The following is a 274040-nucleotide window of genomic DNA, read 5'->3' as shown; positions in this document are numbered from 1 at the left end:
GGCTCCCGCCCCGTGCCCGCAGCCCCGTGCCCGCAGCCCGGCCGGCGGCTCCCGCCAGCCCCCCGGAAGGGGCCGGTGCCGGGCCGCCCCCCCGGGCCCGCCCGCGGGACGGGGAAGCCGCAGCCGCTTCCGGGCACGGCCCGCCGGCCTGCCCCGCGCTCGGACCGGGCCGGGCCGGCACCGACAGGTGGGCGCCCGCCGACATCCCGGGTGGGCCGGCCGAACCGCCCCCCCGCCCCGGCCGGAGTCGCGGGGCCGCACCTTCTTCATGATGCCGGTCTTCCTCTTGCTGAAGGTGGTGTAGCGCCGCAGCTTGTTGTCGATGAACTCCATCTTGATCTTCACCCGGCCCCGCGTCTTCTTGCCGGGCTTGGCGCCGCTCACGGCCCCGCCGCCCCCGCCGCCGCTGTAGGCGGCCGCCGCCGCCGCTCCCGCCGCGGGCCCCGCCGCCGCCGCCGCCGCCTCGGCCAGGCCACGCTTCACGCCGCGCCGCTCGCCGCCCAGCTCCTCCTCCTCGGCCGACTCCGAGTCGCCCTCGCTGCCGCTGTACAGCGTCTCCCGCTTCAGGCAGCCCCCGGGCGCCCCCGCCGCCGCCCCGCCGCCGTTCGCCCCACGCGGCACCGGCGACCGGCCCAGCCCCGAGCCGCGGGCTAGCGCGGCGGCGGCGCCGTTCCCGGCCCCGGCCTGGCTCGGCAACATCGCGGCGGCGAGCGCGGGTCGGGTCGGGCCGGGTCAGGCCGGCCCCGCCATGTCCCCGCCGCGCTCCGCGCTCACGGCCCCGCTCCGCCGCCGCCCCCGCCGCGCCGCGCCGCCCCCATATAAAGCGATACAATGTTGCCTTTTATGGCCAGGGCGCTCCTTATATGGGGCGAGACGGCGCCCCGTCGGGAGGCGCCGCGCCATTGGCTGGCGGCCGCCGAGCGCCCGCGCCCATTGGCCGCCGCTTGGCGTTTGATTTGCATACGGTCGGGCCGCGCTCGCGTCACGCCCGGGTCGGAACACGCAGGGCGGCTCTTAAAGGGCCCGCGGCCGGCCCGGGAGCGCGGCGGGCGCTCGGCACCGGCAGCGAGCGGGGGCGGCGAGCGGCGCTGGGACAGCCTCGCTGCCTGCCCTGCCTCGGGCCCGCTGCCACCGCCACCCCGGGCACGCGGGGCCTCGTAGGGGACACACCACGTGGCGCAAGGATGGCCCGCCTCGCCATGCCCGGGAGGGGCTCCGCGCCGACCGCCAGCCGTGCCGGCAGCTGCTGCTCCGGGCAGCTCCGCAGCCCGCCTGTTGTCACAGCCTCCGGGGACGGCGGGCCGTCTGGGGGGGCTGCAGAGGCACCCAGAGGGTGTGGGCGCTCAGGGGTGTGCAGGGCACGGGAGTGAAGGAGGTATGTCCAAAGCACACCGTGCTGAAGCACAGGCTGACCACGAACTATTAGAAAATAAGATCTCCCATTTAACGGGATGGGCCGCATCCCATACCTTCAAACCCACGGGGGCTGAGGCTGGGGTTCTGTCCCACGGCCGTGCAGGGTGGCACAGAGCACCTGGACAGGTGGGAAGGGGCTGCTCAGACCCGGCTCTGCACAGCAGATGGCTCCCAACACTTGGCACGGGTCACATCCTCCGTGCAGGCGTGACCCGGCACCGCCACAGCGGAGGGACAGCCCACACGGGACCGTGCAAAGCAAAGGTGCAAGAGGGACAGGACAGCACCGCCCCGGAGCTCAAAGCTGTGAGGACAGAGAATCCTTAGCTGGGAAAAGGCGGTCTCCCAGACCCTGTCCTGCAGACAGGAACTGCATCCCAGGGCAAGACCTCACCTCTGGCAGCAGCAGTCCCGCCACAGACCCATTTGGTCTCCTGGGCACCCCACAGAGGGTTCTGTAGCTCGCACAAGCCCTCTCCATATCTGCCTCATCACTCAGAGGACACACAGGCTCAGCAGCAACCCTCACAGCTGTCCCCACAGCCCAGCGCCAACCTCCTCCAGAGCAAGGGAGTAACTGCAAACCCCACCACCCCCCGGCTGCCCCCACCGCCTCCCCCTCCTCCCGCCAGCCATGCTCCTCCAGTGAGCACACATGCCATTTATAGCTCCCAGCACGGCTGCTGGAGCTCACATGCCTCCCATCACATGCCCTGGCCACCCTCCCTTCAAGCTGAGCACAGACCACACCTGGCACAGGTGAGACCCAAGCCCTGGCCGTGCCCCGCCAGGCTGAGGAAGGGTCAGCAGGACCCTCTGCGCGGCTGGAGGCACCAGAGAGGCTGGGAACAATGAACGCGTGGACCTGACAGCCACAGCCAGGGCAGTCTCCCTGCTCAGCACAAGCATGCACTCGCTGCAGGTAGCAGGATTTGGTTTTATCTTGCTCGCGGGACAGCTACACGCTCCTTTTCTCCTCTGGGCCTTCCAATCGCAAGGCCTTTTGCTCCCCAAGCCTCATCCTGTGGATGCTTTCCAAGATGCTTGTCCTGCTCGTGCTCTGAGCAGGCCCAGAGCTTCAGCCTGCCCCAGCTTCCCGGGATGCCAATCTCTCACCAAGGCAGCCAGCCCCACCCTGGAGAGCCAAGCCCTGTCCCCAAACCACCATCACCCACGGGCCACAAGGTACCAGCAGGTCCCCACTTAACCAAACCAGCAGCCACTGACAACTGAGAGCAGCTTAAAGCAAGTTTTCAGCCTTCAGGGATTTTCTCATTTATAACTCTTGCATCATTAAATTCCCATTTCAAGCCCTGTTCTAACACAGCTTTAGGGCACAGCTCTCAACGCTGCTTTCCCCCAAAGTTACCTCCAGACAAGCTGCCTGACAGCTCCACAGGAGCACAGACCCTGCTGCCAGCATGACCCCAGACCTCTACATCCCCTTTTCAATCCTCCTGCGGGCAATTGCAACCAGTGACTATTCATCCTTTTCCAGCTCTTCATCCACACCGGAGCTTGCTTAAAACAAACCCAAAAGCACAGGCCTGAGCTTAAATGCAGCTCAGGAGTGTGGGGAAGCCCCAGCTGAGGCTGCTTAGGACAATTTTAAGGCCCGTTTCTTTGCACACAAGTGTCTGACACAGCTGCAGAAGAGCCCCGGGACAGCAGAGGAAACCAGAGCAAAAGCAAAAAGCCCTTCCTCAAGCTGCACAGCAGATCTATGCACTCACAGACCAGGGGTGCTCAGAGGATGCAGCAGTGCAGGAGGAGTTTGGATAGCTTAAGGGCAAGAGAAAACATCAGGGACTGCTGGAAATACCTGGTTTGGAGGTCTTTATGCTTCAGGGAGTTGTTCATTGGGACTAACACACAGCTGCTTGCTGTTCTCTTACACTGTTCAGCCAATGTTCAATTTTGGCCACAGCTGGTGGCTCTCTAGGTGGACCTGTGCTCTGAGGGAGCCATGGGGTTCCTTCTGGCCCTGGATACCACACATGGCCTTCTCTAAGGTGTTCCTCACTCCGGGCAATTGGATCCCACCTGTCTCGGGTTCAATGAAAGATGTGTTCTATTCCCACCTGTTGAAACTGGTTCAAGAGGTGTTTTTCTTTATCTCGTAACTCCAGGGAGGAGGGGAAAGGTGTCTTCTGTTAACGGGCAGCTGTTAAACCAGCTGGGGCCGTGTTCTTTATCCCTTCCAGGCCCCATCCTCCCTCCAGGGGATCTCTGCTGTCCATGGGCCATGGAGGCTCACTGCAGGGCTGAGACAATTCCATCATCCCAGTGGGAGATGCTTCACCCAGAGAGCCACCAGCTGTGGCCAAAATCGAACGTTTACTGAACAGTGTAACATTTCTGATCCATCCCTGATTAAAGCAGAGCCAACTACACTGGGTAGCTCAGGGCTTCTCTGTTCCAGGACTGGGTATCTCTGATGACCATGATGCCACAGCTTCTCTGGGACTCAGACTTTATTACCCTCGAGGGGAAGCATTTCCCCTAACACCCAGTATCAATGTCCCTTTGTGGGGACTGGGGCTTCCTGTACACCACGTGCACACCTTTCCTCTCCTGAGAAGAGACTGCCAGGGCCCTGCTGCTGTTCTGGGCCATTAGCACAGAGGAGAGGGCTGCAGACCACATGTGACAGCAGCATGTTCCCCCGTGTCCCCATCCAGGCCTGGCCCTGGTAGCATCCTGCAAGGAGCAGCAGCTGAAATCTCCTGCACAAAACCACAACCCCAGTGTGGGCCACAGAGGTGGGTGCACAAACCCAAGCGGTACCTGAAGTGGGGGCAGCCAACCAACATGTCCATGAGTGGGTGTTTGCTTGGAGTCTGAGGGGGACATTTCCTCTTGAGACAAGTCCCTCTTGGAGAGCAGCCCACGACTGCCCAGAGAGGCAGTGAGTGCTGAGGCAAAGTGCTCCCTCAGGGCTGGGAACAGCAGCTCAGATTCACCTGAGAAGGGGGCAAAGGGGTTAAACACAGCCTGAGGAACGAGCCCCAAACCCTACCCAGGATCCACGAGGAGGAAAACCGCTATCTGACAGCAGTATTTTACAAAGACAAAAAAAACCCAAAAAAAAAAAAAAAAAAAAAAAAAAGCGCCTTCTTTATTGAGAGCAGCACATAAAAACCCAACAAAACCCAACCCTTCTTGGCTGCAGTACCCTCCACTCAAGCAAACAAACTAACCCACTCTAGGCTGCATTCCAGTAACAGAAATACTATGGTAGGGAGGAGTCAGCGCTCTGGAAGAGGGAGACGGGGGGCTCTGCCCAGAGTCGTAAGTACAAAAAAAGGCACAGGGTAACTGGGAAAGGTAGTGAGCTCCTTCATATGCCAGGCACTTTGTGCTCCTGTTGGCTGGCCTGTCCCCGCGGGGAGGGGAAGGCAGGCATGCCTAGCACAGACGGACGGAGAGCGCCGGGCCAGGCCGGCAGAGATGGACGTGGCGAGCAGGGACGCCCAAGCTCCATCCACACCAGCAGCCTGAGGGCACCGGGCTGAGCAGGCAGGGGGCAGGAGGCAGCAAGGGCTGTCTTTGGGGACCCACTGGGGACGGGGCTGGGGCTGGGGGACACTGGCTTGTGCTTTGAGTCCAGCAGCTGCTGATGCTGAGCTGCTCGCTGGCGCATCGGGGTCGGGCTCAGCAAGGGGCTGTGGGAGTGCCGGGGGCTCCCCGGGCACAGACAGACCCCTGTCCACCCCGCCACATCCTTCACCAGCAAGGGCTGGGGTGCTCAGGCTTTGCTGTCGGCCGGGCTGTCCCCAAGGGTGGTGGCAAGCTCGCTGAAGGAGGGCCGGTCCTTGGGGCTGGGGGCCCAGCAGCGCTGCATCAGCTTGGCCAGGCGGGACGGGCACCCCTCGGGCTGCGGCAGCTTCGTCTTCCCTGACTGCAGACCTGCCACGAGAGAAAAGTCCCAGGGGCCGTTGGGAGGGGTGGGATCCTCTCAGCAGCTCTCCGTGCAGGCCGGGACAGCCTCCCCAGCACTGTCACACAGCCTGTCTGGCCCCCCCTTAGCACAGGAAAACCAAATTCCAGCGACAGCAACAAGGTGCTCCACGTACCTGCCAGGACCTCATCATCTGCCAGTGGGGTGTAGGGCATCTCCCCATGCGTGAAGACCTCCCACATGAGCACCCCAAAGGACCACACATCCGACTTGGTGGAGAACTCATCCTCCAGCACGGCCTCGGGTGGCATCCAGCGCAGCGGGATCCAGGCCTGGCGGAAGTGGTAGTACTCGCTGCGGGCAGGACGGGCAGGCAGTGAGACCGGGGCCGCTCCCTCCCCTCCCATTCCCCTGGCGGGCTCCCTGACCTGTTGTACACGTCCTTGCTGAGGCTCAGCGAGGAGACCTTGACCTGGCGCTGGGCGCTGACCAGGCAGTTCCTGGCTGCCAGATCCCGGTGCACAAACCTGCCGTTGGAGAGGTGCTCCATGCCCAGGGCCACCTGTGTGCACAGAGACACCTGACCCCAGAGAGCCGTCAGCACTGGCCGCCCGCCCCAGGGCCCCCAGCCCCACAGCACTGCCAAAGCTGCACGGTCACCTTGTGTTTGGTAGTCAGTGGCTGGGGCTTCAGAGACTCATCTTTGCTCTTGGAGATCCTCAGGAACTGCTTCAGGTCGCCCTGGGAGACAGACAGCACTTCAGAGTCAGCACCTCTACGTGCTGACAAGTCTCACTGGCCCCTGCAGTGCCAGAATGTGGCAGGCCCACAGACCCTTATCTCCTGATCAATGGCTCCTGCCTGCCCTCCCGGTCCCTGCCTTGTAGGGCAAGCCCTTATCTTGTTTCTGGCCCTCAACTAGCTAAGATCAGGGCAAGCAGGCCTGAAATCTCCAGGTTTTTCATGCCCCAAATCTATTTCTCTCCAACAAACTCCAGACTCCTCACAGCCCTTAGCATTCACAGCCATTCTGGAGCATGGGGCCCCGCAGCTTAGCTTATATAGCCGAGTCCAGGACACAAACCAGAGACCAGGAGGATGCAGAGGACAAAGTCACTTCCAGGTCTTGCAGGAGCCTCCCATTCCCCTTGCGACTCCTCCAGAGGCTGGGAACAGCAGTAAGCTCAGCCTGGCTCCTCACACCTTGACTGCCCCGTGCTGCCAGCCCGCTGTCACACTTGCAGGCGCCACAGGCCCTGCTGTCCCCTCCGTGCTGGCAGGCCCTTACCAGGTCCACGTACTCCAGCACCATGTAGTGAGGCTCTGCCTCGCGGCACAGCCCCAGCAGCCGCACCACGTTGGCGTGGTTCAGCTTCCCAAACATCTCTGCCTCCCGACGGAAGTCCAGCTGCAGCTGCTCGTCCCTGGTCTGCAGGCTCTTCACCAGCACCAGAGCTTCACCCTCACCATCCTCTGCGCCCTTGGCCTTGGCCAGGAACACTTCGCCGAACTCCCCCCTGCCTGGAAGCGCGGACAAGCACAGGGACGGGCGGCGGGCGTTAGGACGGTGTGCCGGACATTCCGGGGGCCGCAGGGCCCCCTGCACCCCGCACAGCCCGTTCTCTGGCTGGCATGTGCTGGGGTTTCAGGCACAGGACTGACTCCTGCTGGAGTGGGGACGGGGCCAGGGTGGCCCAGCATACCCAGGGTTGTGATTGTCTGCAGGTTGGACCGCGGGAAGTGCATCTTGTCGGCGGCGCTGTGGCGCTTGCTGGCCCCAGAGCTGCTGCCCAGGTTGGTCAAGGCCACTTCTTCCTGAATCTCTGCTGTCATCTGCCCGTTCTGCAGCAGGGCACCGCCTGCCAGGGAAGCACAAATAGCTGCAGCATCCTGCCAGGCCACACAGTGAAAGTTATTCTGGGGCTCAGCCCCTGCTGGGGCTCTGACACTCCAAGCACTCCAGCCTGATGTCCAGCCCCGGGCAGCAGAGTGGCCCGGCCTCAGTTTTTGCCCCATCTCTGGCAGCCCGGCAGCCACCCATGAAATCAGATGCTGAGCAATGGCTTTGGTCCCAGAGCCAGCCAGCCCCATCTGGCCTTGTCCATCCCACGCCTCTCAGTCACCCCCAGGCAGTGGCTGCATCCAAACCACCGTGACAAACTCTGCAGGACGGCAGCAGGGGATGGGATGGGTGAGGCAGAGATGGAGCAGACGGACACTGCTCACTCTAACCACAACCTCTTGATACCCAAGAGACTCTCGTGTCTATCTGGCATCAGCTGCTGCAGTCTGACGTCCCTGCTCCTTACTCACTTCCCAGCAAGCCATGGGAACGTCCTTGGAAATGCTGAACCTGTGAGACCAGCCCGGCGTGGATTTTAACTGCCTGGGTTAAAGCAGTGCTTCAACCTGTCCTTGCAATCAACCCCAGCAAGGCTTCTGCACAGGAACTTCACTAGGAATCTCCCTAGCACAAGCACAACCCAGAGAACAGGACAAAACGTGACTGCCTTGAGAAAGTAGAAACCCCTGCATTTTACAGGCAGCTTGGAGGGAAATGACTGCATAGATGGCAAACCTTGCTTTTGACAGCATTTACTGCTTGGATCAGAGCTGGTTACTAGGCAGTAGTACTTTCCAGAAGATGAAGGCAAGAGCTGGAGTTTAAAACAGGGAACAACCCTGAGCTAGGGTCACTCACACACCTGCAGCACCACTCTGTACACTACTCCACTGCAGCTGCTCCTGGAATAAGCACTAGGCAAACAGCCACGCAACAGGAAATTACAAAATTAAGACAACCCAGCACGAGGTAACTCCAACAGGAGTCCCACTGCCTGGAGTTTCCATCACCAGCACATCCTGAGCAGGCCTGGCCACCGTGACAGGGACCAAGGCTTTGCCACAGGCAGGACTGGGGCTGTGAACACTGAGACACGTTGACTTTAGAGCCATGGCTACTGACAGCTGCCTGCTCTCACATGGTGGATTAAGATTTGCAGAGATAAAAGCAAAAAACCACCACTTATCCCATAAATCAAAGCTGGATGCTCCCTACACCCTGCCTGTTTTTACACTCGTTATCAGCAGGGCTGTTTGACCCTGTGCTGGCTGCACTCATGACTAATCGTGTCTCAAGACCACAAGCCTGAAGCCAAGAGGATAACACAAGACGACCACTGCAACCGTGCCAAAAAACTGCTGAAGGCTGCAGAGTGAGCGTGCTGCCACTGAGAGACAGCAGCAGCAGGCAGAGACACTTCTGAGAACAGACGCTGCCATGTTTCACAGAGCCTGGACAAGGTAACAAACGGACAGGAGGCTTCATTCACGTATCCAGCAGTCCAGAGGGGTGTAAGGAAGCTGCCTGCTTTGCCCACCTGCCTGCAACACCTGAGCATCTGCTGGAGAAACAAACACAGCCAAGCTGCCCCAGAGACACTAGCACAGAAATCAGTCCTCACAGCCATGAGCCTCCCCAAATGCTTTGTCTGTATTCAGTGAAAAAAAAGCAGCAGAGTCAGATAGGGATACCGAGAGCAAACTCTTGGTACAGAGGATGTGGCACACCAAGATAAACATCTGAGACCACCTCAGAAATTCCTTCCCAGGAAGGGGATGCTGGCCAGAGCCTCCAGGCACAGGTGAGCCGCCTGTGACTTTTGCACAGGAAGATCTCACAGTGGTGACAGATGCAGAGCACCGAGATGCTCCTGCATCCCTGCTCCTAGGAGGTTCCCCACAGCCAGACTTCTCCTCTGGAGGTCTGGCTCTGTTCAAAGTGCCAATGCAAGGAGAAAACCAAGAGGGAGTTTTGTTTTGCCAGGCCCTCACAGCAACTTGCACGTGATCAGGACACGGCTGTGTGCTGGAGAACTGGGAGGGGGAACATCTGCATTTACGAGGAATATGAATGGAGAGATCCAGGATGCAGGAGTGATACACAACTCAGCAGACAGAGGTGGCCACAATGTGAGGCTGGGATTCAGCTTACACACTTACTTGCCCATTTCTCACCTGGCAGCAGGTCCCTGCCACCAGCCAAAAAGCAGAGTGAGAGGCCATGGGTTAGGGGTCGTCCCAATCCCTGGGAGCCCCCTGCAGCACGGGGACAGGGGCCAGCAGGGAAGCCCCCAGCCTCAGGCGTACCGGCCTCACCGTTCAGACACTCCATTTCAGGCTCCTCGCCCTCTGGGTGCTTCTTCAGCCTCTTGGCTTTTCTCCTCTTCTTACAGTAGAACATCAGCCCCAGCACAATGATGATGTAGGCAACAGCCGCCCCCACTGAGAGCCCAATGGTCTGGATCATCTTGTAGGGTGTGTGGCCGCCAGGTCCCTCATCCTCTTCTGCTGCTGGCTTGTCTGTGGGGCAGAGAGCATCCAGCACATGGGGGCACGGAGGGATTTCCCAAACCCTGCTCAGGAAGGTGCTGGAGGGATGTGAAGAGCCCCCAGCCCCTACCGCGGCCACCTCCTCACCCAGCCCACAGCACGACGGGCACGCCCCTCAGCATTCCAGTGGGGATGCTCTAGGCACCACCAGAGCCAGAAGCAGGGCCTGCAGGGATTCCAGGAGGTCACGTCCCAGAGCACGGGCCACCTTCCTTACCTACAACATACAGGAAGGCCTCCCGGTGCTTGATGTTGCAGCTGTTGCCAGCAATGCAGGTGTACTTTCCAGAGTCCTCGTCGGTGACGTCGTAAATCACCAGGGAGCCGTTGGGCATGATCTGGATCCTGCCAACCACACACACACAGGGCTCTTGGCCAATGCCAGAGGGCAGAGGCAGGCTTGGGGCACCTGCAGGCCCCCCTCCCCAGGATGCCTCAGCCCCACGTCCCCAGCGCCATCAGCTTCCATGTCCCCAGGATGTCTCAGCCCCACGTCCCCAGTGCCACCAGCTTCCATGTCCCCAGGATGTCTCAGCCCCACATCCCCAGTGCCACCAGCTTTGATCTCAGGCCGTGCAGCAGGTAGGAACAGGTGACTGCAGCTCAGTCACAGCTTGGGAGCTGTGGCAGAAAGGGAAACCCCGGGGCCAGGAGAGTCCAGGTCCTGGCATGTGGAGTCAATTACATGTCCATCAAGCTGGAAACCCAGGACTGCACCACCGGCACCCTCATCCTGGCAGGGGCGAGGGGTACTTGGGAATGTCCTGCTGCACTACGTGTCAGTTAGGAATGGAGGCTGCGGACCTGGGCAGGAGCTTGCCGGGATCCAAAATCTTGTCCTTCCCTTTCCACTGGATGTGTGGCACGGGGTCCCCCTCTGCCTGGCACTGGAACATGGCTGTGTGGCCCGGGTACACCGTTGTGGGCTCTGGCTCCAGCTTGAAGGTGACGTAAACTGAAGGCAGAGAGGTGACATGAAGGCTGTCAGCTCCTGGGAATGGTGCTAAGCTCCCACAAGGGAGCACAGCCAGCGCAGTGGCACGTGCCCTCTCGGGCTGTATGCAGAGCACTGACAAACCAGACGCACGAGTGCCATGGGACACAGCTCGGGGTCAGGCCAGACACTGCTGTCTGTGCCCCCCAGGCAAACCCAGCAGAGCAGGAAAGGGCCCTGCCTGCCCCCGAGCCCTCACCTGCTACCACGAGCTGCACGGTGGCCCGGATCTCGCCCTGGGGCCTGTTGGAGGCGATGCAGGTGTAGTTCCCAGAGTCGTTCCTGCTCACCTTGTGGAAGGACAGGATGCCAGCATTGTGGCTGACGTGGGATGGCAGGCTGCTCCCATCTGCAGGACACCAGAGGAGGATACAGCAGTCACGCCGGGAGCACTGGGCCACGCTGCTGCTTCACCCAGGCCGGAGCTGGCACAGCATCAAGCTGCCGTGGCCTCGGGCCAGAAGCAGACACACCCCAACCAAACCCCCCTGACCTGTCTTAGTCCACTGGATGGTGGGCTTTTCCCGGCCCGTGGCCGAGCAGGACACGGTCACCTCCTTATCAAACTCCATGCACTGCAGGGGCTGAGGCGGCGGGGTGAACTTCAGCTTCTCTGCAACACACAGAGGAGGCGTTCGGGCTCCCTCCCCGCCGAGGACAGCCCGGGGCTGGAGGTGCCCCAGCCGCAGCCCAGGGAGGGCCTGAGGGGCTGCCGGCGTACCCAGCACGTGCACGCGGGCGTATCCCTCGATGCTGCCGGCCGGGGTGCTGCTCACACACTTGTACACGGTGCCGTCGTACACCTCCACGTTGTTGATGCGCAGCGTCCCGTTCTCCCAGATCTCGAACCGCGAGTCCTGCCCGGGGCGGGGCGCAAACGTCACCAGCCCGGCGGCGTCACAGCCCTCGCCCGGGGCACCGCTGACACCCCGCAGGCCTCAGATAAACACAGCCCTGCTGAGGCCCACACGCAGAGCTGAGACAAGCTGCGGGGACCCTTCTCTTGCCCCTGCCCCAAAAGCACAGGGCCGGCTGCCAGAGACCGCCAGCTGTGCACCCACACGACAGCAGGATGGAGCTAGCGCCAGAACAAAGTGGGGCTGGCAGGGAAGCCGGGCCCGGGAACAAGGTGAGACACAGCAGCAGCAGCAGCAGAGCGGGTGCCCAGCAGACGTGCCCACGAGAGGCAGGGCCTTGCCTCGCGGCCTCACCTCAGAGATGGAGACGCCGTTGCGGTACCAGGTGACGGTGGGTTTCAGGGAGGCCTTGCTGAGGCAGTGCAGGTATCCTGGCTTGCTCTCCTCCAGCTGGCTGTCCTTGGGCATCTCCACCCATTTGGGAACGGCTGGGCACGAAGGCAAGGGGGTTACACAGAGCCACTCCCTGCCCCTCTGGCCAGCAGCAGTGCAGAACGCACGGGCAGCGTGCAACCAGCCAGGGGGCCCCGCAGCTCAGCCAGGAGAGGTGCCCCTCTGTGTCAGCGAGGTGATGAGCCATGCTGCCCACCCAGCTCACCCCAACCCCCTATCCAGCCCCTCTTCTGCTCCCAGCCTTTTCAGAAAGTTTCCCTACTAGCCACAGTGATGCTCAGCTCCTGTTTCTTCTCTCCAGCCTTGTTGGCAGCATGGCACGTGTAGATCCCCGCATCCATCTCGGTGATACTGGTGAAAATGAGCTGCTCTGCCTCTTGGTACACCCTGCCAGCGGCGGGAACTCGTTCCTGGTTCCTCTCCCACCAGACCTGGGGTGTGGGTACGCCCTGTGGGGCAGGGCAGGACACGCGATGCCCCTGGTTGGCTGTCAACACCTTCGGGGAGAAGGGTGCCATGTCTTCAATCTCTGAGGGGAACACGAGACAACAGGGCTCAAAGAGGGCAAGGACATGCAGCCAACCCACCAGCACCACCATCCACATGGGAGGCACCACTTAAAGGAGAGAGCACACAAGCCGTGTTTGCTCCCCTCTTGCAGACAGCACGGATGAACCACTGCAGGCACTGACCCGCTGCTGTATTGTCACACGGCTCCAGAGTGGCACTGGAGCTCTGGGACCCCCTGCCCACCCTGCCACCGGCCCCAGGACCTCACCTGCCAGCCGCAGAGTTGCCTTCAGCACCAGGGTTTTGCCCCTCTGCCCACGGCCAACGCACTTATAGACACCGGTGCTGCGAGCCCTCACCTGGGTGATCAGCAGGGAGCCGTTGGCAAACACGGTGGTCCTGGGCACAGGAAGGGCTCAGTGGGCACCTCTGCAGGACACGGGCACAGCTACAGCCCCGAGATGTCCCGCATGAGCCCGTGGAACCAACGGGGAGCCAAGGCAAAGCTTCCCAGCACACATGGACAAGGTTGGGACACGTTCCTCACGGAGGAAATGAGCTCCGAGAAGTCTTTTTCTTGGTCAAGAGCTGGCTGCCACCAAAGAATGCATCACACCAAGCATGAGCCAGCTCTGAGAGCACACGGAGCCAGGAGGAAGGGGCAGGGGACACAAGGTGGCGCCCGGGGGCTGCCAGGCACCCCGGTGGCACTGCTGGCCTTCCAGGGTCTGGGACAGTCACATCCCAGCTCCAGGATCACTGCCCCTGCTTTGCGGACCACCCCATGCTTGGGCTGTCTGGGGCTCAGAAACACTCCTGGCTCCGGGGAGGAATGTGGAAGGGCAGGAGATCCACGGGCTCAGGGATTGCTGTGGGGGCTGGGAGGCATTCCCAAGTCTGGGGATCACCACACGCTGGCAGCTGGTACTGGGACCCACCCCTGACTGTGAATTGCCCTAAGTGGGTGTCTGGAGCTTGAGCTTCCCTGGCTCCACAGAATCACCACATCTGGGGCTGAGAGACACCCCCAACCGTGGGGCCACCACGCCTGGGCATCGAGAACTGCCAGCCCCACAGGCCTGTGTGAGGACAAACTGCTCCCTGAGTCCTGTTCAGGTACATGCCGTGCCCAAGGACCAAGTCCCTGCTAAACCCAGGCCAGTCAAGGTGGGAAACCAACCCCCGTGGCCACTCCGATGTTGCCCACAAGCACAGACAGGGTTTGACCTCTCTCTTTGTTCTGGAACACAGTGCCCCTCTCCTCCCAGCCCGGCCCACATCACTGGGGCCCCTGTTACTTGGATCTGTTGGAGATGGGGTTGTCCTCAAAGAGCCATTCCTGCGTGGGAGGGGGCACGGCTGCAAACTGGCAGTCAAACATGGCCTCCTCGTTCTTGCTCACGATGAGGTCCTGGGGGACGACCACCGCCTGAGGAAAGCTCTCGTCTGCAACGGCAGAGACCACAGCAGGCTGAGATGGACAGAGGGGCCCCTGGGGTCCCCACACCAGTGCCCTGGCAAAGCTCAAGGAACAGCTGGCTGCACCCTGCAAGCCTGAAGGAGGCAAATGTGCCAGCACGGCTGGAGTTACGGACTCAGAGCCCAGGGCTGCACGTGGGAGCTGCTCTGGGGAAAAGCCCTTCTGCTCCCAGCTAGGCCCTGAGCACCCTGGCTCCTAGCTAACGGCTCAAAGCCGGCACTGGACGGTTCCAAACACCCCTCTAATGTCAGCAATTCCCGTCCTCCTTGGGGCTTGCCTCCAAAGGCCAACAGGGCATCATCTACCCACAAGGCACGGTATCGGCGAAACCAGGAGCACCTACAGCCTCCAGGGTGCTCCATCACAGGGAGGAGACAAGGTAAATGTGCTCCAGAAGGACGCAGGGGCAAATTCACCCCCCCAGACACAGGGGCTGGGCTCCAGCCCGGCCAGGATCCGCCGGCTCCGTCCCCAGGCTGACGGGGAGGCTGCGGGCAGGCCAGCGCACAGCCGGGGCGCCACTCACCGACGACGCTGAGCGTGAAGTTGTTGCGGCTGCAGACGGAGCCCACGGCGCTGCGGGCGCAGCAGGAGTACAGCCCGCTGTCGTCGGGGCCGGCGCTCTGCAGCGTCAGCGTCCGCTCCTTGCTGCTCACCGAGTAGGTGCCGCGGCCCTCGGGGAGGGGCTCCCCGTCCCGGAACCACTGCCACGCGGGGCTGCAACACAGGGGCCGGCAGGTGAGCGGGGCAGGCGCGGCCAGGCTGCCCCGGGAGCGGGTGTGCGGAGGAGACAGCCCAGAGATGGCCCCTGCCCTGGCTGTCCGCCCCACACAGACACCAAGCCATGAGACATGCAGCCAAGTGGACGGGACACGACCGGGAAGCGACGGAGAGCGACTGCGGCACACCGAGAAGCTCAGCAACTGGACTGTGACGGCCCATCCTTACTGTGCTCCTCGCTAGGTGGCTCTGGGGAAGCCGTTTTGCCTTCTCCCACGGCGCTCAGCCACAGGCTCAATCCTGCCCTTCGCCTCCCCTGACTCTACTGAATTCTTGCGGGAGAGAGGAGGGGAGGTGGGGGAGGAGGAGAAAGAAAAAGGTGGCGGGGGAGAGGGAGGGGGACGGAGAGAGAGAGAGAGACCACACAGCCAAGGTGCAGGGGCCCTTGGCAGGGTCCGCTCCTCGGGAGGCAACCCTTACCGTGGGTGGCCATCGATGTGACACCGCAGCACCACGGTGGAGGAGGGCTGGATCTCAGCTACGCTGGCCGGCTGCTTCAGAACCACACTGCCTGTCTCAATCCCTGTGGGATCAAACAACACCAACACAGCTGCCTCTCCAAACCTACAGAGCCCGGGCGGTGGTTATCGGTGACTCACGGGTAACCAGAGGAGGCAGCAAGGCCACAAGCACGCTTAGAGAGACACATGCCCTCGAGCCAGCGTGGAGTAAAGAGACAGCCACGCTGCAGAGATCCCACTCTGCCCTGTGCGGCTGTTCTCTGAGGGTTAAGGCGAGTCCTGAAAGGACCTGCAGTGCCCAGGACACACTTGCTGCAGCAATGTCCCAGTTTCATATGCCCAAAGGGGAAAGGCAGCAGGAGAAAGCATCTCAGACAGCCTCAGGGACACCAGAAGACACAGGAGGCCTACAGGGCAGGATGGACGTGGCAGCTGGAGAGGAATCCTACCGGAGCAGCCCAAGCTGCCCGACACAACCATCAGCAGACAGCCCGTAAAAACTCTTTCCAGCCTCGGCCCCCCCAGGAGAGCGCTCTTCCCCGTGCACGGTGGGCAGCAGCGGGCTGCGGTGCGCGCCCGGCCGCCCTCAGCCCACACTCACACTTGATGTTGAAGGAGGCGTTGGCCGTGCGCGCCTCCTCCCCGGTGAGCACGTTCCTGGCCAGGCACTGGAACACGCCGGCGTCCCGGTGCCGGTCCACGGCTGCGAACTGCAGGTTGCTGCCCTCCTTGAAGCGCTGCTCCGTGTCCTGGACGGGCTGCCCGTCCTGCAGCCACTGGAACTCCACGTCCCCGGGCTCCTTCACCTCGCAGCGGAGGATGGCGCCGCGGCCGTGCAGGGCGTCCTGCGAGTACGGCTCCTTGGTGAAAAGGATGCTGGCCCGGGCCCCCAGAGCTGCAGGGCAGGAGAGGGGGGCACGTTTAGAGCAGGGGAAGGAGCAGAGTGGGTCAGGTAAGCGTGTGTCGTTCTCAAGGGTCTCCAGGCAGAGCCACGTTAGGAGAAACGTAGCTCAAAGCACATCTGCCAAACCTAATTCAGAGTTTTAACAGATTTGAGCTCGGGTGCTAGCACAGCTGCTCTAAGCCTGCCTGCAGCAATCACTGGAACAGGAGTCCCTGAGCCTGGCACAGCCAAGGAGAGCCCTCTGCACCCTGGGGACAGGGGCATTAAGAGGGAGCTCCAGGACCCACTGCTGGGTGTCACACTTGCAGCCCGAACAGAGAGGTGTCCTGCAGTGTACGAGCCAGGAAGGCAGTCACCAAAACCCTAGAGAGCAAGCAGCCTCCTTGGCACTTCCAGTGTTTCTTTGAGTGCTTCTTGTCCTGTCCTTTGGGATGTGTCCCAGGTTCCGGCCTTGCATCAAGACTGTCCCTGATCAGAAACATGCACAGACTGTTTCTAGGTTTTCCTCAAAGTCCCTCTCCTCAGGACTACGTCTCTGACTCACCTCCACATCCCCCAGCAATCACCCAGAGAAACACTGGTGTGGAACAAGGATCATCTGTGTGAATCAACCCAGCAGCTGCTGGAACACAGCACAGGAGGATGCAACAGGGACACCACAAACCTGTGCTGGTGACTCAGCCCACTGGCAAGCAGAAGCAGAAACAACAAACTGCAATAGCTGTCCTTGGGGTCTGGAGGCACCTCTCCACAGAGGTGGAAACCCCACAGAGCCCTCCTTGACACACTGACACCCGCCCAAGAGCTGGGGGTGCTGGGGGCAGAGCAGGCAGTGCTTCCCTGGGCAGTGCCTGGCCTGGCTGCTCAGGGATGCTCACACATTCCCCAATCCAGCTGCAGCCTGCCCACGGCCAGCTGTGCAGGCTCTCTGCTCCGGTTACCAGCTGGAAAAGCAAGGGGAAGCAAACAAAAGGCAATTCAGCACACGACGGTGGCTCTCGGACTCTGTCACCAGCACCATGCTCTGCAGGGAAGGGGGCCAAGCCAGGCACATTTCGAGTATCTCGGAATGAAGATGAACAAGAGCGTGGTGAAAACAGTGCGCTCCCAGCACTGCAAGAGAAACAGTTTCAGAAAGTGGCTGCCTGGAGAAGTTACATGAGCAGTATGCAAGTCCACCTGAAAGGCAGCTCCTCTTTGGACACTCAGCCACATCCTCCTGCCTGGTGTTTGTATGAAAACCTGGTGAAGGGAAACAATTTGACAACACATCTCAGTCAGACAGAGCTGGGGATAAGGAACCCTTTCCCAAAAGAGACGTTTTGAAGACCACCAAATTCCAGAAAGCCGCAAGAACCCTTCCCATGCTGGAAAGCCTCTGGAGCCTGCGACACAGTGCAGGGCCCAAGGCAGTGCTGCTCATGGGCACCCTGGTGTCAGCCACACGCCTCCTGCAGGGCTGGTCTGAGCTCACAGCAGCAGCAAGGCGCACACACAGCCGCTCCCACAGGGTTTCACACCCGTCCCAAACGCATCAGCCAGGGGCTGCATTTTGCAGTGACCCTTCTGTCACAATTCCCAGCTGAACTTCCTCTGACCCCAGAGCTGCGAACTCCGAATTTGGCTGTTGCAGCAGAACAGCCACCTCCACGCATTTCCCTGGAACCTGTTGACGGTCCCGTTTTTCCTGGGTCTCATTCTGAGCCAGGTCCCATCAACACACTGCGCTCCAAGGGTCGGCGTGCCCAGCGAAGTCTCCACGGCCAGCTGCCACACACCTTCCCCGAAGGCAGGAACATCAGCCTGTGACAGCTGTCTCGCGAACACGGGAGGAACACACGCCTCAAGGTGATACAACGCGCAGGAACACGCGTCACGTCCGATCTGCCTCATCCAGAGCACTCGGCAAGGCAGCAACCACCCAGCCTCACCCGAACAGAGCCACGTGCTCAACAGCCTAAAAGCTCCAGAACATCAGGAGCTGAGCTCACGCCAGAAGAGGCCGGTGGGCCAGGCAGGCAGGAGGAAAGGGGAACAGAGCAGTCAAACCCACTCAGGTTTGAACCTACAGGACTGTCATTGTCCCCAGACACGCCCCAGGCACAACCATTTCAGCTCAAGCAAGACCCCTGTGATGAACACCTCATGGGCACAGGTGACAAGGCAAACCGGGATAAATAAATGCTAAAGTGCAGCAAGAGCCACGAACTGTGTTTTGTTTCGACGGCAGCATCCAAGGTGCCACCAGTGAACTGGCTGCACATGCCAGAAACCATTGTCCCAACCCTGCATCCCATCGGGGCTGCAAGCAAAGAGCAGGAGCAGCTAGATGTGGCCCAGACAGTTTTGGGGTGGGAGGCATCAGAAGCCCAGAGCTGGACACAGCTTTTCACAGGACTTCCCCGGCGTTCAGGGATGGGAAGTGCCGCACAAGCCAGGAAAAGGCTGCAGCCTGCAGGGTCCGTGCACCCTCCTCCACCCCCTGGGCTTTTGGGACAGCCTCAAGGAAGCCGTCCAAGGAGAGAGAGGGCATCTGTGTGGGATGCCATTATCCAGAGCCTGGGTAAAACCTGTACAAAGCCGGCAACCTCCACCTGTGCTGAATAAAGAAGAAAACGACTCTGTTTGCTCCACTCGGCAGCTGGAGGAGCCCCCGGCTCTCCTGTGTGCCAGAGCCACGGCCACGTGTGGCTCAGCCACTGCAGGCTGCCCCAGAGGGGAGAGCAAAGGCAGCCCCAGCTCAGACTGGACACCGTCCCAACAGCTTCTGCTGTGGTTTCATGAGCTCATCTGGGCTGGGACACACGGCTGGGAGCTGCTGAACACAGCGAAACGATTCCCTGAGTGAGAGCCACCTCAAAAACTATCCAGCAATGCCACATCAGCCTCAGCAAGGCCCAGCCAGAGCAGAGTTCTCCCCCAGAAGCACAGCTGGGCCAGCCACGGTCCTGCAGAGCCAACATGCAGCAGTCCCAAACGTGTGTGCTGGCAAACACCAGCCTCTGCAAAGGCATGTGACACCAGCCACCCCTGGCTGGAGAGAAAGAAACCCTCCTCACGTGTTTCTGGCCGAAAACTGTCCCAACTGTGGCTACAGAAAGCTTTTCAGGAAAGCTTCAGGCAGGTTAGATGAACAGGTTTGGAATGCAGCACGCCCGAAAACACCCAGAGGTGTGCTACCCAAAGGATCCCGAATTGAAAGGCAGAGCCCTCCTGCTGAGGTAACAGATAGGGGTTAAGTGGATTGTGTAGGGAGGTTGAACTGGTACCTACAGGGTATCATTCCCACACCACAAAGGAAATCATCCGCAGGGAGGGGACATGGACTGGTAGGATGCACAGGGATGGAGAGAAGAGCAGGATCAGATCCCACCTTGGCTCTGAGTGCATCCTTCTGGCAAAGATCTGAGTGCAGGAACACAGCATCCTCCAGGCAGTGGAACCCCCTGACCCAAACTAATTCCATTTTTTTGAGGAGGCAAATAGCAGCTTCCCAGGAAAACCAGGGACACCAACATATCTGCATTAGCAGGCCTAGATTCTAACAAGTGTATCTCCACTCACCTTTTCGTCTTGGGACGTCCCCAGGACTCAGCCATTGCTGGACTCCAGCCTGAGCACATGCAGAGCATTTCAGGTGACAAATGAAATCAACAAAGCCATCCCCAGGACAGACTTCTGAGCAGCCCTAAGAAGTCAGTCACTGCTGTCTGAAGCTCTGCAGAGTTAAGTTTTCAGTCCTATGGGGTCACCAAGGAAGCAAAGGACTCTCCACAGCTCTGGCAAAGGAGATGCAGCCCCATGGCAGCCAAGCCCCTGGAAAGCTGCTGGGGGCCCTGCTGGAGCAGAACAGCCCCCAGCATGGGGCTGCAGACCTTCCTGGGGTGCTGGGCTTCTGCTGAAAGCCAGAGATGGTGTGGGGTGGCAGGACTCACCCTTGGGGGATCAGCCTTCTCCAGGGCTGTATTTAGGGCTGCAGCCAACAAGAGGGAGTGTGGTCCTGGCACAGCCTGGACCCCCTGGGCAGTGAAGGCACCCCACCTTCTGCACCCCACAAGAGGCCTGAGAGCACCAGGGATGCTGCCTGGTGAGTCCTGCCATGGCACCAAGCCCAAACCTTCATGGTCACCTTGCAGGCTGCAGGGAACACGGGGCAACGCTACAAGCCAGGCCTCGACCCCAGCTGGGTTTTCCACTCCCTGCTTTAGTGTGCCACCTCCACAGGCTCACCTGGGGACACTCCAGGAGCCCAGTACCACCTGGGGACTGCAGAGCAGCTGTGCAAGCTGGGGACACCAGGCAGCACATCTCCTGCCCTGCCCGACAGCCCAGGCTGCCTGCATCTTGAAACAATCCCAAACCCGTGGGCTCCTCGCCTAACGACATCGCTTGGGAATGCAGCCTCAGCCACAAAGCCTTCAGCTGCTGCACAGCCCCAGATTCCTGCAGAGTGCACAGCCACCCCTCTCACCTACAGCCCTGCTGGGGAGGCAACAGGCAAGGCAGCTGGGAGGACAGTGCAATGCTCCACATCCCCAGCCCCGCGGGAGATCCATCGACCCCAGAGCGCCCACAGCCAGGCGCTCCTGACTTAAAGAGCTCTGGACAAAGGACAGAAGGGGAAAAAGGAAAGAATCCGTCCCACTTTGAACCCAAGAGTTCACCAGTCTCTGAGACACCACAGGATATGAGTAATCCCAAAGCTCCGTGCAACCAAACAAGGAACTAAAAGCATGGGAATGGGATTCGGGAGAGGGCTTTGTGCAAGTATAAGGTTTCCTGGTTTGGAAAGCAAGCTCAGCACTGTGGTGCTTCTGCAGCTTGCAGCCCAGCCCCACTCTCCAGCCAGGCCCCAGGAGCATTATTGTGCAGACCCGCTTCCAGGAGCACTTCAGCAGAATTCACCCTGGGTCAGCTCAGCCAGATGTGCAAGCCAATTCCTTTAATGCTCTGCACCTGGAACAGCGGTTTGGAGGATCTACAATTCATCTCCAGTCCCCAGGACAGCAAAGCCCAGGGCACCCAAACTGCATCCATCCTTCCTCCCCAAGAGGGAACCATCCTCCTCCTCTTCTTCCCTGCCAGGAGGCCTCAGACCTACCCCAGCCATGGAGGGGGACAGCCTGGCTTAGAGCAAACAAAACCCGAGACCCAGAAGTACCAGGATGTGACGGAAGCAGCCAGCTGCAAAAACTGGCCCAGCCAGCTGTTCTGGCAGAGGACACGAGCGGCCAGCATCTGTTTGGCCTCTCACAGCAGAGCAAGGAGCTCACAAGGAGCTATCCCAGCTCTTCCTGGGCCGCACAACAAGCCTGCAAGCCTCAGACCTGAGGTGGGAGCTGAACGCGGTTACAGCACCAGCTCAGCACCGAGGGAGACACAGAGCCGCGGAACACGCCGCTGAACGTTTGCTCCCTGCCCACCTTCATTCACAGCTGGCAAAGACGCCCTGGGAAGGCACTGCTGCAGCACGCAGGCGGGAAGCCTGCCCCCCCCGGCTCCCCAAACCTGCAGGGCCCTTTGCAGCACCCCAGGAGCACAGCAGCTCACTGGGGAAAGGCCCTGCACGGCCACACAATGCACCTTCCTGCAGAATGGAGTCCAGGGGTACAGCGGGGAGAGAGAGCAAGCTGAGCTGGCCAGAGGTGCCCCAGTCCCCACCACTGACGTGAGGTGAAGAGCAGGAGTAGCCTCACTCTATCCCCAGGCTGCAGCACTTGGGATTCAGACAAAGGCCAGGGTTAAGAGACCCTTCCACCACTTTCTCACTCGGCTCCCCACTCTGGATGGGTCAGCTAACGAACAAACCTCAGCAAAGCAAGGTGGCAGTGACAGCTTTTAGCCCCCTTGGAATCCACTCCCCATACACGACCACCCCACCACATCCACACTGTGGCCTTTGCGCTTCTGCCACTGCTCAGACCACTGAAGAAACAAAGCCTCTGCAATGTGCCCAGCAGCAGTACAGGCTATTGCTCTTTGATGAGAAGCCACTAAGGAAAAGGAGGACTTGGATGAGCTAATGCACCCACTCCTATCTCAGAGCTGCACTCGCTCCCAGCTCTGTAAACCTGTAACAAGGCAGGGCAGGGCTGCCACTGCATCCCTCAGCAGCATCCCTGGCCAGCCCCAAGCAAAACCAACAAACCAGAACCACAGCCTGGAGGGTGATTTGGCTCCCTGCAAGCCCAGGGGCAGAGCTGAGGGCCACAAGGAAGGCAATCCCCAAAGGAAAGAGCAGAAGAGACTGAGCAGCTCAGTCCCACGGTCCCATGTCCCAAACACAGGACTGATTTATCACCTGTTCTCTGAGGAAGACTCTGGGCCACAGCAGAAGCCTGGTGTCAAAGGCAACCACAGGCACATTTCCAGAAAAGCCCATGCCCTGTGCCCCATCCCAAGGCCACAAACAGCACAGCAGGGATGGTGTTAGGGCTTGGGGTCCTGGCCTCCCACAGGTTTCAGTACCACACTCCCAGAAAGCATTATCAAACAGGCCTCGTCTTCAGGAGCAACTTCAACATCACTGTCTGTAAGCAGCAATTCCTTCAGCTGCCAAGTCCTCGGGAATGGCTCCAGCACTCAGGCTTTGCTTTTAGTCACTCTTGGATCAAAGAGCAGCAAACTCTGCGCTCAAGCCCTGGCGTGCTTCCAAAGGCTGGGCAATGAAATCACTGAGCTAGAGCATCCTGAGCTTGCTGGTCCAGAGGACTTGGGGAGCCCTGGGTCAGAACACGGCTCCACCGCCTGCAGGCAGGTTTAACTCCTCACGTGCTGGGTGTGCACCGCTCAGCCCACGCAGGCTGGGCAGCACTTCCTGCAAGGGAGCAACTCAAGACACTGAAGTGCTGCTAATGCTCAGGGCTGCATCTCTTCCCCTGACAGCCTGTTCTTCCTGCTGCACAGCTCGCACAGCCCCTCTGCCCACAGGACACCTAGGACCCAACGGGCTTGACATTTCTCCCCTGTTCCCCATCCACAATTGCCATCCCAGGCTGTTAGCAGCCCTTTGCTAGCCTGCAGCGCCCGGGCTCCTTCCAACCCAGCTTCCCTGCAAACAGCCCCATCTCCAGAGCTGCAAGGCAGCCCTCTCCAGACCAGGAGAGGCACCAAGAGCAGCAGGCAGTAAAACCACTCACCTGGCCTCCTGTCCTGCCCCCTCTGCCACCACTGGGTCAGCCAAGCACTTTGTACTTGATCCCATCCTCTGCTCCCCAGGCACTGCAGGACGCAGAGAGCCACAGAGCCGGCATCTGCTCTCTGTCCCTGCGAGGCTCTCCGGGAGCACAGGGCCCCACACAGACCTCCCATTCACGTCTCCAGCAAGCCATGTGTTTCCTGGCACAGCTCATTACGAACACGCTCCTATAAAAGCGGATTTTTGGCATGCCAGAACAGGGAACAACACACGGGTCAGCTTCTCCTCCTCTCCTGGTCACAAAGGCAGAGCCAGCAGGCTCACTCGCTCCAGCTGAAGCCATAGGAGCAAGCAAGGAGAATCGTGAGTGCCCAGTAACTCGAGCAAACCCCCCCCGGCTCCTGGGCTGGCCCCTGCAGCCACATAAAGCAGCTGCAAGGCTGCTCCGCACACAGCCCCTTCCACTGCTCTGCTGGGGCAGCAGCCAAGCCAAACACACGCAGATATTTGCATCTCCAAATTATTTCCAGCCAGCCTGCTCCTCCATGCCAGAGGTTCCACTGGAGAAAGCCTCTCAGATGGGTAGAGTTGCAATAAACCAGCGGTCCAGATGGAAATGGTTTGATGCAGGCAAGGAGCTCTGAAGGCAGCGAGCAGCCCAACATCTGGAAAGTCTTTGGGCACTCATCGTTTAAGGTTTTTAAGGCGACGTGTTTCCAGTCCGAGTAAAATCAAAAACTCTGCACCCAGGAAAGCAATCATGGGCACAAAGCAGCATTTGCAAGAAATGCTCTGCTAGAGTGGCTTTGGCTTCATGAGGCAGGAGAAACTGCACCACTACCCAGGAGCTCCAGGTCATACTAGGGTGGATCGAGATGACTGGGAACTTGGGAAAACATCGTTTATTTGCCCCTACGACTGTATCGTGCACCTGGATCCACCAGCTCTGCTGTGAGAGCTGGGTCTGCTCAGAGCACCACTGCTCACACAGCCCCAGCCCAAGGCAGGCAGGCACTGCTCACACTCCTCCTGCACAAGAAAAGGCCGCCAGAATGGGCAGAAAGGCTCGGCACAAGGACACCGAGCCCAGGACACCAGCAGCAGACTCTTGCCAGCTGCCAGCACGTGTCAGGATGGCCAGGCTATGCCGGCACTGACCTCACTCACCTGCCCAGTTCCCATTAGTTTGGGGCTTCCCTGCCTCTGTTCCTCCTGCTGCCCTTCCCACTACCCCAGCCCCTCTGAACCCCAGCCCTCTCAGCCACACGTCCCACGGGCTTGCTTCTTCCGAGGCCATCCCACGCTCAGTTTCCTCACGGTGCCCCAGGAGCCCCCTGCCCTCACCTTCACACCAGCGGGGAGCAGAGACCCTGCCTTCCCGTGTGCCCAAAGCCAAAGCAAAGCAGCAGAAGGTGATGACACCCTCTGAAGGCAGGGCAGGAGGGTGGGGAGTGAGCCGAGAACCAGCTGCCGCCCTGGCAACGAACAGGAACAGCAAACAGGGGGGCTACTCTGCACCACAGAGCGAGGGGAGTGTTTCGGGAGGTTCCCACTCATTCCCAAGCCGAGCTGCTGTCGACCAGCGCCCCACTGCAGGCTGGCCTGATCTGCTGGGGCAGACACCATGCTGGACGGTTTGCCCCCAAGGCTGTGGGATTTGCTGCTGGTCTTTGCGGAGAGTGTCTGGGCAGAGCTGCGAGCTGAGCTTTGCCCCACGGCCTCTCCCAACATCTCAGCACCTCGCTCAAAGAGAAAAAAGCCGGAGCAAGAGAGGGAACTCCCCATGGCAGCCAAGGCTCCTCGGCTCCCTGAAACTGCTGGGGCTGCCGAACCAGAACAACTGGCCTTGGAGCTGCAGGAGTTGCCCGTCTGCCCTGGGAGCACGTTGACACTGCTCTGCGCCATGCTCTGCTGCACCCAGGCTCCCAGCACCTGCTGCAGGAGGGGACATCTCCAGAGGACACCGCACCAGGGAAAGAATGCCATTCCTCTGGGTCACTGTGTGCTCCTAGGCCCCTAAGAGAAGCCCAGACGCCTTCCGAGCAGCCAGCCCAAGCCATGAGTGCAGTGCTGCAGTCACGGAGCTGGGAGAGGAGCAGAGCTAGCAGGCAGGTCACAGCTTCTCCTGCCCAGACACCCAGGGCACAGCTGTGTGCTGCCAGCACCACCCGGCCCCTGTGGAGAAGGGAGCTTTGGCCGAGTGAGTGCCCCCAGAGCTGCCTGCTGGGCACCACAGGCACTGGTGGCCACGGGACTCCCAGGCCAGCACCTTCACAGCAGATAAACACAGACAGAGGAACAAGTGAGACAGGAGGCCCCGAGCCCAGCTCAGGAGATGGAATCCTGCTGCCCCAGTTAAACCATCTCCGCTGGGGCATCAGCCAAAGGCTCCTGAGCAGACACTGCCAGCTGCACTGCCAAGCCCCAGTGAGAAACACAAATGTTTCAAGGGCGACTCAGCACCACTGACAGACTTGCTGCACCCACTGGTCCTGCCAACCAACTCTCCCAGGCTTGCTCGGAGCCCTCGAGCAACTCCCTGCTTTTCTCATCAACACCTGCTGCTTGCCGCTGCCAGGAGACACGGACACCCGAAGGCCGAGCTCTCTGGGCAGCACAGCAGAGGCAGCGCACTTTGCTCCCAGCTGAAAGGAGCACGACAGAAAGATGCCAGCTGGAACCAGGAGGAGCCACACGCGTCCTGCGCAGCGGCCTTGAAGGAGGACGCGTCCCCCACAGTTTAAGCATGGGCCGCGTGAGAGTGAGAACGTCTTGACCAAGCAGAACTCCTGCGGGCAGAGCAGAGCCCAGGCAGGGTGGGACAGGCAGGCAGGTCCTGCCAGCTGGGAAGAGCTGTGACAGAGCTGGCTCGTCACTCCCCGCCCCGGGGCTGGAGGCAAGGCCCATGGCACCGAGGCCACACTGCTGCGCTCACGGGGTCAGCGTGGCCCAGAGCTCATCCCAGGGCAGCACCTCCAGGAATCACCCCAGCTCCTGCCAACCCAGCCTCACATCCCTGCTCCCAGGCCCAGGGCCAAAGGCTGATGCTGCTCCTGCCATCCCAAGCCCAGCCAAGAGGGATTCCCCCATAACAGAGCTCCGTGTGTGTGTGTGTGTGTGTGTGGATGGAGCTCCTGGCCAGGGCTCTGCCTTTTCCCTGCTGAAACACCGTTCCAGATGACGGGAAAACAGAAGAAGCTCCATAAAACTGTCTGGCACTTCCCTTCAGCAAACAGGAGCCCCAGCCAGGGCTCCAGAGAATGGGAGCTCAGGCTGTAAAGACAAAAGGGCGTGGGGGTGGGGGTGGGAAGAGGCCAGGGCAAGGGAAGCAGAGCAGAGAGGAGCAGCATGCATGCACACCAGGCCTGCAGGCAGAGCCAGCTGCTTCAGCTACGCCCCACGGGACGCAGAGCCGGTGCCAGAGCCAGCTCCTCCCCGGGCACCGAGGACACCCGGGCTGCACTGGGCACGGGGCGCTCCTGCCAGCAAGCCCCCCTTGCCCTCCCAGGACTGTTTGCTGGAGAAGGAAGATTGTTTCCCACTGGAAGTGCTTGGGTGAGCTGCTTCTCCGTGTGCTGCCAGCAAAGCCGCCGGGAGGCAGAAAACATCCCCAGCACCAGCCAAACGTGCGCTTGGTCTGGACATCCTGCAGACCCTGCCTGCTCAGGGGGCCAAGCGAGAGGGCTACAACCCTCCCCAGCAGACCCCGAGGCACGGCCCACCAGCAAACTCCACTAACACGGCCAGAGCTGCAGAGCAGCTGTAGGAGCAACGAGGGGACAGACCCTGCAGTCAAAAATTCACATCTACACTACTGCAAATACCCTCTCCGTTCTGCCGACAGCTGCGTGTTTACACCATCCGCGTGGACTTCAAGCCCACCCAAAAGCAGCTCGCTGGTCCCAAGGAGGACTCTGCGAGCTGGGGACAAAGGGACAGCTGCACTCCTGAGCCTTGCGTGCAGGGAAACAGACAGGGAGCTTATTTATATCCCGAGCTCTGCTCTAGGATAAATATTTTAAATCTCTCTCCAGGTCACGTCAGTATATTTACAGCTAAGTTTCCCCCAGTTATATGCCTGTAGAGACTCAGATGTATTTGCCATGAAGACCCAGCTGGCCAAACTCTCCAGACGGCTTACAGCTCTTGGGAGAAATGGTTCATCCAGTGCCACGGTCTTGAAAACGACACCCATGCTCTGGCAACCGCAGCAGGGACTCAGCCGTGCACTCCTTCCTGCTGCTGCCTCCGTACAGCCCACCCACCAGCACGCAGCCAGCCCCTCTGCCTTCCCGGGGCCAAGGAGAAGTCGCGGAGGCCGGGAAACGCCACCACACAACACTGGATGTGGGGCAACCCTGCTGCTGGGCTCCCCGCAGAGCACGGCCGCGTCGTGGGTCTCGCTCCAGGCGAAGCCGCAGCATCGTCCCGCTCCGTCACTTGGTTTACCAAAGGTTTAACCTGCTCGCTCCCCTCCTGCAGGAAGGAAAGAGGCAACCTCTCCCAGGAGAGGCAATCACTTTTCCCAGCAGCCACCGCAGAGCCGGCGAAGTAAAAATGGCTGTGAAAATGCACTGAGGAGACATCTGAAAGAAGCCTCACTCCACTACCTGCACTGGGGCGTCTCCCATTTGTATGGGCTCTGCCGGGTTGGGTTTTGACCTGTGGCAGCCTCTGAGGCTTGAGGAGGATGGACCGGCTGCCCAGGGCTGCCTGCTGGGTTCCCAGGATTTCTGTGCCCCTCAGGAGCGTTTGGGGAACACTGGTTCACAGACACTGCCCGCTGTGCACTGCACCTCCGCTTCCCACCTGTGTGCCACCGGCCCCATCCACAACTCCCCACAGCTGTCTCCAGCTCTGTCCTACAGCCCTGCAGGTTCCTCCAAGATCCTCCTCTTTCCATTGCTAGAAAGCTGAGCATCAGCCCCATCTCACAACCATCATCTACACTCGTGCAGGGAAGCCCTGTTGTCCAGGACTCACCTCCTGGGAAAAGCATCACCAGGGAGGCTGGAGCTGCAGCATCACCTCTGAAAGCAAGGAGGACACAGAAAAGAACAGCTCCTTGTTTATTTTCATTAAAGCCACTTATGAATCTATATTAAAAGCCACAAAAAATAGGAAAGCAGATGGAGAGGCTAATATTTCTTCTGCTCATGCAATATTAATTAAGAAGTAGCTCCTCTATGAGACATTGCTCCATTATCTCGGCTAAAAATGGAAAAAAGTCACTGAGTGGGAAGAACAGGCAGCAGGGCACTTTCTGGAATATTTCACAAATCGATAACTAGGAAAAGTGTTTGCTACAGATCAATCTGATGCAAAGGCCCGGTGTCAAACTGAAGGAAAGCTCTGCTGTAACAGGCTCACTGAGACAGAAAGTCGTACTAACCAGATCTCCTTGAAAAGTAAGTGCTTTTCCCCATTGGAGCAGAAAAACTGATTCCCAATCCATCTGGAGAACCAGTAGCTCAGACTGGACAAAGCCACCAGCACAGAGCACCTGGACACCCTGAGCAAGCAAATGCCAAGGAAGCACACAAACAGGGGCGACAGCCACTCAACAAGCAGGTCCTGGAGAGCAAGAAGCTGTGCTGAGGTGCCTGGCTGCTCAGTGTGGCCACTCAGCAAGGCAGGTACAGTGGATTGCTCCATCAATCCCATGGATGGGGATTTTCCTTTGTCTGCAGGATTTCCAGCCCGTGAGAGGCAAGCCAAAATGCCAGCAAGGCCACAGGAACAAAACGTGATGGTGAAGGATGCCCAGGATGGCAGTCTTTGTCATTGCCTTGCCAAAACGTTAACCATTCAGATTAAGGCTTTCTGCTTCAGGCCACGTAGCTTTGAGACTTTTCTTCAGCTGAGCAGGAGAATCCTTATCCAGAAAGGCCCGTGACTTCCAAGGACCACCTGAACATCTCAGCAGCCCTGCCCCAGCTCTGCTCTGATTTCTCATCACCTGCTGTGAACTGGAGGCCTGGCTCCAGGAGACAAAGGCAGTCTCAGGGTGGCAGGAGGAAGGCAGCCACACCTGGGAAAGCAGCAGTGCCCAGAGGCAGGCACTGCAGAGAAACCAAGCAACAGCAGAGCCTGAGAAGGGGGCGTGTGGCATGCCACGGCAGGTCTGGATACAGAGGAGGAATCAGGAAGAGGTGGAGATAGGAGGCACAACTGGAAAAGGAACAGCTGCGCTTGAGCCAGAAAAAGGCAGCAAGACACAGCACAGGGGCAGGAGGATCGGTGCTGGCGAGGGCCCAGCAATCACACACGCAGCATGCAGGGAGAGCCATCAGGACTTAACCCAAGAGAGGAAAAACAAAAACCAAACCTGCTGCCTTTGTCGCTCAGCTTTTGCTTGGAATCGGGTGGACAAAGAACTGACTGAACCCAGATGGAGGAAAGAACGATCACAGAACAAGATCTCACTGCTACAGAAGAAGCTTTTTGCCCAGGGACTGGGCACACCCATGGCACCTGCCAGGTGCTGTGTGCCAGGCTCAGGGTGCTCACAGAAGGACATATGGACGGAGAGGAACACCAAGCACCTATCCAAGAACATCAAGTAACTCACGAGAAGCTTTGGGCTTTTTTTGTCCAAGACAATTTTCAGCTGCCGAAAGAGACTTTTGCTGCTGGTCCCTCTGCAAAGGCAACTGCGTTAGCTGACCTCAGCAGCACAAACCCACCGATGCTCCCATGAGTGGTTAAGGAGGAGCGGCTGCACTGCCCTTTGTGGCACCCTCCGAGACTGGCTTTATTCCCTCTGGTCTTGTCTTTGCTGGGAAAGACAAACTCCATGGGTTTTTCTCCCAGGAAGGCTCCCCAGCCATGCAGGCACTGCCAGCAGCAGGAGCAGCCCCGTGGCACAGGAGTGAGGGGCTGCCCCAGCACAGCCAGGACACACACCAAGGCACGCTGCACTGCAGAGCAATAAAGGCACTTGCAAGCCACAGCTTGTCCTGCCCTTAACCATTTGGACAGCCACGGCATGGTTTGAATCAAAGGCTTCCTTTGTGCTCCCGGAGAAGCCAATGAGCAACTGCCAGGAGGAGGAGAGCGTTTACAGGCAGGTCTTAAGCAACACGGTGCCTGTGTGGTGCCAGCATCACTCACGGGAGGGACAGCCCCCCCAGAGCTGCCCAGAGGCACACCAGCCTCCCCTCCCCTGCCAGAATGGGGCCTGGCCTCCACAAGCCGTGGCTCTGGGGACAGACCTGTCTGGCTTTCCTCTGGAGGAGGACAGAGCCAACCTGCCGGTCTGCCCAAACCCACAGCAGTAGGGTGCAGCCTTGGCTGCTCCTCAGGGTGGCCTGAGCTGCATCAAAGTGTCAAATCCTGCTACTGGGACAAACCTCATTTCACAGCGTCACCACTGGAAAAGTTACAAAGCTTTCTGTCCTGGAGCTACAAACATCTTGGGCATTAGCACCAAGGTCGGAGTGCAGCACTCACACTCACTGCTGTCTTGCAGGACAGAAATCACCTGGGAACCGAGCGCAGGTCAAACCAGGGGCTGAAATACCAAGAGACTTTAACCCTCACTCACTTAAACCCCAGCCCTTTTCTGCACCGGGTCCCAGCACAGACAGCAACCCTACGTCACTGCTTTCCCCCAGCATGCAACATCTTGTTTTCCAAAGAGGGAAGGTTCATGGCCCGAAATCCGGTGTCACACCACCTTCCAGACAGGAATCTGCTCGTATCAGTTTTCCTCATTCATCATCCTGCACAATGCAACCATCAATCCCAACACACCCCACAGAGGTGCAGACCACCTGCCGGTGGTGGATCCAATCCATGCAGGCTCAGGGGGCCCCTGAGCACACTCCAGTTCACAGATGCCAAAATCCCTGCCTGCTCCATCCCAGTCAGAGCCTAGTCTGACAAGGAGAAGACAGGCCGCTGGTCTCCCACTGGCAAGCATCATCTCAGAGGAGGACTCACCAGCTAAAACCAGCCATGCCCCCTCCCCTGACACACAGCCTGTGCACACTCCCTGTGCAGGGAGACAGGAGGTGAGGAGTGCTCCTCACTGTTCCGTCCTCAATTCTGCCGTTGGACCCAGACACTCTTCATTCTGCCCTCAGAGGCACACCTCAGCATTCATCCGACCACTACCGGCAGAAATGTTCTAATTAAAACATGGGCCTCGCCCGCGTGGCACTCACAATTTTTAAGGATTAGAATGCATTTTCAAGAGAGGCCCTTGCAGAACAATTTCAGAAGGTCAGAATCAGAGCGTAGAGGATGGATTTTTGAAAGCTGATCAAATAAAAGGAGCAGCCCCAGGCAGTAACAGTCTGCAAAGAGTATCAAAAGAGCACCCACCCATCAGCTTTCCCAAACTGCTAAGACAAGCAAGCCTGGGAAAGGTCAGAGCTGGGCAGGCACACCAAAACTCCTCATCCCAGGCACACAGACCAGGCTTTGGGAAACTTGCAAACCACCCTGGAGTCCCCCCTTTGCCTCTGTCTTTGCTGATCAGACAGCCTGTATTCGTTATCTCCCAAAGCAGAGGTAAGCAGTCCATTCTGTGACCAGACAGACACTGCTTCCCTGAGAAAGACAAGGCTTAAGTTAAGACTAGAAGTACTGTACAGGTCAGCCTTTTAAGCTCAGGAAAAACATTTCTGTATGAAGTTTAAAAAAGAGCTGGCAGGAGTGAGAAACTGAGCCGAGGCAGCAGTCAATGAAAAGCACATGCACTGCAGACCTGGCTGCCAACACAAATTGATGCTTTGAAACAAAGACCACTTGTGTTTTGGCTTGAAGATCTTCCACAGCTACTCAGCAAGAGCTGCACAGATTCAAAGGAGACACAGGTAAACACAGAACAGTGCTCACTGCCAAGTATTTCCCTGCAACAAAGGAATGACCAGAAATGGAGTCCTTGCCTTGACTGGGTGGCGTGGGCTCATCCTCACTGGGCTGCAGTGTGCCAGAGAAGGCACAGGAAACGCTGGACAAACCTATTCATCCTCTAGTCAAGCAGCACCCGGATCCAGAGCCTGGAAAGCCAAAACGTTAAATATGCCTCCAACGTCAAGAGCCCACAGGAGCTTCACTATCAGCAGCCTTCACCCGTTTCCAGAAGAGACCCCAAACAATTGCTCTTCCAGTTCTTCACCCCGAGACTGCAGACACCTGTGTGCCTCCTGCAAAGCAAGATTCTGCTCTAGCTCTCAAACCAACCTACATCCATATAAAGAAATGCCTTGCAAGGCTCTTTTCCTTCCTGCTGCCTGCACAGTGATATATTCAGAAGGCACAGGAAAAGTGAAACAGGAGATGGTCTTCTCCACAAAGACGATCCTTCCTTCAGTCTGGTCCGTTTTTAGGCACAGCAGCTGTCCACTCTAAACCCCACAGCAAAAGGAACAGTTCCCACTGCAATGCAAAGGTGGATTTGCTGGTCCTGCGTGATTTCAGAGGTGATCTGACACTGCTCCTCCCCAGAACACCCAAGAGCAGTGCAGGAAAGCAGCCACTGTGATGGGCAAGGAAAAGGAGAGAGCTGACAGCCCATCAACACAGCACAGCAGATCCTGGCAGGCTCTGGCAGGATGAAGGAGGTGGAAGTGCAGGACTCTGAACAGGCCACATCCTCCAGAATCAAAAATCTGCGTGCTTGCCTCCATATGCTGTGGTTCAGTGGTGTTGGCATTAGGAACCAAGCAAAAAGGCTTCTAGCAGACCCCAGGGCCCCTCACCTTACTAGCAACTCCCTCTGAGCAACCTCCCTAAAAACCAGGGCTCAACATTTCTGCGCTGCCGAAAGCTCACACAGACATCAGGAACAAGACTCCGCTGAGCCTCCAAACCATGGCAAAGCCCAGGGAATGGCCACTGCTCTCTAAGCAGCCACATGAAAACCCTGAAAACCCGCAGCATCCCCACCCCTTCCTCATCAGGTGTCCCTCAGAGAACAAATCCTTCCGTGTCCAGCAGTGTGATTGCTTCTTTCAGGCAAGGCAGCACACGAGGTATGCCACAGGCACAGCACAGCCCTTTAACCCTCTGTGCAACACAACACCTGCTCTTCCAACAGACTAAAAGCATTTATGAGTCGCTCTGGGATGCCACCTCCCAACATCTTCCCGGCAAGGAGCAAGACACGGAATCGAATTATCATTTCTCCATCTCTCTTCCTCCTCTTCTCACAGACACAGTTGATTTCTTATAAAGGTAGAAGACACTGCAGCTGCCCTTCTCCCACCCCAGACTTCATCAGCCTCCTCCAGCAGGTACTGCCATGCCAAAGGTGGGGCTGCCTCCTTCCCTTACACAGCAAAATCCGCTGTGCTGGTTCACAGCCTTTGCGAACCCCACCAAACCCAAAGCTAACACCCTGTGCAACTTAAACCTCCTCAAGAAGAACGTTCTTGAGCGTCTGCCAAGCATCTCGCTAGTCCTGCTGCCCTCCAGGCCTCCAAAGAGCTGCCTGTCCCAGCCCACGAGACCAACACTTCGTGTCAGGAGAAGGAGAACTGCTCCTTGGGGTCTGGACAAACAATTGCATGTCCTCCAGCCTCAGGGGAATTTGCCTGCAAACACCACAGAGGCAACTGCCTCCACAAAGAGCACGTCTGTACCCAGGTCTGTCCACTTCTAAATAAGCATTTGTTCCAAGTTCCCAAATATCGAGAGCACTGGAAACACCCACTGCTAATGTGAAATATTTTGCATTCCAGGCCTGAGAGGTATGCTTGAAAGTGTTCAGAGAGGAAAGAGTGTTTATTCACTGGGAAGAGGTGTACTAGGTCCTGCTATTTGCTTTAGTCCACGTGTGCTTGTTGGAATACAGCTTTGATCTTTGCAACTTAAATAGCAGATGAATTGAAATGAAGGCAAGAAAAATATTAGTGTAAAGATCCTCTAGTAAATACCTGTAAGCAGGCCTCACAGCCCCCAGATCTTTTTGAAGTGCCTTATCACTCCCAGCCAAACTGGCCCTTACGTTCTTGTCCATTGCCTCAAGGTGAGGCTCTGCTCTTCCCACCCCTTTCCCACCTTCTTCCCTCCATTCCCTTTGGGCTCCATGGCCTTTAGAGAAGTGCAGCCTGCCTTCCCAGGGCACGGTGCCTATCTGCTTGGATGCAGCGTGAACAGCCTGTGGCCATCTACAATTGCTACATCGGAGCAATCAGCAGTTGTGCGCTGCCACCCCTTCACCTCCCTGGAACAAGAGGGGTTCAGCAGCCTGGGAGGAAACACACGCTCCCCTCAGGAAGAACATTCATCACCCAGTACCAACTAAACACAGGTGCCTGCTGCAGTTTTAACATCTGCCTTTAGAAGATGGTCTCATTCCAGGACAATTAAGAGCTCAGAACACATCTTTAAGGGATCTTGAAACACGACAGCCCCCTGACAAGCGCCAGCTCCCAGTGGTTCTGGACCCACTGTGCAGACAAAGTGCCTGTGGGGTTGCCATGCCTTTGAAGCTCCAGCCACTTTGAGGTTCCAGCCTGCCCAGAGCACTGTCTGAACACAGCCAAGTCCCAAGGGGGATCACATCATTCCTGTTTTCAGAAATTTTCTTCTTTGAGACCAGGCTTGCTAAGAAGCAGGAGAAAAGCACTGCCATAGAGAAACACACAGCTCAACGCAGGACATAGAGGCATTTCCAGAGCAAAACAGACCTTTTGGGGTTTGTTGGTTTTTTTTTTTTTGGCTTTAAAGGAAAGTTGACTCAGCAAATATTTCCTCTGCTAGCATTTCAACCACATGTTCCAGCAGAAGTCAGCACACATCTGGCATGCCGCAGTGCCACTGCCAGAAAGATCACCGCTTTGCTGAACAATGGAAGTGGAGGAAGAGGGACCAGCAGCCCAGGCACCGAGCACTGCTGGAACACATCCGTGGCAAAGGACCCGCACGAGCCACAGACACTCCACACCTCCCAGGTCTTCCCAAAGCGCTCCTTCCAAACAGCATCCACAGGCAAAGAGGGACAAAGCCCTGCAGCCCACAAAACTCACCACCAGCCCGTCAAACCTAGACATCAAACTGCGCGTTTTGGCCACCCTGATGGCGCCTGAGATTTTTTACAGTGCCTGCGAGCTGGGCAAGTGCGTGTTGCCCCAGCGCTGTGGGATGTGGTCCTGCCCAGCAAGAGAAACCTGGGGGAGAGTACGTGACTGGAGCGGCACGGAAACTCCAGCAGCGGCAGAGTGGCAGGAGAGGCAGCACACAGCCCCCAGGGGCAGACTGCAACATCCCAGCTGCCAGTGGCGCCTCGCAGGCACCAAGGTGAATGCTGTGGCAGCTCCAAGGGGCCCTGTGACTTCACCCCAGAGCCCCAGCTAAGCAGCCAGAAACAGCCTTCCCAGAAGGCTGCCAAGGCACGGCAATCGCGGTGCTAATCAGCTCAGTAAGTGCTGCTTTTCGCGCTTATCAGCTGTAAATTGGACAATACTTGCCGCCTGGCAGCAGGGCTCAGCCCCGGCTCCAGATATGGACGGGCAGCAGCGCTGTAGACATCCTTCCCTCAGAGGCAGCCTTCCACCCAGGTGCTAAGCTAAAATCAAGAGCTAAGACTGCTCTCGATTTTACAGCAGAAACTGCAGAGCAAACTCTGCAACTGTGAACGGTGAGACAGAAGAGACTGCAAACAGCTACTGGCAGGGTTCCTGAGTGAAGAAACCAGGTGATGTGGCACGGGACAGCCGTGGGATCCTTCAAAGCCAGGCTGGAAGGCAGCTCACAGCCCCTGCGGCTCCCCTGCACGGCCAAGACCTTGGGCTCCTCAGAGAGGGAAAACGGTGCTAGGAGGTCAGTGGGGAGAACCACCACGGAGCACAGCGAGACCGGGAGAGATCAGGCCTCGCGGCTGGACACCGGGAGAAGGAGCAGCAGCCGGGAAAATGAAGGGGCCGCAGAGCTCGGAACGGGCAGGGAGGGTGGCACGGGAGGCGGGGCAGAGGGCTCATCCAGATGCGCTCGGCAAGGGACAAAAACCCCTCCGCGAGGTCAATCCCCACGGGTGGGAGCTCACCGTCCGCCCACTGTTTTTGCTCCGGGTTCTGAGCTGACCAGAATTCACAGGAAAAGCCACCCGCTGCTCGGCGCAGCCTTCCCGGTGTCAGCGCTGCCGCCGGGGCCGGCGGGGCGCGGGTCGGAGCCGAGCCCCGCTCGGGGGGTGGCCGGGAGCCCTCCCCGGGGAGCGCAGCCCCGGGCCGCCGGCTCGCCGTGCCCCAGACACCGAATGTCCGCCGTCCTCGCATCCCCGCGGATTTCAGCGCGGCGCTGCCGTCGGGAGCGGGCGGGCGGGCGGGCGGGCAGGGCGAGCCGGCGCACGCCGGGGAAGGAGAGCCGGGGAAGGAGAGCCGGGGAAGGAGAGCCGGGGAAGGAGAGCCGGGGAAGGAGAGCCGGGGAAGGAGAGCCGGGCCAGGCGGCCCCGGCGGCTCCCGCAGCACAGCGGGGCTGCACGGCGGGGCGGGGGCGCGGCCGGGGGGGAACAGATGGGGCCTCACGCAGCCCCCGCTCCGCGCCCGGCGGGACCAGCGGGCCCCATCGCCGCCGGGCTCACGGGAAGCCGGGGGCACTGGGACGGCCGGAGGCTCGGCCCCGGACACGGCCGCACCACCTTCGCCCCCGGGGCCGGCCGTGGAGCCCCGGCCGCCGGCCCCGGCGCGGACGCGAAGGGAGGCGCGAAGCCCCGCCGCCCCCGCCGGGACCCGCATTCCCCGGGCGGCGGAGGCAGCGCGGGCTGCCCCGGCCCGCACTCACCCAGCACCAGCAGCGCCCGCACCGCCGCCATCCTCCGCGCCGCCGCCATCCCCCGCGCCGGTCAGCGCGCCCGCCGGACCCCAGCCATGCCGCCGCCGCCCCGCCCGCCGCCGCCGCCGGGAGGGGTTCCGGAGGAGGGGCGGCCACCGGAAACCGGGCGGGGTCGGGAGGAGCGGGGTCCCCCGGGCAGCGCCCGGCTCGGCCCCCCTGCCCGCGCCGCCGCGCTGCGGGCTCAGGGGTCGCCGGCGCCAACCCCCGCAGAGCCCCGCCGGGCTCCTGCCCCCGCCTCACGGTGCCCCGAGCACCGAGGGGGCGGCGGAGACCCCTCCCGCCCCCGGGCTGTTTGTTAAACTGAGGGCAGAGGCTGCCGGTCCGGACCGCTCTGAGAGACCCTGTGAAGGCAGCGGGGCAGCGAGGAGCCGGGAGCCTCGCACCCAGCTACGGGCTGCACACACCGTCCCGATGCGCGGCACGCTGCCCGCTCCTCTGCGGGACCCAAACCGTGGCACAGCAGCAGGAGCCGGTCTGGCCATCGGCATGGCCCAGACTGGAACCTCTCTGTCCGCCCCGACGCCTCTGGTGGAACCGGCTGCAGCCCTGCACCACCGGCTCTGGCAGTTGGCACTCTGAACACCAGCTTTCCAGCCGGTTTGTTGAGCCTCCAAAATACCGGTTTTGGTACAGTGTGGAGGACTCGCCATCAGACGTAGCCCTGAGCGCTGCGGGATCCATCACAGAGGATGCCGGAGCCTTTACTCAGCAAAACCTGCGGGACGGGATTGGAGCGTGCTTGCTGCCCTGTGTGGCAGTGCCAGTGCTGCAGCAGAAGCCCCCACCCTTACAAAGTCCTGGGAGACCACGGAACTGCTCCCACAGGGTATGCAGCTGTGGAACTTTGCCAGCAACCACAGAGCAGTCCCCTCTCATAGGAAAGCCACCACCTCCTGCCACCAAAAGCTGTTCTGGTTTTGGTTGGGGACCAAGAAGCCTCAGAGGAAGTGGTAGGCTATTCAACACCCTCTAGAAAGGAAGTTTTACTTCCACCTGCAAGCTCAGGGCAAGCAAAGCAGCTGACACATAGTAAGAGAAAAGGTCTCTGTCCCACACACACTAGCACACTTCGCTCTCCCACTGACACTGAGCCACCCGACTCCAGCTTCAGGGAATTACTTCTCTCTCTCGAGGAGGGAAAGTGAGCTAAGCACTGCTGATCCAGGTATCATGACTTCCTCGAGGAGCACTTGCCACGTCAGCCCTCAGTGCTGCAGGCTGTCATTGCATCTCCAGGGTCCATATGGCCTTCAGTGTCCCAGGAACAAGACCTGTATCTCAAGGTAGCCAGGAAACCACTGCCTGCCCTTGCTGTGCTTACCCAGACTCTGCCTCGAGCTCCCTTGCAGAGAAGGGTGTACCAGGCTCAGCCCCACTCTCCCCACAGCCACGGGCTGGGCGTGCAGGCTCCCCACAGCCAGAGGCCAAGCCAGCCCGGAGGGGACAGGGAGCAGCAACTGACTGGAGAAAGGAGTGGCAGAAGCCACCTGGGCTGCTGGGCAGTGAGACTACAGAGCTGGCCAGGCCTTCCAGCTGTTCCTACCCCTCAGCTGCAGTGCAGGGACAACACCAAGCCTGTTGAGCACATCCCTGCAGGAGTGCACCAGTTCCTGCGGCCAACCAGCAGGACGTGCAGTCACATTTGAATTCCCACCCCCAAGGATCAGGTGCCCACGTGGAGTACAGCCACAGTATCCAACTTCTGCACCAGGGAAAAATGAGGCAGACCCCGTCCAACAGACAAACCACCTTACCTGCAGGGGAGTGTGCCCACAGCTCTTGCAGCAGCAACAGAAGCAGCATGTGCAATAATGCAGAGGCTGTGCTTGGCTGAACAGGAAGTTGTAACCTGGGCTAATTAGAGCCTTTCTAATCAGCCACAGCTTCGCAGCCTGGAGCATCTCCAGGAAGGAGACAGCAAGGCTCCTCCCGAGCCAACCCAGCTGCCCTCCATCCCCACCATCAGTGCATCTGGAGCTGCAGTGGTTTGAGCTGGGTTTATTCACTGTTGGCACTGCCAGCTTCCCCCAGGAAAGCATGAGGGTATTCACGGATGTGAAACTCACTAGTCGATGCACAACACAACACACAGTAGTGCTGCTGCTGCTGCTCTCGGGACCCGCCCCTCTCAGCTCACAGCAGGTCTGCAAAACAGCACCCACAACAGATGGACAAAGGCTGCCAGCGCCCTAGTCCTGGCTGAGGAATGGTGAGTGACAGCCAGGGAGGCACCCAACAGTCCAAAGAGAACCACCCCAGCAGGAAACACTCAGGATTCACACCTGAATTCAAGCCCTTTTCCCCTCTGACCCCAACTGTCTCTGTAGCAGCATTTCAGTGGCTCTGTTCAGGACAGGCAGCCATTCTCACAGGACGCAGGCCAGAGGCCACATCCCGTACACAGTCATTTGCCTTTTAGACACCATCACCTAGTGATGCTGTCCACCAGCAGACCCACTGGCCTCCCTGGCACAGCTCTGCAAGCCCGGTGCAGGTCAGGCTGGGACACTGCACAGGCCCACACCGCGTGCTTCCCATCGAGAGCTGGCTCGTCCTCGGTGCCAGCTCCAGCCTCAGCTGTGGGGGCAGGTGAAGTGCAGACCAGGCAGGATTTCCCCTGGCAGGACCCTTGCAGGGCAGGCTGGAAACCCGCCCCAGAGTGTGCTGGTGTCTCATTGTGTGGGTGAACGGCGGGTTGGGACGTGCTGGGTCTCCAGCGGGTGAGGGGGGCCTCACTCGGCGCGGCAGATGAACCAGATCTCGTTGCGGCGCTGAGGGACGCTGGGGTTCTCGTAGGAAGCCACGATGTAGGTCTCCCTCAGCACCGTGTCTGTGGAGCCCAAGAGCTCCCAGAAGAGACTGATCTCCCGCAGAATCGTCTCCTCAGTGGTCATCCCATAGAAAACCCTGCAGCAAAGGGAGCAGCATAAGCAACAAAGCCAGCACCATCCCACGGCCAGAGCTCCCACCCCGCTGCCTAACGAACCACAGCAGCCACGCAGGGAGTCTGTACATCGCTGCTGAGCTGAGAAAACACCTCTGGTGCTGGGGTCACCTGGTAATAACCCGGAGCGGTGCCCTCTCGGTGATGTGGATTTCGGGGTCCGCGGGAACAGGGGGGTTTTGCTGGAACTCTCCTGGGAGATAATAGGCAGTTAGGACCTCACGCTCCAGCTCCGTCCCCTCCTTGGTCAGGTGGATTTCGTTGAGCACTGGGACTGTCATGCCCAGGTGGCAACCTGGAAAGAGGCAGGCAGGCAGTGAGACAGGTGTGTTAGCAGCAGCAGCAGCAGCAGCAGCAGCAGCAGCCCTCCTCCCCCACCGCAGAGGGACAGTGGCAGAGCCCTCCCCTCTGTGCAGCCTGCCAGCCCCTCCCTGCACACACACCTACAGAGTTCTCCTTGCAGATGTAGCGCATGAGCTTCATGAAGCTCATGGAGATGCTCTGCTCATACATGGGCTCCCCCATGGTGACACAGGCCCACTTCCCAGCTGGGTACCGCCGCTCCTCGTAGGCCGCTGCCTCGCACTGAAACAGGCCACAGACACGCCGGGTCAGTCAGGACACTCTGGCAGGCTGCAGCAGCCAGGGAAAACCAACACCGAGGGGCAAGGAGCGGGGAGACACGGGCTGCCAAAAGGACAGGCCCTGCTGGGCAGCGGCGGGCAGAGAGGGGCAAAGAAGGTGAGGGCAGCTGGCAGCACACGCACCTCAGACACGGATACTCATGAGCACGGGGCAAAGGGCAGCAGGGGGAAAGGCACAGACAAGGGACAGGGTGCAAGGGGGGCTGGAGGCTCCTGGCACAAGGAATGCAGCACATCCTCAGCAAGGGGCACAGGACTTTCAATGCCTCTCCTGTCTCTGTCCGGCCTACTCACAAGGATGCTCCTGATTCCAGGCACCCAAAGGCCTCCAGTAAGGCTGATGTTGTTCTCAGGTGCAGTGCCCTTTCCCGGGAACACGGCGTGCACAGAGGATAACAGAAACATCCCTGCCCAGCAGAAGGGAAAATCTGGCAGAAGAGCTCTAGCACCCAGAAGAGTTGTGAAGACTGGAATAAAACTCCTCAGATCCTTCTCCCATACCAAGAAGTGCCAGGAGGAAGAAGAGACATGAACCCAGCTGTGGAATTCTGTGGCATGGGTCAAAATCTCTATTTCCAGCACAGACTGTCCAGTATTCTGGACAAAGCTGACACAGAAGGGGGCAAGGGAAGTTGCAACTGGGTATGTTCACAGGTCAGCTCATGGCATGTCTGTGACCACAGGTAAACAGGGGCTGGGAAGTTGTAACCAGCACCTATCTTCCTGCTCTCAGCGTGCTTTTCATCCAGACCAAAGTGGTCATGAGACAACCTTGTCACACAGAGCTCAAGGCATCTTCCCAAACTTCTTGCTTCCACAGCTGTGCTGGCAGTGACAGAGACAGGAAACTGTGACAAGACTCAACACTGGGTGCAGCCTCCCTGTGCTTCCACCTGAATCGGGTGTCTACCCTGAAAGCCAAAGGCAGAAGGAAAGCAGGCCTGCTTGTGTGCACCAGTGGGGTGCCAGTAAGAAGAGTGCCCCAAAACACTGTGAGCATTCACCCACCAAGCAAAGCAGAGCAGAGCAAGAGCATTTTCCAAGCAAGGGAATCGCCAATCCCTCTGCTCCCTCCTCAACTCTCATCTGCCATAAACGAATCAATCCAGCCCAGTCACAGCATCTGGGGGTGCCACAGCCTGATCCTCATACTAAGCACCACCACTCTGGATGACACTTGTCCAAAAGGAATATGGAAGATGCTTCGTGCAGCAGCAACAGGTCCCTGCAATGTGAGCTGGGGAACTGAGCCCTGACTGAGCTGGGGGCTGAGTGCTGACAGAGCACAGTGCTGTAGGTGGCATAATAATTCACCTGCCTCCAAGAGGATGAGGGCTTGTAGCACTGATAGCTCAAGAAAAGCAACCGAATACTACTGATCTGCCTGAGCCTGGCAAAAGTGTCCCCAAGAGCCCCAGCTCCCAAGTCCCCTCAGTGCTGATGTCAGGCAGTGGCTCTTCTCACGCAGCCTCACACTCCGAGAATCCTCCTCAGGCACAGATGGGATGCCAACAACAACAAACGCTCTGCAGTTCCCACAAAGTCTTGGGGCCCCATTCCTGCCTGGGACTGACACAGGCAGAGAGAAGGCCAGATTAAGTCCCTGGGACCCAGAACAAGGAAAGAGGGAGTGCGGTGAAGCCCCAGTTCAGAGCTGCACAAGCCACATGCTCAGACATGTTTTACAGGGAGTGCTGGACCTCAGCCCAGAAGAAATTGGTTAAGCACTTCTCATACAGAGGACAATTGACAGATGTCTTCTTGGTAGAAAGCCCAACTAGGCCTGCAGAGACACAAGAACCAGTCTGACAAGCAGTTATTTCTCAAAGCACAGAAACACCCTTAATGTGCGAGAGATGAAAGTAAGAGTGCAGCGTAGCCAGCACAACGAGAAGATCTTCAGGCAAAAGATACCACGTTTAGATTGGCAGCTGAGACAAATAACAACACGGGCTCCCATCGGCCAGCCAGGCTTACAGGCCCTGTGTTCCCCACAGACACATCTTTATCTTGTGCCAGCTGAATTCTCCAGCTCAACATGCCAACATCACGAGCACAAACACAAAGCCAGCAGGACTTGGAGCTGTGCAGCAAGGTGCTCGGAGAAGGGCAGGGAGCAGGCTCGGAACCGAAAGTTCACTTCCTTAGACGTGCCCACCCCAGCAAAAGGACAGGCTGGTAAAGGAGGCAGCTGGAAGTCAGAAGACCAGAGAAAGCAGCACGACTTGTCCCATTTTACAGTAAAGGCCGGGAAGCTGGGCACTGCCGGTACTCTGCACGGGAGGAGGCGCAGGAGCGGCAGAACACTGCACCGATCCCGAGGGGCCATCCCGGCCGCGGTGCTGCAGGAACCCCGGCGAGGCTGGTGCGCTCACGCCGACACGAGGCGCCTTCCCTGCCAGGGCCAGGCTCTTCCCACGGCCCGGGCTGGCGGCAGCACCCGGGGCAGCCGCACCGCGGCCGGGCAGCCGGCTGTGCCGAGAGCATCGGGCCTCACCTTCCCGTGCTGCGAGAGGGAGACGTAGGGCACGGGCTGGCGAGCCTGCCTGTGCCGGGCCATCTGGGCGATCGGGCCTGCCATGTCTGCAAGGCAAAGCACACGAGAGACGAGGCTCGCCCCGGCCGCAGCGCACGCAGGGGCCCGGTCCGTGCCCGAACGGCCCCGCCGCTCACCTCGGGGCAGGCTCACTCGGTGCGTGCTGGCCACGGCCTCCCAGTGGGCGAACAGCCGCGCCTCCCCCTCCTGGTCGTCCTCGCCGTCGCTGCCGTCCCCGTCGGCGGGCTCCTCGCCCAGCCGCTCCAGGTCCTCCAGCGTGATCCGCGCCATCGCCTCCGCCGGGCACGGGCCGGGCCCGCCCCGGGGCGGCACCGCGGCCGAGCGCGCCCCCTGCCGCTCGGCGGACCGTGCCGCCGCTGTGCCCCCGCCAGGCGGCGCCCTCCCCGCCCCGTCCCGCCCCAGTCCCCGTCAGGCCGAGCCGCGGTCGCTTCTAGGGTCGGTTTTATTTAATAAAATAAAGTACAGCGATCATCCGGCGGGGGACCGGCGTCCCGGGGGCACGGGGCGCTCCCGCCGCTGCCCCGGCCCGGGGACGGCCCCCCCTCCCCGGGCTGGCGATTCTACCTGGCGAGCGTGTGTGACCGGTACCGAGCATGCGGCCACCGGAGCCGCGGGCCCCGGTGAGCGGCGGAGGAGCATGCGGGCGGGCTGCGGTGCCCGAACTAGCTAGGGAGCCCCGGGGGAGGCCGGGCTGGGCAGGCAGACGGTGGCACGAGAACCGGTGATGGGGAGAAGAGAGGAGGCGGTGTGGGGAGGTGCCGGGCGCTGCCCCGTGCAGCGCGAAGCCAGCGTGCCCAGCAGCGCAGCAGCCAGCTCAGTTGGAGGAGAGCAGGGAGCTGTGGGAGGACAGGTCCATGCTGCTGGCGCTCAGGCCTCTGCTCTCCGCACGGAGGCCTTGGGTGCCCTGGAAAAAAAAATACGGTGCCCGTGAGGAGTACCTGCAATCCACCCCCATGGCCCAGAGGTGCCACCCCAACTCCCGCAGCCCTTGCCTGGCAAGCCAGGGCAGCCCCGGCGCTGCTGCCACACACAGCAGCTGCTGCCTTTGCTCCCAATCTTTGGCTGAGCTTTGCGGGAGGGAGGTGGGTACTCGGAAGCAAGACCTTCATATTTGGAGCTGTGGCCTCAGACGAGGGGCTACAAGCTCAGGGGTTTCTCAGCACTGCACCTGGGGCCCACTACTGTGCCCCTTGCCCCCTGCACGGCCAGCCACACAGCCCCCAGCCTCACACAGTCCTGTGCCAGCCCCACCACTCACGCTGCACTTACCTCAAAGGAAGCATCGCTAGACTTGTGTAGGTAATTTAAGGAGGCAGCTCGTTTCATGCTGTAAGAAAGGAGAGCAGATGTGATGGTGCTGTGGGTGGTCAGACCCAGACACAAGGTGGCAGGGCCCTCCCCTGCCCTGTATGCAGCCCGACCCTCACACGTACCTGGTGTTCCTGGGCTCCAGGGGACCGTTGCCCTGCAGTTTCTTGACCAACATCTCACTGCTCCTCCGTATCACATCCCGGATTTTTCCCAGGGAGCTGCTGCGCTGCAGAGTGCCACTGCCATCCTGGACACAGAGACACAAGCCAGGGTGATGGCTGAGTGGCACTGATCAGGCTCTGGCATGCTGCTGCTGAGTGGCTGGAACTGGCTCCAAACATCCTCTTGCCCACTCGCACTGAGGGTTCAGCCCTGGCCCAAAGCAGGCTTACTGCTCGCTACGTGGCCTCCTCTCACACGGTTCTCCACAGGGCACGACAACCGTGGAGTCAGGGACCCCTGTCACTATTGTCCGGCTCATCCAGCCTGATACTCCCTCCTGCCCAGGGCAAGCTCAACACCCAGAGGGGCTGCTGACCTGCCCCGGGCCCCTGGCACAAATGGCACTGGCATCTGCACAATCCTGCTCGAATGTGACACAGCTCCATCACCTGCAACAGCTCAGGCAGCAACTACCAAGGAGGTCCCAGTGGCCAGGGGGGCAACAAGCCCTCTTGGGAGTCCCAAGATGAGGGATATTTTTGTCAGGCTAGGACAGGTTGCTGGGACTTTCATTTCGAGGACTCTCTCCTCATTTGCTGCTGGCTGGAAACCATCCTCATCCTCTCCCTCCCCTTGCCCTTCACCACACCATCACCATTCCTCCTCTCTGCCCAGCACTCACACACATGCACACCCTGGTCGTGCAGGCTCACTCACATCACACAAGACCATTTCACATTGCACACGCAGCCTTGCCCCACCTCCAACACCCCCAGGACAATTAGCTTTGAGCCTTTGGAGCAATTCGGGCAGGTGCACTGGGGCTGGACTCATTTGGCTGCACCAGCACCACACCACTACTCCTAGGGCCCCCCAACTTTAGCTGCAGGCCAGGGGTGGCACTTTGCAGGGGGCTTTTAATGTCTGCCTGCTTTTTCTGAAGACCAAAACAAGCCTGAAATCTTGTTCCCAAACCTGTTTCCTCCCACATGCCTCCAGAAGTCCCCAGCACTCAGTGAGGTGCTCTCAGCCCTCGACAGGCTCCAGTCCACCTCCTGCACTTTGCTCCACGTGCATGCAAGGCACAGGTTACCAGCATGACACCACACCATGCCACCAAGCTCTTCCCCTGTGGCCTGGCCTGTTACATAAGGCTGTGACACCACTGCTGATGTGGAATTACTTTTGCTCTGATGACCTGGTAACAGCAGTCTTCCCTGCTCCTGCTTTGAATGGCCCCTGTAACGCTGGGGCAGAAGAAAAAGATGCAAAGGGATGGCAAAAGCCCCTTTACGCCTTAGGAAGATGTGAGGGAGGCCCCTTTGAAGCACTCCAAATGACCAAAATGCCTTGTGGCTCAGCACTGTCCAAGCAGCTCTGCAGGGAGGCAGGGTCTCTGCCTTAGGCAGCCACCCCTTTGTGCCGACCATTACAGGTTGTGGCCCTTGGGGAAGGCTTTTCCAGCACTCCTCTGCTCTGATTACCCAAGTTGATCCAGCCCTAGACTGTTCTCTAACAGCTGACCAGGACTTTTCCTACCAGCAAACCTTCATCCCAGTATTCATCTCATCCCTTCTTGGATAAAACAAGTGCATTGAACCTCTTCACAATCCCACTGGGATGAGGGTTTTCCAAGTTGAGAGCCATGTGCTGCTGCTGCAAAGGGACCCATTCACCAGAAATGCAGAGAGCACCCAAAGCAGCAAAGTAAACAATTCAAGTCCTGCACGAGGCACCCCGGGCAGGTTTTGGATGAGCTGAATATCAGTGTGTAGCATTAGCAAAGGTGGGGAGGTGTCTCTCGCCTCCCCACCAGACTTGCACTGGGTCACCATTCTCCCTGCAGGGCACTGCTATGCCAGGCACTCTTGCTTTTCCCAGGGCACACAAGCCAGGGGTGGAAGAGGGAGCACAGCTGGGACAGGGGAGCAGGACCATGGTACAAGGGCAGCAGAATCAGGCCAGGAAGTATGCGCTCTTGTATCAGGGCTGGAGGATGGAGCCACATTTTCCCAGCTGCAGTGATGCAGACTGACTGCAGACCAACACCAGAACCAAATGCTGCTGCATGCTGGGTTAAAAATAGCCTCTCTTCTCCCCCCACTCCCTTTTCCGACGGGTTATTTTTAACCCAGAACATTTATGGGTTTGGTTTGCCGCAGAGCCCCCACCCCATTGCACCCACCAGGATGAGAGCATTAAAAAAAAAAAAAAGCAGCTCCACCACTGAGCTCCTCTCCACTGCATGCTCCCACCCCGCCTAATGCATGGAGGCAGAGGACTTGGCCAGGATTTGGCAGCATGTGGAGCTCAGCACTGAGGGACACAATGGGGTGTTTCTTTGGTTAGACAGAAATGCCTGTTGGGGAAGGTCCAAGCTCAGATGGCCCGGGGCAGCCCTGCCACACACGTTACAGAGCTGAGATTAGCAGCAACTCCAGTCTGGAGGACAGGGAAAAGCAGAGTGGAGCTGGGTCCTGCATCTCCAGTGCTCAGCCTGGGAGGGGTGCCCTGGGGGCAGCACATGCCCCTGCACACACACAGACAGACACCAAGCACCCCCAGACCTGCTCCAGCAGCATCTGCACCCACCACCCCAGGGCTGACCGACGCTGGCCTACAGAGCATGGAAAGAAGCACAGGGCAGCGATTTGGGTCAGTCTACCTTTAATCAGAGGTATGGTTGTTACAGCACCAGGTCCAGGACGTGGCAAAGCACAGGGGCAGATGGCCCTGAGGTCCAAACACACCCTGCACTGGGAAATCTCCAGAAGCATGGAGCAGCACTGGGACAGAGGGGCAGGGAAGGCACAGCCCTGCAGCACTCAGCCCTGGGCTCCACACCCCATGGTCCTGAGGACAAGCTTCCTTTCAGTAAGCACAAGCTCCCAGGGGAGCAGCATGCATGTACTCCAAGGCCTCTGCACCACCACAGGAAAGCCAGGCCCAGACAGACACAAGCACATTTAGTATCACAACCTGCCAGATGACTAGCATAAAGAAAGGTTCTAGCTAAATAAATAAGGAGGAGTCCTGTGCTGGCCCCTGGGCTCTATCCTGCTGCCCACAGCCTCCCTAGCTTTCTTCCCACATAGGAGGGCCAGGGAGGTTCCCTTCCTATAGGAGGTGGGATGAGAATGTGCACTCAAGGATGTGGGACCCAAGTGGAGGTCTGGCCCTGGGACACATTCCATATCCCAGTAATGACTAACAGCACCAGAGCCTGCGAAGGCCTGAAGCCATCAGAGGCACTGAGCCATCCCCACAGCCCCTCAGGGTCAGCACTGTGACCCTATTGGTACCAGGGTTACACATTTCCCACCCATTTGGCTAGGGACAGCCAGACGGCAGTCAGTCCCACACATCTGTGAGCAATCCAGCCCCTACCCCTGCAGCAACCTCCCTCCAGCCGTCCCACCTGCTCCCAGCACCTCCAGCCCTAGCCCTTTACTTCCTCACACCCATCTTTGCACCTTCCTTTTCTCCCAGTCACGCTGCTCCAAACCAGGCCATTCCCCATCTCAGTCACTTCTAATGGTCTGCGGTCTGTCCCCTGCAAAAAACCTCTCCTTTCCTCCTACCCCTCCTCTGCTTTCAAGGAACAGCAAACAACTTCACCCCCACTTCTCCCACCAGCCATCCCTAAGCAATGCAGCAGTGGGGGGCTGATTCACCCCTTAATGCCAGGTGAGAAACCTGCCTATGGCACACAGTCAGGAATCTGCAGCCAAACACGCTTGTGCTGGCCAGTTCCTGCACACAGCCCTTGGCTGTTGCCCCCTCGCCTCATCTTGGGTGTACGGTAGCTCTGTGGGCTGCCCTACACTCCTGCGCCCCTGCAGAGAGACCCACGCACTGCTCCTGGGTTACAGAGCTCAGCAGGGAGGAGGGCGGCAGGATGGGGACCGCCCTGTGCTGCAGGGAGAGCCCATCTCACCGGGAACCAGCACAGGTTGGCTACAAGGCACTAACACCAGCTAAGCCTACGGGGAAGAAAGCAACTGGGCACATGACAGCCCTGCCTAGGCCAGGCCTCCCTGTCCCGTAAGGGCCCTCCACAGAGATGGAGGGAAGGAGCTAGGAGGGCCGAGGCTGTCTAGTGACAACGGAGCCGGCAAGCCTGCAGTGAGGCAACCCCCCGCAGGCCTGGGCCCCAGGGATGCGCCAGGGCGGGCCGAGGGTGGGGGCACGCAAGGGGACGGTGGCCCCTGGCCTGGGGGAGCTGGCAGCTCCTCGCAGATTCTTCCTGCTCCTGCTGGCCACGGGGCTGGAGCTGGGCCACGTGGCCAGGCACTCCTCCGCAGGCGCCGCGGTGCCCCGGAGCGCCAGCAGCCTTGGGGGACCGGCGTGGAGCTCTCGCCGAGGAAGGAGGGATGGTGTGGAGGAAAACTCGGAGGATACAACACAAACATCCAGGTGACTGCGGTGGAGGGGAAAGAGGGAGTCTCGGGAGGCATTTAAGCCTAGTGCACAGAGAGGAGAAAGACACAATTTACAAGGCTGTGAGGTTGTAGGTCATCTGGGGAGCAGGTGGGACGAGGCCCAGGCTGCATGCAGAGACCACAGGCCACATCTGGGCTGGGAGAGAGCCTTGTGAGGCTGAAACTGCGGCCTCACTTCTTTGCTAGTGGGCTTAGCGGGCTGGCAGGAACAGCTTAGCTCAGGGAGGAACAGCCCGGCTCTCCTGCACCGAGGGCTCCCTGCTACTGGGCCTTGGGTACCTGCCAAGGTCCCTGCACCACGGAGCTGCTGCCATCCCCCTGTTCTCACATCCCCGTTACCTGGGCAGCAAGCAGCTGGTCCAGGCCCTGGGGTGCTTCCAGAGCTGCCTCTGGGCACAGGGCACCCCGGGGGCTCCCACAGCCCCGCCTGCAGCAGAGGACAGCCAGGGGAGGGGCAGCAGAGGCTGCTTGAAGGCAGCACATCTGAGGTCTCTGGACCAACACAGAAAACAGCAGGCCGTGACAGACAGGAGCAGCAGGAGCTGCCTCAGCCTTCTTTTGCAGGGAGCTTCAGTACAGTGCAGGGCTGCTGGCTCAGAAGAGAAGACTGGCTCTGCGTGCAGCAGGCTGGAAAAGGAATCATGTGGCAGCAGCTGTGTCCCCCAGGGTGCTGGGCTGGCCCTCAAATCCTTTATTTACAGCTGTCTGGGTCACAGAAGCTCTGCTAAGACCCCTGGGGAAGGGTCATATGAGCAGGGACTATTCCCTGGGACTGGCTGTGGGAGAGGGTGGCACTGCCTCCTTGCCTTAGGATGGTCAGAGACTGTCAGGAAGGTCTCCCAGACCATCACCAGTGCAAAGAGATCACCCAACACCAAGCACAGCCAGGAGGAGCTGCAGAAAGACACCAGCCAGCATAGGGACCAGGTGATTCTAATCCAAAGCTGCAGACCTCTCTCTGTGCTTGTCTAGCCCCCTTACTAATGGTGAGTGCAGGGGCCTAGAGTTGGTGCCTTGCCAGAGCTAAGGCTCTCTCTGGTCCTGATGCCAAGACCTGGGGCAAAGGACAGCCTTGCATCTGGGTTTGCTTGCAGCCAGCACCCTAAAGCTGCTGGGTCCACTTGAAGGCCTGTTTTTCAGATCCCCTTCAGCCACCTCCTGCGTACAATCCACAATCAAGAGAGCCAGCAGGCTTCAGGCTTTGGGTGTTGAAGGGCTGTCATGGCAACAGGGAAGAAAAAAAGAGGAAGGGAGGGAGCTCATGCAGGTGGGAATAGAGCAGAGCTAGGTGGGGAAGGGTTAGTGACAGCAGATGTGAGGGGGCAGCAAAGGACTCTGTGTGCTCAGTGCCTTCCTGTGCCAGGCTGCAACAACCCCAGCTACCCTATGCTCTCAGAGTTTGCAGAAGGAATGTAAGCATTAAGAGCTCCAGCAGCCCTTGAACCAAGCACCCACCAGCACCATGCTCACTTGTTGCCTCTTCTCCATTCTCCTGCTTGCAGGAGACAAAAGGCACCTGTTCCAGCCCTGGATCACTGCCTTCCTCCAAACTCAGTGCTAGTGACCAAAGTCAGCCTCAGTGCAGGCCTAGACAGGTTCAGGTTGCCCTGTCTGTGCCTCAGCTAACATCAGTCTCTTGCCTCCACTGGTCAGCTCAGCTTGCCATCCTGCAAAGACCTGCCTTTTATCCCCTCTGCTTGGCCTGAGCCTGCCGAGGGCACGAGACCAGGAGAGGGGGACAGCAAAGAATCTGGCTACAGACTATTCCTGTGCCCTGCAGTCAGTCAGTCAGTCACAGACACAACAGGCATGTCACACACACACAGCCCTGCCCAGGCTCAGCATCGTCAGTGGCACAGTGCAGGACAGACAGCCAAAAGGCTCTCGCAGGCTGGGGGAGCCCGAGGTGGGGCTGATGCTCTCAGCCAGGGCCTCCAGAGGGGAGCAGCAGGGAGAGATGTTAATAAGGTTACAAGCCTAAGATTAAGGGCAGACCAGGACGAGTTCATGCTGTGCACTGCCAGGGCTTGGCAGCTCCCTGGAAGCAGGAGCCCTCAGCTGGGAATATCTGTCCTGTACACCAGAAGCCAGACCCAGACACGCACCTTTGCGGGCTGGCTGGCTCATGCCAAGAAAGGGGAAGGAGATGTGCAGGGAATGAATGGAGGCAGACAAGGATGCCACGACAGGCCAGGCGGGGACAGCCCTCAGCCAGGCTGTCCCTCCCCTCTGGCAGCCGGCTGAGGCCATTCTTGATGGTGTCTTGTACTTACCCCGCTCCATTCCACGCCCATACTCACTTCCTCGCTACCGTCTGTGGCATTCTCGTACTTGACGCTGCCCCCCAGGCTCCGGTGTCTCTCTGTGCCATCCCCCTCCTTCAGGATCTCCACCACCTTCGTCTGGTTGATTGGGTCAATGCCCTGCAAGTAGGAAAGGATGAGCCGTGTTTTGTCTTTCTGTGCCCCTGCCCTCTAGAGATCCACTGTGCCATCAGTGTGCTTGGTTCCTGCTCCCTCTCTCTGTCACTGCCCCACCGCAGCCAAAACTGCCCAGCACAACCAGGATGGAGCCAAATGCCATCCTGCACTTGGCAGTCTCTGAATTCCCAGCTCAATGAGTCCCCACAAGGCCATAACCAATCCCGTGGAACAAGGGCTTGCTACCCCAAAGCTGACAGCTTTTTTCCTTCACATTCTGAAGTGTGAAGGATTCTACTCTCCTTCGGTCTTTTGTGCTAGGTGCTTACAGCTCCTGCTTTATTATTTGAGGATTGAGAGGAGTTTAAGGCAAGAGGTACTCTTAAGAAAGTCTAGGTATTTTTTGCCTCTGGACAGAAAAATCTGCGTGAAAAAAACATCCCAGTAAGTGTAGTTCTCCCCAGTAGCTGACACAGCCCAGTGAGGTGCCTTAACCCAGCTGCAGTATTTCTGCACTCAGTGAGCCATGCCTTCCCCAACACGGAGATCTGCTCCACCCGTGCACACATGCACCACCCCACACACGTGTGGGCCCCTGAACAAAGGCATCCCCAACGACCAAGGCCCTCGGGTGCCATGGGAACGTGACCCAAGAACATCAGGGAGGCCCAGGAGGGTCCCTCGGCACGGCCCAACCAAGGGCAGTGCCCTGCCGTGCCCCCAGAGCAGGGGAGGTCCCTGGGGGTTACCTGTCGCCGCGAGCGCACCGCGCACTCCTCCAGGGTCTCGGCCGCCTCCAGCTTGCCCTGGCGCCGGTACAGCGCGCCCAGGTTCCTCAGGGTGGTGTTCACAGTCGGGCTGAGGGGACAGAGCGAAGGTGAGCAGGAGCCCCGGGGTCAGCCCTGCACAGCTGCCCACACACCAGCTCTTACCTGCTAACCTTACAGGCCTTGTACCAGCCACCGTACTCGGCATAGGGAGCGCTGTCTCTGTGCTTGCTCTGCAGGGTGGGGAGAGCACAGAGCTGTTAGTTCCACACCAGCTGCCCTTCTCTGCCCTGTGCTCTGCCACAGGATGCTGGGTCAGACCCCAGGCTGCAGCCCTGCACCAGCCCAACCTTTGGAAACTCAGTACGCAAATGCAGTGATGAAGCTCAGCAGCTTCCTGGTAGGAAAGTGAAAACCACGTTTGCTGCAAAAGATTTGGGCCACAAGCAAAAGTGGTATCCTGGTTTCAGGAAGGAGCATAATCCCATCTCCTTACCCCCTTCCACGGCACCAAAGGCAGCAGGGACAACACAGCCTATTCTCATGGAATAATGGAGGGCATGACACCCCAACCAAAATGCAAAAGAGAGACAAAACCCCACGGGCATGCCAGTCACCATGGGCACTAAATCCCTCAGCCAGGAGTAGTAAAGGAATCAGCCAGCCACATCCCAGCCTTTGGCCTACAAGGTCAGGCTTGCCCTAGAGCAGCTCAGTCCAGTCAGCTGCGCCCTCCCCATGGCCAGCCTTTGCACCCCAAAGCTGGCTGGCCCTGTCCCAGGGGGCCATTTTTCTCACTCAGTCCTACAGCACTTCTCAGCTCTTTATCCCACATGCCAGAGTCTCCCTGTGCCATAGGCACACGTAGTTTCCCTCACACCAGAGCCTACAGAGCCTGGGCAGGCACCAGGGACAGGGGAGTTCAGGACTCAGTAGATCTCTCCTGTAGAGGCAGCCCTAAGGGGCGTCTGAGCCTATGAGGAAAAGTGTCAAATCCCTCAATGGGAAGACACAGGATGCTGTGGAAGCACCTGCCAGTGCCCTGCTTTCAGGGCTGACAGGATGGGACTCATCAGTCACTAAGCCAAGGCCGCCAGACTGCTGCCTGAACACTGTAGGGCTGGGGCCTGCTCTGAGGGTGAAAAAAGAGTCCCACTGCAGGCAGAGGACCAGATCAGAACCCCTCATTCTGCTGCTTCACCCACCTGCCAAAAAACAGAGGGGGCCTCACACTTGGCAAAAGCTAAGACATGACTGCTGCATTTACTGACCACAGAGCAGGGCCTGGGCTGCAGGAGCAACAGTAGCTTTGCCTTTCAGCCTACTCCAAGGCAAGCACAGTCCATTTCTATCCTCTTTCAGAGGTCAGCTAGGACCTGCCCTGTGCAGAGACCTTTTTCAGATAAGGCTACAGCTCCTAAGCAAGGTGACAGCAGCAGTTTCTTCTTGACCTCCACTTTTCCCTAGAGAGCCTGAGAGCTGCTTCAGAAACCAGTTATGCTCTGGGTACTGGCAGCTCTTTGGAACAGAGTGCCAAGGCCTTGCAGCACAGCCCTCTGCCATCTGCCATCTTCCATCATCTGCATGCCCAAGAGGGATCAGTCACCAAAGCAGAGAGAGACTGCAGCCATGGCTGAGAGACTGAACAGCCCTGCCCAAGGAAAAACACCCTGCTCTCTGATGGGCCTTCCCTCCCTGCTGGCCCAGGGAGCAGCAGTGCTGTATCCCCACTCTCCAGACACCTCCTGGCCTTGGCAGCTCTTCAGGCTGCAGCTTCTCCAGGAAGGAGGAGATAAGAGATAGGCAGTGATAAGAGAAGATCAAGCCCCCTGGGATCAGACTCACCTTGCTCATCTCCTCCCTCTCCTCTGCATGCATCCAGATTGGCTTGTGCTCATCTGTGTGGGGAAGAATGCAGAACAGGTCCACTCACCACCCCAGGCTGCTGTTCACCTCCTGTACAGCCCAGCACTCTGTCCCAGAGCTGGCACCTCATCAGAGGGAAGGGACACTCCAGATCCTCCCCCCGGCCCCTGGCCCAGAGTCCAAGAAAGACAATTGACACTGCAAAGGCAGGACGAGGGAAGGAAAGAACAAGTGCTCCCAGCAGAAGAACATGTGCCAGGTGCACAGGAGAAATTTCAGCCTATGCTTGAGCACAATTGTGCCATTTACTATTCCCAACCCTGTAAAGACTGGGTTGAGACTCCTGAGAGAAGAGGGGGAACAGCATAACACACTAGAATGGCAGCTTCTCAAGGGCTGCCCAAGGCAGGGGCCCTGCAAGGCATCCCATCCCTCAGTCCGGGCAACACCAGAGCCAGACAAGTCCAGGCTGAGAGCCAGGAAAGCCCACCCCAGCCCCAAGGGCTCCTGCTGTACAAACCATCCACAGAGCCAAACTCCTTCACGTGAGCACGGGTAAGGATCTCCTTATACAGCACCTCGGCATCTTTGTATTTGCCTTGCTTCAGGTAACAGGAGGCCTGCAACCAAAACAAAACAGCTCCAGCCCCACTGGGAAACAGATTACCTGTGCCCACCTCCTGCAGCTATTGCTCTAAGTACCAGGCAGGGCTCACCTCTCCCACAGCACCCCTCCCCAACACCACATGGCCTCTCCCCAGTGCCTCACCAGGTTGTTCTTGGTCTTGGCCACGTTGGGGTCATCAGGACCCAGGCAGCTCTCGTAGATCTCCAGGGCTCGGCAGTAATAGTACTCCACCTCATCATACTTGCCCTGGTTCTGGCACAGCAGGGCGAGGTTGTTCAGCTGCTTGGCCACATCAGGATGGTCTTTGCCAAGAACCTGGGTGAACAAAAGAAGAGAAGCCACAAAGACTGCAGAGGACTGCTGGAGTTAGAAGACGCTGGAGTCCCCCAGCACATGCCTATGTCAGACAAAAGCCAAGCTCTGGAGAGGCGAGGAGGAGAAATTCCACCTTCCACCTCCTGGCAGGCCTCTCTAGGCCTGCAAACACTGGAGAGACAAGAAATGTGGTGGCAGAATCAGCAGTTGAACAGACTAGATAGGCCCTGGATCTCCCACATGCATTGAGGTAATGGGAGAAAGGCCACAGAGAACTGAAAGGAGACTCATACCTTCTCACGGATCTCCAGGGCTCGCTTACACAGCGGCTCTGCTTCTTTGTACTTCCCTCTCTTGCCATAGAGAACAGCCAAATTGTTCAGAGTCGCTGCCACCTACAGAGACAGAAGGCTCTCCGTGAAACAAAGCAAATTCCAGCTGGACCAAACCATGGGCACAAGCAACAGTAACAGTGACTGCCCCATTTCCTCCATGCCTGCAGTGCAACTGCTTCTCAAGAGAAAAAGGTCCAGGGACAGAAGGCTGCCCTGCCTGTATCACAGGAACCAAGAGAAGCCAACTCTTTGCAGGCCATACTGAACCAGCCAGCAGGAAATACTGAAGCAGTGACACATTGCTGGAACTGTGCCCCAGCAGCTCCCAAAGGTGAAGTGACTGAAAGAGGAGAGAGACACTCACCGCTGGGTGGTCTTTGCCTAGAGTCTTCTCACGGATGGAGAGAGCATCATTCAAGAGGTGTGCTGCTTCTTTGTACTTGTTCTGATCCCTGCAGTGCAAAGTCAACTAGTTATTTGGGATTTGGACACTACAGCCCAGAGCAGGCAGAGCGACGAACAGCGCTCCTTCCACACAGACCCAGCCTTCACAGTCCTTTCATTTCTCCATTCCTCCCTGCTTTAGTCAGTCCCTAGTTATATCTGGGAGTTTGTCAAACCAAATATCCCATCTAGGCCAAAACCATTTTGAAAGGCAAACCACTGGAAGCTTGGGGAGCCCAGGATGTGCTGTAAGTGGAAACAGGAGATGCAGAAAGCTGTCCTGGCCCAGTCCTGCCCCACCACGCTCACCTGTACACTAGTGCGAGAATGTTGAGCATGGTAGCCACATCAGGGTGGTCGTGGCCTGATGTCTTCTCCAGGTCCTCCAGTGCCTGCTTGCAGAGCGGCACAGCCACCTCATAGCGTCCCTGGGAGGCGTACTGGATGACAAGGTTGTGGAGGGTGCGCAAGCGTGCGGGAATCTCATACCCACCCTGCTGGGCAGCTGCCACGGCACTGCTGTGCTGGTGGGGCACTGTGGGCACAGAAATAAACACAGCACAGTTGGCCCAGCAGGCTCGAACAAGGACGGGCAGCACCCATGCGTGAGCAGATACTTACATCCAGGACCATGCTCCTCCTCTTCATTCGGGAATAGGTCATCCAGGGAGTCCTTGGTGGAGTCACCCTCCTTCTCCTCCTGAGAGGATGAGGATCACAAATAATGGTGGTTCTCAGCAGAGACAGCAGCAGCCTGGGCTGAGTCAGTTGCCAAACTCTCGGCCCTTCTGCAGCCCACCAACACGCTCAATTTCTGCTGCTGTCTCTGCCACCGTCTCCTCCCACAAAACAAAACCCAGAGACTGCCCCATGCAGGCCCCCTTTAGCTACAGGCATTGCTGTGAATGGGAAGGGGAAAAATCCAGGGCAAGGTTATCACACGTAGGCAGTTCTCCCGGACCCACAAAAGCAGCTGCTCAAAAGGACTGGGGCATACCGAAGGCGAGACATCCTCATCATACTTCTTCAGCTGGTTCATGAACTCCAGGTGTTTCTTCTCCTCCTCCAGCTGGGCCACGGTCTGCTCACTGCGCTGCAGCTTCTGCTGGGTGTTGGCCAGCTCGTCCCGCAGCCACTGGTTCTCCTGGCACAGCCTCCGCACCTGAGCGCGCAGCTTCTGCTTCTCGGACTCCACGGCGTTCAGGTGGTTGGACAACGCCATCATCACCTTGTCAAGAGTCTCAGTCAGTAACAACCGCAGCCTTGTCTCCCCCTCGCGTGCACCTTAGGGGCCAGCCATGCTAGCCTTCTACACTTAGCCCCTTCCCACCCCTGCAGCTCATGGGAAATGGCCACATGCCCACCCCTCCTCTGTCAGACCCAGGTAACACCTCGGGGATCACCCACCACTCTCACCTGAGCTTCTCCAAGCCCCAGCTCTATCATCTCCACTGACTTGCGGAGCAGGTTGGATTTCTCATGCACGAGATTGGCTTCTTCATCCTTCTTCAGGCACTTGATGGTCTCCAGCAAGCTGTGCAGGATGGAGTTGTGTTCATTCTTCAGTGCTTCCAGCCCTTGCATTACCAGCTTGGTGTTAGAAATTATCTCCTCTTGGCTCAGCTTGTCCAGTTTCTCCTCCCTTGGGTACACCATGGTGGACATAGTCCCGCTCCTGCAGCCCTGCACAGAGACCAACACAAAACCTGAGTGCTCCAGGGCTGTGTCAGAGAGCCACAACCAGACACAAACACCACAACCTCCTTCAAGCAGTCAGAGACAGCATTTAACTGATTGCCTCCCCTAAGCCCTTCTCCTTCATCTTCCCCTGTCCCTTTGGCAGCAGGCAGCTGTCAGGGCACGTGCCTCTGCTTCTGTGGCTGAGAGTGCTGGCAGCCAGCGCAGGTGACCCACAGGACAGGAGACAAAAAGGCTACAACCAGCGGTGACCTCCAACACCCCCACATTCACAGCAGGGGGAAGACTAATTTAGCTTCCATTTAAGAGCAGAGATTTGTGGTTGGCAGCTGGGGTTGCAATATATACACCTTCTGCCCACGGACCACTGATGCAGAGAGGCTGTCAGAGCTCAGCACCTCTCCTGCAGAAGAAAGGAAACACAAAGTGGAGGGATGCCAGCTCAAAGCTTTCTGTTTCTTCAAAGGAAAATCTCCTAGAAGAGCACCTCAGACAGGGAGGCATCAGTGGTATTACTGTGCCAAAATATTGTCTGACCAGAAGAGTACGACCTGAGGATCGTGGCTTCCATCTTCATTCACCCTGCTGCCACTCCGAGGACTACTCAGGATGGCCTAAGAGCTCTGTACTCCTTCCCTGTCCTGTTTCCTCCAGATACACCACGGGAAAGGACTCAGCTACTGCCTTTGCACAGGGACACCAAGCTCTACAACCCACAATGTTAGTGTGGCTGCAAGATCCCTGCATACAAAGTCCAGGAGCTAGAGGCTGAGACACAAGGGGCAGGCAAGACCCCTTACAGCAAGACCCTGGCTGCTCCATGACTCACAACTAGCACAGTCACAGCCTCTCCCACCAGCTGGGCCAACCCAGCAGCCTCCTCACGTTACCCAACAGTAAAGCCACCTCCCATCCCGCTATCAAGTCACTCCAAAACCAGCCTCCTGCAATGCCCGGCACAGGCAGCACCTGCCCAGCAGCACCTCTTTGCTACCTGCAGCTGGCAGAGGCCTCTGCCACCTGAGTGCCCAGGGCCCTGCTGCCAGGAAGCTGGCAAACTGCCCAGAAGCTACACAGGAGGAGGGCAGGGAATTGCTGCCAGCAGATCTGCCTTTGACCTCCTGCTGGACCCACCTCTGCGTGGTTTGAGCTCTTTGTTCAGCAGCTGCCTTGTGCCTGTTTTACTGCGAGAACAGAAATGCTGTCCCAGCTGCAGGAACAGGGCAAGCAGAGCTCCCCTTTCTGGCAGGGCTCCTCTTCTCCTCACCTGTGCACTCTGCCCAAGTGCCAGGGAGCTACTGGGGAACAGGCCCTGAGCAACAGCGAGGCCCAGCTTCCTCCTCACTGCAGCACTTAAAGTGAAGATGACAAACAGCACCGCGGCAGTTGTTTTAAGTACACACACCTTGTTATTAAACCCACTCATCTCTTCCTCCAGCTGTTTTATAGGCCTGAACTCTACTCTCCACTCTTGTCTGGTTTCTGTTCTCATGATGTACATCCATCCCTTGGGAAGGCAAGCCCTCGACACAGTGGAGACCTGACTGAACCCTCAGCAGGGCCGAAACACCTCGTGTCTCTTGGAGACTGGATTTCTGTTCACACCTCTGAACAAGAACTGAGTCATCCTCCCCCAAAGTCACAATGCTGACTTCACATTCACTTCATGATCCAGCATCAGCACCGACTCTGAGTCATTCTTCACTGTGTCTTTTGGGTACCAGTCATGCTCCACATGCATTTAACCCTGCACATTGGGCATTTTACACCAAAACAGTCTCATCTGGACCATGACTTAGGCCAGTTTGCTTTGGAGAAGACGGTTTGGTAAGAATAGCATGAAAAACCTCATTAAGGTCAGGATGGAGGACACAGACTGCTGTTTCAAACTGAAGAATAGGTTTGCTGAGAGTTGGTTGCCACTCGTACCCTATCTTCCAAACTCATTCTCTAGAAGCCGGAATTTGGTCAACAGTTCCCCTGGTTATTCTTTTCCCCACCTTTCTAACATGCCCGGAGTGCAATGGACACAAGAAAATACCCAGGATAGCCTCATACTCAACACACAAAAAACTAGAGCTCTGCTTTAAAACTCTCACAGCTGAGCAGCACAGGTCCCTGTGGGTACTGGGCCCATTGTGAAATGCACACAGTTTTCATGGAAGCATCCCTTACGTCCACACAGAGATCTTGCTGCTGTCTTTAAGAAGTACAATACAAACAGTTTGAGAAGAGGAACATGTTACAGGATAAAAAGTCACCAGACCTCACACCTTGCTAGGTAACAGAGTCAGGCAGGCAAGACCCAGATCCATAGAAAATCAGCCTCATTAATTCCTCTGAACACAGAACTACTCCTCAACTGTGAAACTGCTGTGTGTTAAACCATCAGCATCCCTACTACAGCAACTTTCCTTCTTCAGCCCCTTCAGCAGAAAATGTTCACGTGTTTCACAGTCTTCACAATCAACTTGTTTTTTGAAACTGCAAAGATTCCAGAGTGAGAAGGAAAAATAAATCAAAACATCCACAGCATATAAGACTCATCCTACCCTGCAACAACATCCTCAGATCCTTCAAGGCATCCCAGTAGAGGATTTTTTTCTCTCACTGGCTGTGCAAACATCTGCACCAACCTTGGCCTTTCTCCCCTAAAGTGACATCCTGGAAGCATAGCTCTGCTAGGAACCAACATATTTCCATGTTCAACCATGGGCAGAGGATTGTCCAAGCTGGACAGAGGGTGCAAAACCCAAGAACAACACACAGCTGCTCAACGAGAAAACGAAGAGGAGACTGCTGAGAATTCATTTGAATGCTGCTACCACTTGTACAGCAAAGGAAAGCAACCAACACCAGTGGGAGCTGACTTAGCCTTCCAAAGCAGGAATTTCCCCCCAAAGCACTCATTTCTAGTTCTCCCCAGTGCTGGCAGGTCTACACTCAGTGCTCAGCCCTCCAAAGAGGAAACGCTCACTATGGCAGCCAACACCAAGGTCAGGCAGGCTGAGGCTGCTGTGGATGCACTCTTCCTACTCCTTCACATTCAGTAAGGGGCACTGAACGTCCTTTATCCAGGCAGGAAACACTCGGAGGTTTTCTGCAGAGAGGAGGGGACACATCACCGTTTGCCTTTTGCAGGGTGGGGCTCAGACTGGAATAGGAAGAATGCTTTTCCACCAAGCTCCTTGAGAGATGGAGAGCCCTGTTCCCAGCCTCTCCTGCTGCAGTGCTCATGGACCTGCAGGTGTCCCAGCCCAGGTCTCCACCCGCACGTTTCCGCTCTAGTTGGCACGTCTTCCCTATTTACAGCGAGCTGCTGGAATAGCCTGCCTTCCCGACAGCACCCATCTCATCTCCCCTCTTCTGCTCCCGCTTGGAGGACAGGGAGGGAACATGCGTGCACTGGGCTTTGTGGCAGCTGCAGCAATCAGCCGGGAATCCATCAGCAAGTACATCCTGCCAGGCACAAACCTTCCTCCTGCATTCAAGTGCATAACCGCGAAATCGCTAAGCATCAGCGATTCCAGCAGCTCATTTTTCTGCCTCTCAAAACTGCTCCCACATGCGAGACCTTTGAGAGGAAAGAGCTGGAAGCTTCGCTGCTTCTATCTTCAACCCACAACATCTACAAGGATGTCAGATTAAACGGGTTCAAGTGAATCTTAAAGCTTAGGTTATGATGCCTAATGCTAGAAGACTTATGGGGGTGGCAGAGGAGAGGTACTGGGGAAATCAGGAGATCACCACAACAGGACAGAGAACTCAGGTCTACGAACAACTCAAATAACGCAGTTCATTGCCTCTCTGCATGCACAAGACAATAGCTGCAGCGTCTTTCAAACTGCAGATGGTCTGCCAGCACTTTCTGCAAAGATTCTGTAAAGTGAAACAGATTTTCAGAAGCAAATTCTTCTGTAAGAGAAGGTGATTCCAGGATATAAGTGATGTAAGGTAGCTGCAGAAAGATAGCTGGGCTCTGGAAAAAGCTTCCTGTGGAAAAGAGTAAGTCTGACCCACAGCAAGAACAAGTGACCACATTTGGGAGATAGATAGCAATGGCTTCCATTCAGAAATGGAAACATAAGGCTTTGTCTTGCTTCATCATAATTATCCCAGTCTCCTCCTGTGAGACATGCTTTTGCTACCTGGAGAAACAGCAAGGTTATACATTTGGGAAGCAAAATAAAAGCAGGGAGGGTATTTTGTTTTGTTTTCCCTTGGACCTCTGCCAGCTCATTACTGTTGAGCAACAAAGGGTTTCTGGAATGACTGGTTGACCTCCAATGAAGATAGAAGTGAGACCGCACGTCTTCTCTCCTAAGGGACACTGCAACAAAACCTAGACCAACCAATACTTTGGGTGCTGAAAAATAAAATAAAAGCAGCAAAAAGCAAACAGAGTGACAAAGTGGCAGCCATCACAGAGGCTGTGTCATGAGCACGAATTTTCCCATTTTTAACCACAGTGTCAGAGAGCAAACAGATTGTGGGAGATTACAGCCAGCTGTGCACAGCCAGGACGCACTGACACGGCCAGGAACACTTGCACACTGACACACCAGTGCTGTAAGAGCCACTGCGCTCAGGGTCACCACCCCAGGTCACCTGGAGCAGAACCACAGAAAGGGGACAAACAGCTGCTGCTGAGCTCCACGTCCAAGCTGCTATTTCCAAAGCTGCTCCAATACGGGCAAAACAAGGAATGCTGAGGTTCACATGAGGCACAGAGTAGGAACGGTGCTCTGTGATATTTGCTATGGTTGCCAGAAATGCCTGGATGTTCCCTGGGAGCCACTAAGAACACACAAAGAGGACATCAGTAAGCAGTCAGCATCCTGGGAAGTCATACCCAACATATCTCTGAGCTGAAATTTCACAGTCAAAAGATGTCACTCTAATGTCCATAACATTCTCTGCCACCAGTTGTCTCGTAAGTCTGTACACCCTACTGCCAAAAAAGAGGACACCTACAGTCCCATCTTCTGCCCAAAGTTCTTTCCCAATGCCAGCCTCCACCCTGGACCTTTCTCGCACTGCAAACAGTCTGGAGAGTTAAATCAACACACAGATGACTTCACGTACTATAGAGGGACTGTCGTGCTTTAACTTTTCTGTCAAGAAGAGTCTGGCTTGAGCATTACTTGAAGAGTATTACTTGGAATGAATGCTTAGAGGTCTTTGGTCCATTCCCTCACTCAAGGCAGGTATATGATCAGGTATCTGTGTCTACCTAAAGGATCATCTCCCAAAAAGGAGACCCCACAAACTCTTCAGACCCCTGTACCACGACTTAGCTGTCCTTTTGTGGGAGAAAAAAAAAAGTAAGAAAAAAAAATCATCTGAATTCCTCAGATAAACTCAATGTGTTTGCCTTTAGTGAACACCTCCTCAGGACAAAGGAGCAAGGCACCACAGCACTAGAAACTCCTCCAAGGCCCAGAGAAAGGGAATGCAGTGCCTGCTTCCTTCCAGCAAGGTCCTGCAGGCATTTTTGGATTCCCAAAGCAATGCACGTGCAACAACACAGCATGCAGTGAAGGCAAGAAGCTGTCTCACCCACATTCTCCTGTGCCCCAAAACCAGAACTCTCCTTGGCATCCAGACACCTCCTCACACGGCTCTGAAGCCAGTCTCCAAGCCCAGGAAGACTTCACCCAACCAGTTTCCCCAACCCTCAGAGTCATGTATAACACAGTACAAGTTGCCTGTGCTGTTGATGTGCCTTGATCCTGTCTGGGGGATAGGGAGGGCTGTCCAGGGACCAAGGCCAGCACTGCTTCTCTCAGCAGCTGACACATGCCAGCTCCAGCTGACCATGAAGCTCTGGGGTTTTCTCCTAGATACTGGAAGTCTTGTGTTGGGAATGTCTGTGCTCACCAGCAGGCTGCAAGAGGCCCAGGGGACAAGGACTAAGGAACCACATTTGCAGCTCAAGCAGAAGAGCTCTCCCGCAAGGAGACGGGAGCTGAAGGGAAAAAGAGCAGGAAGGGATCCTCCTAACATTCCTCCCCGCCCCAGGAGCTTCAGCTCCCTAGCACCCACAATCTCTAATAAAACACACAACGTCACACAACCTTCCTGAAGCCCAGGGCAGGGTGGTGATAAGGTGGCTCTACAAGGACTTGGCCGCAGTGACTCATGCTCACACCACTACAGAGCTTCCCATACCCCTCCCACCTTCCAGACCACAGTTGGAAATGGACAAGACAAAAGGTGCTGCTGATTGTTCTGACTGACCAGAGCAAGCAATTCCTGTCTTACCAAAGAACCATTCAATTCCAATATGGATACATACTCTGAGGAAGACAAAGCCGGTAGCCTGGTTGGCTTTGTATCAGATCATTCACTCCTTTCAAGACCAGAAAGGTCTCACTCCATTTGCTACTACCAAAGAATACAGATATTGGAATCAACAAGGGTTAAAACAAAACAAAACCCCAACAAAACAAACAACAACAGCAAAAGGAACCAACCAAACAAAAAAGAAATAGCACCGATTTTTGCCATTAGCAGAAAACCATTTTGCTCTGGTTGTACATCATATTGTTTACAACCCCAGCTGGCCGGGAAAACCTGCCCCTTCCAGCAGGCCATTGGAATGAGAACAGCAGTCATCACCACTCCCACCAGCAAGCTTATGCTGGCACCTCCAGATCAGCTGATAAGACCTTGTTTTTCAACTTGTTCATGTCTGCAGCAGCTCACCAAATCCATTCTGCATCTGCCGCGCCTGGGACTACAGCGAAACACCATTAAAACACGTTTCCAGGCTAGTGGAGACAAGAGCTAAGCAGCTGGAACGGAGCCAGGGCAAGCATCTCTTCCCAGCTTCAGAATCTGATTGGGAGTCTCGCACTATAAAAAACAGAGCGAGAGCCATTACCTTGCCCTGACAGCATGAAGCAGTATTAAAGCAGGCAGAGTAATTCCCAGGAGCCAGTGCCTTCGCAGGCATCTGTCTAATGTGAGGGCTGTGCACTGGATGTGCCTGAGCAGCACGGGAGATAAGCAGGATGCAGATGGGAGCAGCAGGAGCTCTGGAGCCACTCTGTGTGCCCCGAGGGGCTCTGGTGTGCCCACGCTCCCTCCACGGGGCACCCGCAGAGACCAGCTGACTGCAGGCTGCAAGGCTGCGCTACTATTTCCAGAAGCTAACAGGTTTTGTAAACCACAGCAAGGCAGGCAAAGTCACAGGGACAAACCTCTACCTGCAGAACAAGCAGATCTGTCCTGTCCCTGGCTCCCCTGTCTGGCTAGAGCTCTTTGAGGAGCTACATGGCTCTTTCCCAGCAAACCAAGCGTTTATCCAGCAACTCTGCCAAGGTCAGAATCTTGCCACGTGTCCTTTGTGCCCCAAGAGCCATTTTGGTATTTGGGGTTAATGCCGTTGTTTCAACCTGGACATTCCTCCAAAACAGCAGATGAGAGAACACATGCTTCCTGCTCCTTCTGCCAATTACAGCCAAGCACAGCCATGTTTATTTACCCTGTGTCTGAGCTGGCCAGATCTTTGACCTGATGTGCGCTGAACGCCACCCTCTTTCCCCACAGGCACAGGCAGGGGTGGGTGTTCTGCACATCTCCAAGGCGGCACGGCAGAGAGGAGACCAAGGGCACTAGAGGAGAGCCGAGCACGGAACTGCAGCAGAGTGCCAGATGCCAGCTATGCAAGACGCAGGGAAGCCTGCTGCTCCCGGTAACGTGCTGCTGCCTCCCACCATTGTGCAGATTTCTCCCGGCTGCCTGGCCAGAGCATTCTACCGCAACACCATCCCCCAGCTCTTCTTCAGACACCTCCTTCCCGGCGCATCCTCTCCTTCACAGTGGCTTACCCGCGATTCCCCCTGCCCACCACCTTTGCTAGGGTGCACCTCCACTTCGGAAAGGCTTAGGAAGCCTTTAATTAATGAAAAGACGGTTTGGGGCGAAACAAGGCTCTTTGAGAGCTGCTGCTGTATGACCTGCCTCCGTCATCGTTTCTCCGGCTTTGTCTGGCAGCGGGAGGCACGCCCGCTGCGTATCCTTGAAACAAACAAGCCGGAGAAACCCCTTCACCCCTCAGAACCACCACAGAGAAATTCTGCGCCCACCTGGCTGAGTGAAAGCTTCACAAGGGGAAAAAAGTTTTCATCGGCTCTGCCCGAAACTGCGCATCAAAGCGGCCCTTTGTTCCAGGACGGCTGGGCGCCCTGCCCGTCTCAGTCACCGGATGGGAATGTCCCCCGCCCCACGCCGCGGAGGAGCGGTACCTGGCTGCCTGCAGCGGCTTGTCCAGCGCCGGTGCTCCCGGAGGCGGCGGAGGAGCGGCGGCCGCGGCGCTGCGCGGCCCCGTGCGCGGCGCTGCCCCGGGAGCGAGCGGCGGCGCAGGCACCCGGCGCTCGGCAGCCAACCACACTGCGGCAGGGGGAGGGGAGGGATGCGGACGGGCTCCGGGACACAGGACGCTCGGACGCTCTCCCGGGAGCGCAGAGAGCGCCACGCACGCCAAGCCCACAGCTCCCTCCTCGGGGATCCACGGCAGCGCGGGGCCGAGCCCCCGCCGAGCCGCCAAATGCTGCCCGAGGAGCACCGGCCACCGTCGGGCTCCTGTTCAGCCCGCCAAAGCCCTGCTCCATCCCACCGCTCATCCTGTGGCGGAAGGTTTTACATCCTGTTCGCTACCACCCTGGCCTATGTCCCCACTGCTGAGCCCATCCCAGCCCCGAAAGCCAAGCTGCTGTAGCTGCACGGAGCCCTCCAGATGCGTGGTTGCCATCGCTGTGCCCGCAGCGATGGCCAGATACCGGAGATCTAGGAAGGCTGGAGCCCTGTTCTGTCCCCTCTGCGCAGTGCGGGGATGGGCACTGCTGGAAGCACTTGCTCGGTCTCTGTCTGCTCTTCTCAGAGAGAAGACAACGACACAGGATCCAGCTTGGATTGTTGCCACAGCGATCCCATCCACGGTACCACACGACTGTCATGGTGCTCCCTATGATGTTCCCCTACATCTGCCTGAACCAGTATTGCACGGGTGTTCCTGTCCCTCCCCACGGATTTCCCCAGAAGAGGAAGGGGGTTCAGGTGCCCCAGGAGGAACAGCCCAGCCAGACAAGCAGGTTCTCTCTTGCCTCATCTCACAGCACGTATTTCTTTCCTAAAGCACCTTGCTGCCCTCCATTCCCTAGGTCTGGAAGGCAAACCTGGCCGGCTGTGGGGTACGTACAGCTATGGCACACTTACATGGCACATAAGTTATACAGCAGGAGCGCAGACATATATTATTTGTGTTACAGTGAAAGGCATTCCTGGCAATGAAGACACAGACTAATTATAGAGCAGTGAATCCCGCAGTCTGTGCCCACAGCACCCTGGAAACGGCCACGGCCGGGATTGGGGCTGACCCACAGCTGCCACACACACACTCCGCTCCTCCCTCGGGGGCTCGGGCCCCGCCGGCCGTCCCTGCGTGGCACTCGGCCCTGCCGGCGGGGAGGCCGAGCGCACCGAGCCCGCGTACCGGGAGCGGCCCGAGCCGCGGGGCACCGGCAGGGCTCCGGGGCCAGCGGCTCCCGGTGCCGGAGGGGCTGACCCCGCAGGGCGCGCCTCGCCAGCTCCAAAGTCCGCAGAGCCGGCAGCGCCCTCAGCGCCGGCCCCGCCGGCCCGCAGCGCTACGGCGGGCACGGCCCGAACGCTGCCCTCGCTCCCGCTCGTCCCGCTGCCCCAGCGGACAGGGCACGCTACCGCGGCCGCCGAGCCACCCCGGCCCCCGCCCCGAACCCACACAGGGACCTCCCCAGCTCCCCGCGAGGGTCCCACCGCCCCCGCGGCCGCCGGCGGAGCGTCGCCCCGGGAAGGCCGCCCCCGCTCCGGCCTGCGCCGCCGGGCTCCGCGGCGTCCTACCCCCGCCGGGGCCGTCGAGGGCAGCGATCGAGCCCCCGTACCCCCGCCCGTCCAACCTGCTCGGCGCAAGACCTCGATGGCGGCGCCGGTGGCCGTCCCTGCGCCGGTCCCGGCGGGGGCGGGGCGAGACCCGCGGCCGGCACCACCCGCCCGCTCGGCGGCTCGGCCCCTTTAAGCGCAAGATGGCGGCCGCCCCCGCCCCGCCGGCCCCGCCCCGTCCGGCGGCGCGTCCCGCGGCCATGGCGGCGCTGGGGCTGTGCCGCGCCTTCGGGGCGCTGCTGCTGTCGGCGGGCCCCCGCCGCGCCCGCGCCCCGCCGCTGCCGCCCGGCCCGCCGGGGCCGCTGCTCGCCGCCTGCCGCGGGCTGGGCGGCTCGGCGCCGCGCTGTACCGCCGACCCGCTGTGGAAGTGCCGGGTCAAGTACACGGTGCGGCCCGTGGGCATGAAGAAGACGGGCGGCCGCGATCACACAGGTGTGCGGGCGGGCGGGCGGGCGGGCTGCCGGGGCCGGCCGGGCCCGGTGGGGAGCCCCGCCTGCAGCCGCTGCCGTGTCCCGCAGGCCGCATCCGCGTGCGCGGGATCGGCGGGGGACACAAGCGGCGCTACCGCATGATCGACTTCCAGCGCCTGCGCTACGAGGAGGGGGCCCCGCCGGAGCCCTTCACCGAGAAGGTCATCAGCGTCCGATACGACCCTTGCAGGCGAGTGCGGCGTGCGGGGTGCGGGCTCGGCCCCGGGCAGTGGCTCCAGCCGTGGGCCCCCTGCTCACCCGCCGCGGGCTCTCCGTGCAGGTCGGCTGACATCGCCCTGGTGGCCGGCGGCAACCGCAAGCGCTGGATCATCGCCACCGAGAACATGCGGCCGGGGGACAGCATCACGAACTCGCCTCACATTAGCAGGATAGCAGGTGCACGCCAGGGGCAGCTGTGCCGCTCTTGCCAAGGGCTCGTCGGCCGCTCCTTGCCCAACTTGTCGGCTTCTGTCTTCCAGTGTCAGCCAGCGAAGGGGACGCATACCCACTGGGGGCTCTGCCTGTCGGCACGCTGATCTGCAACCTGGAGAGCCACCCTGGGAAAGGAGCACAGTACATCCGGGCAGCTGGTGTGTCCCCACACAGGGAACCCACTGGTTGTAGGGGCTTGGCACAGGTGGAGAGGAGGGCGGGGGGGCACTGCTCTGAGTGTCCAGTGACAGGGAGTTGCCAGCTTCCCCTCATGTTAGAGTGCAGCACATCCCTCCAGAAAAGCAGGGGCAGCTCTGCCCTGTTGATTCCTCAAGGCCCTGTTGTCAGCAAGAAGTGCTGTATTTAGTACAACAGGCCTTGGGGCATTACCACCATGGGGATGTGCTTGCCACAGGGTGGGATTCTTTGTCCTGCTGCTCAAGGCAGCTGCCTCCTCTCTTTCCTGCTGCAGGTACCTGTGGGGTGCTCCTGAGGAAAGTGAATGGGACAGCCATCGTGCAGCTGCCCTCCAAAAGGCACATGCAGGTAAAGGAGCTGTGCTGTCCTTGGCTCGGCTGCCTGGGCGCACAGGTGTGTCCCCGAGGAGGGCTGCAGTTCTTCTCTGTCCCCTAGGTGCTGGAGACGTGTGTGGCCACGGTGGGCCGCGTGTCCAACGTGGACCACAACCAGCGGGTGATCGGGAAGGCGGGCCGGAACCGCTGGCTGGGCAAGCGCCCGCACACGGGCCTGTGGCACCGCAAGGGCGGCTGGGCCGGCCGCAAGATCAAACCTCTGCCGCCCATGAAGAGCTACGTCAACCTGCCACGGGTCAAAGCAGTGGAGTGACCCCCGCGGCCAATAAAGCGTTTTTCATGCCACTGCTGTCGCATTGCTGATGCCTTTTATGCACAGGGCCTTTCCTCACCTTCCCAGGGGTCAGGTTCTGCCGTGCTCAGTCCCGGGCAGCAGTGGGATTGGTGGGAGAGATGAGTTTGGGGCTGCAGACTGCCTTGCCTTGAGTTTGAGGTTGGTGGGTGACTCGGGGCGGCCAGCGGGCACAGTCGTGTCAAACCTAGCTGTAGGACACCCGAGCTCTTCTCTCACCCTCAGCTTGTGCAGCAGTGAAGGCAAGCGGACGGGAAGGTGGCTTCCAGCCACGGTGACCGGAAGCTCGGGATCACCTCAGCGCCTCACCGCTCCCTGGCCCCGCTTCTGCCGCGGGCCGCTGCTGCGTCCTTCCCTGTCCCACTCTGGCTCCCCAAGTTGCGCACCGTGCTCCCGGCGCCTCATCCCGCCCGCAGCGCTGTCCCCGGTCCCGCAGCGCCGCCCGCCCCGGCCGGTGCCGCCCGCCCAGGCCCGGCCCTCACGGCCGCCGTCGGGCGGGGCCGCGCAGGCGCCCGCGGCGGAGCGGCGCGGGAGCGGTGCCGGAGGTAACGCGGCGGCCCCGGCGCGGCGCCGCGCGGAGGGAGGGCGGCGGGCTGGGCCCCGAGCGGAGCTGCCCCGGGACGGGCCCGGGCCCCTTAGGGGAGGCCAGGGAACGGATGCGGCAGCCGAACCGGGCCGGGTCCGGGGCTCGGTGCCCGGCCGGCGCTCGCTCGGCCCGAGCCTGGAGGGAGCTCTGATGCTGCCGCTGGCGCGGCCGGCCCGCACGAGGCTCTCCGCGGGGATGGCAGCGCCGTGCCGCCTGACTTTAGCATGTGTGCCCCGGGCACAGGCCTGGCCCTCACCGTGTCCCGGTCCCGGCCGGCTGATGTGCGGCGCAGACTTGCACTGGCCTCCCGATCCGGCGTGCGGGCTCTGCCTGCCTCGTGGCTCCGTCCGCACGCAGCCAGGTGTAGTAGCTGAGCTTCCCGGGGAAAGCTGCCCTTCCCGGGCACTGCTGTCCTTACTGCTACCGTGCCCACAGTCTGTTTGACACTCCAGAAATCACTGTTTTGCCCTGTTGTCTTGTAACTACATATATGCGGCTTTCCAAGGAGAAACTGAGCTGTATCTCATACTTACTGTGTTCGGGGTTTACAGCACTCTCCTTGAGTACGGCCGGTACAAAAGCACATTTTAATCGTTGCATTGCCATATCACCAGCACCGTGACACACAGGAACACGGATCTCTAGCCACAGCATGCCTCAGCCACCTCTCCCCAGCTCCTGCCTCCCCCGTGTCCCCGCAGGCCGGCGCGGTGCCATGGTGAACGAGCAGCCCGCCGGCAGCCTGCTGGTGCAGCTGGGGCCCGGGCTGCAGGCCGGCCCCGAGGAGCTGCTGCGGCAGCGGCCGGGCCCCGACGGCCGCCCGGAGTACCTGGTGCGCTGGAGCGTGCTCGGCTCGGAGGGGAGAGCGGCGGGAGGCGGCGGGGCCGGCCCCGCGGAGCCCCGGGCGGAGCGCGTCTCCCTGTGGATGTCCGCGGAAGAGGTCCGCGCCGGCTGCCCGGCGCTGCTGGCCCGGAGGAGGCCGCCGGGGCCCGGGCGGGAGGAGAAGGCGCCCGGCCCGTCGGGCGTCCCGCTGGACGAGGCGTCGCTGCGGGAGATGGAGGCCGACGTCGGGAGCCTGGTGCGCCGGGCCCGGCGCCAGGTGGCCGAGGGCGGCGCGGCCGGGGGCTCCGTGCTGAGCACGCTGCAGGTGCTGGGCGCCTACGCCGCCATCGGCTCCCTGGCGGGCGCCTTCAGGGACACGGGAGCCCTGGAGCTGCTGCTGGCGCTGCTGGGCCACCGGGACACGCGGATCCGCCGCGGCGCCGGGCAGATGCTGCGCGCTCTGGGCACGCACGATGCAGGTGGGGGCTGCTCCTGCTGGGCACGGAGGGTCCTGCTGGGCACGGAGGGTCCTGCTGGGCACTGAGGGTCCTGCTGGGCACGGAGGGTCCTGCTGGGCACTGAGGGTCCTGCTGGGCACGGAGGGTTCTGCTGGGCACTGAGGGTTCTGCTGGGCACTGAGGGTCCTGCTGGGGCAGCTGAGGGGTGCCGGGCCTTGGGGAGCGGGGTGAGCCCGGGGAGCAGCGTGTCTCTTGGCAAAAGGGGAGGAATCAGTCCGGGCCTCCCAGACTCCCTTGGTTGCAGTTGTCTGGACTGCTCTTGGGAGTCAGAAACTCTTTCTCCTGCCAGGTTTCTGAGCTGGGATGCTGGTTAACTGTTAGGAGTGTTCAGGAATGGTCGGGGTGGCTGTCTCCTCTAGCAACTCCTGCCCCACTGCTGGAGCCCAGCCTGGGGAATTGGAGTTTCTCAAGCTGAGAGATGCAGCTGCCACTTTCCCATTTGCAGGTTCAACCAGTAGCAAAGCTGAGTGCCCACCTTGGAGCACAGGCACACACAGGACTCTGACAGCACACACTTAGGGCACTCGCATAAGCACAGCCAGCTATGTCCCCTCCTGCTCTTCATCGGGCAGAGACAGCACACACAGCATTTTCCAGGTTCACAAGTACCCACACATTCATGGATCCCTTGAGTACCAGCGTGGCCCCTCTGTCCTGTGCCTGTGCCTGGATCCAAGCCCCTCTACCAGTCTCGGGGATCCCCCTGCTCACCAGTTTGTCAAGCCTGATGCTCGCTAGTTAACCTGTAGCACTCTTGTTCCACAGTCCACATTCACACATCCCTTGGGACTTCCAGCACCAACATCTCCCTCATACCTTGGTCTGGACCCAGGACCTCCTCCTTGTTATTCCAGCATGAAGTTTTGCTAATGAGTTACACGCACAGCAGAGTTGGGAAAGATGCAGACACTCACCCTTTCCCCCTGGCCCCAGGCACTGCAGTCCTGCTTCAGCTGCTGATGCTGAACTCCTCACTTGCCTCCCTTCCAGCAGCTGTTCTTCAGAACACACACTCTTCTCTCCCCAGTGGCTGATGCCCGAGGATCCCGCCAGCTCCAGGCGCTGGCACTGGAAAGACCCTTACACTTGCCCCCGTAGCTGGCACATGAGGCCAGGGCCTCCTACACCCCTGCTCAGAGCTGAGTAATTTGATGCAGCTGTACACCAGTCTTCCTGATAACTGGCATTCCAAGCTCCAGTCCGTCATTTGATCCGGAGAGTGATGGCACCTCCCAGTGTCACTCACTCCGCTCACTGACTCCACAGGGCTCCCACACCCCCAGTAGGGCTCCAGTTCGTGGTACCAAATGCCACTCATGCAGCTCTCACCAGCAGCTGCCCCTCGGTCCTTGCAGCACACACAGGGTAGAGAGACTTAGTAAAGATTCAGTAAGAAAGTAGGACAAACTGTCAATCAGGTACAGGGCTGTCAGACAAACACGCTGACCAGCTGTGGTTTAAACATGACTGGCACCTTTTGTATCCCTTTCTCTGCACCCCCTTTTGTGTTCCTTGCCAATTCCAATTAATCAGATAATCTTACTGAAAAATAATCATTCTTACATGCCAGATGTCCTTACTAATTGTTGTCCAGATGTCCTTACTAATTGTTATGACTGACCAGATTTGTTCCTCCTCACTGCATCCATTAGCATTTGTCAGTCAGATTTGTGATATTTTATGTTCTTGGTTCTGGCTTCCTTCTTACTTTGACTTTTTGCAGTGGAAAGGTCCTTGGCTGGATACACTTGGAGGAACAGACAATCTCCTCCCATGTACCCTTGCACAGAAGACCAGTGCCCAAGGGCTTGGCCCTGGTGGGTAGAGGCTGGTCCTCGCCCAGTTCTCTCATTTAAGAGGTGCTGCCATGGCTTGGAAGTGCCCAGTGAGGCTTGGGTGCCGCTGGAAGGTTGCTGGTTGTGTACCCCACAGGAGATCTGGCTTTCCCTGTCCTGTCCCTGAGTTCATGCAGCTCTGAAGTGGGGCAGAGGAGGGGCTGATTCAGGTTAAAACTTGACTGCTTTTCTTCCCTGGGACCCTGTTCTGGGGTCAGTTATTTGGGGCTGCTGCTTTGTGAGAGTCTCGCAGCTTTAGGTAGGGGTAGAAAAAGCACACCAAGGAGCAGAATGTTGCCGCTCCAGGGGAAGGGACAGCACGTGGACCAGGTGACACTGAGCAGCAAAGTGTTCCTTCCCTGCAGCTCTGTGTCTGGCAGGGAGCGTGGGGTGAGGGTTTTCTTCCCGGGGCCTGAAGAGTTTTTGTGCTGCTGTTGCTGCAGGGAGCCGGGCCTATGTCCTGCTGTCCCTGAGCCAGCAGGATGGCATTGAGCAGCACATGGACTTTGACAGCCGCTGCACCTTGCTGGAGCTGTTTGCTGAGATCACATCCCCTGCAGAGCCCTGCATGTCCTTCGAGGGGATTCACCTCCCACAGGTGGGGACAGACCTGCCACAGGAGCCCTGTGGGCCAGCAGGGGCCAGGAGGGATGGCAGTGGGGCCAGGAGAGCTGGCAGTGGGGCCAGGAGGGATGGCAGTGGGGCCAGGAGGGATGGCAGTGGGGCCAGGAGGGATGGCAGTGGGACCAGGGCTGGCAGTGGGGCCAGGAGGGATGGCAGTGGGGGCCAGGGATGGCAGTGGGGGCCAGGAGGGATGGCAGTGGGGCCAGGAGGGATGGCAGTGGGGGCCAGGAGGGATGGCAGTGGGGGCCAGGAGGGATGGCAGTGGGGGCCAGGAGGGATGGCAGTGGGGCCAGGAGGGATGGCAGTGGGGGCCAGGAGGGATGACAGTGGGGCCAGGAGGGATGGCAGTGGGGCCAGGAGGGATGGCAGTGGGGGCCAGGGATGGCAGTGGGGCCAGGAGGGATGGCAGTGGGGGCCAGGAGGGATGGCAATGGGGCCAGGAGGGATGGCAGTGGGGCCAGGAGGGATGGCAATGGGGCCAGGAGGGATGGCAATGGGGCCAGGAGGGATGGCAGTGGGGCCAGGAGGGATGGCAGTGGGGCCAGGAGGGATGGCCGTGGGGCCAGGAGGGATGGCAGTGGGGCCAGGGCTGGCAGTGGGGCCAGGGATGGCAGTGGGACCAGGGCTGGCAGTGGGGCCAGGGCTGGCAGCCCTGTCTGGGACAGGAGGGGAGCTGAGGGTGGGCAGGTGAGCAGGGCTGGCTCTTGGCAGAGCCGGCTCAGGAGCTGGGGCTGCAGGTGCTGTGCAGGCTGAGTGTGAGGCTGCGCTTGCTGCAGATCCCTGGGAAGCAGCTGCTGGTCCTGGTGAAGCGCTACCTGTGCGTGACTTCTCTCCTGGAGCAGCTGAGCAGCGACGTGGAGCAGGGAGAGGAGCAGCAGGGCTGTGCCGTGGCCAGCCCTGTCCCTGAGGAGAGCAGCCGTGTGAAGCAGCAGTTTGAGCTCAGCATGGCCATGGCAAAGCTCCTCTCGGAGCTGGTGCACGTGATGGGCTGGAGCCAGCGGCACGGGGCAGAGGCGCTGCCCCAGCGGGAGCCGCGGCCTCGCCCCGCGCGCTCCATCTTCCAGCACAGGGCCCCGGCCAGCGCCGCTGCCCAGGCAGCCCCCGCGCCCCCAGCAAAGGAGCCCGTGGTCTTCAAGACGCGCTCGGCCTTCCCCAGCCGCAGCAGCTACGTGGAGTACGTGCAGGCCACGCTGGTGCGCGGCATGAGGGTGCGCATGCTGGAGGACTACGAGCAGGTCAGCGCCGGCGACGAGGGTGACTTCCGCCGCAGCAACGACGGCATGCCCCCGGTGCAGGTATTGCTGCAGTGTGCCCCCGGTGCAGGTATTGCTGCGGTGCGCCCCTGGTGCAGGTTTCCCTGCAGGGGAGCAGGCGCTGTCCAGGGGCCTGCCTTCCCCCAGCTGGGTGTTTTGGGCTCTCCTCCTCAGGTGTACTGGCAAGCTCTGGGCTGTACCTACTGGGTTCACTGGCACATGGTCGAGATCATTGGCCCTTCAGAGCAAAAGGAGCTTGAGGGCCAGCAGAAGGTGAACACCCTGACACGAAAGCACAGACTGAGAGCAGGTGAGCAGCCCATCGGTCTCCTTCAAGCATGTTCCAACTTTCCCACTGCCGTCCTGTCGCCTTCCTTCTTCCCGGCAAGTTATGGTACAGTGGGGACCTCTTCTGCCCAGCATGAGTTCTTTCCTTGGGGAATGAGGAGTGTGCAGCAGCGGCTGGGGGATTCGGCAGGGCTGACAGTGCCTTGCTCCGCTCCCTGCAGCTCCGCAGCCGTTCCTGTGCAGGCCCCCGGGGGGGCTGTACTCCCTGCCTTACCTGGGGCAGCGCCTGCCCGAGGCTGCCGAGGCGCTGAGCCGCGCCGAGTGGTGGGAGCTGCTCTTCTTCGTGAGGAAGCTGCAAGCGCAGGAGCAGGAAGAGATCACCTGTCTCATCCAGCAGCACCTGGGAGAGCAGGTAGGGGCCGGTGCCTGCAGCAGGGAGATGGGAGGGAGGAGCAGAGGGGACACCGGGGAAGGGACCAGAGCCCGAGGAGATGGGCAGCGCGAGCTGTGCAGGGACAGCCCGAGTGCGGCGGCAGCAATGGGAGGAGGGTGGGTGGGGACGATGGAAGCGCGGGGAGCTTGGCCCAGCAGAGCAGGGAGGGCAGATGAGAGCAAAGGCAGCGTCCCCTGGCTGGCAGTGAGTGTGCAGCCAGGTTTGGGCAGGCGAGGCACGGCCCTGGGGTCGTGGTGCCAGCTGCGCTCGGGTGGTGAGCTCGGCTGGGAGGTGTGGGAGGTGGGAGCCGGGCTGGGCGCAGCCAGGGGAGGCTGGCGGCGGGGAGTGGCCCCGGGCACCTCTGGCGGGGCGGCCTTTGTGTCCCGTGTGCCGGTGGCCGCCACCGGGGCCGCGGGGCGCGCGGCGAGCCCGCACTAACCGGGCCCCGTCGCGGCGGTGTCGGAGGTGGACGAAGAGGCGCTGGTGCAGCTGTCGGTACCTGCGGAGCTGGCCCAGGAGGTGCTGCAGGTGCTGGAGAAGCGGTGCCAGGGCAGGGACCTGCGGGACCTGCGCGGCTCCCGTGTCTACGGCCGACACTTCCCCGGCCGGGCGCCGCGGCGGGACGGTGGAGGGGGCGCGGCGGTGTCCCCAGAGGGTGACAGCGGCCCCGAGGGCGCGATGGCCGGGGCGGCGGAGGGAGAGCTCGGTGCAGCCCCCGGGCCGCCGCGAGGCCGCAGGGTGGAAGCGGAGGCGGATTCGCAGCTGTTCAGCGAGCTCTTGGAGAGGGAAGGGCTGTTCCTGCCGGAGGCGTCGGAGGAGCAGAGCCAGGGTAATGCCGCGGCCCAGGCCGGGGCCCGGGGGAGGGCTCCGGGCAGGGCTGGGGCCGCGCAGCCGGGGCTGGCCGCGGTGGGATGCCTGTGGCCGCAGCTCCGTGCCCTGTGGCCCCGGGCGGTGCCGCAGGTGCCGGCGCCGCCCTGACGCCTCCGCCCCTCCGGCCAGCGCTGGGCGGCTCCGAGGGCCCGAGCGAGGGCGGCTCGCCGGCCGGGGCTGCGGCCGCGCTGGACGTGATCCAGAGCAGCAGCTCGGCGCTGGGGCCGCGCTTGGCGGGGCTCCGGCACATCCTGAAGATCCTGGAGGAGGAGGAGGACGAGCCCAAGTGGGCGCAGCGAGTGGGCGCAGCCCAGGGCGGGCTGGGCGCCGGCAGCGCCGGGTGAGTCGCGGGTGCCGCTCACCCCTCGGGCGGCCTGGGGAGGGCCCGGTGGGCAGCGTGGGGACGGCGCCGGGCTGGAGGGGCGGGAGGTGCCGGAGGAGAGGCGGGTTTGTGTCCCTTTGTCCCCGTTGGCGGGGAGGGCGGGGGGGAGGCGGCCGGCGGGGCCCGGGGCGCCGGGTGGCCGCGGCGGCGGAGGCTCCGGCGGAGGTGTCCGGTCCCCGCAGGGAGAGGCTGGCGCGGGTGGCCGTGGAGCTGCTGAGCGCGGAGGCGGCGGAGAAGGCGCTGGCGGCGGTGACGCTGCGGCTGGTGGCCGCGCTGCTGTCCCGCGGCCGGTGCCGCCTGCCCTTCGCCACGGAGGGCGGCGTGCGGGCCGTGCTGGGCTGCATGCGGCTGCACGGCCGCTCCGCGCTGGTGCAGCACGCCGGGCTGGCGGTGAGTGCCGGGGCTGCCGGGCCGGGCCGGGCCGGGCCGGGCGGGGGCCGCGGGCTGCCCGGCCGTGCTGAGGGGCCGCTGGCCCGGCTGCTCTCGGCCCGCAGGCGCTGAAGGTGCTGGTGGGAGCTGCGGACGGAGAGGCGGGAGGCGCCGCGGGGAAGGGCTCGCCCTGGACCCACGGCGACGCGCAGATGATGCGGGAGATCTTTGCCAGCATCGGCTCAGCCTCCGGCGATGGCTCTGCCGGCCTGCTGGGCTGCATCCCCGCTGCCCTGAGCACCATGCAGAGGGTCCCGGGGTAGGGCAGAGCGTGGCGGGCGGCCGGGCCCGGGGGGAATCTGCAGGGGAAGGGCGGGCGGGCGGCCCGTGTGTGCCCGGGGCAGGAGAGTGGCACGGCCGCGTCCCTGCAGGGGCTCCGCGGGGGTGCGGAACGGGCTGCTGGTGGTGAACGTGCTGCTGGACGGGCACCGGGGCCTGGCGGAGCAGCTGGCGAGCTGCGGTCTCCCGGCGGTGCTGCAGAGCTGCTGGACGGAGCGGCAGAGCGGCGGGCGGCCGCGGGCGGCGCTGGCCCTCGGCGCCATCAATCGCCTGGCGGAGCAGCGGCTGCCCCCGGGCCCGGAGGCCGCAGGTACCGGCCGTGCCGCCCCCCTGGCCCGGGGGCGCCGCGGGAGCCTCGGGCAGGGCTGGCAGGGCCGAGCCCCGAGGGGCTGCAGCAGCTCCTGCGGCTGCCGGGCTGCGCTCACGTGTCCCCGTCCCGGCGGGCGCAGAGGTCCCGTTGGACCCGCAGGGCGTGCGGATGCTGCTGGGTGTCCTGGACGACGGTGCCTTGTCCAAGGAGGTGGTGGTGGCCCTGGAGAGGCAGCTCTGCGGCCGAGGCCCTGTTCCCTCTGGCCAGGTGGCCCAGCTGCTGCAGGACCACGGCTGCTTCCAGCTGTTGCTGCGCAGCTTGGAGCTGCTGGGGACGGAGAAGGCCGTGAGCCTGAGCGTCCTCAGGTGGGTGCGGGGGCCTGGGGGCTCTGGGCGCCCCTCAGCAGGTGTGGGAGAGCTGCTGGTCACGTCGGGGACGCCCAGTGCCTGTCTGCGGGCCCTGGTGGGGTGCTCTTCACTGGGGGCAGGCTCACCCCGGCACGCGGGCAGGTGCTGGTTGGAGCGTGCTGGGGCGCAGGGCCGAGTGGGGACACGGCAGCTGTGCCTGGCCGCTGTGGGGACGTGCGGGGGCAGCAGAGGACGTGCCTGGGTCTGGTGGGGCGTGCAAGGTGCCAGGGGAGCCTTGGCTGGCAGTCCCTGGCAGGTGCCTTCCAGGTGGGGCAGGGAAGCGGGGCTGCCTGTAGCGCTGCTGTCCCCGTGCCCCGGCCTGAGCGGGCCCCTCGGTCACCCAGGATCCTGAACAAGTTCCTGGACAGTTATCAGGAGGATGTGCTGCCCTGGCACGAGTGTGTGGAGCCCTGCGTGTCCTTGCTGAGCAGCCACAGCAGCAGCTGGGAGGTGAGGGGCGCAGGAGCGCAGCAGGCCGGGCCGGCTGTGCCGGCTGTGCCTCGGCCAGGCCTGGTCTGGGCAAGCGGGGCTGCGCTGGTGGCAGCCCGGCCTCGCGTGCTGGTGTGCCGGGCTGCCTGTGCCTGGCCGGGCTCCGGTGGTGCCGCTGGGGTTGGCATGAGGGCGGCGGAGCCCGGGGCTGCTGGGGCCCGGGGAGCCGGCGGCGGTGCCCCGCGTGCCCAGGGCCGCGTCCCGGCAGGTGCTGCAGGAGGTCGTCGGCTTCCTGCACCGCCTGGGCAGCGCCAGCAAGGACTGCGTGGTGGTGATGTGCCGCGTGGGCGCCCGGGAGGCCGTGTCCAAAGCCCTGGAGAGGCACAGCTCGGTGCCGCCGCTGGCGCCGGCCCTGCTTGACCTGGTGGCCGAGTGTGACAAGTACGCCCGGCTGTACAAGGAGCTGGCCGGCGGCATCTTGGCTGGCTGCATGCAGGTGGGCCGGGGCTTTGGGGCTGGGGCCTCGGGCTGTCCTGGCCCCGAGGGACGGCCCTGTGCTCTCCGCCGGGCACGGCCCTGCGGGGTGAGGGTTGGAGCCCTCGAGGTGAGAGCCTTGCCCCGTCCCGCAGCTGGTGCTGGGGCAGATTGAGGAGCACCGCCGGAGCCAGCAGCCCATCGGCATCCCCTTCTTTGATGTCTTCCTGCACAACCTGTGCCGAGGTGGGTGCAGGCAGGGGGAGCTGGCCCCGGGCTGGGCGGCTGGAAGCTGCACGTGCTCTGCTCGCAGGCTCCGGCATGGAGGTGAAGGAGGACAAGTGCTGGGAGAAGGTGCAGGTCTCTTCCAACTCCCACCAGGCCGGCAGGCTGACGGACAGGAACCCCAAGACCTACTGGGAGTCCAACGGCAGCACGGGCTCCCACTTCATCACCGTGCACATGCAGTGCGGGGTGGTGATCAGGTGGGGCTGGGCCCGCGGGGCGAGAGGCCGGGGGGTCAGCGCCAGCCCCGCCACGGTGGCCCCGTCCCGGGGACGGGGGGACACGGGCGGCAGGGCCCGCGGGGGCTCTGGGGGCGGCCGGGCAGCCGCCCGTGTGCTGTGCTGTGCTGCGCCGCAGGGAGCTGAGCATGCTGGTGGCCGGCGAGGACTCCAGCTACATGCCGTCGCGGGTGGTGGTGCTGGGCGGGGACAGCGCCGCCGCCATCAGGACGGAGCTGAACGCGGTGAGTCCCGCGGGGAGCGGCGGCGCCGCTGCTCGCCGTGCCCGCGGAGGGGCGGCCCCGGTGGGAGCCCCGGGAGGTGCCCGGGGGAGGTGGGAAGGGCGGGAGCCTTTTGCAGGCTGCCCGCGATGCCGAGGGCTCGGCGCCTCCCTGCAGGTGACCGTCCTGCCCTCGGACAGCCGAGTGATCCTGCTGGAGAACATGAGCCGCTTCTGGCCCGTCGTCCAGATCCGGGTGAAGCGGTGCCAGCAGGTGGGAGGGGAGCAGGGCTGGGGCGGGCGGGGGCGGCCGCGGCCCGGGAGCTGAGGGTGCTGCTGCTCTCCGCAGGGTGGCATTGACACTCGTGTGCGTGGCATCGAGGTGCTGGGTCCCAAGCCCACTCTGTGGCCCGTCTTCAAGGAGCAGCTGTGCCGGCGGACGTTCCTGTCCTGCAGCGCCCGGGCGCACGCCTGGAGCCAGGAGATCCGCCGGGACCGGGGGCAGCTGCTGCAGCTCTTTGGCAGGTGGGTCGTGGCCGCAGGCCCTGCGCGGCCCCCGCCTGGCAGGGGCAGGTCCCAGGGACGGCGAGGGGCCCTCCCTGGCTGCCGGGGGCCGCTGGGGGCCGCCGGGGGCCGCCGGGGGCCGCCGGGGCCAGCGAGCCCCGGTGCCTCGGCCGGGGGCAGAGCGGGGAGCCGGCCCCGCCGTGCTTTCCCCTGGGGCCGGGCAGCCCCTGGCACGGCGTGCTGCCCCGTGGCCGTTGCAGACTGAACCGGGCGCTGCGGCACGAGCAGGGCTTTGCCGACCGCTTCCTTCCCGACGACGAGGCGGCCCGGGCCCTGGGCAGGACGTTCTGGGAGGCCCTGGTGACCCCCCTGGTGCGGAGCATCACCAGCCCAGGTACCCCGCGCCCTCGGGGAGCCTCCCGCGCCGCGCCCCAGGCAGAGGCAGAGGCGCCCGGCTCTGAGCGTGGTTGGCCCCGCAGACGCCGCTGGAGTCAGCGCCCTGGGCTGGCTGCTGGGCGAGTACCTGGAGAGCGCGGAGCTGCCCCGCCGCGCCGGGGCCCGCGGGGCCGCCTTCGGCTCCTGCGTGCGGCGCCTGACGCGGCTCCTGGTGCACGTGGAGCCCGGCGGCGCCGAGCCCGAGCGGCCGCGGGCAGCTGGTGAGCCTGGGCCGTGCCCTGCGCGGGGCCGGGTGGGCGCTGCTGCGGGGCCGGGCGGGGGCCCCGGGGCTCCTCCGGGGAGCGTCCGGGGCACGGAGGCGCCCGAGCGGGGAAGGCTCGTGTGCCCCAGCGTGGCCGCGCCTCCCCGGCGTGCCCTCAGCCCTGCTGCGGCGGGGGGGCGTGTGGGGGCCGCCCGTGGAGCCCCGCTGAGGCCGACCCTCGGCAGGTGGGAAGGAGGGCGAGAGCCAGGAGGCGCTGGCCAGGCCTGCAACGGGGGAGACGTCGAGAGGCCTGTGGGGAATGTCGCGGTGCTGGCGTGGCGTGGTGCAGCAGCAGGTAGAGCTTGGAGGGCCAGCGGGGAGGGCTGTGGGACCTGCCCTGGGTGGTTGGAGCAGGGAGTGGGGTCTGGCAGTGCCCTGGGAGCCTGGGCAGGGCTGGGCAGTCCGGGCTGTGCAGTCTGGGCAGCGCTGCTCCCGGGGCACACCCCGCTCCCGCTCAGCCCCGGCGCTGCCCCCGCAGGTGCAGCGGTTCCTGCAGGCGGCGGGGCAGGCCCCGGACCTCGCTCAGCGCTACTGCCGGCTGTACCAGCGCCTGCGCGGGGCCACGGAGGAGCTCTTTGGGCAGCAGGCCGCCTTTGTGCTGGCCCTGGGCCAGGGCTTTGCGGGGGCTCTGCTGCGGCTCCCCTTCCTCACCGCCCTGCACGTGAGTCGGGGAGCGGCCCACGGCCCCGGGGCGGGCTCGGGGTGGGCTGCCCGTTCCCCCTGAGCCACAGGTGGCGGCCAGCTCAGGTGTGTGGGGCTCGTGCCGGCGTCCTGTGGTCAGCCAGCCCCGTCCCTGCAGGTGAGTGAGCAGTTTGCCCGCTACCTGGACGTGCAGATCCAGGAGCTCCGCAGGGCTGCGGGCAGCACGGAGCCTCTGGAGCGGCTGCAGCAGTTCCTGGAGCCCTTTGTCGTCTTCAGTGGCCTGGAGCTTGCCCACACCTTTGAACACTTCTACAGGTGAGGCTGCCGTGTCTCCCCAGGTGCAGGGCCCCGGTGCAGCCTGGCCCGGTGTGGCAGTGCTGCTCCTGCTTTGCTTTTCCTGGGCTGTGGGGGGCCCGTGGGTGCTGCCAGTGTGTGCAGCGCCATTCCCGGCTGGGGACACGGGACACACGTGTGTGCTGTCAGTGTGTGCAGGGCCATTCCCTGCTGGGGACACGGGACACACGTGTGTGCTGTCAGTGTGTGCAGTGCCATTCCTGGCTGGGGACACGGGACACACGTGTGTGCTGTCAGTGTGTGCAGCGCCATTCCCGGCTGGGGACACGGGACACACGTGTGTGCTGTCAGTGTGTGCAGTGCCATTCCTGGCTGGGGACACGGGACACACGTGTGTGCTGTCACTGTGTGCAGCCCCATTCCCCGCTGGCACAGGAGGACACACGTGTGTCCTGTGTCCTGCCAGGCCCGGGGGCCGTGGGGCGCGGCCGGGCGCGGGGCTGTGGCTCTCCTGGCCGTGGCTGGTGGCCACGGGGCCGGCCCAGCCCTGGCTGAAGCTGGTGGCTGCGCAGGCTCTACCTGGGGGACCGGCTGCTGACACAAGGGCCATCGTGGCTGGAAGGAGGCATCGTGGAGCAGATGGGGCTGTGCTTCCCCAGCCGCTTTCCCCAGGAGATGCTGAGCAACCTGGCCGAGTCGGAGGAGCTGCAGCGGCAGTTCCGCCTCTTCCAGCTGCAGGAGCAGGACAGGCGGCTGCTGGAGCCGGGCCCGGGCCCGGCCCAGGTGAGAGGGATGGGGGCGCGGGGAGGGCAGAGCCGCGGCTTTCCCCGCGGGGATCCCGGGCCTGACTCGGGCTGCCCCGTGCCCAGGAGCTGGGAGCGGCCCCAGACGCGGCAGAGGTGAAGATGCTGGCCCTGTCCCCGCGCTGCTGGCCCGTGTCCCCGCTCTGTCACATGGACAACCCCGCCAGGTTTTTCCCGGCCGTGCTGAGCTCCACCCTGGAGGAGTTTGCCGACTTCTGCCGGCAGAGTGAGTGCTGGGGCTGAGCCCAGGCCCTTCGGGGCAGCTCGGCCCCCGGTGCCGGTGGGCTGGGAGCGCCTGGCGGGGCTGGTCCCCGTCCCTGCCGCTGTCCCTGGCAGCGCCGCTGTCCCTGGCAGGCCAGAGCCAGCTGGGCTGGGAGTGCACCAAGCCCCGGCGGCTGCAGTGGACGTGGCTGGGCCACGCTGAGCTGCAGTTTGGAGACTGCATCCTGCACGTGTCCACGCTGCAGATGTACATCCTGCTGCGCTTCAACAGCGCCCAGGTAGGGCCGGGGCCACGCTGGGGCCGGGGGGCGCTGGGGGCTGGGGTGGGGCTGCGTCCCCCCTGCCCTGTCGGCGGGGTCCCCGGCGGAGTTTGGGGCACGGAGCCCACTGCGAGCCTTGGCCGTGCCCTCCCGCCCCGTGCTGCAGGAGGTGGCTGTGGAGGCCCTGCTGCAGGCCACGGGGCTGCCTGCTGACCTGGTGCACCACGCCCTGAGCCCGCTGACCCACGGCCGGGGCGTCCTGCTGGGGAGCTGCGCTGCTGGGGGTGAGTGTGGGGCTGGGGTGATGTGTGGGCTGGGGAGGGGCCATGCAGGGGGAGCAGGTCAGTGTGGGTGGCTGGCCCTGGGGTCTGTCTCTGTGGCCCTGGGGTCTGTCTCTGTGGCCCTGGGGTCTGTCTCTGTGGCCCTGGGGTCTGTCTATGTCTCTGGGGCCCAGGGCCCGTGCGTGGCCGGGCCTTGGGGCCACGCGTGGGGCCAGGCTGCGGTGGGCAGCCGCCCGCAGCCGCAGGAGGCCCAGCTGGGCTCCCCCGGCCCCACGTGTGTCCTGGGGCTCCTGCAGGCCCCGCTCCAGGCCTGGCTGAGCCCGGGGTGCCGCTGGCTCCAGGTGCACTGCGGCTGAACCAGGCGGGGCTGGCCCAGGGCTCGGGGCGCCGGCTGAGGCTGCTGCCCCAGCAGAGGTACCTGCGCACGGAGAGGGCCGAGGTGAGCGCCCTGGAGAGGAAGAGGAACGTGCTGTGCTGCCTCATCACGCGCATCCTCAAGGCGGAGAAGCAGCTGCACGTGGACAGCCTGGTGTTCAGGGTAGGGGCTGCTGCTGCAGGGGGGCTCGGGGGCCGCCCGGGGGCTGCAGCGGCTGCAGCGGGGCTCCCTTGCTGCCGCAGGTGATCGACGCCTGTCAGAAGGGCCAGCTGGGGCCAGGGGTGCAGTTCCTGAGCTTCTGCTGCCACAGCGTGGACGTGCTGTCCTGCGTCCTGCACCTGCTGAACCAGGGCTACCTCCGGCGCCAGGAGGGGAGGCCTCATGTCCTGGAGTACATCTCTGCCGAGTCCACAACGCTCCCCACTTCTCAGGTCCAGCCACAGGTTGCCTTCCAGACTGTAGAGATCAAGACAGCAGCAAGCGTAGCCTCTGCTGAAAGGAGACAGACTTTTTCCACATTCAGGTAGACAAGGACTTGGCTGGGAGGACTCAGGGCGTATCCAGTCTGTCTCTTCCTAAACACTTGTTTTATATAAATGAATGAGCCATCCTCCACTCAGTCCCACCTTCAAGTCTGTTGGGGAGCTCAGGAGGGAGAGTGGCCAGGCCTTGCCCCTGCTCTGTGCTCAAGCAGCCCTGACAGTTTTTTTTTCTGGAGTGGTGGTAGTAGCTGCACCCTTGCCCAAATTTGTTCTCTCCCAGCTGTGCTGAGTCATGTCTTCAGACATGGGGGAACACAGACACTCATACCCTACCATAATGGTAACAGCATTAATTTATTAAAATTAATCCCGAAAAGTAACCATACAATAAATTTAAAAAAAATAGAATCTTGTAAAAAAAAAAACTCAGGTGCCCTCATCCCACACCTCCAGCTGGCAGCACCATGGGGTAGGGCTTGTTGGGAAGGGATGGGGAGATGAAGAGGACAGCCTCAGCAGCAGGGCTGCAGGGGGACTGGAAACGCTGCTGAGGCTGTGCTGTGGAGGGCAGGGCCAGCACAGCAGTGCAAGGCTGGCAGTGGGGCTGGCAATGGTGGTACAGGGGTGGTGGGCCCTGCTCAGCACCTGCCCCCTGCTCAGAGCAATCTGGCTGGCTGCAGCACTGGGCAACCTGCCTGGGTCCAGCCCAGCTGGGACCCTGGCTGGCTACAGGGCTGGCCTGGCAGGTGCATCTGCAGAGAGTGGGGCCCAGAGCCCTTCCCGGGGCCCTGCTGGCTGGTGCCAACCCTTGTCCCAGGCTGCTGTCGGGGGACAGGGGAGGCAGATGGCATGGTGTCCTCGCTGGTGTTGGAGGGTGCATGGACCCGGTGTCACTGGCCTCACCTTCACGGGTCTTGGCCCACAGGGTGCAGGTGTGGTGTCCCTCCCCACTGAGCAGGCAGGGACTGGTCTGCAGAAGATGGGGACAAGAGCATGTCCAGCTCCCTGTCTCCTCCTGCAACCCACTGCAGCTCCATTCCAGGGATGCCCCAATGTCTCACACATTCTTCGAGTAGCCAAAGATGCCCACGGGGAGGTACTTGACGTGTGTTGGCCACTGTGCTGCCAGCTGGAAAAACTTGACATCGTTCCACTCCACCCCATCTATGGAGACTGAGAAGAGAGGGTGCAGTGAGGCACAGCCCTACCACAGCCAGCCTGGTCTGCCCCACAACAGCCCCAAGGGGACCTGGGGTCTGCCCCACGACAGCCCCAAGGGGACCTGGGGTCTGCCCTCACCTCGCAACATGGTGTTCTGGTGCTTGGCTGTGCAGATGAGGCGTGTGATCCCTTCAATGACTTGGCTTTTGGGTTCCAAGTCTTTTTCTTTTGGTTTCTTGCTCAGGAACATCACTGGGGACCAAGGCCAGACAGGACCACTGTTAGGATGTCTCCGCCCCTGCCCCTGCTCCTGCAGGGTCCCCCCACCCTTTTCCCAAAGGACCGTGGCCCCAGAGGCAGAGAGCCCCCCAGAGTTGGTTACCTTTCTTGTTTTTCTCCTTGGTGACCACGGTCATGGCCATGGTGCTGGGGGGCACCAGCTCCCCTGTGCTGGGGATGCGGCTGACCTGGAGCGAGCGGAAGTTGCTCTTGAGCGTGTTCTTGATGCCCATCTCCCGCTTTTCACCCTCCTTCTTCCTGTCCAGCCCTTGTGTTGTCCAGTAGTCCACCTGCAGGCCCATCACCTCCACACCAGGGCTCAGAGACCTGGGCAACACGGCACACATGCAGCACGCAGGTGGTGCCCCTGCTCCTCTCCCCCCTGAGCTGAGGGCCTTGCTCTCTTACCCAGCACCCGAGAGGCCGCTGCTGACGGACGGGGAGGGCGGCGGGGTGCTCACGGTCTCCTTGCCATAGGGAACAGCTGCACTGGAGGCTGGGGTTGAGCTCAGCAGGGATGGGGTGCAGACTGTGGCATCATCCGAGTCCACTGCGGGGGAAAAGCGTGGGTTTGAGGGTTTGGGGGACACCAACAAGGGCCTCCCCCTTGTGGGGAAGAGAGCTGGGGACTGCCAGGGACTCACCGGAGGCACTGAAAGACTGCTCCACCAGGCCCACCTTCACCACCTGCAAGCACAAACCAGAGGAAACCCAGCATCAGCAGGACTGTGCACTGCATCTTTCCCCTCAGCCCCTGCTGGCCCCTCAACTCACCCCCACAAAGGGGACAAACTTCTGGCACGAGTCCTCGTCGGGGCTGCGGAAGGAAGAGAGGCTGGTCAGGGTCTGGGTGTGCTGAGCACCAGCTGCTGTGCGGCTACTAACCTTGTGCCCAGGCAGCCCTGCACTCGCGGGGTCAATGCTGGCTCACATCCACTAGGACCATCTCCTCTGCCCTCCCTCCCCTGAGAGCCCCTGTCCCCAACATGGCAGCACAGGGCACACCACACAAGGAGGCGAGGAGTCGTCCCCTCCAGTGCTGGGAAGGGGCTTGCATGCGGGAGGGCAGCCCTGCCCCTCTGTGGGGTCAGGGCTCCTCTGCACAGCAAGAGGGGTGGACGCACATGGGGAAAGGTGGGGAGGGGCCAGGCAGCGGCACAGCAAGCACAAGCCAATACCTGATATAAAAATCAAAATAGAGGCTTCTCTTCCTTGGGTGCCAGAAACCAAGAGAAGGGAGAGGTGAGAGTGCAGCTGGAACATGAGCATCAACCCCCGGACAGCACAGTACCAGCCTGCAGCCCCACCCAGCCCATCCCAGCCCTGGCAGCTGGTCCCACCATCGGGGCTGTCACAGCCACAGCTACTGGAGGGGCCAAGCACACCGGGAGGTGGCAGGGAATGGTGCTGTGGGCCTCTCACTGTGGGACTCCAGCTCCCCTCAGCACCATGCTGCCCGTCAGTGGAATGCAGGGCCCTCACTCACTTGTCCCGTGTCCCTCATTCCTGTCCTGGGCACGTCCCAGACCAGGGCTGCACGAGGCAGGACAGGCACCCTGGGGCCACACTCACCTCTTCTGCTTGTAGGTCAGCATGGCCTCAGAGATGGGCAGCTGGTGAGAGAGGCTGGCTCCAGCGATGAACTGGGCAACACGGCCTGCTATGTCCACAGTGTCTGCGGGCACAAAGAGCCACGGGGACCTGGATGGCAGCTGGGCTCCCCTCAGGGCACTGCTGCTGCCAGCCTGCCCCGCTCCTCACCTGCGGTGGGCGGCTCAGCCCTGCTGAACAGCTCCCGCCACGCCGTGTCCAGGAACAGAGTGCTGTACTTGTTATCCACCGAGGCCAGGTACTTGGCCAGAGGGTGAGAGCCTGCAGGGGAGAAGGGCAGTGCTGGCTTCAGGCAGGGGAGCCCGGGGAGGCGGGAGAGGACAGCCCCGGGGCTGGGCTCCTGACGGCTCTCACCCAGTGGGACAAGCAGGAAGCGAAGGTAGTTGAGCCAGTCGGGTGTCTTGCTGGCCAGCTGCTCCACAAAGAAACGGAGGACAACACTCAGGTAGCTCTGGTCCCCTGCCACCACCACCTTCACTGGGGGAGGCATATGGGAGTTACAGTTACAGCTGCCAAAGGAAAAGGAGATGGTGAGTGAAGTGCAGTGGCTCAGCAGGCGGGCCAGGGGCCAGGATCTGCCAGGCCAGCTGACAAAACCCCATTGCTGACAACATCCAGCCTGGCGTGCACTGCCAAGGGCAAAAGCAGTGCTGGACCCCCCACTCTCCCCAGGGCATACACCTGCTCCTATAATAGTGTCCACAATCCCAAAGGGCCCTAGTGAGCCCTGGGGAGCCAGGGCCATACCCAGCCCGTCTCTGAGCCCATCCAATGGCCCCAGGCTGACCCAAGTTGTACTCACTATCGCTGGATGCGGGAGACCGTGGTGTTGAAGGCTGCCTGGATGTCTGCCACGGAGCAGGTGGACACAACCAGCTGCTTGTGCGCCTGGAGCTGCTCACTCACGTACTGCCAATGCACAGAGCTCAGGTTAAGGCACCTGGAGGCAGGGCTGTGCTGCCCAGCACCCGCCGACGCCTGCCCTGGGTCCCACACCCCCTGGGTTAGAGCTGGGACACCTGTGTCCACCCATGCCACCGTAGGCTGAAACCATCAGGTCACTCACTGCTGCATCCTGGGCATCCCCGCTCCCCCCAGCTCTGCTCCAGGGGCCAGCCAGCTGCCTGCTCTCACCTCTGAGCACAGCAGTCACCACCCTTGCTGTGGCAAGGGCAAAACTGCCCCAAGAACCAGGCTGTGTTCCTTGAAATAAGCAGCTTGGTCCAGGACCTTCTGATTTAAATTCTGCCACCCCACAGCAGGACCCAGCTCTAGGCTCACTCTGCCTCTCCTCATTCCCTCCTCTTGCTCTCTCCCACTGTGGCTCTCCAAAATCCTTGTGTCTCTCCAGGTGACTGCATGCAGTTTAACAGTGGCAAAACAGGCAGTCAAGACAGACAAGGAGACTGGTTCTGGGAGTGGGCATTGACCCGTTTTTCCCTGTCCAGGACAAGTGGAACAAGCCAAGAATGCATGGCCTGAGTCAAGACCCCACTGCCTCTCACTAAGCCCTTTCTTCCACCTCAAATTTTCCAGCACCGTTTCTGGATGCCAGATGTAGCTGCAGGATCCTGAAGGGGTCTCACAGGTGTTTCATCTAAGTGCACGTTTGCACACATGTACATTTCCTTGCTCACCTTTAGCTTTAGAGCACCAGGCATGCGGGAGGCAAGTGCTTGTCAGGGGCTGGGCCTGTCCTCACACCCCACCCGGCTCTGATGATGTAGTTAATGCTCCCTGGGAGTGGCAGGTAATACTTCCATCTCGCAGGGGGAAATACCTCTGCTGCTTCCCAGGGCCTGGTGCCCACAGAGGAGGGGAGCCCTTTGCCAGGGAATCCAACAAAGCTCTGACCCATGGGATTCCTGGGAGGCAGGAGCAAGCGGTGAGGGCCTAAGGCACAGTTTGCTAGCCAGCCTTTCTGGGACTGATCAGGACATCATACTTTGAGGATCCAGTGTTGCTGTGTGATGGAGGAGACACACCTGACTCGTGTGTGTGGCTCAGCACCCTGTAAATGCATTATCTCCCTGAAGGAAGGGCCACTCTGGGGGAGAGGAGGCGCTGCTACGACTGGGAGAACCCACCCTGCCTACAGCTGCCTGCATGCACCCAGCTCCCACCACACCTACTCACCTGGCCCTGCCACTCAGCCACGTTGACCAGCACGATGCTCTCGGGGAGCTGCTCGTCTGACACCAGGATCTGGTTCAGCTGATCATAAACAGACTTCCGAGGCACCTGCGACAGCATCGCCACAAAGGTGAACCCCAGCCAGCCCCCCCGGACACTGCCCATGGCTGAAGACCTGGCAGAGCTCTTGACTGAGAAGCCTCCGAGTGGGACGGCTCCCAAGGGCCTCACCTGGGTGCTGTGCCACGAGTCTGGAGAGCTCTCACTGTCCAGGCTGCTGGCACGGCCACCCTGTCCCTTGGAGCTCTGCCGGTCCTTCACCGAGGTGCTGCGAGGACGCCACAGCTGTTTGCTCTCTGCCTTGCTGTGAAGGACAAGCAGGAGAGGCAAAACTGTTGAGGAAATCTCATCTCCACCAACCCCTACTCAGTTCAGGGAGGCAGTGCGGGCTCGCTGAGCCCTGGGAGGGGCACAGAGCTGCCTTACCTGGGGGACACGGCACTGGGGAGCTCGGCTTTGGTGCCAGGGCCCAGCTGGGCCAGTCTGTCCGCGCTGCCCTCCCTCAGGGCAGCCTCGGCGGGGGCCAGCCGGGAACACGACTCCTCCGCCGCCAGCTCCTGAGGGCCACACAGAGTCACGTCACACACTCTGCTCTCCCTGCTCCAGCAGGGAGCAGCCCTGCACCCACGGGTGCCCATCATTGACAGAGGCCTGCCGGCCCTCCTGGAGAGCCCAGGCTGCAGGGTCTCGCACGTCCTGCAGACCCCCCTAACACTCCTTCAACTCTTGCTGCTCTCCAGCACAATCTACTTGTCTTCCCAGCCCTTCTCCCAGCCTGGTGGGCCCCTCGGAACTCCAGAAAGCAGGCTGGGCTTTGAGAGAGCTCCACATCCCACAGCTGGACTCACCACTGCAGGGACCTCCGTTCCTGGCTCCTCCTGCGGTCGCTGTGCTCCTGGCTTCCGCTTGTCTGCCTCGCCCTGGGGGACAGGGAGTGGGGTCAGAGCAGGATGGAGCACGCTGTGCAGGGCAGCTGCCAGTGACCCATGCCTGGCCTCACAGAACACAAGCTCCCACAGGGGAGTCGGGCACCTTGGGACCGGCCCCAGAGGATGCCCCCCATCGCTACCTGTCTGCCTGCGCTGGGAGAAAGAGGAGGAAAGAAGGAAAGGAGCGGCCCCAGGCAGGCGCGCCGGGAGCTGTGGTCTCAGAGTGCGGGCACTGTGGGGTGCTGGGCTGGCTGGGGAGGGAAAGGGGCAAGAGGTGGTGGTGGTGGTGTAACTCACAGGGCTGCCCGACTCTTGGTCCTGCCCTTTCTGGCTGTGCAGACTGCCGATCTCAGTCTGGGAACCAGAATGAGAGACTCCCTCAAAGAAACGCCTGCAGAGAAACAGACAGACGAACGGACGGACAGACAGACAGACGGGAGAGAAAAAGGCAGGAATAAGAGAGGAACAAAGTCACCACGACCCCAGCACACCCCCACCGGCCTGTCCCAAGCACAGAGCTCTGTGGAGAGGTCTCAGTGGGACACAGGCCAGACAAGTGTCTGTCTGATGCCCAGCCGAGGAGCAGACCTGCCAGCAGTGCCCCCGTGACCTCGGGGAGCGGCAGGCAGGGTCTCCTGGTGCCTTCTGCCTCAGGAGGTTCCCTTCCCCTGCAGTGCAGCTGAGGAGCTGCCACTGTGCCCCATCTCACTGGTACGTGGTGTCTGTGAACACCACAACTCCAGTGGGCCACTAAAGCTCTCTGCCTCCTCTGCACCATCACAGCTTCCACAGACTTCTGCTGCCTTCCCCTCTGCTTCCCCTTTTCCAGGGATTGCTCCTTGCCTCTGCCTGCTGCTCCTGCACACTTCCAGCTGCAGTGTTCACCTTCCCTTTCTGTCTTCCCCTTTCCCAAGGCTCTGAAGAGCTCAGTATTGCACACAGAACCACACCTCAGATAGAACTGTACTTAAATTTGTCAAGTTTTCAGTCTCTGAGCTGACATTTTTATAGAGTTGCCCAGTGCAGCTCCAAGGCCCTGTTTTCAAGTCACCATAGTTCACACAGGAACTCTCTTGAGGAAGCCAGGACACTCTCTGACACTACAGTGTGAGCTCCCACCTTTGCTTCCCCTTTTCCCACACATTATTTATTTGCCAAGGACCCCTTTCACAGCCTGTGGGCTGCTCAAAGACCAGTCCTTAGGAAACAAGTGAGGTCTACCACTGGATCTCACTGCCTGTTTTCCCAGGACCTTTACAGCAACCAGAATCCACCTGCAATGTGTGACTTTGCTGCAGGAGATCAGAGCTACATCCCCTCTAAGCTTTGTGGGTGGGCTCATTAACTGCCAGGAAATGTTTCTCCTGATGTGCCTAGTGTGCAGACGGGGCTATGAGGTTGCAGGTTTCCAGGGACGGCCACTGAGGCATAAGATACAGAGAAGATCTTCTGTTAGTACTCTATCAGAGTTTCTTTCCATTGTTTTTCACTTTTCTCATCAGGATTAACCTCCAGCTTCCTGCAGGATACCTCCAGACCTCTGAACATCCTGCCTGCTCCTTCTATTTTCCTTTTAGCACGCTTCCTCATTTGTATACAGCACACTGTACTGTCAGGCACAACAGTGTTTGTCACGTTTTACTGCTCCTGAAAGGACACTCCACCTCTGCAAATAAGTGATGGTTCCCACACACAGCAGCTCTTCAGCAGCAGTGTTTATACACCGGTTGGGAAAACTCAAGGCTTGATTTTCCCCTCACTGGCTCTGGGACCAGTTGCTTCAGGTTTAGAGTCACAATAGTGCCCTGGTGAGACATTTTCTCCAGGCCACACTGGTATAAATTACATCTCCTTTTACTAACATATTTCTTCTCTCTCTTCCCCTCCATTCTCTGCTACAAAATCTCAGGCATTGTCACCACTCTGTACAGTCATTACTCTACACTTCCTTTTCTCAGCCAGAAATACAATTCATACACACTACATTAGTAACTTAAGGGTCAAACCAGGAAAACATGCAGATTTTTTAACAGATCACCCCTCAATCAGCATCTCCTCCATACTCCTCTATACTGTCCCAAGTAATCCCACCAGAATGTGACATACCCTTGGTGCCACTGGCATCACAAAGAGATATCTTCATTCCCTCCTTTCCCCTAGATACTGGATGTGTCTAGATTGTATTATACTTCCTCTGGCTTTCAACACTCCATCTGAATTGGGCTGTCTCCCCCTTCCCCATGAAAGCTGTGTTTGTTTGTGCCCTCTCTCACTTGCAATTCAGAAGCTTTCATCCCTCGAGGACACCACGTTAAGCACAGAGCTCTTCTGCAATTTCCTGCAGTTTAAAGGCTCTCCTCCTACAGGCATGACTGAGCCCACATCTCAGCATGCTGAGATTTAGGTAAAGCCCAGCCCTTCTGTTCTGAATGAATTTAGCGCCCCTTGTCCCATCCATTTTCCCAGCCACCTATGAAGACACTTGCTCCTTCACCTTTGACCTTCAATCAACAGGTCTGACTTGAGGTCCTGCATAACAGCCTCAGTTCCAGCTCCAGCTTTGCCCCAGTGCAGGAGCAAACTGACGCTGTGTGGGCTCCCTGGCTGACCAAATGGATCAGCTCCCACACCACTGGCCCAATCCAGGGCACCAGCCACTTCCCACCGTTAAGGGCTGCACACCATTCCCTCACTGAGATGTTTATAGTGTCCAGCAAGGCTGTTCGATGACAAGAAATCCAACGTGAGCATCACCTCAACTTTACAGGCTGGGCTGCAGTTTACCCCCTGAGAAGGCTACATAGCACTCAGGGATCACAAAATGTACATGAAACACCTTGGCAGGCAGCTTCTACATCTCCTTAGAAAAAAAATACAGTCCCAGAATTTTGTGAAGTATTTCCTTGTGAATTCAAGGGACACACTCAGCACTGCTAGAAATTGGGGCACCAGAGACCAAACCAAGCCAGGGACACTTTATGAACAGGATGAATCAATAGGCTGTCCTTCCAGAAACAGCATCAAACACCCCAGGAAGCCTGTAATGGTGGGCCCCAGCACAAACCAGCACTCACCCCGGAACGTTGTTGCAGTGACCACGTGTTTGCAAGGAGGCACTTGCAGAACCGGGATGGAGGCCTTACATTTAAATACTCCCAATAGACTTTGCTTACAGTTTCACAGAGTTTATATACATAAAACATCTGACCACACAAAGACCTTTACTTTTCTCCCACAGCACGTTTGTCTCCTTTGATGAGAGACCATCAAAGACTTTTGGAGTCCAAGCAGATCACTTAAGCAGGCTGCCCACGTGCCTGCTTTCTCCTCCACAATGCCTTGTGGGTTCGTGGAAAACACGACTTCTATCACGTTCCTGTTTTATCCCAAGTGGCCCACGGCTTCCAGAACCCAGCAGATTTAATTTCAAACAGTTTGTCTGTGGGAAGCCATGCCTGCTACTCTTGCTAAGTACCTTCAGCAGGGACACGAACTACTCATTCTATGATCCTATGATTCTATATATAAAAACTATAGAAACAATGCCAAGTGAGCTTGGCTTGACTACAAGAGACCCAGTGCACTATGACACAGTCAAGTAGAAAGACAATAAAAGACAACCTTTTCACAAAAAGACAGCACAAAAGCACAAGAGCCATGAGCAGAGAGGCCAGGTGAACACAGACCACATGAGAGCAAAGCCTGGTTTCCCTGCATGATCCACTGGAGACCCCTGGGCTAAGCCAGCAGTTCTTGGCAGAGCAAGTCACCAGTGCCTGGAGAACGGGGTGAGGAACAGTGCTGATGGTTGCTAGTCACATCCCCACACAGGGTGGAAACACAACATGCACATCTCACAAGGACTGGTCCAAGCAGTCACAAAGTGCTCAAAAGACAGGCATGCTTCAGTGTGGAGAGCCCACAGAACACCAGGATTGTTGGCAGAAAGATATGAGAGCTGGGAGCAGCCAGGGCTTAGATCAAATAGGACTCTACCAGCAGATCAGTGCCAGATGCTGGGCAGGCAAAATGAGACTAAACGTGAAGGAAATAAGATTTATTGGGCAGTTTTGAGTGAGGAGCCAGTGGTGCCAGCAGAAGATGGTAATGGGAGTGGAGACAAGACAAGGCCTGCATTAGCCCAAGCAACAAAAGGTGTTGGAGAGCATCTCTCCAGATCCCATAGGTTGTGCTGCTGGCCAGGGACTGCCTGCAACCCTTACCTCAGGGTGGGCTTGGGTGTGCTGTGCACACTCTCGTTGTCCTCGATCTCTGGGCCGCTGTCACTGTTGTTGCACTCTTCCAGACTGTCATAGAGCAAGCCCAGGTCTTCTTCCACCTCCTGGGTCTGGTCTACAGGATCAGAGTCCAGGACCTGTGGGACCGAGCCCAGAGAGCAGTGAAGGGACGTGGGTTGAGCTGCATCCCACAAGAGGCACGTACAGGCTGCCTGTCCCACCATGGCACTGTTCCCACCTCGGGGAGGCAAATCCAGTGACACTGTCATTGGGCCAAAGGAGGGTGCCATGAGCACGACACCCACAGGACTCTCAGACACCCATCACACTTACTGGCAGTGAGGACACCTGGGAGGACCTTTACTGGCTGTGCTACACACTTAGCCTGGGCAGCCACCCAAGAGAAGCCATGCGCAGGCTGATGTTAGCCTGCAGTCTCAGTGGACAGGATTGCTCCTGCAACGCCAGCTCCTGGCGCAGAGTCAGTGTGTGACAGCACTCTTCTTCCCTGGGCACCTCCCCACAACAGGAAGGTGCTTTTTGATTTGAGCTCGAGGCTCAGAGCTGCCTCCTTGAGGCACAAAGCTCTGGAAAAGCCATGTCTCACACCACCTTTGGCACATCCCTGAGCTCATGAGCCTTGCGCTCCCAGTGAGTGGGAACCTGCACTCTGACACCTGCACATCTGCAGGAGACATTGTCACATGCAGATTTCCTATTTCTTACCTCTTCTGTCACTTTGAACCTCTTCAGCAAAGCCACAAATTTCTGCTTGAAGTTTGGTTGCTAAAACAAAAGAAGGGAAGAAAAAAAGTTCAGAAAAACTATCAAACCACATTCCAAGCTCACTAACATACAGGCCATGACTACTCTTCTCTAACATGCTGTCCCAGAAGTCTAAGGTCAGCTATGATTGTTCTCTCTCTTTAAATTTGCTGTAGGACTTGGACAACCTCTGTACTCCACAAGAAGCCACTGTCTGGGCACGAGGGAGGATGCAAGAACTTTCTCTGCTACAGGCTGGAATAGCACTTCATTTAAATCCTGTTTCTCCCCAGACCACCTGGTTGAGCAACACTGCCTTTGAGCAAGAAGAGATGGGGAACAAACTCAGGAAGAAGGTGGCCAGGGATCTGCAGGGCTGAAGTCAACAGGGATGAGAAGTTTGGAGAGCAAGGGTCTGGCAGAGCAGCTCCTCCCTTCTGCAGACATGCAGAGGAGCTGCTAAGAGTTCAGCTTTCCTTGTGCCTACCTTCCTCAAGAAAGGAAAGAGACCAGGTGGCAGCAGCAAGTCAAAACTACGTTGCACACAGATCACCAGTGTGATTACAAAGCCAGGCTGAACACAGTACAGACCATCAACTGAGATACAGCTCTGTGCAACAAGCTAGTTCGTTAATGGCAAGAGTTTCGGTCCTTCTCAGAGCCACAGGCTCTCTCCCCTGCTCTGCACCAATGCCAGCATTCCCCCTTCCCAACAGCCCTCACTGCCTTCAGGGAGGGGAGAAAGCGAATCCCTTCCATCCCTTTGATCATGTGGTAAATGCTGATGTTACTCTGGTTATTGATGGGGTTCGGCTCATTTTCCTCCTGGCCTTCTTGGTTTTCCTCAACTCTTCCTCTTCATCAAACAGATCCTGCAGGCAAAAAGTCACAGTACATTAGAACAACTGAGTTCATGGAGCAGCACCTCTTAAAAGTTTCCTGACCCACATCTGCCCTCCACTTTAAAAAGCTTTGATCCACTCTGCTCCCAAAGCCTTGTTTCTCATTTCTGCTACCTCTCTCTCTCCTTAGCACTGTTCCCCTTCAGACCTTCCTTCCCAGCACTTCTGTCCCCAGGCCCCTCCAGAGAAGAACGTAACAGCAAGATTAAGAGGAGACACAGCCTCCTCAGGACCCGTGTGTTGTTCTCCTGCTCTCCCCTCTCCAGAGTTAGCTCAGAGAGCACAGCACACAAATCACAAAAAACATCTTTTCCAGGGATTAGCCTTAACAATATGCCCACCTCCCAGAGACATGGGCCCCTGATGTACCGACCCAGCACGATGGGACAGGTAATCTGGAGGACCCTTGTGAGAGACTGAAATGATAATGGTTAATGATTGAACAAATGGCCATTTGCAAAAGCAGCAGGTGTGCTTTGCTGGGACCCAGCAAATGGAAGGGGAGGAGAAGAACTTTTGGATGTGTGGTGGAGAAGCCTCTGATCTGCATCCGAACAGCCCAAGGGCAGAGGGGTGAGCAGCCATCACCAGAGACTGACCACGACAAGCCAACCTTAGCTTAGCAACAAGCTGGGTTCTGAGCCAGATACAGGAAGAGGCCACAAGAAGCAGACCCTGCTGGGTGGGATAATGCTTTTTTTCATCAGGCCAATATCCTCCCTTATACAACTGGCTCAGGTGTAAAACTTCCTCTCCCATCCCTCCCCTCCCTTAGGCCTGGAGGTATTCATCCCTTCTGATGGGGCATAACTGGCCCAACTACACTGAACTGAGAGAACTCTCCTGTCTTAGAAGGTGCCAAACTATCAAAGACCCCCCCAAGCACCCCCAGACTCATTTCTGAGGCCGCTCACCAGAGGACTGCACCTAATCCACGGTGTTACATCAGACAGTGTAGAAGGCCCCACTCCAGGGGAGGTACCTGGGCATTCCCACCTAAACCTGAGTGTATATTAACCACTGAACTCCCTTTCAGGGGTTTCCTCCATCTAGACTGTGACCATTGCTTTGACTAACCAACTATCAAGCCTGAATGCACGGGTGGTGATATTTTTCCTCTCCAATATCTACTCTTATCGATTCTTTACTTTTCTTTCTTTTTCTTATATATTTTCACACTTTTACACTACTGTATTACTACAGGTAATAATGGCCACATACCTCCTCCCTTTCCATTGCAACCAAGTTGTTCTGAAATAAACCTGGCACACAGATGTATAAACACTGGTCATCCAGTGTCATTTCACTCTAATCTGCCCCAAGAACCCCAGTTACCCTCAGATAACAGCCCTGAACAGGGGTTTGTCCCTGTGCTCCTTCAGCACACTCACACAGGGCTCTCTGTGGCCTTGAGTACAGGCACCACAATGAGCACAGCAAACAGCAGTGACACAGCTCATCACAGGGCTGGCATGGGTCTGCCACCCCTGACCATTTTTCAGACCTACTTCTTGCTAAAATCCCTGTTCTCTCTCAGACAGCGAGGAGTCTCTGACCTGTTATCACAGGGAGAAGGGAGAAAATCATGGTGCAAGATGGAGAGGGCTCAGTAGGGTTTTCTGCTGCAGACCAGGCAGCGCCAGAGACAGATGGATGAGATCTAAGGCTCTCCAAAGTCCCTTGCCTCACCATGGACTTGACAGCAGCCCACTGCTGTCAAAGCTCTTTTTGCTGTCAGGTATTACGGCTCTCAGCCCTCTGAAACAATGTCAAATGTTTACAAGGGGATGAGAGGGCTCAGGGTGATCAAGAACCTCAATGCCTGACTCTTGCCCCAGCAACAGGACCAGGACATAAGGTATCTTGCCAGGCCTCCCTTACCTGGGGCTGCACAGCGTCATCACTGGCCTCCTGCTCTGAGGAGAAGCTGTCATCCTCTTCCTCAGAGTCGTTATCAATGTCTGGGGAGCGATCTGAAAGCAGACAGAGCAAATGCCCCAGCTCAGCATGATGCCTATCATGGTCCTGGTGACAGGACTGGCAGTGCTGGGGGCACACTCTGTCAGCTGTGTCCCAAACGCTTGCCTGCAGGTCCGAGCACTGAACACACCTGAAGCTTTGATTTTAGGGCCTGAGGGGATGTTCCCGTCCTCGTGGTCGATGGGCTGACTGGACAGAGAGTAGATGCTGATTTCAGCCACCCGAATGTTGGCATCTTTCATGTTGCTGTGCAGGCCCAGGAGCTGCCCGCCATCCGTCGGGTGCTGCATGACCTGGACAGACGGACAGACAGACAGACAAGCTCCCTGAGCAACTCAGAGCAACGAGCCCCTGCCCACCAGCCCAGCTCTGGCACAGGAAGGCCATGTGGGAGTCCCCTGCTCCCAGCAGCCTGTACCTCAGCCATGTTAATGATTCCCACTGCCAGGGTCTTGTAGCCCAGGATGGTGCGGTTCTTGTACCTCTTCCTCCGCTGCAGCATGATCTGGAGCTTGTTGCCATCTCTCTTGAGGAAGTGTGGGTACTGGGGAGGGGAAGCACACGGAAGATGGCGGCATGAGGGCAAGGCTCAGCATGACACACAGGCAGAAAACTCTTCATTCATGCTCATGTCCAGCAGGATCTGACCTGCTGAGCTTTGAGGTGCCTCTCAAAGGCCACCTGCAGCTAGCCCTCATCCTCTGAATCCCAGTGCCCACCAAAACAATCCCTGGAGCAGCTGGCCAACCACAGTAGGCCCCTCCACAGAGGCTGTGCCTTTCACACTTAGCCCTGAGGTTGTGCCTGCTGAAAACTGCCAGGTAAGGGAGCCCAGGGGACCAGGCAACAGCAGGTACCTGCAGTGAGAAGGTCAGCTCCAGCTCGGTCTCCATCAGGCCCCCAGGCGGGAGGACGTACTCATTTGACCTCAGGACTCGCTTTGAACCCTACAACGAGATTGGCAGACACACACTGAGCTGGAGCACAGACTCCCCTGCACCACACACACAGGACAACGGTGTGCAGTCCACAAGGGAAGAGACAATGCCTCGACTCCGTTCTGTTCAGAGCCACCTTTCACATGCCCAGCGACACTTGCCAAAGCTGCCAGAGGCCCCTTCTCCTTGCCCACCTGCCAGGGAGCAGCTGCTCTGCACAAGCCTGCTGTGCTTATCTCTCTGCCCTGCTGTGCCAGTCCCAGGCTGTGGAGGGACACTCCTGGAGCCAGGGGGAGCCACGCAGGGCAAACAAAAGGCTCCCAACACAGTGCCTGGCCAGGAAAGGGACAGGTCCTGGAGACATCTCTCCCCCAGGCAGACAGCCCCGGTGCAGATCCCTGTCTAAGCACAGCTGGCTGGATGGCTCTGCTGGGACCAAGGAGAACAGGGGTCCCCCTGCTTGCTCAGCTCGTGTCTCAGAAAACTCTCCGAGTCTTTTCCTCGGACAACAGTCTTTATCTCTCTACATAGAGAAATGGTTTTTACCAGGAGGGCAGTAACAGAGGCACTCTATTCATGTTCCCACTCCAACTCTTTCCTTTAACTCTGCCCTGTCTCTAGGTCTTGGTTTCTGGTAGAGACATTGAATGACTTGGGGGCAGAGAAATGCTGTCTGCCTGCACCAGGCCCTCTTGGCTGCAGGGTGGCACAACCCACAGATCCTCCCAAAAGCTGTCTGCAAGGCTGTTCCCAGAGATGGTGCCAGGAGCAAGACTTTCCTCCAAAAGGTCTCCCTAAAACAGAAGAGAGGAGGTGGAGCTCATTCCCTTCACCATCTGTGAGCCTTCCTGGCCAAGAACACACTGACCCTTCCTCAACTCTTCTCTGATAACACATGACAGGCAGTCACAATGACAGCGACTATTCACTTTAGCACATTTACCATTTGCTCTTTTTTGCAGAGAGATTATCCACCAAAGATTCAATCTTTCATCAAAGCACAAGTAGAAGTGCAATTACTCTTCCTGAAGATGCTATTTCTGGGGAAGGACTTACGGCAAAAAAAAGGTGAGGATATCCTGAGTGGTGTGTCCAGGAAGCGATGGTTTCATAAACATTGCTGTCCTGTGTCTTACTGTCATTTACCACTTTGGAAGTTACATGCCCAGCCTCAATCCTAGGAGAAACCAACCCCTCAGTGAAATGCCACTGCACATCTCTGTGGCACTGCGGGGACTGGGACAAAAGCTGCTTCATTAGCATAGTGCGAGGACGAGGACATAAAAATACTGAGGATTATCCATCCTTTGAGAAATTCAAACCTCAACTGGACATGGCACTGAGCACCTGATGTAGCCCAGCTGTTCTGTAACATGAGCAATGTCAGGCAAGACCAATTTCTCTGCGTTCTTGTCTGCTACGTAGTGACTGCCAATACCATCCCTCTACAGCAGTACCAAGGCTTGAACCCGAGTGACCAGCTGTATCCTGCAGGCAGATGCAGGAAGATCTGCATCCACAGCACCTGTCACAACAGCTGAAAGTTCTGGGAGTGCTGGGGTTTGTTTTCTTCTTTCTTTCTTTGATTTTTTCCTCTATTCATGGCTCCAGACAGGGTGTTTGTGACCTACAGTCTCTCTGCAGAGAGGGAACACTCTGTGTTGTCTCTCTCTCACAACTCAGCATGTTTCCCTTCGTGCCATAGTCAGTTGTGATACCAAGGCAGGTATCTGCAGCTCTATGGAGCTGAGCCAGCACGTCCAGATCTCTCAGTGCCACGCTGACCAACACACAGAAGGAAAGGCTCTATGATATCCCCAGTCTGTTAAAACAAGTAATGAGGGATAAAGGTTTAAAAACCACTTAAGTGAATGAGAGCAAATCCCCTTTTTCACAATAGTTCAGGCTTTATCTCACTCAAATCCATGGAACGTTATATATTCAGATCACCTCTAGGAAATGGGTACGTTCTGTAGACATAGAAAGTTCCCCTTGACAGCGGTATTTTCAGATGAAGGAGCAGGTAGCAGCACATGGCACCCTTGGAAGCTGTCTTTTAAGACCAGAAGGGCATAGTGAGAAGGAGATCAGGAGTTCTGGACAGGCTTACACTATCCTTTGGGTCATGCACATTTTTTAAGCAGACTGCCTCCAGCACTGGAGCTACTGTCTGGGTGGCAGCCCCACTCAGACAGGGTCAGAACTTGAATTCCATCCAACTTGCCCTTCAGATTCCTGACCCTAACATAACTACTACTGAAAGGAGAGAAATATAGCTCTCCTTTCCTCTAGTCCCCAGCTGCCCCTTTGGGAACTTGCAGGTCCTTTATAAATTACATGCATCAGCTGTTTCCATCCAAAAGATGGAATGCTCACTGGGAAGCCTTCAAACAGTTTCTTACTAGTGTGACTCATCTGTTACCTAGGAGAGGAGCAGGAGGAATGGATCCATCTGAGGCCACTCTGTAGGCACGTTGTGCTGAGGCTGCCTACAGCCTCCATCTGCCTTCCAGCAGTCCCAAACCCTGCCAAGGAGGCTGGTCAGGCAGTTGGAAGCAGCCTGGGGAGGCACACAAACTCAGCCCACTCCCACAAGGAATGCTGAGCCGTGGGGTAACGTGGGCAAAAGCATTCTCCTTGTTTCCTTCAGCTTTGCAGGGAGCCTACACCAGCATGCAGAGAGAGGTGACCATGTTCGAATTAAACCCCTGAATGAGGCCTCCATTTCCTGACAGGAAAAGGAGCCCTGTGGCTTCAAACCGCTGAGGCCCATTAATTTCTTCTGCCATCAGGGTGCAAGATTGGCCTGTGGCAGGGATGGGGGTGGTCTGTTTCAAAGAGCTGCAGCCTCTTGCACAGTCCCACATTTGCAGTGTGTGAGGGCTGTAGCTGAGGACACGCACACCCAGCATTAAGTGGAGCTGCAAAGGATCCCAAGGTTCCCCAGTGCAGAGAAGCACATTCAGCTTCAGCTGACTGTGCAGGAGAGAAGTCAGGGATCACCCCAGCCCTCCCAGTCGAGTAGGATCCACAGCCCCCAGCTGGCTGCCAGCCCCCCAGTTCTGTGCTGCTGTCAGCTGTGGCCCAGCCTTGATTGCTTCCACGTTTCCAAGGGAGAGCCAGGCAGCTCTCTGCTGCTCAGGCTGTTCACTTGCTAAAGCCTGCACCAAAGGGGACAGGTCTCAGGGGTCCCAGGGCTTTCAGCTCTCCTGAATGACACCATACACACAGTGATGGGAAGGCCAGTGAAGTGGGACACTCACCAACAGTGTGTGGACCACAGCCTCCTCCTCCTGTCCTCACCCCCTGCCCCAGGTTTCACACACTGCTCTCAGTTTCTTCCGTGCGAGTGAACCAGGTCTGCCATGAAGGCAAACTCCAGCTCCCAGAGCTCCACTAATACTGCAGCTTCCAGCATTAATCCAGGATTTGGATCCTAATGTGTGCGGCACAAAGAGCTCTGTGGGAGCACAAAGCTGCTGAGCTGCCGGCCCACGGCTCTTTCAACGGGATCAGCTGCTTTTGTGCCAGCTGACAAGAACAAAGGAAGGACACCTCCACCCCAGCTGGGTCAGGGAGGCTGTGGCCAAGGCAGCACACTCAAGATGCATTTTGTTTCCATGCTGTCCTTTGGCAGGTGGGAAGGATGTGCCTGCACCCCCAGGAACCCATCTCTCCACCACCAGCTGCGGAGAGGGTGGAGGGATCGCACGTATCAGGATGGTGGCAAATTCCTGTCCCCTTGGTGACAAAGACCCTCTCCCCTCCCTTCTGCCTAGTTCACAGTAGAGGCACCAGGCCTAGCAGGGATGCACAAGGAAAGGGAAGGGATGGGATATTAGAGGCAACTGTGAGGTCAGACAGGGTACAAATGTCATCAGAACACCATGCACAGAGATGCTGATCCCTTGCACCCTTCACTCCCCAGGGAGTGATCTGGATGGAAGGTACTGCTGGAAACCGTCCAGCACTGGCCCTCTCTTAAAGGGTAGGGAACAGTGGGATGACAAACTCCAAGCAGCAGTTTGAGAGGAGGGCCTTGGCAGAGGCAGGCAGGTAGGCATGACAGATTCTGTCCCAGTGTCTAACCAAATTCACTCCCGTTAAAAGCTGGCACCAGGTATCTTGCTGCTGTTCCTGGGGCATCACTTCCACCTGCCTGAGAGCCAAAATCTCCCTGAGCATGCTAAGTGAGACAGAGGGGTTGGCTGGCACCAGGCAAGGGACGGCAGACCAGCACTTCACAGAGGGCACAAGGATGGGCTTGGCCTGCTGCCATCAGGCAGCAGCAAGGAGAAGAGCCTACCTGAATCTTCACAGCGATAAGCACGGAGCTCAGCTCTTTGTCCAGCTCTTTCAGCACTGTGAGCTTCTTCAGGCGCAGACTGCAGAGCCTGTAAGACAGAGAGAATGGGACACATTCAGGCACCACCATCCCTGGGGCCCTGCCACATGGTACCCGGGGCTGGGAAGGCAGCCTGGATGCCTGGCCCAGCCGCAGGCACAAGCCTGGCCTAGGAACGCCGGCATTCACGCGCCACGGAGACAGCCCGCTGGGGGAAAATGGAAAGAAGGAAAATTAACAGAGCTAAAGCAGGCTTAAGGGATTAGCATGCAACAGGAAGTCCAACAGCAGGCCATGTGGTAAAGAGATCCCTTCCCAAGCAGGGCTGTTGCCAGCTCTGCTTAAATCTACCTTGGCCACAGCACTGTTTATTTATAAACCAAAGCACTTAAATCCACTCTCATCCTGGACCTAGTTAAGGCAAGTGTTCCCATGCAGACATCACAACTCAGCTCCTCTTGCACGGTACCACGCAGAGCTGACTTGAGAAGCAGCCCCACAGGAGGCCTCATCCAGCTTCAGCCACCCTGACAAGCTCAAATATTGGGGACTCAGCATGGTAAGTGGCACTTCCAGGAAAAAGCTAGGAAGGATCCCGAGGCTGAGTGAGAGGAACTACTTTTGCTGCTCAAAGGAATAGTCAGTGCCAGTGAGACAGAGAGCCACTGGGATGTCCTGCCAAGGAGCCTGCAGCAGGACTCCCGTGGAGTCTACTTGCAAGTGACTACTTGACTACTGTGTCAGGGAGCAAACCAGACATGGCTTTACCAACAGTAAGAGCACAGTGATGTTTTGCAAATTACCCTCTGTGCTCCAGGGCTGCACTGCTGCAGACTCTGGTTCCCAGGACTTCTGTGGATATCAGCATGCTGGACCCGAGAGTCAGGCCTGCATGGAGAACCTGACTGGAGAACAGAGATGGCTACTACCAAATCCCTTTCTGTCTGACACACTGTGCTCTCTGAAGGCTTGCTTTATTTATTTTTAAAGCAAAAACCTGCTCTTGCTATGCTGATGTACAGCAGCAGTGTAGAACAATCCCAGAGATGAAACTACAGAAAAAAGGGAACAGGTTTAGGGCTTAGCAAGCACTCACCTCCTCCCATGCCCCTGTCCTCCCTTCTAAAATAACTTTAGCTTGTGCAGGTTTCCTGGACTGTGACTGCAACCCTGCTGCTCTGCCCTTCATGTTCTGGTCCCTCCTGGCGGAGACCAGAAGCCAGGAAGCTGGCTGTGCAGGGAAGCTCTGCACACTTGTTTGCCAGATGGCTGCATTCTTTCAGCCAAAGCCCAGAGTACAGACCCTAAGCTCTCGTACTCTGTACAGCCCAGCACTACAATAAGTGGTCCCATCTCCATCCACCCTTCCCCTCTGAGCCTGTCTGTAGGAAGGGAGAAACCTTACTCGAGGCAGATTTCTTCCTCCCCAGAAATACTCAGGCATGGTCAGGGGTGAGCTGTGGGAGCATGGCCAAAGACAAAGGGGCACCTCTCAGGCAGGGAGGGGGGGACTGAGGTCTTGCCAGAAAATGGGTACAGCAACTCCATCAGATGTACTGAGGGAAAGCCTGCACAGAGGCTAAGCTCAGCTAACAACCACCACTAACCGGTGCTAATTGTGACTGTCACTAGACAAGCCACGGAGAGAAGTGAGGCTTGAACATGTAAGACAAGGACATCTACTCAAATTTTCCTTGCAGCACTAATTTAGTCATGATAGTTATCTGCATGGAAAAGTTACCCCCTAAAGATTAAAACTTACATAAGGATATTCAGTCTTAATTGGTGAGTGTAGAAAGGTTATAATTCTACCTGGCAGTTGTTCTCGCTGTAGAAACACACTCCTTATCCAAAAATAATTTGCTCATTAGCTCTTCATGCTCCTCTCTGAGGCAGTACCTGGTGTTTTTTCCAGGGGAAGAATAAATGCCTGCTGGTCAGCCCTGCCCACTTGGGCAGCTCTTTCATCTCTGATATGGCACTCTTCTCTTCCTATCCCTCTCCAGCTTTCAAGATCTATTTTACACAGCGAGAGACGCTGTAGTCCACCCCACATCCTTTCCACACCATGTGCCAGAACGTGGTTCCCCCCTTCCACCCTCTGCTCTTCCTCCCTGCAGCACTCAAAGACATGAGGTACTCAAAGGTACGGCTTGCACCCTGCAGCTCCAACCCTTCTCAAAACAGTGCTTTCTAAAATACCACGACCCTTCCCACAGGGATTAACGTGCACGTTCAAGAGTCTGAACGTACTTGCAGCACAAGAGCACACAATTTTTAAGCAGCTTGACTGTCCCTGATGATCCTCTTTTGATCTGTTACTTAACCAATCCCTGCATCACCCAGATTTACATCAGTGCTGAGTGTTCAGTGCCAGTACAGGGCAGCAGAGGGTCTCACACTAATCTCTGCAGAAATCTACGGGACAGGATTGACCCACAGCGATCACCAAACCCCACAGCAACTACCCCATGGTTTTGTCCAGAACTGATCACAGTGTCATCCCTGAAAACCACTTTTTGGTAGACAAACTATAAATCTGGATTTACTTACTCCTATATTTAAACAGAACAAGTAGGAAATGTTCTTGAGCTATGGAACTGCTGCAGGGACCTCTGTTATACGGAGTTGTGGTAAATATGACTGTGGAACATTCTGATAGCAACGATGACTGATAGCAACAAGGAAAATGAGCTCCAACAGGGCAGTCTGACTGTCTCCTGAAACCTCAGTACTCCTACACTCCTCTACTGGCCATTTACTGGTGAGAGGTACTCACTGTTCCCTGGTATTATCTTTAAAAATGCTGCCTTCTTTTCCCCACTACATGATGAATTTGGAGCTTTTGCTCTGAAGTTTGCTCGAAACACTTGTAAATGCTTTCACCAAGCTAGCCTGCAGTTATCTCGAAAAGGAAAGCTCTTACAACATGCATCTTGTGAGATTCAGTGCCAGCAGCAAAGCACTGCCTCCAGCGGTTGTTTGCAAAAGCTTCCAGTCAAGAGGTCACAGAGGACACGCAGTGGCTTGTTTTTGTTAAGGAAGCTTTCCTGTCTGACCATCCAGGACCACAGATAACTGTACTGATTCTAGCAAAGCGAATATTTCTTCTCCAAGAAATAGGTATAGGCTGCTCTTCCCAATGCAACTGAATCAAACTGAGTGGAATAATACGCAACTGGTTTGTGGTGCCGTCACAATTTCTGCATTATCACTCCACTATGTGTACTTCATGTATGTACAGATTGAAGGGATTTGTATAATCTGGGAGCCTGAGAGAAGGAGCACACACCATTTTATTGCTTTAAAAGCTTGTTCCCTCTCTGGGCCCCATGTGACAAGTTCAGTGTTTTCATTATTGGTTGCCTCTGTCAGAGGCTTAGTCAATTCCCTTAAACCAGGAAACCACAGCCGATGGAATCCCACGATTCTGAAAAATCCTCATATCTGCTTTTCAGTAACCAGACATGGGAGCTTAATTATGGCCTCTGTTCTTCCTGGGTCTATCATGCACTATCCCTTCCTCAAAACAAATCCTAAACATTTTAACTCTGATCCAGCTGAAGTCTAGACAGAGCTGCACCGTGTCCCCGTCTTTTGCCAGAGTGATACAGAGATGTACAGGATCTATTTTACAAGCATTCTCATTTGTTATCATGTACGTATTACCCAAGAACCAATTCACTCAATTTTATATTTCTATTGCAGTGCAGTAAGTCTCAAAATTCTCTGCAGATTCAATGGACCTAATCCTCTATCCCCTGGAGACCACAGCAAGGGGACATTAAAACATTTTCTTATCTACTTTTTTTTCTCAATAACAAAAGGTAGTTTTTTGCTTTCTTTTTCAGTGAAGGTGTAATATAAAGCATTATGCAACAATTTCCTGCTTGGGCAGCACTTTTTGCATTGCTTCCTCAAAGAAAATGAAAGTGTCCCCCAAGTTTAAAAAAAAAACCCTAATATTGTTTAGAAAAGCAAAAAGGTTTTCTGCTGCTCTGACTGTGACATTCAGAGGATGCCCCTCCTGTGTGAAAAGATCTAATCAAATCTTCTTAAGAGTAACTGCAACAGTCCTCCTCACTCTGGAGGAAGTCTTCAAATATCACTTGTATGTTTACCACCCTTTTACCTATAATAAATGTACATGTATAAAATATTCTTTCAGAATTTTTTTAGAAGTATATATATAAACATTATTATAAGCAAGTACCAATCCAAAGAAAATCTCATCCAAATAATAAAGCAAGGTTCCAGCTGATGTGCCGAACATCTGGAGGATCTGCTCAAGGTATGGTGCCCACTGCAGCTGGAACAAGGCAGGGGAGAAGCCCAGTGTGCATCCAGAGCCACCGCCCAGCCCTGCTCCGTGCCCCAGCCTCAGAGCCAGTCCTTGTCCCCAAGGTAAGGGTCGAGCCCACTAAACGCTCTTTTTCTGCTGATGTCCTGGGCAGTTCAGCGCTTGGCTTCCCAATCACTCGGGAGCGGCAGCCCATTCTCTGGACAAGACTGTTTCCCTGGACATTTGCACTGATTTCTCCAAGTGGCAGCAGCCAGGGACCTTGGGTTTTCCTGTAGTTTCCATGTCACCTACAAATGTCAGAAGACATCCACCTTTCCCAGCACTGTCCCTCTGTGCATCCTTGTCAGCACCACCACCTCATTAGACGCACAGACACGGGCTAAGCCTTCGATAGTGACAGTTTAGCTGCTCTTCAATATTTTTCCTGACTGCGACAGCTCAGGTTTCCCTTCAAGGAGATACTAAACTCTGAGACTGGGCTCCTGGAAAGACGCCAGCATTTCCATGGGGCTCCCGATGCTCCTGTAGCCCTGCCGGGCGCTGGAGCAGCACCTATTCCCAAACCCGTTCCCGCTAGAGGGCAGGAGGAATCCGTCCGGCCGGGACCACAAACTGGGACACCGGGATGCTCCGCACACGGCACGGTGCCACGGAGCAGCCTGTGAAAGCAGATCTGATCAGAGAGGTGCCTGCCCATCCACACAGCTCACCTCGGACACCGGCCCAAGCAGGCGTCAAGGGCGGAGCACACAAACGGTGAGACAGCGCCCGAAATGTGCCACGGTCTCCTGAAAGCAAGACCCTCCCCGAGCCCCAAGTGGTGTGTGTGCACGGGACACCCCTGATGCACGCAGAGGGGAGGAGAGACCTACTCCACTTTCAGAAACCGAGCCCCCGTCGCCAGCAGAGCAGTGAACTGGGACAGCAGCAGGTTCATCAGGCTCTGCAGATCGGGCATCAGGACAGGTAGGTGTGCCAGTTACAGACGGATTGGGAGAAAAGCCAACGTCAGCCTGCTTGGAGAGCTTCCCCAAGGGAAAGAGAGACAGAGGACTCAGGGCTGGCTAGCACACTCTGCCCTCCAGCCACTGCAACGGGCAAGTAAAGCAAGCTGCACCAAAGAGGTGTAACACAGAAGGACACAAAGGCCAAAAAACACGAGAGCACCCTCCCGGGGTCACCAAGAAAGAGCTAGGGCAGAGCCACCAAATACCTGCTGTGTCTCAGGTCCCTCGGCCAAGCTATACAAGGTGGCGTGCAGCACAACAGCCCCAGTGCTGACCAGCATTCCTCTCCTTGCCGTAGGAGAGACATTTTAGCTCCTCGGCATCCTGGCTACCAGTAGCACACCTGCCCTGCAGGGTTCTGCTACTGCAAATTGCAGTAGGTGTGACATACCCCAATGCCCAAATGACGCATACAAAGGAAACCCTAAAGCGTGATGCACAGAAGACATCCCCTCCCAAGGTTATCCCCTTCATTTCCTGTGAAGCATTTCACAGCTTACAGCTCCACCTGACTCTAGAAACTTCCCACAAGACTACTCCTCCCCTCCATCATCCCATCTCCGTCCAAGTGCCCCTAGACAGACCAAGCCCAAGGCCAATGCTCAGACACCCCAGAGCACTGGATTACACCCTCTTCCCTTGTGTCTCTGAGGGTTTTAACAGCAAGGGAAGGGGTTTCTTGTCCTCACAGCATCAACCTACAGGGGAGGAGGAGAGGCAAAGTCACGCTGGGGAGAGCAAAGAATAACAGTATCAGGAGGAGGATATACATTACCAAGAGCAAGGTATCATCCAGCAATTCATCCTCAGTCAGGAGGCAAAAGGGAAGAGAACAGTGTCCTGCAAGCAGATACATCTACCTTTCCTTGTCTTCCTGGCTGGCTTCTTGCAGCTGCCTAGAGTTTTCCTCACAGCCTTGTGTCCTGGTTAGCATTTCCCCCTTGGAATGGCCATTCAAGATAGACTGCAATCACTGAAAAGAGGCCAGGGAAGTGCATTAAATGGGACCTCAGCACCACTGTACCGAATTGGAACACCTCTTTTTTTTTTTTTTTTCATTTTCCTACCCCCATGGAAGGGAAAATCCACACCATCAGCCCCTGCAGCTCTCATCTGACTGGGCAGGCCATTCTTAACTGCATCAAACATCACCATCTCTTTGTGTATGCACATTTATCAGGCATGCCCTGCTCCAGTCAGCCCTTGGAAGAACGCCTAACTCTCTGTTCTCTGGGCAGACCATCTCTGGTTTGGTCAGCACCCAGCTGCCCTATTAAACACTCTGAAAGCAGCTTTCCCACCCGCTGCAGGGACCACACACGGCTCTGCCCTGGGGGCCTGACTGGCACCCAGAGGCCTCCCAGGAACCATCTTCTCTTCCACCACAAGCTCGTAGCACTCCTCTGTGCTCAGAGATGTATTTCATGTACTGCAATACCACTGAGACAGCACACAGCCACTCTCAGCAGAGGCACAGGAACAGGGCAGGTCGTGTCCCAGAGACACAACAGTCAGGACAAGGCACAGCAGGCATTCCAGGCTGGGTCAGGTGCACCAGTGAGATAAGGAGGTTCAGAGAAAGCACATCAACACTCTGCATGCCTCAGCCAGCAGCAGTAGCTACCAGGGATCTCCAGCAGCAGCCAGAGCTGCTTGCTGCCAGTGTGAAAGGGAGGAAAGCACAGACAGGTACTGGACTCCCTGATTTTATCTGGAAGAACTAAGATTCACTCAGCATTACAGAAGAGATCTGTTGGATTTATCTAAGAGAATACAAGAACCTTTCTAAAGACCTAACAAGATGTACAAAATCCTCCTCTTCCTTGGGGTTTTCAAAACTGGTATGTGACGTGTAGCCAAACTTCAGCCAAAATTGTTCCTGGAGCAGCCAGTTTCCTTCACAGGAAGGTTCTAACAGCTTACAGAAACATGCTTGCTGAAGGAGGTCAGCCAGCATGCATCACTGAGTGTACACCAGCCCCACGCCCAGGGAGTCACACCAGGAGTGGCAGATGGACCAGCAGCAGTGCTGTGCTCAGGGTGCAGAGCCCTTCTCTTTCCTAAAAGCTACATCTACTACAGGCTTCCACCTGCTTTTGTGCTGCCAAAATGTTACCGTGCTAGCAAGGCACACCAAAGATTAGGACTACTGATAACACTGCCTTTCCAGTGAAAGAATGGCTACTCAGGACAGGAACTAACACCGAGATCTCTCTGTTTGTTTGCTGCCCATGGCATAGTGAGGCTGCTCCAATCAGGAGGGCACCAATGCAGGACCATGAGATCCCACACTGGGACAGAGCAAACCTGGCTGCAACAGAAAACCTCACACAAACGTTTGGCCAAGGCCATACAGGAATATTCCCGGACTGCAGTGACACCCTCAAACCAGCAGAGATCTCTGGGATTCCCTCTGGTCAGGCCTGCAGCCAACAGCTCCAAAGCACATGTGCTCTCCTCCTCGAGCCTGCTGAAACACCCTCTGATGTTTGGACATGCCTCCTCACGTGGACAAGCATCTCTGCAAGCAAACAGCTTCTGGACAGAACAAATGCTGCTTTGTCAAACCAATTCAAACACAATAGCAGAAGCCAGTCAAAGATAAGTCTGTATTATGAAATGTTCCCTTCCTCTTCCTAGGCAGATTTCTTTAAGCACAACATCCTTTACAGGCTCCATAGCTACAGACAGCTCCAGATTTCAGACTCAGTAACACAGGCAGCCTCAAGAAGAAGTGGACCTGTCTGGCCTGCTCCCTGTTTGTGTTGTGGATTTGAACCCATGAGAAGTGTGGGACACTGCAGGCAGCAGACAGAGATGGCCAACATCAATATATAACCTGAATTTCACCTCCTGATTTGTGGACTGCTTCCTCCTGCGGACTGAGAGCTCCCACGAGTTTTGCCAGCTTGGAAGGCAGATCCCACACCCTTGTGTGAAAAGCAGGGAAGTTATCAAAGGGCAGTTGTTAAAATCATGGGAGAGCAACCAGTCTGTGCATTCAGTGATGAAAACAAGATCAGAGGATGGAGTGAAAAACCTGAGATCTGCCTAGAAAGACACTCGGCTACTCCAGCCTGTCACCTAACACAGACATGCCAGAGCTCTCTCACACTCCTCAACAAGGAGCTGCAGCTTACCTGGTGCTACAGAGCAGTTTCCCTTTAGCACAGAGGTACCTGCCAACACTCCAGTGTGCACTGCCTCTCCTCACCAGTCACCTTCAAAAACAGCCCTTCCTGGCAGAGACATCCATCATGAAACACTACAGCAATACAAAGCTTCTGGGCTGTTTCTACCCAACTGTGCCTGCTTTTCTGAGGCAGGGATGGCACAACCCATGCAGCTGGAGTGGAAGTGACATTGCTGTGGCTCACACCGAATTCCCCAGCTCAGGAATACCATGGTATTTGCCAGAAAATCCCAGCAACACTGCTTTTTGTCCATGTCCACTGACCCTGTAGCATCAGGTTCCCTGGGAGCAGGCATCAAAAAGCAGGAACCAGCTATGCTGCAAAAATAAATGTGTCCAGGGAGCAGCCTGAGCTCCAGTGGACCACAGGAAATTTCCCCACGGGGCCCTCTCCAGACAAAGCATACAGGCAGCTGCTGTCCGGTGGCATTCCTGCTCACTGGCAGCACGAGATTTCCCGGCAGAGTGTCCCCACTCTCCAAGGTGCTGCAGCTGGGGCTCAGCAGCGTCAGCCAGCTCCTCACAGGGTGGCAGGGCCCTGGGGAGCCCCAGCAAGCAGCTCACCAACTGAAGAGATGACACTGCGCTTGCAGACGCTGTCCCAGTGGAACAGGACAGTCTTTCCATGGATCGCTGTGCCCATTCACCTTCTCAGCAAGCTGCAAGCAGAGCCAGGAGCTATCACAGCACACACTTCATCTAACAAAAGGGTCCATAAAAAACTTGCAGTGCCTCCTCACCACATCCTGTATTACAGCCACACTGGGCAAGGCAGTCGTCCAAAGACACACGGAGCAGGAAAATTTAAATTTGTAACATACTTCAAAAAGTTCAACACCCTACCAACCACTTTGTCTCTTCCAAGCAGGGTTTTGTAGTGCTCACTGAAGCACCAGAATGCCTACTGAAGAACTCAGGAAATGCAGGGACGGGCGATTTATCACACAATCCTTCCCACCAACCCACAGGGATCTGTGGCAGAAGTGAAGGATTTCCTGCACAATAGGTGCACTCAGAACCACTTGGTGCAACAGAGGCACTCCTTTATGCCCGTTTTCTGGGCATATGCTGCCTTGTATATATGTTCAGATGCAGCACCCTTGTTTTCTCTCTAAATACTCTGAATTTTATACAGGAAGTCATTAAGCACTTCTGAAATGAGTTGTCTTCAGCTCTTGTACACAGAAAAATGCATTTGCCAGTGCACATGCTACCGTGATACTGGCCTACAGGAAGCTCTGCACCAGCCAAGTGAAGCAGAAGAGACAAAAACGTGGCTTTTTTTGGTTCACTGATCAAACTGTGAAACAAGCCTATAAAAGAAAAAAAAGCTAGTTCCAGCCCAGAATAATACTGAAAAGTTTTCAAAACAGCCATGAGGGGACAGCTTTTAATGATTCTATCCAACAGTGGTTAGTAAGGGCATGAAACAAGACTGCAAGTGACTATGACATTGCAGCCAGTTACAGTTTTTGAGAGGACAAAAGTCAAAGGAAAGCAAAATCAGAGAAAGAAACGTAACTCAAGGCCCAAGATCTGGACATTCCAAAAGGGTACCACTCAAAGCAAAAACCTTAGTTCAGAAATACCTGACAGTTCCTTAACAGAAATGCTGCTTGCAGCTATTAACAGGCTGCCAGTTCAAAGGAGAGGTGAATGCACTCCTCAGGATAACCACACATGGAGAAGAGGCAGAGGAAGCTGCTCCCCAGGGAGGGCAGGTACCAAAGCACAAGGTCTTTGTTAGCACAATTCCTTGGATGCAATCACCCTACTCCTCCCCCACGTGAAAGATCAATCAGAGATTGTCAAGAGTGTTCCAAAGAGCCTGACTAGGCGAGTGCTTTGCTATCTCAAATTCATGGAGCTGGGAGCTTTCTAGAGGAGAGAGCACAGCACTGGGTTTGTTACTGCAGGAAGGGTGGGCACAGCAAGGTGCAGCTCAGAGGGACCTTCCAGGAGCAACATGTTCCAAAGGTGGGCTGGAAGACACTACTTCAGTGTCCCAGGTCAGGATTTGGGTTTACCTGGTGGGATAGGAACAGCCTGCTCTCAAAGCAAAGCAAAACCGCATCAAAAGCTGACCTCCAACTACACCCGAAGCACAAACAGCATCCTGAAGAATAAGAGACAGCACAATTAGCATTTCCCAGACCCTCCTCAGTCCAACAGCGAGCAAAGAAATCAATGTGCAAATAACTGTTCCAGGAGAGGACAACATCTATGGAAGAAAGTGACTGCATGGAAGCCACCAGTGGCCCCAGCATTGTAAGGCAGCCTCCCCACCCCAGCAGACACACTGGTGCCAAACCTCCCACTCAGAATTTGCCACCAAGCTAGTGAGCACACGGGCTGGCCTTTAATGTCCCTCTGCCCCAGCCCAGCACGGACTGCCATGCTGCAGGAAGGAGGTGGGCAGCAACATTCACAAATAACCCTGACAGGCTCATTTCCAGCTGCAGGAGGGCACCAGCACAGCTCGACCAGGGCAGTGCCACCAGCAGCATTTCAGGATGTGTCAGGCAGAAAGGGAGAACAGACTGCTGACACAAGTCACCCACATGCAGGGTATTTGTTCATACAAGCCAATTGCAAGGAAGAGTTGAGAAATTTATTACCATTATTTCTACATTTGCCTGCTTAATCTTGTTGTCCTAGTTACCACAGCCCTGGTGACTAAGGCAACCAGTCTTGGCAAGTAAGACACAGAATGCAGTGAGATGTAATACAAATATTTAAGATGACTCTCAAAGAGCAAAAGGAGAAACAAGTAAAAGCAATTCTGTGTCCCCAGCATCACTCCCAGTCTCCCTTCATGTGCTCCATTTCTCCTCACCTCCACAGGAGTTCGAGAATGGATTCTCAGGTGTGTTTGTGGTGTACCCAGGAGACCCACAATGGGCTGCAAACCCATCTGAAATGTGCCAGAGCTCCCCTGCACACTCCCTCTTCACAGTGAGTTAACTGTACAGTCCTGTGCCCAGACTGAAGATCAGAACTTGTGTCACCATTCAATGAACAGCTCTTCTCTCTCCATGGATGGTCTCTGCAGCATGCAGGCTGCAGGTTCATAATGCCCTGGAGCATTTCACACAGGCATTTCAAAGCATCTCCATCTAGGAACTGAGTAACACGACACTCCAGTGGTTTCTGAGATCACTATCAGCCCTGCAACAATCCCAGTTCCCAGCACGTATTTGCCTCTCTGTTATTTTTATCAGAGACACACAATACCCAGAACGTCTCAGGCTCAAGGCTGTGTAAAGTTAAGTCAAAAGTTACTTTAAATGAACCACATGACTCGCACAGTATAAAGGCACTTCTGCTGTCCACAGTCCAGAACCTCCAACTCTAAACTCTTATGATGATGAACCAAATGCAGATCAAGCCCAAAATATAAGCAACTCCTGCTGCCATAGAACTCCAAGCAGTGTTTCACTAAGCTTATCTTTTTCTCCCCACTTGCTAGTAAACTTGAAGAAAGGACTGGTTTAAAGCCATGTTTCTGCTTAAGTTATCAACGTTTTTTCACTTCAAATGAAAACAGCATAGGGTCTTCAAACCAGTCTGACCTACTGCAATGGAGCCAGGCCACACCAACTTTAACTACTTTCGAACTACAAGTGCAGCAGGAATAAGCAAGCAGAGGCAACAGGGAGGCTGCAGAGAGGCAGAGGCCCCGGGTCCTGCGCCCAGCTGGAGGGAAGGCAGGCAGGCACCACGCTGCAGCCACCAGCTCTCTGCCCCCACCTCTTCAGAGGCTGCTTTGCCTGTCCAGCAGGCAAACTGCCCCAAGGCCCAGGCCCCAGCCTCCCTCCTCCAAGGTGGGATGAATAGCACAGCTAATCTGGAAACCAGGAACCAGGCAGGGGCTTGACGAAACCTATGCAGGTTGCCACAGCAACTCCACAAATCCATGTCACGGGAGACCACCACACTCAGAAAAGTGACAGCAAAGCCCTTTTAGCACCTGGATGACTGCCAGTTATCCTGTTTTCTGGCAACAGGACTGCACGCCTAAGTAAGATCAGCCCAGCTCAGTCTCATGAATGGAAGATCTCCAAGGGACACCAGAGCAGCTGGCTCAGCATCCAGCAAAGCCAAGCTGTGAAGGTGCTGTAAGGCAGATCATTGAACTGCCACTGTGATTGATTCCCCAAGTTTTTCCAGCTGAGGGAAAGACACACCGGAGACCTAGACTGGTGAGCAGCAGAGCAGCACACGTGGTGAGCAGCACAGATTGTTCTCTGTTCAAAAGGAGCCTGAGTTGCTTCAGCACAACAGGCAACAAAAACATAAAACTAGACCTACCTGAGTGAGTAATCCTCAGGATCACTTTATAAAGGCTGGCAGTAATTTGGAGCACAAACCCAGCATTTTCCAAAAATCAAAGAAATAAAACTGGGCATTTTCCCTTTCTTCCTGTTTATATCCTCGCTCAAAACCTGAACTCAAGTACCTGGTATTAAACAACTGGCTTAAGCCTCAGGCAGACAATAATGCAGTCCCTCTGGCTCACAGCATTAGCAAGGGCTAGTAGGCTTAATGCAATTGCTCTTGTCAGCCCCTCTGTCTGCTTGTAACCACCACAAAGAAAGATCAAATTATTCCAACAACTGCAGAGATAACCTGAAACATGATATTAATCTACCACTCATATTTCTATCAGTGTGGCTTTTACCTCCCTCTGAAATATCCTGACTTGACAAGGAGGTCCAGCCTCACTTTTGGTGACGTTGTGGGATGCCAAAGCTCTGCACCTGAACATAACAGGTGAAACATAAAAAACCCCAAACACCCACACACATCACTGCCAGAAAACCTAAGATCTCTGGCTTAACTCTTCCTGTGAGAAAAGAGATTTAACCCAGCAATGTGAACAGCTACGAAATATGAAGGAAAAATCCAGAAGATACAGGTGACAAGCAAACTCTGAGGACAGAGATTGGGCACAGGAGTATGAGAAGATGCTGCATCAGTTACAGCCACCTCTGCCCCCAGGTTTGGTAGCCTCACGAAGGACAGGGAACCTGTCCTGGGTCTCCACGAACAGGCTCTGTGTGCACAGCAGTGCATGGAGCAGCCCCCCACCTCCCCAGATTACTGCTGCTTACTCCTCAGAAGGCAGGCTGAGCCGGTCTCCCACACACCTGTATTATCTGCTCGCAGACACTGAAGCACTGGGTTTCAGACTCAAGGTCAGTTACCCCCCTGTAAAAGGAAAGGATTAAAGGGAAGACTTCAATCACAGAACAAAGACTGTGCAGGTATTTGTTAGCTGTTTCTGGCACTTGTTTCTTCAGTTTGCACCTCTTTTGATAAAGCTGGTATCTGAGCACTACTGATAATCTATCCAGCACACACCCCTGACTGAGAGCTGCACTCCTGATGAAACTGTCTCTAGCAAAAGATTTCAAAGCCCAGTGAATATCCCTGCTACTCACTTGCTGAGTGATGTATATTGGAGCCCCAGATACACCACGGCAATTTGGGCTTAAAACACCTCTGTGCACAAGAAATTCTGTAACAGCCTCAAACACACTGAGAAAGGATGATTTCTTACACATGCACGCACTGTAGCAATGTCCTTGGGAATCTCTGTACTTCATTGCAGCTTCACTGTGCTTTGGTGCTTTTGGAAGACCTTTTTCTTTTCCAGTTAGAGACATATTTCCATCTCTGCAGAGAATTTTCCTAAGGAGGCACCTGGAAAATGTGCTAGGGAAGAGAACACCTGATAACATCCCCATTAGAACTGGTGGACAGCGAGAAATACCTTCTTATACTAAATTATACATGTAAATCACTGTTAATTGAAACCAGCACAAAACAAAATGTAATGAGACACATTATCAAAGGAAACACATTAATCAAAGGAAAATAAAATTGTGAAGAAATAAAGAGGAGGGTTTAATCTGTTCACGCTAGCACTGAGTCAGAACGATCTTTTCCTTCTACCCAGAGACAAAACAGCACGGTTCCACTTTCTGGACCTCACGCTAGAGGCTGTGCCCATCAGAGAGCACACAAAGGGCAGCACTGAGCACACAGGTACGTGGGGTGACCTCACTGCCCATAACCAGGTTCCCCCAGGAGTCCCAGAGGAGCCTGCACAGTTCCCTGCCAGGCTCATCTTCAGGCCCTTGTCAGAGATGCTCACAGAAATCAAGCAACATCCCACTTCTCTGGGAACACTGACATTTCCCCCCCCCGAGGGTGCAGGCAGGGAATCTGGAGAACCAACCCCCAGTGCCAGAACCCAAGGCTGTATCCTCCCCTCCCCAATCCTGAGCACGCTGTGTGTTTGAGCACATGACACATTGACTCAGCCTGTTCATCCAGCAAATAACAAGCCTATAAACAGCGAGTTGCTCCCTCCCAGGCCAGCACTGGGCCAGCAGCTCACAGAAGCAGGCATGTGCTGGAAGCAGTGCCAGCCCAGAGCTGCGGGGCTGGGCTGCCAGTTTACGCCATTCCAGGTGTCCCTGCTGAGCTAAGCGCAAAGGAGCTGGAACAGGGCCTGAGAAAGGAATAAAGCTCTCCCACCTTCTTTCAAAACAACCCCACGAAGGCATGAATCACCCCCAGGAAGCACTGCTAATGCCAGCCAGACACATCACCCAGCACCCCAGCAGAGAGGCACGCGATCAGGGAGGCTTCCCGTTAAGATAAAACAGCAACAAGCCACTTTGGGGTGCCTGTCACCTTCCTCTCCCTCAGCACACCACAGTTCCTGAAGCAGCTTCCTGAAGGCAGGAGTGTTGGCTTTGAGTAGTTTTATTTCACTTATTTTGTCCTGTGTTGAATCCTGCACCCTGCTGCACAGATTTCTCCTGTCAACACTGGCTGTGCTGTGTTGAGAGCTCACACAACAGCTTTGGGTCATGCATCCCAGCGACCTGCACTGCAGCCCCCCAAAGGTGCCACACAAATCATGATCTTTGGGGAAAAAATCCAACAAGTTGATATATGAAAAGATACTCATGAGAAAACCATTCAGTGTCAGCATGTAATATTCACACCTCTAAACCTCAGCATGTAAGACTTCCCATTTGGGTTTTTCGGGTATTTTTTTAAGATTAGGAGGGCCATAAGTCATTTAGGTCTGTCTGGCCTGACCTCCTGCAGAGCACAGACAAACAACAGATTTGCTCAGGCAAAGAGGAAATGGCATCACACCAAAAAAACCCACTGAGAAATGGTTCATCTTTTATCAGAGAGCAAAAAAAAATTGGGCTGGTGTCAAGCCACCCCTGAAATTTATCCTCCCCAGGAGTAATTCCTCCAGCAACACAGTGTCCAGTATTGATTCATGCAAGCTGAATTCAACAACTTCAAAGTCATTGTTGCATTAAATAGCACCAAAATCTTTACACTTAGAAACAGTTATAACTTTCTGGCCAGCTGAATTCCCATCCTGCACTGGCACAGCCAGGGAGTGACAAGATGTTTTTCAGAAATGGGGACGGTTATCACAGAACCATGGACTGGTTTGGGCTGGAAGAGACCTTAAAGATAATCTCATTCCGAATTCCCTGCCAGGAGCAGGCACACCTTCCAGAGAGCAGGTTGCTCAGAGCCCATCCAGTCTGGCCTTGGGCACTTCCAGGGACAGGGGATCCACAACTTCTCTGGGCAACCTGTGCCAGAGCCTGTTCACCCTCACGTGAACAATTCTGAGTTTTAGCAAGTTTGAGAACTTTAGGTTGTGCTCTATGGAGTCAGGAGTTGGACTTGATGATCCAAGATGATCTTGTTCTACCAAAAACATACTAAACCAGATCCATAGAAGAGAAGATGGAAGTCAGCTCCCATCGCTGAAGAAATGAAAGGCATAGCATCCTTCCAGTAGCCGTGTTTGGATTTTCATCACACCCTCCTTCTGCCCTCTGGCAGCTGCTACCTCTAGAGAGTGCCAAAAAGGCAATGCTCTTCTACAAAGGGGCAGCTCCTCAGCATCCACACCACATTACTCCTTTCTCCTCTGGATTGGTGAGAAAACTAACTCAAAAGAGAGAGAACAACTCCTACCAACTTATCCCCTGCTAGGGATGTCAGCTGCTGGGAGCCAGTGGTGGCTCTGCACTCCAATTCACACCAACCAGTAACCCCAAAGGCCATTTCCAAGCAGACTTTCCATCTGAACTCCCCGGGCACCGCAGAGTATTCCACACAGCGCAGCCACAGCACCTCATGCTTGCTGGAATTCTCATGTGTTACTAAACTCCTCACACTGCAGATGATTGAGCAAGGCAGCAAGGGGCTGGAAGGCTGCCAACAGCCATTGAGAAACAGCCTGAAATGCCTCTGAAAGGACAGGGGGAAAACCCAACCGCACACCTCACAGTTCAGCTCTCTCAGCTCTGTTATGCTCTGGCCCTGCGGCCTCAGAATTGTCTGGGGTTAGGAGCAGGATTTGACATCCAGTTTTGTCACTGGATGTAGCCCAGTAATTCCCAGCATACAGACAGATCTGATTCTAAGGCACATGCGTCAGGAGCGTCTCATCCATTCCATCTAGTAGCTGCAGCCACGAAGAAATACACAGCTTGTCCTGACAGAAAACTCCTTATTTTATTAGATATCTTCCTTCAGTGCCAAATCTGCATACGTGTTCAAAATTAGATCTTTATTCTTAAGGAGAAGAAAGCTGCTAGCCTTGCTATTCAGATGACGACAATCCTCCAAAGCACAACCTCTGCAGGCGAAGTAAAAAGAAAACAAAGCCTGCCTTTAATAATCACAACGCTTTACAAGAAACCTCCTACTATCACTGCAACAGAAAGCACATGCCAAATGCTGCAAGGGCAGGGAAGACAGGCAAGGAAGAAATAATGCTGTGGGTCCAAGGGGACTCAAAACACCTTTGTCCTCAGGGATGTCCTCAGGGAGGAGCAGGATTTTTCCTGGTTCCTAATATCTCAAGGCCTTAGAGAGGAAGAAATAAACCATATTTAGGGCCTAGTCCATGAGCAGTTTGTTCAGGAGCTGCTTCTCCTCTCAAACATTGCAGACTGTCCATGCACAAAAACAACGTCACCAAGCACAGAACAGACTCCTTCCCTCAATAAACCTTTTATCTAATCCTAAACTTCAAGGCTTAATCCTTACAGATATTTCCATCATAGCTGAAAAATGGGAAATCTCAAGGTAATAACCTGAAAATACGAAGGGAAGAAAATCAGCAAGTGCAAAACATGGCTGGCTCTGACTCAGCCCCTCCCATCCTTTATACAATCTACATGTTGTAGGATATAGTAAAAACCTGACAACTGTGAGAACCAGGGAAATAATCAGCAAATAGCACAGGCTTGAGTTTCACGTGTTTCAGGTACATGCTCAAAGAGCAACAGCTGCTCTACAGAACATACACCACTTATTTTGTGGGGATACTTCCTACTGCAAAATAAGGGAAGAAGAAGTTGTTTAAAAGTCTTCTTTGAGGCAGCCTGACATTATCTCTCTCAGTCCCAGAAAGAACCACGTTATTTCCCCTTCAATGGCTTCATTTCCCATAGTCAACAAGAACCAGGACACTCAAAAGATACATCTATGAATCATCACACTGTCACCAAACAATCTCTTTTCTTTTTTATTCTCTTCTCACTTTTTTTCTGTCTTTCTTCCTTCTTTCTAGGAGGTTCCTTTTTTAGCATTTGTTGTTCTACCTGCTGAGGAAGTGCCCCCATGTTGCTGTCTGCCCTTAGAGAAATCACACCACATGTGAATTCACCACTGCACTGTCCACAACTCAGGGATCCTTCCAGAGAGGTATCAGCAGCAAGTGTTTGTTCTGGATAACAGGAACTGAATTCTGAAATGTCACGTGCTTTACTTGCACAACAAAATGTATAATTAGTGCTGACAAAGCCCCACGTACCTCTACACATCCTTTTCATAATCCTTTGGAGCACTGTGATGTCACAAGGAAGATGTTCCATAACCTGGATAGTTGAGGCTGTAACCACTCTGGGACAGATCTTCACTGAACACTTCTAACCTCAATGGAAATTTGTATGGCTTGAAAACACACCTACTCATAAGGCAGAGACCACGGAGCTTCTCTCACATGAATTTTGCCCCGATTTTAAACCTTGATCTATTTAATTTTGCCTTCTTCCCAAAGAGAGTTCTGATATCGTGCACATCTCACAGTGAGGTCTCCTTGAAAAGTCACTTACTCTCATAGTATCAGAAAAAAATGAGGCTGTAATTAAGCAGAGTTATTAATCTTTTGTCACTTGGGACCCGAAACCTATTCATATTCATGTCAACAGGAGTGTTTGCTGCTACCATCAGGACTGCACACAAGATAAGGGCCTCATCATTTCTCAGAAGAGAAGAGAATCTTTTGGGGGGCTAATAGCTATTCTGCCTTCTGTTCACAGCTGTGTTCAGCTGGGATATTGACCACTTCTGCCAGCCCATCACCAACCATTCTGCATTTCTGCATCTCACCCAAAGAACACCATTCCCTTGTCACAGGCACAGGCTGCCACACTCTACAGCCTGGTCTCTTCCCCAATCTCACAGCTCTGCCAGCTACCCAGAGGAGAAATAACCACGGCTGCACTAGTAGAAGTGGCCTTTGGAAAATGCTTTTCAAGATTCCTCAAGAGCACAGAACTATGAGGATCTGCTAAAAGCTTCACACTCCCCCCAAAAGACACTTAGATCTACAAAGGAAGTCATTCCTTACCTAGATAGATAGACAGAGCTCAAATTTTGGGGCCAACTGTTCTCATGCTCCCTGGACAAACTCCAAGTGCTCAGTGTGGAGCTTCATCACAGTTTCTTCAGGCCAAGGCAAGGGGAGGTTTGATGATTTTCTTTACAGACACCACATCCCTGCCTGCAAGGGTATGACACCAAGATTTCTCTGTTCTAAGTGGGATCCAACAGTGTGAGGATTAAAGTATTGCTGTAACTGGATTGCTTCCTGCAGCCACAAACAATAATCAGGTTAAGAGATTTCCTTTCCCTCCCCTTGGCAGGGCTGTGAGGAGGCAGAAGTTACAAGGCGAGTGGGTGGCTCTTAAACCGTTCCTATTCCAGTTGTTTGAGAGAGGTGTTTAGGGTTGTTAATTCTGCCTCCCACTCATCGCTTTAAAGGCACATTTACCTATGCAGGGAGCAAGTGCACCTTGCTGCACAAACCATGAATGAAACAGACTCCTCAAAACCAAACTCTCAGCTCCGCATCCTTTCACACCACAAACCCACACAGATGCATCACTGGAGAGAAAGCAGCTGAAACAGCTTAGCCCGAAATTGCACCCACCCCCTCTCCTGCACTTCTATCTGCTTTTTCCAAGCTGCCTTCTCTCCTCCTTTCCCCCTCCTGATTCTCAATACCACCCCACTATAATAAAAACAGCAAACCCTGAGGATGGTGGAGTTACCTGTAGAGCACACCTTAGCCAGCAAACAGGGGACTGGAAGACAGCCGAGTTCACCACCTGGGGGACCTAGAAGGACCTCCAAGCTCCCTTTAACCACAGATTCCTGTAAAATACGGCTCCTTGAGGCAGTTGCCCTTGACAAGACAGTACAAAACTGGGAAAATAGATGAGGAGAAGTTGAGAGAGCTGGACAGACATTGTGTAATTTCCTAGCAGTGTGAGGCTACAACTCATCGGCCACGTTGTTCACAATACCCAAATATTTGAGGAGTGACAAAAGATAAAAAGGAAAATTAATTGAGGACAAACCATACCATGCAAGTGTGGCCTCACCGCGTGCACAGGAGAGTTGCAGTGATATAACTACATTACCTGGGCCCTGCTACAGCAAGAGTTCATTGCTCTTAGAACGATGCAAGTTCGAGTTAAGATCTGGATTCAGGCAGAGACAGATTTAATCTGTCACTGCCACTTTTTAACTGTTGGATGAATCACTTCACCTCTGCTTCCCCCTCACCCACGTTCATCCAAACCATGGAGTAAAACCCCCATAAAATAAGCAACATTTCACTGTAGCACATCATGCAGCATCTACCACAACAGGACGTGAGGCTGTGCCATAGCCTCCTGGCATGCCCTGTCACACCAGCTGAATTCCAGATAATAAGGACACTGTCAGGAAGCATCTCCTGAGGATGCATTAGGATCTGCCCAAACAGCCTGAACCCAGTCCCAGCACAGCCACCAGCCTCTCTCATGTTCCACTGCAAGCTCTGCACATACGCGCTGCCTCGACCAGGAGCAACATTTCTTCTCAGCACTTAAAACCCTTAAAACCTCAGCAGAAAGTCCAAACAATTTCCACACACTGCTCCCCAAACCTCAGTCTAGACTCCACCAGGTCCCAGGGGATTCCCATCTGGCAGACTGGACAGCAAGGCAAGCTCAGCTGGTGCTCTCACTCTCAGGTGGTTTCTCTATCACATGCAAGAAGAAGGCAACACTTTGGCATGGAAACAGCTGTGAACCAAGTGGGGAGAACAGGAACATGAGTCACAGCTGTGCCTTCAGGGAGGGAAAGGGCCACTTCAACTAGAAGAGCAAGATCTGATCTGAGCCTCACTTCGGTGTCCAAACAACAAGGTCATCTTTCTGCTTTATTTTCAAACAGTATTTTCAAACTTCTACCTGTTAAACAAAGAGCACACGACCAAATTCATTGCTAATGCCTAACAGCCTCCCTAAAAACCTTAAAAAGAGCTTACTAACCAATCCACAGGGGAGTGGTAACATGCTGCAGTGAACTTTTAAAATTATTTTTTCCTAGGCAACAGAAGGGGTACACTATGTGGGAAACATCCCATCTTTACTTGGTCACTGCTTCACTTAAAATCACTGTGTCAAAGCTTCCAGTTCTTCACTGGGGGTCTACCCAAAAGCCATCTCAGGACAGATAGGAAATCGTGGAACTCTGCAGCAGCACACTGATCTTCTCTCATTTTTTAGCCATTAGGCATCAGCAATAGCGTGGCTAATGTCAGGGAACTTTCCTCACGAATGTAACAGATTTTGAAATTTTCTGTCTCCATATGCAGCAGAATTGCTGCACCAGCTGTCCCCAAAGCCAAGGCTGCTTTAACAAAAGCTGCTGCGGTGCCAGTTCGGCAGAGAGCAGCAGTCAATGCACAGCAAGGGGCGAATGCACCGCACCTGCTCCGAGCCTCCCCAGCTGGAGCAGACTGTCGGGTACCTGTGGATGAACAGCTCACTGTCTCCGGGCTAAAATGAAACGTGCTAATGAAGTAACCACCACAAAGCTACAAAAACACCGCTTGCAGCCTTTTCTGCAGAAAGGAAAGAGGGCTTAAGACATGGTGACAAGTACCTTTGAACCGAAAGTGCTAATGGGGATGCAGAACAGACCACATTCTCACAGGCATCACCTGGCAGAATTTGCCGGGATACACCTCCAAGCCTGCTGTGCCAAGGGACAAGTGGGGAAATGAGGTCAGGGTTAGGTCACTGATATGCACCAACTCCTTCCATTGTCCTGGGTGTCCTGGTGAAGATCTACACACACCCTGGCAGAAGGAATCAGGTGCCACACAGCAGTCTCCCTAAAGCATACTTAACAATTTTCCTACTAATGCTTCATGTAGAGTTCACATCTCTTACAGCTTGCTACTCCTGAAGTAGCACGGGCACAAGACTGTCATCCCATCCACTTCCTCTGCTTCTACCTGGAGCTGGCAAGCACCTTAGATGTGAATCCCTGCAGGCTCAGGAACATTGTACCGGGGTTAAGTTACACCAGGACAACAGTACACGGGAGGGACTAAGTGATACAAGCCCATGAAACGGAGTGTCAAACCAGCATGGGCATCCATTTTTGAGGCTTCTTCATAAAACTAAGAAAAAAAATTACATTCAAAAACAGTTTCATTCCAAAGAGCTGCACAGTTAAGATTCTTCACTCAAAAGAATGATTCTTTGTGGTTCTCCAGACGGCCACAACACTCGGAGTGCTTCAGTAGAACTTCAGAAGTCTTCAAGTATCAGCACTTCGTTATCTAAAAGTCTCTCATACCTTTTCTCTGTTGCAATCCCTGGGCAGCTCCACACAGCTCTGGCTCTTTCTCTGAAGTCTTCTCTCTTCCTTCTGCAGTTCCAGCTCACTTCTCGTCCCCAGCACGGCCACCTCACCCTGTCCGTCCCTTATACAACGTCTGACCCTTTCTGTCCCTCCTCACAGCAGGGCCAGGAAACTCCAACTGCCTCCCTCCCAGCTCACTGACTCTCTATCACACCCACAGCTGGGAGGGCAAGGCTGTTCCCACTCTTGGATAATTAACACAGCTACAATGTACCAAGGGCAAGATTGTCTTCAGCACCATCTCCACCTGTCTCCCCACAATTCCTACCAAAGGTGACGAATTGGTTCTTGGGCTTTTCCACAACCAGTGCCTGTACAAAGCAGTTTTCTGCTCAGATCCCCGTGGCTGGAGCAGGAGCCTGAAGCAAGGCTGACTTGTCCATACTGTCACAAATCAGTACAGCAACAGATAAAATCACCCCCAAATAATATTGACATTTCAGCAAGACACAGAGGAGATGAACACGGTGTAAATGCAGAGCAAAGGGAACGTTGTCCTTTTGTCTGACTGGAGGTTAAGGAACATAAGAGGCAGGGGAAAAAAAGCTTGAAATGTCAAGGGACTCGACAAACATCAAGGAAAAATTTAATAAATTATTCAGTCACACAGCAGGTGAAATCCAAATAGGACATTCAGAGTCTGCTTCTGACAAAGGAGCAAGGAAAGGAAGGAATACCTGGAACAAGCAGCCTTGAGCATAAGGTATGAGAGAACTGAAAGAAATGTCGACTTATGGGACTGTGTTTCAGGGATGCACACAGAAGAAAGTTCAGAAAGTCTAGAAGAAGAAAAAAGCAGATATTCATTAACAGTGAAAAAATGTAAAATCCATTAAAAAACAACCCAAGCAGATCAAGAACATAGTTCAGCTGAAAAACACAAACCATACAAGAACAAGATGTGGTCGTTACAGCTGCACAAGTTAGTCTTTAAATTATGAGGACACAAATAAAAATACTTTGAGAAGAGAAAATTTAAGGCTCAGATTGAAATTTTGCTCAATTACAGGTATGCAAGTCAAGAGAGAAGCAAGGAAAAAATCGTGATAAACGTTAAAAGTATCAGCAGGCATGTGCAGGGCTTTTGAGGGAAAGGAACAAGGAGAAAAGTGAATGTATTGATAAAGCAGAAAATCGACTACAAAAAGACAGCTGAAGGAACATGGAGGGAAATGCTAAATACACAGGAGCTCTTCTCAAAGTATATAAATAATGTAAATCTAAATGACACTTATCTAAATAATACGGATTCAGAGACACTACTTGAATTGTTACTGAAAATGAAACAGCAGAAGGCTCAATGAGAGGCTTTGCATGAACAGGATCTTTCCCCCTGGCAGATAAAGCTATTAAAGAACAGGAAAGGAGGAGCAGAATCCTTCACCAGGGAGTTGCTCTTATTCTCACCCTGCTACCATTGCAACAGTCCAACACCTAACCCGGAGTGGTTTTCAGTTTTGGAAAATGGAACTAAAGATATGAGTTCTGCTGTCATCCTGAACTGTCTATACTGATAAGAATTTATTTATCACACATGCAGAGAGACAGTTAAAATACACAGCTGGGCATGGAATCTGCACATTTTTTGTCCAGGAAATGGTCCCACATGAATTAGCTTTGGATCTCATGCTACTTAAAATATGTCTGCACTGAAGAATAAGAAACATGATAAGAAATGGAAGTTTAAAAATCAGCATGAGTAGGCAAATAAGGAGAATATAGAACAAAGGACAACAGGAGTTCTAATCTACTGAACAAAACCCCTCACTGAGTTAGACCACGATAAACAGGGCATGAGAGATGGCAGTGGGCAGCATTATAAAGGACACAGCATTGCAAGAGGCCAGCAGAAAATGCCAGTGTGACTTTGGGCTGTGTGCACTGAGGCTGAATCACTGCAGAGCAGGGAGTAGTCTCTGTAGCCACAGCTGCAATGTTCAGGCACCTGAAATATTGCATCTCTCTCCCAGTACACCGTGATGAGTATCCTGAAGTATCCAAACAAAGCCTCATTTATCTAAGAGACTTCCAGCTACAAGAGCAGTATCACTAGAGCTGTCTGCTTCCCCAGAGGCAGAGACAAGTTCCTGCTGCCACATCCCACACAGAGTAAGACACTCTCACTTCTTGTTTCCCAAAACAGTATTCACCAGCTTTGATGTAGTTAAAAAAAAAACCCAACAACAAACCAAAACAGAAGCACAGCTTCCCCACCAGCTGGGATGCTGAAACCTTGGACCAGATAATAACAAGGAAAACAGCTCTGTCCATATGCTCACCTGGCATGCTATAAAATGCAGTATGTTTTTTACCCCTGGCTCTTTTTCGGAAAAAACTTTTAAAGCTGATGGGAGACACAGCTTTCGATCTAGAATCATTCCACATTCAAACAATTACACAAAAGAATCAGCACAGGCTTAACCACAGAATGGATCACTGGGGGAACCCTGTAAGCTGTTGGTGCTCAGCCATTTATTCTTTTGGCAGAACAAAGGTCGGGGATTGTGATCCCAGAGAAGGGTGCACTGCACACAAATGACATGTCTGCTAATGATCAGTCACAAGTGACTGAGGAGGACTCCAGAGGAAGCAGAATGTGCACTCCTGGCGTCCCAGCACAGAAAGAACAATGCAACTTTTTTGATAAGCCATCAGATGACTGTTGCAACACAGCCTGGCTAATGAATGAAGCACTGGAAAACAAGGCTAGGATGCAGCATGACAGATCCTTCAAATAAAATTAAACCCTCAGGGAAGTCACTACTAGCATTTTGCAAGGAGCACACCCCCCATCAATCACATCAGCAGGGCACACTTGTCCCAAGTTCTGCTCAATTACTGTATGCTCAGAAGGAAAATAAAACACTGCCAGAGAAGAAATCCCAAACGTGCTGCACTGCCACAGAGAGCTACAGACAGTGGACAACATATGAGACATATTATGCTGCAGGCCTGTAGCCAAGCCCACGACATTAAGAATAATAAGCAATCTGATGGCTGTTTAGAACACTTTGTTTTCTATATGGGACTGAAAGGAAATCATAATTCAAACATGGCATATCACCAGTTATAAGAGACTGTTTCCCTACAAGAAACTGTGGCCTCTCCCAAGCACTCTGGGTCTGAAGCTGCACCGGTTTGTCAGGGCATCACAGTATCTTCTGAAGGAACAATCTGGAATCATTTAACATTCCCAGAGGTGCAACTCTGTAGCTTATCCAAACAGAACAGATTTCGCTGAGCTTGGAAGTTTACCGTGAAAACGTCTGATTTACCCAGGAAACCACTCAAGAACATCTCAGGCAAATAAATACATATTATTCCAGCTGGAATAGGCATTTCTTAAAGGAACACCAAGTTCAGAGACCCTTCACTGCCACAGAAGCCTCAGGGGCTGTAAAAAGACAGGCAATGCTCTGTGCTGAGAGCCAACAGACCCCTGAGCCCACAGCAGCCCCTCCTGTAGCTGTGCCAGAGGAGAGCTCGTTCCTTCACACCGCAGGCAGGAGCTGCCACTGGAAGGATCTCTGGACCTCAGGACACGGAAAGCATGCAACCACACCTGCACAAATAAAGTGGTAACCTGCTCTCCACACTTGTCAGGTAATGGACACTGGCTGCCCAAACAGGAAAACTGGGTTGCAGAGACAAGAGCGTTCACCTCACGGAACTCCAAAGGATCACCCTAGCTGGCACTTTTGGGATATTTCCAGTTGTACTTGCAACAACTGCTCTCATTCCAAGAACACGTTCATTGGGCTGTAACTTTCCAAAACAAAAGTTTGCAAGTGAAAATGGTAAGAATTCAGAGCACCTTCTGGAACGTAATATCCTGAGGGTACACATAGAGAGTCTCACAGAGTGAGCCCAGAACACATGCATTTCCCTCAATCAGTGCTTTTCTAACTACCATAAGCAGGGGACACAGTGTTCAAGCACACTGTGTGGGTGGCAGCAAGACTTGGAATGTTTCCTCCTGCATTGTACTGAGATACAAGGTCCTGTGGACGAAATGCAGTGTATCTGAACCCTTGCAGGGCCATTCACAGCATCGTCTGCACGGGTAGAATCTGCCTTTGCAGCCTGACCTCAGCAGTACTGACGCAGCAACCAAAACACAACTTGTATCTCTCACCTCTAACTAGAAATGTGATTACTTATCACTGAAACAACATCCACACAACACCGAACGCAGTAGCTGTGTCATGGAAAAAGTGAACACAATAACACAATCTTATCTTGCTTCCTAATTAAGAACTCACATTTATGGACGCTCAGATGTTAAAAGAAAAAATAAAAAGAGCAGTCCTATTACAAGAGGTGGAAAATACCACTACGGGGAAATAACAGGACCTCAAGCATGTTTGCACAAAGTCCTTTGACACATTTTTTCCCAACCTACTGCCTGACCAACACACAAAACAATGAAAACACGGTCAGACATTACCTTGATGCAGACAGACTTTTCACGCTGGCAAAGCTCTACATCACTTCTGGCAGTCCCTACACAGTGAAAACCTGCTACTACCCCTAAGGGGACTCAACTGCAAGGCATCTCAATAAAGACACTCCCACCTCAGAACACTGCTGTAGACTTCTACTCATGTAACTGTGAGTAGAAGTTAAGGCTGACTGATGGACTATTTTAGCCAAAGTATGCTTCACATCCTGCATGGTGAATTCATCAAGTTTGTTCTCCTTCTAAGGCACTGTGATGGGAATCCCATCATTCTGAGCCAATGGGTAGCCCCAGTGAAGCATTTTGTATGGATTCCAGGTGTTCACTTCCTTCTGCCTCTCTGCATAACAGCCCACTGCCCATAACGTTCAGCTCTGCCTCCCCTGGCAGCCACTTAAGCCAAAGGCAGCTGGGTCCAGGCTATGCTCAGTCAGGTCACAGGAAGATCATCAAGAGGTCACTCCCTCAGCCTGGCCCTGCAAAGAGAAAGACCCCAGCAGGAGGGATGACACCTCCATTCGGTGAGCAATTTCCAAAAATAAATATGATATGCCTAAGTATGAAGAAATGCAGAGTACACATGCATTAGAGACAGAGAAGCCCAAGGGCATTATTTTGCCACCACTACCACGCCCAAAGCACAGTGAGACCAGAGACCACCTGTGCTGGGCACTGGGCTAGTACAGCAGAGCTCCTGCCTTGAAGAACACACCAAGACTATATCACACACGAGCAGAGTAGCAGAGAAAGAACATGGGCAAGCAACAAGGAAACACAGTGCACAAATACACCAGTAACAGCTCAGGTCTGGGGCTTGAGCTCCCTTCAGCCTCAGTGAACTAAAACACTTGCTGACAGGTGCCCAGCTGTGACCTGCCCTCCCAGGAAAGCCTGGGCTACGTGAAGACTGGAAAACACAGAGGCACCAGTCCCACACTGCTCACTGTGCGCTGTGGCCACTGGCAGGACTTCTCCAGCCCTGCTGACTCCACAGACATGGCACCACTTCATGTCACAGCCATGGCCTCTGAAAGAACACTCAGCTTCCATTAGCTTCTTCCCATCTCAGCAGATGCAGCGTTTGAAGATATTCCAGAGACGATATTTCAGACGAATTTCACACAAGTTTGCTGCAAGCAGCTGTGTCAGACGGCTGCCCCCTGGGCTATCAGCACACAAAGAAGCTCGTGCATCGGAACAAGCATCCACGCAGTGCTAATGGAAACTGTCCTTGTGAGAAGACACAGGATTCACTGGGCCAAAAACCAGCTGTACAAACACCTTTCAGACTGATTACACATCATTTCTCACCCGCTGGCATCCTGCCACCCATGTAACCCACTTCTACACTCCTCTACACTCAGTCTCACTATTCTCAGTCATTCTGTCCCCGGTTTGCCCGAAGCAGTTTTCCTCTCCCTAGCTCCTGGGGCACTTCCTTTGTGAAGCCTATGTACATGTATATCCCTCACCATCACTAAGCTCTGTGCTCTGCATATGCAAACTTTTTCTGCAGGAAGTCAACCTCGTAATTCTGTCCCGCTCTCCAAATTCCAGCTTGGGAATAACCTGCCCACACACGAACAGCACCTCAAGTCACTTTAAAGCTATGAAATGATCACTTGCTTCCTGCTCCACACAACAGCCTCTGCATGTGTCATAAAAGGTGCACAGGCTTTTAGCAGACACATGTTGCAAACCCCTTCACACCTGCTGCCTGCCGAGCCCAGCACTCCCGTGGGCACCGCAATGCTCCCTTGGGCACCACAATCACAGAGGCGTTCTCTAGTAGCCTGGAGTATTTTGGAATGTTTCCACTCCAGCCCATCCGGCCGCTCAGTCACTGAGTCTCTCCCTACAAACACATCCTTCTAGCAAAGCACATTCACAAAGGCTGCGATCCCGCTGCCCTACAGGAACATTGAATTTTACGCCCCTAATTTTTGCAAAACACTTGAACACATCGTTGCAGACAACACACCACAGCCCAGGGCCGCAAGGAACCGGGGTGATTTCCCAAATCTGTCCCGTAACTCTCACGAGAAGACTTGACCAGAGCCTGATAAGATGAGTGGGCCAAAGGACACCCACCCACCCCGTCAACACACCCCAGACAGGTGCTCACAGGCACATCCAGCCTGGACCATACCTTTACCCGCACCGACAGTGATGACACCCACACCACCCAGCTTGTCTCCCAGCTCTGCCAGAGACACAACTCTGAGTTCAGCTGGCAGCACAGCGAATCCTTCCTGTTGCTCCCTGGAGGGTGGATGACACAGGCCCGCGGATGCCCGGTGGCCACCGCCTGGCCCCAGGCAGCGGCTGTAGGGCCACCACCGCTCACTCCGGGGGCAAAGGCAGCTTCCCAAAGCACGGCCACGGCGATACGCCCCGTTCCGAGACCCACGGCCACCGCGGCACACGCTGGCCAGAGGCTGCGACACGGAGGCTCCGCAGCGGCGGTCCAGCGCCGTGCCCCCCGCCCCGCCGGGCCCCGGGGCCGCTCCGGCTGGCAGCGCCGGCTGCCTGCGCATCCCCCGCGCCCGGGGCCGGCCTCCCCGCCGCCGAGAGCGCGGCCCGGCGGGGCAGGGATGCTGCGGGGGCCGCCTCCTCCTCCCCGGCCCCGCTCGTCTCCGGGCTCCGCACGGCCCCGGCGGCGGGGCGCCTCACCTGGGCACGCAGCTCGGCGACGAGCGGTCGATCTCCCACGTGGCGAAGAGCTGCATGGGCACCGGCACCGGCGCCGGGCCGGCCACCGCCATCGAGGCCGCCGCGGCCGCGGCCCCGCCGGCCGCCGGCGGAGGCCCCGCGGCGGGGCCCGAGCCGGGCGCGCCGCCCGCCGCCATGGCCGCCATCCCGCCGCCGTCGGCGCTGGGGGGCGGCGCGAGCCCCTCGCCTCAGCGACGGCCTCCGCCCCGCCGCGCGCGCGCGCGCCCGCTCCCCCGCGGGCCGTGACCAATCAGAGCGCGGCCGGGGCGCGGGCACGAGCCAACCGGAGCCGGGAGAAAGGGCGAGGACCGCGGCCGACGGCGAACGGCCAATGGGAGCCGAGCGCGGGGCGCGGCCGGGGCTGCCGCCGTCCAATCGAAGAGGCCGGCGGGGCGGGGCCGGCCAATGGGAGCGCCGCCGCTGCCCCGGCTGGGCGGGGGGAGGAGGGCGCGGCCTCGCTCCCTTTAAAGCGCATCGGCCGCGGGGGCGCGCCCAGGGGCGCGGTCGGGCGCGCGTCCCAGCCCCGGGGCTGCTCCGTCCGTCCGTCCGTCCCCGCACTGGGGCAGAGGCGGAGAATCCCCGGGGCTGGCCGGGGCCTCGGCCCTGCCCGAGCCGCTGTGCCGGGGCTGGCGGCGAAGACGTCCGCGGGAGCGCCCGGGGCGATGGCGATCCACGGAGCGCCGCGAGGAGAGGGTGCCCTCAGCGCAGTGGATAGCAGGGCCGGCCAGCGGAGGAACAGAGCAGCTGGACCCGGGGCCACCGCGGGCTGAAGCCAAAAGGAAGCCGAGACCTCTGACTGACTCTTTCCTCGAAACATCTGGGAACTCCAAACACGCCGCAGGGAGAGAGGCAGAAATCCCCTTCAGTCCCACTGAACTCCCAGGGGAGCGCAGCAAAAGGAGGAACCTCATCAGCCAAAAACTGCAAGTGGTGGCTGCCGTGGGCAAAAGTCATTTGTGACCTGGAGACCATGCCCAGAACTTCCAGCAGCTGAGAAAGCATCACAGATTATAAAGCATGTGTAGGGCAGAGCGTCCCTAGTGACAGAGCTGCCCATTTCTGCATCTGACAAATGGCATGGATCACAGCAGAGTTGCCCAGAGCTCCTGACTTGCTCACAAAACAGCTTGGTTGCTGCTTTAATGCATTTGCTTTCCTTTAGTAAGTCATTAATGCACGAGAGGACCTTTGCTTTCACCCTTGACAGCCTTGGTTCTCTAAGAACATTTTCTAGGGGATCTCAGCAGAGAGGTTTGTGTAAGACCGGCTGAACCAAGGATGAGCTGCATTTTCATACCATTCTGCCAATTAATGTGGAAACCTTGATTTTGCAGCTGGAGAGAGTAACACAATGGTCATGGCCTTATTCTCAGCATTTTAACCCATCATTGTTTGACCTCAGCTGGGTAACACTATTGTCTTTCCCCAAAAGCAGCCGCCTGCTCCAGAGGAGCTTGCTAGGTCTAGGGTCTTGATTTATCCTAAGAAAACCCATTGCAGTCCCTCCCCAGCTGTTTGCTTTCTAGTCTGAATCACCGTTCCTGGGTATTCGTGTGGTACTTTAATAGCACTGAGTGCTCCAGGTTCTCAGTGACGCCTGCTCACTTCCAGGAGACCAGAGGCACCTCCCTGCTGAGCCCAGGGCAGCCTGCTGAAGTGACTGCTTTCCAGGCGCTTCCCAAGGGCTGTCAGTCCTGCTGCTCCTCTGGGCAGGTTCCATGAGCAGAGCAGGGAAAAGCTGAAGATGCTTTTCCACCCAGGGCTGGAGCCTGCAGCAGCCAGAGAGCAGCTATGTGCCTGGGAACCCTGGTGTGCCCCCTCTGGTTTCTTTCCATTTTATCCATGGTACAGATGCATCCTCATACCAACTCTGGCACCCCGGTTCCAGCATCGTGGTTTAGAGAATCACAGAAGTATCTGTTCTTGCTCCGGCTCCTTATTTTTATGTGCCTTGTTAAAGCAGCTCTTCACTGCTTCCCACGCAAATGTTGTCACCTCCCGTCCTAGTCTCTAGTGGAGACTCAGGGCTTTTATGATTCTAGCTCACGGGTGAATCATGTTCTCTTTAGCTCCATTGCTTGGTAGTTTCCTCCAGCACTCCTCTCCCACATGGATACCACTGTGGCGTCCCTCTCCCTGGGTGCCTCCATGGACAGAGGCCCTTTGCTCCTCCCTGCATCCCACAGGAGACTGCTCGGATAGTGAGAGCCAGTGCTTCTGTGCCCCAGAGGAAAGAAGTAGATTTTTGCAGTGTTGGCTTGCCCTCTTGTGCCTCCTCACATTGCTCTCCACTCGAGTTGCAAGGTCTCCTTTCATTTTTGGAGGCTTTGGCTGCTTTGTTTCCCTGCTCTTTCAGCCCTTCTGAGGATTGCTGTTTATTCCTGGGTTAGGAGAATGCTCCCACAAACTCCTTACCTTGTTGCACCTGTCTAACCCAGAGCTCTGCTCCCTTCATACAGGACCTCCACCTGCCTGCATCAACCAGTCCACACCCGCTGTGGGACACATGAGCTAAGCCTGGATGCTGGTCCAGTGTCTCCATTTGCCAAGGACACCACAGGTTAGATTTATATGATCCTGGTGCCAGCTGAGATGCCCCAGGGCATTAGATCCAGCAAGGAGCTACAGCCACTCTGTCAGCAGCTGGATGCAGGGAGGGCTGCACGTCCCCTGGCACTCTGTCACTTGCCCTTGTGCTTGCTCTCAGGTCTGTGCCTGGTTTTGCTCACAGCCCATCTCCAGAGATCTTAGAGCTTCCCCCTCTTCCAAAATACATATATCTACAACGAGCACTTCAAAGTCAGGGAGGAAATACACTGACTAAGTGTAGCTAACACCTAAATCAGAGGAAAGTTTGGAGTTAAATGCAATAAGCTGCTCAGGCTGATAGACGAGCAGTTGCAGAGAAGTATGTCCACCAGGGTAATAGAAACCTCCTGCCTTCCCTGGCCTGCTTTATGTGCACACAAGCCCCTGGAGGTGCCGAGCCCCTCTGTCCTGGTCCCGGCCAGGCTGGGGCTCTCCGGGGCCCTGCGGACCGGCACAGCCGGCTGTCAGCTCATGGAGGGGCACGGCTTCCCCTGCCTCCTCCGCCCAGCAAGGAGGGTTCGCGGCCCCCGTCCGCCCCGGAGGGCACACATCCTCGTCAGCCCAGGCTGCCCCGGCTCCGGCTGGGGCCTCCGCCGGGCTGCGGCCCCGCGGGCCCTGCCCCTGGCCGGGGATGCAGGCGGCGGCCCCGGGGCGGCGGCGGCCCCGGGGCGGCGGCGGCGGCGAGCCCGGGCAGCGGCCCCGGGCCCGGAGGAGCGGCGGGCGGCGCCGGGCCCGCGGGTGAGGCGGGGGCCGCCGCAGTCCCCGCCCGCCGCCCGCCGCCCGCCGGGAGGGGCCGAGCGCCGCCGCCGCCGCAGAAGCGCCGCCGCCGCCGGGCCGCGCCGGGCGATGCCGCGCCGGGCCCGGGGCCGCCGCCGCCGCCCTGCGCCCCGGGGAGCCGCCCGAGGTAAGCGGGACCCGCGGGGACGGCAGGCCGGGCCCCGCGGCCGGCGGGCAGCGCTGCCCCCGGCAGGCCCGGCCGCTGTGGGCGGGGGGCCCGGGACGGGCGGGGCCGGGGCTGCCCCGGCGCTCCCGGGGGACGGAGCCCGGCGCGGCGGCCCCGCTCGGGCCCCGGGGCGGGCGGCAGCCGGGCGCTGGGCCGGGGCCTGGGGCCCCGCAGCCCCCGCGGAGGCCGCGCCGGGCCGCGGGGTGCCGGGCGGGCGAGCCCCCGGCCGTGTGGCGCGCTCCAGATGTGCCACAGCCACGGGCTCCCCGCGCCCGCCGGCCTCCGCTCCCTCCCCCTGAGAGGCACCTGTGTCTGACAGGTTCAGGCTTCGCTGCCTCCCGCAACGTGCCAGGATGCTGCTGGGCCCAGGGATGCACGACTGCGCCGGACGCCTGCTCCCTCAGCCAAAAAGCAGGAGTTCAGGTAGCTTGTGCCCAGGGCCCTGTGCCGTCGATTCCAGCACCAGGAGCATCCGTGTGCAGGGGTGACCGTTAACTGTGCGGCCTCCATCCTGCTCCCAGGGATTTGCTCCGCGGTCAGGTGTCACCTACAGGCTGTCCCCTGGGTGAGCAGGATGGTGTCCCAGGGCCCCTGCACAGCCCAGGCGTGGCAGAGGCGGGCTCTGCGTGGGCAGCCCTCGTGCAGCGCTGTGCCACACAGTCATCATCGGCCCAGTTTCATCCTCCATTTCATCCGGGGGGCTGGCTCCCCTCCAGAGCAGCTGCCAAGTTGTGCCTGGTGAGGCCCCGGCTCTGTCCTCCCTCCTTGCCTCTGAAGGCAGCTGCCTGCAGCTGTGCTTGGTCAGGGGGAGGGAGTCTGACAGCCCTGGTGCTGTACAAGGCAGGCAGGGTGCTTTTGGGGACAGTGCATTGCTCTGCCCCAGCCCAGGAAAGCTGAGCATCCCACAGAAATTCAGGGCCTGCTGCAGAGCTCCTTGTGTCCTGGAGCTGTGGGCTCGTGCTGATTTTCCTTGCTTTCAGTTTATGGTTTCGGGGCAGGGTGAGCACGGGCAAATAGCTCTAGGCAAGCTGGGGGTTGTGAACCTGAAGGAAACTGAATATTGGGCCAATTTTTTCCCACCCACCCCACAAGACAGCCAGGTTAAAAAAGCCTGGCTTCATCTTGTGCTGCGCATGAAAATAAAGAGACTAAAAAGAGTGGTCCTGGATCACAGCCTTTAAGGGCCCACTTGGCTTAAACACAAATCTAGTCTTAACGTGCCTCGTGGGGGGGAAATATAAACAGTACCACTGGCTGGGAAATCCCACAGAAAATAAGGCATGTGCCCTCCATGGTGGCAGGGGCTAGCCAGTCTGATGAGCTACCAGAAGGAGCAGTGGGATGATCCCAGGTGTCCAGCCTGCCCCACCATGTGCTTCCTAGAGCTGGGTTTCAGCCAGCACATGCCACTGGGATGGCCTGGTCGGTGTCAGGAGCTCTTTGGCTAGAAATCTGCAGGTTTGGAACAAGCCAGGCACATAGGATGGGAGAAATCTATGAATGGCTCCCTCCCTTCTTTTCAGCCATCCAAGGCTGCTGATGAGAGGGGTGGCAGAAGGGGGCCCGAGGGGGGGGATAGGAAATCTCAGCAACTCCCTGATGACCCTGCCTATTCCTCTGTGCAGGATGGTTCCCCCACCACCTGTCAGCAAGCCCCACGTGTGCCTCTCCACTGTGCTCATCATGACCAGCCTCGTCCTCATGGATGCCTACCTGGTGGAGCAGAGCCAGGGCTCCAGGAAGCTGGGCATCTGTGTCATGGTGGCAGTGGGTGACATATGCTTCCTGCTGGTCCTGCGCTATGTGGCTATCTGGGTTGGGGCAGAGGTAAAGACAGCTAAGCGAGGATATGCCATGATCCTCTGGTTCCTGTATGTCTTCGTTCTGGAGATCAAAGTCTACTTCGTGTACCAGAATTACAAAGCTGACCGGAAGAGCTTGGATCTCATAGCCCGCAAAGCGCTGACCTTGCTGCTCTCCATCTGCATCCCAGCTCTCTACGTGCTGCTGGTGGCCACGGAGCACATGGAGTATGTCAGAACATTCAAGAAGAAGGAAGACCTCCGCAACCGCCTTTTCTGGGTCATTGTGGACATGCTGGACGTGCTGGACATCCAGGCCAACCTGTGGGAGCCTCAGAAGAAAGGGCTGCCGCTCTGGGCCGAGGGCATCATGTTCTTCTACTGCTACATCCTGCTGCTGGTGCTGCCGTGCGTGTCCCTGTGCGAGATCAGCATGCAGGGCATCGGCATCGTGCCGCACCGCATGATGCTGTACCCCATGCTCAGCATGCTCACCGTCAACATCACCACCATCTTCATCCGAGGCAGCAACATGGTCTTCTTCAGGGATGCCCGGGTCTCCAGCATCTTCATGGGCAAGAACCTGCTGGCCATCGGGATGAAGGTGTGCATGTTTGTGCAGTACCAGCGGCACCAGCACCACAGCCCCGCGGGGCCGGACCCGCAGCACGGCGCCCCGGCCCCGCCGCCCGCGGGGCCGCGCAAGGCCCGGGACCAGCCCGCCTGCCCCGAGGAGCTGGCCCAGGACAACACGTGACGGGCCAGCAGGAGCCACAGCCCGGGCATCCCCCTGCCTGGCCCTACCCACAAACTTGGGGCAGGCTGCGGAGCTCCCTGCCTGGACAGAGGGCAACGGCCCCGCTCCCTCCTTGCCTGGGCAGAACTGCTCAGGGCCCCGAGGGGCGCACGGCGAGGCCCCACAGCAGCCTCTGTAGGGCTGCAGAGCAGTTTGGAACCGCAGCACCCCGCCTGGTACGGCAGCGGAGCAGGGGAGGAGGCCAGGGCTGCCTGCTGTGAGCTGTGCCTGCCCGAGGCCAGGCAGCCCTACCCTGTGCCAGGCTCCCTGTGCAGCCAGGGTGCCCCATGGGGACACGGCGGGTCACCCACGTTTCTGTCGTGGTTGGCCCTGGCTCCAGCGTGGTCCCTGGCAGCAGCCTGCTCCCCACTGTGTGAGCCCAGGTCCCCATGCAGGGGGAGCAAGGCCTGGTCTCCCCCTGCTGTCACCCCTCTCAGCCAGCTGCAGGCCTGAGGGGACCCAAAAAGGGGTGACTGTCCTTTTTTTGTATCTCCCTCTTTGCAATAAAAGACCTGAGCCCTGCAGCCTTTCCATGTCTGTGTCCCTGCCAGCGGGCAGATCCCCCCCTGCTGTGGGGCCCTTGTGTGACTGGGTGTCTGTTCAGCTGCAGCGTGTGGAGAGGTCACTCAGTGACCACCCAGGGCAGGGGAGAGCAGCCCAGGCACTGGGACTGGAGACATTCCTCCTGGCCCACAGGTGCCCTGAGCCTCTGGTGGGCTCCCAGGGTGTCACTGACAGGGTGTGTGTGGCAGCATGGTCAGCCACCACTGCCTGTGACACCACTGCAGCCACATCAACTGCAACCACTCGTGCCCAGGGACACCCACAGCAGTGTCCACACCCCACCTGGAGGGACAGCAGTGTCCCCACAGCCACCCACACAGCACAGCTGTGCCCAGGCACTCCCCCAGCACACTCTGACCTGTCCCTCTGGGGTCACCTGAGCCATCCCCTTGTCAGCACAGCCATGGCAGACAGGAGCAAATGGAACAAGGAGAAGCAAGAGGGCTGGTGGGATATTGGAGAGAGGCACTGACTCCCTTTTGGCTGTAGCAGCACTGACAGCAGGAGTAAAGGAAAACAGGTGCTTTTTTCCTACACGATCAGTTTCCTGGGAGCACTAATAACCTTGTGGAGATGACCCACAAGCTGCTCTGAAGGAGAGATCCCAAGCAGCAGTACCTGAGCAGGCACAGCATGCCCCGTGTATGAGGAAGGCCTGCCACACCTAGATCTGCATCACCAGGAGCAGCCCACGGGGAGGGATCCTCTCACCTTTACTCATCTCTTGTGAGACTACATCCAGATCCTGATCCATGCTGGGCCACCAAAAGATAAGTTGGTTGTCTGGGCTGACTCCAGTTGAGTATGTGAAAGCTGTCAGAGGCTGGAGCACTGCTAGGAAAGGCTGGGTAAACAGGATTCCTTCACCCTTAGGAAGAAAAGTCTTTGGGGACACCTTACAGCACCCCTTTCCTACCCCATCCCTCAGATCTCTGACAAAGCTGCTGAGAGGACAGAGCCAGGCACTTCACTGAGAACAAGACAATGATTATGGACTAACACCAGGCAGGTTTCCTGGATGAGAGGAACAAAAAGTCCCATCTTGAGAATCTGAAGCAGTAGAGCAGAGGCCAAGAGAGGTGAAGGCATCTGTCCTTGGACATTACCAGATCCCACCAACGCAGCCCTGAGCAACCTGATCTGAAGTCAGGGTTGCTGCTCTGAGCAGGCATTGTCCCATGTCCTTTTCTGCCTCAGTGGAAGTCTGAAAGAACCTGGAGTAGAGCCAGCAGTGCAGGGCAGGACTCAAGCTTTCCTTGCTAGAGTTAGAAATGAGCAGGTGCAAGGGCAGAGACAGCTGTCATCACCATCAGCACCTGCACAACACACTTGTCACCACCCAGGCATGATGTAAACCACGAGCAAAGAAGATACTTCAGCTACAAAAAACCCATGACTTCCTTCAGTTCAGCCCCTGCTCTGCTGCCTTACAGCATCACTGTACAGTGGAAGGCAGATCCTGGGAAGAGGGATAACCGTCCTCCAGGCCTGGCCAAGGCAGGATGAGCCAGTGCAGACAACAGCACGACTGTCCAACAGTCACAGGTTCTTCTGTGAGGGCAGATGGCGCTTGTCTTTGATGGCATTCCTCTTTCTCTTCTTGTTCAGGAAGCTCTCCAGCTTTCCACTCCTCTTCAGCTCTGCATACTTCTCAGCTAGTTCCAATTTCCGCTTCTCAGCTGTAGAGGAGAGGGAAGTCAAGTTATCAACTGAAGCCCAAAACATCTCTAGAGAGCAGCCCCTCCTCACCTCTCCCTCCCTGGCCCAGGCTTAGCTTGTCCCCTGAGTACCAGCACTAGAACAATCCCCCCAGGGCTCTGTGGAATAGTATGGACACTTTGCTTGCAGTGCTTGAATTCCTGCCAGCAGTACTCCCTCCAGATCTTCCTGCAGCATGCTCACACCGAGTACTTACATTTCTTTAGGAAGAAGGGTTTCTTCCCCTGCTTGGCCAGTTCCCTCTGTTGTCTTTTCAGAGACAGCTCCCTCTCTCTCAGCTTCTGCTGTTTTTTCTGTGCCTGTTCCTGCTGTGTCTGTACAGAAAGGATGGCCCGTGTCAGCGCTGGGGCAGACCTCAGTGCCTGGCAGAGAGGAGATGCTGCCCTAAACTCACCATACGGTTCAGGAGCTGCTCAAGTTTCTCCTTCTGCTCCGCGTTCCGGCATTTCTTCAGCTGCTTCTGAACCATCTGAAGGAGAGAGCAGAAAGCTGCATGGCTGCCTGCCTGCCAGCCCCACTGGGAAAAGCCTTGGAAGAAATAGCCCCTGTCGAGCAAGGTTCTTCCAGGCAAGGACAGGCACAGAGCATCACCTCCTTCTCCTGCTTCTTGATGCCGTCCAGGAAGCTGTATGTCTTCATAAATATTTCAGGCTTATACTCTCCAGACAGGTCATCAAATCGAGGGTCTCTCTGGACCTGCCAGCAGGGAAGGCAAAGGGAAGGGCTGTAGCCAGTGTTACCCTGTTAACAGCCTGCTTACACTCCCTTCATGGGTCAGCCAATTCTTTTTTCCCCAGCAGCGTTATGCTCCCACCACTGAAATATCTGCAGTTGGCAAGGATTGAGTGCAACAGTCAAGGTGGCATCCCCAGAGTCATCCCTCCATTGAGTTCACCATGCAACAGACATCTCCATATGCCAGTCTGCCACCCAGGAATATCCAGGAATAGCAGCAGGAGTGCTGCTGTCAAACACCTGCAACTCCCAGACCATGAGCTGGCTGAATATGTGTTGTCAAGGTGATGGATTTGGGAACTCAAACCTATCCAGATTTTCACAGATTAACTGGGTCAGGTCATGCAAAAAGGGAGGGACAAAGAGAGGTCTCCAACTGTGAAAATTACCATATTCCAATGATCCAGCAATGGTAAGTCAAAAATTACATTCAGATTAGAAGGTAGATGGACATCAGCACTTCTGGGATTAGTGAACAATGACCATGGTTTGCAGTGGAACTGTCACTGGTGGCAGTCACTGCACCTCCTAGAAACGTCTGGGTCACAAACTCTCACGTTAACCTGCAGCTGCTCCAACCCACCCGTTGTTCTCCCCAGGGAAACACTGTCACTGTCTGCACCGCCCAGTGGTCCAGCCCCGTCCTCCAGAGCAGCCTGTGCCACCTGCCCCATTCCCAAGTGTGTGCCCTGGCAGCAGCACTAAGGGAAGCCATGAGCTGGGGAGGGGCAGCACCCACCTTCTTCCTCACAGGGACAACTTGTCGCAGGAAAGGTACAGGCCTCTTGGCAGACATCTCCAACGGCCTGAAAACAAGGAAAATGTATTTAAAGAGGAGCAGACATCAGTATGAGGCCCAAGCTAATTTGCTGGGAGGTCATCTGGACCCTCAGAAGAACATTATGGCACAACAGACTCTCCCAGCTCAATGATACCTACAGAAAGCAAAGAGGTGACTCAGTCAAAAAAGCACAGAAGGCCACAACAACCAAATACATCAATGTGAGGTGAAAACAACCCTACAGAGAACCTGGAACAGCTCCACTGTATCAAGTGAAAACTCACCACCTGCATCACTAAATGTGCTGTACTAGTTATTCCTCTCATGGAGTCATAGAATGGCTGGGGGTGGAAGGAACCTTTCCTAAGGCAGAGTTACCTAGAGCAGATTGCACAGGATTGCATCCAGGTGGGTTTTAAATATCTCCTGAGAAGGAGGTTCCACCACCTCACTGAGCAGCCTGTTCCAGTGCTCCGTCACCCTCACAGTAAAGAAGTTTTTCCTCATGTTCAGGTGAAACTCCCTGTGTTTCAGTATTGCCCCTCGTCCTGTCACTGGGTGCCACTGGAAAGAGCCTGGCCCCATCCTCCTGACACCTGCCCTTAACATACCTGCAGTGATAAGGTCCCCTCTCAGTCATCTCTTCTCCAGGCTAAACAGTCCCAGCTCCCTCAACTTGTTGTCTTGGGAGAGGTGCTCCACTCCCCTAACATTGTTTTTGCCCTCCACTGGACCCACTGCAGGAGCTCCCTGTTCCTCTTGTCCTGAGGATCCAGAACTGGACACTCCAGACTGGCCTCACCAGGGCTGAGCAGAGGGGCAGGATCCCCTCCCTGACCTGCTGGCAATACAGACCACTCCCAAGATCCAGCTTTTTTTCCACATGCTCAGAGATGGCCTCCAGAATGAAGTGCTCCATCACCTTTCCAGGACTGGTCTGCAGTTTCCCAAGCCCTCCCTTCTTGCCCTTTTTGAAGACTGGAATGCCACTGGCTTCCCTCCAGACCTCAGGCACCTCTCCTGCTCTCCATGCCCTTTCAGCGATGGTAGAATAGCTGAGCAGTAACATCTGCCAGCTCCCTCAGCACTTGTGAGTGTCAAAGCTGGGAATTTCTGCCTGGTAGTCACAGAGAGAGGCCAATTCCACTGTGGCCAGGCTCAGTGAGGAAGCCCAGTTTGTACCACCCCCAGGAAAACGGGCTGCACAGCATATGGCACATGTCCTGAAACAGGCTCCACAATGAATCAGGACCACAAGGATCACAGTGACAACCAGTTAAGGAACAAGTTCTCCTTGCAACACAGCCCTTCACAGCTTGATGTTTCAGGCATACCAGGGGCCAGGATAAGGTGGGAGAACAGGGTATTACTCTCCCCATATTACTTGGGTGCTGCATCCTGGGATTTGTCAGTACCTCAGGCAAGTTATCAGAAACAGGAGAATCCTGTGCTGAGAGCACCCACAGCCAGCCACAAGTGACACTGGGGCAGGAACACAACCCCACAGGCACAAGTTTTCAAATCCCTCTTAGGGCAGGGTTCAGTGTATTCTCACATCCACTGAAGCTGCAACAATGCACAATGCTCTGGAGTCACCGCTGAAGCCAGCTCAGTGCCAGGGGATTTTCCTGAAACCCTTTAAGAAGCTCACTTCCATAACAAAAACATGAGAGAAAAAACACGTGGGATTTACAGCAACACATCACTTAAAGGATCAGAGGAATTAAACAAAAGCAGAATTATGCAAACTGTGTGGCAGAAATAGAGACACTGTGAGAAGACGTTGCACCACACAAAATCCCCCAGAGTCTTGGGTAAAAAGTGAAGCAGAAATATTATCCTAATCACCTCTTTATGGCAGGAGAAATGTATTGTGTTCACTGCTCGTGCATTGAGCAGGGATTCAGAAATAAGTTAGGCAGTGCCAGTGTAACAGAGGAAACCCATTAAAAACACTTGGGTGCCACTCTGAGGCCTGAAAACTAGCTAAATACTGCAAATAAAGGGAAAGGGTATTGCTGTTACCAGTGGGGGCCCGTGGAGAACTCTGTGAAAAGGTACAGTAGCTTTTGTTGTGTTGAATGCAGGAAAAAGTCTGTGATGGAGAGTACTGTAGGGAGGGTAAAAAGGCAAATGAACAGGGACAAGCCACAGATGAGACAGCAGCAGAAGGATGAATGGAATTCCAGAACAATTGTCTGTGACTGTAACTCCAGGCAGTGAGAGCCAGGCAGAAGATACTGATAAGCTGGAAGGGGTTTAGGAACCAGCAGGGCAACTATTTCAGGTCACAGTGGACACCATCACAGAGCCTGAGAGGCACACTGTGCCAAGGGCTACAAGTGCCTTAATATAGAGGGTATAAATTGCCAATTAAGTGCCAATTTAATTGTCAAGTGACAGGTGGCTGCTGGGGATGTGAAGAGGACAGGATATTAAGAGCTCTGAAAAGAGCCCCAGACCATTCCCAAATGAAACACTACAGTGACAGGCATTATTGTCCAGTGCATTAAAGGAGATCTATGCCAGCTCCAAGGCAACACCACTGCTGTGGGGAGCTCACAGTGTAATTTCTGGAAGGCAGAGAGCACACATACACATTTTTCTGATCTCAAAAGAGCCTCTTACCCCTTTTTGCCTTGTTGCTGCTTCAGTGTAGCTTTGGTAGGCTTCACAGTTTTCTTCCCACCAGGCACTTTCTTGCTCACTCTCGTCCTTGCATCACTCTGCACCCTCAGGAGTTCCTCAAAAGACATGTCAGATTGATCTGGAAGAGAGCACAGGGCATACCTGAGCTGAACAGCTTCTCAAGGCACTTCTCCCTGCAAAACTCCACCAAGAGTGATGTCTCGGAGCTTGAGACAGAGACACAAGCATAGTGGTGCCATCCCTGTACAACTGCATGGCAGAAAGAAACCACTGCATCTTTCAGCCTTCAGTTCCTCTCCAAACTGATCCCTTCAGTCTTTATCACTAGAACAGAGCAGCCTCTCCCTCTCCGCAGAGTGTCTTTGCTTCTCTCTCCACTCAACAGCACACGCAAGACCAGTACAAAGTCTTTACCTGGCACAAAGAGCAGTACGAGCTCTGAACTGGGCACTGCGAATTCTGAGGGGTCACCTCTTGGTCCTGACTGTCCCACTTTAATGTTTTTTTAATGTCCCTTAACGTCAGTAACCTTTAATACTTCTTAAAACCAGAATGCAAAAAACGTTATCATCTCTATTATCATACTATTCCATATTCTAGATTTATACCTCTAGGTGTCCAGAACCAATGACCAAAAGCATTTCCTCAGTCAGGACCTGGATATGCTCATTCGAGTCCCATGGAAGGGCAGGAAGGGACTTGTTCCCCTTCTGGAAGGGAAAGCCTTGGCAAACTGACTTAGGTGGTGTTTGCCTGCTCAGCACCTCTGAGCAGTGACAGCCACATGGGCTTTCTGAGCCTTTGCAATACAAACCACCCCACACTGTGGCCCGGCAGGGACAATCACAGCCTGTCTGTGATACCCTGGCTGGATGCCAGGTGCCCCCCAAGCTGCTCTTGTAGCCCCCTCATTCCCAAACCCTTCCCACACAAACACTGCCCCATGAGCAAGGTTTGGAGTGCTTTGCCAAATTCAGGAAGCGATGTGAGGTCAGTCACACTGGCTCAGGGCATGGACTCATCCCAAGCACTCTCATCCTGGCAGGAACCAAGACTTTCAGAAACTACTTCATCACCCAGAAAACACAATGGGCACAGCCAAGAGCTGCCTCAATAAATGTTTTCATTTTCCTTGTTCTGACTGCTCAGGAATTCTGCTCTGATGACGCTCATTAGTGCTCTGAGGTGGGATGCAGGAACAGTGACCATCCAGTCTGCTGCACAAGGGACAAAGGAAATGTGAATGCAGCATGATTTCATTGCACTGCTTCCCCTAAACACCTCCCCCTTATCTGAACTCTGAACAAGGACAGTCAGAAGGACAAAGAAAGTGTTAAAAGAAAGGAATAATGATGTGGAAGGTGCTCTCAGCACTTGGTAAGACAAAGCACCATCACTTGCACTCCAATACTCCATTTAGCTGCAATCCCAAAACAATATTGTTTAAATAGCAAAGACTTCAGTGAAAATGAGATAAAGACACCATATAAAATGATGCCAAAAGGAGACGTGGTATAAATCAGACAAAGGAAAGACATGCACAGTTTCCACCGATAAAGTATTTCAGTGCCGGTACAGGAGACCAAACCTGACTACCTGAAACCTAATGGGGAAAATGATTTCCACATGGTAGTATCATCCACGAAATACATCCTACTTGTAGGAGATTAAATTAACCATTCAGTGATAAAAACATCACTATAAAAAAAGAAGCCTCTTCTGGGGCAGAAGTGAGCGGTCCCAGCAGGCATTCACTGCTGGGCAGCAGACTTGGCAACTGCGTGTGTGAAAAGGTTCTGGTTAAAAAGGCAGGATTAGCTTATTTTCCTTGTTCCTTGCATTCCTTCTTGAGGACCTAATTTCCCTTTTTTTTCTCATTCCTTTTTCCCCCTTAGAATATAACTTACCTGTTCTCTGCTGTCTCTGTAGTCCATTTAATTTTCCCTCCTGCCATTTTTCCCCTTCATCCATTATTTTGTGGGTCGTTTCCTTCTTTTTACCCCTCTCGATAAGCTACTGTTACCTGCTGATAACAGGGGCATTTCCTGCTCTCAAGCACAGCCTCCTATGACACATGGACACCTTTTGCCTTCCTCAGCAGAACCTGCAGGGAGCTACACAACCTGCAGAGCACATCAGAGTGCCCGGGATGCAAGAACAGATGGCCTAAAGAAATACCGGATATCTGCCCAGTGGTTCCCTGCTGAGACAAAATCAGTGCTGGACTCTAACATAACTCCTCCTGCTCCAGAAACAAGACCACGGAGCGCCCTGACAGATGGCAAAGGCAGAACTGCTGTTCCCGCTCCCATCCAGCTGCGGGAAGGAAGGAGTGCCTGTCGGTGATCCTGTCTCTGAGCTCTGCTCACCATTTCCTCACCAGGGGAAAACAAAACGCCTACAGCAGCCGGTGAGGCACCGTGCCCAGCTGTGGATCTCTGTGCCGAAAGCTCAGCTCTAGAGATGTGCCTGCCCCCGGCCCCACAGACACGGCCTGCAGACCCCGTCACAAGGCAGCCCGAGACGCCTCACACGTGTGACACCGAGCTCCACTCCCTCACGATTCCCTTCAAGGGCTCTCGCCGGACTTTTCGCAAGGTTTTTGTTGCCACTTGGACCGTTCTGAGGCGAGGAAACCAAAGTGTGCTCGCTGCTGTGGACAAGAACCCCCGACCCTCAGCCCAGGCTGTGCCCACAGCCTCGCAGGGCGGCTGGCACCGGGGGATCTTCAGGTCCCTTCCAACCCGAACCATCTCAAGGCTCTGTGACTCCACGCACCGGGAAGGGAGCGGGGAGAAGAGGCCCCGACACGCGTTTGTCCCAGCGCCCTCGCACCCGGCTCCAGCCGAACCCCGCCGCCGATCCCGGGCTGCTCGGCAGGGCAGGATGCAGGAGCCGGAACACGAGGGGGCACCGGGCCATTTGCCAGCTGGTTTCCCACCACACGCGCGCCCGTGACACCCCGACCGGGCCGGGAAGCGCGCCCGAGCCGAGGCCGCCGGCTGCCCCGGAGCCGCCCCGCCGGGCCCCTCACCTTTCCCGCCAGCCCCCGCCACGCTCCCGCCGTCGTCGCTGGAGTCAGAGCTCTCCTCCGCCGGCTCCAGCCTCCCGAGCGGCTGCTCCGCGGCCGCCTCCTCCTCGCTCTCCATGGCGGCGGCTCGTCCCCGGCCCCGGCCCCGGCCCCGGCCCGGCCCCATGGCCCCGGACCGGCCCGCGCCCCGGAACGGCCCCGCGCCCCGGAACGGCCCGCGCCGCACCGCCGGAACCGGAAGAGGCGGGGCGTGGGCAGCGGCGTTTATTGTACGGCTGGGGTTTGGTTTTGTGATTTTTAATTTTTTTTTACAAAAATCGTTCCTTTCTGAGGAATGGGTCGCGTACACAAAGGCCCTGGCGGTATCCAACTAAGTAGTAAGTGTTTTAAGTGCAAGGCCGGGATGTCTCTGCGCTGCTGGACTGAGTAGTCCCGATGCCGGATTTATGGCGGCCCGGACAAAGTTTCTGATACAAAGTGACTGAAAGGAAGGTTTGCCACGGCCTCCCGCTGGATCAGCTGCAGCTGTGAGAGGTGACCAGCGGGCTGGAAGGAGATGCGGTCACCCACGGTGGCCTGGAGTAGGAAGGGTACAGCCCAAGGGATGTCAGCATCCCTGGAGACTCGACACCCGTGAGAGCACACTCGGAACGCTGCATTCTATCATCTTCTGTTCGAAAGGAAGCCGGAGGAACTGGTGGGGGTGCAGCAGAGAGTTCCCGAGGCAGGCCGAGACATCGTCCCGGGCGTCCTGGGCGCGGGGCCGGCGGCGGGGCGCGGCGGCGGGCGGCGAGAGGCTGTCGGCCAGGGCGCGGAGCTGCTCGGCCAGCCGGCCCAGCTCCCGGCCCGCGGGCGGCGCGGCGGCGCGGGGCTGCCGGGCGCGCAGGTGGGCCGCCTCCTCCTCCCTGCGGCGGGCACGGCGTAAGGGACGGCCCTGGGCGAGCGGCGGCCGCGGGTGATGCAGCCCCCGGGACCCCGCTCACCTGAGGCAGCGGCGGGTGCAGGTGATGCAGCCGCCGCCCCACCCCGGACCCCGCTCACCTGAGGCAGCGGCGGGTGCAGGTGATGCAGCCGCCGCCCCACCCCGGACCCCGCTCACCTGAGGCAGCGGCAGGTGCAGGTGATGCAGCCGCCGTCCCGCCGCGCCCACACGCGCAGCCAGCTCCAGGCGCGGTCCCGGCGCAGCACTCGCAGCACGGCGGTCTCCGCTGCAGGCCCGGCCCCGGCCCCCAGCGCTGCGGGCGAGGGAAGGGACAGCGTGAGCCGGCAGCAGGGCACGGCCCCAGGCTGCCCCGAGGAGCTCTGCCGCCGGCCACTAGCCTGGGTTTGTCCCTCTTCTGTACACCGTGGCAAAGCAGGATGCCCACCCCCAGCTTGGGAGCTACTTATGGGGTGTGTAACCACTCCCCTGCCTCGTCCTTTTTGGAGAAGAGTGACAACAGAGAGAGCTGAATTGGCTTTGCCGCCGTTGTCCTGGACGGCCACGTTTCAGGCATAACCAGACCATGGAGCCAGGGGATAGCACACGCATTCCCGGGCCTGACACTCACCCACGGCCCTGTGCTGGGCAGCTGCCAGGTCAGCATCCTCGGGGTGCAGGAGGCTGTACCACGACTGACCGACCAGCTCCTCCCTGTGGTAGCCTAGGTGGTAGGTGACACTGGGGAAGACAAGGGGAGCGACAGAACTGAGTGCTGTACGCAGCCTGCACCGTGCCAGCAAGGAGCAGCTGCTGCGTGATGGAGAGCGAAACAACAGAGGTACAGAGATAAGTTGTAAATGAGGGAAGAGGTGTGGGAGGTGTTTGTGAGTCTCAGTGCTCGTGCAGTGTTCGAGCCTGCATCCCATACACGGGTTTGGTGAAGGGAAATGATTCTTGCCGCCCGAGATGAACAGCTGGGGCTGTGGTGCAGGCAGGGCTCCCTCACCTCTCCGTGACATCAATAATCGTCATGTCCAGGAGATGCATGCTCTGGAATACGTCATCCTGGGAAGAGGCTTCGCCATCTGTGGGCGACTGCCCGACAGGAGTGCAGAGGGCCAGGAAGGCTGTGGTGCAGGGGGAGGGTGGCCAGCGCAGCGCCGCAAAGCGCCCGCACACCGCCACCACCCGATTGCCCCCGTGCCGCAGCCGGAAGGCCTTGGACGTGCGCATCTCGCTGACAAAAGTGACTTCTGCAGGGAACACAGAGGGGGTCAGGAGCTCCCTACTCCCAGCAGGGCTGGCCCTGGCTCTCTAATCACAGCCAAGGGCCAGAGCAGGGTGGCGAGATCCATGAGATGCCAGCCGAGGCCTCCCTTACCCCTGCCAGGCTCCTCCCGGGCAAGGAGGAGTTTCTTGTGCACATCCTCTCCCACTTGCCCATCCAGGATGTCAAAGAGCGTGTCCCCCTGGGCGAGCAGCTCCACCTGACAGAGAGGGGGCTGCCCTCAGGCTGTGCCTGTCTCAGTGGGCCCTGCTGGCACTGTGGGTGCACAGCCTGCTGGAGCTACAGCCCAGCGTCTGCTGGGGCAGCGTGCTGTGCCTGCAATAGGGGCACCAGGACGGGTATGGGGATGGTGACGGCAAATGCCTTACCACGGAGAGGCCCAGGACCTGAGCCACGTTCTCTGAGATGTAGACCAGCTTGCTGTCTGCTGAGAGCACAAGCAGAAACCCCGGGAGCAGGGAGAGCAGTTCAGTGCCAAGGGCCGGTCCCGCGGGAGGAGCCAAGCCTGCAGGGGAGTGAGGGTGAGGTGCTGTCCTGGATGAGGCAGGGGCAGTGCCCCACACAGAGCCAAGGCAGAGCGGGGCAGAGCAGGCTGGGGGTACCTGGGGGGAAGAGCTGGGCCCCCCGCAGCCGCAGGCACACCAGGGCCATGGTGTGCAGGTAGGAGAGGCGCTCCTTCTCCTGAGCGGAGATGGGCAGCAGGGAGCGCAGCGCCTGCAGCTCCGCGTTGATCTGGTCTCGGCGAGCCTTGGAGGCACTCTTGGTTGACCTGCAAAGCCAGCCACGTGGGACACGTGTCCAGGGAGGGAAAGGGACAGCATTCCCTCCCTGCCTGTCATTGTGGGAAGAATTGCGAGCTCGGGGATGTGGAGCGGAGATGCTCAGCACCTGTGCCAGCCGCTGCCTCTGGAGAGCAAACCTGGTGGGCACAGGTGCTCAAGCCTACCCAGGGGCACACACTGCTGATAGGGCTGGTGCCTCCACCTGGCACCAGGTTGGACAATGACCTGTGCTTTGGTGGAGAGCCCACGTGACACAACCGCCCCACCAAACCCCACAAGGATGGAAGCTGCATCCAGCGGCGGAATGTGCACCCCAGCCCAGTACGATGTGCCTTTCCTCCTAAACCACCTGAAATACCTCTGCGCGTCCTCCCCAGCCGGTGGCTGGCGGTCCCGCTGTCCCAGGCTGGCGTCAGCTCCTTGCCAGGGCCACCAGACCCTACACCAGCTATCCCGGGGTTCTGGGAGGCCTTCCCAGCCCTGAGGGAGGGCAGGAGTCGGGAGGGAGCTCACCTGAACGGCCTCGGGGCACCGGGCGCCTGCTTGGCCCTGCTGGGCAGGCAGCTCATCTCTGCCTGCAGGGGCCGGTGGCAGTGGCTGCAGAAGATGGTCATGCTGCTGGGGCTGGGGTGGCCTGGAGCTGGCAGGGAACCGCTGCTCCTTCGCCTCCGGCTGTGGCTGAACCTGCTGACCCTGCTGCTCCTGGCCTCCTTTTGTACCCTTCCCGGGGTGCAGAGGCCAAGCCACTCACGGCCAGAGTTACCTCTTGTGACGCAACGCCAAACAGCTCAGGGCTATTTTTAGTAGCCTGCCTTCTAAAAATAGCCCTTGCAGCCTGCTGAAATTTGAGAGGGGAAGTAATAAAAGGAAGCCAGGGTCTTTAAAGTAAACCTGCCGCTCAGGAGGGGGCAGTGACAAAGGCAGCAGGGATCTCCCTGTGGGACACACATCTGCCCAGCTCCTGCCAGCCCGGCAGAACATCCTGTGTCTCGTCTGCCTGACTGGGAGCTGCTCTCCAGCATCAGGGATGACTGAGCTGGGTGTTGGGAGAAGGAGCTGATAAACCAAGAAAATACACTGGAGACACCTGGACCAAGGTGGTGAGCAGTGTTCCATGCCCAGGCCTGCAGTAGGTTCCTGGCAGAGGCAGGGTAGAGCCACAGCACCCCTGAACCTGAGAGAACTCTGGAACAGGAGTGGGGTGTCAGAGACCCCTCTCCCTGATGAGCCTCTTCTTTTCTCCCCAGAGAAGACTTCTCCCCCACAAAGGTTTGCTCTCCTACAGGCAGCTGGCGTGGGGTGCTGAGCCCTTCTGGGGCCTGTTGTCTCCACTCCGTGCCCCAGAGATTGTGATTCCTCCCAGTGACAGCCATTCATGGACAGAACTGAGAAGTCTCTGTGCTCAGCACCACGCAACCCAGCGTAGGACTCAGGGTCCTCAGGGGGACATTTCCTAGTGCCTGGCACCCTGCAAGGAGAGTAAGCTTGGTGCTTCAGTGCACAGCAAAAAAACCTCCGCCATTTATATCACAGCTTGACAGAGTGCCTGTGGCTGAGGCAGCTGATAGAGGAAGGGAGTTAGAGCTGCTGGACAGCACAGGGCAGATGTTCACCTCAGTCCCTGCAGGTGCCCGGGGTCACACAGGATGAGCCCAGGCTGGGGCTGCTCCCCCTCAGGCAGATGTGCTGTCACAGCACACCCTGTTTCCCTGCAGCCAGCGATGCCGTCACCTCTCACAGCCAGGTGCTGCCAGCGTGAAGAATGAGCTCCTGTGGCAGTTGTGGCACCTTCTGTTTTCTTGCCACGGAGTTTTCACCACTCCAGACTGCTCCATCGTGCTTGCACTGGCCACCTCCTGCAGGCTGAGGAGCCCAGGCACCTCTGCAGCCTTGTGCTGCTGGAGGAGCACTTGACCCTGGCTGTGTGCCACCCCTCAGGGCAGGGGACACAGCCTGGGCCCTCTGCCACCCAGGTTCCTGGCATGCAGCCACCACCATCTCAGCTGCCCCTGTGCCTTTACATCCCAGGAAACACGCTGAATGCTGCCCTAGCTTTCTCTGCGCTGGCCCCACTACGGCTGCCACTGGAGCTCCTCTTCACATCAGACACCTCACCCGGGTGGGAAAGGGCTTGAGCACAGCCCTCTGAGCCACCCAGGAGGGCTGTCCCAGGCATCCCTCCAGCCCTGAAGCAGGAAGCTACAGAGGATCCACCTACCTGAGGCAGCACAGCCCAGGACACAAACACCATTTTCCTTCTGTCCTCTTGCAGGAGAGCACAACTCTGGGCAGGAGGCAGGTACCCCATGGCAGTGCTGCTGGGGGGGCCCAGCTTCCCTTCCCCACCCTGGGCAGGGCTGTGGCTCCCATCAGCCACCGCCTGCTGCTGCCACAAGCCACCAGTGGCCTGCAGCTTCAGGGAAGAGCAGCTGGTTCAGTCACTCCCCTCTCGTGCCTCTCCCCCCCAGTTCATGTGCCAGGACACACAGAAACCACGTCTGCCTCACCATTTATAAAACTTCCCCAGTTGGGGTTTTACAGTGGGAGCTGGGCAGTGTCCAGCTGGGCCCAGGCCCCCACGCTGGGCTCAGCCTGGAGCTGGGGCCTGCCCTTTAGTGCCAGGAAGCTGTCAGTGCTGGCAGGAGCAGGTGGAGAGGTTCCTGCTCTCTTGAGGCAATGCAGGAACAGTTCGGGTTGACCCTGACATCAACCCCAGGGCCGTGGCTGGTGGTAAGAGTTGATTCAGGCCCTTGGAAGGTGGCTGGACATCGGACAGCACAGCTGCAGTTCCACAGACAAAGGGAAGGAAGCTCGAGAGCCACCAGTGAGGAGAGGGGTCACAGCTGTGCTGCTGGGGCCAGACAGTTTTTGCCCCAGGGGCCAGCTCTGCCTGTCCACTCGTGCTGCCCAAAGCATGACAAGGGCAGAGGGAGGCCTAGCTAGGGCAAGACAAACCGAGCTCACACATTCCTTGCTTGAAAGGGCTAAAAATTCATGCAGGCAGTGGAGCAGGAGGTCAGTATGTGGAGGGGTGAGGGCAGGGTGGTAGAAGGACGAGCTGTCTTCAGCCCTGGTTGGAGACAATGGGGCGGCTGATGGTGCTGTTGGTTGTCATGGCTGAGAGCTCCCATCTGTAACACACCAAGAGCATACACTGAGAGAAAGCACACGCACAGTGCCCAGGCCTGGAGCAGCTTGGCTTCATGTCAGCCTCAGCGAAAGCCCAGCCCAGCTCAAAGGTGCACAGTGCCAAGGGCCCCGGGCAGCCCTCAGGCAGGGCTGCAGCACCTCGGGGTCAGGGAGCTCCCACAGAGTGACCTCCCAGCAAGGCACACCGTACCTGATGTCGTGGGGAAGGCAGGACTGGTCCAGGCTGTACTGAATCACTGCTAGCTTGCACAGCGTCTTCAGGCTGGGGCCTGTGGAGAGAAAGCAGCTAAGCTACAGCAGGCCTTGACTGGACACCAGAGGCTCCAGCATCATGCAGGCAGTGCCACAGGAGACAGGGCAGAGCCTTGTCTGAGGGACAAGGCAGAGTGCACACCAGGGACAGGCTGGGGTGGTTTCTGTGCTCCCATGGGAGGTCTGCATGCAGGAGTGCACAGAGCACGGCTGCACCTCTGGCTGCTCTGCCTTAAGCTGAGCACACTGGTCAGACACAGCTGCCTGGCTCCAGGACGTGGCACTGCAGCCACGGAGGGCACAGCTGGTGCTGCGAGCGGGGCCCGCTCACAGGGCACCTTGTGGCAAGAGGCACAGGCTGGGCAGGAAGTGCTCACGTACTGAAGTCGAGGATGTAGAGATCTGAGTGATCCATCAGGTCGAATTCGTCACCCATTCCCTCCTCTGGAGATGGGCTGCAGAAACCAAGCACAGCATGTCAGTCAGAGCCAAAATTCTTCTACACCAGCTTGGCAAGGGCTGAGCAAATCCAGGAATGATCCTGGCCTGCCTGTCCCACGCAGGGGCCCTGTGATCCCTCCTGCCCCTCTGATGCCCCAAGCAGCCCCCAAAGTCTTCACTTTCCTAGCTCCTTGCAGAGTAGGCAGAGCTGCACAGAGCCAGGGAGCAGAAACCCACACCATTTCCTCTGCAGGGCATGGAGGATCTGCCTCCTTTTCAGGGATGCCCATGATGATTCCAGCCGTGAGCCTCCCCCTCACCTGTCCATCACTCCTGTGCTCATGTAGTTAAGATCTACTGCAAATTCCAATTTGCTGATATGCCCATCTGATGTTCTGGAATGCTAATGAGGAACTAAAACACCAGGCATTCCTAGGGAACGGACAGTCTCACCTATGGTTTCCTGTCACAGTGGTCTTGATGGGACAACCAAAGCACCTGAGAGACTGGACACTACATCTCCTCGCACAGAGAGATCAGCCTGTGCTGAAACACGGGAAAACACTCCCATGGCTGACGGTTGTTTGGAAAATTCGAAAGAAATTAAAAGTGTTTTAAGTCCTGCTTTGGTCTGTGACAAACCAACTTCGTGTGCCCTCATTTCTTAGCTGGGACCGAGCTCATGCAGTGACTCCTTGCCCCAGTGTCACTTGTTTCCCCCCTGTGAGCACTAAGCTTCACACCTCATGGGACACCCCCAGGTCCCCCGAGCCCCAGGCCAAGCTGCAGAGCACAGCTCACTGCTGGCAGGGAAGACCTGCTGCTGATGGGACCCATCTGCCCGGATACAGGCAAGAGCCCCTTTAACTCCACCTCGTGTGCTTACACACCACAATCTAATCTCACATCCACGTCACAGGAAACCCTAGACCATCCCTTATCTATCAAAGGAAAGCCAGCAGGCACCACATCTGTGGTTTTAATCACCAAAAGGCAAGTAGCAGGGTGAGCCTGGAGTTCAAGACCAGGCGGCCCCCTGCAACTCCCAGGCAGCAGGAAGCAAGGCACACCTTTGCCAGCCAGAGCAAACTGCTCATTGCAGCTGCAAAACCACTCACCCTGCACTCAGTGACAGCCCCTATTCTCTCACCAGAGCCAGGATTCCTAAGCCTTGTCAGGGAAAACACAGTCTCGAGCCAAATCTGGATCAGCATCTCTCCAGCTAAACTGTTTTGTAGCATTCCTTCTCCCCTGCCTTCTTCCTTGTGGACAGTCTCTGCACACTGAATTGCTGGTGAGCTTGGGAGGAAACCAACCAGGGCCACAGCTGTGACACAGCTGATGGGAGCACCAAGCTTCCTGGCCCCCTAAATGGGACACAAGTGATGGATTGCTCCTGGCCACAGGGAGGGACCACAGCTGGGGCAAAAAGACCAAGCTCTGGGCAGGACTACCAAAGACACAAAGCTCTTGGAGGCCACAGGAGCAAGCAGCTTGCAGAAGTGCCCTTCAGCAGTCTACAGGATGTGTGAATCCTGGAAGGGCAGACAGGACACAAAGGGACACGTTTTGCCTGCCCATCCCCCAGTGCTGCCTAGAAAGCTGAGCCTGGGGCTCATCCTGTGAGAATCCCTGCTGGACAGCCCTCCCCCTCCCAGCCAGGAGCACAGGGCGGCAGGCAGACCACTGGGAGTTCTCCATTACAACGACTTCCTGGAAAACTCCTTATCTCGCCAGGCCGCTCCAGAGCACACCTGATAACTGCTACAGGAAGCCAGCACGGCCCACCCCCACCTCCCACTTCCCCAGCCTGCAAGACCCTCCCTCCAGCTGGAGCAGGCTGCATTCCTGGCTGCCAGCAGCGCTTCTGAGCCCACCCCAGTGCTGATCAATGTGCCTATGTTGGGGTTGAGCCTGGCTTAAGAAACAAGTTCTTAACTGACTTAAGAAACAAGTTCGGAATTCTGAAGTGGTTCAGTGGAGAAGACAAGGTGCTGCTGCATTGCTTGGAAAGGGTGGACCCAACTCCAAAAAGCTGGTGTCAAGTTTGTTGTGGTTTGCTAGCATTTCCCAGGAGTGCCAAGGCTGAACATTAGAGTTCAGCTGCTGCTGTAACACAAACCTACACACAGCACAGCATCTGGGACCACCCAGGACTCCCATAAAGCCCTACCGAGCCTTCTGCTGGACTGAGCTGCACCCAGTATCTTATGAGGAGACTGGATAAACTCAGCACCTTTGCATCCCTCACCTGCACTGAGCACTCCCCCACAGTCACATGGTCATCCTACAGCTAAGCACACCCCCTGAACCCCTGGAACCTGAGGGCTCTTCACCCCATCACACACTGGTATGGTCAGGCCATAAGCAGAACCTGTCCTGCTTGGTTCTCTGCCCCAAGCTGCCTTCAGAAGCATCCCCAAAAAGCCACTGCCAAGATCCCAGAGAGAGCCCCAAAGCTTTCCAGACCATGTGGAGAGCTGAAAGCATTTAAGATGTCTCTGCAAGGTAGATACTGGCAAGCTGGACTGTGCTCCAGAGCTGCAATTTGTCACTCTGGACAGCATAGAGTGTGTCCTGGTGATAGGCAACTTCCTTTCTTTTAGCAGCTGTTAAGGCTCTTGGCCACATCCAGCTGCCCTGCACCCTGACAGTATCACTTCCAGTGTTTGACAGCTGAATCCTAACACCAGGTCCCTGTTGGAATGGAAATGTTGCTAAGGAGCCCTGGCACAGAAGGCAACATTGTCTTGTCGTGTGTGTAGGCTCCTCGAAGGGCTCCCAGCTGAGCAGACATCCCCCTGCAGCTTGGCAGCAGAACCCACACTGAAGCCAACAGAAGAAAGAAGCTCTGGTGGGAGAAGCGGGGCAGCATGTAGGTGAAGATAAGTCAGTGTGAGGTCTGCTCTGGCACAGCAGACTGAGATATGTGTCCTTCTGGCAACTGGGATCCCCTCTCTTATCCTCACCACCTCTTTACCAGAAAGCTTGAGCACTGCACAGCCCCTCCTGAGCAGCCTGTTACACCCTCTGTCTCTGCATGTACAAGACGGCTTGTCACCAGATGCTCTACAAGCTTACATGACACCTTCAGTCTCTTCCACGGCCTTTTTCCAGGGGAGCCCTGATGTCCATGATTACTTACACTTGTCAAATAGACTGACACTTGCCACGTGCCTCTGACGTCCCTCTGATCCAGTGTGGGTCGGAGTGTGAAGGGACACTATGCTGAAGGGAGTGGCCGAGCCTCTTGAGGAGCCACACAACTCACCTGGTACCTCCAAAGAGGATGATTTTGTCCCCCACTCTGCAGCAGCACTGCCGGCGCCGAGGACATGGCCCTTTTCCCTTGGGTTCAATCTTCCTCCAAGAAAGAGAAACTAGGAGAGGAAAAGAGGGCACCAGCTTGTCAGGAGGGCCTGGCCAAGATCAGCCACCAGCAGGCTATGAATTTAAACAGATCACAGACACCAAGTAGCCAAAACCCACCCTCCCCCCGACCTCCTCACTAATGGCTAAATGAGGCACTTCTGGGAGGTTGTTACTGAAGTGCCACTCAGATGCCAGTCACAGTCCTGGAGCTCTGCCTGCTGAGACAGGATTTGCAGGTCATATCCTGGAATGGTTAGCCTGGAAGGGACCTTAAAGACCATTTTGTTCCAAACCCCTGCCATGGGCAGGGACGCCTTGCACTAAACCAGGTTGCTCAGGGCCCCTTCTAGGCCTTTCCCTTGCCAAGCCTGAGCAGCAGGACCCACACCACAGGGAGCTGTCCTGGGCAGAGCTGCAGGGGCGGGCAGGCAGAGCCTGCCTCGGCCGGCGTCGGGAGGAGGAGGCTCCATCTGCTGGCAGGCTGCGATGGCAGAGCACCCCGGCAGAGCAGTGTCAGCTGCTGGGGCAGCGGGAGGAGGGCCCGGGGAGCTGAACCGGGCGCCGACAGCAGCCTGTGCTCTTGCTGCTCTCTGTGGCAAGGGTGACAGTGCACAGGACTGGAACCTGCAGGAGCTCTCACACCAGCTCACAATCAGCTCGGGGAGCAGCAGGTTGGCTGCTCTCAGGTAACTGTACTAGGCAAAGCAAGTAGCAAACAAAATGAGTCCATAGACAAATGTTCCTGAGGACTGAGGACTCCAGAACAGCTCACAGCTGACTGATTTTCAGGGTACCAGCTGAAGAACTTCTGCTGCACAGTTGGAGCTGGTACCAAGAGGTGGTGATCCTGCAGCTCAAGTTGAATGGTTTCTCCAGCTCTAGTCTCTCCCTTCCCTAACCCTATTGCTTCCCCATATTTTCTCTTCTGTCAGTACTTTTGCGTATTTAAGAACAAGACAACGTTTTTCCAATGAAATACGTCTTTCAGCAATATCTCATTTCCCACTTTCTAACTGAGATTTGGAAACATCCCGAGGAGGAACAGGCACGGTAGCAAGTTGCTGTTCCCCCCCCAAGCAGTACTCCTTGGACAGCGTGTTCCTCTGAGCACTCGCATGCCTGAGGGCCCAGAGCTCTATCATTGCAGCAAGCTCAAAGCATAAATACCTGGATTGAATTTCCAGAGGTCATGGAAGTGTCTGTTCAGGCGTGCATTGTAGCCACCAAATACATACAGCTCCCCGTTGTAGCTGACTGTAGGGAGCAAGCACAGACATCAGAGGGCCACCCAGCAGGTCCCTGACCCAACACCAAACACAAAGCAACGTGGTGCTGGCTGTCCACCTCTCCTTACATCACCCTCATGTACAGTGTGGCGTGCAAGGCTTTTCGGTGGGCAGCAGCTTTCCACAGAAACTGGGCTTTGTGCAGCCCTTGCTAACCCACAGCCCCACCCAGCAGGGCAGGAATTTCCTTCCCCCAGCCTCCAGCCTCAGCAGAGGCACACTCACAGGCTGAATGGCTCCGCCGGCCCTCCGGGAGCACGGGGGTGGGAGGCGAGTCCAGCCAGGAGTTGGTTTCTGTATCAAACACTTTAATGCGGTTACAGTAGATCTCGTTGTTGGAATGAAAGGGCCCAAAACGATCAGCTCTGCCACCAAACACGTACATCTTTGTTCCAATGATGGTGGCTGAATGGAAGTCTCTCCAGCGAGCTGGTGTACCCTGAAGGACAGAGTAAAAAACAAAGACAAAAGAAAGTGCAGATTACCCAGGGAAATAACACATCCTGGTGGGAAAGTTGGGTGGCTGCCTTCTCCTGGAGAACTTCCCATCCTGCAGATCCCAGCCACATCAGCCAGAAGCTGTGAGACAAGTGTGGGCAGCTACCCCAGAGAATAGCAGATGCAAATCTTCCTCCACAAACCAGAGTGAAAAACAGACACTGACCTTGGCAGAGATTAAGGTCCACATCATGTTTGTGGTGTCCAATTTATGGATATCATTTGAAAAGCAGTCAGCCTGGAAGACAGACAAGCAGCTTGGTCACAAAGGGACTGAGAAGCCTGGTCACATCCAGCCCCAGAAAGGATGCTGCCCTACAGACCTGGAGCATCCCTTTGGAGTCAGTACTTCCTAAGAGACAAGGTGCATTTATCACTTTACAAGAGGAAAGCAAAGCCTGTTTCTTCCCAAAGGTGTCCTGCCTCTTCCTGCAGCTTTCCCATTTATTTGGTGCTCAGCTCCTGCCCCAAAGGCTGTCCTGCACACAATACATTCATGGCAGGAACCTGCCTCCTCTCCATGTGGCAGCAGAAAAAGAGGCATTAGCAGGACAGTCAAACTGGCTCTGCTAAGGCTGCCTAACAAGATGCAGAAGCTAAGATTATTCAGGGAAGCTGAACATCCAGGAGCAAATACTCTCCAGGTTCTGAGGTCCCACAAAACCCATCTGCAGCTGGCTGCCTGGAAGAGATTGCATTCACACAATGTGGACTCCTGCTCCTCCAGGCAAGGTAGAGAGCAGCAAGACAGCCAGAGGTTTATTTGGTCTTGGTTAAAAACAAGACACCTCTGAATGTCTCCTGCTGCTGTAATCAATACAATGGATTTGGCCTGCTATCATCCTCAGAAAAGAGGGAAAAACCCAGAGACACCTGTAACAGAGCCCCAGCTTTCTTCCAAACAAACAGATGTGACTTTGCACATCTTTTCTGGAACCTGGTGATAGGCTGAAATTATATTTACCCACTTCTTAAGATCAATCAGATCATAAGGATTTGCTGAAAAGAGCATTAGGCACACTGACAGCTATTGCAGGATGAACTTTGGCTCAAGGTATTCTTAATGGGAAGGCAGCCGAGTGTTTGCTGAAAGGGATCAGCAAGATGTCAGAGCAGGTAGAGACTACAGGGAACATACACCAGACTAGGACAAAAACCTCACAGCAACACTGCAGAAAGTGATTTTTCTGCTCATTTCTGAGCGAAATTAAAATAAATGTAGATCAACATATAATTATCAATAATTATTAACATATAAATTATAATTATATAATTAAAATGTTGTGTATTTATTTATCTACATTTGGCTGAGAAATGAGCCAGAAAAAAAAATTCTCTTTGTGGTAAATATGTTTTGTGAAAGTTAAAAAAAAAATCCAACACTTTTTTGGACTTGCTTTTCCAACCATCTTCTCCACAAAACAATTAGCATAACCTGGGTACTAATGCCACAGCTTTGCTACGTTACCAGATGACAGTGACTGGGAACACAAACAGGCCCCCGTGTCCTGCCTCTATCAGTGTGCTGGGTATCAACACCCTCTTTCCCAAGGGCTCACCAATTAACAGTTACAGAGACCACTCACCAGCTGTTCGTAGCCTCCAAAGATAAACATGCTCTTGGCCAGGACACAGGCTGAGTGCCCATCTCTTGCCCCTGGGACCATTCCAGACACCTTTGGTGTGAACCACTTGTGCGTGTCTGAAACAAAACGAGAGGCAATGCTGAGAAAAATCAGTAGGAGTTAGGGTGGGATAGTTCTGTTGCTGCTGTTCTTAATTTCTAAGGCAAAAATCATTCTTATTTTCTCACACAGCTCCTGCTCTGCCAGAGGGACTGCAAGCTTCTTGGGGGAAGGCGACCTGCCTGAGCCCCCACAGAGGGACACGGTGACACACATCTCAGCCTCTGGGCATGGCCACCGACTGCCAGACCTGACAAAGAGCTCACATTTTAAGTGTGAGTAGCACAGCACAGCTTGAACAATGTTATTTTTACTGACTCTCTTGCGAAGTGTGCTTGTGAGTCACTTATCAACTCTGCATTCACACTTTCTATTACAATGAAGCAATAATGCTAAGTGGCTCAACTGACCTCACGGCGTGGAGATGCTCAGTAACTGAGCATGGCTGAGGAAAAAGAGCTCTCAAAGAAATCACTTAGCCACAAGCTCTCCATGTTAGCTGTTGTGCCCACCTCTGCAGGGCAGCTCTCCCTGTCTTATCTGCTCCACTTGTTACATTCTCATCCCCTCTTCCTCACCTTCCACCCTCCACAATGCTCCCTGTGAGCCTGCACCAGACAGATTCAGCCCCTTAGCCTGCACACTCCAGGGGCTGGCTTGATTTAGAAGATGACTTAAAATCCAGCCAGAGCTGTTCTCCATGCCAGGGCAACACGGAGCCAAGCCAGCGACTCGCTGCCAAGCGCAAACAGGCACCTGCCCCAAGAGCTCAGAGAGGCACAGATAAGCCTCCAGGCTGCAGGAGACATTCCCCCCACCCTCCCTAACAGCTCTTGGCTGCCAAAAACAGTGCTTATTTCAGAGAGTCCTCACTCTGGAGCCAAAGCATGAGGATGGCTTCCCTGAAGTTGGCCTGTGGACACAACTGTCCACCTATGCTCCATCTGGCACCACACAAAGGGTCCTGCAAGGTCAGCAGAATCCCTGGGGAGCCTCTAGTGAGACAGCTCAGGGCTATCAAGTTCCTTTTCTTCCTGGGGCTGCTTCCAAACTCAGTCACACTATCAGCAACAGCTCACCCAAGTGCAACATGTTAAACTGGAGATGGAAAAGACTTCAATTTGCGATCTGCTCAACACCACAGGGACAAAACTGCACTCAGACAGGACTTTATTTAGCCTGATGTGACTCCTATAGTGAAACTTACACTACAGACATGGGACTGTCACTGCCAGCCTTACTTTCCAGGAATGGCAGGCCTGTGTGCACAGACAGCTGCAGAGGGTTTGGAGCAGGACTTTCTGTTAATTTTCACTTAATGCTAAAGCACTGGAGCTTCCAGGGAGACTAGGCAGGTCCCACAACAAGGCCTCTGTGTAGGCAGAGGTTCACTGGTGGCTTCTCAGCTGCATGTGTCGGCATGCAGGGGAAGGAAGGGGGCAACCCTGTGCCACAAGCTGTAAGATATTTCCTGGTAAAGAAGAGACCCCTTGACCAAGCACCAGAGCAAGCAGTTTCCTTGCAAGTCCAGCAAGACAGTTACTGGCCAGTATTTAGATGGACTTGCCTCCAGAATCCAGATATACTCCTTTTCTTTCCTGACACTTGTGTCCATGCAGTTCCTGATGGTGCCTTTTCTCCAGAGGTGCTCCAGCAGTGCTATGGAGAAGCCAACCAAAAGGCTCAAGGAGTTTATTTTTCAGGTTTATCTAGCTTCACTCATGTCTTCCCTGATTTTGCCATCCTGTCCCGGACTACTCCTGTGCTTTATTCCTCACTCTCCTTCATGCCTTCAGAAAGAAGGACCACACTGGAGAGGAACCACAATCCTCAAGAGCCCAGCCCCTTCTTGCTTCAACCTTCAGCCACAATTAAGGAATACTGCATCACACAGAGAGAACACTTCAGTGGTAGTTACTATCGGAGAGAGCACGCTAAGCTAATAGAAAAATGAAAACCATTTTCATTATTAGCCAACACCAGCAATCTCTGCCCAAAGGCTCTTACAGAGATTTAAGCAGGCAGACACAATGGCCACCATACTCCACTTCCCAAACTGCTGAAACGGTGACACCCTTTTCTCCAGACTGTCACCAAGGGACAAGGAAACCACTTGGGCAGCAGAGCGGGGGGGCAGAGAGAAGGCCTGACCAGGAAGAGCTGTGACCAGAAGAGTGAGGAGCTGGGACTTACTGACATCGAAAGCATAGAGCACGTTGCAGGCTCCCTCGGTGTCGTTGCGGCCGCCCCAGATGTAGACGGTGTCGTCGATGAGCACGGCGGAGTGTCCATACCTCATGTAGGGCACCTCCCTCACGTGGTCCCGGCTGTTTGTCCACACTGGGGGCAACTTGATCCAGCGCAGGGACACTGCAAGCACAGGTTTGAGCCCCTGTCAAACGCTAAGCCTGCTAGATTGCTCACAGTTCATGCCCCATCCCGCGCGGGGCTTTTTACCCCGTGACAAGGTGCAGGAGCAGTCAAGTAAACAAGGGAAAGCTGTGTCTGGCCCCGAGTAGTAGCTAGTTAAGAAACACAGAAGGAAGTCCTCTGGAGGCCCAGAGGACAAAAACAGGCTCTGTTCTACAATAATTCACTGAAAAGGTTTCCACTCTGGCTCATCCTAGACTGTGAGTGAAGGTACAGCACACACACAAACAAATAGGGCAAGAAAAATTACAGAGGTGACCATAAATGCAGACACCACTTCAAGCTAGTGGGATTGCTGAAGATACTCAAAGTTGCAAGAATGGGCAGCACAGGAATAACTCACTGCAGCAATATGCATGGGAACGCCTGAAGGCATCACCTTGACTTGCAGAAGCACAGTTTAAGTAAAGAAACACAGCAGCTTTGTAGAAACAGGGTTTGTTAGCTTCTGTTTTGGTTTTCAAGCTATAGATGAGGTGGCAGTCTGTCTCCTTTATCCCCATCCATACTCAAGTTCTCCCTGCTAACTTTGCATTACTAATAGGAACTCCCTGTGATTACAGGTCCCCCTTCCTGTCATGTCCAGCAGCAGCCGGAAGAGTCAACAGGTATTACAGGGTTTAATGACAGTGCAAGAGCCACAGCAAGTGTTACACAGCCATTACATAACAGGACCAGTCACCCTCCCTCTGCCACATACAGCCTCCAGGTTTGTTTTCTACATGGAGCTGATACGAAATACAGCAGGAAACAGTCTGCAGCTCCTCTGAAATACTAACATAGGGAGAGGGAAAAGTCAGGCATCTCAAAAGGTGAGCATCCCCCCCACGGGCTGAATGGCCCCTGAGGAAGCACATCCAATGCTCAAGTCAAGCTAGACTGGATGCTTCCTACCTAAAACATAGTCTTCATCTTTGGAAGGCTGACAAGAGATCATTCAAAATCTGCTGTCTTGGCTTTAGCACTGCCACCTGACAATGCTAGCTGAGCAAGGGCTTGGGAAGCCACTGTCACTTCCCATGTGGTGGCTGCAGCATTCTGTCACTTTAATACTTGGGAGTGGTAAGAAGGAAAGACAACACAAGAGCATTCCTTTGGGCACAGTCATTATGCTTCCCCAGAAGAGTGGTGCTCTACTTGGCACGTTCTACAACATTCAGCTGTGTTGAGTGTGAAAGCCCAGGCCCTCTGGACAGAGGTGAATGTCACTGTTCACAGGATCCTGAGCTACACCGCCCCTAAACTGTGAGCAGGTCACCTTGGCAGCCCTCTGCAGCCAGTGCTTTTATCCCTGCTGCACATGAGTCTTAAAGGAGTGAATTCACTGCATCTTACAGACAAACTAGGTTTGTCTACCTGTGGGTGTTGGCAGAGCATTCAGCACACTGTTCAGTCTCCAAAACTGGTCATTGGTTCTCCATTCTTGGCTCTGTTTAGCTGGAGCCACCCAAGCATCTGTGCAGTTTTTTTAATCACTGCCTAATTACAGGGAAATACTTCATGGACCAGCTCAGTAACCTCTTCAGTTCAGGGTGCAATTAATCAAGAAATACAGCCTCTGTCAGCACAACCATGGCTCCAACTCAGCCTCATGACAGGTACTGGCTATCCTACACAAATGGCTCCAGTTGCAGATGCTTTTCTAAGCTATGTTGTGAATCTCCATGATAGCAGTTACCAAAATGGGAAGGCCTCCCTCCTAGCCACATGCCCCTGCTGACTCCCTCATGCTGGCACCAGTTGTCAGGTGCCCCCAGGGGGAAACAGCTCAGATGTCTACACCTGGAATCCCAACTGAGGGCCCTGGCTCAGACCCTAGGGGCAGCTGAGCATGGACATGCTGCAGACTGGAGGGGGAACCTGAGCCAGCTCCATACCACCTCCTTGCACCTAGCCGAGTTTGTGTTCACAGGGAGCAAGGGCAAACCAAGCCATGTGACTACTTCAGTGAGTCCTTATCCTAGCAGCCAGATGAACTGCAGCCCCTCTGTGTCCTGCCCCTGAAGGTGAAAATGCAAGGCTGCACAAGGAAAGAGGCTCCTACCCACTCTGATAACTTTTTCTGGAAATCGAGAGTCAGCCAGCCTGTCACAGGGTATATATAACACGCCAGGCAGCAGACGGCAAGGCAGGCAGTCACCGAGCCCGGTCCTTTGTGCCCCCGAGGAGACGTTTACCTGCGTTGAAGACGTGGACGTCGATCTGGCGCAGGGTCTCATAGTCCTCCCCGGAGCAGTAGCCGCCGAAGGAATAGACCTTGTGCCCCACGGCCACGGCCGCGTGGTTCACCCTCCGGGGCCCGCCTTCCAAGTGCACTGCCCACCGGAGCATTCCTCCCCGCGGCCAGGCGTCCTCAGGGCCCCCGGTGCCGCTGCCGCATGCTTCCGCAGGGCCGCCTGCCTCTGCAACACACACACAGCGCCAAAATAGCCACACGCGTCCCGCGGCTCCTCCCGGCCGGCCGGAGTGCCCGCTCCAAAGGTTACCTCGGTGTATCCCCATCCGCTGGAAACGCTCCTCTGGGGAAGGGGACACAGGGCAGGGCTCGGAGGAGCACGCAGAGATGCCCTTGCACACAAACCCCCTCGGGGAGCCCCAGCCGAACACCTGCGGCGTGGCCATGCACGTGTCATTGTACATGTCACAGCCATTTGTCCGCATGAATGAGAACGGCCAGAGCCAGTGGTGAAGGTGAAAAGAACACACCCAGAGGGAAGAGCACGCTCTTTGGATCAGTTCTGAGAATCAGCAGGGGAAAATATTAAAACAAAACACCCAACACAAAACCTCCAAAGAACCACCCCTCCATGGAGTTTTTTCTTTTTCGAGTTGTTTTCGTGGTCTGTATGTGAATGTTACAGCGACAGGACATGTGCAAAGCCCCAACAGAGACCATCCGGCAGCTTTATTGTAACAGGAAGCTCTCCTGCAAACCTGCCTGTTCCTGCAGCAACCACCCTAACCTAAACTGCAGTCAGCAACCCAGAAAGCTGCAGCAAGCTTTGCTCCAGCAGGGCCCAGAACAGCGCCCATCTTCTACAGCCCATGCTTCAATTTCAGATCTAGCAGGTTTGAGGTTTTTTCCTTAAGCAACTATTTTCTTTAAGCCAAGCAGCACTCTTGTATAAGTCCTCTGCAAAGCTACAGAACAGATGAGTTTCCATGGAACCCACCAAAGTCACCTTCCAAGCTATTTTGAAGGCTTCACATATCTAAATCTGTTTCCTGCCTCAGTCACAAGTTATTCCTGAAAAATCTAACCAAATGTTTTCCTCATAATCTCTTCTTGTTTAAGTGATTCTGTAAAAGATTCCTCAAGGAGCTTAACTGGTCTTTATCACCAGCATCAATATTTTCAATACCCTTCAGACTGAGCCCAATCCAGAAGGACCAAGGGGATGAATCTTACTTCCAAAGTTCTCTGCTTGGTTCCTACTGAGGTAGAGGAGCACAGCTGCTTGGCACGGCAGGCAGGCATTGCACCAAGGCCCCTGCCTTTTTTGTCAGAAAGGCTGGGAAAACCCTTCTTCACCCTTGGGACTTCCCTGGAGCCAGGTGCAAGGATGCTGGTCCCGTCACTGCCACAGGAGCTGCCCCAGCAGTTCTGCTGTTCCAGACAGAACCCCACCCCAGGGTCCACTGAGAAACAGCAGCTCCAGCCCCAATCCCTGGCACTGCAAGAAAGACGCTGAGGTTGAAGCAACAATGTTGAAATGCTGTTTCCTACAATTACTGAGCAAGTTCTTCCTCAGATCCGTGCTCTCCAGGTGACTGGCAGGTCTGGAGCGGTGGCCAGGGCGATGGGATGGAAGTTGGCTGCGCTTCCCTTGGCCGTGTCCGGGGATCCCCCGCAGGGCAAACACAGAGCTCTGCCAGCACAGCCTCCTGCTGCCCCTCCTCAGAGCCAAGAAAAGCAAACACTCAGTACCAACACTTCGTGAAGAGACTGACCAGAAGAGTGAAGTCATCTCTGCAGGGCCATGGGAAAACACAGGGTTTAACAAGCTCTCAGGGTTTTTCCAACCCCAAGTGCTCTTCCCTACACTGTAATAAAAGCACCCATGCGAACTCCCACCTTCCTCCTCTGCCACTGGCCACAGCCCTGGCCTGGAGCTCCCACATCCTCCTGCCATCGCCAGGCATCTGTTTGCTCCTTTTCAGCCACACACAGGCCCTGCCTCCCCTTCTCCCTGCACAGCCCTGTCTCCCAAGGATGCCTCCCCCATTCCACCCCATGCTTTCTGTGCCCAGCTCCAGATTCTCCTCTCCTGCCTTATTTAGAATCGTTTCTTTAGACCACTCTTCTGTCCCAAAGCATTTTCCTCCTCCAAGCCTCCTCTGTGCACTGTCTGCAAATAAGAGTTAGACACATATTTTGAGAAAAAACTGTATTTTCTGTCCTACAACTATGGGCACTCTTAAATTCCATTTCAAGTGTGATTTCCAATGATAGTTTATATGATATAAATGAGGACATAAATAAACTACTTTTCAATCTCATTTCTATGAGGATTTCTTAGTAGGCGAAGTGCACTTGGCATTAACCTACAGCTTAGATTTCTTTAAAGATCACAGAGGACACAGCCAAGGAGAGAGCGAAACAGCAAAATTGATAAGAAACAACTTACTAACCATTTCCCCCAACTGTACAATATTATATTATGCAAAATACATCCTGTGGTTTCTCAGTTAGGACACCAGCAACAGTGATGTAGGCTACAAATCACAAAATTATCGATAAGACAGAGGCAAACTGTGTTAGGGAACTGGGAGGGCACTGCAGGATGAGACACACAGAATCACAGCTTCTGTTCAAGCTACCGCTTGCTTCCACTGACCCACGTTAGCTCCTCACTTCCACCCTCCAAAAACTAACAGATCTCTGACTTCCAACCATCCAGTCCTCACAGCTCCCCATTTCCCTGGTCTGCCATGATGTCCCCAGAAATACAGTAAAGCACAGAGGATGCAGAGAAATTCTGAAACCCTGGTAGGTCCCTGTCATTAGCCAGGAATGCCAGGAATAAGAACATTGCTGAAAATCCGGATATGCTTCACTTACTGGTGAAGTACCTGATGCTGATGGAAATTAAGTGAGCACAGCAGTGAGTTGCTCCTCTGCCACAAAGCACCTGGAGCGTGCCACTGCTAAGCCAGGGAACAATCAGGTTTAATTCAGCTCTGCATTCTTCGAAGACAGCACCTGTAACAGCACTCCTACATCTCTGGTTGTGCTGTTGCCTGAAGATGCACTAAGTGCCTCAAACAACCTTCATCCCACACCCCAACTGCTCCAGCTTACACCTAACAAGAGCCTAACAACACAGCATGTGGACATCTGAGATCAACAAAAATATCACTCAATAATCATTCACTAGCATATCTTCCAAAACTGTTGTGGTGACTTGAGCACCGTGGCACAGATAGAAAAAAAATCCCCAAAACAACAGCAAATAACCCAAACCAGTGATCATAGGTTTCAGTCAGATTTTTCCACCTGTTTGTTCCCTTGGCTTTAGGCTTACTATTTTCAATCCCTACAATTAGTTATGAAAATGCTTCATTCAAGATAGAAAGCCACTGAGCATCTCCAAGTACAGTAGCCAGGCGACAACCTTATAACAAACCCATGTAGCCGTGGATCCACTTCTTTGCTCAAAGGGAGCTCACTGGGCTCTCTCACTCCTCTGTGGACACAGGAGGAAACCCAGAGCCATTTCCGAAAGCTGCTCAGATCAGCCTTGCTGCATCCAATTCCCAAAGCAAGGGGGAGAAACCCAGCAGCAGGTGGCCTGGATTTTCAAGGACTCTTTCTGTCACCCCCAGAATTACAGCAGCACCCCAAGAAGAGCAGCCTACCCTGCAAAGCTGCTCCAGAGAGCAAATCCTACCGTGTGGCTGCCTCAGTCCCGTCTCCCAAAAGACACCAGCCACAAGGTTTAGTAACCCTTAAAATAGCCCAGCCAGTTCGCAGCAGTCCATATAGACAGTTCTATTTCAAGCACACGCAACATACTGTTAGAGATAACATGAGAACAACCCGCTTTCTTCACTTGTGCTTGACATTTATCTAATGCTCGGAGCATTTGTGCTAAGGCAGTGTGAAACTGCAAAGCTTGCACATTCAACAGCTCGGACACTCACAATGCAATTCCAGCCCCGTAAACCAGACAGTGCTAGAACAGCCCTTGGGCTCGTGAACCCAGCCTGCTCTGGAAGCTCCTGTTAGCCATGGGAATCACACTGCTCAGTCACAAATTTATCCCCGTGGCCCCCTCTTCAGCCAACCTCACCATCTCCTTATTTTTCCCCAAATATTTTGCCCTCTGCTGACTTATTTTTGACTAAAGCCTTGCTGAGATTCTGCACCTACTGAGCTGGCTTCTGCTCTGCACCTTGCTTCCCAAACCCCAGCTTCTCTATGGATGCGCCTAAGCTTTGGAGACACTGCTTGGCCCCCCCACTTCCCCATGAAGGAATTTGCCTCGGCCTGCCAAGCTGAGACCCTTGGGTGGGGAAGCAGGCACAGGACAGCCGAGCTGACAGCCAGTGGGGCATTTCTTGCTTCACACAGGGCTACAGCTGCTTGTTCCTGTGCCCCTCTGCTGCACTGCCACTGATCCCCAGGCAGAGGGGTCTGCCGGGCTTGGCCACACACAGGGCCGGCTCACAGGCTCCAGCCTTCCCATGCCGGGCTCCTGGGACTGGGGAAGACCAGGCACGCAGCCCCAGAGCAGCCACCGCTGGGTGAGAGAAGAGATGGTCTGCAAGCACACGAGCCCAGGGGATGGAGAGAAGGTGCAGCAGAGGTCACGCCAGGGCAGAAGGGCAGCCTCCCTCCCTGACACACACCTGTCAGGGGAGGATAGGGATGTGTGGGGTCACAGGATCCTCTAAGGATGGAGAAGACGACCAAGATCACCGAGAACAGCCGTTAACACTGCCAGGCCCATCACTAACCCACGCCCCGAAAGTGCCACATTCCCAGATTTTTTTAACACTTTCAGGGATGGTGATTCGACCATCTCCCCGGGCAGCCTGTTCCAATGCCAGACTACCCTTTTCGTGAAGAATTTTTTCCAAATATCCACTCTAAGCCTTCCCCGGTGCAGCTCGAAGCCATTTCCCCTTGACCTGCCTGTCAGTCGTTACCTGGGAGAAGAGGCCGGCCCCCACCGGGCAACAATCTCCTCTCGGGCAGTTGCGGAGAGTGAGGAGGTTTCCCCTGCGCTTCCTTTCCTCCAGGCTGAGCACGCCCAGCTCTCGGCCGCTCCTCACGGCACTTACTGCCCGGGCTGCGGACGGCTCCGGACACGCTCCAGCACCGCCGGCCGCCGCTCCCGGCCCGAGCCCCCCGCGCCGCCTCCCGCCGCCCGCGGGCCCTGCCGAGGGCACCCGGGCAGGGCGGCGGCCCCGCGGCCCCGGCCCTCACGGAGGGGCTGGGCGGTGCCTCCCGCAGCCCCGGCACGGCCCCGCCGGCGCCCGCGGCCCCGTACCTGTGCCCGTACAAGGAGCTCCGACAGCCCCGCTCCGACAGGCGCTCCCGCCGCTCCCTGGGACTTGTAGTGCGGCGCGGCCCCGCCCGGGCCCGCGGGCGCCCCCCGACAGGCCGTTCCGCGGCGCCGGGCCCCGGCCCCCCTCAGGGGCGGCTCCCTGCGTTCCCCGCCCGGGCCCGGCCGCGGCGCGCCGCTCCAGCCCCGGCCCGCGCCGAGAAGGCCACGCTCGATGCCGACGCTCGATGGCACCGGCGGCGCGTGGCGGCGGCAGCGCCCGGTCCCCGCCTCGGGACTACAACACCCACAGTGCCCCGCGGCGGCGGCGGCGGCGGTTCCGGGCGGCGGCGGCGGCACCTCCTCGGCGCCGCGCCCGGTGCATGGCGGTGGTGCGGACCATGGGCCCCGAGCGCGTCTGTCCGCGGGAGCCCGGGCCGCCCGAGGGCCCTGACGGCGCGGCGGGGTGGAGCGGCGATGAGGAGGAGGACGACGAGGAAGAGGAGGAAGGCGGCGGGTACTTGTATCAGCCGCTGAGCCAGGAACCGGAGCAGGGCCTCGGCGACGCGGGCCCCGGCCTGCAGGAGCGGCTGCAGGTACCGCCCCGCGCCGCCCGCCGCGCCGGGGCTGGGAGCACCCGCGGTGCCGACCACGCTGCCCGCCTTTCTCCGCAGATGCTGAGGCTGCACCTGCCCGACCCGCCGGTGGACAGCGAGGAGGAGAACGAGGAGGCGGCGGCGGAAGGCGCCACGGCTCAGAGCAGCCACAGCTCAATCCCCATGGATGCAGGTAAGCGCGTTCCCGGCAGGACCCGCCCGGGGCTCCGCCGCGGTCTCACGGCCTCTCTGTCCCCAGAGCATGTGGAGCTGGTGAAGAGGACGATGGCCAGCGTGAAGCTGCCCACCCTGGGCATCCCTGCCTGGGCCAGCCAGATCTCGGAGGAGCAGTGGAAGGACGTGGTGCAGCGCACGCTGCAAGCCCGGCAGAGCCTCGGCGGCCCCCGGCCTCAGTGGAATTGAGGGCTGAGCTGCCAACCGCAGCCCTCCCTCCGCCCTGGAAGCGCCCGCTGCCTCCGAGCCAGGCGCTGACAGGACTTGCCAGTATCAACCTTCCAGTTTGTCCCACTGACATTGTCTGGTTTTCCTTCCCACTCCTTCTTCTTGGTTCTGGCTGGCGCATACGTCAGTGTGGTGACCGTGTGTTGGCTTCCTCTGCCTCTGAGGAGCAGATTGGTTTCCCTGCCGGGATGCAGAGGGGGCGATGGGGCTCGGCTGGCTTTGCCTGGATTCCCCCAGGACGTACCCTGGCCTTGGCCCCATGCTGACAGTCCCAGAGAAGTCACTCTCCGGGCTAGGGCCCCGCCTCTCAGGACAGGGTCTGTGTGTTGGAATATTACAGGTGGACCAAGATGTGTCATTCCAAGAGATTGGTTTTATTTAGTTCTGTACATACAGGGACATCTGTACAAAATCCAACACTTTCATACTATGTAATGCTCTACTGAAAATAAAGTACACCATATGTACATATGAACTGTAAGCAGCTTAATACTTGTGTCCAGGGTGTGAATGCAGTAGTTTTGCTTTTTCCCTTGGGAGGAGCAAGCCAGGTGGAGAGGAAGAGGCAGCTCCAGTTCTGTCCATTTGGCTGATGTGGGGAAAGGCGTAGGCAGAAATGAGCAGCACTAATGCTAGAAACCAAGTACTGAGCAAGGGGCAGCTGTAGCGTGGCAGATGCAGGTCTGCCTATGAGCAGTACATGTGGTGAGAGGGTGAGCACACTCCCCCCTGTCTCACATGGTCCCCTTCTGAGGTGTCCAGGACACTGGAATGAATAGGTAGCAAACAAAGGATGACGTGAAGGTACTAAGCCTAAGTTCCCTGACCCAAAACAAGACACAAAAAGCTATGGGAACATCAAAGCTGTACAGCGCGTAATCATGATGTGTTACAATCCTGCCCCTGCACATGGCACAACCCCAGCGGCATTCCTCTGGCCAGGGTCAGGGGCTGCCAGCAGAGACAGCTCCTCTGCAGGGCAGTGCCAGCCTCTGCACACCACGAGGTTCTGTTCCCTCGGCACGCAGAGCAGCCCACGGCGGGGAAAGGCAGCCGCTGCCCAGCAGCAAGCAGGCTCGAGTGGGGGCACGCCATGCTGCGGCAATCTAAAAATGAGGTCTTGGCTTACAGCACAACGCTAAGCAGGCAGCTGGAGAGCCTGTGCTGGAGCAGGAAGGAGCCTCCTGCCCAGCCTGAGCCTGGCAGCCCCGTTTCCACTGTGCTGCTCCAGCACCACCCGGTGCACGTCCACATGCTGTGCCAGGCGTGAGGTAATTGATTGGCAGCTGATCATGAGCTCGGACTAATGTTCAAAATAAGCAATAACCTCCCTGAGGTGTTTCTCAAGTCTCCTGACGAACTGGCTCGGTGTGTGAGGCGGAGGGGAGGTGGGGTCCTGCGTGACTGGGGGGATCTCACACGTCCCCCTGGCACCTGCCAGCTCCTCCCAAGAGATGGTGGCATTCCTGGTGAGGGCTGAGCCGGGACACAGCTACACGGGGCAGGGATGCAGGATACACAGGTCCAAACAGCCTGGCTGGGGTTGGAGGAAAGACGTGCTGTGCACCAGCAGAAAGATGAGAGGGGGTGACCCTCTGACCTGGGAATGGTTTACTGGTGAGGACAAGCAGGTACACCAGAACCTTCTACAGCATCCTGTGCCACTGCAGAGCAGTCTCAGGCTGGCACCAACCCCGCTCCCTGCAGGCTCCTGCACTACTGCAAACCCACTGATGCTTATGTGCCAAGAAAGCAGGTGCAGCAGGGAAGAGGCAGGGACTCCCTCTCTGTGACAAACCAGCCTCTGAGGGGGCACCTGGGCCTGGCACTAAACCTGCACTACAAACAACAGGGGTGAAAGCTGGATCACAGTAGCACCCTAGTGCTGCGCAAGCCCCTGGGCTATCAGCAAGTGTTTCTAAAGGCTAAGGTAGCACGAGTCCCTGCTGCACCGTGTGATAACGAACGAGGGCCTCGGGCCACGGCGGGTGCCAGTGTAACGGGACAGGTGAACTTTGCTCAGAGCACCCACGGAAGCGATTCAGCGGTAGTGCTTAGCCATTGATACTAATGAGACAACTGAACACTCCAACTCAGCCATACCCCATGAGGCGTATCCATTGCTTCCACTAGCTTGTGGAAATGACTAACAGCACAAGCTTCCTAGAAACCCTGGCCCTGAAGAGCTAAGGATGGGATACAGAGACAAAGGGAGAGCTGCAGGAGTATTTTAATTGAGCAGGTAGAGGAAGAAAGTCAGTGGCTGACACCTGCTACAAAGCGGGAAGTTAATTCTGGGCCCACAATTAACCCGAGACATCGGGAAGGAGATGAGTCAGCACGGACCAACACAAACAGCAGAAGGAATTCACTTTCTCACAAGAGAGCTTCTAAGGATGCTCTAACGGGAGGACTGCAATAGTATGTAGTGCTTGCACCCAGCTTACCTGGGGGTGGCAAAGCACTGAACCCCCACTCCACTGACAGGGGAACAGAACAAGGGGCTTGTAACAAAAGAAAGGTGGAAGTAAACATTTTCTCCGCCATACATTAAGACCCTTCAGCTGTGGAGCTGCACCCCAAGGCAGGCTGGAGAGGCAGCAGAGCCTTCTGCACAAACTCTGCTTCTGCCCCAGGCTCGGCCTGGCCGCTGGCCACGGCAGGGCTCAGCTGCACGGGCAGCACGGGGGCAGGAGTGGCGGAGATGGGCACTTGGAGTGTGGAGCAGCACACTGAGCCACGCCCGGCAGCACGCTCTGCCCAACAGAGCCTGAGCAAGGCTCAGCCCTCCTGGCAGAGGAAGAATCAGGTGGCAGCTCAGGTGGCAGTGAAGTGAGTCCTGCCTGGACAAGCAGAGGTCAGGCAGGCTCTCTTCATGCCTGCACAGCCAAGGTGGAAAAGCAGGAGGACGGAGAAAAAGCAGGAGGACAGGACAGTGGTGAGATACAAGTTATAACATAAAACCAGATCTACCCTGGAGGTATGCAGATGGAGTGGAGGACAGGCACAGCTCACCATGTTCATTCCTTACTTATACATGAGAACCGAGTGCATTTCCATGACCCCTGGAGGAAAGGGATGGGGCAGAGCTTCCTGGGCCAGCTCCTGAGCCCGTCAGAGAGCTTCCTGGCTTGAGGTGAGAAACTCTTCTGCTCTCTTGTGGGCCTCCAAGGCTTTTATAGTGTAGACGTCCTGTGGAAGCTCAGACTTCCGGCGCAGCAAAACTTTGTCCTTCTTAATGTCTTTCAGCATCTACAAACAAATCAAAGGAGTCAGGAATCAGTAGGAAACTCCTTCATGCCCTCAGCCCCTGACTCCAGCTGCTCTAGGATATGCTGGGTGGCACTGCAGCATGCTTCAGAACAGGCTGAGAGCCAAACACAGACCAAAAGGACACAAGAAAGTCCCACTGGCACTTTTTCCAGAGTGAGAAGGTTAGATAAAAACTCTTCAGACTACAGGTTGACCTCTTAATGATGAGGGGTGAGAGTTGTGGCATTTACCTTCCGAACATTTGGAAAGAGCCAGTTCTGGCTGTGCTGATGTCCCGGCTGGACTGGGAGCAAGTGTGAAAGGACCTGAGTCAGGTACGCACCTGCACAGCCTCCGTCTCCACCGTTTTCTTCAGCAGCTGGATGTCCTCTGCAGTCGGGGTCTCCGTCTCCATACAGCACACAGAAGGCAAGGGTAGAGGTGCATAATACATGGGGTACTGCAGACAACACACACAGCTGCAGTCAGCTCTCCATCCAACACCACACCTCCTCCCCCAGCACCGCAACACAGCACAGCACAGTCCTTCCTGCCCCCAGAAGGCAGCAGCAGGGACATGAATCTCCTCTCCTCTCCTGTGCTCCCTGACTCACAGCACGCTGCACGTGCAGCTGCAGTTCACAGTGTGGTCCTTTAACACATACATGCTCTCTAAGGCAGAACCTTAGAGGTCAGTGCTTCAGAGGGACAGCCTGATAAAACACTGCCAACATTCCCAGGACACTGTTTTTTGGGAGGAAGAGACCATTGCTGCAGCAGTGTCCACAGGACAGAGTTAAGATGCTAAAACCTGCTCTCGTGGGCTGAGGAAGCAGGTCAAGACCCCCAGCACATCCTTGCCTCGTTTATCCTAGGTCCTGTTGTCCCTCACCTGGGGGTTCAGCCGAGCCAGCTCCTCTATTTTCTGCCACATTTCTTCTCGTTCCTTCATCCTGAACCTTCCCCTGCAGAGAGAGAGTGAGAGCAAGTGTGAACTCCTGGGGAAAGCACAGCTTTCATTCACAGGATGGTAAAAGCAACAGACAGCAGAAAAGTGCAGGCACGGGGGAAGAGCTGCTCTGTCATCCAGAGACCCCTAATTCTACCTAATTCTAAATCTACAGGTGAGGTGAGGCAAGAAGAGGGGACACACTACAACTAGCAGAGAGTAGGCAGGCATGCTCCTCGCTCACCTCAGAGCACAGGGTGGCTGCACAGGAACTTTAGCCCTGGCTTTGTGCTGCCAGGAGTAGAGCAGAGTGTCTGGTTGCTGGGGTAATGCTGTGACACCGGTCTTGGTTTCAAACACACACATTCCTGGTGCCCCCCAGATGCACAGGGACAAACTATAATTTCCAAGAGAACTGGGGTTCCGCTGCCCACTCACTGTTCCTTCTCTCTCTAATCAGAACACACCAGAGAGCTGTCCAAACAGCCCAGGCACAGCTCTTGAACTTGGCACAGATTTTGGCACACATTTGAAGTGACTGTTCAGCAGGGCCACTTAAAAATCCCAGGACAGTGAACGTTCACTGCAAACAGAGGTGAGCATCCACCACTCCTTGTTATTCTCTTCCACATTTTAAACACCTGCACTAAAATCTCTGCTTTATTTCTATTAACTACATGACTTTCATCCCACCTACTGGTCTCTCTAGTGCCTTATCTATCCATGCTAAGGAAGTTCTTATACTCTGTAACATCACATTCCTCAAAGTCATGTAGGCTTAGAATGAGAGTGAAGCTGCCAAGGTTTCAAGCAGCAGATTACTCCACCAGAAAACACAGGGCCACAAAAACACCTCCAACAAACCAACCCCAGAACAGACCAAACGAATAACCCATTCAGGAAAAGACACTATCTGCCCCAACTTCCTCACTGGTCTTCCAAGGGACCCTGATAATCCAAACAGTTTCAAGGTGTCTGGGGAGCTTAGAAAGGTGCAGTCAGCCCATTTGCACTGAAGAGCAGAGAGACAATCTCGCCTCGTGTCCCTGCAGAGTCTGTCCCTCATGGCCACCCTGGCTGTGGCTGCACAGCTGGGGCTGCAGCAGGGACAGGTCTGAGCTGGCTGGTCACTTGTGAACCACTTAAAAATGAGGCTAAACCATCATCAGACCTCTCAACATCTGGCTGCAGCCTAACAGTGAAGATAAAAGCTCTCTCATTTTCCCCACTCCCTATTTACTGAGTCTGTTTGCACATGCAATCCTTCCCACACATGCTGTTTTCTAGTTCACAGCACAAGGTTTTCTGAAACCTAATTAGGCACAGAGGCACTAGACAAAAAAAAAAAAAATCATCTTAACATGAACAGAAAACTGCAGCACTACCCATCCTTTTATTGGACAGCACTGAGCTTGTTTTGTTGAGCTTTTTCAGAGCAATTCTCCATCAGTCATACACCAGTGCTGGGAACAGTCACCTTGAGCAGGTCAGCAGCTAAACAGGGAGAGAAAACTCCTGATGGAAACACTAGATAGGTCTTGTGGAAAATGTACTGTCACTGTGACTTAAAATATATGTGAAGATATTTGCGGGCTTCACAAACACCCTAGAATGGGAAAAAAAGAAAACTTGCTTGCTCTCATTTTAGATCCTAAAAAACTCCTTAATTCCTCCGTAAGCAGGTTACCCATCTGAAGGTCTGATTCATACATCAACTTATTACTGAGTTATTTACTCCTATTTCACAAAACAACAGAATGTACCCCAGAGTTCCACACTCCCAGCAGGGATTAGCTCTGCTCTCCCCACCAGCAGCCCTGGCTCATCCAGGAATGAGGAGCACTGTTTTACTATTTTATGTCACTAAGTCAGCAGAAAATAGACCCCCCCCCCAAAAAAAAAAATTCCTTCCAGCTTACTGGACTGACTCAGCTCACCAAGGCAAGCCATAGAAGCACCAAAATCAGCACAAGCCAGCAGAAAAAGTGGAGTTCTTTCCTCTTTACAGCATCATGGCACAGGTACTTGCTGAGCTCAGATTTTATTCCCACCATTCGCTCTTTGAAACTGCTGGAATTATTCCATCTTTATCACTGGAAAATTGAAAGCATCCTGTGGCATGAAAGATGCATTATGCCCACTGCAGCAAAACTCTTCAGAAAAGTCTTTCAAAAGCAATAGGATTCTACTGACATCACGACGACATTTATGAACTGGTATTTCCAAGGCAGAACAAAGCCGAGTATTCTCTACGTGGCAATCTATTTGCTCATGACTCAGCAAACTCTGTCACTCTTTCCTAGGCTACCTGCTTCAGCAGGACTGAAAGGTTTTCTATCAGGGCACACCTCATCCCTATGGCTACGGAATCCTACTTTTTGACAGAGTTACTTACCACCTTTCCATTTCCCCTCTGCCTATTGGCACCTACCATCTGTTACTGTACCCTAAGGAGACTTTAGGATGAGCTCAATTTACTTGGCAAAAACCTCTTACTCACTTCTGCTTCTCTGCCTTGTATTGCTGCGTGCAGTCATCAAAAAGCTTTTGGTTCATCTCCATGAAGAGCTTCAGTGCGTTGTAGATTAGCCCATGAATTGTCCTGCAGAGGAATGAGGGAAGGAGAACAAGTCATGGTGGGCAGGTTCTTACACCCCAGCCAGCACCAGCAGCAGAGACAAGAGGTGACAGCAGCAGCAACTCATTCTACAGCCATGTCACAAAAGATTCTCACACAATCCCAGCTCTTACCAAGGCAAAATCCCTTCCATAAACACAGCAGGAACTATACAGCAGGGAGAAAGAGATGGAGAACAAAGAGGAGACCCTGGGACAGGCCTGCTGTGGTCATATTAATGAGTGCAAAAATACACATTCATGTGTTCATTTCTTGCAGTTACAAGCGGGAAATGAAGGATGTTAGGGGCCTGTTCAGGGCTGTGTTCAAGGGGCCTTTAGTGCCTCCCACTGTTCACACCACACACACACAATGACTCTTTTGGGCTGCCAGTATTTGCTCATGAGCTTTTCCACTGAGCAGCCCAAAACACAGACAGCAGCCCTGAAGAGATGGAAACCAGCACACAGAATATCACAGAAGGAAATTCAGCCCTGTGCCAGTGATTTATGGATAGGGTGCACTGTGTGTGAACTCCCTCTGGGACAGAGACTCTCCTGGGGAATGAAAACAAGTGTTGAAGCCGTCTCTGAAATACCTGACCCAGAGGCAAAAGATGAGATCCAGCAGATTAAGCTCTGTGTCTCTACCAGCTCTGCAATGGAATATGGAAGAGGGATGCAGCCCTGCTGGACTTAGGCAGGCTGTGTGACCAAGGAGATGAACCATGGGAAGGAAGAGGAGAATCTGAGACACTCAACGTGCCCTGAGAAGATGGGGCTGTTGCTCAAACAAAGACAAGGAGAAATAAGAGGAAAACGTTTCCAGAACTTCTGAGAAGCAGACCAGAAAAAACAGGAACAGCAGAATCATGACCCTTGGCTGCTTCAGGGACACAGAACTGGTGAAGGGTTTCAGACAAGAACATAAAGTCCTTTTCTGAGCTCTGGACTTGTCCAGCCTCACTAGAATTAATTTTTAGCTAATTCATTACAGGAAGTGTGCTATAGCAAATTAATTAAACTTGACTTAACTAGGTAAGGAATTAAATGAAGAAGTCAGAAGAAAGGAAGTTGATAAGAGAACCACAAAACAGAGTAGTATCTAGGAATCAGACACAAGGGACAATATTTGAGATGGACAGCTGCCCAGTTAGTTCTGCTTTCTGTGTCTTTCCTGTACTCAAGGAGTCAGGCACTGAATTAGCCAAGACCTCTGGTCATGGAGAACGTAAGGGTGGGACATAGGGGTCTGCGGTGGCCCTGTTCCATGCTGTGGAGAGACGGCTGGGGGCAAAATCAGAGGACACTGAGAGGTTATATTCGCATCCCAGCAGAAGCTGTAACAGTACAGGAATTACAGGGAAAATGCAGCTGCTGCTCCCTGGATGGAATGCTGCTGGTGTGCTCACAGCCTGCTCCAGGATGGCTCCCCACAGACACAGCCCTGCTGAGGGGGATGGAAGGGAGGGTGTAGCAGAGTGGAACACCACAGCCAAGTTCTGTTGGAGTCCTGGCAGGGGGGCGATCTCGATGGTGTTTTGCACTGATAAACTGCACAGGGCCTGTCAGCCACGGGAGATAGGAAGTGACTTGTGGCTGAGCCAGGAGCTGTGGTGAAATCACCCTGCTTGGATGAACTCTGTTCATTCTAACACAATTGTATTAACACCCATCCCCTTCCCAGAGTGTGGCCACCCCTCACGGGGCATGTGCTCTGTGCTTTACTGCCTACAGCTCTGAGCAAAGCCAGACAATCTTACACCAATCAGTAACAAAGGCACGTGTGACTAAGAGTCCCTCACACTCCACCTGAACATACAGAAATAGTATAAAAGTAAGCTGAGAATAGGAGTAAGTTCGGGAAGACTTCATTGTAACTTCTGGGATCAACAGGCTGAACTCATCTTCTCCCTCTGTGGGTAAGCAATGTACTCTGCACACTGGATACATTTACTGGGAATTAGAACTTCTCCAAATTGCTTTGAATATGTTTTTACAGACAGACACTTTCACTGGCAGTCCTTGAACCTTAATCTGTCACAATTTTCTGTTAATAAGGAATGTTATTCCATGAACTGTCAGTGTAAGTCCTTCCCAGGCACTGGTAGTCGCCAGCAACATGGAACATCATCAAATAAAAAGGAAGACCTGCTGAGTGGTTTCTCTTATGGTGCTGGCATCTTTCCCTGAATAAGTCAGTTGAACTGACCCAGCAGGACTGTTCAATGAAGGGCTGCCCTAATAGCATACTGGCAGACTGGTTGGGCACAAGGGTATTGGTTTTCCTGGCATGCTGACACAAAATTCTGAGGGTCCAGGAAAGCTCCTTTTTCCATGACATGCTGACACCACCACCAATCCCCCACCTCAGCACCTGGTGCCACCAAACACCATCCATGCACTGCTGCAGCAGCAAGCCCCAAGACTGCCAGTGGGTCAAACAACCCAGCAAGTGCCAGAGCGTGGGGGACACCTACTTGTTCCAGTGACTCTTGGAGTTCTTGTAGAGCGCCGGGAACATGATGGGGAGGATTTTGGCTGCGTTATCGCTGATCAGGCTCATGATGTATTCGTTGTTCCAGTAGTACAGCGCTCGCTCCGCCACCTGCAGCGGGAGAGAAAGCCACCCCTGGAGAGGCTCCTGCCAGGAACACCTCTGCTGCGGACAGGGAGGCCACCACCCAGCCAAGGAGCCCATGTGCTTCCTCACAGCACAGGGCTGAGCTTCATCAACTTCTGTGAGGCCTTTCATCCCTCCTTTGCCTCACCTCTGCCAGACACTTTTCTGAAAAAAACCCTCGTGTTCTTGAATAGACAAACCTACTGTCAACATACTGATGATTCCAACACCCTTCACACAAAACTTAAAGACAGTAATGTCATCCACTCCATGTCCCAACTCAGATTAGCTCCAAGCCTTCTTCATTTCCTCAGACTGTCCTCTGAAAAGTTCCATTCCTCCCTGGTTTTCTTGCAACAGAGTCTCTCAGGGCTTTGAAGCATGCTTCAGTCCCACAATTGAACCCCCTGATTTAGTAAAGGTGAAAACATGGAAAATCTTGGGGCAGCCATCCTGCTCTAACAAGACTAACAAGTCTAACAAGTTTCCACACTGTGACAGCCAATGCAGGCTAATTTCTGCATTTAGCGCTAGCTTGAGAATGGCTTAAAAACCAAGGAAAAGAGACATCCAGAATTAGTCTGACAGTTCAGATAATGCAGAACTTGCTTTATCCCCTTAATATATTATTCCACACAAAGTAAATGAAATGAAACTCACTTTGTGTTCACTTACCTAGCTTTTGGTTTTCAAGATCTGGTTAAGCCTTTTTCTGCTAGATTAACACACAATCCACTCAGAGAAAACTCATTCCCACCAAGGTGCTCAGACTTACCAAAAAGTCAATTCCTGATTTTGCTCTTCAGACAAGCTGTAGACTGCTCAGTCCGGTTGTCTGGGACACCTTTGGGGTTAATTCTCTTAGGCTCTAATGTGCTTGCACCTTCTCCAGGTTTCTCAGTATTGTTCTTCAGAGTTTGGCAGCAGACAAGGGCTGCTATCAAGTACAGGATGTCTCTCCTCCAGCCTTTACCCTACTTTATTCAAGCTCCTTAGTTCCTTTTGGTAGCTGCCTCCACACCCAAAGGTCACATTAGTCCTTTGGTTTCCATCACCACACCAGTAATTAATGTCCAGCTGCTCCCCTAGTCCTTCACACAAAACTGATTTTTACACACACGTGTGACCTGGACTGACCTTACTTTTGGCTTGTAAACACATGACTTTGTATCTCTCTATACCAAAAGACACACTGAAGCCAGGCTGCCTCACGGTGCAGTCACTCTCCCTTGGGAGACGGCAGTGTCATTTCTTCTTTAACACTCCACCTATACCTGGGTTGACCAGGTCTTTCCCCAGCAAGCTGTCTCCTTCCTGGGCACCCTTCATGGCAGTCCAAAACAACGAGCCAAGAGCACCTGCCAGGAGCTACCAGCAGGTCCCACCACACTGCACAATTTAAACCTTAAGACTACCATCCCCAGAGATTGTATTAGCCAGCTACTACAACCAGTTTCCCTTCAGTGGAAGCAACAGACTCCAGCACTTCCCCAGCATACCTCACTCTTTACTACCTGAGCCAGAATAAAACAAAGGACTTTCCCAGCACCGTCTCTTTATTTGGCCTCTCTCCAATACTGCAGAGTGCTTGCTTTTACTCCAACAGAGTGACCCTGGATGGACCTCCTCTGTCCTTGCTGGCCAAATCAGGAGGTGGCAGAGCACCTGGGCTCCAGCCCCAGCCTGTGCAGAACAGCACAGAGCAGCAGCAGGGGCTCCTTCTCTTTGGATGAGCTCACACTGTGGCTGTGCTGAGGATTCTCACTGCTTCCCACCACGTGTCACCCCTATACTCACCCTGGTCACACCTCCACGTGCCAAATACAACCCCAAAAACTGTGGTGTCGCCCGCACATGCCAAGCGGATTACAAGTCAATGCTCCATCTCCTCCCTGAGCTGCAACCTACCTGGAAGTGTGGGCTGGAGACACATTTGGCCAACTGCCTGAACAAGGGCTCCATAACTTTCACAAACTCGGATGGCTCAATCACATCCAGGATCTCCTCCAGCTCATTTAAAAACATCACCTCTTTGGGACTGTGAGTTTTCGGCCAGAACTTCAGCAAGCCCACAATCACCTGGGTGGGGAGAGTACAGAGACAGTGTTAGAGACCCAAAGTCAACACCAGCTGCAAAATAAATTTTTAAGTGTCTGGTCACAACAGCAAGAGGGAAGGAAGTAACAGAACAGACTTCCTCAGAAAGTCAGTGCGAGCAACCAGGGAAGAAAGAAGACAAAAGCCCAAACTCTGCCAAGTTACACTCATGGCTGTAGCTCTGCCTAGGCTGCTATGACTTTATATTACAAGCACAAAGCTTAAAATCACTTTTTGTCCCCCATCACAGCTTAACACAGAAGGGTAAAACTGGAGTGGGCAGCAGCTGGCAGACAGTGCAAAGTAACCATGGAAGATCAACTAATAGAACTGGAAATGCTATAGGAAAGGTCTCTGAAGAGTCATTATTTAAAACACTACAGAGCTTGACCATTGGGGAGCACCGAATAAATAAAGCAATGGATGGGTTTGGGACAAGGAAAGGAAACACTACTTCACACAAAAATAACTGGATTATGGAACTCATTCTTGCAAGACTCTGTGGAGACTCGAAGTCCAAACAGACTCCAGAATGGAGCAAACAAGTTTACAGAGTTTACACCTAATGGTTATAATTAAATGTGACAATGCAGATACAACTTCTGGCTGACAAAAAGTATTGCTGACAAGAATAGCAAAGGGCTGTCTCTCACTAGATTCATTTATTTTTAATACTGCTTCCTCTCCTACCCATCTTCTTCTAGACCCTATAAAGGCAGGATCCAAGACGCTGCAGACCTTCGCCCTGTTGGAAGAAGAAATGCTTACTCTGTGGACACTAGAGTCTCACACAGTTGGCCATAGGAGCTGCCCTTTCAAACCTCTGTACTTCAGCTACCTGATGCTGAAGCCAGCACTCGAGGGAGCTCAGAGCAGCAGAGGGACAGTGGTGGGCAGTGCTACAGCAGGATCAGAGATATTTGAGCATTATGTTTCTGCCAACTCAAGGCTTGAGAAGCCAGCAGTTCATTATCCCCAGTGTCTGTCATTATTCATGTCTGCCACTCAGGCAAGAGTTAGCTTCAATGACTCAGAAGTAATTTCACCTAGAACTAAGGTGGTGCAAGGTGTGTGGAGTCTGTGTTTGCTATTACTGAGCACATCTGAGGCTTTGCTCACCTGGCAGTCTTTCAGACTGCTGTTGAGGCAAGAGCTGCCATGTCAAGCCTTGCTGAGCAAGATTCTGGGCAGCCCATTTGAGGCAAGTGTGGACCCAGGGACTAATCTGGCCTCTTTCCAGCACTGCTGGTAGCATCTCCCCGTGCATTCAGACTCTTGCTGATGCACAAGCCCTGTAATTCTTCCAGGCTTCAGTAACACCAGTCGTCTTGGGGGTCTATTCAAAACCTTCACAAGCAAGGTGCTTCATCAGAACACAAGTTGTGGCAATATGGTCTTGGTATGCCTGGTTGAAACACAACACAGCACCCACTGAAGGCAATGAAATTGGGTCATTGCACTGCTTTCCGCAAGCACCAAGCCAGGCCTGGCTCTGTAATCCAGGGGCTCCTAAACAGCTATCCAGAAAAAGGTGATGAGCTATGGAGCTTTACTATCGGAATAAGCTGCAAAGTGAAGCCTAGGACTACGGAGAGATTCCTATTTCCCTCTTCTCCCTCAGGCTCTGAGGTGCTTTGGCAGGAGGCTGCAGGACTGGATGTCAGCCACAGGAAGTACTCAGCATGATCAGGAAGATACTTTATGCAATTTGCTCCAGAGCAGGCTTTTGGGAGCAAAGGAAATGGAGAACCCACGTTTAAAGGAAAAGCTAGGAGGTCTGCTTCAGCACTGCTGGTGTCAGAGCTGTGGAGCCAGAAAGCTGACAACAGCTGACCACCTTCTACCCAGCACAGGCAGGCTCACCAAGAGCACACACATTTGAGCCAGGGAACAGAACGACCTCAGCCAGCATTACTCATTAGAACACTCACACTTTTGGTGCTCCCTGCTACAGTGACAGAAGTATGTGTTCTCTGCCCATCTGCTGTTTTGAGCCTGCAAAGCTCAGCTCTGTAGAAGACATTTCCTGGCCTGCAGTGGGTGGAGAAACACTCGTCTCCTTCTTGCACCCTCTGCCAAGCTGGCATTTAGCCTGGTTAACACTGCAGGTCTGCGCAGCCAGTAACTAGGATATGTGAGGTCTCCATCTACACTGCTCACATTTTAGAACCTGCTGTTTCCCAGCACTGCATCCTGAAGGCAAATGTGACTTACCTCTATGAAGGCAGCAAACTGATGCTAAAGCTGGAAGGAGAACACACTCATGAAGGAAGAGTGGCATGCCTAAGCAGACCATGTGTCCCAGGCTCCTAACCTCATCCCCACAATCCTGCAGCACACTCCAGCAGCCTAGAGGGAATTCTTACTATTTCAGGGCCTCCACAAGCTCTGGTTCCATCAGATGGCCATGTATTTTGTCTCTGCAGTATCTCTCATTAGCCAGAAGCTCTGCCCTGGAAGAACAGCTTGGTATCCTGTTCCTTCTGCTATACCAAGATCTGAAGCGTAAAGGAAGATTGCAGCCCACCTTCCTGAAGCTTCCAGGAGAGAATGCTAAAGGCTTGCACTGAGCAGTACAGCCCCTTCCACCCCCAGGGAGCCAGGCAAACCCAGTAAACAATACCACTGACTCCCAGCCTCTTTACAGCAAGGGTGGAAAAAGGGCTGCTCTAAGGAAGCTGTGAAGCTTTTTGGGACTTGACTGTCACACACAAGTGAAGCAAGGTTACTCACTGGCTCTGTCAAGCTGCTGTCTTTCTCCAAGAACTGTACAACACAGTATGCCAGCTGCAGGGAAAAAAAACCAAAAACATGGCAAGATTAGAGCTTCCTCAAGTGTACCCAAGACTACGTGTTACCACCTCCTAGGCTGGAAGTAACCCCATTATGTTGCAGCTCTAAACAAATCCAGTTTGCTGACGGTAAGTGATGACTTTAAGACCAAGCATGCAGGGCCTGAGCTCAGGACATTTGTGCAATTTAAAGGATAAAACTTTAGTAACACAGAGCAATCCACAGCCAATACGTTCAGATGAAAGCACAGCTGCACACATTGGGGAGGAACAAACCTGACACAAAGCCCTGTGCCACAGAAACAGGGCTGAGAGAACAGACATCTCTACTCAATACTTGCATTTTTTCACTTCCTATTCAAACTTCTGATCTCCTCTGTTCTTCTGTTATGTACTCAAAACTGGAAGAAATTAATCTCTAAACCAATCTAGCAGACTAGCAAGCCAACTTCTCCACATATCTCTGTGGTGACTAATAGCTGATGCACCACATGACTGCAGCTAGGAAATTTACCTCTCTGGTTTCATCAGGCCCCCAATATTCCACAAGCTTCCAGCACAGAAAGACAAAGCAAGCCACAGCATTAAGACAGTGTCAGGATACCCTCTTATCATCCCATGGCACAGGCCCAGACACCACAAGAATGGAACAACCACTACAGTACAGGACCAGGGCAGAGCCCAGAACATCTCACAGCAAGAACTTCATACAATGGGGCCTGGTGGATAGCTATAAACAATCACCTCATAAACTAATATATAGAGCTTTTAATAGCTGTAAGCTTTTACAAAATCCCAACCTGCCCTGGGAACTTGAAGCACTTCTCACCTGTGGATGGTACACACTGAGGGACTTCACTTTGTGCAGTGGCAGCAAGACTCTGATGAGGAACATCTTGTGCTCTTCCTTCAGAGGCAAAGCAAACCCATTGATTATGCTGAGAAGAAACAAGGGTCTTGTTAAAATTTTGACCCAGCAGAAATACAGACCCTCTCACCTCACAAGACACACTCACTCTGACCACCCCCTTGAGGAAGCACCCACCAAAAGCGTGGTCACTGCAGCCCAGCCTGTACACTGAGCTCAGCAAGAGCGTTCTTGGCAGGCAGCACAGGGAAATGCCTCTGCTGGAGCCTGGACTCTGCCAGGCTGAGCCCACACACACTGAGGCAGAACCTCTGGGGAAGGCCAGCACCAAAGCAGCTCAGTGCTCGAGTCTTGTGCTTTACGGAACCAGAGGATGGCAACACAACAGGGCCACAAACAGAAGGGGAGCTGAAACCCTGGAGAAAGCTGCCCACTGCTAAGGCTTCTCAGAGCTGTGAGGAGCTCTTCTCTTTTACTGCCCGCTGAGGCAAGATAGCAAGTGTGACTGGACTCAAACTCCAAAGAACAGGAGACAGATCTGGGGAGGAGAAGGCTACCACTGTATTTATTGGCACTCTGGGGAGCACCTTACTTTATACTCTGTCAGACTGAGATTCCCTGGAAGAGAATCTTCCTTGCCTCCTGCAAAGACTGCTGAAGGAAGGCACTGCCTTTTCACACAGCACACTGGGCTGGGAGGCCTCTCTCACTATGGGCCCTCTGGTGACAACATCAGCCCCTATGAAATATTGTAGGACAGCCATATCAGATTCCACATGTTCCAGGTGAAATTCACATGAAGGGGAACCTTCATTTACAGAGATCTCTAATGGCTTTAGGTTCCACTTTGCAGAAGTTCCAGAATTACACTGTACTATCCAGGCCCACAGGACTGGACACACCTGCACATCCCTTCCAACCTGGAGACTGGGTCTATGTTAAGTGGTGGGACAGTGATCCTCTACAAGGCAAGTGGAGAGGACCTTTCCAAGTCCTGCTGACTGCCCTCACTGCAGTCAAAATTTCTGGCAAAGGACCCTGGATTCACTACTCCAGAGTTAAGAAGGCTTCTGCTCCTGAAACAACTGAAAAAACAGAGACTGATGCAGACCAAAACATCTTTTAAATGGCCTTGTCAAGCCTCTAAAGAGGGGAAATGATGCCTTCAGTTTTAGCTTTCATATTTTCCAGATTCTGTGCCGCATTAGTTTGTAACTCTGAACTTCATATAAAGTGTTAGCAAGTTCTCCTCACAGTTCAGTCAGACAAAAAAAATCTTTTCCAGTCCTAAAACCAAGGACACCATTGCAGCTTCAGGCCCAAGAAGTGCAAACAACAGTGAATAGAGGAGAGCAAACTGGGAGGATGGGATCTTATAACCTGAAGCTGTAACTGGACAATTAACTCCAATATGTAAATGGACCAAAACTTATAAAAGTGTGAAAACTTGTGACCAGCTGTCCATTAGTTGTCCATCTATCATGGCTGGGCTCTTGTACTGCCCAAGGTGTATGCTTTAAAGGTCTTTTAATAAATGCCTACTTTATTCCTGTAACACTAGTCTCTGCTCCAGGTAGCCTCCCCTGGAGGCACCACTGGGACTCCCAAAAGTGGCATTACCTTCCCAGGATCTCCAGTAGCTCTGCAATCCCATTGTGGTGTTCTGTTTCATAGATGAACCTAAAGAGAAGGATGAGAAGTAATGCCAAATGCTGGCTACAGTTGAAAAATGCTGGAGACAGAGAGTCTAAATGGTACCTACGGAAGACCTCACCTGTAAAATATATTATTGATCTGCCTCCTCACATATGCTCTCAGGCCCAGGAATTTCCCATAGATCCTGTGCAGAATAGTTTTCAGGAAGTCTCGTTCTCTGGGGTCTTCACTGTCAAAGAGATCCAGCAGCTGTGGGGAGAGAAATGCAGTCAGTGCCTGCAGACTGCCTGTCTGGGCAAAGCTACCAGCAACACCAGGCACTGCTCCTGTTTGGCAAAAACAGCTCTCTCAGTTGAGTGATGCCTTCAGCCTCCTGAGCACAGCGGTCATTTCCCTGAAACACGTGACCTCCTAGTCACAAGCTGGAACCATGATCATTTCTTCCATCTTCAGAAGCTCAGTGATGGCCTGCATGTTCTACAAAGCTGCACATCCCCACACTTCCCCTGCAAGGCCCCCGTGCCCCTCTCCACCTGTACAGTGAGTTTTGAGTTCCAACGACTACAGCTCACACACAGTCTTGCCCTGCACAGAAAATTCTGTCTGCTCATTCAAGACAAATAAAGAAAAGTCACATCATCAAGCACCAAGATTTGCTGCGTGTCCTTCATAAAGGTGGTGCACAGTGGCAGGGGCAACAATTACTTACAGACAGCACAAACTTCTGGTCAATGTATTTCTTGGCTACATTTGGTTGAAAGTCAGGCGATTCCAGGAACCTGAGGAAGAACTCGTACACCAGCTGTCAGGGGAAAAGGAGACATTACTTAGAAATCCCCCTGTCCTCTCACCAGTGTTTACTTCAGATTTATGTCTTCCTTCTCCTTAAGGATTGAGGGAAAGGCTGAGAAGCCTGAACAGGAGCACAAACCCCAGTGTTTCCTTACCCACTGGGATCAACTCAGCTGCCCTTGCTTTAATGGGCAGAGGTCTCTGGTGGCACGTAACTGCCCAAATCTGCCTGAGATCTCATCACCTCAGGTCCCCCCAAAGAAAACACCCACCTACTCAGATTAAGACATTAGGCCTGGGAAACTCTTCTCACATCTTCAGCACACATCCCTACAGAGATCAGAAATCTCCAGAGATGGCAAAGGCTCAGACTCACTGGATGCCCTTGAGACATGCCAAGGAATAACAGAAGAGCAGAGAAATGAAATGGACTCCAGGAAAACAGGCAGTGTCCTTTGCCTCCTGGGTACTGACTCAAGGTTGGCTTGGCCTCACTATGCCAGGATAGCTGCATGCTGTGTCCCACTTGGAAAACAAAGGGCAGCTTGCTTTAAGAAGGCTCTCATTGCTGAAACATCAACTTCTGGTCCTGCTGTTCTCTGAGAGGACTGAGTCCACTCTCATTCCTCCTCGTGGTTCTGAGGCCAAACAAGGCCAAACAAGATCGATGCATTTGAAAGGTCTGACTTGAGAATTGAAGGAATGGTAAGACCATGCATCTACAGGTAGGTCCTAGCTGCCAAGGACAGTAGTAAAGAAAAACTGAGGTGCTGACCAAAAAGCTCAGCATTCTGTTGCCACAAATCCATGCTGGCTGCTGCTGACTCAATTCTGAGAAACAAATGCTGCCTAGCACTCACAGCACTCTGGTGCTGAGGACACGCTATTTCTATCAACGCTCACATTCCTATGTCAACTGCAGCACTGAGAAGTGATTAACCACTGCTGCAGAATGACACCTTGTTTCTTCTCTGTATTTTCTGCTTCATTCTGCAGTACCTGCCTCTTTTCCTGCCTTTGTCTGCTTGACAACACATCCCTGTTCAAGTGCCTTGAGCTTTCCTCCTGACTTCCACAGCTGAGCTCTGCTGAACCATGCTCACTGTCACTTTCCTAACCCTTTTCACCTAGTGTGTCTAAATCCATCTGCAGGTGCCTGTTGCATCCAGGCATCAGCCAGTTCCCAGGACACCCTCGCTTCCTGCACACCCAAGAGCCACCTCTGACCCCGGGGTGGCAGGCCTGGTCTCTCCCCAGTAACTCCTGCAGGCTGGTGAAGCAGCAGTGACAGGGCTGGCAGCCTCCAGCCCTACACGGACTCTCAACTTCCTGGGGATAAATTCACCAGATCTGTGTCCCCCATCCCTCCTCACCTGAAGGTGTGGCCAGGCAGCCTCTAATGTAGGCTCGTCTTCTTCAGGGTCAAATTCTGCTCCTGTGGGATTGGACGATGGTGGGAGTGTCCGGAAGAGGTTCACTGAAAACTGAGCGAAAAAGTTGCATGAATGACATTCTGACACCTCATGACAGTCCTCCACACAGCAAACCCTTCACTGCAGTGCACTCATTATGATTTATCACAGCTGTGCCCACACACTGATCCCTTCCTGCAGGCTGCAGGGTTACAGCCTGCACAGGATCTCCCCAAGTGCAGTCTGTGCCAGAGACAAGAGCTTGCACCTCTCCGCACAGCAGGCACTGTCACTACCACCACCCCCACACACACTTCTCTTCCTGGAGGTGGGTAGATAAGGAATGGGTAGGACTGGGGTCACACTCCTCTCTGACAAATCCCTATCCCCTCCTCCTCCCACACCTCCCAATTCCTTTGGCACACAAGCCACACAAACGCTGGCTCCATGCCCTACCATGATAACAGCTTCAGGATAGATGGCCTCGGTGACAACATCCCGGTTGTGTGTGATGTATTCCACCATCTCATTGAGCCCCGCTCGCTTCACCTCCTTGAACTTCAGGTCACTGAGGGGGTCAGAGATGAAGTCAAAGAGAACGCAGCACTGCCGCAGCTTCTGGATGAAAAGCTCTTCTCGTTCGTGGGGAGGAGCATCTGTCGGAGAGAGCAGGGACATCTGTCCTTGGAGACGGGTACACCATCTTCCTGGTTCACCCAGGTACCACTGTGGTTTGCTCCCTGTGGTTTCCCCCTCCCCTGCCACATCACCCTTCAACTCTTGGAGGGGAAGAGGGAGAGGCAGTGCTATCCCTGCCATGGAAACGGGACAAGGGAGGCAGGGAGACTGCCAGGCCTCTGAAGCAGCTGCCCCATGAGGGGATTTCAATGCTGATCCTAACCTGATCAGCATTGATCTCTTCCCTGTACAGAGTACACTGAAAAAGGAACTCAGCCTGCTCCCATCACAGACCAGTGACAGCCATGTCCTCCACCCCAGAGACACAAGGGGAGCTGGGCAGCACACACTGTAGCCTAGCCCTCCTGCCAGAGAATAGGGTGGAAGAGAGGGGCCAGGGTGGCAGGAGCTGTATATTAACAGATTCTACTTCTGATACAACTGGAAACTACACACTGCCTGGGCCTTCCCCAAGGGCTTGTCTGTGTCCGTGAGCAACATCAAGCAATGGTCTGCCTCAATGACTGCTGGAAATGCTTTCTCCTTGTCCACACTCATGTTTAATTGCAACATAATGGACACTAAGTGCTAATACTAAGCTGCCCTAATGTGGACAGGTTCAACTGCACTATCGTAATTTGGAATGGAAACACAATGAGGAGGAAGCCTGGTCCTTCCCCAGGAACGGGTGGATGCAGGAACCAAGGACAGTCTGCACCAAGGTCTCTGCACTTCACCACCCTCCTGCACAACCTGCTGAAGAGTCTGAGGCAATCCTCAGTACACAGAAGCACAAGGGTTTAAATAGCTCAGCTGGAAAGGTAAGTACAAAGTTTGCATTGAGAACACTCTGATTATTTTAGGCCATCCCTCAGTTCTCTGCCTGCTAACAAGCCAAGCACCTTTCCCAGAACCATCCCTGCTGCACTGCCCATATAACTAGCTGGACACCGGAAGAGCTGCTTTGGGAAGAGCCCTTACACCACCACACTCTGCCTGGAGAAACTGCAGGTTGCCATGCAGGTCACTCCCACCCCACGGCCTCTTTACCTTTGAGGGCTGGGAGTTTTTGCAGCTCCCTGTTTTTGCTCAGGTTGAACCGGGAAGAGCTGTGCCGGCGCTCCTTCTTCACAATCTGGGGTCCCCCTGAGTACTTGATTTTGTTCAGCTGGGTCGGGGGGGGAGCGCTGTTACTGGGCCGCTTGTTTGAAGTTGGCTGCTGTTGGGGCTGCTGCGGTGGCTGCTGCTGGGGCTGCTGCTGCTGCTGCTGCTGCTGCTGCTGCTGAGGCTGCTGGGCCTGACGAGGGAAAACAGAGTAAACCAACTCAGAAGCTTTTACCTACAAGCCTCATGGGCAGACGCCATCAGCATCTTCTTGGAATGAAGAAACCGAGCAGGTTTTTCACTGTTGCACTTGCAGCTGAGCGCATCTCACGTGTTCCTGCCAGCTCTAGAGCTGCTGGTTGCATTTGCAGCATACCTGCAAAGTAATCATCAGTTTTATTCATGTTTGCAAGGTACCACAAAGACACCAGAGCCCCTCGGCACAGACAGTGCCATGGATATGGAAAGCAAAGTCACATCTTGTGACAAGAACTTTCTGTGGTCCAAAGAGAAATCTCAGCATGCTGCTGTCTCTGCAGCACTCTGTACAACACACAACAAGCAAGTTTAGAAAACCAGCGATTTGCTTCTTTGCCCCCATGCAGGGAATCACCAGGGAAAACGCAGAGCAGTACATAGTACAGAGCCTGGGAAAGGCAATAGTGAAGACCACCACAACCACTGCTGCACTCATGGTCCAGGAGCACTACAAACCACATGGACCATACAAACAAACACATGCAACCTCAGGTCTCAGGCTGTGGGCTTTCCCAGCCCATCCTGGCTGCTCCCTGCCATCTCTGCCTCACTGCTGTCTGGGCTTTTCCCACATCACTCCTTTTAGCCACACAAACTCTGCCTGCATGCTCCTCTCCCACTGCACTAACAGAGGCACTTTCTCATGTTTAGCATGTGACCAGAAGCTCAAGCCAGGGTTTGCTCAGCTCAGCTCTCTTCTGACCTTGCTGAAGCTCTGCTGGTTCCAAGTCCCATTTGGACCATAGTGACTCAATAAATGACCCTTTAATTTCCCACTGACCCAGCCTGTGGAAAACTCAGCACAAAAGAGGGCAACATCCTGCCAGGAAGCAGAGGGATTAGCTGGAACCAGCACCCAGCCTACCCTGGCTGTGCTGCATGAGCCACCTCCTTCCTGCTGGTACATGAAGCCAAGGAGCTGCAGGATGAACCTGATTAGGATACAACAGGAATAGCACAATGGATGGGGAGCAGAGGTGAGTGAAATCCTTGGACATCCCCTCCTTCTTTCCCCACAATTCCCAGCTGCCACACAGAGCACAGTGGTACAAATGCACACCTCACCAGAAGAGTGACCAGCAGTGTTCTGAGGGAGTCCCAGAGCTCAGCAGAGCTCTCCACCCCCCAGATGGCCAGTCTCCTCCTGGCTGAGCTGCAGCCACTCTGCACAGTCCTTCCTCTCAACTGCTTTCCAACGAGGTGCAGCACAGCACTGAAGTGCAAGAGCAAGAGTTACTGCACCTGCAGCATGTGGGAAGGCAGCAAGGTACAAAGAGGGAAAGCTGTCTACAAGGAGAGCAAGTGCAAAGACTCCCTGTGGAAAACAGGGCCCAACACAAAACATCAAATTTTTTGCCAAGCCATTACTTTGAATGAGAAATCAGAGAAAAAACGGTTCTGGTCTGGCTCTGTTTGAAGGAAATCCTGAGTGGTTCTGTTTCAAGCCAACCTCCAAGCCAAGGTGGGGAGAGACAACAAGATTTGAACTTTCTACAGTTGACATCTGTTTTGATTCCCTTCACAGGGCAGCGCTGTCCCATGATGAGAGGAGGGAGCCAGATGAGCTTGTGATGAAAACAGCAGTGTCTGCCAAACAAAGCAGGCCCAGACTACAAACTGGAGGCAACTTATCCTGAAGAGTGGTCTCTGCTCAGTGAAGTCAGGACAAAGCCTTGCTGGCCAGCTTCCAGCACTGAGAAGTTCATTCCTCACCCTGAATACTTGGGTATCAGGGCAGTGTGAGCCAAAACATTGTCCAGATGCCTTTGGGAATCCTTGACTCTGCATTACTCCCCTTCCATGGGGAGTAAGAGAAAAATCTGAATGATGAACCACCACAGAGAGAAGATGGTACAGAGAGAAACAGAAGATGCACTGGCAGCCTCCAGGAAACACTGAAGGAAGCAGGACACATGGGCCCTCCTAGGTGACAGGACATGCCTGGGTACTCCTCACCCACCCAAAAGCACCACAGGCAAATGTTCAGAGCATGGTGTGTTTACTGCATGTGAACAGGCTGCATCAGGGGGCTGGAAAAGTCCTTGCCACCAGTCTTCAACATCTTGCATGAAGAGAGACAAAACATAGCTTCAGGTTTAGCTGCCAGCTATTTAAGAAACAGTCATACACATGCAGAAGTCACACAACTGAGATTGCCAGAGAAAACCTGATGGCTGGAGAGGTCACACATACTCATGTACTGCAGTGCTCAGAGGGCTTAGGAGGGACTGCTTGTACAGGAACTTTCTGGTATCAAGTTGAATCCCTGCTCTCAGGAGGTGCTTTCTGTGGCAGGCCTGCTGTCCTGCTGCCTTCAACACCTCCTACCTTGGCCACATGAATCAGTAGAGGCTTATTTTAAGTTTCCTAACACTTTCTTCTCTGAAGTTTCCATCCCTGAAAACACAGCAGACTACTGAACCGGAAAGCTTTTCTCTTCATGTACAGACTGTTTCCCTGACACCAACACCAGCCAACTGCTCCAAGGCTGCAGGCTCCACTCTACCTGAGCAGGCTCAGCCCCCTCACACACCACGACAAAACCAACAGCCCGGGGGACACTGTTTGCTGTGGCTGTTACACTGCACATGCTGAAGTGACCAGAGAATAGCACAAAGGCGTTTGCACCAAGCACAGTGGGGCAGCCCCACTTTCCCCTCTGCAGTGGAGCAGCTCCTTGTGCCCACAGGACAGGCCACTCCTAAATAAAACAGAATTAGAAGTCCTGCACAGAGGCTCCCGGCCTCCAGAGCACTCCCCCCCCACTGACTCCCACCACCTCTCCTCCTTGTTAGGAACTTGCCTGCACAAGCCAATGAGCCCCAGGCCCTGAGCTGGCTCTGTGCCATTCCTCTTCACCCCAGAGAGCAGAGATCCTCTTTCCCCAGCCACCCTGAGCTGTGCTGGCTCCTCCTGCGCTCCCCTACCCGTGCATGACCTCACCTCTGCAGGCACTGCTGCTGCAGCTGGGTGCATCGCCACTCGGGAAGCCCTTTCTGCCTCACTGGTCCCTTGAGCATCCCTGCCTGCTTCCCAGCCCAGATCTGCTCTCAGCTCCTCCTCCTCAGATGACTCTTCCCTTCCCATCTCTCAAGTCAGTACCTGCTCTCTTTGTCTGCTGTTCCACAGCTTCCCTATTAAAATGAGGCTCTCTGCCTTAGAAGTAACATGAACACGCTGTAAATGCCTGTCTCTGAATAATGAACTCCAGGTACTGCAGTAACAAGCCCCATGGAGATATGTGCAAAACATGAAAATACAGCAGCTCACTGAAAAGGTGCACCCTCTCCCAGAGCTGCAAATCTCATCAGCAAGGCTCCAAGCTGCCCTTGAGGCTGCAGAGCAACTCCCCTCCTTACTGCTGCTAATGCCTGCTCCCACTTCCAGGTCATTAACTCTCTTCTCCACCCAGGCGCCTCTCCCAGTCTTTCTGGCCAGGAGGAGTAACTCTTTCTCATCCTCTCATTCAGTGCTGCCTTGGTCTCTGACATTATTTCTTTTCCCCCCTTCAATAGCTACACAGAAATTCTCTGCATTGGTATACTCATCATGTTCCAGAGGGACTGAATTGAACATACCTTTCATTTCCCACTTCCTGCTCTCATGCTTTACTCCACTGCTCCTTGTCTCTTTTGAAGCAAACTGCCCCAAAGCCAGGGGCTGGCCAAGCTCTGCTGGCTATTCACATCAGACAGATGCTCATCTTGGAGTAAAACTAAGAGCACTGCAGTATTCTTTGGTTGTTGAGATGGCCACGACACTCAGAGTGCTTCATTAAAACTTCAGAAGGCTTTAGGCATCAGCACATTGTTATCTAAAAGCCTCCCATACCTTTTCTCCGTACCTTCCCACAGGCAGCTCCACACAGCTCTGGCTCTTTCTCTCCCTCTTCTTTCTTCCTTCTGCAGTTCCAGCTCCCACCGTCCTGGCCCCAGCACGGCCGCCTCACCCTGTCTGTCCCTTGTACAACGTCTGACCCTTTCCGTCCCTCGCACACCCTCCTGTCCCTCTCTCCTCACAGCACCCCCAGCAGACTCCGACTGCCTCCCTCCCAGCTCACTGACTCTCTATCACACCCACAGCTGGGAGGGCAAGGCTGTTCCCACTCTTGGATAATTAACACAGCTACAATGTACCAAGGGCAAGATTGTCTTCAGCACCATCTCCACCTGTCTCCCCACAGTACCCCTGTACTTCAGAGAGAATCCAAAACTCCTTCCCTTGTGGATGTGCCTGCTTTTCAACATATCTGCCCTTCCAGATCAGCTCCACTAAAAGCTCCTTTGCTGCAGAGAACAAAGAACTTTGCTTAGGGGGTTCTGGACTGACTCCTACCCTCTTCATCTCCCTCCGCAGAGATGCCCATAGGAGCTCCTTGTCCACTGCATCTGCCCAGATCCATCAAGACAGAGCTGCTCTGCAGCGAGCTTTACTCATCCCACCAGCCAGACAAGCTGCCTGCAAAACAAGTCACAACTTTCAGCTACCAGGACAAATTAAAGTTGTTTCCTTTCCCTGCTCCATGGAGCATGGTGTGAGAGAAGAAAGCACAAACTGGAAGAGGGCTGCTCACATGCTGCTCCCCTGCTGCAAGCCCATTAAGCATCTACTGAGATATGAAGAAAAAGGAAAGATCTCTTTAGTGCACCAAATTTTCACCCCAGAACAGGCAACCAACCAACCATAACTCCACGGGGGAGTTCACAGGGCATGAAACCCTCACAATGGCAGCAGAGGTATCCAGGCTGGGCTCAGCCCATCAACCCCACCAGGCAGTTCCACTCCCAGCATTTCACAAGTCAAACCACCTCTTGCTCCTGACATAAGGAAGGAGTTTTGCTCCCAGCACACATTACCTAATTCTTCACACAATGTGAAAGTCAAAATACCTTTCTGTGTTTCCTGAAGAGCAAGAAAATCGCATTCAAACTGGCATACATTTCTTCTTATCAAGCAAAGAGCTCTCTTCCATTCTGCAGCAGAGTACTCCAGAGACAGGAAAGCACGAAGAGGGAACAAACTTCACTGCAGACTCAACAGAGAAGGGAAGAAGAGACCTGTGGCAGTACACACTGCAGAGGTGTCTCCTTTCTGCTCTGCTCTCTGTTCCTATGATCAAAGGAGACTCAGCTTTCCATCCTAAAGGAGGGCTGGATTTCGTCTGGAGTATGAGGAAGTGGCTGGGTATGTTTTGTGGGAGGGAATTTTAGACACATCACTTCTAAGTTTCTTCTGCACCCAGGCAAATATTACATGCCATTTCAGGTCACAGGAGGAAGCTTGTAGCCTGTGGCATTCTTCCCTTCCTACTGCACCACTTGTAACCAGGAGAGCAGTGCCACAGCCCACTGCTGATTTGGATGGGCACAGCAGTGACCTGCTTTGTTGGCTACCCACTGCAAGACCCAGACTTTCCTACATCCTTCCAGAGCTGTGAACTCAGCAAAGAGTTCCACATAAATAAGAGGTAAGTCTGACCCCATAATGCCAACGCAGGAGTTCTCTCACTTCCTTGGAGCCTGCAGGCAGCTCTCCCACCAAGCTGTTTTCAGCTGAATACACAGAACGAAACTGATAGAGGCAAAGGCCAGGATGGAGGATCTACAAAACTGCTGCCTGCTCCAAGGCACACAGAGACAGGCTCTGATTTCTCGCTGTCCACATGGCAGGTTAGGGATGAGCACAAAACTGAGTGGCTCCTAGTAGGGTTGTTTTCTGAGGCTCTGCAATGCAGATCTGAGCTTTGGAGTAGACTCTAAAATAACACTGACTACAACCATGCCACTGTACTACACATTTCTTCCTAGTCTTCAGTAGCCCTACATGTCTCCCAAGCCCGAGCCTCCAAATTACCAGTGCACCGTGCTCCAGACAAGACTAGAGCACACAAAGCTTCTACGGATGTAGAAGTGGCACAGCTTGTTTGCCAAATTGCAGCATTAAAATAAATAAACCACACATACATGCATGCTTTCTCAGACGTGTATAACATTCTTCTGAAACAATTCTCAAATTCCACAACCACTGCCTGAATGCCAGACAAACTCAGGGCTACCAGAGAAGTTCCACTGAAGACAAATTTGTGCTAATTCTAAGGACAGCTTATCGTACTATCATATTATGCTGAGGCCATTCTAATGTATCTACCTTGGCAACATCCAAACTGAGAGTGAGACTGCACATCTGGGAATACAGACTGAATACAGAATTCCTCCTTCTTGTGAGGAATGCTGCATTCAGCAACAAGGCTGTTATACCAAAGGGGAGCCATTTAATCTCTAGCAGTTCATTCTTTCAAGTGCTCCTATCCATTCCTTCCTGATCTCACTCCTCCGGAAAACGCCTCAGAAGAACACAGATCTTTTCCTATTGCTTCTCACTACTCTCCCACTCTGACACTAAGTGACAACAGAGTTTATGGAGCTTTGCTCTGACAGGAGCCCGGAAGCTGCTCCCATCTGTCAGGTTTCCACCTCCTTGATAATCATGGCTTGTTCCTTTCTGCAGCCAACTCTGCCATGCCCTGCCCACCTCTGTTGAGCAGCACTCGCCCTCAGCTTTGTGCCAAATGTCTTTTTGCAAGTCTGTAGGGTATGAGACTCATCCGGTCTCATCCATAGCCATTGTTCCCTTTAGGCCAATTTTCCTTCTCTGATTTCTCAAGATCCTGGTGACACGTGTTATCTGGTGGAACAGCTTGAAGTAGCTAAAACGAAAGATTTAATTCCTCCCCAAAGATGAGCTGCACATGCACACCGCCGTACCCAAGGTGAAAGCCTTACCTCTTCTGAGTTCTCTGCCCCACCATCCTTCCCGCTACTGCTGCTGCTACTGCTGCCAGGCTTTGTGGTGCTTTTGGTAGACTTTGGAGACTCCTGAAAAGATGAGAACACATTCAGGGAAAACTTCACCTTGTTCAGAATTTCAGCATCTCTCTGCAGCGCTCAGGTGTGCGCTGCCACAGACCACTCCCGCGGCACGCCCCGCTCCGGACATCCACTCCCAGCGCTTTCTCCCGGCGAAGGGCATCCCGACCGGCTCCCCCAGCAGCTGACGCCCCGGGCGAGCCCACGGACCCCAGCCCCGGAGCGATGCCGGCATCTCCCGTCCTGGTCACGGCAGGCTGACCCCGGCGGGGCACCCGCGGCTGACAGGGCCCGGTGCCCACCCAGCCCTTCCCCGGGGCGCGGCCTCATCGCAGATACGCGCTGCCAGGGCACCCACGGCCCCGGCCCGGCCGCGCTGGGCGGCGGCAGAGGCGGATCCGGGCCCTCAGCCCGCCGGCGGAGGGAGCAGCGGGGCCGGGACGCGGGCGCGGCCGTACCTCGCCCACCGGGAGCATCCCCGCGGCCGGCGGAGCGCGCAGGGCGGGCCGGGCCGGGCCGGGCCGGGCCGGGCTCGCACGGAGGCACCGCCGGCCGCTCCTCGCACCCTCCCGCCCTCCCCGCCCGCTTCCCCCGGGCCCGCGCGCGCCCCCGCCGCCCTCCTGCGCCACCCGACCCGCCCGCCGCGGGAGCGCGCCCGCGCCCCCGCCCCCTGCCGGCCACAGCCCCGCGCGCGCCCCCGCCCGAGGGCTGAGCCGAGGGAAGGCCGCGCCGGGGAGGGGCGGCGGGAGCGAGCCGCCGGCCGCCGCGCCGCGCGCGGGAGCTCCCCCGGCGCCGCCGCCGCGCCCAGGGCCGCACCTTCTCCTTCTTCAGCTTGTAGGGCATGGTGAGCGCCGGCCCACAACCGCTCCGCGCCCGCCGCCGCCGCCGCCGCCGCCTGCGCCCGGGCCCGGCCGCAGCGCCCCGCTCCCATTGGGCCAGGCGCGCCGGCCTGCCTAGCAACAGCCTCCGCCGCCGCCGCGTGCCGCTGACGCAGGGCGGCCGAATTTTCTGATTGGCCGCGGGCCGCGCGGGCGCCGGGCACGCCCTCGGGGGCCGGGCGGCGGGAGCGGCTCTTCCGGGGCAGCGGCCCGGGCGCGGATTCGGCTCCGGCTGCTCCGTCCCGCGGCGGGACTGGGGGCGTGCGGGGCTCCCCGGGACGCGGCGGCCGCCTGCCCGGGGCTCTCGGCGCCTCGCTGCCTGCAGCTGGCTCCTGGAGAGCCGGCGGAAAAGGGACTAGGCTCCTTGTCCTGCCTGGCTCTCCTCTGCATCGCTGGAGGAGGAGGAGGAGGAGCCCCAGCAGCCTGAGCCGGCCCCGGGGTGTGCACCCCACCTTTGCGGGGCGGGGGCTCGTTACTGCTCCGACACACACTTGGGGGGGGAATAAGGGGGTGAGCGGAGCTGGCGGATCCCAGGGTGAATGGAAACGGGGGCACTGCGCGGCCCCACAGCCAGAGCTTTGTGGCTGCTGATATGGAGAAGGCTGTTGTGGGACGGGGCCAGGACACTTCTCCGCTCCCATGGGGCAGCCCGACTAGCTCATTGGCGGCTGGTCCTGCACGGGTCAACAGGGCATCAGGGGTTAAGGGGCAGATGGGAGCACTCTTTGGGGAGCTCCCCTTCGGGGAGCTTCATGGGCAGCAGTGCTGCTGGATGGCTCAATGGGACAGGGTTTTTTTGAGGTTCAGAGGAGCAGGGAGTGGTTGGGGGAGTCCTGGGCACTGTGAGGCAGAGGGCAGGGATTCTGAGGGACAGGGAGCTTCGGGAGGATGGAGGCAGGGTGAGCACTTTGTGGGGGACTGACAAGGGTTGGGGGAGCAGTGGTGGGCAAAGGGGAGATAGCGGGGAGCAATCCTGTCTTGCCACCAAGGCAGCCCCTGACCTAGGACTGCAAGGTGGGAGCGGCTTGGGGTGGGGGGCCAGGTGGATTCTCCTACCTTCAGGAAGGCTGCACTCAGCATAGAAGCATGGCTCCATCTTCCATCTGAAGTCTTCATAACTTCCTCTGCATGGTCCAGCTAGGAGACAGCTGGGTGGGCAGATGAAGAAGCCATGGTGCTGAGGAACAGAAAGTTGCCCTCCGAGCAGGCCTCTCTGCATTTCCTGCCTTTAGCAGCAGGTTGCAGTGTCTGCTCTGGCTCAATTCACCTCTCCTTGGCTTTCATTCCCCTTTCAAGTATGATCTCAAAGAAGATGGCTCTGCCCCTTTTCTGATTTCTCTGCTGCTTTGAATACCCTTGTGCTCTCCAGAGATTTTTCTCACGGTGGTTTCCTAACCAGAACTTTCTCCTGGTCTTTCCATGTCCCTTCAGTATTTCTTGCTCTGGATTCTGTCTTTTGGAGAGATTTGTTTGAGCTCATCCACAGCCAAACACAGCTCTCATTCCTTCTCTTGGAAATGTTCCTTAGGATCCAGTGCTCATTTGCTGTCCTTTGCTTTCCACCAGTCCTCCTCATCTCCAGACCAGGCTGGTAAATCCAGGTGCAGCTGCCTCTGAAGAATTCAGGGTGGGAAGGAGATCGGCACTGGTGTAGTCTGGCAGGCTGTGTCCTTGCCCCATGGTCTGTCTCCAGACCTCTTTGGGATCATTCCACACATACAGAAACTCCTTGGAACATGTCCTTGCCCATAGCAATAGTTTCTACTATTGCTATGCCTTAAGCTAAGAAATCCCAAATTCTTTCCCAACCTTTACTCCGACTTGATTTTCCTGTTTGTCCTGTACATGTTTTGTAGAAATACATGAAGGTACTGGCTGGTAAGAAATCCTGTGTTAGCACATTCCCTCAGCTGTTTTGCACTGTTCACGTACAGTATTTGGTGACCACAGATGGCAGAATTTCACCCTGGGCTGCTCGGAACAGCAGCAGGTTTGTAGTGGACTGTTGCCTCAACAATCTCTCAAGTCAACCTCATTCCACCATGGGGGGTTAACTTGGAATTCAGAATGGATTTTGTGCAGTGATTCCTGGGGTGCGTGTGTGGCAATTTCTGAGGACAACACCAGACAAAGCTCCCGAAAATCCTCAGTTGCTGAACTCAGTCTTCCCAACGAAAATGTGCCAAAATCAAATGGACAAGGACGCACTCCTTTGCTGTTCAAAGCATGCAAAAGTCCAACCAGTCTTTCTGAAAGCCTGACTGAAAATTTTTGCAATCATGATCTGATCAAGAGAAAATTTCTGAAAAATCTCAAATGTTAGGAGAAGCTTGTAGAAATAAGATAAAACATGTCAGTTAATTACATGACTTTCTGCTAGTTATCCAGAACTGCTGGATAGTACAGGCTGGTATTTTAACAATTGCTTCCTCCTTTTTGGTCCAGTACCTCCTGGGATTAATTAATTTATGTATTTCTCTGGAATCTCAGGAACAGGATCACTCAGCAACAATTCAGAAGAAATGCTTTGCATGCTAATTAGTTTGCACACCCACTCTTTCTCTTCTTATGGATCTGTTTCTTTCTTGGGCTGGTGGTCTCTGAGTTGGTGGCCGCAGATGTAAGTTCCTGATGGAATTACGCTTTACCCAGTTGCAGCTGATACCAGGACAATTGCTAAGTTGGCTTTATTAATGTCTTCCTTATTTCCTTTGGGAGTTCTACCAGGTGTCTTTGTGGCCCATAAATTCTGTGCCCACTCTCAGTGTGTATCCTTTTCCCAAATCTTTGTTAACTTCTCCCTAGGTCTGAGATCACTGAAGCATCTATAGACCTGAACTTTAACAAGGCGATTCATTTGTTTTTCTAACACATGGAAAAATCTCCTTTCTTGCTGACTAGGCTTAAAAGTATACGGAGATCAAACATCTGAGAACTTCCTCTCTTAGGAAAAATTTTACATATTCCACACTTTGCAACACCCACGCAGAGCCAGGGAAGCTCTGTAACTTCCTTGCCTTGCTTGTGTGGTGCCTCTTTAGGCACAGGTCAAATGAGGACCTGCTTTCCAGTGCGGTATCATAACCCTCCTGTGCTGTCAAAGAGCTTCTTCCTCCCTGCCCTGTTCCCACTGCGATTGTATCAGCGGGCCGGCGCTGACTGTCCGCACATCCCTGAACCAGCCGTGCCGGATCTCCGTGCCCAGGTGTGCACTGCCGCTCGCCCGCGGTCTCACAGACAGCTGCAGCCCAGGCGGGGGGCTCTTCCACGGGCACACGGAGCCGCCGCCCTCAGCAGCGCCGCTCCCTCGGCGCACGGACGCCGCGGGGCCCGCCACAGCGAAATGGCGGCCGGGCCGCTGCCCTCAGTAGAGATGGCGCCGCCGCCGCTCCGAGGCGCTGCGGGCGGGTCGGCGGCGGAGGCGGGGATTGGCGGGGGCGGAAGAGGGGCGGGGCCAGGGGCGCGGCCGGAGGCGGGGATTGGCGGGCGCGCCCGCGGGGCGGGGCGCGGGGCGGGCCCGGGCAGTGCCGGGCAGGGCGCGCGGCGAGTGAGCGCGGCCCCGCTCCGTTGCCGCCGTCTCCGCCGCCGCCGCCGCCGCCCCCGCCCCGGCATGAGGAAACGCAACGAGTCGGTCACGGTGGAGCATGAGCGCGCCGCCGCCGCCGCCGCCGCCGCCGCGCCCGGGCCCCTCGACAAGGGCTGCAGCCTGAGGCGAAGCCTGCGCCTGCCTGCCTCCGCCGCCGCCGAGGGCATGAAGCGACCGCTGGGCAGGTGAGCGCCGCCGCGGCTCCGCCGGGCTTTGTTATCCCCGTGACACCGCCTGTCCCGGCGGGGGCACCGGCAGCGGGGCCGGGGTTTGCCGGCAGAGGGGCAGGGCCGCTGCCGCCGCCCCCCGGCCGAGGAGCCCGCGGGACGGGCAGGTACGCGGGCCCGGGGTGTCCGCCCCTCAGCCCGGCGTCCCCGGCTGTCCCCGTGGCCCGGAGGGCAGCGCCGGCCCCCGGCGCCCTCGGCGCGAAGAGCTGCGAGGGGAGCGGGGCGGGAGCGGCGGAGCCAGCCCTGGCCGGCCGGGGACGGGCGGGGTTCGGTGCTCGTACCTGGGCGCTGCTGCCTCCAGCCCCCCTTGGAGCAGGCAGGCGTTCTCCCGAGAAAAGATGGCTAGCACGGAATCCTTCCGTCGGAGAGCGTATGTGGAGCAGCGGGGCCCTGCAGGTAGGATGTCTGCGTTTTTGGAAGAAGCCGGTGGCTGTCAAAGTGATCTCTTTCCCATAAATTAATCAGATTTAGGGGTCAGTAGGAGAAGCTGACATGAGTGACTCTGTTGGAAGGACGTGGCTTTGTGCCAGCTGTGTTAACGTTTTAAACGTTTTATACATATTTATAGTGGGGAAATGCTTTTGTACCTTTCTGAAAAGACTAACAATAGAAGGTGCTTATCACCTGGATCCTTCATCGTGCAAGATTTTGGGGGATGCAATACACGATGAAGACTTGCCTCCCTGGCCCTCTGCAGCTGCGATTCAAGATACAACCTTTTAGTTTCACCTAGACTAGTATGGTGGTGTTCTTTGTGTTTTGAAAGTGTGAAGAATGTGTAATGATCAAAATAGCTGCGTGGTTTGGCTAGCTGAAACCAAATTGCTATGCTTCAGCAATACAGCAGCCAGATTTTAAAAAAAAGGTGCTTATCAGTGCATTTCTAATAAATGAGTTATTGTGGATGTTTCTCTGCTAAATTTTCTGAGATTTTTTTCTGTTCTCATAGACAAAATTAGCATTTAACATTTGAAAAGAGCTGTGGATACTTGTCACGTTCAAAGACACAGGCTTTGAAATGTGATTTCTTTTATTGGGTAATAACTATTTAATTTTGTGCCCTGAAGGTAAACCCTTGGGATGCTGTCACTGCTCTGTACATGTTATGACAAGATTTTGGTAATTGGAAATGGCGCTGAGTTGATCTCTCAGTTTCCATGGCTGTGCAGTGGATCAAACTGCGACAGTGCTCTGCTTTTATACCGTTTAAAAATTTGGCATATCTATTCTCTTCATCCAAGTGGATGTCTTCTAGACCAGTGGCACTCGAGTGATGGCTTGCTGGCTTCCTCAGCGTTATGAATGGCACTCAAGTACCTTTTGCTCAAATGGAAATGCTCTGTCTGGTGGTGAGCACTGAGCAAGCCCTAAGAGCCCCGAGTGCAGGCTCTTGGCTTGGTCTGGCAGGCAGGTGCTTTGTGGATCCCAGACACAGCACAGCTGTATTGCCAGGGCCAGGCTAAAAATAGGCAAAGCACATCCTGTCTGCGAAAAATTCGCTTGCGTTTATTTCTCCATTTACACGTTTGAAAACGGTCAGCAGTCAGGCTTTCCTCGTTTTTCTCCATGTTCCACTTTCAGAGCCTGTTTCAGAGATTCCTGAAGTCCTGCATGGATTCTGGCCCTTCCTCTCCTGCTTTCTGCTCCCCACCTCCCCCTGTCCTTTTTGGGTCAGGTACTGTATTCCACACAGCAGTGTCTTAAACTGGTGACATTGTAGGAAAATCTTGTTTGAAGCTGGCTTTTCCTTTTCCACATTTTGAAGTATCTGTTTTTCTGTGATTTTTTTTTCTCCTCTCATGGTGCTGTCCTGTGTTGTCTGCCTTTCTTACTGACTTTCAATGGACCTTCTGTGACTTCCTCACCTTGTGAGCCTTCAGTGTTTTGCAGGCAAGGTGTCTCTGCCAGTTCCTCCCAGCAGTGTTTTGTATGGGATAACAAACTCACTGCTGAACTGTGAGTGTGCAGGAAGGGGAGATCCAGGCAGAAGAAGGTATGATGCCCAGAGATGCGGTTCCTGTCCAGGACAATCACCCTGAGTCAGGTCAGACAGGCTCCTAGCTCCATATCCCACCTTTGGTGGACAGCAGGGAGTGTTTAAGGTGGAGCATGAGGGTTTGTATGCGGTGACCTCCCTTGGGCAGTTACCCTGGCTGTGGTCACTTATTTGGCCAATAAGTTGCTGTTAGACCATCCAGATCCTCATGTTTTAATATGCAAGGTCATGCTGTTATTGCAGCATTCCTTATACCACTGGAAATAAAAGTGTTTGATTGTTGTTGTCGATGGGTTCCATCAGTTTTACTCCCCAGCTTGCCAAAGCTCTAAGGTGAAAATTCAGCTGCAAGGTTTCTGGGATGGTGGAGGTGGCATAATATCTGCAATTGGAGATTTGTACCCCAGCAGGCTATTCTTAGGTTGATCCTTGGTGAAATAGTTAAAACCAACACTTGAGCGCTGCGTTAAAGGGGAAGTTGGGCATTTCGTGCTGCTGTTCTTCAGCCTCTGCAGACCTGGGGAAGCAGCATGTATGTTTGGCTTCATCGTGTGGCTTTCCACCTCTTATTTGTAAATGATACAAGCCCCTGGCTAGGAAGGCAAACCAATCCCCAGCAGCGTGGAGTGGCTGCGTGGTTCTGCAGCCAGGGGCTGATCATGTGGCGTGTTCCATGGGTCAGGAGCACGGGGTGGGGGAATTGCAGAGGCAGCTGGAGCTGCGGCGCTGACCAGGAGGAGGCTGCTATGTGCCCTTCTCCAGCACGGCTTCTCCTGCCTAACACCTTTAGCTGTTTGGGTGATGTTTATGGAATACGGTGCTGCCTTACTACCGGCAGCAGTTTGTTCTTGCAGCAGTGTTTTTTGGATTTTACCAGCGCTGCGTTTGCCCCTCAGTTTTTGTTCAGTCATACCATCACAATGTGCTCATTCATCCAGGAGCTGAAACTCATTCTAAAGAGGTGGCTGTGCATTTTGGCTGGGAACTACTCTGTTAGAGAAAGTGTGTGCATGTGCCTCAAAGTGTAACGGAGATGGAGATCTGATAAATAAGATTTATGTGGCTTTGGCTAGTGCACAGTGCAGTCAGTGTGGCTTTTCTTAAGTGGTTTACAGCCAGAAATGAACAAATACAGATATTTCCTTTTTCTTCCATAGATAGCAGTAAAATCTAATATGATGGTTACCTAAGCAGTTTACATGTTGCTCCTTTAAAAGTGCGTGAATGATTTTTTTTTTTAAAGGAGCTGTTTTGTCTGAAATTATTAAATGCAATAATGGAGTAAATAAAGAAGTAATAAGCAGGGCTTGCTTTTCCTGGTACGTGTGTTTTGTGTGGATGGCCATTCCTCTAGTATTTCTGTTGTGTGGCGTCTTCCAGGTGACAGTGTTGGAAGTACGAGATGGGTATTAGGGTAGCACTGTGTTTTGGGTACTTGCTGTGACTCATTTTTGTGGTCGGTGGCCGTGATGTTCTGAGGAAGCGTGTTTGAGCAGCCAGAGATCTGGAAAACCTTTATGTGGGAGTATAGAGAAAATCAAATGAGCTTGATGCTGGCATTAGATAGCAGAGCAAATTCTCCTATCTCATTTCTGCTGAACCCTGATCCTGGTGATAAAAGGTCACATGCATGTTACCCTTCGCTTCTGTGACCTCATCGTTACCGGATCCTCATTTAATCCCAATCAATAGCCAGACTATAGGCATGTAGGGTGAATTCTGCCATTCTGCAGATCTCCTACCAACACTTGTTTGCTACAAATGTTAATACTTTTTTCTGTCTCTCTCCATGCTGTGGGGCAGCGAGGCCCTTCAAATCCCAGGTGTGTGAGCTGCTTTCCTGGATACTTCTGTGCTCTGCCCTGCTGGGGAAGCTCCTGTCCCCCCGGGCTCCCTTATACCTCTACACCTAGCCCCCTTTCTCCTGATGTTATTTTTTTTTAGTAGCATTTGCAGAGTCTTTTATGATTGTTCCAGTCTGTTCCATTGTAGCAGAGATGACAAATACTCGAATTGTTCTCCTGCAAGTTTTCATCAATATATTTAAGGTTTTTTTTTTCCTCAAGTGAGTTTTATGCTATTGTCTCTCTTAATTGCTGTCTTCAGGTTAAACCAGTTACTTGTCAGCGCTTTCAAAAGAGGAAAGAGGCTGCCTGCATAGAGATATTTCATCAGTCATGCAGCTTTTTCACCAATTCCACCTTCCTACTGGGTAACTGCCTCTATTTCAGTTGTTCTTGAGCAGAGCTCACAAAGGAGCTGTGGAATGGTTTCCAGTTTCTTGTCTGTTCTTTCTTTCGTAGTAAATACAGGTTGAATCACAGTCCCTCCTGTGGGTAAAATATGAAAAAGCTGTTTCCTTTGTATGAGGACTTTTTTTTAGTGTGTGGGGCTCTTTTTTGGTTTTTGTTGTTGGTTCTGTGGGGATTTTTTGTTTGGGTGGTTTTTTTTTCCAATTCTCTTGAAGAGCATGCACAGTAATATTTTGCTCAGATATGTCAAAAATGGGGTTGTGTAACTTTTCCCACATGTATGTCTGCCTTTTCTTTTCAAATTCATTTATTTATTTGAATGGTATCTCAGTAGCTCTGCCTCCTGTTTTGTCCTGTGCATTGTCAGCCATTTTGGCAGCTTGTGGCTGGGGAATGCCTCTGGGCTGCTCCCAGGTTACCCATTTGGGGCATTAGGTATCCGTTCTCTGCACCATCTTCCCAGTTTGTTCATCTTTTCCAGCCGTTATAATTCTCTTTCCTTGTGCTCATCTTCTCCCCACTCTTTCTCGAAGACACATTAGTCATTTGGCAAAAATAGCAATATTGCCTGCAATGTGGAGAATTATTGGTTTTATTATTGTGGGTTGTTTTAATTTCAGAATTTTTTTTTCTTTGGGATTTAAAGATTTGTGAAGCTGTCACGTTGACGTGTAGCAGTTCTGTGCCTCAGTGTGTTACTGTTAAAGCCTATCTTTTTTTTTTTTTCCAACGTTTTCATCTCTGACTTTGGGGTTTTTTGGTGTTAAATAAGTGTGGTTTACTCTCTTAAGCATCCCTTGAGACTCACAGCATCCTCCTGCAGGTCTGTCTGGATGATCTAAAATTTCTTTCCTTGGATCCAGCGTACCCATGAGCTTCTCTGGATTTTCTGTAATACAGCACAGCATTTTTTCTGCTGCATCTTCTCTGTTGTGTCTTCCAGTCTGAGCACTTTCCTCAAGTCCCCAGATGTCTCCTGGAGACCTCTGCTCAAGCAGGCGTGTTCAGGCTGAGGAGAGTTTGCATTTCCCTCTGGTTTTGTGCTGGTCTCCTTGAACTCCTCATTTCCCTGCAGTGCCATATTCCTGACATCATACTTGCCCCTGGGTTCATTCAGTTGCTCTGCTTTGATGGCTTACGTCTGAATTAATAATTGCCGTGGTATTGCTAATTGCTGCTAGGTTGTGATACTATCTGCTTGGAATTGCCTCTGCTTGTTGGAGTCCAGCTGAAGTTCCCTTGGGTTGGGTGACTCCTGGGACCAAGGGGGTTTGCTGGTCATCTCTGGAGTGAAGGTGCCTGTGGAGACCAGGGTCTTCTCAGCATTGTCACCTTCCTTTCTGTCCTTTCTGGCACGTGGTTGCTGAGCCAGAAATGGAGTTCTCTGCAGATGCAGTCACAGGTCACTGCAGTGAGTCTGTAGGTTTCCTCCAGGACGCGACGTAGACGCGTTTCTTTTTGGTGAAAACAACAGTGTGGTGTTTTTATTAAAACTGATGGTGGGGACATCGTCTCCTCTGCAGAATCCCCTTTTTGCTGTGCGTTCAGGAGGCCTGGTGTAGCCCAGCAGGACTCGTGCCGTGTTTGAGGAGCGCTGCCTGCTGGTTCTGGGCTCCTTTGGAAGGAGCAGTGGTGCCTGCTCCGGAGGCTGCAGCCAAGTTACTTCATCCTCCTGGGCCTGGAGGGCAGCTCAGATGATTTTGGTAATCGTGTCAGGATGTGAAGTTAGTGAACAGGCTTCTGCAGCAATTCCCCTGTAAAACCTGGGGTTCTGTGGGCTCGGTGGGTGGCTGTGCTGTGTCCTGTTGTTGCTGTTACAGCTCCTTACACCGGGAATGAGTGACTGCAAGCAAGGGAGGTTTACTAAGGATGTAACGTGAGAGCACTATGTTAATGTAGCCGTGACTGAATCAGTACCACAAGAAGATTAAAAGAAAGTGCTTCAGCTGTATTAAAAGGGTAACAGGAGACCTAGGAGACTTTAAAGCCATTAGCCTGAGGTGGAGTCTGTGCAATTTAAATTGCAAGAGTTAATTTGAAATTCAATGGAAGAAGATTTAACAGCTAAATATATATACACTAATGAAAGTAGATCTGTCCTGTGGAAGGACACTGTAAAATGTGACAGGTTTGTCAAGATTACAGCCTGGTTGATCAAAGTATCAGCAGTAAAGTTGTTTTTCCAAAGCACTTGACTTTGTACTGTAGTTTATTTTATTGACATTGCTTGCACTGCTGATGGAGAGCATGTTATCTCTGTTGGAAATGGCTCAATGGAGAGAGAAACAACTGGGGAATTATAGTGGGATTGGTGCTTGGGTTCAAGGGTGTGTAATTCTGTGTATCAACCATGCCAAGGATGAGTTGGTTATCAGTTACTACTGATAAAATGGGAGGAGGAGAGGGTTGATGGGTAGGGAAGTCAGCAGTGCAGACCAGATGGCCAAACAGTGAAAAGGTCACCAGGACACAAGTGTAGCTGGCAGGATGGGGGGGGAGAGGGGGTAGGGGTTGTAGGTGTGGGATAGGAATGGTGTCAGAGTGTGGAGCTGTTGTAGGTAAGTCACCTCTGTAAGCTGTCATGTGTCCCTGAAATCCCTCAGCCAGACAGCGACGCTGCCATCTAGGCTGTGGGCTTCTGCCTTGCTGGCACGCAGCTCTTTCCTCCTCTCTCTCTCTCTCTCTCTCTCCAAGCAGTTGGTGGAACTAGTGCAACACTTGGCTTCAGAAATCTGCCTCTTTCTTATTGAAGGCAATTCAAACTTTCCAGCAGAATTTCCTAATTTTAGACTGTCAAGTGCCTTGATCATTCACTGAGCTAACAGGAACCACGACTATTTACTTTCCAAATCAAAGTGTTTATTTAACCCAGATTTATTTCAAGATTGTAACTCTTACTGAGAACTAGAGCAGTAGAAAAGATTGTTAGACTAGAAGATTAACTTCTGAAAGACAAACACTTGAAAACATTCGAGATAAGTCCCACAGCTGCCCTTGTTCAAAACTATCTGTCCAATTTGTACCCACTTAAAATCGTTGTTAATTCCTCTTGCAGAGGAGATTAGTGTTGAGTAATGAGAGCTATAAGGTCGTGTGAAGCCTCATCTCCCTTTTTACTAAAGGTGTGCAGAATGAAGGATTTCACGAGGCATAACTGAAGAAACACCCTCTTGGAAGGATACTCTTCAGTGGCGTTGTGCAACCTCGGAGCAGAGAACTGAAAGTTCATTTACCCTATGCAGAGCCTGGTTTCCCTTGCCCTGGCAGTAAATCTTCCCCTGGGGTGACTGTTCTGAGACAGAGATGCCTACACAAATGAGGATGATGTAAACTGGAAACTTGGAGTCAGGGCTTCCAGGTTGCAGCATCCTTACTTGTGGAGCAAAGTGTGTTCAAGGTGTTTTAAAGAACTGATGGGATTTTAGGACTTCCTGACATCCTCAGGAAGGGAAGCCTGGCACTCTTTTCTCCCTTAGAGAAGTCCTATCTCCCTTTTTGTAAAGTTTTGATTAGTTTCAGAGCAGCTTTAGGAAGCAGGAATCCAGCTGACAATACGAGTTTTATACTGCTGAATGTGAAAACTGAATTGCACACAGTCATTGGAAAGAGCCCATTCTCTTGTTCTTGCAAATCCAGCAGAAATGCAGTGCCTGACCTTTGCTTTCAGTTTCCAACAGCCTTGTGCTGTCCCTTATAAAGTATTATTTTCCTCTTTTGACTGCCAGAGCAGGGACCACATTTGATTTTGAACTTTGGCAGGCTGATGTAGGAGTGCAGCTTAGCACTGCGGCTGGACAGAGCGGCTGGACAGAGCGTGGTGCTAATGACACCAAGGCTGAGGGTTCAGTCCCTGGATGGGCCATTTGCTCAGGAGCTGGACCCGATGATCCTTGTGGATCCCTTCCAACTCAGAATGTTCTCTGAGTCTCTTTGGTTTCCCTGCAGTTAAGTAAAAACTCCAGCACCCGCTTTTCACCTTGGATTTTGGGGTTTCTGGGTTGGCTCTTGAAGGTTTTCTAGTGGTAGCAATGGCTTTGCTTTTAATTGTCCTTAATTTTTTTAGGCCCTTGTCATTTTGGAGTTCTTTCCTCCGCAAGACGATAGCTGGAGCTGCAATCCCCGAATGAAGCACAGATGAGCACAGAAACAGCTTAATCTGCCCGGCTATGTGCAAAATGCCCCCCTGTTCAAAGCATGTCAGGGCCAACAGCAGTTCTCTATCTGCTCATACATCTGCTCCTTAACTATGGCTGTTGTTTTATGGCCATGCAGTGTTTGTTAAGCCTCCCTTTTTAAACGGGTCACAATTACAGAGGACACTGTGACTGCCAGCTGAATGTAACTGTGCCGGGCTGACAGTCAGCATATGTAATGTTTTGGCATTGTTTAATGTTCTTGTTTGCTTGTATGCTTCCAACGGGGAACAGTTGGTCTATTGTGATCAAAATGTATTGCTAACGATGTGTTCTGAATCTAAAAGGTGGCAGTATCACTGCTAACACAAAAACATTCTTTTTCTTCAGGCTTCCGAGAAGGAATGGCTTCTGATCTCTGCCAGCAAAAGTAGAGCTTTTTCAGCTGGAAAGTATAAGATGACCATTGCCATGTATTTGAAAGGAAAAACGTCTACAATAACACAAATGAATCTTTTGCTCAGGTGATTAGATGAAAGCCAGAGCCACAGAGCCTGCTGCTAGTGGTAATTCTCAGGCTGTGTGGCTGCCTCACAAGAACTGCTATGTGAAAAGGTGATTTCATGCTTGCAAAGCTGTGCTGCTTGGAAGTACAGATCTGTTCCCACACATGTACCCGCAAGAACAAAGACAGAATCTGGATTCTTGTTCTTGCTGCAAGGTTAACACAGGCGTGCAGGTCTGGCGGGTGTACAGCACGTTAACAAGTGGTAATTGGTGCTGGGGGAATTGGCTTGGCTGTACCGTGTGCTGCCTCAGTTATGGTGTGCATTCAGCAGGGAAGTGGCTTTAAACGCAGCTTAGGAGCCGTGGTGGAGCATTTGGTGTCTTGAACCTTTGCTTGTGCACCTTGACCCTCCTCCCCGTAAGGTGAGTGTGGCTGGGAGAAATGAGCTTCCCTGCTCCAATAAGAACCAGACTCGGCTGGTCTCAAGCTTCTGTCTTGCACTTCCCGTGCTGTTTCAGTCTTTTGGTGTTTGTGTTCTGTTTTTTCCTCTTTCGTTAGCAGGCAACTAATGTGTTCCCCAGCTCATGGAGCAGAGAGAGGGCCGTGCCTTTAATATAAACCAGCTGTCAGCTGTGAAATGAGTAGAAAACTTAAGAGTTCGGTAAACACTGTGGAGGGAGTGTACTTGCCACCGCTGCTGTATCTCAGTGCCAAGCTCGACGAAAATCTGATGTGGGTGACTTCAGATTTGATTAGTGTCAGCAGCATTGCTGGGGAGCTCTGGAGAAAGTATGTTCTTAGAATTTAAACAAGGGTTCGTACCAGAAAGGGTTTGGCACAAGCTAAGCGGGTGTTGCAGAAGATGCATTCAGGAAAAGTCAACAGCCTTAAAACCCTAATCCCCAGGCCTGCTCCTCTGTCCCAAAAGTCAGTTGTTCAATTGCCCAGGGTTTAATTATTCGTTGTTTGCTACATACTTAAAATCACAGTGGCATCTGCCCCTTCCTTTTTAAAATGTAGCTCTCAGGTTAATCTTTTCACACAGGGTTCACACTAATGCTAATACCAGGGTACCCAAGCATTGAGAAAGAACATAGTTGCTGCTTAGGCCGTGCTGTCAGCATACATTTTAAATAAATTGGTGCTGTACTGCCAGATGTTCGGCCCGTTCTTGTCTCCTGGTCTTTGAAACACGTAGATTTCATGCAGCTGGAATGTTAAGTTATCAAGACTGATGTTCCAAGCTCCTGTCCTTCAGAGGATGTGCCAATGCACATTGATTTAATCAGACACGCTGTGTTATTGCTGCCTTTGGGGTAGTCAGCTTAGGCAGTGGTTGTGAAGAGGAGAGCCCAAACCATGGCGTTGGGAAGGCATGGGGTGCTGATGGGGGAAGTGTTAGATGTTCCATGTCGCTGTCCATGCTTGCGAGAGCCTTTTCCTCCCTTGCTTCATTAGTTCTTCATTAGTTTTTGCAAGCGTGTTCCATGGACAAGGACCCATACATTACCTGCAAACTGCTCTGTTATTTCTGCTCGTTAATGCTGTACACTGGCTTGCCTTTCCCTCCCTTCATGGGCTTGTTTGTTTTTGTCCTGCAGCGCTCTGAGTCCTGGCATAACCTTTGCTGGCATTTCAGTGCTATTGACCCACTGATCAGCAGTGCTTTCCTCCTACCCTGGATGCTGATGCCACATTTCCCCTGCTTGATGCATCAGGATCTTGATTCTTTCAGGTCCTACCCATGATCTTTCCTTCTTCTCCAAGCTGAAATGTGGTTCTGAGCGTCTCAAGAGCTGGAGCTTGATGGCCCCTCCTGAAAAACTCGATTAACTGAGGTGCTCTGCTTTGCTTTGCAGTTACATCTCTTGGAGGGAGACAGTTAAATTCTTGACTGGCTGGATGGTCAGGATGACTTCTTGCTGTTTACTGTTTTAAGTTAATGCTTAATCACTTGATATTAATCAGAAGGAGGCAGAGAAGTAGTCTGTGAGAGTCTGGGCTGTAAGAGGGGAAGGAGGCGGTGAAGTGGGGGAATTTGGGAGCTTGAAGTTTGGGACCTCACCTGCATTCAGGTAGCTGGAACAACACTGAAGCTCTTACCCCAGCTAAAAGGAGATGCTTTGTAGGAATAGAGAGTTTGCAATAAAGGGAGGGAAAGGAATGTGTCTAAGGCAGTGGTTGTACAATCTCTGCAGGCTGATGCCATGACCAAAAGGAGGGCCTGGAGGCTCCTTCTTTGGAACCTTCTTAGGTGTTTCTGCCATAGCTATTAAACCATCTCCACAGACTTACTTATTTGAAAAGCTAATTTTATGTGTATTTGCTTATATCTGGTACAGTGCAGGTACAGGGTTGGGGCTTTTTTACAATGGACTTCTTCGCTTTCCATCACTGATGGTGGTGTGTCTGTTTAACACAATATTCTGAGAAACCTGGAGGTAGAACTTGCATATTTGAAAAGATTCTCAAAAAGCTCAGCTTGCTTTTCTTTTGTCTTTTTGGGTTTTTTTTAAATGAAAATCCATAGGCTTTAAATTTTTTGCCTTTCCCCTCACTTTATTAAGCCCATTATTCCTACTAATTTGTCTTTAAATTTAAAGAGAAATAGCACAACATCCCAAATCTTTGCTTCTGTGTGCAGTCAGACTGTGGAGTGCTGTAGCTTTTCCTGGGCTGTGTCTCTGCTGATGGAGGCTTGAATACCTTGCTTCATCCTAGTTTTTTAGGGCAAATATTTAAGGTTTGCTTAGTGTCTTATCCCCCTCTCTCCCCACTTTTGCATTGATGCAAATAGGAGCATTTAGTGGCTTTAGCCAGATTTTGGGATTTGGGTGGCTTTTTCTGTCTCTGCCTAGTGGGCAAATTATTCAGCTTTCTGTGTATTCTGGTAGCCTTCTTTTTTTTTTTCCTGTGAAAAATCACCGTTGAGTGGGACTGCAGCTAGCCTGATTTGTTGCAGGACCCTGGCAAACTTGAGCCAACTCAGCTCAGCTCCGGGTGACCAGAGGGAGTTCATGGAGCGTGGGCTGTCACAGTTTGCCAAGTGCTCGTGGGAGGAATGCAGCAGACAGCTGTGTGAGGTGGTGTGTCTTTTCCACGGTGAGGGGAAGGGACTGGGTGACTTCTTGGGATCCTCTGCAGCCTCTTTGCTGTTTATGTACCTGTGACAGGACTAAAACAGTCCCTGATTTCAAATGCCTATTTTAAGTCAAGTGATGAACACTTTGGATGCTACAGTGATGAGAGTGGTAGGATCAGGTGTAAATTTCCCTCTTGCATCTTCTGTCCCTTTGATGGCATAGAACAGTAGTGTACCTTGTATTAATTGACTGATATGTCCACACAACAGATCCAACAACTCTTAATGCTTGGCTTTACATGCAGATGGATTTGTACTTGAATTACAGAAGCTGTCAAAGAACAAATAAGGTACCCAGACTTACCCACCTCGTCCCAAAGCTGAAAGATCAGTTTGTCTTTGAAACATCAGAAAGCAAACTGTGTCTGTCACAGACATGGCACGTGTCAGTAACAATTTATTCCACTGCTGGATGCCTGAAAAATCTCTGAGTCCTTTATCCTTATAAAAAATGTTCTGCATGGCTCCGTGCAACAGAGTACCTTCATTATTTTGAATAAGTGATACTTGTGTTTTAGCCCCAGCTGTCCACTCAGCACCACGCAGCTACTTGGAATAATCACATTTTAAGACTAGTAGTTGCTTTCCTAAGTAATCCAGTGATTATTTAGGAAAAGAAGCACCATAACTTTGAACGTCCCTCCTTTCCTTCTCCTTTCCCCAGCTGTGTATGCTGACCCGTGATGCCATATGGGCTGGAATATCCCTTTGGTCAGCTGGGGTCAGCTGTTCCAGCTGTGTCCCCTCCCATCTCCTTGTGCAGCCCCAGCCTCCTTTCTGGCGGGGTAGTGCTAGATTGCAGTTTAGTTTTGGAAAGGGAGACTAGAATATCTCTTCAGAAAGAGCAAAGGTTCAAGATTTTAAGGAACTTTTTGTAAGAGGTGGCAAGGGAATCTAGTAGAGCTAATTCTCTTTTTATTTTCCAGATCTTTCCAAGAGCAGAAGTTTTCAGGAACTGTTTGAAAATGAAATTCTCTGAGAATGCAGTTTTTGTACATGATATTTTTAGGTTTTTTATGCAGCAAGCTGGGTGTAGGGTGGAAAGAGCAATGCCTTTACAATTGTGTCTTGTTTCCAGGATTGGGGTTTGACTTTTTTTTTTTTTAAGATGTTTGCTTAATCCCTAGAATAGAAAGATGCATTTGGAGGATTTGATTTTTTTTTCTGTTGTTTTGCAGTGAACTCATCCTGTTGAAGGGATCTTAGTGCCTCATCCTCTGCTGTCTGTTTTGGGGCATTTTGTTTCACTCCTGCCCCAGGCAGATCACAGAGGGCACGTGGGCTGTGGGTGCATTTGTCCATAGATCCTTTTGGGACTGCAAGCACAGCCTGTGTGTGTTTCTGATAAATGTTGTCCCTGCTCCGCTGCAGCTCTGACGGGATCAGCTTTAGTCTCTTCTTTCACCCTTGGCCTGCCCTTTCACCCTGAGAGCACATCTGAGCAGGAGATGCTGGTGGAAGCACTCCTGGTGTAGGAATGATTCAGATGATCTGCAGGAGAAATTATTTTAATCTGCGTGTGGATGCAAGAGCATGCCACAGGATTGTGGCGATGGGACATTGTTCAGGAAACATCCCGAGTTTGCTGGAGAGGAGGGGGCAGCACTCAGGAGAAGCTCTCATGAGAGGAGCCCCAGCTTCTCCTTGGCAGCCAGATACTCACACTGTGCCCAAATGCAAAATGGGCTCATTCTGGGTGAATGTGCGACCTTCCTCCAGGTGGAAGTTGCCAGGAAGACCTTCTGCTTCTGATGTCACACTTCCAGGAAAGACTTCCTTCTGTCAGACTTAAGTGTGTCCGGAGAGGGAATGTACTTGTCCACGTGCACTTCAGGAAAGTGCATGAAGCGAAAACTGCTTCATGTTTTGCCTGTGCTTGGACCGAACCCAGATGTTGGGCAAAAGCCTTCGGTAAATGCAGGGGGGGAAATGTGATGTGGGGGATCTTGTTTTATTTTGGGCTGACTTGGGGTTGGGTGTTCTGTCTTGTGTGAGATGTTGTGCTGTTTGGGGGTTTTAGACATTGCTTTTATTGTTCTAGGAAATACATTTCTGATATTCTTAAATATCTTCAGTTTGCAACTGCTTATTTTCTACGTCACTTGTATTTTCCAACTAAGACCTGCTGAGTTTTCTGGTGAAAAGGTGGTGAAAATGTTGCTTTCACCTGGGCACACCAAAATTTCCTTTTGCAGGGAGATATATTTCCTGAAATAGCTTTTCTACCAAGCAAGAGGAGTTTAATTTCGCGAAATTGCTCGCTGAAGATTTACCTGATAATTTTGTGATGTCTGTACTTCAGCGTGTGTTCTTGGATTTATCGGGAGAAAAGCTGTCTGGTGCACGGAAGCTTTGCCCTGGTTGCATTGTAAGTAGACATCTCCCTGGAGATGGGGTGTAAATGTCATGTTGCTGATTAGCATCTGACATGGGCCATGGGAGCAAAGAAAGGGATGCCTCGGTTCAGTCTCCAAAAAGGAGAAACTGGAATCATTCCTGGGCTCTGACGGCGTTTCTTGAACAATGTCATCCTCAGTGATTTCTGTTCCTGCTTCCGGCTTGTGGCTGGGCCACGAGCAGTCCTTTGCCACCCACATCTCTGAGGAGCCCCTGTTTCGATGCGCTCTGGTTGTGCCTGGAGGAGTTAAGACCTGGCTCTGTTGTCTTCCTCAGCCAGTGGGGGTTTTGTTCTGCAGAAGTGAAATCCTGGCATATGCAAAACCCCCCTGGGAGAATTCTCTTTGGCTGCAGCAGGATCTAGCCCCGGGCAGGAAAGCTTGCTGGAAATCCCCATCCTGCCTGGCTGCTCACCTGTGCTCTGGTTCTTCCTGGGAAGGTGGTGAGGACAGAGTGCCTTGGTTTAGGACAATTGAAGGCATGGACACTCCAAAATTAATTACCTCTTAGCTTTAACCTCTCCCTTTTTGCCAACAAGGAGAGATGAAATGGGAGTAGATCTAAGTGAAGAAATAGCTAGACAAAATGTTTCAACAAAATCACACACTTCTCTCATTGAAGAGAGCTAAGTCATATTTCAATTGCTCAGCAGTTAAATGTCTGCTATCCTTTAGTGGTCTTCCTTTGTCTTCTACAAGTCCATTGCAGCTATGAAAATAGGTGGTAGGTGCTGATGTGGGAAGCTGGGTTTGATCTGAGAGCAGGGAGCAATGATCAGCTCAGTGATTAGCCCAAACAGGATGTTGTGTGGGGTTTTTCCCCAAAGTTGTGGGCATAGGTGGCTTGGTCTGAGGCTTTGGTACTCACTAACGTTCTTCTAAAGCCCCTGTTCTGTACAATTTCCTCTGCTAGTCCTTTGCTGTTTCTGCTTTTCTTCCTTTAGGAAACTGGGCTTGAGGTGTGGGAAATGTCACTGGAAGCCTCGATGGAGTTCTTTACCTCTTCATTGTCAAATTTGAAGTATAAAAATCTGCTGAACCTTTCAGCATGGGCTTGTTGCAGCTTCAGCTGGGTGACAGTGTCTTAGTAATGTGTTTTTCCCCCTCTTGGAAAATGACAGTTGCTTTAGCTTGTGAAGAAAAGGGCTTTAATTTTGGTAGTACATGTTTCTGAACTCCAGGATGTGGTTCCAGGGTGAGAGGAGGCAGGCAGTGGTGTGGTCGAGGCAGGTTTTGGATGAAAAGAGAAAAACCTCTTCCCTGTGAGCACCTTAGTAATCATACCAAAACCATAGCTGAACGGGGGACGTTGGAATGTCTTCTTTTTTGCTGTGCTGGAAAACTGTTCTCGAGAGTCTTGCCTTTTGGATCACAAAATCTATTGAGATTTTGAAAATTTCAGTGGATGATTAAACTATTTCCATCCCAGTTCCTTGTGTACGCTTCTTTTTCTTGTACAAATTTGTAAAAAATGGGTCTTTAGGCTCTCTGTTTGACAATTTCATCTAGCTGACAGTGGCTAAACCCTCTTAGCACTAGTCTAGAGCAGGTTTAGTGTGCCAGCTCCAAGAATTGCCAAATGGGAGATTAATAATTTCATGCCTTTTGGAAAAATAGTTCTCTGATTCCAGCTGCCTGCAGTTCCCAATACTGAGAGCTGCTTGCTCACTGGCATGGAACATGAGTCTTGCTCAAGACTGTCTGCTGAAAAGCCACAGAAATTGTGTTGCCTGAAGGCTTCCCATGGATTTTAGTTCTTGATTGCAGGGCTGGTTGAGAAACCTCAGTGCACAGGAAATGTTGGTCCAGTAAACCCTTACAAGTACGCCTGTATGTAAACAAATGTGCATGTATAGACATACATATGAGTGTGTATTTGGTTGTTATTCTGATACAATAAAGGGAATTTTGACAAACATTCCTTAACTAGCTGCTCTGTGTTACTTGCTTTTTTTTTTAATTTTTTTTTTTTTTTTTTTGGGGGGGGGATAGCTTATTCTTCCTAATCAGAATACTCAAGAGAAAATCAAGATAAAGTGTTGGGGCAATTCTTAGGGACTAATGCTGCAGATAATGAAATTAATTACGTTTTGTAACTTAGAAAGGCTTACTTTCCAGGGCATTGAGAGGGATGGACCCTTTTAGCTGGAGAAGGCAGAATGTCTGTTCCAGTCTACATGAGATCACGTGTAACTTTATCGGTCTCATTGCACATAGTTCCTCAAAATATGTGAAAATCTAATCGAACAAAATCTGATCGTGAGCCAAATGGGAATTAGGGTCGGGCTGCTTTTTGATGAACATGTGATATGCATTTTAGACATTCTGAAATCTGTTAAGTTAGCAGGAAAGAAAAGCTCTTGTTACAGAGTCTTTTAAAATGTTATCAGTAGGGAGTTTCTCTTCCCTTTTTCTAGGCTGTATGTCATCAGCTGGTATTTTGGTTACTTCTGCTTCCCTCAGACAGCAGAAGCTACACAAACTGTTTGAAATTAGCTTTTGTTTAAAGTGTATATGACCAGATTTTCAAAACCACCAAGCATGCAGATTGTTGTGAAAATTGCTCCATAAAAATTCTGCCGTACTCAGCTCTGTCTCTCTGTCTTTTTTCCTTTCATGCAGGAGATACGGATTATGGTTTCGGTTGAGGAAGTTAATACTCTGGTTGCTGGGAATGTACATAGCCATCCCGTTTCTAGTAAAACTTTGCCCTGCTATTCAGGCAAAGCTGGTCTTCCTAAACTTTGGTAAGTGACTCAGTGGGGCGGGTGGCTGAGGGGACAGGGAGGGGTGTTCTTGTCTGTCACTTGTTTGCCTTCACTTTCACCCTGCATGTGAACAGCTTGTGAAGGACTGACCTTTGACAGGTTGTAAAACTTCCCAAGATTGTGGTTTGGAAGGCATTCTCCGTGGCCCTGGTGGTGGCTGTAGCATGTCTTTATTTACAGAGTGACCAAACTGAAGCAAACTTTTAGCCAAAAGAGTTTTCCTTCAGGAAAACTGTGCAATATATCAGATGTTTTTTTCTGAAGGGTTCCACAGAGTTGCATGAATAGACAGCAAGCAAGTGAAATTAAATCCAGCAATCTAAATTTGCATTTAATCCTACCTGTATTTTGTAATGGAGTTTTGAAAAACATCTTCCTCTGACTGTGGAAGCTAGAAGGACCAGCTGTGGATACATTGTTTTTTATATAACTTGTCTAATTTGGATTGCATGCTTTGCATGTTTTCACACCTTGGATGGTGGTTGCTGTGTAGTGTGCACATGTGCAGGGCAGCTCTTGTGCTTTGGTTGTGAGAACTGACAGAACTGACAGCTACGTAACCTGAACAGTGCAGGTTTCAGTGATTCTGCTTTTGCAGAGCTTTCTTAGGTCTCACTGATGTTCCTGCCCCTGCTCATTCACAGGTGGCAAAAATAATTGTCCAGTAGTGTGACCTTGTTGCTGTATTTGCCAGGTTTCCTCAGTGTGGTCTACAAGGTGTTTAGAGTCAGGACAGAGGTTGCTAGGGAAATTGTCCAGGAACCTGCCCTGGAGGTGGGTAGTCATGTGCAGCATGGAGAATGGGAGAAAGTGGGCCAGCTTTTGAAGGAGTATTCTGCTCCAGTGGTTTTGGAAGTTCACCCCTGAACAAATACGAGACCTTGGTAAAGTGGCAGAATATTTGGAAGAAAATCACCATGGCAGTTCCAACGAGGGGGAAGTTGCTGCAGTGTGTTGGGTCCTGGCTGCTAATTATTGGACGCTGCTCATTACTGGAGAGCACCTCAGGGGGAGGGGAAGGACAGCAGAGCAGCAGGCACTGTGGCCACTCAAACTGCAGCTGAACCTGTGCCAGGAGCAGTTGGTCCTGAACAAGAAATCCAGGATGAAATCAGTGTAGTGAGAGATGAAGTGGAAGCAGGACCCTCACAACCAGAGGGAGAGGCAAGGCCAGAGATAATCACCTGATCCCTACCCCCAGGCGAGCTGAGGTGAGTCCACTCGATCTCAAGGAAACAGACTTCATGTTCTGCTGCAGTGGAGCTCCATTTTATGGGAAGAGACTGTATCCAAATCAGCTAATCACCACGCCACTGATGCAGCAGAGATTTAGAAAGCAGAATGCACAGAAATGGTTAAATGTTTGTCAAAGGAGGATTTGTCTGTCTCCCCCACCTTCTCTTAATTTTAGCCTGTTCCCTGCTTTTTTGGTGGTTGCCTGCGTCTTCTTGCCTTGCTCTCTTTGCTGTTCATATTTTAAATCACAGCTGTAGCAAATTCTTCCTCCTACACAAAAGGGTCTTCCCAGCACAGTGGACCAGTTTGTACAGCCCTCCAGTGCCTTGGTTAAGCAATTTTATAAGAAAATAAAGGTAAAAAAACAAAAATAAAATGTTTCTTTTTTTTGTTTGCTTTTTGTTTCAGTGAGGGTCCCATATTTCATTGACTTGAAAAGACCGCAGGATCAAGGTTTAAACCACACCTGTAATTATTACTTGCAGCCAGAGGAGGATGTAACCATTGGAGTCTGGTAAGGAATCCAGTTCTGTGCAGTATGTGCCGTGCATCTTTATCCTTCTTCTTTTTGTTCTCGGTGTTGCCTATTCAGTCTTTTTGCTGTGTGTGCTCTCATTTGTGGATGTTTGTATTTTCCTTTGCCAAGTGACCGAGTTCATGTTGGGAAGCATGCAAATCTCTGGGGCTCATCTGAGCTCGGAGCAGTAATGCACAAAACACAGCCAGACAACCTGTGCAGTCAGAGAAACACCAAAATCTGGAATCATAAGTGTTGCAAGTCTGTATCTGTACAAAGATCCTGCCTCCAGATCAGGGCAGACCCATGGAGTTAGACGTTTTGTCATTCAACTCTGATTCATATTTTGTTTTGCAAAATACGTGTGGGGGAAGATAGGAAAACAGATCAAAGTGTTCAGAGTAGGAGGAAGAAAATTCGGTTCATAAAACATATGTAAGATTTGGAGAGTGGGTGAGAACGGAACACACAGTTTACTCTCCTCACAAAACAAGTGACAGTGTCACAGCTCATTTGTCATTTCTTTCTCACAAAGATGATTTTTCTGGTCCCAGGCAGGGACAATTCATTTTAGCTCGTCGTTCCCCTGGATCGTGTCAGGTATGGAGGGAAGGGGGTGTTCCCTTAATACCGACAGTGATGTTCAGTCTGTGCAGTGCAGGATTTGGAGTTCTCAGCTCTGTGTGTAACTTAATGTGTCCTTTAATGCAGTAGAGATTTTCTCTTCACAGGGTACCTAACCTTTAAATGGTTAATGGGATAGAGATATAGTGGTTAAATGGGATAGAGATATAATTATCCTTAGGACAATTTCTTTAAGTAAATTTTAGTGAAAGATATGTTTAGAAACTTGAAAACTTCAGTCTTTCCAGGACAGGCTGATATATAGTGGTTTGATTCTTCACTTGGACAAATAAAATTCTACCTGTTAAGCTGTTAAATAAGTTTTTATTGCAGACTTGAGATCTGTATTTTGTTTCCCTTGCAAGTGTACTGTGTATCTTTGCTAAAACAGAACTTCCAACTTGTGGTGGCAATTCAGAGGCTGTCATTTGTCATGATATTTATGGAAGACTTTCACAAAAGTTTGGAACCTGGCTTTTAAAAGCCAGTGCAAGGTCTCGTGTTTGGTACATGTGTGAAGCAAAGTCCTTAGCCTGCTTTGTTCCTAAGTTGGCAAAAGTCTTGGGGCAGAACAGTTGAACTTTTGGGTCTCACAGTTTACTGAGGCTTTTTACCTCTTCAAGACCTTGATGTCTGCTGGCTGCATACAAGCAGGTAGATTTTTTACATTGCTTTCCCCCTGTTAGTGTGTCCTCTCAGCTTTACATCTGGGGAGGATCAGTGTGGTGGGTGCAAACCTGTCTGCCTTCAGGTAAAAAGACATGTGAGTACTTAAGTTACTTCAGCCCCCTTCTCAACAGCTGAGACGGTTATGGGCACGTACCTGCCTTGTGTTTGTATTCTAATTATCCAGTTTAGTTGCCTCCCTCCTGTTCCGTCTGTCATTCCCCTTTCTGTTCCACCAGTGTTGAATTCTTCCTTGCAGGCCACCTAGGTACAGTATCTACAGAAGAACTGCTGTGAGTTAAAAATCCCTGCCTCTTCTAGATTGTAACTTTTTCAGCTAAAATATTACACCTTCGAGAACCTTGTGCCTGGAAACAAAACACATGATCTCCTCCTCAGAGCCTGGGCTGCTCCTTTTGCTCAGACTGGCTGTGGAGTCACATATGCCTCTTAATCACTGAACATTCTTTCCGAGCCCAACTGCCTTTGATTATTCTGAACATCTGCTGACCTACCAGTGAATCTTGTTTATGGTATACAAGTATGTTAATTGAGGTAATTAAGTGCCATAAAAGCTGAGGAACTGCGATTCTTTCTCCAGAGCAGCAGGAAGTTCAGTAATTGTGCCTTTGAAGTTTGATGCCTTGCACAGACAGCCCTAAGTTTTGAAGGCAATGGTGGTGGGAGGTGAAGATGTAGAAATAAGTGTAGCCACTGCCTTTTTTACTTGACCATTTGTCAGGTAATCAGGACAGTTTTGTGGGGAGTGTGCGTGAGGTGTGTAATCCTGAGTGAAGGAGTTGGACAGAAAATCTCAGCACTCAAGTGGCAGACACTTCAGTGCAGAGGAGCAGCAGGAGAGTGTAAATTCTCCTTCTGTCCACAGGCACACGGTCCCTGCAGCCTTGTGGAAGAACGCCCGAGGGAAGGACCAGCTGTGGTTTGAGGAGGCTTTGGGCTCCAGCCACCCTGTAATCCTTTACCTGCACGGCAATGCAGGAACAAGGTGAGGCACTAAACACTCACGGCTTTGTTTCAGGATGTGTTCTCCTGGCTTCTCACAGCTTCAGCACGTCAAGAAAGACTGATAAAACTCCTTAGGGCTGTAGTGATGGGAGAAGGGATAATGGTTTCAAACAGAAGATGTTCAGATCAGGTCAGATACAGGGCAGAAATGATTTACAACGAGGGTGGTGGTCAAACACTGGAACAGGTTGCCCAGAGAGGAGGCAGATGCCCCATCCCTGGGAACATTCAAGGTCAGGCTGGATGGGGGTCTGAGCAAACGGATCTAGTTGAAGATGTTCCCCTGCTCATTGCAGAGGATTTGGACTGGATGGCCTTTGAAGGACCCTTCCAACCCAAACCGTTCTATGATTAAAACCAAAATAAAATCGAAAATTAGTTTGGTGCGTCTCCTTTTAAGAGGTGGTACATATGTTTTATGGAACGATCCCTCTGCGTTTATTGACTGTGGGAATAGATTTATTGCAGTTATCAGAGGTGTCTGATATTATAGTTTACCTTGTATCCTCTGCTAGAAGCCAGGAGGCTGTGACCCTTCCTAACCCAGGTGGTGAGAAGTTCTTTTCAGTACAGTAGTCTCTGAACTGAGACATGGGGTGGTATTAGTGCCTCTGTGTATGTGACTCACAGGCATTGAATAAACCTTCCAGTTCCTTTTGTGGGTTTATTTTGGTAGTTAACACATTCTGAGGAGAGGAAGGAAAATCAGAAGGAAAGAGGATGGTCGTGTGCTGATCTTGTTTCATTATTGCATCTGTCCAGGACACTTGTCTGGACCAGAAGCACTTCTAAAATTTGTAATTTTAGAGTTGACTGTTTATTGGCTGAAGTAGTAGGCTAGTTCTCTGTGCTTTGTTGCTGGATGCTAAAAACCATTAATGCACAATGCAGTGTGAAGATATTTCTCAGGATCATGTTCTTCCTGCCACCTCTCCACATGTTACAGTCTTTTGTTCGTTTACTAGAACAAGGTCTTTTCTCTTAAAAATACTCATTTTACATGTCCTTTCTTTGCCTGTGCTTGGAGCCAAGTGAGAAAATCTAAGGACTGCCTGCCTGGCTTACTGTCATGATTTCTGCTGGGAGCATCTAACCTTTGAGAGTCAGAGCTGCTGGCTGGGGCAGCACTTGTGGCAAGAGATCAGGGTGTGCAGAGCAAAAAGGGACAGCCTGTTCTGGTTGCATTACAGGCCTTGGAAAAGGCAGATAGCAGGGCGGGTTGAAAAGTTCATTTTTACCTGCTGTGAGGCGAGATTTACGTGGAGAAGTTGACTTCAAAATTATGTCCTGCATAGCTCAACAAAGCCTGGCTGTCTCCTTGAAGCCTGTGACAAAGCAGTTATGGTGCTTCTTATGTTTGGCATGTTTCTGTTAGATTGCTTCAGGCAATTGGGAAATATGTTTCTGGAAACTTATATGCTCAAATGTGGTTGGTTTGGGGTTTTTTTGTTTGGTTTTGTTTTGTTTTGTTTTATGTTTTTCTCTTTTTTCCTCTCTTTTTCTTTTCATCAATTGCCCTTGCCAGAGGAGGAGATCACAGGGTGGAGCTTTACAAGGTAAGTGGCTGCCTGTGTTGTCCAAGTATCTGCATTAACACGGAAAAAAGATGAGCTAAGTTGCAGAGAATTGGTTGAGGAGACTGTCGTGTGTGGTGATCTGTTTTGTCATTTTTCTGGGAACCAGCCTGTGCTGCAGTGCATTTCGTGGTGGCCAAGACAGGCAGAGGAGTTGGTTTTGGTTTTGATGGACAGGAGTAGCAGTGCTTCAGAATATACAGACGTGGTGTGTTTCTGTGCGTACATTTACAGAGAACACAGTTTACCAAAGCCCAGGGTTTCTATTCCTGGGTCTGGTATTCTTTGCTTTGAGAACATCCAGGCAAGCTGCTTAGTTTGCCTTTTTCAGTCAGTGTGAACACACACATGGGCTTAGCACTCCAGAAGCTCCAGGTTTGTGTTTATTCCAGCAGAATGAGCCACTTTGGGATGCTGTCCTTTTTGCTGGTGCTTTCAATAGGCCTTCAATGCAGCCAACACAGAGCAAACGTGTATAGAAGACATGAGAACTCTCAGCAGATTAAATAGTTTTTAATGGCCTGGAAAGGGAAGATTGTGTATGAAATCTTAACAGTAAAATCACACTGTAAAGCTAACCCCCAAACTTTTCAAGAAGAAACTTCATCTTCTGCATGTCCAGTCAGGGAATTCAATGTGTGAGTGAACATATCAAAATGTCATACAGGGATTCCGTTGGAAACAGCTTTCCTGCAGGATCTCATTTGTCTAGTGGGACAATGGAAGTGCTCTCTCCCTTCCCAGTCAGGTGCCAGTTGTCTTTGTGAGCTCCACTTGACACTGTGTGCCTCAAAGTGTTCGTGAAATGTTGAATTGTTTATAAATCTACCCAATATATGTAATCTCTTAAAACTGTGCTGCAAGTAATGCTCAGCTGACAGGCGTCATTTCATTTGTAGATTACAACAGTCCCAATACCACTAGGAATGGTGTTGGCATTATATTTCCTCTTTAGAGTACAACACAATACTAATATTGCTTTTTAAAAAATCATGTATCATACATAGACCACAAGAGCAACATTTTAATCCTGTTGTAACTTTTTGTTGATCTTTGTCTGCCACAGAGCTGTTAGGTTCATATCAAGCAATGGTAGCTTGGAATGCTTGTATTGGTTTTACCAAGGCACTTTTTCCAAACAGCATTGAGTGTTTTTACTTGCTTTTAAGAGATTTTGTTGGAATTGCCATTGGTTATAACATAAATATACATAATAGAGCAACTGCACATTTTTGATCTGTACATTTGAGCCTTCTGAAACGGGCTCCTATATGTTATGCTCACATTTTATGCCAGTTCAAGGAATATAATTGAAGCAGTTGTACTCTTTCACTGGAAAACATGAAAGTCTTTGTAGGGGAAACAGTAGGATATTTGCAGATCTTAAGGTCAAAGCTGTTAAAGGGGTAATCAACATCTTAGGTAGCCTGATATGAGGTGCAGGAAACAAACAGAGTAAAACCCGTGGGCTGAGATGATGAGTGTTTGGAAAGCTCTGTGCCTGCTGCATTGAAAAGCTGTAAATTGGCCATTTAACATGTCAATAATTTTATAGAATGAATTCCTTGGCCTGATGCAAGAGCGTGGCTGGTGTGCAAGACTCTGTGATGGGTTTCTGAGTGTTTCTCTGCCTTCCAGGTTCTCAGCTCCCTGGGGTACCATGTGGTGACGTTTGACTATCGAGGTATGTGGGCTCCTTCTCCAAACACTTGCTGCCAGATAATTAGGTGTGGTTATTGCTTCTCTTTTTTCCCCTCATGGGTATCCAAAGAATTTCCAGAAATCTCTTTCCAGTGCCTTCCTGTGTAGCACTGCTTCCTGCTGTCCAGCTGGGTGGCCTCTGGCTCCTGTCTGTCCTTGTGCACAGGGCACAGATTTGGGGGCTGAGGAGCAGAGAGAGAGCCAGGCACACAGGATGTCACAGCAGCCACTTAAGGCACCCCCAGGTGCACACAGGGAAGCTGATGGCCTTGCCTAAGGTGTAGTCCTTTTGGATAAGATCTAACCTGACTTTCCTAAGGTCACACCAGGAGCTGAACTTGCACTTCCTTCTAAAAGCTCAGGTGAGATAAGACAGAGTAAATGATTTGCTAATAATACTTGGCAGAAGCCATGACTGCTTTGCACCTCTGCACCAGCAGTCAGGCATCTGCTGTTCCTTTTTTACCTTCTTAGTATTTAAGCCGTGGCTGCAGTGTAATGCCACTGCAGATACAGGAAAGAAATTAATCCATTGCAATTTTATCAAGAAGACACCTGGGAGAGGTTTATTTGTAGGAGCTTGCCCTGTTTTTCAATCCTGCTGGCAGCTGCTTCTCTGGCTGCTTATTAGGTATCAGAAGGGATGTGAGGTGCTGGCTGCTGAGAGCACACGCTGTGCAGATGTGCTGCAGCAGTGACGGGTCCAAAACAGTCAGGAGGATGGAAAATTGCTGGAGGGCACTGATCGAACAGCACAGACAAACTGATGTTGCAACAGCTCTGTGAGACACGGTTGGGTTTTGGCCCCAAGCATCCAACCCTGTCCTGTCAGAGACTCCACTTACAAATTGGTTTCATGCATGCAAAAGCAGGGAAGCTTTGGGAGCTGGGCTGTTGCAGGTGCAAGAATGCTGTTGTAGCCGTGTTTGAGCTCCAGTCCTGGGTTTTGTTGTTGGCTAAATCCACAACAGCTCCTTGGCAGACAGCAGTCACCTGGATTAAATGGCTGTGAGTCAATCAGGGCTTTCAGCCCCAAATCGCAGAGGTGCCCACGAACAGAAAGTACCCGTGACCTGGGACGTTTGCAGCTGCAGAGGGGCTGCATGGGGCTGGCTGTGCTGGCAGGGATTCTCAGCAGGAGTCTCTCTGTTCCAGGCTGGGGTGACTCCATAGGCAGCCCGTCAGAGAGGGGAATGACCTACGACGCCCTCCATGTCTTCGACTGGATAAAAGCACGGAGTGGAGACAACCCTGTCTATATATGGGGACACTCCCTGGGCACAGGGTAAGCATCTAATCTCAGTGTCACTTCTAAAGAACATTAAGCGCTGACCTTGGATGAAGGTGCTGTTTTGCTGTAATCTCCGGGCTGGCTTGGCTTGGCATCTGTGCTGTGATTTCTGGAGGGTGTCTTCCCCCTTTGCACTGTACAGAGTGAGAAGGGCTACAGTGAAGGACTGCAGCAATGGATCTTGAACCTTCATTGTCCAGAGGCCTCACACTAGAAAGACACTTAGAGTAACAGAGTGCAGATTGTCTTTCAGAGCAGAACATCAGACTTCTCTGGTATTCTAAAAGTGTCTCAGACCAGCCACTCCTGTGTGTGCCCTATCCTTACAAAAGGTTTTCCTCCTGTCCTGATGGACGTGCTGCGTGTAATCAATGCATGACTACACTGCTGGCCACCTCTGACATTGGCATGGTCGTGCCTGGCACAGGGAAGTTCAAGGTGTCAAGTGCCTTTGCCTTCAAGCTTTTAACTTTCATTTCCTGCTTCCTCCCTTTCCACGGCTGTCTGGAGGTGAGCAATGTTCAGCACCACGTGCTCTTACCCTTGTGATTGGTGGAGGAGCAGAGGGCAAACACAAGAGTTAGCTTTGAGTTGAGCTGTGTACAAATAAACTGTGAGACCACAAAGGCTGTGAAACACATGCCGGCACAGGGAGGTATTTCAGGGAAGTGGCTCTTCATTGCTGTGACACTGAACACCCTGCTTTGTTTGAGAGAAGACAAAGACTTTGGCTCGTCCTCTCTATTTTTTGCTCTGTTCAGAATCCCTTTCTGGGTCAGAGCATGCTTGTGATGTTTCCCAACACTGCAGTCAGAGTGTCCTGAGACTGATCCCCAGCTGAGTTCTCTAGTGACCCCAGCCAGTCTGGAGTTGAAGGTTTGTGAAATGCACTGTGCTTGGAGGACTTGGCAACTTTGGAAACGTCCCTGTCCCATTAGGGTGATGTGCAGGGGAGACCTTGCTGCTTTCTGCCCCAGTTAGGGAAGCTCCTTGCAGCGTAGCCCTGGGATGCTGCACTGCAGCTGCCTGGAACACAGCACCCCTCTGCCCATAGCCCTGCATTCCGCTCTTGCCCGCTCAGCCCTTGTGGTCTGGAGGTAGGAGGCTGTGTCACGCTGCTCTGGGTGTGCTGGGAGCCCGAGAGCCACCGAAAGGGGCTGCCTGCTGTGATTCTCCCTTGGACTTGTTCACTTCAGCCCAGGCCCCTGATGTCACCCGGGGCAGTCGGGGACGTGAGGCCTGCGGGAGCACAGGTCGCCGTGGGGCAGTGTGAGGGGGCGACCCCGTGGCCGGTGAGTTGTACCTGAGCCACCTCTGGAGCTGCTGCTCTGCACGGGGCCCGTGCCAATCCAGTGCTCCTTCCTCTTTGCAGGGTTGCAACAAATCTGGTGCGGCGCCTCTGCGAGAGAGGTGAGTGTGACACGTGGATGTGCTTCCCAGCAGGCGCAGATCCCCACAGAGCTCTGGGGTGGTGACAGGGCTGTCCTTGGTGCACCGTGGTGGCAGCTGCTCTCATGGGGCAGACCCTGCCCTTGCAGGCTGTGTGCAGCCCCCATTTCAGCACGTTGCCTTTGGCCTTTCAGAGACGCCCCCGGACGCGCTGATCCTGGAATCTCCGTTCACCAACATCCGGGAGGAGGCGCGGAGCCACCCCTTCTCTGTGGCAAGTGCACAGTGACACTCACACGGAACTGTGTGCATGGAAATGGGCCTTCAGAAGGGCTGGAGCTGAGCTGGCTGCACGGCTCGTGGGCAGTGGGGGTACCTGTGAAGCTCGTAAAGGGCTGGGACAGCTGCTGGGGACACACAGGGCGCAGTGCCAGAGCCACGTGTCCAGCGTGGGAATGAGCTGCTCTGAGCTGAGCACACACGCCGGCCAGGCCTTGGGTGCAGCCAGGCTGGGGAGGTGCCCTGGGATAAAGCTCTCCCAGGAAGAATTGCCAGCAGTCCTGCATGGTACCTGGAGGCTTTGACCATGCAAGCACCACGGGGCCTGCTCCTGAGCAGGCTGCTGAGACAGGCCCGAAACAGGGAGGAAAAATAATGCTGATGGAAACAGTGTCAGTCTTTCTGCAAAAGAGCACTGTCAGCAGCCAAGGGGTGTTATGGGATGGCAGTGGCCTGCCCTGTCAGTGCTCTTTGTGTCACTGGCCTGTTGGTGCCTGCCACTAATGCACGTTTTTCCTCTCAGATATACAGATACTTCCCTGGATTTGACTGGTTCTTCCTTGACCCCATCACGACAAGTGGAATTAAATTTGCAAATGATGAGAAGTGAGTTCCCTCTTTGCTGGGGTTTCAGCTGTGGCTGCAGCAAGCCATGGCAAGCATCAATGAGGATAGACATGAGACTTTTTTGTTGCTGCATTGCTCTTACTGGAGTGATTTCAATTACTCTCACAGCCCTGAGAGCAGCACAGTGGAGCTCTGTCTTTTTAAATTGTTCATAGTAAGGACAGATGCAACAGAGAGAACAGAGACTACTCAGAGAGATGCTGATTTGGTTCATGCCATTTATGCTTTTCAAGTGTACCTTACACGTTAAACAGTAGCCCTGGAACATGGAAGGAAGGTTTGGGAAGATTTCTTTGCTGTGTATTTGCCTAAGCCACCTTGTCTGTAATCACACTGGCTCCTTTCACTGAGTCTTTCATTGAAGAGCCTGAGCATTTGTGAGTTTCCAGTATTGAAACCAAACCAGACCTGGGGTGGGGGGTGATGATTTACCGTGGAACAAGCCATTTTTCTCTGGTCTAAGCAGCAAGAAAATTTTATGAGCATGTCTTTCACTGGTAAATTTTCCATAGATCAAATGAATGGTGCCCAGATAAGGTTTTAAATTGTAGCTGATAACCCACAGGACATGTTTGTCATTAGAGTTTTCTTAAAAATGTTCATGTGTTGGTGCTAGAGAGCGATGGGATTGCTCTGAGCCTTTGTGACACTCTTGTCTGTTTTACAGTGTGAAGTACATTTCCTGCTCCCTGCTCATCCTTCATGCTGAGGATGATCCAGTGGTACCATTCCATCTGGGAAAAAAGGTACGCGCGTGGCTCTGATCAGACTGATCTGGTGGGAGGAACTGGTGTGGATAGAACAACATCTTGGGCAGGCAAGAAGTCAGGAATGTAAAGTGTAAAACACATAGGCCAGAGGGACTGCAGATCCTGTAGTGTTGGAGTGGCAAATCAGCGGTGAAATGAGGCTGGAGCTGCCAAAGCTGCTCAAGGCCTGAGGGGGCTGCGGGCTGGGCAGGGGGAGCTGGGCTGGAGCAACTCGAGGCCCTGACCTGCCTCCCCTCGTGTTCAGCTTTACAACATCGCGGCCACGTCGCGGAGTTTCCGGGACTACAAGGTGCAGTTTGTGCCCTTCCACACAGACCTGGGCTACCGGCACAAGTACATCTACAGGAGCCCAGAGCTACCTCGGATACTGCGGTAACTGCGCTGGGCACCGGGCTCCGCACAGCGGGGACGTGCCGGGGGCTGGCCGGGCACGGGGGGCTGGCCGGGCACGGGGGCTGAGCTCTCCTCCTCCTCACAGAGCAGGACTTGGGAAGGGGAGCCACAGAAACCTGGGAACGCTTTCTGGCTCATCTCTGCTGGGAGCTGGATGCTCTGGAGGAGCTGCTTGCAGAGCAGTTGCTTCAGTTTGGCTCTTTCAGTGGGAGCCTCTGATGGATGTCAGAGCAAAGCTCAGTGCTGGTCCCTGGAGCTGCAAATGCTTGAGCCAGAGTATTTGCCAGGGGAATGGGAAGACCTGCAAGTCTTATACATATATATATATATATGTGTATATATATACAGATATATATATATACACACACATATATATATATTCACACACACACACACACATATATATATATATAGCATGCACTAGAGTATGAGAGTATAGGAGAGCCAAGTGTCACTGCTTTGTCATTTTCTTTTCTAGGGAATTCCTGGGAAAATCTGAACATGAGCATCATCACTGAAGACTGTCTGCTTGTCAGCACAGAGATTTTCATTTCCTTCCTCTCTCTCCTTTTCCTCCCTGCTCCCCGTGGGTCAGTCTGCCGTTCTTCCACCCCTGGCACTAGAGGAGGTCAGGGATTCCCATTCCAGTCCTGATGTGTACCCTTGGCAACTCCAGCTTCTGGCATCAGCATCTGTGGTGGCAGAAGGAAGAAGTTGTTGGCTTCTGTTTGGACTTGGAGGGAGGGGTGGTAACAGCCCAGGAGCCAGTACCAAACCGTGAGCAATGTAAGCGCAGCAAAGGCTCGCCCATCCCTCGTGGTACTGCTGAGGACAGATGCTCCTGGGACACTGTGTCATGACCAAGGACGTTCCTCTCACTTTTAAACACTGCTGCTGTTTCTGAATCATGTAGAGATACATTTGTAGGCAAATGGCTTTTGCCGTGTCTCCTTACTGCAGTTGTCTTGCTTGAGTTTGAGGTGTTCTCTTTCTAGAAAATACATGTTTTGCCTTTCCTTTCCGATCAGTGGCTGTAATTACAAATACATGGAGGATCCAGGTACTGAGAGGTATTTTTATTTAACTCCTCAGTCACGATGTGCTGCAAGTGTTGGGGTAATTGCACACATTTGGAAATAAAATGAAAGATTTTTTTTTTTTTGTTCTTCCTTTTGAAACATCTATTTAATGGGAAAGGCTAGTGCCCTTTTATCTTTCCTGTACCTTTTTCCTTTTTTGCTCCCATCCCTGCTATCCTCTGTGGACATCCTCCCCTTCTTCACAAGTACTTCCTATTAGGATTGAAATGACACATGTATATAAACTGCAGACTTGGGTGTTTAAGACAGAAAGTGTGAGGTTACTTTTTTGCTTGATCTCCTCTTCCACGAACAGTGTGTGCCCAGGCTGCTGGCATGGATGTCTTCCATTAGCCCTGAACACACCCGGACAGCCACGTGCTGCTTTTTGGTGAGAAGGGCAAGGGGTTTTTTTTCTCAACTACTTTTTAATTCCTTGGGTCAGGTTTTCCTGTTCCTGGTGGCAGTGCTGTTCCACTGTAGTTAAAAGCAGGCAGTGATAGAGTTTTTGATGCAAAAATCAGTTTGGGGTGTCACTCCCCATCTCTCCCCCTGCCTTCTGTGCACTTCCAGTGGCACATCTTAGCCCCTCTGACAGCCATTGTCCAGGAGGCAGAAGTGGAAATGAGCCTTTCCCACAGGGAGGCGTTCGGGGGATGTCCTTGCCCTGCTTGGGGCTAGAAGAGGGGCTGAAGAGCTCTGCACTGACAGAGGAGTCAGTCACACGCAGCCTGGCTGGGGTCCTGCCCCGTGACAGTCCATACAGACAGTACCAGGTGCTGTAGGTTTAGTCTCTAGTGCTCAAAGGGAATTGTGCTGCCCCAAGGGTCTGGTCAGGGATGTACAGCATAGTAATAAACGGCTCAGCATGCACCAGAGTTATAGCTGCAGGCTCATACTAGTTGCAAAAGAGACAGTAGCTTGTTTTTGTACCAAGATTCTTCTGCCATTAGTGCAGTTGTCCCTGAGGTTTCTGACCCCTGATACTCATAAAGTAGCTGTGCCACTTCAATGCAAGTGCATCAAACATAATTCATCTGACAGACCAGAAATACTCACCTGGCTCTGGAGAGTAACACACATTCCAGTTACTGCTGCTGCTGGCAGCTGGCTTGGGGCAAAGTGCAGCCTGAGCTGGGGCCTGGCTGGCTGCCCTCCTCCTGCTGGGACAGAGCCCAGCACCACAACTGCTGCTGCTGGTGGTCCCACCACCACCCTTCCTGTTAGCAGGCCAGTGACATGCTTGGAAATTTAAACTGAAATGTTTATCTAAAAGTGGTGTAGTTTTAATAAAGGCATTGACTGCTGATCACTTTAGCTTTACAAGTTCTACCTGGCAGTTTTTGGGACCTTTTTTCCCCACACTGAGCAGGTCAGCTGGGTGTGGAGCAGGGCTGCAGTAGGGTTGTGTGTGGGAGGGGAGCTTGCAGCTGGGAGTGGGTAAATCTTTGTGACTGCTGCCAGCTTTAGGGGAGCGACTCTGCTGGAGCCCAGAGGGTCTGTGCCTGTTGTTTGGCTGCAGCTGAGGCTCTGCTTCTCGCCTGGGACTGGAGAGGTGGGAATTGCCTGTGTGATTTCTAGTTCAGGAGCCCCGTGTGCTATTTGCAGGGCAAACCCAACACTAACCCCCTCCCCAGTGCAGAGTCAGCCTGTCAGGGGCATGTTCCCCCCACGGTGGTGCCCACACCCTGCCAGCTGCAAGAGACTACAGACCGTGAAGCCACAGCTGGGGAGGACAGCAGTGATTCAGGCACTGTGGCCTGAACTTGCTGCAGCCTGAACCCAGAGGCATGGAGTAGTCACAAGTCAGTCCAAAGTCAACCCAGCAGGTGTTCAGGTTGTTTTAATGAGTTGGTGTCAAACAGGGCAGTACTGGTGCACTACACAGCACTATGGGTGTTAATTGTGACCCCAGCACTGGGAGGGATATGTGGAGCAGCATGACCCTGCTAACAGAGGCTGTGATCCTTGTTCACCCCGAGCAGCACCCAGCACACGGCTGTACCTGCAGAGCCAAGAGCCAGCAGTGGCAGGAACAGCCCTCCCTATGCAGACATGGAGGCTAGAAACCCCTGGAGTGGCTTGGTTACTGGGCCTTTAGTTAGGAAAGTGGTAGGAGGCTACAGTAAGCTCTGTGGCAAGGAAGTGGCTGATGCCAGGCTCTCCTGCTTGTGGCACAGTGTTTGACAGCTGCTGTCACAGCCAGCCCCCCTTCTTTCGGTGGTACTGGGGAAGGGCAGGGATTGGCCTCTCCCTCCCCCAGCTTCGGGCCTGGCAGAGCCCTGGAGGAGAAAAACACTCTGTGTCGGCTAATCCTACTTGTGGGGCAGGGTCAAGGAGGCCAGGCCCTTGCACACAGCGGGGAGGGGAGGGTTTACTTGGAAAGCCCTTGTTAAGCACGGAGCACAGCCATGGAAGACTGATCCACGGCCATCTCACTAAAAGCACTATGCAGCACATGCAGGCTAGGAAGGTGCAAACACAAGGTCCTTTCTCCTTCGCCCCAGCTCTTGCTCCTCAGTCAGGACTCCTCGGAGCATCCTTCTACCCCTCTGAGGGAAAGGCCTTGGTTCTGCAGAGCTGAGCCCATCGGACTGGTGGTGGAATGCAGGTGAGGCCTCCTGCGAGGGGAGCGTATCCCTCCTTCCTTCCCCTGGTGCTTGCATCAATTTCGGGGGAGGTTGGGCGGGGGGATTGCTGTGGCAGAAGGCTCCACCCCCCAGATCTCACGGGCATACTCTGTGATGGTTCTGTCACTGGAGAACTTGCCCGAGCACGCAATGTTCCTGATGACTTTCCTCGTCCATTCACGGGGATCCTGGGAAGAGGAGAGGCAATTGCAGTACTCAGTGGCTCACCCAGCTCCGTCCTGGCTTGCGGCCTTGCAGGGCACTGACTGGTTTAAACCACCACGGTGTGGGGCAGCCGAAGCAGCCCAACCTGCCTCACTCTGCCCCAGGGCACCCCCACACTGCGGTGTCCTAAAGAAGGGCTCCACTGGAGCACACTCATCCCAGTTACCCCCAGCCCTCCCACTCAGCAGGAGTCTTACCATGAACAGCTGGTCCACTTGCCCTTGGCACTTAATGTAGGCCTCATAGTCTGCAAACACCTTAAACCTGAAACCCAAAGCAGAGTCTGGCTGGGGTTTGCCTTCAGGGCAGGACAGACATCTTCCCATGAGCAGGCAGGGCTCCCCCCTGCGCGGGGATGCTTCCCAGGACTCACCTGTCGTGGTACATGAGCATGTTGACAACATCCCTGAAGCAGCCGGGGTCTCGGGGGGAGAAGAAGCCGCTGCTGATCTGGTCGATGGCCTGGCGCAGCTCGGGCAGCCTCTCGTAGTACTCCCGGGCGTTGTACCTGCCCCAGCACACACAGGCTCTGGGCACTGCTCCCCCTGGGCCCTCCTCTCTGGGGCAGGGGGGCAGGCAGGGGTGTGGGGCAGCTCCTGAGGGAGGGGCCTTGCTCCCAGGGCTGTGTCCGTCAGAGCGCCCTGCTCCTGCCTCTGACCAGCAGCCGTGTCTGATACACCTTGTGCCATGTCCCACTGCGCTGGGCCAGCTGAATCCTTGCAGCCCAAGGCAAAGACTGCCTCTAGACCCCTGCTTTTTCCTGCTCCAGAGCTGCCCAGAGAGGAAGGTGTCCCTCCCAGAGAACATGGCCCTGCATCCCCATGTGACAAGCCACAGCGTGCACCAACCCTTTCCGATCCAGGGCCTCCACGTCCTCCACCCGCATGCCAAAGATGAAGAGATTTTCTTCTCCTGCCTCCTCAGCCATCTCCACGTTGGCCCCGTCCATGGTACCAATGGTGAGGGCCCCGTTCACCATGAACTTCATGTTGCCAGTACCCGAGGCCTCCGTGCCAGCTGTGGAGATCTGCTGGGAGAGATCCGCTGCTGGGATCACTGCCAGGTGCAAGAGAGGTGGGAGTTAGTCCTTGGCCCATCGCAGCCCCCCACAGCCTGCACTGGCATTTGCCAGTGGCCCACTGACCTCGCCCTCAGCCCACACACAACTCTGGGCCCAGGCGTGGCTTTGCCACGACCCCATGCGGCTCCCGCCACTCCTGCATGTGTGGAGGGAGCCTTCAGACCCTTCCTAGGGGACAGCCAGGCGCCTCTCAGGCCAGCCCGTTCCTGGGCTCAGCTGGGACATGCCCAACCTCTGACAGGTGCTTACAGAAGACAGAACATACCCTTCTCAGCCAAGGATACCCGGTAGTTCTCCAGGAAGATGACCTTGAGCTTGTCCCCCACATAGGGGTCGTTGTTGATGACCTCACCCACGGATGTGATGAGTTTGATGATCATCTTGGCCATGTGGTAGCCAGGGGCCGCCTGAAGAAGAGCAGCCCAGAGATGGGGAAGGCTTTTAAAGAAGGGAGAGCATGAGAGATGCCAGTGTGGGGTCCTCACTGCAGTGAGTCTGAGCCTCACCTCTGCTGTTCACATGCAATCACAGCATGGTTTGGGTAAAAGGACCTTTAAAAGGCAGCCAGTCCAACCACCCTGCAATAAGCAGGGACATCAACTAGACCAGGCTGCTGACAGCCCCATCCAAACTACCTTGAATGTTTCCAGAGATGGAGCAGGTATTACCTTGGGGCAACCTGTTTAAGTGGGTCACCACACTGACTGAAAAAATTTCCACCTTAGATCTAATCTAAATTAACCCTTCTTCAATTTAAAACCACTATCCTTATCCTATCACAATAAATTTAGGTCCTGCTAAAACATTTGTCCCCATCTTTCTTAAAAGGCCCAATTCAAGTACTGAAATCTACAATAAAGTCTCCCCAGAGCCTGAACAACCCTAATTCTCCTAGCCATGAATTAGGAAAAACACCCTATTGGGAGGAGAACTCCTGAGCCATGGGGTAATAGTGATGGAGCCTTGCTCAGAACCACAGAGGCGTTCCCTGCTGCTGGCTAACCTACAGCAGGCCCAGCAAAGCCACAGAAAGGGGACAGGACCTTCCCCACCCACCCACCGAGCCACATGCACCAAGTCTGGAACGCAGGTTACCTTTCCTCCAATCATAATGGTCCTGGGCACAAATGATTTGGATGGATTACATCTGATGCCTGAAAGAGCAGGAATCTTTCTTCAATTTTTTTTTTTTTTTCAAATTTGAAAGCTCAAACTTGATCTTAAAAAAAAATATTAAACATCTCCAGAACTGAAGATAAAGTGGGCAGAGTTTACTGCCAGGATCAGGGGCAGGCTGGGACCTCAGCCCACGTCACAGGGACCCATCAATCTTGCAGGACCCTGAGGCCCAACCAGACATCTGCTGGAGCTGTGGTGGGCAAAAAATGGCCAATGGGGATTCAGATCCTTGAATCTGAATCACGAAACAATGCAGAGCTCCAATGACTTGCCTCCCTCTGGGAATGGGCAGGGGCCTCAAGTATACAAAGGGAAATGGGGTCTTAACTTGCACCAGAGTCTCGACACCTACAGAAGAGGTGTGGAGGTTACCTGAGCTGGAGATTTGGGCTGTGAGCTTTTCCCCAGGGCTCTGTGTGACCCTTCAGACACTGTCTCCCCTCCCTGGCAGTGAGAGGCTGGGGGACTCACGGTTGTAGAGGGTGATGGCATGCAGGCAGTTCAGCAGCTGCCGCTTGTACTCGTGGATCCGCTTCACCTGGACATCAAACATGGACGCAGGGTTGATCTTCACCTTGTACTGCTCCTCCAAGTAGGCTGCAAACTTCAGCTTGTTCTCCTGGCAGAAAAATATGAGGAACAGGCATGAGATGCCAGGGCTTGAATCAGAAGTGAGGATTTGCTGCTGGGATACTCCTGGCAGCATGGTGCTTTTGTCCTTCTTCCCCCAAGCCACCTTCAGTGCACATTACCTGCTTGACCTTTGCCACATCCCTGATAAAAGTCTCATTATCGATGAACTCCAGTAGCTTCTTCAGCTGGCTCAGATCTGTGATGAAGCCTTCCCCAATTTTCTAAAACAACAAACCAGGAATGTCATCAGACACTTCCCGCAGTCCACACCTTCCCCAGCAGAGGTGCCACAGTCCCACTGGGAACTGGAAGAGGCAGTGTGGCCAGGAAAAGGTCACAGTTTCTTATCATGAGGTTACTTCTCTGTGTCTTAAAGAAGCCCAATGGAAACAGGTCACTTGCTAGAATTCGGACAAGCTCCCCTCTCTCAAGGAGTTTTAGCAGGAAGAGGGAGGATGTGTGCACATGTGCCATGGCCTCCTGGCAGCTGGAGAAACTGATGGGCCACAAGATATCAAGATACATTTAATTGCAGGATGATATTCAGCCATGGCCTGTTGCAGTGTGAGGTAAAATCCTGTCCTAAAGGGCTTGGGAAATACAAGGGGCAGAATTGGAGCTGGACCTCCATGTGAGGAGCTCCTTTGTGCCCATGAAGCTGAACACGTGTCCAGACACCCTGTGGTTGTGCCTGTGTGCAGCCCCCACAAGGGCAGGGACCAGATCCAGATTTCTGCTGCTTTTTTTGGCCAACTCTTCGCCATCAACTTTAGAGCCCAGCCAACTTCACATCTACATGTACCACAGCATGGTCCTCCCAGGCTGTCCCCACAGAGCTGCCAGGTGTCAGCCTCAGGGCTGACCAGGCCACAGGAAGAGGTGACCAAAGGGATCATGCTCACACCCTCACCTCTCATGCTCACCACTCACCTCAGCAATAACATCAGCCAGTCCTGGGTTGCACAGCAGGAGCCAGCGCCTCGGCGTGATCCCGTTGGTCTTGTTCTGAAACTTTTCTGGCTCCAGCTCATAGAAATCCTTGAACCTGAAACACCAGGCAGCTCTGAGCCACCCACCACCACCCAGAGCTACATCTGGGCCCCCACAGTGTGTGCTCCTGACTCAGGGCAGGCTCTGTCAATCTCCCAGTAACAGCTGTGAACCCTTTGCTGCCTCTCACCCCCTTCCTCAGCTGCACCGCCAAGAGTTTCACCAGCTCCAAAGGGAGAGGGTCTCCCCAGCACGGCAACCCGAGCAGGCCTGGACACCCAGCCGCCCCAGCCACCCCTCCCAGCTGGCAGGCACGGCCCAGCGAGCGAGAGGGCGCGTGGCTGTGCGTGTCCCAACTCACACCGAGTTCCTGACAATGTCGGAGTGGATGCGGGCGACGCCGTTGACGGCGTGGGAGCCGATGACGCAGAGATGAGCCATGTTGATGCGCTTGCAGTCACCCTCCTCGATCACCGACATCCTCCGCAAGCGGTCGACGTCCCCGGGGTACAGCGCTGCCACACGCTGCAGGGGGAGAGCGACGTGGGTGACAGAGCCACAGCACCCGGGAGCATTCCCATCCCGAAGGTGGTCAGAGTTCCCGCAGCCTGGGACTGTCCCTTACGTCCAGGTGCATTTGGTTGAGGGCGTAAATGATCTCCAGGTGCCGCGGCAGCAGCTTCTCGAACATGGACACCGGCCAGCGCTCCAGGGCTTCAGGCAGCACGGTGTGGTTGGTGTAGGCACAGGTCCTCTTGGTGATCTCCCAGGCCTGCATTACACACAGCAGGTTAATGCACGTGCACCCAGCCCAGGAGGGAAAAGGAAATCCCACAAGTCCTCTTCCTGCAAGGTTCAGCATGGTCCTCCCAGCTCTGCTCACCTTGTCCCAGTCCACTTTCTCCACATCCACCAGGATCCGCATCAGCTCTGGGATGGACAGGGCAGGGTGGGTGTCATTTAGCTGAATAGCCACCTGCAACACAGACTTGCTGGTCTCAGTTCTGGCAGTGACACGACTGTGACAGTGCCCTGCATGCGTGGGGTCAGGGTAAGGGTCAGCCCCAAGGCTCTTCTCATGACTCACAACCCAGAAACAGACAGACCTCTCAATAATGGAGCTATTCAAACTTATCAAGTTTTGCTCCAGATTACAAATTTTTCCCTGGGAAAAGAGGCCTGGAGATCATCTGTTTTACAACCCAAACTGCTGGGGTGTTTGTAGAAATGCCCCCATTTAGTCCTGGGCGTCCTGCTCCCCTCCTGAGAGGCAGGTCTGGCTGTCATCTCCCCAGCACCTCTGCCCACAGACTCACCTTGTCTGGGAAGGTTTCAAAGCACGTCCTCACAGGGTCTCGGCAGCCGAATTTGGAGGACTTGAAGCGGCGGATGATGTCCTGGAGGGTGGCAGCCACCACGAAGTACTCCTGCTTCAGCCGCAGCTCCTTGCCCTCAAAGAACTGCAAGTGAGGGCACCACAGCCATCAGAGCTGCAGCTGCCATCCCCACCTGGCAGCCAAAGCCCTGGAGATGCTCCTCTCCACCCCGAGGGGCTTCCCAACAGCTTCACACGTCTGGCTCCTCACCAGGGCAAACGTGGATGTTTATCATACATCTCTGATGAGGACAGCAGCTGTAGGGACTCACAAGGGCTTGGCATCCCAAACAGCTGCTTCCAGAGAGAGCAACAGAGCCTGCCCCATCCATGGTACTCCTGCAGAGCCAGCACAGCTCCCTCCCTCACGCTGCAGGGTTTTTGGACAAAGGATTTTGGGCTTTCTGCAATAGCCAGGAGTGTCTCTGCACACACCAGCTGCCTCACACACACCGTGCTTTGTGCTGATCTATTTTAAAACACCAGCAGGCTTGACAGGGTGTGGGGTAAAGGGCAGGGGATTTGCTTTTCCAGCACAGATGCCAACCCATGAAAAGATATGAGGGCTCTTCCCCTTGGGACCCAGAGCCCAGTGAGTGCTTGGCCTGGCACAGCCCTTGCAGTAAGAAATCCCTTGAACTGGGGATGGAAATGAGTCCCCACTGTGTAAACTGGCAACTGCCTTGAAGTTGAAGGAGTGATGTCCTCCCCTCCCTGCAGCGTGGAACAGAGCAGCTACATCATGTGGGCCAGACTCTTAGCTGCCAATCAGTCAGCAGAGACCCTCTGGAGCCGGCAGAGCCATACCTGTTCCCTGGGAATTACAGGGACAACCTCCTGTACTAACGCACAGCAACAACCATCAGATAGCCATGACCTTCCAGTGTTTGCAAACAAGGAGATACATCTGCAGGAAGGATGATTCTGAGCAACAGGGAAGAGGCAAGCAAGCCACTCACATTATCATTTGGGTACAGGACTCTGGATATGTTTTCTGCCAGGTTTCTGTCCAACACTGCCTCGATGTAGTCGCCCATATTGACTGCAGGGAGAGAAATACACACAGCACTGCAGCAGCTGTAGAGATTCAGGCATGTCCCTGACACCACACTTCTCCCTCTTCTCTTGTAGAGAGGTTTTGTAGCAGGAATATTCAGGCTGGTATTAATGGAACAGGAATGTACATGTGTGAAAGGCACTAGAGTGACAGGAGGAGATGGGTGGGTGTCCTGGTTGCAGGTGGGTGTCTGGGAGCAGCTGGGGAATAGTGTGAACCATGGATGTGCACACAGTGCTGTGTTTTGGAGACACCTTTGAGATAAACACAAAGCAGGCCAGATGTGAAGTGCTGCACCAGGTGCCATGCACAAAGGGACAACTGTGTCCCAGCCTGGCCAGAGGAGGGGCAGTGCAGGGACATCACTTACACTCCTGGAGGTTGAAGTCGTTTGGTGCCTTGGCAGACCAGAGTCTCATGGTGTTCACAGTGTTGTTCTTGTATCCAGGCACTGGGGTGTCGTAAGGCATGGCAAGGACAACCTGAAAAGGACAATATTCCCCTCTGGTTACACCACAGTGGCCTCAGAGGAGGTGGGAGAGTGGCTGAAAGCTCTGCAGGAAAAATCCAGAGGACAAAGACAAGTCCTGGCTTAGAAGGAATCTCACCTCACCAAAATACACCTGCTGAGCTTCACAGACTTCCCTGCTGTCATGGGCACTTCCACCACCTACTGGGAAAGCATTTATAGGGGAACCAGAGCTGTCTGGAGCTTCACTGACCAACTGCAGTTACAACCTCATCCATGAAGTGCAAGAGAGAAAGAAAGAAACCTGCCGACCTTCCTGTACAGCTGGGGTACCTATCAGAGCATCCTGGACCTTTGTGTTTCCATCTGGGATTAACTCCACAGCCTGAATCCTGCCCCTTAGCCTTCTGCAACCTGCCAGGACCAAACCTTACAACTGCAGCACCATTTCCAGAGTCATCCACCCAATATTCAGGGTTTGTTGAACCTGCCTGGGTAACTGCACTGAGATCTCCAGCACCTGAACTGAACATGAGTGTGAAACTCTTTGTGCAGTTTGCAGTTAAGCCTCAGGAGGCTGCACACACGGCTACAGGGAGCAACCCTGGAGCTCCCAGCTCACACAGCAGGGAAAACCTGGGCACATCAGCATGTTCTGAGGTCCTGAACAGCCTCTTTGTGCTGGCACCAGCAACACCTCTCCTCTGGGGAGAATCAGCAAGAGCTCAGGCTCTCCAAGCTGCTGTGACCAGCTCCCAACATGGAAATAGGAGGGAGCCTGCCCAGGGACTGGGGCACACATCACATGAACTCAGCCATGCTATATTTGGAGACTGCATCTTCGGCTTTTTTGAACCTTTCCAACTTGTTCGCTTAGCAGCACTATCTGACAACTCACCTCCTTGCACGAAGCAGTGTTTGGGATCCCTGAGGCCCCAGACTGCCAGCAGGATCAGAAGAAAGGCATGCTGAAATGCAATGGCACTTGGCCCCCAAATGGATACCTGCTGCACTGGGGGGCCAGAGCTCTGGCACATGCCTCCAAGATGTTCCCTGTGCTGGGGCTGTGGTGTTGAACCTGCACTGTTATCCTGGCAATGGCCTAAGTCAATGCACGGCCTCTGACAACCAGAAATAAAATGGTTTATTTCTCTTCTGAGCAGGCCCAGGTGACTCTGTGACTGAGCTTCAGCCCTTGGTGCTGAAGGGAATGGCTGGGCTCTGTGGCTGTGAGCTCCTCAGATGAACTGAGCTGCTTCATCAGGCTGAGAGACTGCTGAACATTATGGGAACAAGGCCAGGTCATCTTCCTGAATCACAGAGAAATTAGCTGTCCTTCCTTCCTCCACCCTGACCAGTGCTTACAGAGGAGAAGCATCTTCAATCCTTTCAATAAACCTGTGCCTTCGTTAGCAGTGAGATGGGAATGCAGCTGTGATGCAGCAGCCTGAACAAGCACGAGCTCCTGAAGTACAGCTCCAACTGTGGGAGAGGCTGAAGGAGTGTTTGTGCTCCATGATGCCACAAAACAAGGCCTCCAGGCAGACTGGAGAGTGGAATCCACACCTCCAGCCTTCCCTGACAGCACTCTGCCCATTGGGCTGCTCTGGGAGAGGAACTTGCTCTCGTGACAAGAATTAAACACCCATGGGATTGCTCCATGCCCCGGCACAGCAGCAGCATCAGAACCCCCTGAAAATCTACAGGGTGTGAGTGAGCAATGGCCTGGAGCAGCGTGGAAGGAGCCTACAATTCTCCTCTAACATAATTCCATGCAAGACTGCGGGGCTTTGCCCTGGAGATCAACAGATCTCTCTCTTTTTTCTCAAATCCAGCTGCAACAATCCAACAAAAGCTTTTATTTCCTCCAACCCCACGGGCTACAAGGTCACCTGTGCGTATCTGCAAGGGTAGCAGAGGGAGTTTGGCCGGTCTGGGGGAGAAGTGAAGCCCGAGGACCCCGCGCAGCCCAGGGCTCCCCTGGCCGGCCCTCCCCAGCCCAGCAGGGAGGCAGAGGGTGGTACCTGCGTGTCGACCCACTTGACGCCCTCGGGGGTGTGCTCCAGGCGGCCGTAGAAGTGCACCGGGAGCATGTACTCGGGGCGGGCCTTCTCCCAGGGGTTGCCGTAGCGCAGCCAGTCGTCCGCCTCCTCCACCTGCGGGGGCACACACGGCAACGGGCTCAAGGAGAGCCCGCTGCCTCCCAGTGGAGGCTCTCCCAAGGGACAGCGCTCTGAAAGCAAAGCTGCAGCAAGCTGGCTTTAAAAATGGATATGCAGAGGCCTCTAGAGGATAGCTGGGCTTTCTGAAACTTGGATGACTGTGTCCCAGCTGGTATAAAGAAATCAGCCTCTATGGACCTTTGTTAAGGTTTAAGCCATCCAAACTGCACAGAGCACTGCACTGGGTCTGTCTCCAGGCCTTTACACCCAGTTTGACTGTGGATATTGAGGATTATGTGGGATGTGGCACCCAGTGGCACAAGCCACACCCTGTAAGCCAGGTGCTGTTAACTGCTCGGCCCTCTGCCAGAGAGGGTTTTCATCTCTCACCTCACAGTTGTGGCAATGGGAGCAAAGTGCATCCATCAGAGGGAAGGACTTAAAGGAAGGGGGAGATAGTGGGACAAGGAGGGGCAAGGCAGGGGGGGAGGGCCCAATGGGCCACCACCCCTGTTCTTTTTTAAGAAACATGAAGTCAAATACAAGGGAAGCTTTCCCCTCCCTGTTTTCACCATTTATGGGGCCCAGCATTGCAGCCTCTTCGTGGAGAAGCAGGAAAAAACAACCTTCAAACCTCTCATCGTCCCTGACTTACAGAGTGGTATTTTAAGGGGAAAAACATACTTTGTACTCCGAAGCAAGGCAAGTCTCCTAATGAAAACCTCCTCCAGACACACACGAAGGAAAACTGCCAGCTGGGACAGTTTTTTAGCCTATTTTCACTGAAAAATAGTATGATCCCTAATGCTACAGGAAAATCCCTGTTTAAGCCCTGTCTGCCACTGACCAGGGAGCCCGCAGGAGCAGCAATCACCCCAGGCACTTGCCTATGTTCCATCATGATCAAACACATCGTTTGCCAGACACCTTCCTGAAGTATTTAGGCACACCTCCACCCTCAGTCTGGCTTTGCTGACTCACTGCCAGGTTGGATGGGACTCTGGGGTTGTTGAAGCTGCACTGTGGAGACCCAGGCAGGCAGAGCTCTGGACTCAGCCATGCCCTGTGGCTCAAATCCCACATCAACTTGCCCAGCAATGGACTCAAATGCCCAGTTTAGGAGCAGCTCAAGGCACTGCAGTGCCTTTTAAGCCCAGGCCCTGTCCACAGCATCAAACAGATGGGGAAAGAGGAACCTGAGCTTGCCAAGTACCTGCCAGCCATCAACAATCTTCTGGTTGAAGATCCCAAACTCGTAGCGGATGCCGTAACCATATGCTGCCAGCCCCAGTGTGGCCATGGAGTCCAGGAAACAGGCTGTAAGGGTCAAGGAAACAGGCTGTAAGGGCCCAGGAAACAGGAGCAGAGCATGGGCACTCTGCAAGGAACCTCACTCCTCGCTTGCTGCACGTGCTGCAGAGTGTGCTGTGCATGGAGATGAGGAGCTGCCACAACAGTGCTGCTGGAAATGTTTATTACTCAGAGGAAACCCAAGTGCAGAAGGAAGACAAGGAGATAGTCTGCAGCAGGACTCTATGCATGTCCTGCTGAGCGACCACAAACCCCCAGAATTGTTGGTGACAAGGACAGGTCACCAAAACCCCAAATCCAGCTTTGTTGCAGTGAGAGCTCTTCTAAACTTGCCTTGCTCTAAGCCTGCCCAGTAAAGCAGAGCTTCTGACCCTGACCTGCTGCACCACCAGCTACTAAACTATTATTGCTTCCCAAGGAAACCCTTCCAGCCCTCCATCCAGGCAGTTCTGGTAAAGATCAGCCCCAGCATTACTCCGAGCTCTCATCTCCAGCTGTCCCACAGGACAGGCAGACTAAAATAGCAGCCAACAATCTGCCTGTGTGAGAGCTGTTGAGTGCCTGTGAGAAGTGAGAGATTTCACGGGGAGGTGAGGAGGAAGGCTCCAGACAGCCTCTTGCAGCCGCAGCACTGCTTGCTGCACTGCGGAACACACACCTACAGCTCCGGGGTGCTCTCACTGGGGAGGGGATGTTTCTGGCCAGACAGGAGCAGCCAGGAGGGTCCCACACTGCTGAGGGCCTGGAGGGCAGATGCCAGTGGTGAGGGTGTGACAGCCACCCCACCCTGGGTCCCCACGCACTCTGCATGAGGAGGGAACTCCCCTTCCCCTGTATTACCTGCCAGGCGGCCCAGGCCTCCATTTCCCAGTCCAGCATCTTCTTCAATTTCTTCCAGCTCCTCCAAGTCCAAACCCAGCTGTTGGGGAACAACCACAGCAGAACATGTCACCAAACAAACCCCATGTCCTGAGCTGCCCTCCAAGGTGGACAAACACATCCCAAAACCACCCACACTGAGGGAAATTAAACCCACAAGGTCTCCGCATCCCTTCCCACAAAGCATCTCACCAGCCCTTAGTCCTTGGGCAGCCCAATTGATTGGAACACCATTTAGCCCATCTCCAGAGGTTGCTTTCCCATGAAGAAGGTTTCCTTAAAGACTCCAGTCATGCCCTGGCAGCCCCTCAGGGCAGGATGCCCTTTGACCAAACTTGACACTGGAGACAGTAGGGGGGAATGGTCACGCCAGTGTGCAAGGGACCCCTGAGTCCTGCCTGGGCAGGGGAGGTCATCCCTCTGCTCATACCCTTGGGGTCCTTGAGGAAGGGCACGGCCAGGCTGGCAGCAGTGACTGCAGCATTCACCATCACTCTCTGTGCTTCCCACATTCTGCCCAGCCTGCCACCGAGCTCCTTGGCTGCAGTCTGTGGCTGGAAGTGGTTGCCTGCATCTCCTGAGCCATCTGTTCTCTGGCCTGGGGGCCCCTGCCAGATGAAGGCTGAGGCTGCCAGCAGCAAGGACTCTCCAGGAGTCCAGAGGTGCAGACTCTCAGCACTAGCTCACCCTGCTGCCAGGGGGGAGAGCAGGGTGTCAAGGCAATACCACGGCTGCCCTTCAAACTGTTTTCCCAGCACTTCAGTGGTCTGCAGCCACAAGATGGGAAAGCCTCACGCACAGGATGATGGGGACAGAAAAACCGAGATGAATTCTCTTAGCGACAGAGCCATGCTGGATGCGAGACCTCCAAAGCAAGCTGGCCACGGGCCATGATGAGCTCCACATGCTGCAAACTACAGCCAGGGAAGCCTTGGCATGTCGGGCCAAATCTGCACTTGGAAAGTGTCTTGAAAAGGAACTTAGAGGATGCTCCCTGAAAAAAACCAGCCTGCCCTCTGAGGCACAATACCTCTGAGAGGAAACAGGTGCTTCCCTGGAAATCCCTTCCGATTCCTTGGCAGGAAAAGTGCTTGCCAGAATGTTTCAGCAGCAACTGAAGTACCTCATTTAGAGAGACAGTGAAGTGCCCAACTTCTGCTAGAAAGTGTAACATGGATCAGTCTGGTGGGGCAGAGGGAGGGGCGAGGGGGAGCTGGTAGGAATAAAGCATTTGGGTGAGAAAGCCAAAAACCTCACGTTCTGTCAAAAAAGGTCACTGTGCTGTTGCAGAGGTGTCTGCAAATAACCATGTAAGTAAGTGAAAATAGCCTCACATTAGTGATTGCCTTGGTGATACCCAGCTGTGTTTTTTTCCAGATGGAAATCATTTGGGAACATTTTATTGCCAGCAAATTATTTCCTCCCTTTCTCCCTTCCCACCAATTCACTTTTACCTGGCAGCACTGCTGCTGTGCCTTGTGTACCTTAATGTATGAACTGTAATTTGGTTTGCTGCTCTAGTCCCAGTCTCTCCCATTACACTACATCTCCTGTGATAAACCATCATCTCTCCTGCTAATGGAAAGCTCTTTGCAGCCTGTGACTCTCAGGTCATTTAGAATACTGGGTGTTGTTTTCAGTATACACTTCTGGGTTTTCCCATTCACTACACGGAAACGGTGGTTATGAAAAAATGTACTCCAGCTCCAAGGAACCCCAGGGCCCCCACGTTGTCTTCTCTAGGGAATGAAAAACACAAAGAAAGGGCCAAACTTCATTTTGTAGAGTCCAAATAACCTTCTCAGGCGAAGCCCTGAGAAATAAAGATACTCAGCCCTCTGTGTGAGAAAGTTTAGCCTCAGGGGGACCCTGGTACCCCCAAGACTTTACCTGGTAAATGGCTTCATCACAAGCATTCTGCAGGCCCAGGTTCACCATGGTGTTCTGCAGAGTGCGACCCATGTAGAACTCCAGGGACAGGTAGTAAATGCGCTGGGGAGGCAAAGCGAGACACTTACACACAGCACAGCACTTGGCTTTCACCAAAACTGCTTAAAAACAACAGCAGACCCGAGCATTTTCCAGAGCAGGGATGTCTTCCCAGACTGGCTTTTGGCGCCTGCTCCTGAACACCACGCACTAGAGTTGTTTGTCAGAAGAATTTCATGCGGGATGCTGGCCAAGCCTCCACCACGCATCTCCCTGCCAACAGCCTTCTATAGAAAAATCTCGCTGCCTGTTAAGTGTTTCCCTAATTAACTCAGGGCAAGCATTATCTGGGATGCTGAATGATATATTTATACACTGTCAGGCTCAGCTGAGGTGATGTTTACGCTGGGCTTTTAAAGTTTTCCCATGCTAGGCTGAAGTTGATGCAGTCTCCCAAAAGCCAGAGCAAGCCCCCTGCCCCATGCAGGCTGGCTGGGCTGAGGGCCAGCACCTTCCTGAGTGTAATTTCCCAGCACTCCCATCTCATGGGTCCTCCTGCTCACCCCACACTGAATTTCACTCCCGTTTCACCCTGCTGAACAAGGAAATTGTCCCATAGGTGGCAGGGCTCCTGGCACAACTGTGCAGTGACCTTCCAAGCTTGAGAGGAGCCGTGTCTGTGCCGCTAATGCTAACGAAAGCCTGCTTGTGGGATGAGAAGCAGGCTGTGCAAACTGCTGCCCTCACTCACATTCATCACTATGGATATTTTTATAAATAAACTGGAATTCTCAACAGAACAATAACCTGACTTCAAATTGTGCTTTCCTTTGAATCTCTTTCCACTGTAGTGTGGATCTTTCCCTGCTAAGCAGCAGTATTACCCACTCCGCCACCTCTGCGGGGAGTCTGAAAGGGTCGGACTGTTCCCTGGGGCTCCTCAGAAAGACCAAAATCATCGCGCACAAATGCTTTGCTCCTTTCAGCCTCCCGCAGGGGCACATTTCTAGTGAAAATCTAAGTATAGAGGACAGTAAGTAAACTCACTCCAGGCTCCTCAGAGCCTTTATGAGACCTGTGCAATCCCTTCTGTTGGTGCTGCAGTACAGATCAGGGCACAATTGTGTGAGTTAGGGTAAAAGGGAGAGTCCCATGCCCCAGGGTAACTCCCAGTGCACGTGCAGCCATTCTGTCGTGAAATTTTGTTTCTTGTGTCAAGGCAATATTCATCATCTTGGGAAAAGAGCTAACTCAGGGAGGTGGCAGCCTGCCCGCGCCCTGGGAAGGTACGTGCCTTTCTCACTACACACCTGCTCTCTGTGGCTCTCCAGTCAAGCGCTGGATTGGGTCTTAATTTAAAAGGATTAAGTCTGAATCACATCTTGCAGCACCCAACACCTTCAGCATCACTGTCCTGACTTGGCAAGTGGGGAGGAACCCTGGGGTCTGGTGACCTGGGAGAGCTTGTCCGGTTTTTACAAGGCAGGAAACTCCTCTCCAGCTGAAAGCTGAACTGCCTGCACGTTCTGCAGGAGTGAAGTCAGGACACAGCTGTGCTCAGCCATGGAGGTGATGATGCCCACAGGGGACACCACCGCAGCAGAGTGAGTGCAGGACGTGAGCGTGGTGGAACCTGCAGAGGAGCTGGCACCAGCAAGGACCTGCTCAGAGTGGGACCACAGGGGACATGGCTGTGACAAAGCACAGGGGACCACAGTTATGAGGGTGTCTGAGGGGAAACAATACTGCAGCAAGGTTCAGTGGAACATGACTGCAAAAGAGTTTGTGGGGACACAGTCACGGCAAATCACACAAGGGACACGGCTGTGGCGATGTCAATGAGGACACAGGCACGGCAAGGTGTGTGTGAGGGACACAGCTGAGGCACGGCTCACGGGGACACAGCCACGCCGAGGTGCGTGCAAGGGACAGGGCCATGGTGATGCCCCTGGGGACACAGCAGCAGCAGGGTGTGCAGGAGGGATACAGGTGTCACGACGCCCGCAGGGAAGAAATCAAGGTGAGATGCACGAGCGGCACGGCCACGACAAGGGGCCCCACAGCCAGGTGCACGCAAGGGACAGTGGGTCACACTCGCAGTGACACCTGCCAGGTAGACACGGAAACACCCCTGGCGAAGGCACAGCCGCCCAGCCCAGCCCCTCGTCCCGCCGGGGCTCACCTTGGGGTCCCGCTCGTAGTAGTGCTGCTGGGTGCGGATCCAGCGGCCCACCAGGTGGTCGCGCACCGTGTGGGCCAGCGCGAAGTAGTAGTCGCGGGGGGTGGCGACGTTGCGGTCCTTGACGAGGGTGAAGTGGAGGTGCCGATTGAAGCTCTTGCGCACCTCGGCCACGTCCCCCAGCCCCGCGATGCCCCGCACGCTGATCTGCTTCCGACGGTCCCCGTCGCTCAGCGGCGCCGCCATCCCGCCGCCGCCCCGCCGGCTCCGCCGCTGCCTCCGCCGCAGCCGGGCCGGGGCAGGGCCGGGGCCGCCGCGCCTGCGCCTCCTCCGCCCGCCACGAGGCGGGGCCGGGGCCGGCGCCGGGGCCGGGGCGGGCCGAGGGGGACCGGGAGGGCGGCTGGGGCCTGCGGCGGCGTGGGGGCGGGGGATGGCACCGGAGGGCTGCGATGGCGGAGTGACTGACGGCACCAAGGTCGGGGATGGCGTCAGCGCAGGCATTCCTCATCCCACCCTGCGTGGGGCTCCGGCGCTAAAAGGCACCCCAGCACCACGTCCTGATTTTAACTTGGGGGTTTATTGTCGGCACAGCGAGGTTCAAGTGTCCCCGGTACACGGAGCCAGCAGCCGCGGCACGCGGCAGGCTGCCGTGTCGTGCACTGCTGCCCTGGGCCCATGAGTCAGGGCTCTCGGGGAAGCTGGGCTCTCCTGCACCCCCAAAACACCACTTGGGTCTTCTCTATACATTCATCAAATACATCACAAATCCACAGTTAGATTACAAAAAGCACAGCTTATCCCCTCCAGCCCCTGTGATCACTCCCTGCCCGTGTGCCAGGCACTGTTGGAGTGGAGCACCTCAGCTACCCTGCCCTGGCTCACTGCAACCACAATACATTCATTTAGCACAGATGTGTCTGCAGGAAGAAAAACTCAAAATACCATGCAAATGCATTCATCCCCAGCCCCGCATCAGCCTTGCTAGGGCACTAAAGTCTGCAATGTCCAGTGAGCCATGCTCAGGGTTTATTTTTGTGGTTGCATCTTGTTCCTCTGTCTTCCTCTGTCTTCCTCTACCCAGCTCTGGCACTGTCAAATCCATCATTATCCTTGTACCCAGCTCCCAGGCCTTGGTCATCCAGCAAATCTGATGTTGCCTTCCACCATCCACCTCCCAACAGCCAGGGAAACAACATTAGGCTTTAACCCTACAGAGCACACAGGCTTCAACTCATGCCTCCAAGCCTCTATCCAGTTCTAGAGTCTTCCTGAGCTTTTCTCCTCCAGCAACTGGAAGACAGAGCTGTGACTTCCATGCTGCATTTCAAAGCTGCTGCCTGTCAGCAGCATAATGTGTAAATGCACCATTTCTGCACACACACAAGTTTACCTTCGAACACAGAAGTAGTAAAATAAAAACCATGACTGAAAACTGCTGACAAACAGGGAAAAAAACCCCTGAAATCAGGACGGTAAAGAGTTCCTTCTGGAGTGACCGTTCAGCAACTTCAGCACACTGCGAGCACATAGTACAGGCATATTCCAAAAAAGGTGTGTTTTTCTCATAGAGATCATAGATGTCCTGCAGAGTCCTGGTCTTCCTTCCACAATGATCAAGTTTTACATTAAGCTGACGGCACATGCTGTCAAATCAAGGCTTTTCCTTTACACTCTGCACTGTAAAAAAGAGCTAGTGATGGTGGGGACTTGACAGGGAGTAGGAGGCAAGGAGTGTAGTTCATGGTGATCTTCCAAAGGACTCTGGAAGCCAAAAGCACACCCTTCAATAGGGTCTCCCATGCTGGGCTTCCAAAACACGGAAATTCCAAAAAGCCACTTTCTAGGAGTGTTAGTACTGCAGTCTATTGAGTGAGTCGATGTAATGGAAAGTGGCTCCTAGTGCCCAGCTCGTTTCAACATTGTCAATTTTCCGGGCAAGCTGGACAAAAAAAAAACAAACAAAAACAAACAAGCAGAAAAGTTAAAACACAATTCTTCGGGAGACCCTGAAGCATGCAAGGTGGATACAATGCTGAAGATTATGACGTAGAGTTACACCACTGTGGCAAGAGTGTTGCAGCACCCACCACTGCAGACCATGTGCTGTAGCAAGAAGGTAAATCAAGAACCAAGCTCCTGGCAGGATGACTCCTGCCTTGGCACCCTCCTGCCCACTCTCCCCAGAAATCCACTCTGAGCTTCACCTTAAAGCCTTGGCTCTTCGGGAAGCCCAGTTCCTGCAGCAGGAAGGTGATGTATGTGAGGTCCATGCAGAGGAAAGGGCTGTTTCCAGGGCTGATTTCCATGGTCTTACAAACTGAGAAGAAAGAAAACAGTGTCTGAATGCACACTGTGGGCTCAGGTCTAACAACAGCCCTGCTGTGAAAAATCTCAAATGAATCCACAAAACAGCTCTTGTCAGTTGAACTGTGCAGTGGTGAAACCTGTTACAATGGGCCTTAAATTACATTACACACATTAGGGTAAGCACATAAGCTTTGTAAGGAAGATCAAGACAATCTGTCTCTCCCCTAGGACAGCAGTTTCTTGTATCTCTCCAGCAAAAGAGCCTTTCTTCTATTTATTTCAAGTCTTCCAATAGCTGAGCAACTCAGGTATGTTATCTTTCTTAAGCACCAGCACTCAAAAAGTGTTGACAAAAGCAAATAAAAAAAAATCCAAACAAAATAAAAGAAAAAGAAAAGATAAACTCAAAATAATACCCACTGCAAAAGCAAAAATTAATATAAAAATAGGTGAGATTTTCAGAAATCAGCAGAAATGTTGGTTAGATGCTATTTAGAGGGACTCAATATTTACTTAAGAGCATCAGGCTTCTTAGTGTGTCCCACATTTACCACCTTGAATGAATTTACACACAATTACTAGTGTGTGTTTGTATTTTACTCACCATATTTAGCTGCAATTTCAAAGTCACTGACAGTTAAGCTTCCTCCTTTTTCTTTATCTAAAAGAAAAAAAACCCACAGTTTTTTATGGTCTTTGTATAAAGGCAATTGTGGACTCAAGTCATAAAAGTTGTTTGGAAATCAAATCTTGAGCCACTGAAATCAATGCCAAAATTCAGATCAGTTATAAGGGTAAAAGAACCTTCAAAAGATTCTCAATATAGATTCAAAGGCCTTGGTCTATGAAGAACCTTTAGCCTTTTTTTCTACAGAACCAGAGCTTACAGACCATCTCACCTGACCCCCATTTCTGCAGTGCCCTGTCCAGTGAACACCTGTGACCAGATCTGACAGGGCAGTGCTGCTCTGCAACACGTTAAATCTGAAATTATTTGTAAAAAGAGAGTGGCTGAGGAGGGGGGTATGTTTGTCCAAACTAACTTGAGATCTCATTATCTGCTTTTTGCCACTGACTATGACAGCTTTTTGTACATAAGCACACCACTGGAAAAGAGATGTGATGCATTCTGAATGCATGCAGAAATATCTGAAAATCTTCATTCCATCTAAAAAGGTCAGTGAAGCAAACACACTGCCCAAATAATTTTTACTGCTTTACTGCCCAAGAAATTTGTTTATCATGATGAAGATTTTCCTGTTTTGGACTGTAGAGCTAATTAGGCATCAACCATTTCTGAAATGCAAATAGTTTGTTTAAAAACTATTATCAAAGGCTGTAGGTCCTATTTCTCAGCCCCAGCATCTTCTCTATAGAAATTAATATCAAGTCAAGATCAATGCTGCACAGCAGTGTAACAACAGACTAATTTCCATGACAGCTTAGCAAAGCATCATGATGTGTGCAAGTGTTCCCACTGCTTCCTTAACTTGCCATTTAAAATGAAACCAACCCAGGAGCAGACATACCTATGAGACCAGCCTCTGCTGCACAGTCGTAGTAGTAGGAGAAAATGTAAAAGTCCAGGTCCTTCACTTCCTCAGCTCTGTGCACTTTTTTGTAGAGCATCTTTGCCACTTTGTTAGAACAAGACTCATACAGAGGCTCACCTAAAAGAAGACCAAAAAACCCCCATCATATTACAGGCTGACAGTTAAATGTATATAGAATTTATTTAGGATCTGCCAGAAACAGGCTCCTTTTTGCAAAATCGCAAAACTCTGCATCTTCTTCCAGAGGCAGACACCTACCATCCTCAGGTTGGGACTATGTGATAGATCAGAGATGGACAACGTAATTTGAGGCAGAAGGATTTTGAAAGACCTGTTCAAGGACTGCTCAACTCCATCTGCATCACTTCTAGCAGCTTTACTGACTGGACAGATACATCATAGCACAAGACAAAGGAACGGTAGGATCTCTTTGACAGCACAGCACGAGGAGCCAGACAGAACAGTAAACAGTCTGGTGCCTTTGAAAGAGGATGAGAGTGTATCATTTACTGTGCTAATAGCAGCTAACCTAGATAGCAAGAGTGATAAATCACTATACCTGCCTTCTGTCCTTTAATTTTGTACACTATCTCAGCATGCTGCCACTCAGATTTGAAGCCAGGTGGTAAACAAGGGCTGATCAATTCCTCTCCTTCTCCTACTGCAGAAGTAAAACAAAGCCACGTTAGGAAAAGACATAAAGAGTAAATTCAGATCCTTCACCTCAGCCCTGCTCCATACTGCCCTGCAGCCTCAGCAAAGCCCCTCCACAGCCCAGCCATGGTTTGGATGTCCCATACCCGCCCCCAACCTGAGGCTGGCAAGAATCCAGGTCCCCTGGGATCTCTCAGTGTCACCTCCTGCATTCATCTCAAATGCACCCAGACATGGTGACAGGAGCCCACGTCCCTCCTCCCCCCAACACAGGACTACACACCCTGAGCTCAGATCCAGGATCTGAGGAATGCCCATAACTTACAGGGTTTTCCCTCGACTCCTCCCAAAATGGCAAGCCTTGCTGACATCAGCCCAAGTCCCAGGTAACTGCAAAGGGAGAAAAACCTCTGTGAGCAACAGACATCCTTCCCCCGATACTCCACTGACAACCTAGCTGGGACATGCCAGTCTCCTCTACACAGCCAGGGCAAAGTGGCTCAAGTCAGCAGCTCGTGCACATGAGGGGAACAGCGTGACAGCCTGCTCTCATATTATCTTATGCAGAAGGATAATTTCTCTTTGAAAAGGCTCAGGCAACAGCTGTCAGTTGTAATCTGGTCTTGGAGAACTGCCAATGGCATTTCCCTAACTCCTAGTACCTCACTGGGTACTCTTACCCTCCTCAAAGGCAGTCCAGACATTGCATACAGATCTGACTTTCTGAGCCCAAACACATTGCACAGCAAACACGGGCAGGAAGAAGCTGCTGGCCTCTGCCCAAAACTCTGGGAGCAGAGAAGACAGTGAGGAAGAAGAAGTAAGAGAGACAAAGTATTATGAACTGACTGCAAACCCCATTCTCCATCTTCCTGTGCTGCTCAGTGGAGAAGGTATAAAAGCTGGAAGTGAAGCTGAGCCTGGGAAGGAGGGAGAGGTGGAGGGAAAGTGTTTTTGATTTTGTTCTTATTTCTCATTATCTTACTGTCTAATTGGCAATAAATAACATTAAATACTAAACAAATTAAATTAAAGTCAAGCCTGTTTTGCCCATGACAGTAACAGGTGACCTCCTTGTCCTTATTTTGACCCATGAGCTTTTTGTCATATTTTCTTTCCCGTCCTGTTAATAGAATAGGAGTGATAGAAGGATTTGGTGAACACATGGTGGGCAGCCAAGGTTAATCCACCAAAATCACGTGGCTCAAGTTTCTCTGCTTCTTCACAGTATTCATTTGGAAGGATCCCACTCCAGAAAAACAACTCAGTCTCCCTGGCTTCATAGAAAGCTTTTATCTGAGCACTGTGCTCTCTTCTCCACAACTAACCTGTATGAATACAGCTTGTAGGTGTGGTTAAACATCTGAAATGAAGTTGTGTGGCCAGATGGAGATGTCTGGAGAGTTGCCTGGAGGGAGAAAAAGGTGTCACTGGCAGGTTTCTGCCAGCCGGCAGCAAACATCAACAAGGTAATCTTCCAACACATCGGGAAAAACGTGAAACAATCCTAGCATGATTCAGAGAGAAATGATGAATTTGCAAGGATTTCAATTTGACTGCTGATAGGCAAGACAACCACAAAACCTGGACCTATGAGTGTCTTCACATGACAGGGTTTAAACTGGTTATACTTGTGCCCACACCAATATGCTCTATAAAAAAATCACTTTCATTAAAAAGGAATCCTTACTCCAGCTCTTAACTGCTTTTGTCCAGAGGCTACAGCAACTGCCTCTTCACGTGATCCCTACTACAGGAACCGTGTGCAAACTAATAGGAAGGCCAGGCACGCATTAACTTCCTACTGGAGTGAATTCATCTGTGAACTTGCACAAGCCAGAGGAAAAGCACATCCCTGTGCTTGCCAAGGAACAGAGCGAGGATCAGCCTTTGGTCTGAAGGAATGAAAGGCTTGCCTGTTCCCCAAGTGCATCAGCACAGCTAGAGTGTTTGTGGGGAGCAAAGCTCAGGCCACAGGGCCGCTCGTGCTGCTCTTATCTTAACTCCTTCTCTATGTCCAGAATTTCCTCACCCTGGACCCTCCACATCCCTTGTCATTCTGCTGAAACAGTGCAATGTCTTGATTATCCCAGGCTGGGACACTGGATGCAGCATCCCATCCCTCTGCTTTTATGCAGCTTTACTATGAGCACTATCTCTGCTCAGGCCAGAGCCTTACAATACCAGAAGGACAAGGCTTCACAGAACACCTGTAAAAAAGCCACACCAGGAAGCAAAAATGGCATTCATTTGCAACTGAGTGAACTCAGGACAATCAAAAACAAGGATTGAGAAGGCACCTTACTGTGTTCTTAAACCCCAGTGTAAATTTGTAAATTCAAATGCTGGATTTGAATTTATTAATAGCCTTGCTTTTTGGGTTCTTTGTTATAAGCTGTACAAACTGAAAGCCAAGGATTAAGACGTTCAGGTGAACTTGGTGTCCTCCATGAGATAAAGCAGCCCCGGCACAAGCACCACTAACCCATGGAGCTGGACATAGAGTTGTGAATGCCTCTGGGACTGACTGTAAAAAGGCACATATGACCAAGTCATGTCACCCTGACAAAACTCTTGCTCTGTTTCCAGAGGAAAGAAATCTGAACAGTCAGAGATTCCTGCAGCAGCATTCCCCCACAGTGTGCATGCTCACATTACCTTGGTGCGCGGGAGGAAGGTGATCTGTGTTGAGCCACCACCCAAATCCAGCATCCCCACACTCCTCTTCTGCGGGTCATCTAGCCTGCCTGAAATGTGTGACAGAACAGAGAAAGCCACGGTGGGCACTGTGAAAAACTGGCTAGGAACAAACCCAGAAGCACAGTGGTAAGGAAAGAGAACAATCTAACTCCACTCCCTCAGCTTCCGCACAGCACTAAATTACAGTTATCTACTGGACACTGATTTTGGCTTTATCAGACCTGAAAATCTTAAAGTGACAAGAGTTTCTTATTTCTTTGGTGGCTGTTCCTGTCCTAATCACAGCAGCTTTGGTTATTGCATTTCTAAACATTTTGGATGCAAAGACCTTTTGCAAACTCTGCTCTGGTAACCACTTTGTAACACAGAGGAATGTGGTTTTCTTGGCCACCTCTCCCTCATCCCTTAGCAATATTTTCTAGATTCCTATGGCCAAAGGGATGACAGACTGAAAAGAGCTGGCCTAAGAGACTCAGCTCTCTTGGAATTCTTCCTGCTGCCAGCCAAGACCTCTGTCTGCTCTCATTCAGATCTAGCTCTTCTCAGTTAGATCCTTCAAATGCACCTTCCTGACAAAGACAGTCTGTGCCCAGTACCTCAGTTTACCTCATGACAGCTGACCTTTGAAGATCACTGACCTTTCTGATATTTCCTGGGAGCATAAAAAGCTCCAGAGCACACTGCCCAAAGCCCTGTGTGCTGAGCAGAGCACTTGGATGGCAGAGTGCTTCATGTATTGTCAGAGAGGTCCTCAGCTTAGTTTTCTCTCTACTCTTCAGCTACCCTTTTCTCACTCAGCAATGTAAACACCCGTGGCATTTATGTGTTATAAATCTGTAAGGAAGTAGCACAGCACTTTCTTTTACTCTCTGCAGCTGCCAAACACATCTAGAATATTCACACAAAAAATTTAGCCAGAGTCACAGGAGGCTCTAAAAAGGAATAAAATGCTCTGGTACCCTACAGAGAACTGGAAGAAAAGCTACATTGAACATCAAGGAAAAAGGATTAAACTCCTCACTCCATCAAGTAAATGGACAAAATCCTAATGACTTAAATAGGCCAGGCCAAAAACAAACTGCTGACTTCTCAGAGTCTTCTGTCTCCCATTCCACCCCAGTGAATGAGCAAATTCCACACAGGGGCAGAAAAGAGCAGGAACTTCACAGCATTGGTCATATCTTTATACACATGCTCATGTACACATACCTGTTAAAAAATTTATTGTGATCCAGGCTGAAATACCTAATAAGGAAAAGATTCAGAAGACACATGCTTAGATCATAACATTTAATCTAACAGCAGCAACAAGTAAGTCAAGCCATATTACAAGGTTTCCAGAACTGTCAGTGGCTGACAAGACCAAGATTAGACTATTTGAACAAAGAGAATGACCTTCTCTCAGAGCTTATGTGATATTTGGGAGAGAACTCCATGAAATGTTTGGAGAACTCTGTATTTCACAGGTCAAAAACTTGGGCAGGAAGTCACAAAGGCTACAGTCCTTAGCTAAAAGACAAAGAGACTGAAACACCCATTGTTCATTTTCTAGGAAAACATCCATTGTTTGCTTCTGTTTGATGTCAGGCATTCCACTTTTCTTTATGAATACTAAGTATTTTCATCTTTCAGTGTTCTAATTTTGCCTGTTTTCCTCTAAGCAATTTTGTGAGCTATGCTGTTTTGGTCCTCTTCTTGTTTTATAAACTGTTCCCCATAAATTAGGTGAATCAGTGGCCTTATGTTAACAAATTCAAATATTTATTCATGTGATTAAAACCCAAGGCATGCCAGAGAGCACGGCCCACTTCAATCCTTGGCTGAACCTTGGCTATCATTGCTATTACTGATTTTAAAGCAAAAGGAAAACAATGTCTTTTCTCCATTAAGTAGCAAGAAGAGAAACTCATAAACAGCCTCAGCTATTTTAATACTTGGTTTCTGAGCAGATTTAAAACACATTTCAACACTGAGTTACTTAGAATTTTGACATTCTGTCCTCAACATTTTTGGATGAACATGAACTTACTACAGCATGTATTTTCTTCTCTATATAACAATTTTTTTTCAGATTGAACTCACATGAGTTATAATAAACATTATGATCAAATACTTCCAGAGAGCTCTGATAAGCATTATCCAGAGCAGAGTGGGCTAACCCAGTTGTTGAAGATCATCTCAACAAGCAGATATTCAGAAACTTTCCCAGAAGTGCTGACTGCACAGTGGCTTTCTGGTGATGCTACAGCAACTGCTCAACACTCAGAGCTTTCAAGATCAGGACAGAGCTCAGAACTTCAAATTGGAAAACATGGTACAAGATTTCTTTGGCAGGCACTGCCTGTGGCCACATAAAAACTCTGCTTTTGTCATATGCCTTCCCACTACAGCAGGGAGGGACTTGTCACAGTGCAGCAGGAATTTCCAGGACTGCAGAAAGAGTCTCCATAAAGTTCCTTACCTTCATCAGTTCCGTTCATTATCGACACGCAATTGTCCCTCACAAAGAAGGGAGAGGCCTGAAAAATCTCCTTCACCTGTAGTTCAAAGAAAAGCTACATTCAGAGAAATACTTCTTCAGCTGAAAAACAAGCTTTTTAAAACCCCAGTTTTACACTACTACTCCTCTTCTTGGGTCAGATCTCAACTGCTGCTCACCACTTTGTTTGAAGTTCCAGAGTCCAGCAAGCAGCAGCCTTTATGTGCTGGCCCTGCAGTTTGATGCAGAACCAGGGATGGATGCGAAGGGTTTTCAAGCACGAGGACTGCTCAGAAATGCCATTAACAAGAGATGGACATGGGGAGGAATCCCATTTGCTTTGCTGGAACTGGTGACCCTCACGGTATTATACATACATGGGAAAGGCAGGAGATGGACACCCTTGCTTCCAGGAATGTCCCAGGGTGCTGCATGTTTAACAGGAGCATGTTCTCTGGAAAGAAAATGGAAAGACAAGAGACAATACCTTTTCCAGCAACTTCTGAGCTTTCTCTCCTGGCAGCAGCCGTAGGCCAGCTGTGGCTTTCAGGACCAGAGGAGTAAACTTCCACAGCTCCATAGGAACTTCCTTCTTTGCCACCTCCAGGAGCTCCTTTATTCCCTGGCCACTCTGTGAGCAGAGAAAGAACAATAAAAAGCATTTTAAAAACTCTTTTAAAAGATCAAAAGGGTGATCAGAGCTACCTACATTCACTGTAAATGTGAAACAGAGACAAACTGGTATCATAAGGGGTCAAGAGAGGTGCAGGACTCACCATCCCACTGCAGCATAAGGCCTAGTGGATGTAATGGGAATTATTGATCAACAGGTCCAAAACAGAAAAAGTCACTTTTTCAAACAGTGAAACAGAACTCTCTGCCATCAAATTTTTTTTGCTACAAAAGGTAGTATGACAAATTCTTGGAAAGCAAAGGCTTTTGTAAAACACTATGAGCTGGGTCTAAGTCTGGCCCTTAGGAGTCCCTAAGTCCCTGCAAATCAGAAGGTAAGGAAGGCAGGAAAGAAGTAACTTAAATTACCTTTTCGACATCATCAGCATATGCAGACAGGCCTGGTTTCAGAGCTTTAAACGTCTCATGGGTTAATCTGGGAGTCTCTGTTCAAAAGCAGTATTCCAAAATAAGTAGTGGTACAAATAATTTTGCATACACAAAAATAAAACCATTTTTAAAATTCCATTTTTACGTGCGAATAGAAGTCACTTGAAGCCTCTGTCTATTGACTTCAGTATTTTGGAAAGCTGTAGTACCTTGTACAAACCTGCAGTCCAGGCAACACTATACTCCATAAAATTTGCTCTGATACATTCTGAAATTGTGTTTCAAACGAAGCAGGCAAGGAAGATGCAAAAACATGGAGATACAGGAAAAGAAGGAAAGCCATGGACTGTTGTTCAACACCTGTGGTGGCTGAGCCTTACATCAAGCCATTACGTGGCCCTAAGGTGCTCCCCAGAGGCCAATCACACCATACACCACACTGCTAATCCTCAACAGAGCCTTTAGATAACCTGCTCACAGCCCCAACCAGGTTCTTTGATCTGTAAGAGTTTCACAAATGGGAGCTGACAACATATAAACAAATGAAGCTTACTACTCCAGAGGAAAGCTGGAGCTTTTTTGTAATTTTGTCTAAATTCTCAGTAGTAGTTTCTGTCCAGATGCATTACACAGCAATTTTAATCAAATGATTTGCAATTTCTGTTTTGTTTTGCAGTTTAAACAAACTGAAGCCAAGGATGCACTAAACCAGACACTGTCGAGAGAAGCAGCTCACTGCCAGGAACCGGAGACACCAAACAACCTAAAAAATTTGGGGAAATAAGCAGTTTGAATTTATAATTCTCTCTTCCACCAGTGTGATGAAAAATTGACTTTCTTCAAGACACTACTCTAGAAGTACAGCTGCTATTTACTTCATATTCTGACATTAGAGCATTATAGCATACATGTTGAATGTTTTCATAACTTCATCCAAATACACATGCCTGAACCATAACATACCTCCTGATGGCTCTCTGGAAAGACCTGAAGCATGTATGTTCAAGTAAACCCTAGAAACTTGTCATCAATCATCTCCTCCACAGCTTATGGAAGACTTAATCTGTCATGCAATGAGCAGGACATACCTCTTGGCTGCTGGGCAAATTTAAATATATGGATGCGAGTTCCCGTGCTTCCTGCATCAAACATAATTCCATAAAAGACAGAGAGATCTGTGGTCACTGCCTGATGGGTCAGTTTATCTCCCCTGCTTTCAGCTACTCCTTCTGTGGCTCCCACAAATGGTCTGGAGCCCAAGTGCCATTTTATGTATGCAACATAAACAGCTATGCATGTCAAAATCCCGAAAGCGAAGAACCGCTTTGATATCTTCATGGCTTCCATTTAACGGGATGTTTTGTTTCTTCCCTTCATCAAGTGGTCTGTCCCTTGTCCTTCACGCAGAACAGGAGGTTCCCACATCACTCCTACATCCAAGAAGAGAAAAGATCTGTTTTATTTTCCCAACCTGCCAGAAGGATCTAAAAGTCTGATGCCCACGGCACTGGACACTACTTTCCCAATGAACAGAAGGGATGCAGCCTCATTTAGCACCTCTCAGTCCCACAGCTACCTTTAAGGCATGGAGCAGCCCAAATCTTCTTTTCCCCCATTCCCCCTTCCTAACAAGGCACAATATAAGGAGGGTTCAGAGAAGATAAAACACAGTAACTGAGGTGGGAGAGGTCCCTTATCACACCTCCTGCTCACAGCAGGGGCAGCTGTTGGAACCCTCCATGTGGCCAAAGGCTACATCCAAGAGCATTTTAAAAAACTCTGAGGATGAAGATCCCACAGCTTCTCTGGGTGGTTAGTTATCTTTGTTAGTTCCTGGATGGTGAGGGAGGTCCCAGAAGACAGGACAAGGACAATTTAAAATTAATGTCTGAAACGCAAGATGCAAGATCCAGGGAATTGAGTGCCCTCCGCCTCCACCTCCAATACCAGGAAAGAAACCCCAGCAAAGCACAACCCACAAAATCTGCAAGCCCTCACACAGCATCATTCAGATGATTAAAAAACAGGCGGTGGTGATTTATGGGGAACAAAATTACATATTTTACTTTTATGATAGCTTAATAAAGAGAAAGGAAACCAACTGATGAAGCTGAGTTAAATAAGGTTTTTGACACGTACGTAACCCCTTGATGTGAATTCGAGAAACATACAGAAGGCGTGAAGGGGAAGAATTTAAAATCAAGATGATTACAGAGTACTTCCAAAAACAGGCAAGACAAAATTTCACAAAAATGGAGTAAAACAAAATCACAGGCACATATACACATAGAGAATGGATCAGCTTAAGGGAAACGGAACTGCTGACTGTCATGACACAGAAATCAGAAAGATGGCATTGCAACTAAATGAAAAATCTTCCTGGCTTCTTTCAGCACGCAGAGAGAGACATGCAGGTGGCGATCGCTGCAGGTCTGTGGGGCGATCACTCCGATCCTCCTGGTGCCGGGCAGGCCTCAGCCGCAGCTACAGCGGCGCTAAATGTCACCGGAGGGACAAAAGCCGCAGGGACCGGCTGATCCTCCGGGGCGGCACCGCAGGAAAGCGGGGGCTGGAAAAATCAGGAGGCACGGCAGCCTGGAAGCGCCAACCCCCCTCCCGCCGTTCGCCTGGAGAGAATCGCGGCTGTCCCTTCCCTGCCTTTGTCAGGGGACGCCAAGATTCGCCGCAAGGGAAATGCTTCCCGCTGCCGCCCCGGAGCCGGGAATGCAGGCGGGAGGCCGGCAGAGCGCGGGCCGGCGCAGGCTCCACCCGGCCCACCTCGCGGGCTGCCCCTGGCTCACACACAGACCAGTGTCCCGCCGCCCGCACTTCCTCCTTCCTTTTTCCTCCCTTTTCCTCCCTCCCTCCTCCCTCCCTCCCGGACTCACGCCGCCCCCGCCGGCCCCGCCATGGCACCGCCGCCGCCCGGCTCGCGGGGGCCCCGCCCCACGGCGCAGGCGCGGCCCCGTGAGGGGAGGACGGGGCGGGGCGGGGTCGTGAGGGGAGGGCGGGGCGGGGCCGTGAGGGGAGGGCGGGGTCGTGAGGGGAGGGCGGGGCGGGGCCGTGAGGGGAGGGCGGGGCGGGGCCGAGTCCCTCAGGGCGGGGGGCGCCGCTCGCACGCCCTCAACAACCACAACAAAAAAAATAGAAGGCGAAACGCCGCAAATACAGAAAGGTGTGGAGAAACAGTGCCGAAGAATGTGGAATGTGTAAAAATTATCTTGAGTCAGATGGTAGCTAACGTCACCGTCACTTAGTCAAGGTCACCGTGGGGATAACGAGCTCATGGATGATGTACATCAGGATGTTGATGTATATCCATTGCCAACTTGGTAAAACACTCAAGATCCATGTATCCTACAGCTGAAATATGTTCATTACAGTACTAAAAAATCACGCCCGTAGGTCAAAAAGGTGCTGGCCAGGTGAAGACCTGAGCATGTACAGAAATTTGGTGGGTCACATAGTTCGTATGATAATTACTAACCAGTCCTAATAGAGAGGCTGTAGCATTTTGGTTTAAGACAATTTAAGAGATGGATGCTCTAAGTGAGTTATCTCCCTTTAGTTTTAACCAATCTCCTTCCACCAATAAGGAATGAACACAAATAGATCTGGGTGAAAAAATAAGTTTACCAACAAGTGAAACAGGAACAGGCAAAAAAATGACAATAAATAACCACTGGAAACAGAATTGCTAAATGTCACTAACCCCTCCTGAACAAAAACTTTAAAAGGGCCCATGACACCTCCCACTCTGGTTCTCTTTTCTGGTTGAAGGGGCTTAGAGACAATGACAATTTGGGGCACAGATAGACATGGAACACAGTAACATTTTGGGTTGCCCTCAACATGCACTTTGGAGGTTACTAGTGGTAAATATCTGTGTATAAATAATGCCCTGGAAAGTCCTGAGGGGCACCCTTGATTTGTAGACAACCACCAACCACCCAGGCTTGTGCAGCTCTGAAACAAAGAATCAAACGTCACTTTGAGTGTGCAGTTGTTTGTTGGCTTGTTGCACACTGGGTAATGAATCTGGTTTCCGTGGACAATAACACAAGCAGTCCTCATGCTGAGGGGTTTCTTCGCCACAGAAACATGAGTCTGCCAACAGCTTGAGAGAAAAAGACATCTGAGAATGCTCTGCTGATTCCTGTAGGTGTTAATCCCAAAATTGCTACTGTGACATTCCTGTCAGTCACGGAGTCTCAGGAGCTGCATACTCATTGGGAGGAAATAGACAGGAGAACCTCAGGAAAGATGCAGCCTGACTGCTGGGTGAATTACCTTTATCTCCAGGACTGAGGGGAGAATGGTCGTGGTCATACTGGGCATGGTCACCGGTCTTGGTGAGTCTGCAGCATGGCATCACCTTGTTTGCCCCAAAGTATGAGATATTGACAGACTAAAAATGATTTTTTTATGGCTCTTGCTGTGCCAGGTGTAGCTCAGCGATATCTAGTGGCAGTGTGAAGGTAAATTCAATGCAAATAAGCTGGTTTTCAGTTAGCTTTGTTCTGAGTGATCCCTTTTGGTAAAACAGGAAAAAAAATGGGGATAGGAAGTGAAGATGTTGCAAGTTTTGGGCTAGGGAGCTACTCACGTCTGGAGTTGTCCTTCGAAGTAAAAGATTACGGAGCCCCATCTCAAATTCTGTGGTTGTCACTGGGATTTTGGGTTGCTGTGAAAATTCCCACCAAGGAGCAAGTTTCCTGAAACCTAGAATAGGACTTGAGCCCCCTTATATTTAGAAACACACAGTCATCTGAACTCCTCACAGCAGAGAGCCTGCTACATCAACAGCCTGTTTCTTCTTCCAGGTTGCAAGAAAACAGGAATACTTCTGGAGGGTTACTCGGGGTGAAGGACTACTTGCATTTTTTTCTCCAAGACAGAAGATCTCGCTGTTATCAGTGTGGTTTTCCTTAGAAAAAAAAATATTTTTTTTCAATCCTAAATAAAGAAATGCTCCTGTCACCGATTGCTAAGTCAGCAAAAGAAGATTTTTTTTTCCCCTTTTCACGAGGGAAGGCAGATCTCAGGAGGTGAGGCCCTTGAGGAGAAGCAGGCCAAGGCCAGCAGAGAGCAGTATTTTGTCAGGAACACCGTTTCCCCGGGGACGGGGCAAAATAGCACAGTATTTATTCCCCTTTGTTGAAATTGAAATGTCTTGCACATATGTTCATAAAAAGTGCTGCAGTTAAGATTAGAGATTCCAAAGAAATGGGAATGTAATACTGAGTTGTTTTTTGCGGTTTTTTCTCCCTCCTGTGAAAAGCATTACTTATGTGCATGGGAATAGTTCTCAGGCTGCTCTTGGAAACCCCCTTCCCTCAGCTGCAGACCTCGGATGGAGTGTAGGTGGTTTAAAGAGTTTTGGATCCATTCCTGAAACTGTGTCACACACACAGCACTGTGGTCAGTCTTAGAATTAAGCCACATAGTCTGAGATTTGTGACAAATTTTCAACTATGATATCTTCGTATTGTACATATTACCTGTACATTTAGATTCATAGATTAGTGTGTTATATATATCAAACCTGAGGTAGAATGCAGATTATTGGGAACCATTTGGGAAATTCTCTCTGCCACTCCCGTGTTATAAGAATAATTGTTTTGGATGTCCGAATGAGAATTATTAAACAGAAATCCTGGGAAGGATAGGTGCTTCTGAGGTCCTGTCACTTACCTGAAACCCCACATGGCACCTGCTGCTCTCTGATGCCCTCCACTGTGGTCCTTCATCATTCCTTGCCAAAACTCCCAGCAAGGCAGGGCTTGGCATGTCCTGCAGCTTCTCTGCAGCTGCATCTGTCCCTGGGTGAGAGGGCCATGATCAAACATACCAGACAAATGCTGAGTTACCATTTCCTTTCCTATGGGGGAAGCATAAATAACACATTTCTCTATCTCCCCTATTAAACACCTTTGAGACATTTCTGCTTCTGGCAATTTTGGCTGAAAGTAGTAACTGGTCCAATGTTTTGGAGAGGCAGTTCTGTGCTTGTATCCTAGTGGGTGTCTCCCAGGGGATGCCACTGGTGTTTTCCTTGCTGGTTGTGGCTACAGTACCAGAAACCAGAAAAACTGAGGAGGTCTCTGTTATTCCTCACTGCTGCTCACAAACCATGTGCAGAAATGAACTGTAACTTTGGAAATGCTGCCTCAACGTGGTCTTTTTGGTGCCCTACAGGCTGAAGTTCTTCATAAATTTATTATGACCTACATAATTGACCTATATTATGTGCCAGTTTGTTAAATAGATTGCACTAATTATAAACATGAATGGGGATAGCTTAACAGTTATTTATTTATTCTGAGGTGTGTGCCTGCTGTCTGAAATGATGTACAGGAGGATCACTGCCAGCTTTTCCTCCTCGGTCCCTCCATATTTGACATGTACCGTGGGCTGTTGTAATAAAACATGAATAGATTCTGCTTTCAGAGGGTGGAAAAAATAAAGGAAAATTGTTCTTATTGCTTTTCTAAGCCAGGAGATGTGTGCAAGATCCTCTGGCAGGTCTGTATGCAAGAAAATTAAGCATGAGGAAGAAAATACAGCATAGCAAAATTTTCAAGCCCTTGATTTGTAGGGCAGCAAGTAGGGGCTGAGTGTGCTTTGCACTTTGGTCACTTTTTTGAGATCTTTCTAGGCTGGGAAGCAGCCTTACTACACCTTGCTGATAGCTGAGTGTTTTATAATGAACGAGTCTATTTCTCCTTGGGCTTGTGCCTCACTTGCAGACCGCCGGAGCTGTTTGAAATCCAGGGTGCCGTTGAAATGTGGTGAGTTTTGTGGAGCTGCACCTGCTCCCAGCAAGTATGAATTTTACTTTTAACGTTTCAGACCGACATCCAAAGCCTGGCTGGTTTGCCTCTAGGGGCAGATTTGGATCAGGGGTTTAAAACAGATGTCTGCTGCCACAGGCCCCTCGGTTGTATTAGCGACGCTGTCAGGCGGTTTCCACTGCCGTGTCCTCATTCGGATAGACAGGGTGCGCCGAGTGTAATCTAATTAAGGAGAATTCCCCAGATTTTTGGTTTGTGTCTGCTATCACTGTGTTTTTAACTTCTCCAAATTCATTATAAATGTGCCCATCTGTGGACTGTCACATAGCACTGACTCCAAGTAGCTGCTTTTGGAGAAGAAATAGGTGGGGAGGATGAAAAAAATTAAAACCAATTGCTGCAATTTTTAACTGTTTGCAATTTCAGAAATTGTCCCTTGTATTTCATGTTAGGGATGGATTTCCAGGCAGTCAAAAATACATGTTTTACCAGTGGGTTGGTGGGCAATATGTTCATTCAAATATAATATTATTCATTTGGCAGTCTGGTTGTTGAGTGGCACAGACAGCCCATGCCTTTAACAAGCTTTTGTTAAGAAAAAATTTTATGCTCTTGTCATAATCTTGGAGTCAATTGTGAATATTCTGAGGGAGAAAGAAGAAATTTCTTGCCTTATCATTCTGCTTCCTCTGCAGAAGATTGATCTCAATCTCTTCTGTAGAGCTTTTAAAAGCTATTACTGGCTTATGTACGATGTTAAGGTTCAGCTTTTGGTAAAAATGCTCTGTTTTAAAAAACCTTTTGAACATGATATTTGAAACCCAGAATAATTTAACCTCGAGTTGACCCCTTGAGGTTCCCATGATCCAAACAGGGCCAAATTTGGATTGGATTGCTCAAAGCCTTGTCCAGCTGAGTGTTTCGTATCTCCAAGGATGGAGACTCCTGTCCCAGGACTAAACCACCCATAAGGTGAAATATGTTGTGTGGTACCTAACAGGAACTTATCATGTCCCAGTTTGTGTCCTTCACTTCTTGTGCTGTCACTGAAGATCTCTGGGAAAAGCCTCTCCTGGTATTCAGCTGCCAGTTAGATTGTGACTTCAGACTGTTTTCATCTTCAGATGATTACTTATTTTCACACTGTTTAGTTTCATGATGAATTTTCTGTGTGTGTCTTGTGATATTTTCAATGACTATTATGTAAAGCATGTCAGAAGCAATTTAAAGTTATTATGAAAAGCAGAAAACTGAAAGTGTCTGTCTTTCCTTAATATTCATGATATTCTTTTTCTTGATACGTGTAGAAATGGAAATAGGAAAATACAGCTGGCTGCCAATTCTCCCCTATGTATATAAACCATTTTCTTTGTTGAATGTTGCTTCTGGTGTCCTAAGAGACAATTTTGGTGGTGAGCCTCCTGCCTTGAGAGCCATTTTTGGAGGTGCTCTGCTGTCCCACTGCCCCTTGAGGATGAGTTCACTGGTCTCAGTCTTCCATGTGGA

At 54.0% G+C, this 274040-nt stretch overlaps 16 protein-coding genes across 26 annotated transcripts in view; 5 read left to right on the top strand and 11 right to left on the bottom strand.

Moving 5' to 3' along the window:
- The window catches only part of SRF (serum response factor), a 13925-nt gene extending 13125 nt beyond the window's left edge, over positions 1-800 (bottom strand). Inside the window, exon 1 of the mRNA XM_066177633.1 lies at positions 262-800. Within this exon, the coding sequence (XP_066033730.1) occupies positions 262-699 (438 nt within the window). The 5' untranslated portion in view covers positions 700-800. The remainder of the gene's footprint in view (positions 1-261) is intronic.
- A 3714-nt stretch (positions 801-4514) lies between these two features.
- On the bottom strand, positions 4515-37048 carry PTK7 (protein tyrosine kinase 7 (inactive)). Of its 2 annotated transcripts, none has more exons than XM_066177631.1 (20): positions 37018-37048; positions 15846-16139; positions 15204-15306; positions 14530-14720; positions 13822-13969; positions 12792-12922; positions 12276-12542; positions 11915-12048; positions 11425-11560; positions 11197-11316; positions 10903-11052; positions 10514-10664; positions 9927-10054; positions 9467-9679; positions 7021-7176; positions 6606-6838; positions 5978-6058; positions 5746-5897; positions 5493-5671; positions 4515-5325 (listed from the first exon to the last, which is right to left on the bottom strand). In XM_066177631.1, exons 1-20 carry the CDS (start codon positions 37046-37048, stop codon positions 5165-5167), a joined length of 3159 nt encoding a protein of 1052 aa, XP_066033728.1. In that variant the 3' UTR covers positions 4515-5164. The 2 variants fall into 2 exon arrangements, with proteins under 2 accessions (XP_066033728.1, XP_066033729.1); XM_066177632.1 differs by having other exon boundaries at positions 9476-9679.
- Positions 37049-39051: 2003 nt separating this feature from the next.
- LOC136287562 (heme-binding protein 1-like) lies at positions 39052-43508 on the bottom strand. Of its 2 annotated transcripts, XM_066180342.1 has the most exons (5): positions 43330-43508; positions 43154-43239; positions 40456-40597; positions 40124-40307; positions 39052-39975 (listed from the first exon to the last, which is right to left on the bottom strand). In XM_066180342.1, exons 1-5 carry the CDS (start codon positions 43481-43483, stop codon positions 39801-39803), a joined length of 741 nt encoding a protein of 246 aa, XP_066036439.1. In that variant the 5' UTR covers positions 43484-43508; the 3' UTR covers positions 39052-39800. The 2 variants fall into 2 exon arrangements, with proteins under 2 accessions (XP_066036439.1, XP_066036440.1); XM_066180343.1 differs by lacking the exons at positions 43154-43239; positions 43330-43508 and adding an exon at positions 40951-41447.
- A 129-nt stretch (positions 43509-43637) lies between these two features.
- KLC4 (kinesin light chain 4) lies at positions 43638-67653 on the bottom strand. 5 transcript variants are annotated; one of them, XM_066177627.1, is made up of 16 exons: positions 67484-67653; positions 57320-57586; positions 56901-57131; positions 56525-56603; positions 56213-56438; positions 55824-55911; positions 55418-55519; positions 54951-55124; positions 54702-54801; positions 54161-54213; positions 52481-52548; positions 52298-52406; positions 51402-51551; positions 44647-44771; positions 44483-44540; positions 43638-44117 (listed from the first exon to the last, which is right to left on the bottom strand). In XM_066177627.1, the coding sequence occupies exons 2-16, from the start codon at positions 57566-57568 to the stop codon at positions 44028-44030; spliced, it is 1902 nt and encodes a 633-aa protein (XP_066033724.1). In that variant the 5' UTR covers positions 57569-57586; positions 67484-67653; the 3' UTR covers positions 43638-44027. The 5 variants fall into 5 exon arrangements, with proteins under 5 accessions (XP_066033724.1, XP_066033722.1, XP_066033726.1 ...); XM_066177625.1 differs by having other exon boundaries at positions 67540-67653; XM_066177629.1 differs by having other exon boundaries at positions 51429-51551; positions 67540-67653.
- Positions 67654-67718: 65 nt separating this feature from the next.
- On the top strand, positions 67719-69302 carry MRPL2 (mitochondrial ribosomal protein L2). The gene is made up of 6 exons (XM_066180341.1): positions 67719-67954; positions 68041-68182; positions 68273-68388; positions 68472-68582; positions 68897-68970; positions 69058-69302. Exons 1-6 carry the CDS (start codon positions 67723-67725, stop codon positions 69268-69270), a joined length of 888 nt encoding a protein of 295 aa, XP_066036438.1. The 5' UTR covers positions 67719-67722; the 3' UTR covers positions 69271-69302.
- Positions 69303-70411: 1109 nt separating this feature from the next.
- Positions 70412-85506, top strand: LOC136286257 (cullin-9-like). The gene is made up of 27 exons (XM_066177622.1): positions 70412-71196; positions 73514-73668; positions 74471-74989; positions 75122-75257; positions 75457-75647; positions 76134-76497; positions 76668-76878; positions 77721-77938; positions 78078-78303; positions 78690-78795; positions 79043-79270; positions 79404-79494; positions 79562-79733; positions 79891-79996; positions 80150-80245; positions 80321-80496; positions 80736-80869; positions 80955-81131; positions 81358-81467; positions 81651-81833; positions 81972-82129; positions 82681-82891; positions 82978-83137; positions 83248-83411; positions 83560-83677; positions 84016-84212; positions 84293-85506. The coding sequence occupies exons 1-27, from the start codon at positions 70548-70550 to the stop codon at positions 84575-84577; spliced, it is 5541 nt and encodes a 1846-aa protein (XP_066033719.1). The 5' UTR covers positions 70412-70547; the 3' UTR covers positions 84578-85506.
- An 83-nt stretch (positions 85507-85589) lies between these two features.
- On the bottom strand, positions 85590-133748 carry LOC136286258 (phosphofurin acidic cluster sorting protein 1-like). Of its 2 annotated transcripts, XM_066177623.1 has the most exons (25): positions 133564-133748; positions 103835-103922; positions 99448-99537; positions 99009-99134; positions 98721-98883; positions 98492-98583; positions 96500-96580; positions 95670-95729; positions 94929-95080; positions 91003-91096; positions 90625-90696; positions 90203-90333; positions 89948-90080; positions 89720-89824; positions 88386-88492; positions 87938-88092; positions 87734-87844; positions 87545-87647; positions 87151-87183; positions 86747-86789; positions 86617-86659; positions 86381-86522; positions 86076-86299; positions 85832-85945; positions 85590-85705 (listed from the first exon to the last, which is right to left on the bottom strand). In XM_066177623.1, the coding sequence occupies exons 1-25, from the start codon at positions 133746-133748 to the stop codon at positions 85590-85592; spliced, it is 2763 nt and encodes a 920-aa protein (XP_066033720.1). The 2 variants fall into 2 exon arrangements, with proteins under 2 accessions (XP_066033720.1, XP_066033721.1); XM_066177624.1 differs by lacking the exon at positions 87151-87183.
- A 3262-nt stretch (positions 133749-137010) lies between these two features.
- LOC136286254 (transmembrane protein 121-like) lies at positions 137011-140256 on the top strand. 2 transcript variants are annotated; one of them, XM_066177617.1, is made up of 3 exons: positions 137011-137095; positions 137454-137557; positions 138760-140256. In XM_066177617.1, exon 3 carries the CDS (start codon positions 138761-138763, stop codon positions 139691-139693), a length of 933 nt encoding a protein of 310 aa, XP_066033714.1. In that variant the 5' UTR covers positions 137011-137095; positions 137454-137557; position 138760; the 3' UTR covers positions 139694-140256. The 2 variants fall into 2 exon arrangements, with proteins under 2 accessions (XP_066033714.1, XP_066033716.1); XM_066177619.1 differs by lacking the exon at positions 137454-137557.
- A 1272-nt stretch (positions 140257-141528) lies between these two features.
- Positions 141529-149414, bottom strand: RRP36 (ribosomal RNA processing 36). Its single transcript, XM_066177620.1, has 7 exons — positions 149215-149414; positions 146160-146298; positions 143490-143556; positions 142607-142711; positions 142410-142484; positions 142212-142329; positions 141529-141975 (listed from the first exon to the last, which is right to left on the bottom strand). The coding sequence occupies exons 1-7, from the start codon at positions 149375-149377 to the stop codon at positions 141836-141838; spliced, it is 807 nt and encodes a 268-aa protein (XP_066033717.1). The 5' UTR covers positions 149378-149414; the 3' UTR covers positions 141529-141835.
- Positions 149415-149818: 404 nt separating this feature from the next.
- LOC136287919 (neuronal PAS domain-containing protein 4-like) lies at positions 149819-154500 on the bottom strand. Its single transcript, XM_066180606.1, has 8 exons — positions 152717-154500; positions 152024-152190; positions 151790-151926; positions 151515-151620; positions 151140-151386; positions 150762-150871; positions 150311-150446; positions 149819-150116 (listed from the first exon to the last, which is right to left on the bottom strand). The coding sequence occupies exons 1-8, from the start codon at positions 152815-152817 to the stop codon at positions 149819-149821; spliced, it is 1302 nt and encodes a 433-aa protein (XP_066036703.1). The 5' UTR covers positions 152818-154500.
- Positions 154501-154700: 200 nt separating this feature from the next.
- Positions 154701-172988, bottom strand: KLHDC3 (kelch domain containing 3). Of its 2 annotated transcripts, none has more exons than XM_066177616.1 (11): positions 172814-172988; positions 167495-167719; positions 165081-165257; positions 162789-162904; positions 161369-161440; positions 160930-161143; positions 160586-160672; positions 159318-159426; positions 155987-156060; positions 155544-155622; positions 154701-155334 (listed from the first exon to the last, which is right to left on the bottom strand). In XM_066177616.1, the coding sequence occupies exons 2-11, from the start codon at positions 167646-167648 to the stop codon at positions 155268-155270; spliced, it is 1149 nt and encodes a 382-aa protein (XP_066033713.1). In that variant the 5' UTR covers positions 167649-167719; positions 172814-172988; the 3' UTR covers positions 154701-155267. The 2 variants fall into 2 exon arrangements, with proteins under 2 accessions (XP_066033713.1, XP_066033712.1); XM_066177615.1 differs by lacking the exon at positions 172814-172988 and adding an exon at positions 172470-172761.
- Positions 172989-173040: 52 nt separating this feature from the next.
- MEA1 (male-enhanced antigen 1) lies at positions 173041-174340 on the top strand. Its single transcript, XM_066177621.1, has 3 exons — positions 173041-173403; positions 173482-173596; positions 173663-174340. The coding sequence occupies exons 1-3, from the start codon at positions 173056-173058 to the stop codon at positions 173824-173826; spliced, it is 627 nt and encodes a 208-aa protein (XP_066033718.1). The 5' UTR covers positions 173041-173055; the 3' UTR covers positions 173827-174340.
- Positions 174219-202727, bottom strand: PPP2R5D (protein phosphatase 2 regulatory subunit B'delta). 2 transcript variants are annotated; one of them, XM_066177613.1, is made up of 16 exons: positions 202645-202727; positions 201745-201837; positions 194651-194897; positions 193379-193578; positions 192884-192994; positions 191428-191520; positions 190837-190967; positions 190683-190742; positions 189024-189132; positions 188136-188189; positions 185214-185384; positions 183163-183290; positions 180567-180668; positions 178010-178082; positions 177461-177577; positions 174219-177117 (listed from the first exon to the last, which is right to left on the bottom strand). In XM_066177613.1, the coding sequence occupies exons 1-16, from the start codon at positions 202669-202671 to the stop codon at positions 176980-176982; spliced, it is 1854 nt and encodes a 617-aa protein (XP_066033710.1). In that variant the 5' UTR covers positions 202672-202727; the 3' UTR covers positions 174219-176979. The 2 variants fall into 2 exon arrangements, with proteins under 2 accessions (XP_066033710.1, XP_066033711.1); XM_066177614.1 differs by lacking the exon at positions 202645-202727 and adding an exon at positions 202287-202385.
- Positions 202728-206248: 3521 nt separating this feature from the next.
- Positions 206249-236972, top strand: ABHD12 (abhydrolase domain containing 12, lysophospholipase). The gene is made up of 13 exons (XM_066177612.1): positions 206249-206477; positions 223569-223693; positions 225359-225464; positions 227644-227763; positions 229309-229339; positions 230996-231041; positions 232214-232343; positions 233722-233759; positions 233933-234012; positions 234541-234623; positions 235312-235390; positions 235659-235786; positions 236286-236972. Exons 1-13 carry the CDS (start codon positions 206317-206319, stop codon positions 236323-236325), a joined length of 1167 nt encoding a protein of 388 aa, XP_066033709.1. The 5' UTR covers positions 206249-206316; the 3' UTR covers positions 236326-236972.
- Positions 236973-238703: 1731 nt separating this feature from the next.
- Positions 238704-255259, bottom strand: PYGB (glycogen phosphorylase B). Its single transcript, XM_066177611.1, has 20 exons — positions 254989-255259; positions 252768-252869; positions 250839-250917; positions 249901-250004; positions 248550-248681; positions 246427-246538; positions 245959-246041; positions 244941-245084; positions 244508-244600; positions 244250-244396; positions 243986-244149; positions 243565-243679; positions 242754-242855; positions 242473-242620; positions 241918-241976; positions 241088-241229; positions 240590-240797; positions 240115-240249; positions 239939-240005; positions 238704-239704 (listed from the first exon to the last, which is right to left on the bottom strand). Exons 1-20 carry the CDS (start codon positions 255229-255231, stop codon positions 239552-239554), a joined length of 2532 nt encoding a protein of 843 aa, XP_066033708.1. The 5' UTR covers positions 255232-255259; the 3' UTR covers positions 238704-239551.
- Positions 255260-255543: 284 nt separating this feature from the next.
- ENTPD6 (ectonucleoside triphosphate diphosphohydrolase 6) lies at positions 255544-268699 on the bottom strand. Its single transcript, XM_066177610.1, has 14 exons — positions 268629-268699; positions 266829-267170; positions 265720-265796; positions 265166-265309; positions 264661-264736; positions 263409-263444; positions 262158-262246; positions 260828-260907; positions 259825-259889; positions 259405-259506; positions 258822-258962; positions 257897-257953; positions 257190-257302; positions 255544-256924 (listed from the first exon to the last, which is right to left on the bottom strand). Exons 2-14 carry the CDS (start codon positions 267085-267087, stop codon positions 256835-256837), a joined length of 1329 nt encoding a protein of 442 aa, XP_066033707.1. The 5' UTR covers positions 267088-267170; positions 268629-268699; the 3' UTR covers positions 255544-256834.
- Between the last annotated feature and the right edge of the window lie 5341 nt (positions 268700-274040).

The sequence above is a fragment of the Chamaea fasciata genome, unplaced genomic scaffold (assembly GCF_029207755.1).
Source record: "Chamaea fasciata isolate MVZ Bird 193981 ecotype frontalis unplaced genomic scaffold, bChaFas1.0.hap1 SCAF_3, whole genome shotgun sequence".
Lineage (NCBI taxonomy): Eukaryota > Metazoa > Chordata > Aves > Passeriformes > Sylviidae > Chamaea > Chamaea fasciata.
This window is presented reverse-complemented; position numbering and strand designations above follow the sequence as displayed.

Bases quoted from the DNA above. Each gene is read 5' to 3' on its own strand.
- LOC136286258 (XM_066177623.1), bottom strand. From the start codon at position 133,748: ATGGCGGCCATGGCGGCGGGCGGCGCGCCCGGCTCGGGCCCCGCCGCG. The intron at 88,093-88,385 runs GTGAGTACAACT...TTCCTTTGGCAG, and splicing joins GTCTCCCGCATCCAGCGATA to CTGTAACTGTAACTCCCATA. The intron at 87,184-87,544 runs GTGAGTGTGGCC...CTGGCACCCAAG, and splicing joins CTGACCTACAAGCAGAAGAG to GAAGAGAAGCCTCTATTTTG.
- RRP36 (XM_066177620.1), bottom strand. From the start codon at position 149,377: ATGGGGCCGGGCCGGGGCCGGGGCCGGGGCCGGGGACGAGCCGCCGCC. The intron at 146,299-149,214 runs GTGAGGGGCCCG...GCTCTCTTCCAG, and splicing joins GGCGGGGGCTGGCGGGAAAG to ATCAATCTGACATGTCTTTT. The intron at 142,485-142,606 runs GTGATGCTCTGT...TCTCTCCTTCAG, and splicing joins TCAAGAAGCAGGAGAAGGAG to ATGGTTCAGAAGCAGCTGAA.
- LOC136287562 (XM_066180342.1), bottom strand. From the start codon at position 43,483: ATGGCGCGGATCACGCTGGAGGACCTGGAGCGGCTGGGCGAGGAGCCC. The intron at 43,240-43,329 runs GTGAGCGGCGGG...TTTGCCTTGCAG, and splicing joins CCGAGTGAGCCTGCCCCGAG to ACATGGCAGGCCCGATCGCC. The intron at 39,976-40,123 runs GTGACCCCAGCA...CCTTTGCTGCAG, and splicing joins CCGCTCCGGGTTATTACCAG to GGTTTTCTATGGGATGACCA.
- MEA1 (XM_066177621.1), top strand. From the start codon at position 173,056: ATGGCACCGGCGGCGCGTGGCGGCGGCAGCGCCCGGTCCCCGCCTCGG. The intron at 173,404-173,481 runs GTACCGCCCCGC...CTTTCTCCGCAG, and splicing joins GCCTGCAGGAGCGGCTGCAG to ATGCTGAGGCTGCACCTGCC. The intron at 173,597-173,662 runs GTAAGCGCGTTC...CTCTGTCCCCAG, and splicing joins CTCAATCCCCATGGATGCAG to AGCATGTGGAGCTGGTGAAG.
- MRPL2 (XM_066180341.1), top strand. From the start codon at position 67,723: ATGGCGGCGCTGGGGCTGTGCCGCGCCTTCGGGGCGCTGCTGCTGTCG. The intron at 68,389-68,471 runs GTGCACGCCAGG...TCTGTCTTCCAG, and splicing joins TCACATTAGCAGGATAGCAG to TGTCAGCCAGCGAAGGGGAC. The intron at 68,583-68,896 runs GTGTGTCCCCAC...TTCCTGCTGCAG, and splicing joins ACAGTACATCCGGGCAGCTG to GTACCTGTGGGGTGCTCCTG.
- LOC136286257 (XM_066177622.1), top strand. From the start codon at position 70,548: ATGCCTCAGCCACCTCTCCCCAGCTCCTGCCTCCCCCGTGTCCCCGCA. The intron at 77,939-78,077 runs GTACCGGCCGTG...CGGCGGGCGCAG, and splicing joins CCCGGGCCCGGAGGCCGCAG to AGGTCCCGTTGGACCCGCAG. The intron at 83,138-83,247 runs GTGAGTGCTGGG...TGTCCCTGGCAG, and splicing joins TGCCGACTTCTGCCGGCAGA to CGCCGCTGTCCCTGGCAGGC.
- ENTPD6 (XM_066177610.1), bottom strand. From the start codon at position 267,087: ATGGAAGCCATGAAGATATCAAAGCGGTTCTTCGCTTTCGGGATTTTG. The intron at 265,797-266,828 runs GTATGTCCTGCT...GCTTTTGAACAG, and splicing joins ATTTGCCCAGCAGCCAAGAG to AGACTCCCAGATTAACCCAT. The intron at 262,247-263,408 runs GTATGTGTACAT...CACACATTTCAG, and splicing joins CACAATAAATTTTTTAACAG to GCAGGCTAGATGACCCGCAG.
- PYGB (XM_066177611.1), bottom strand. From the start codon at position 255,231: ATGGCGGCGCCGCTGAGCGACGGGGACCGTCGGAAGCAGATCAGCGTG. The intron at 242,621-242,753 runs GTAATGTGCACT...TTTTTCTGCCAG, and splicing joins ATGTGGCAAAGGTCAAGCAG to GAGAACAAGCTGAAGTTTGC. The intron at 241,230-241,917 runs GTAACCTGCGTT...GCTCTTCTTCAG, and splicing joins CCATTATGATTGGAGGAAAG to GCGGCCCCTGGCTACCACAT.
- KLC4 (XM_066177627.1), bottom strand. From the start codon at position 57,568: ATGTCCACCATGGTGTACCCAAGGGAGGAGAAACTGGACAAGCTGAGC. The intron at 44,772-51,401 runs GTAAGTACAAGA...CTCTGTGTCCAG, and splicing joins TGGGCGTGGAATGGAGCGGG to GATGGCAGTGGCACTCTGCA. The intron at 44,541-44,646 runs GTACGTGTGAGG...CCTTTCTTACAG, and splicing joins CTGGAGCCCAGGAACACCAG to CATGAAACGAGCTGCCTCCT.
- PTK7 (XM_066177631.1), bottom strand. From the start codon at position 37,048: ATGGCGGCGGTGCGGGCGCTGCTGGTGCTGG. The intron at 11,317-11,424 runs GTACGCCGGCAG...TGTGTGTTGCAG, and splicing joins CGCCCGCGTGCACGTGCTGG to AGAAGCTGAAGTTCACCCCG. The intron at 10,665-10,902 runs GTGAGGGCTCGG...CTCTGCCTTCAG, and splicing joins CGTGCAGCTCGTGGTAGCAG to TTTACGTCACCTTCAAGCTG.
- LOC136286254 (XM_066177619.1), top strand. From the start codon at position 138,761: ATGGTTCCCCCACCACCTGTCAGCAAGCCCCACGTGTGCCTCTCCACT.
- ABHD12 (XM_066177612.1), top strand. From the start codon at position 206,317: ATGAGGAAACGCAACGAGTCGGTCACGGTGGAGCATGAGCGCGCCGCC. The intron at 227,764-229,308 runs GTGAGGCACTAA...TGCCCTTGCCAG, and splicing joins CACGGCAATGCAGGAACAAG to AGGAGGAGATCACAGGGTGG. The intron at 233,760-233,932 runs GTGAGTGTGACA...TTGGCCTTTCAG, and splicing joins GCGGCGCCTCTGCGAGAGAG to AGACGCCCCCGGACGCGCTG.
- LOC136287919 (XM_066180606.1), bottom strand. From the start codon at position 152,817: ATGACCATCTTCTGCAGCCACTGCCACCGGCCCCTGCAGGCAGAGATG. The intron at 151,621-151,789 runs GTAAGGCATTTG...CCTCTCTGTCAG, and splicing joins AGGTCCTGGGCCTCTCCGTG to GTGGAGCTGCTCGCCCAGGG. The intron at 150,117-150,310 runs GTGAGCGGGGTC...TGCCCGCCGCAG, and splicing joins TGCACCTGCCGCTGCCTCAG to GGAGGAGGAGGCGGCCCACC.
- KLHDC3 (XM_066177616.1), bottom strand. From the start codon at position 167,648: ATGCTCCGGTGGGCAGTGCACTTGGAAGGCGGGCCCCGGAGGGTGAAC. The intron at 165,258-167,494 runs GTAAACGTCTCC...CTGTGCTTGCAG, and splicing joins CGTCCACGTCTTCAACGCAG to TGTCCCTGCGCTGGATCAAG. The intron at 161,144-161,368 runs GTCAGTGTCTGT...TCTGTCCTTCAG, and splicing joins GGACCTTAATCTCTGCCAAG to GGTACACCAGCTCGCTGGAG.
- PPP2R5D (XM_066177613.1), bottom strand. From the start codon at position 202,671: ATGCCCTACAAGCTGAAGAAGGAGAAG. The intron at 190,968-191,427 runs GTAAGTAATTGT...CTCTCCCCACAG, and splicing joins ACCAGAAGTTTGTGCTGTCT to CTGCTGGATCTCTTTGACAG. The intron at 178,083-180,566 runs GTGAGTAAGAGG...CTCTCTCTGCAG, and splicing joins TACAAGGCAGAGAAGCAGAA to GGGAAGGTTCAGGATGAAGG.